Raw genomic sequence first — 247581 nt, forward strand, 5'->3', positions numbered from 1 at the left:
CAAAAACTACATTTCTCCAGATGGAATACATGCCAGGGTGAAATACGCCTGATCCCATTCCTGGGATGTTTTCTGCTGTGCTTATGTATGTCAGCCTCATGAAACAAATAAAACAGTTGCCATCAACAAGCTAGAGAGACCTAATAATGCAGGCACAATATACCCGGCGGGATACCTAACTTCTGGGAACTTAGGCAAGTAATTTCATGTCTTAGCATTTTAATTTTCCTTCCTGACTTCTGCATGTCTTTTGCATTGCAAATTCTTCAAGCAGGGAGTTCCTTTCCCCTCTGTGTAGTCTCAGGCAAAATTTTTCTCAGGCACATTCTTGTTGCTGTAGTATAAATAGTAACAAAAGCAATACAATGAGAGAGTGGTTTCAGTAAAGTATGTTTTTCCAGCACACCACATAGAAGATGGAGCAGAGAGGCTTCTATGAAAGGCTCATCAACCGCCTGCTTTACTTCTCCAAAGAAACAGTGGACATTTCTGTCTAGCGGTGGTGGTGCTATCAAAATACCAGGAGGGATATTTGGGCTAGCCAAAATATGCCAAAATGAAGTACCTGTCTTTGAAGGTATGCCACTCTGTCAATGACACTAGATGCCATTATTTCTCTGAATAACCAGTGGTCACACTGGCTCTACAACCAGGAGCAGTCGGACCAATACAATGTTGTGCCTTTGTAACACTCTTTAGAGCAGCAGGGATAACCATTCAGGTGCGATGAACTAAAATCGCCATACAGCTCTTAGGGACTTGAGCTGCTACCTTTGGATGGCCCCGCATGTCAAGCACCTGCCAGCACAGGCAGGTACCAGTTGAGGACTCTGCACTGTGCTCCATTATGTGATATAGGCATACCCTGGGTGTGAAAACTGAAGAAGAGCACTTTTTTTGGTGCAAGTCCATACATTTCTGTGGAGGTTTCATTAAATACCCCATACTGAGACTACCCACAGTTGAGAGGCTCAGCAAATACTACATTGGCCTTACCAGGGAGACTTATTGCAAAAATGGAGCAGGAGGTTACTGGCAACTTCTGTCACATCTGCTCTAGCTATGTTTATATAAATAATAAACCCTTTAGCTCTTTGAATCAATAGGCTTTTTTTTTCTTTTTGAATGAATGAGGCCTAGAGTCTCTCCAGGTCCCTGTCAGAAAGAGTTTGATGTCTGCATCACTTGAGATTATTTCTGAGAAGTGTCTTTGCTGTGGATCTGGTGGGGTTTGTGTAGTTCAGAGGTGATGGGAGAGGTGGAAAGAGAGTGAAAGGATGGGACACATGAAGGCAAAATGGCTATTTTGTCTGCTCATAATTTAATTTTCACCTTGTTCAAATTTTGGAAAACATTCCACTTTGTATAGTTTCATGAAGCAAAAATAGTGCATTTTCTCTTTTCAGTAACCATGGAGATGTAGAAACAACAATTATTGGAAATCACCCACACTTGCAAGAACAGGTTTGTGCTATCGCTGGATGACACTGAAAGTAAACCACACGTGCCTTCTAAGCAGCATTACCTGGCAAAGCTGTCATAGCCAACGAGGAATGAACTTCATCAAGGTCCTCTAACATCTGGAACAGCTGGAGCCTCTGCAGTTCTAGAAAGTGGATACTCTAGCCACTGTTGGTTCAAGCTATACTTGTGTTCAGCAGTGATTTTTTTTTGATTTTTATGAGTGATTAAACAGTGAAACCGTGACCATGTTTGAATAAGTGTTTTGTTGTCCAGAAGACTTAGCAGCCACCAGCAAATTGACTCATTTTGTGTCTCCTTGAAACTTCCCACCAAAAAAACAGCAAGGAATTCAGTGTCTCAAAAGCAGTCATCATCAACATTTATCTCTGTATAAAAGGCAGGGGAAGAGATCATCAATATTTTTTTTAAAGCTCTTTTTTAGTACATCTCTCATTAACAAGTTCCCCTGACTTTGTCTTTGTATGCTTTACAATTATCCAGACTTTTCAGATAAGTTACTGGTTTAAGACACAAATGTTGATTAAATCGTATTGATTTGTTTGATCTTTGTACATCCATTCTCTTCTTTACTTCTTAAACCTTCTGCATTTCTGCAAAGCTCTCTGTCAGCCTTTCACATTTCTTTAAGTAATCTGCCACCTTCCTGGCCAAGAACTTGGACTGGACCAGCTTTCTTCTGATTGCCTCAGGCTAGGAGGGAAGGGCTCCTCAGTCTCATGAAGTAGACCTTAATTAAAAAAAAATAAAACCCTGACCAGCCTGGGCTTCATCCACATTATATATAGGCATTGGTTTCTGTTCTGTTTTTCCTTCCCCTCCTTTTTCCCTTTCCTATTCTTTTTTTCCGTTTGGAGACAAACACGTCTGTGTGTGCAGACATGCATGAGGCTCGTGATGGAAAGTCAATATGAATCAAAATGTAAGAAGAAAGCAGTCTTTCCTTCAGTTAATGTAAATGATTTTTCCAGTTAATAAAGATCATAGTAGGGTTATATAGATTAGTGACTCCTCAGGCGATGCATAAGTTCAACTGTTCAGTATGTTTCCTACTGACCCCTCCAAACAGGTTTTCCAAAAATGTAATAACCCATTCTATTAATGGATGTTACTAGTTCTTCCAGATGAATTATAGTAAAGTATGACTCTTTCATGAATAATTTTAAATATTGACTCAAGGTAATTGATTACATGAGCCAAGGGTTGCAAATTGAAGAGATAATTGACTTCTTCAATATGCAAATACAATACCAGGCAATAAACAGATACCAGTTATATCAGTATGAAATATAATTACAATTAATTTCAGCATCACAAATAAACTTTCCCGATTTTTTTCAATTCTTACATGCCTTTTTCTGCCATCAGTTATGCCTGTGTAACATAGAGTATGATATATCTCACACCAGTGAGAGCTGGTGTGGATTCATTCTCACAGGGCAGGGCAGATGGTACCTCAACACAAAGTTCACATCTTGATAGTTTTGTCTTCACACTCTGTCACTTTTCACGGTTTACACAGTTTGTTCATTCTCCTTTACCAATTCTTATTGGTAATCTCTTCTTATTCAGTGGCAGCATTTATCCAGCAATATTGAAAAAGTTTTGGAAAAGGCTGCCCAGGGAGGTTGTGCAGTCTCCACCCTTGGAGTTTTTCAGGACCTGACAGGATAAAGCCCTGAGCAACTTGGTTAGAACTGAGTGCTGACCCTACTTTGTGCAAGAGGTTGGACTAGAGACTCTTGGAGGTCCCATCCCATCTGAATTATCCTATGATCTTATGAAAGTGAAGGAGATGTAAGTAGAGAGGAAAGGAAGGCCCAGAACAGAAACTAAAGATAATTTTGAGGATGTTGAGAATCAGAGAGATTTAAATGGTAGAAAATGGGGAAAAGGTTTCTCTGGGAAAAAGAAAAGATTAAAAAAATGAGAAGTTGACAATTGAGCAAATAAGAATATACAGTTCCAACTAAAACTGCCCCTGCTAAAAGGAGGGAGCAAAATGTGGTCAGTACTGACTTTTTAGAAATAAATATTGCATTTATTGCAATATATATTGCATCTAGGGAGGAATAACCCCATGCACCAGTACTGGCTGGGGGTTGACCCGCTGGGAAGCAGCTCTGTGGAGAAGGACCTGGGAGTGCTGGTGGACACCAGGTTAACCATGAGCCAGCAATGTGCCCTTGTGGCCAAGAAGGCCAATGGTCTCCTGGGGTGCATCAGGAAGAGTGTTGCCAGCAGGTCGAGGGAGGTGATCCTCCCCCTCTACTCAGCTGTGGTGAGGCCACATCTGGAGCAGTGTGTCCAGTTCTGGGCTCCCCAGTACAAGAGGGATGTGGCACTACTGGAGCAAGTCCAGCGAAGGGCCACAAAGATGATTAGGGGACTGGAGCATCTCTCTTATGAGGAAAGGCTGAGAGAGCTGGGCCTGTTTAGCCTGGAGAAGAGAAGGCTGAGAGGGGATCTTATCAGTGTATACAAATATCTGAAGGGAGGGTGTCAAGAGGATGGAGTCAGACTCTTTTCAGTGGTGCCCAGCGACAGGACGCGAGGCAACGGGCACAAACTGAAACACACACAATTCCATCTGAACGTGAGGAAAAACTTCTTTCCTGTGAGGGTGACAGAGCCCTGGAACAGGTTGCCCAGAGAGGTTGTGGAGTCTCCTTCTCTGGAGATATTCAAAACCTGCCTGGACACGATCCTGTACAATGTGCTCTAGGTGACCCTGCTTGAGCAGGGGGGGTTGGACTTAGGCGATCTTTAGAGGTCCCTTCCAACCTCAACCATTCTGTGTCTCTGTGGTTTTTATTTTGAATATTATGGCTCTTCTCTGCTCATCTTTCTCATTTCCTTGGCAGTAGGTAGGAGTCCCAATATGGGCAGCCACAGCAGCAATGCTTGTCTGTCTGAAGAGAAGAAAGGAGCCTGATATTTTTTAAAATCCCCAACCCTGTATCTATATTGGGCAGGACACACTGGGACTTTGTGCATGAGCAGACTAAGGTCCCTTTTACCCTAGGAACTGAACAGCTAGAGTTAAGGCAAAGTTGAGAAAAATATCTATTATGTTCATTTGGCCTATGTCTCCTTTGAATGTAGCAGAGAGCAGGGCAAGTTACTTGTAAGAGCAGAGATGTTGCTATGGTTGTTTGGAAGCTGCACAGTTATGCATCTTCTTGAACAAATATAACAATGAATCATAACAATAATCCTGCCTGCAAATATTTCTTTGTAAAACTCTATGGATGGACCCGGTTGGAAGGAAAAAAACCTTTTGCATCTAACACATAGTATTGCAATCAACCATTTTACACTAACTCTGTCCCTGGATTGTTAATGCCTTAGGAAAGGTACCTGTTGCTTCTTTGGCACAATCTCCTTGGCTGGGCAGAGCCTGTGTACAGATGGTACTTTATCAGTAACAGCAATTATGGGCCTTTGATGGATGATTTGTGTTTTAGACCACTAAAAGTAAAAATTGCTTGGAAAACAATAAAAATGGAGGAACCAAACAAACTTCAGGAAAAAAAAAAAAAGAGAAAAGAAAGAGAAGGAGAAATTCCATATGTAGAGAAGTGTTCCAGATGTCACAAAGCAGCGTAAGACCCAGATCTGTAACGTGCCTGCAGGAATCAGATAAGATGCTCTTCTGCAGATCCCAAATGCCAGACATCAAAGGAAAAGCATGAGATTACAAGTAGCTTCATGGCCACGCTGCTGCTGTAACATACATGTCTGAAAAGATTTGATGCTACTAGAATCCTCTTTGCAAACCAGCTAGATTCATACTTTTCCTCTCGCCAATAAGGAGTTTCTGTGGAGGGTACCAGCCTCATGAGGTTTCTCCTTCATGTTTCTTCTCTGCTTCCCCTTCAGAAAACAAGTCCCTTCCCCCAAACAGTGAAAAGCTGCTGACATCTCCCATGCAGAGAAAGTGTTAGGAGGAAAATAAGATGGTGTGGAAACCTAGTCACTCAGAACAGCCACTCACCCAGAAGTCATCTGGAAGCTGAGAAGGGCTTATGAGCATTTGGGAACAGGGTCTTGCTGTTTCTGCTTAAATATGTGAAGGAGATGGAAAAGATTTCTAGTAATTCCCAGTCTCTCCATTTCTCCCCCAGTCTTCCTATGAAACAGGACTTCCATTTAAATTAATTTGCCTCTGAAATGCTCACATAACAGGTTCTTCATTAGCCCCCCAAAGCCATATCAAGGCTGTGGAACTCACAGAGGAAGCTTCATTCTTCTGCCTGTCCTTGGTTGTCCTATTTGTGTATTTGGCATCACCATGACACAACACATCAAGTTCAGGAAGCCCAGGTTCCCCACAGGACATTTTTGAGTGCACAGGGAAAGGAAGATGAACATCCCCTTTGTCATTTGAGACTTGCAGTGGAGGGCCAGCAGGGGGGCAGTATGGTAAACATTTGGTAAGTCTGATGTGTGCACTGGCATCTCTATCGAGAAAAGGACTGCAACTGCTTGTTAACAAACACAGTTTAAAACTTTGCATGTCACCACCCATAATCCCAAGCACAGGGTCACTCCAACATCTGATAAAATATGTGGTTTGTCTATATGCTGCACTGGACAGCTGCAAGTGAATCAACTTTATGGTCTTATTCACAGTTTGGCCTATCTAATTTTTATGGTTCTTGCAATCTGCTCAAACAGAGTTACTTTTAAATGCAACCTAAAAAGCTGCAATGCTCTGCTTGCAGGACCTTAACTATCTTCAACTTTATGGCCTGAGATAAAAAGTTCTCTCCCGCTGAGCCTCTCCTAGGAGGTTGTTAAAATTAAGGATAGTGTGTTAAAAATCTGTTACAACTTTTAATAGTAAGCCATAACCTGTGCACTTGGGGGTAAATGAACTTGCCATTCTAGTATGTATCTGAATTCCTATCTTTCCAGTCTCTGAGAGGTGTCTGTTCTTTGGTTTCAGCTGGTTGTCATGATGGAAGCTATTCACGGGAGGAAAAACAAGAATTAAACATATATTGTAATACAGTGTGGTAGCTCAGAGTATGATGTCACTAGCTGCAGAGGAAAGAAACCTTTAAAACAGACCAGGTTTACTTTTGACATAAATTAAACCAAATTAATTTGGGGAAGCAAATAATGCAATTACATGTTCCTTTTTGGTTTTGTACTTTCTAGGCAATAGAAGTGGAGGCAGAGGAAATGAAGTAACCTGGAACACATTGACAGAGCAACAAGGAATAGAGAGAACAGTAGTGAATTGTCTGCTTCAGAGAACTGGCAGTTTCCCCAAGACAATCAACCAATTCCTAGGCTCCTAATACACATACACATCATATATAGTTAGATTTTAGATGTACGTATATGTTTTCATACACATGAAGATTATGTTTAAGGCACTTTCTACAAACATACTTACCTTCTATGTTCTCTGTGTTGTTTCCATCTCAGCAGAGGTAATTGTCGAGGATGCTACAGCAATTTATAGGCACCTGTGAGCTCATAAATCTTATGTGCTTAGCCCAGAGATGTCTCCTCTTTGTATGTTATTTAGAGAGTATCTATTATCCATCACTGTATGGTATAACTATGTTAAAGAAAAAGCTACTGTACCAAGTTCAATCTCTGACAAAGCAGACACAGGCCAGCCCTAGGGTGATGGTAATTGTTAAATGGCTTATTATAGAGAGCAGAACAGAGACTTGTGCAACATGTGTCCATGCACTCCTCAACTTCCACAGAAAAAGAAGAAAAAAAAAAGACTAAAAAATTTGTGTGATAGTTAAGCTTTCAGAAAGAGCTCAACCATCCATATCAAAGTTATGGTGGATACTAAATTAGAGAGGTTTTTCAGGAGTGTTTTGAGTTAAGGAAACATTTGAGAATGTTAATGATAAACAACAGTTAAAAACTACGAGTGTGCTTGGGGAAGAATATTTCCAATAACTATTTTAGGTAATCAATTTCAGGCCCCTAACTTGGAGAAAGACAAGATGCTTCAGGAGAAGACTGAGGACAAATCTACATTAGTAACCTCTGTTAGATCAGCTCAGGAGTGCAGTTTTGATTGTGTTCACTTACTGCACTCTAGTTCAAATCGTATGTTCTCTGCACCCAAACCAGATTTGACTGAATCATACTCTAACCACTAACGGGCATTCAGTTTATAGGACTAGACTAGGGCTAGTGTGAAGTCAAACCATGAAAGGCACAAAGTGTGGTCTCTGGGTCCTCAGCACCACCAACAAATCCATCCATACTGAGTAGCACTGCTTACTACTGTAGACATAAACATCTAAGTTAGGCACTGAATCACCTTTCGGCTATTCATATTTCAAGTCTCTGCCTACATTGGAAGGGGCTCAGGGTGAGACCAGCCTTCTCACTTAAGCTTCTCAAATTTGATACCTAAAGTAGACAGTGGAAACACTCCTTTCTTCTCCCATCTGTGTTTGTGTTTACATTTGAGACTCCCACACAACTAAGGAGTCCTTCCTCCTTTGTTTAAAGTGATGAGTTGACCATGGCGAGTGGCTATATTGAGTCTTTTGGCTTATTCTGAATTCACAATATAAGCAGGCTCTCTGCTTGGCCATTAAATTAAATACTCATGCAAAATCTAGGATTCCTTTTTTTTTTCTCTCTTTAATGCAGGCTTGTGATGACCTTGTAATGACCTCAATGTGAGGTCACAATTATTTTAGCTGCAGATCAGTTGCTTAATGACAGTTTCCTCAGTCATGTAATCATGCAGGCAGTAAGGCTCAAATTTTCTGCCTACACATTAATAGATTTTCCACTCCCATGCACCAAAAAAAAAAAAAAAAGGGGGGGCTGATGTGAGGTTTTCAATATTTGGGTTTAGAGTATCTAAAATACACAGAGAAGCATATACCTGCAAAATTAATTAGCTATATCTGTAACTACTTACCAAATGCTCTTACTTTTCTAAATCATTTTCTGTTTGAAAGTCAAGCATCAGTACAATCACATCCTATACAGTACAGGCAGGATCTCACAGTGTTTTACCAAAACTAATTAATAGTTTGGCTTTGAAAATATTTTAAGTCAATAGAACAAATTTATAGGCTGCACTAGGCAAAACCTAATCACAGCTTTATTTTTAGCTGTATATTTTTAATGGCTATGCATTTAGCCTGATAAAAAAGGGAACTTTTTCATCTGATGAAATATTAAATGTTCCATGAGCAAAATGTTTGATTTTGACATTACTATGATGCTATCAATCTTTTTTAGTGTCAGAAATATTTATAATTTTAAATAGGACAATGCATTGGTAAAGTGTTAAAAAAAATCCCCGAACTAACAGGATATGTTCCTGCTTTATAATAAAAAATTGCCGAATGATGTTTATTAAAATTGGTTCTCAAGTGACAGTTAATAAATGCATAGTTCTCTTATGCATGCTAAATTCAGCATTCTGAAAACTTAAAAGCAGATAGATCAAAACAACTGAGATGATAAAAAAGTCACAAAGACGAAATACAGCAATACCAGTAAATTACAGGGAAATAATTCAGACTTAAAAATGACTTATTATTTAGTAACTTGTAAAAACAATTTATAGAACTAAATTAGAGGCAAATCAGAGTCTTTGTGATATTTTAGACATGCAATTTCTTTACTGTATATAGTTTGATCATACAGCAGAGGAACTCATATTCCAATATCTCCTTCAAAGAAGCAGAAAAAAATGTTGCACTACATTCTTGCTTCCAGGTTACACTCATTCATGGTTAATGGATGAAGGAGGGAAAAAAAAGGATACAATACAATTCATTATTAATCTACTTTAATGAAAACCCCTGCACATTTCTTCAATCTTTGGAGAAATTAGACTGTCTACCTGTGTGGTGTGTTTCACACTAGCACGTATCCCCAGACCATATCTACACGTAACTGCACAAATACTGGATGTAACAGCCTCTGTGTCTATTATTGTAATCACTCCATTGGCCCTTTGATGCTGCATAGGTTTGGTGTGATGATGGAAAAAGTTGTTTCAACTATGCATTTTCACCTCTGTTTCTAAAAGGTGAAGGGCAGAATTTTTAATTAAGGAGTAGTTTAATTATGAAAAATATAATTAGGCATTATCACCTAATTGCAATTACTGATGGAGAAAGTCATATTTTCAAAAGTAGTGACCCATGCTGTATTATCACTCTACTGTTTACCACATAATGTATCTGTATGTGTGTTTGACAGCTAGCCAGCAAAAATTAAAAGGTAATCAACATGCTTCTCTGCAGTCCAGTCATCAAAGTCACTGACTCCATAGATGAGTAAACAATAAAGTCAAGTTGTGATGTCCTAACAGAAACCCTTCTTTAGGAATAACTACATCTGTCTCCTCTGTTAAGACATCAAATGATACTTGAAATAACCATATACAAAAAACTTCACAAAATAGTTTAGAAGAACTGTGCTATACATCTGGTGTTCAGTTAAAAAACAGTTTAATGTCTCAAGGCACCACCATGGTAGAATTTTATACCTGCAAGTAATCATCTAATACACTACTGTACAGTTAAGGTAATGTATTAATAAACAGCTTGTGCAATTTTGGGAAGCAATCTATACAGGAATGTTAGATATACAGTAGGCACATGTACTATAATACAAATAGAAAACAAAATCCCTAGAAAAAGCATGCTGAGCACCTTTGTGGTATAGGTTGAGTTTCTTATTCTAACCACTATGTAAATCTTAACTTACAAAAGGTAAAACTGAATTATTCTAATAACTGCTTACTTAAACTGATTTTCCTGGGTATTAGGCTCTAGGTCACAGGATTACTCTTAGGGACAGAGGACTCTGGTACTGGTTGTAAAGGGCTATCTTGTTCATTCAGTTGTGCGTTCAAGTTTTCAGAAGTTAGGAGAGAAGAATTAAAAACAATTTCACTTAAGTCTGATTTTATGGATACTAGATGTGGTTCTTGAAAACTCAATGGTTCTTCTACTAACACCTGTGTATTTTCTCGTGTCATTCCCATATCTGATGGTGACTTTCTTTTCATTCTTGTGTAAGATTTGTCTAAATTCTCCATGCCTTGATCGGTTTTCTGAAATCGCCCAAAGAACCAGATGAAGAAACCAAACAATGCAAAAGCCAGCAAACTTGGAATAAAAGCCAGGCATTTGACATCAAGGCTAGAGCCTGTGTATCTGCTGTGCAAGAACATGTCTCCTTCGGCATAGGTCCTGTTGGTCAATGGGTTAGTGTTATTGGATCTCCATTCCCAAGATAACTTAGTTCTGTTAAGATCTTTCAAGCTTTCTGAGTCCTTCACTGTGTAGATCTTCTGTCCAGGACCGATATATTGACCATATTCATGAGGTTTGTAAAATATTTGGTTCTTCCACATATTTAGATCCAAGATTAAAACCAGAAAGATAATTCCATAGTTAAACCATTTGCCTGTATTGGAAAAAGAAGGTTCTGTCATCTGACATATCTGTTTCAGAAGCACAACAGATGTGGTAATATGTAAATACTACTCAGAGAAAAAAGTCCTTTTTTTCATTAATCTGTAAAACAAAGTTATAATAAAATTTTCATCATAGTCAGATTTATGCTGAATATCCCTTAGTGTTTCACAATTATATTTGAGCACATAATAAAATAATTTAATGCAAAATGATTTTGTAATGCATAGCACTATATCAACTGAATTTACATTGCAGTATGTAGGTGACCTGTTGGTTAGACCATTAGGTGATGTGATCAATAAACTTAAAGGGTATTAATTTCAAGGCTTTAAAAATATTCAGGTGAAAATTCTTGAAAAGGCCATGTCTGATAGAAATGTTCATATGCCAGGAATGGCTGAGGTGAGATTTTTTGGGGGGTTGGTAATTATGTAAATTTTAAGAGTAGACACTTAAATTGTTTAATATGCCACCCATGGTGCCCAGGCATAGGCAGGTGGAGACTACTGGATAAACTGTGATTTACAGATATTACTCTCTCAGAGCAAAAAGATCAGCAAGGGCTGATTTTAGTCTTGGGAGGCTAGTCAGCTTAGCTTTACCTATAGTCAGTGTGGTGAGAAACTTCTCCACAGAGTGACTCAGAGTATAATATTAGGCTCCTGCAATACTGGAGGAGGAAACCTTTCTTCTTTGATTACTGAAGAGGTGTAAATTTACTCTTTTGCATGCCTCCTCCAGGTATGCAAAATATATAAAAGATAACTCAGTGTAATTGCAAAGTTGGCCCAGCTTTGAGCAGGTTGTTGGAACAGATGACCTTCACCTGTCCCTTCTAAACTAAATTACTCTATGATTTCACAAAACAAATTATACAAAAACAAAACAAAACAAATTTCATAGTTTAAGCATTTCTTACATATGAGCTGAACATGTTAAGATCTTACCTGTGCAGGGACGACTGACACCAACCAAAACCCACCAAATCTACATGTCACCAAAGATGTGTTAGGATTGAGGATTTGTGACTGCAACCTATCACAGCATTGTGCAGAAGGACATTCAGTGAGGAATGTCCCTGCTGCTGAATAATGACATTGGTCTATGCTTTAATCATAATTAATTGTGTTTCAAGTGAAAAACTAAAATAATCGTATCAGAGCATCTATAGAATGAATTATGTCACAGGTTTGGTAAAGAATAAACAGATTCCAGATCCTGAAAGCCTGGGCATTGAAGTTGTACCATGGACCAGAATGCTCTAGTGTAACTCCTTGTATTTCAGCAATTGTTCTTTAATGGTCCTCTTCAGTCTAGGTTATTTTTACACTGAAAATGAGTAAGAATGTTAATTCTGCTGTGTTATTGTCACTATCCAGAAATCAAACTGCACTCTTCACATAATTCCTTAATAACTCTTCTAGCTTTATTCTGTGTTTTCATCAATATTATAACTGACCTGTTGAAGAAGTGAGTTTAGAAAAGTATGGTTTTAGATGATTATCATCACATTTCATAGTGTTTAACTTCCTTAAATCAACACCAAGACACTGGAAATGATGATAAAATATGAAATATAATAAAAATAATACTAGCTAGTGTAATGTCATCTCCTATGGATTTCTGCCATATATTTTCTGTGTTTCTCTCCATCACAATAACCCTAGCTTCTCCATCAAGCATGACCTTTCAACAAACAGAGACAGTAAATATGTTGCATTGAGTGTGTTGATGGGCTGGCTGGGACACACACATTCATTGATCAATTGGCTACTGTCAAACAGGATACATAATGGCTGATTTCTACCTGCTTTTCCTCAGCTGGGCACCAACTTAGATGATTCTCCTCTACTTAACCACCATGTCTCAGGAAACTATCGGAATGTAACTATCTTTCAGATTTCTACCCTCTGAGAAGTGTTTTTGAAATTGGCAGTGGTTCAAAAATTAGTTGAAGCTGATCAGCTGAGAGATGGATAAAGAGTGAGACAACCCATATAGAGAACTAAATCATACAATCCTCATTTCCCTAGGAAACCAGGCTAAAAACAAATGACAAAGAAACACAAGTATTAGAACTATTACCTATCCACAACCAGTTTGAATGAGAACACGATTTACTGCATTCAAAACTTCCTTCCTGCTTTATGGTTGTACATGCAGTGCACTTGGACATTTTGTGGAACAAAAACGTGTCATCAAATATTCCTCTGCGTTTCAATGAGAACGTAACACCCCTGGCAGCACCGCCCCAAAGTTAATTTCCTAAGCCACATTCCTTTCCCAGGAAAATGTATTATCAGCCTGTCTGGAGAAACTTCCTTCCACTTCTTTTGTTATTGGCTCCATCAAAAACATGTTTGTGGGACTTTGTGTTTCTGCAGAGCCAAGACAGGTGACTCTCCAGAGAGATCTGCTAGGTACGGGAGATAGTAGGAAGTCGGAAAATTCACGTAGGACCAATATTGCTCTTTCCTTTCAGATTGACAGGGCAAGAGTGAAGATGTGTAGGGAAAAGACAGGCAATTGGAAATAGCAAAACACTAAGCATAATGTAATGGGGACATTATTGAGATGGCCTTTATAAAGGCTAAAAGGGACTGTTATGGTTATCTTGATTGCAGGCTTCAGGTATGATTGACAAAGAGAACTTAGATTCAGTACTGAGCTATGCAGCACCTTATCTTTATGTATGATGGCACTTAGTGAATTTCACAGCAATCAGCTGGGTGACCAGGTTGTCCTTAATACTACATGTGTAGAGCAACCCACCAAAGGAGACTTCAGAAGGCAGCCTGCTGCTGGTGATGGAGTTGACTAAGAAGCTAGCAAAAAACACTGAAAATGTTGAATAGAGGTATTTAGGTGCCTGATGTTAGGCTTCACGTAGTATCTGTCCTACATTGTGGTTTCATAATTGTGAATCTATTCTAAGATGGATTCTAAGAGGGCACCACCCCTCTTATATCAAGAATTAGAGTACTTGTCTGATACAAAAGAGATGTTCTGCCTGTTTTATTCAAAGCATGAACTTGAAACTCGCTCACTCAGCTCCTAGATGAGGTTAGGCAGGCAGGACAACAGCCTTAAGCTCCACTGATTGTATCAGTTGGATCAGTGGGATTATAAAGGCAGTCTAGATAAATAGCTTAGATGCAGACACCCAGGTTAATTATGATGAATCTTACCCTGTATGTCTAAGTGGCAGCTAGCTGTCTGAGACCTGTCTATGTTCAGTGGTGGACCTACTCAAAACTCCTTAAGTTTCTCATTTCTAGAAAATTTTTACACACTTTGCGTCATTGTCACACTCCTCTTTGAATTCTGATTTTTCCTTTTCTTTTGAAAAGTGTTGTCACCAGAAGAAACACTGCATTTCAGTAATAGTCTCACTGTAACCATATATGAACACAATGACATCTTCCTACGCCCACTCAGTATTCTCTGTAGCTAAGGCTGTGCTAAAATCCTTAGGCATAAAACTACTTACTGGGAGCTTGTGCTGTCTTGGTTACTTAGAAAAAGTATTTGCGTCCTTCTAGAATACAGTGTCTGCTGCTGTCTATCCCTGTTCCAAGACTTTGCGCAGCTGTACTAGAATGTGTGACAGCTGAGTAAGACCGGTTTATCAAGCAACCCAGATAGCTGTGTAGAAATGATGCATCCTCACCACTTGTTGCTATTCCAAAAATGTGTATGCTTCTGGAAACACTACTGAACCAAAAGGCCTGGAAGTCTCCACTGACAAACATATATTTGATGATAATTCTCCAGGACAATTGATTTTTGAGTTGTATTGTATTGACCTATCTTTAACATTATACACATGTATAATTTCTCTATGTATATAAAATGATTTTCTATCACAACTTAAATTTAACAAAATGTTTTTTTTTTTTTACAGCAAACTTTGTCTGTTCATGACAGCAAATCATCTTCATAGCTAAAGAAATACAGGTTGATCAGCACAGGAAATGGATTTGGTAAATCAGAAGTCTTAAATTTTGAAAGGCTACAGCCACTCCTGACTTCTCACCTTGCACATGGACCAGCTCAAGTCTCTAGTTCTGTAAAGAGTCAGAATATATACAATATATATAACATACAGCCACAGATATTCATCTTCTAAAAATAAAATAAGTTGTTTTTCAGTACTTCAAATTTCATTACAGAAGAAAAGTGGAAAGGGAAAATTGAGTCCTACACTATGAAGTCTTCATTTCATTTGTTTCCTAACCAATACTTTTCTGTAGGATCAGTACCAGTTTTGATCTAGGGTTGGTTCAACTCCAGTGAGGTCTGCATTGCCAAGAACATTGTCATACACCTAGCACTATTTAGCCCTTCTTGAAACAGGTGGCTTTTTCACAGACACTGCTTGAGAAGAAGAGTGTAGCAGTAAGATCAGCTCTCAAGACTGGAAGGCCGGTCAACATGGTTAATATACATTTCAGGAAACAGCAAAAAAATATACTCAGACTCCTCAATGGAAGTTCCATGCCGAAAATCAAGTGCTAAAATAGGCTGTGACTCTCAGCCCTAGGCACCTCTTCCTAGGCTTTGTAGTCTACACCCACTATTTGGGCATGAAAACTGCATCCCTATTTTCTGAGAAAACAGAGCTGTTGGGGTGCATTGTATCCTAATGGCTAGGGCACTCACAGGATGGGAAACCTTGGCACTGGGACTATTTCCACCTATGGCAGTTTGGGGACACATTATAGGAATATGCTCTGGACATTAATCTATAGGGGACTGTTGCTTAGAAAGGCAAGAAAGGCCCTCTCCCTACACGGCTCGCTGAAGCTGAGCAACTGTGCACTGTATGTGAATCCAGGGGCTTTCTCACAGTCAAAGAGTTATGGATTTTTCTTTTCCTTTTTCCAGAAAGGCACCTATATCTGCCAGAGCTGAACAAGATGTTTGGACAGCACTCATTTTTAAAGAGGCCAATAAGGTCTACAAGGGGTTAAACAACCAATCAGAAATGCAGCTGATTTGCTGGGCAATTGAGGCAGATCCTGCAGGTCCAAATATTTCAAAACAGCTTCTGATTCTGGAACATTTTTATTTTTGCACGTCCACTCAGTAAAAGAGTAGTCATGTCCTCAAAACACAGGCCTCATGTAGAAGCCAGTCCTCAGCATCCATCCTGAGGTCAAGAGGAAATGTGAATATCCCATTTATTACAGCTAGACTCAAGTGGCCTCATGATGTGCAACCACAGCCAGAGGGTAGCATAGAAAATGTTGACTTTCAACTCTTATCTCAATTGCAATTTGCATATAAAAACATTCAGACACCTCTGTAAAATATTCAGGTATCTTTGAAACATTCTTCATTTCTTCTGTCGTGTCAGTGTTATTAGCTAGATACATGCATACAGACCACTCAGATGAAATAAGCAGCAAACTCTCTGAACTAAGCAGCAAACCCTCTGAGATTTTTCCAAGTCTGTGTTCATGGACAGCTTTCTTTTCACCTCTAATCTTTCTATTTTTGCCCACAGGCCCCCTCAGGCATCTCTGCGTAGGCTGTGCTTGGCCTGGATCTAGACACACTTTCGGTTCAACTCCACAAGTCAGCCTGGCTAGGCACTTGACAGCCATGAAACCATGAAGGGAACAATCTCTCCTTTAGGTGGAAAGGCACTCTGGCTAGATCAGCACTCAGAAATGCATTTACAAATGGCCAAAAAAATCTCCCATCTGTTTTGATTCCTAAACCTTAACATTTCCTATCTGAAACTTATCCACATACTTGATAGCAGATGCTCTTGGATCTCCAGTGCTGCTGTTAAAGGGTGCCAGCCAGGCCTTTGAGTGCCTTTCAACAATGAAAGAATCTGAAGTAACAAAATTTACTTTTAAGTATCACAAATTTCCCTGGGTATTATAGAAACTAGGCTTGACTGTGTATTTTCATAAACAGCAGCCCAGGAAAGAAAACACACACACTGCAGTGAACCATCTGTCAAGGGAAATCCAGATAAGTTAAGCAGATGCCGGAATTCAAGTCATTTTTGATGTTCATAGATAAAAGCAACTATGAAAACAGGATAAAAATATTTAATACTGACTAGATGCTTGCTAGAAGTTCCTAGATGCAAAGAAATTTGAGCTAGATGAGGCACTCAGTTTCTAGTAAAAATAAGATATTCTTTTGATAGTAAATTTAAAATTACACTGAAGCATATCATCTACAGGCTGAGGACATTAATTCAACATTACTGCCTATTTACAACATTCAGAAATCAAGAGTCAGGCCTAAGAAAGCATGTTATTAGTTTAAAGTAGTGAGATGGGCTAAAAATAACATACTTAGTAGTGCTATAGTTATCTGCTTTTTAGACAGTTATGCAGAAATAACATTTAATTTTTCTTCTGCAATCATGAGGTATATTTTAAAAAATATGAAAGCCAAAATTCTCACATAGTCACTGAATCCAGGAGCTGACACTTGAAGAAAAAAGCAAAAAAAGCAACTGTCTTAAGACTTGTGATAAAATCATGAGAGCTGGCAACACAGAACATGTAACTGTGAAATCCTTCATCTGTACTGAACTTACACAAAGCCTGTAAGCACACAGCAACAGAAAGATTGTTTAAAGTACTGTACCCCTCTGAACACCCCTCTGCTTAGAGCTGCCTCTTTGTGGTATCATTGCTCATTACAGCAGCCCAGCACCAAACAGGACTGCTCAGGGCAGTCCTTGAGCTGCTCTTATTTGTATCAAACAACAGTGACCAAAACAGATTGAAAAAGAACAAAGCTTATAAAGAATAAAATTTGCTAGGAAAAAGATGGCAAATGGGTGTTTCAGCCATGCTTTCTTTGTCCTTGTTATTTGGGAGTAAAGGGTGTTCAGTTTTGGAAATCAGGGCACAGGTCATAGATTTTGCAGCTTGATTTCATCCCTATAGTAAGTACTAACATAAATGATATTCAGGCCATAGTCTTTGCTTCCTCCTTGTTATTATTAAGAAGTAATATTCTTAAATTTAACATTATTGATCCCATGTATTAAACAAGGCTTAAAAAAGCAGTGGGCTTTACCTTCATGCCATTATCAATGTCCTGTCCTCATGTCATCTGGTGCAGTTGCATTCATATGCACCACTCTCTACTCTCATTAGATTGGATTACATTCACCTTGTCATGTATATTGAACCAGTTCTTTCCTTTATAAGCTCTTTGATTTGGATAGAAAATTACAAGTATCTACAGATCCACACAATAACTAGAGCTTGAAAATGATCCAAGATGATACCCTAATCTAAGACAAGAACTGATGGCAAGAACAGATGGTTCAAGCAAAACCTACCCAAAGGGAGGTTCTTGTGCCATGTGTTAGGGCTGTTTATTAGATCTCCTAAAGGGTGATGTAGCACTGAGATAAAACAGGCACTCAGTAGACAGAGTATGTGACATGCAGTCAAATGGATTGATTTGTCTAGTAAATCTAATAAATGGATTTTGTTAATGCTGAGCAGGGAAAAATATTCCTCAGCTCCTATTCATTAGCTCATCCTCATTAAAGAATGCCTTCTCGCCAAAAAATCAGAGAGGCCTCCAGTTCTCTCTGCAGAGGACTCTACAATGCATAAATATTGTTTTTTCTTAGTTGGTCTGTTTTCAAACAGCAGCACTGCTAGTAGTTGTAATTCCAATCCCTAATTTATGTTTTTTGCTGTTGCTTATTCTTTGCTCTTCTCTGATCATCATCAATATCCCCAACTCTTCTACAGTGCAAAAGGGTTCTTCTTTGCCCTTCAGTACATCTTATACTAGCCATTGGTTTTCATCTACTTTAATTATATCTGGACTTCCTATACCTGATGGCATAGCCCACTGTAGCATACCTCAGCTGCTGTTCATGCTACTCGGTTCATCCATTCACTGCAGGGCATCTGGGATGCTTGTGGGATTGAGCCCCTCCAAATTCATGCTTTAGTCTTGAGAAGCAGCAAAACAAATATTTTTCACTAGCCCTGACTCCTGTGCCTATAGTTCATGTCAAATATTTGATGCTTATAGTCTCTTTTTCTCTCCTTTCTCTTTTTGCTCAAGATTTTGTTCACTTTCAGAAAGAAAAATCTGCATTCTTCCATCACCTGCACATCCCAGCTCTCACTTTACATTTTCTAGTCACTGGCCATGAGATCATTTGCCTATTTCACTTCATCCTGTTCCATAAACCATCAGTGGCTCAAACTGTCTCACTCACACATACCCTCAAGTCCTTCTTTCTTATCGCTGGTTGTCTATTTTATCAGTAGTCCAATAGAGTTCCTACATCCAGCTTCGAAAAACTTTCTATCTTTCCATTTTTCCAACTGTACTCGCCACTGGCCCATTTGCCTTCTCTCATCCAATAACCAGCAGGTAACTTTTGCACCTGTTTTCCAGTTTTCAAACTGACCTCTCAGATTTCTAATCTTCTCTGCTAAAAATGCTCTCTCTAAGGTTTCACTCTCAGCCTATCTTGATTGAGTCCTGGGTTCATAATTCTTTCCTCCTTGGCACATTTTCTTCCCTTAGCTTTTGCAGCCTGGTGAACTTGTGGCTCCCCTACTAGTTCCTGGTACTAACTTTTTATCTTCTTTGAATGCTCCTTTTGTCCTTGCTCTGCAGGAATTTCATAGAGTGGTGTCTTTGGATGTTCTCAAATATCTTTTTCCTTTACAGTCTCATGTCCTATGATTGTTTCTATTAGCAGTTAAAGACCACTGTCAATTCATATCTGCATTTTTTTTGCTCTATCCAGTATCATTCATCTCTCTCTTATCAATATATCCTTCTGCACAGCTTGAAGCTAAAACCAAAACATTTACCCCTATTTAATCTTCTTCTCTTTTTCATTCACCGCTGTTACTAAAATAGTGTCTTATAGTATGCAAGGATTGGGTCCTTTATATCTATATTTACCATCCATTTGAATAACTACAATCCTATTTTATTTGAGGTTATTTAACTGTCTGTTTCTGGTTAGATGACTGATAGAAGTGTGGTTATGAGTGGCCTTTGCCAGATGAGAATGACTGAAGTTATGAAAAGATATTAGCATAAATCATAGTAAAAGCATCTGAAAGCATAAGAGATTTGAAAGTGAAATAAGCTGCTAATTCCCCTGGAGAGTAGTTTTAGATAAAAGATCCCTGAAGCTACAGTAGGTATTACTTAGTGTCACAAGAAGTTGCTGAAATCCATGAAGAACAGCAGGTCTCTTTGGTTTATATGATACAGATTCCTCACTTCCCTGAGATCTTTGTACACATACATGTATATGTATATGCATATGCATGTGTATTTGTATTTGTATTTGTATCTGTATATAGCTGGACAGACAGATAGATAGTAAGTGTGTGGGTGGGGACAAAAAAGGATGTGGTTAAGGACATGTTAACATATATTTACTAAACAGAAGCAGTTAACTGTGTGACTGTGCCACAGTACCACACAGTAATTGTAAGATTACGTACCGGTTATATGTATGTGATACTCTTCTTTGAAGATCTTTTGGAAGTAAGGTACTTTGAACTGCATATGTGCAGATGGCAAACCTGGGAGATTCACTTCAACATCACCCATAAAATGTGGAAATTCCCAGTCCTGTTAAAGAAAAAAATATAAGAGCTTAAACATAAGCTTTCACAATAGATTTTGCCCTTGAAAATGATTTAACTTAATAAAAGGGAAAGGATACTGGCATGCTTCTCTTTTTAAGTCTCCCATTATTAGATTTTTTTACTTTGACTGAACCACTTGAAATAGAATATCTTGTTTATATTAGATAATGCAATATAATTTTTACTTCAACTGCATATAATTATGTGTTTAAAAATTCACTTCAGAATGGCAATAATTTTGTATTATCAGCTAGTGCAGTAGGTTCTTTATCTAAATATATGAATACCTATATGTTGCTCTGCGAAAAAATGAGAACAGGTTTACTATGTACCTATTACAGCAATCTTGCAATACTAATTACAGCTTCTGTGAATAATTTGGCAAAAAATTTACATATAAGAAATCGGCAAAGAAGGCCTGACCCTTTAAATGTTTGCATTCTGCTTGCAGGGCATGTTCAGCATTAGGCCTTAATACAGCTAAATGAACACTGCTTGCAAGTGAAGGTCCTTCAACATAATCTGCCTGAATCAGTTCAAGTACTGTTTTCTCCACTGCTACATTTCAGCTGAGAAAGCAGCACTGGAAATGTGGAAGCTCTTACCTATTATTATGTGCATCTTGGTAGCATATAGAAACCCAGCTGAGAAGGCGTGGAATTTAATGGAACTTTTCATTTGGTTACCTGCACCTACCATTGGTCACTTCAAAATGGGTATTATAGCATGGTTCATTACAGCCAAAACTGAAAGTCTAGCAATACTGCTAGAAACATTATAATTACTGCCCGAGTGGCTACTCTGTGAGCTGCAGACTGTTGGAGATCTGCTGTGAAAAACATACTGGCCCTGTTCCCATGCATACACCCGGATTTCTAACCCACAAGCTAGTGCAATTTGCAGCAAGCATCTGAATTAGATAAAGGAATCTGAAATGCAAGGAGCCCTGTAAATGGTTTATGCTTCCTTTGCGTGAAAACCACCCCAGTGTAGTCATCTCTCTAAGAGAACCAATTCCAATTTTCTTCAGTTTTCTAAGGCTGGAAACCTTCCTACCCGGCCATGGCAATGAGAAAAAAAAAAAAAAAAAGAAACTAAGAATCATCTTTGAAAGATAAACCACTATACATGACTTAACCTTCAAGAACTGCTAAACAGCTCCAACATTTTCTACAGTGGAAGGGAAATGGAAGACTGAGTTTTACTAGCAAGGAGTATAACGTGTCCATAATACTAACAGCAGCTGATATGCACTAACAGATTGTGATATTGAGTTAAATGGATTAGTAAGAGTATAAGCAATGAGAAATCCTTTGTACCTGGTTCTCAGTGTTCCCAGGTATACTGGAAATACAGAAAGTGCTGATGTACAGAGATAGAAGATAAAAGAAATAAGGGTGCTCTCCTCTTCCCTTATCACTAATGCAGCACACGCACTCCTGGTCATGAGATATGGTAATGATTGCCCAGCTGCACAATCTCTTACTTACATCGCATCTGCAACCATCCTCTTATACTTGGTACACATTGAAAACTGCTCAAAGATTAATATTTTATGGGTGTGTGTTCTCAGTTCACAACATCACTTACCCAATATACACCTCTGGACTTGTGTCTTGTGTTAACTCATACATACCCTTACCCCAGTAGGAAGAAATACATTACATATCCTTGAAGAAAAACAAATGGAGAGCTGTGGACTCTGCATACTCATACGAGAAATAAGTAAACGTGATCATAAATTTGGCCTCCTGCTCTCACTTTTCCCACTGCTCCTACTGTTTTAACTGCCTTTCGCTGGCTTACCCATAAAATTTCACTGTACAGAATTTTGTATTAGACTGTGTCTTTGCATCAGACTTTTGTAAAAATGTTCAGTTTTTTTTCTGATCTATATGCATATTGATAACGAGTAAGCAGAACGTCAACTCTGTCAGATGTACAATTTACCTTATTATTTGTCTCAACAAACAGTTACTGAGACCGGAAAACATTTCATCAAAAAGAACCCAAAACAGAAAAATCCAATCCCAGTGCAGGGTGCTACTGTTTGCATTACACAAAACAGGTGAGCGAAGAACTCACCAGAAAATACATATTTGACACTCCAAACTACAGCAACTTTTCACATGTACATTGTTCCACATTTTCTACATATTTACCACACACTGTGTGAAGTTTGCCTGAATTGTACCATGACCTCTGTTACTCAGTAGCCCTCTAATATGGTATTGCCATTGCTAGCAAGAGACCACAGGCTTTGTACTGAGTTTGCAAGACCTCAAGACTCAGGCTTGCTGGGCTTGCTCTGTCTGGACTGTTCTTGACCTGCTTGCAGCTCTTTTTACTTGGTTTAAACATAACAGCAATTTTTCTAATTGACCAGATGGCTATGGCTAATTTGTTTTATTTTTGTTTTTCTTTGTATGGTACCGCCATGGTTGTACGACTCTAACATAATGATACAGTACAGAGAAATACCAGCCTGGCAGGATAACAGAGGCCTTGAGAAGGAGAGAGCCAGGATGCGGTGCAGAGGAGCACAGGCAAGGGATGATAAGAGACAGCGTGCAGGCCTGGCACTGGGGATCCCACCGTTACAAACAACTCACCAATGGTCAGTTAAAGAAATGCAGATCTGGAGCTGGACAAAGCAGGTTTTAGGAGTAACACAGAGAACAAAGAAACGGTATCTAACACATGTAAAAGGCACCATATTTCGTAAATTTGGATGTTACATGGAGCTTCAGACCGATGATGAAAGAGCAAGGTGCAAAACTGTTTAAGCAAACATAAAAAAGACCCAAATAGATCCTAGAATGAGGAAGGAGAAAACATCAACATCATGTTCCTCCAGGTGATGATGGCCTGTGGTAACACTCTCCCCCACCAGAACGAAACCACCATCCTCAGGACCCAGGGAGCAGGGCAGGGGTGAGCATAACATTGGTACAAGGATAGAAACCAAGAAGTGTGTGCCTAACAGTTTTAACTGTATTACTATTATCATTATTACCCAAACTTCTTCTGCACAGAAGTATTATTTCTTTTTATGTAATAATTAGATCTTAACTAATAATAATTCTTGGATTAGACTGTTAAGATTTCAGCTATGCTAACACTAAGTTCTTGACTTTAGCTATAAGGTGTGTTTTCTCTTTGCCCATAAACAAGATTTTCAGTGTAACATCTCTATCGGTCTGGTTATACAATCTGTTATTTAAGAACAGTCCCACTGGAAATAGAGAAATAATATAAAACAAAACAAAACAAAATAATATAAAATAAAAGCAAACATTTTGAAGGCAATATTAAAAAATAGGAAACCAAAATAATGAGTTAAACCTGTTGACTTCCGTGAAAGCACAGTCACAGCACTTAGGAAAACGAAGCTTCAATTTAGGTAATTTAATACCCTTTGGGGCTTCCCTTTAGTCATAGCTTTGATAAATGTGCATGTGTGCTGTCCAAGTATTGACACATCACCTGAGAACACATTGCTGTATTATTACTAACGTGTAGGAGAGGAGCAGATGACTATTAACTTTTCGGGCTAATGCCAATATCAGGATGTCAAATTTAAGCCCAACAAAGTAGCCATTTTGCTATGCAGATTTTAAAAAAGCGTTGTCCCAAATGTTTTGACTGCGTTATCAATATTTTCCTTATTGACAAACAAAAGGCAATTTAATTTTAATGACATTCAGACAACCATTTTTCTAAGAAAGTCAAGGCGCCTAGTAGGAATAATCTGCATCATTTGTTAACAGGTACACTAATAGCTCCAGTGCACAACCTCATAAATCTAAATGCTTCCCTCTTTGAAATAGATCTCAGATCTGCAACATGCTTTCATGCACAGTATTTTCCCTCCATGGTCTCTGATCATCAGTTTGGGATAACTGCTCTTCTTTGGCGTATGAGTGACATACGCAACGTCCTTTAAGTTCTCAGCTGATAATTATACAAAATTCATTTGATCAGCTTTAGTACTCATTACCGAGGTGCCTGTACTCTGCAGTACCTATGGTCTCATTAGGAACAGGGCCCAAAATACTGTATTTGGATTGCATCTGCACTTGCACAGTTTGAAAAATAAATCTATACAGGCATACTGTTAGTTCGTATTTGTATCCCTCATACTGCATGAACAGATTGTTTCTTCTTTAAATTCATCAGCACCGATTTTCTAATATTCATCTAATTCAGCATTTTTCAGCCTGGGGGGGCTGTAGAATACTTCCAGGCAGTCTATGAAGAAGAAACCAACCCAGAACAAGGAGGCTTAAATTAGCTACACAGAAGTCTGCAACTTCATTGGTAAGTTTTGGGGGATGCCCAAATCAACTGTTACTGCCTGGTTTCACTCTGTAGTCATGGGTAAAGGGCAGCCAGAGGATGAATTTAAGATCACTGAGGGGTTCATCCTAGTGTTGCAGTGGGCAAAGAGAGCACCTCTGATTTCCAGCTGCTATCTCATTAAATATAGAAGCACAGAAGAAAAACCCTGACTACTGCAGAAGAGGAGATCATATTTTGATTTTCTCTCCCCAGCTTTTAGTTCCTCAAGCCAAACAAGCTTACATTGCATACACTGTCTGCTGCAAGGCCAGGGACTGGTTTAAGACCTTATGCTAGTGCTGGAAGCACCAATTTGGTATCTCTTTACATAAAGATATTTTTGGTAATGGTAACTGAGCATCAAAGCCACGCTTCCTGATGTGATAGGGCCCTTCTCTGCCATCATCTGGGCAAAAGCAATGGCTGTTTGGGGAGGCTGTGTCCTGATGGAGAGGCAAACACAGCTGCCCCAGAGCTCCTCACTGGCTCCGGCCAGGGTGCGCAGGGCACACTAACAGTGCCCAGTACTCTGGCATGCTGCGGGATTACTTCTTGCTGCTTGGCACTTTTTATTGCAGACTCTGGGCCATGCCTCCCAGCCCCGGGGAGCTGGGACCAGGTGCCTGCCGGATTCAGGGGGGATATTACGCTCTCTGGGAGCCCAACTGCAGTCCTCAGGAGACAGCATCCTGCACTCCATCCACACAGCCCCCCACTTTGCTCAGCTGCCAGCCCCTTTCCACCCAGGGAAAACTGCCACAGAGAAGGTGGGCCTGGGGTTAAAAGCTGATAATGATTAATTATAAACAAATGTGCCATGCTTTCCTGTCTTTTCCTGTCTCTGTGTAGCTCATGGGGTGTTTGGTACACTGTAAATATGAAATAACACTAAAAATAATACAAGCACCTTTCAGATATAATCATGAAAAGGGACAAACACACACCAAACATTTCAGCTTTAAGTAGTGATGATATATGCTGAAGTTAAGGCTAGGAATAAGTTGGTACTTAATCCCCTTAGAGCAAGTAAATAAAAATACAGGGAAAGAACTGAGAAAATTCATAAATGAATGTGTATGTGTCTGTTTGTTCCAGAAACTGCCTAGAGGAATTTTTATTTAATTTATAAAAATCCTATTAAGCTATGAAGTAGAAGGGTGTGTTTTCAGGTATCTTTGGATCTCTCAAATAGCTTTGTTCACCTCTCAGAACGTGGCAGACAAGCAGAGAGATAGACAAGATCTGATGAGAGGCAATGGCTATATAATTTTGTAAGTGTTTGAAATAAGAAATGAACTGCTGAAATTCAGAGACAAAGGCCCAAGTCTTCTGTGGTTATCTCTAATTACACTGCAGTGGTGCAGCACGCACTGATCTCTGCAGCTGCGATCTCTGCAGCTGTGAGTAGCTAAAATGCAAATATCATTTTAATATTTCATACAAATATCATTTTAATATTTCATACAAATACACATAAGAAAGGAAGTCACCAGCCATGACTAGAACTCACTTTTATACCTGTGAGATCAAACCTACAGCTCAGTTTGTAGCCTCCCATTCTTTGCCAACACCTTATTTAACTAGACTGAAAGCTCTGCAGACACTGTGGTTTTAGCTCTCACTAAACCAAAAATATTTATGTACTTTTAACCTTATCCACCTATAAACTTGGATGACTTTTGTGGCACTACTATAGTCCCCAAAGTGAAAGGCGGAGCATTATTTGTCATAAGGTTTTATGTCTGTACTATTAGTGCTAATCTATTCATAGTTTTCAAGGCCAGAAAGAGTTATTTGTTCATCTGTTTTGGCTCCATGTAAAACAACCATAAAACTCCACAAGGAATTTTGGCACAAAGTCCCTAACTGCAGATACAACTACATCCTATCTTTTAGTCTTGACTTAAAGACTTCAGATATGGAAAATCCATGATAATACTACAAACTGTTTCAGTGTTGAAACATCCTCTTGGAAAATGCATTGGAAAAATGCTTTATTTACATTCTGAATTTCTCTACTTTCTTCTTCGATCCATTGCAATACCATTATGCCTTTTACAGAGAGAAGTCTTTCCTGGGTCCTCTGCATATCAAGATCAGATGAGCTCTTATCCTTCTCCTTGTCAGACAACTGTAAAGCAGGGTAGAAATAGACAAGCTGACTCTTGGTACTCAGGTTACACAAGGTGCCTGAAACACTACTGCTGTGTCACCGCTGGACTTTCCCCCAGCCACTGCCAAGCTGGTGAGTTCCTGGCAGCTGGGACAGAGGACTGAAGGAAGCTTTCAGGTCCTGATGTCAGTATAAAAAGGTTATCCCTGCAATGCAAGGCATGGACGTACCCACAACCTTGCTGTTCTCCATTCTTTTTATGCTCCTGTCCTCCTCAGTCTTTGCTTAGGGAATTTTCCTCTGTCCTCATCAAGCTCCTGGCCTTTCTCTAGAACGACCACTGCAAGTCTTGCTCAGTCATTTTCTCACTTGAGAAAATCATAATGAGACAGCAATAGCTCCCTTCTTGAGAGTTAGAGCAGCAATATGGCCTCTTTTTATTTTTTCTGTTTGGCCTTGGATGACCCCTTCCATTAAAAGAACATTTCAGAGTCCTTTTGTCTGTTATCTATTCCTGCTTATTTAAAGGAAATCATTTCGAGGTCACCCAGGTCCCCAACAAGCCACTGGTCTCTGCACTTTGGATCTACATATTAATGCATTTTGAGCCTAGACAAAGCTGTCTATGCACAAGTCCTCAAAACGTGACTCTTGTTATTAGAATGTCAGAATTGGTCTTTAGCTTCTCCACAGCAAGCTCAAAGTAATCTCAAATTTTCGTATGGCCTAAAATAAGAAATGCCTGCATTTCACTGAAAGACCTGTATCCATGCCCATATTCACAAGCAGATGACTTTTTGTGACAGACAGCACTGCTTCTCTCTCTCCTCTGTGACTGTAATTCAGTATCATCTTCTGTTCACTCCTCACAGCCTGGTAATGCCTTGATACTACAGATCTTTCCTGCGTAACATATAACAGTTATGACTATTCCTATCAAACCCCACAGCTAAAATTCTTATCTAGGCTCTCATCATTTGCTGTTCAGCTACATCAGCATCTTTTCCTCTAGCCTTCACAACTGCAACTGTTCACTGATAGAGAAATGCTGCTGCAAAGACCATTTTCCTAGTTCGTTTCTTTGACCATTTCACTCCTTTCTTTGATCATATTAAATATAGGACACTTTCTTTCATACTCAGATCCCTTCAGACCTTTCACTAGCCTAGGTGCAGACTCTCTGCATGACAGCTGCTCAGCTGATTGAAAAATCAGCATATAAATTCAGGCTATGAATCTTCTAGATATTTAAAGCTTTCTCCCGTGCAGTTCCCTATTGGCTGCAGGGTTTTCTCCTCCTCCTCATTCTCCCCCACAACTCTCCTTTGCTGTCTATGAGAAAACTTGTGGCTGTCACGCATCAGGTACCTAGGATTACCTGTCACACTGACCAGTTAAATCCAAAGAAGTAACTATTGCTTACATCTACCTGTCTGACCAGAGACAACTCTTGACTGTTTTTGTTGACAATGAAATGCTGCAGGACCAGTGTAAATTTTTGCAGTTAATTCTTGAGTTGGATAAGCTGCTAAATAAAGTAGTAATATTACAATAAGGTGTGCATGCAAGAAACAAAGAAATCGGCTCCTGAAACGCAACTGTATCTTGTTCCCTACACGAAACTTCCCTAAACTACCAGCAAGCTAGTCATAATAGTTTTTCCTAATTACCTCAGCAACACACTTTATGGAAGCCATTTCTGTAGTGAATAGGAGAAATGAACATTCACTAACAATATGCAATATTTATGGATTTTCTGAAACTACAGTTTCCTGTCACCAGCCATGACTAGAACTCACTCTTCTGTACTTAATCATTTCTCATACGCCAAAAGACCAAATATCTGACTCTGATTCTGATGTGGAGAATAAAATTAAATTTTAAATACATTGCTACGTAATCATCTTCAACAATACGAGTACCCAAGCATTCATACACATACCCTTGCCGTGTGGAACATGTACCCGCATCTCAGTTGAACAGTAACATGAAATTTGGATCATTTCAGGATTTTCAAAGACTGTTAATGCCATTGTTATCTACTTGAAAATGGTAGGCTCTGTCTTGAGTTTTAGAGTCATTTCACACTAAGGGAACTGTCTCCAGGTAATTTCAGTTGCATTAAAAAGTATATTGTCCTTTTTCTTTTCAAACACCCACATAAATGGATTTCTTTGTTGCTTGATATGCAAGTCTTAAGGGTGTTTTTTAGTGTTGCCTAAACCCAAGAAGATAGATTTTCAATAAAATACCTGCGCAGATATTTCCCTTGCTATGAGCTTTGCAACATAATAAAAATGGTGTTATAGAAATGAAGAGTATCTGGGGCAAGGGGATTAATATATGTTGTTCACTGTATATGGAAGGTAAATCAGCTGTCTCAGCATTAGAAATGGATGACTGAGGAGCTGTTCCGTTCCAGAAAAAATTCCTTAAGATCATATATGCTCTGAAATGTTTTACCATTGTCTGTTCCGAGAAAATTTGAGGCCAATTACAAACAAAATGATAAACTTGCCCTTTGGTATTAACTACAATCAGGATCAAGCCTGAAGTGGTAGGCTTGGACCAACGGTCTCAGTCTGAAACTCTTGTCCAACTTGTTTTGGTTTATCTGTAACTGTAAATTGCATGGGTGTTTGTGCAGGGTTCAACTTGCTGTGATTAAAGTTGTGAAACAGTAATATTCATTTTCCATTGAAGAAAAAAAGAACTATATGCTGCATTTGACAGATATTGAGAAAACTAACAGTGCTTAAAAAGAAGACAGAAGTAAGACTTATAGAAAGACAGGATGCATCTGGAACTCATGGCAAAATGTGTCTCATAAACTTAAATGTTGGTTTTACACCAAAAAGCAGTGCAAATTCCCTTTCCTTTATAATCACTGATAAGTCTCTTCCAAAATTATTTTTCTCCTCATAACTTTTGGTAATTCAAAGTACCAGTTTTAATATGTAAGGAAAGGAAAAGAAAATTGCACACAGCTATTAAAAGAAAGCAGGCTTGTTTTGCAAAAACTAGTCATCTGCACTTTAGGTTTTTTTGTTAGGGACAACAGTAACATGGAATTTGGTTTTCCCAGCTTCCTCTCTTGTTTTTTAGTTGAAGCTGAAATAATTTTCTATGTCCTGAGTTTTTAGACTGCTAATAGGATTAGCAACAGCATACTGTGCTTGCTAATGTATTGAGCTGTATTTCCTGAATGCAACATATTGCATTCCTGAATTCCTTTCCCATATGCCCCCCAGCTTTATCTTCAACACCTATGGAGTGGCATTAGGCACATCTGTTCCAGAAGTAACAGAAACTAGTTTGGTATCAGTTGGGGTGCAGTACAAAGTGCATACATTATGTTTGCATGGCTGTTGTGTAAACACATCTGGGTAGTAAAAGAGGGTAGAGGAAACATATAAAGGTTAGCGGCACATAAAAACAAAATCAGCATCACTTGCATATCAGTATCTTTGGAAAATGTTTTCAAACAATCATCAACAGTCTAGAATACAAGTCAAAATGCCCATATATTATATAGATGTTTATTTTGTCCATTCTTATTTGCATTATACATGCTGCCAAATCAGTCCCCAATATTTGTTAACTGTATTGATTAGATTTCCATTCACCATGATGGGAACTAGCATATAGATAGCTCCCTTGTAGACACCTATGTTTAGGGGTCCTAAACTTCAAGCTGAATCACACTATTTGATATTTCAGCTGAGTCCCTCTCCAAAAGTCTGATGAGTCACTCTAGGCTTATCAGTACATGCTACAAAGGAGATGTCCTCTCTCACACTGAAGTCCTCTTTCAGAACACGTAAGTCCTTACTGTTTGGAAATGATGGCTGGTCTAGTGACCTCAGAATACCTTTTCAGTATTTGTAGTGATCTACCTATTTTTGTACATGGATCACAATGATTTTAATAATGATATGAGACAGTCTCTCTTGACCCTCTCACCAGATCAGAAAGATACACAGCAAAATGCTCAATTAACTCCTCTGGTGAGGTGCACCCTCATCAAATGGGAGTATCTATCTTAGCCACCTCAAATTAAATCTCAGTACAACCCACAATTTCAGGAGTTTTTATATGGGAATGGCCAAGCCTTTGGATGCAAATGGCCTGGAAAATTTCCTGGGAAGTATAAATCCATGAAAACAAAAGGAAAGAGCCTTCTTAACTGCACCGGTGTGAAATACAGGCTCAACCCAGTGCATGAAATATAGATTACCAAATTCAGTAACAATGGACCCAAGAAACTATGTTTAACCATAGAACTAAAAATGCGTTCCATGCATCCTTTTACTGCATTGAAATGCAACTTCTGTTCTCCTCACTCACTGCATGACCAGTGCACCCACGCCAATTCCCAGCCGATGACAGACATTTCTGATGACATTCCTTGGTGTGAAGGGAAGTGAAGTGAAGAGGCAATGCCCTGTGGAGGTTGGACATGTCCTGCCCCCCATGGAAAGAAGCCTCTTGCAGCCTGAAAAGCGATGACTTGCTTGCCAACCTTCTTCCAAGTGTTTGGAAGAAATATCAGTACAGCCCTCAGGTGAAATTTGGCTTGAAGGGTCATATAAGTAGAAGGGGCCATGAAATCTAAAAGGGATGGGCACTGTTTCCCCAGGGTGTTTGGCCAGGAGGTTAACTGTAGAATTAAGCTGAATGCGGACTGGAATCCATCCTTTCACATCTGACAAATTGAGAGTCAGCTCAGAGAGCTCTGCAACTTGCAGTGCCAGAGGGCACTACCCTACAGACACTGAGATGCTGAACAGCAACTGGGTCTTAATAAACCATCTAGATAAGGAAAAAGAGATATCCAACACCAAGGTATCCCCAGTCTAACACAAGAGACTGTGAACAGATAAAATGACAAGTTCCCAGACTGGTAGTGATCCCCTCTCAGATGGTTTCTGGTGAGGAACCTACCTCAGCACTGGAGCAAGGTCTCAGAATGATGGGAAATATGTTTATATTATTATATTACATTCTAACTATATTATTCTATTATATTAAATAGTTTCACATTTTCTAAGAGAAGTCATTCTTTAACTACAAAACAGTCTACTAAATCAGACCCCAAACATACTCCTCCTCATCAACATGCAGAAGAAAAATTACAGGATAATCCAGTTGCTAAGAACCATTGTAAGATCTTTGTCATAAGATATCCTTATTTCATTTTATTGTACATCATTTGACTAAAGAGGCTTTGAGAAAAATAAGAAAACAACTGTCCCTTACATTAGTACAGGCTATACTAGCTTTACTATTTTCAGTAATAATAAGAGGCTATGTAAAACTAGTGCACTGTTTGGATTATTATACTGTATCATCCATACAGACTGCAATATTACATTAGTCATTCACTGCAGTTCAGTGACATGAAATATCCTCTTATCACAGAGAGTGTACGTGACTTAATAGTTGCAGAAATTGTTTACTTAAGGTCTCCCATGCAAACTGCCCTCCCATCTCCAAAAAGCCATTCATTTTCTTATCCCTTTGGGATATGCTGCTGGGAATCTCTGTATGTTATGCATACATAAATCACATGCCTTAAAGAATGAACAAAACCATAAAACCAAAAATATAGCCTCAAATGTGAATAAAAACTAGGGAAGATAACTCTCCTCTACAGCCTCCTCTCTGACCCCAATGCAAAAGCTCACTTCCTGAGTGCAAGAGAGAAAAAATGCAATTTCAGCTTTTTATACCAGAGCAATATATCTGCCTCTGCCAACTGCGTGCAGAAAACATGAACTTCATCCTAAAAGGTTTTCAATGTTTAGAAATCTCCTGGGAGAACTTGTCAAAAACACAGTGAACCAAGTTCTAATTGCATTAACTCACTGTGGTCTTGACAAACACAACAGTTTGGTTTGAATTTAAAAATTCTCATCAAAATCCTTGTGAGGAGAGAGAATGTTGTTAAGGTTTCTTTTTGAATCTTGAAGACATATCAGAGGTTGGTGGTGTGCTTTGAATGAATTAAAGTGTTCTCAGTGAGATTTGAATCTAAATATAGCAACTATTCTGATTACAAGGAAAGGCTGAATTTTAATTCTAAAAAATGACAGACAAGACAGGATGGACAAACCTCAAAAGGTTTGGAAATGCAGTGTAGACAAGGAACCATATTTACAGTGCTTGGCAGAAGCTTATCCAAACTAACAGACCCTTCTGAAGGATGCGCTCCTGCAACCTGCCTGCTAGCTCTTTACTATTGATCTGCAAGAAATCCCTTCTCCAACTCACTGTCAATGCTACTTTTGGAAGATCACTTGCCAACTTCCTTTCACAGAGAATTTTCTTTAGGGTCAGTCGTACAGGCCCCATGCCCACCTCTTTTTGAAGGGGAAGATGGTCTCTTCCACTGTCTGTCATTTCAAAAATTTGGCTCTGTCTTTCACCTGCCCATATGACCTTACATCTCTGTAATCTTTCCCACTGACAACAGTACTTGTGTGCATGTCCCCTTACTGTATTTTCTTCCATAACTTCCTCCTTAACATCTACAAGTGGTAAACTTAAATCAATACTTCATATTTTTTAATTTTGGGAACTTTCCTAACAAAGGTGCCACAGAATGCACAAAGCCTCAAGAAATTACATGTTGCCTGCTCTTGCAGACACTTTTATGGGGGTAGTACCAGATGCAGTAGACTGTGTATGGATAAATGTATAGCTTCCAAACTTCCAAATATGACTCCAAAACTTTAATTACTGGCATCAATGAATCAAGGGAGCTACATTACAGCAGCTGAGTGATTATTCTCTCAGTATGATTAATAGATCAGGTGGGATTTTAAAGGATGGTTTCTGCATGTGTGTTTGCACGCAGAGGAGAGGTGGATCCATGTCTTTGTTGGGGAGTTTCAGTTTAAATAGCCAAATCCATATAATACAGATAGTAACTGAAACTTTCTGGACAGGCAAACATAAAATTCAAGCTTTATTTTCAATTGTTTAAAGAAATGCTAAATCAATTTTCTCATCAGAGGAGCTGTTTTAGAGCAATTCACCAAGTCAAGATAATGAATGATCTGTTCTTTCACAGCATTCCTCAAGGAGGAATTATCCCAAATGATATGGTTACTTAATAGGAACATTTATAAAGGGACAGTCATTATGTGAATTATGTATTTTACATAATTTATTTCAACTTACAGTTTATAGCAGCACTTTTATCTTTTTTCATTCAGTGATAAAAAAGGCATCAATTATAATTCTCCTAGTGTGTCTGCAGAACAAATGTCTGTTAGTGAAGTTGTGGTGCTCATTCAAAACATATAATTACACATTGGAGGGTCCTGGGCAATTTACATTTGCCAAAATAATGAATAGATAAAAAATGCACACCCAAATGTAGCAATTCAGGTATGAGAAATGCATTACAAGACATATTTAGGAGGGTGTTGGTCTATAGCAGTGCTACCTAGCATTTGATAACTGTTGCCCAAAGCTTTTCTGTTGTTAAATATGTAAACTCACTTACAACCCAGAGAGCAATAAACCTGCTGTCAAGCATTTAGAAGAAAACACAAACTATTGCTTTCATGTTTCCTCAGACTCAATATATTTTTACTGAGGTTTATCCAGTTTGCATGTACAAAGCATGACTACAAAGCATGCAAATATGAAATAAAAGAAAACCGGAGTGTAACAAGTATCACTGCAATTTCTAAGAATCTATAATAGGAGGTGGAGAGGTTTCAACACAGGAAAGCAATTTAGAACCATGTCACAGGTCATTACTATATCACTGTGTTATTTAGGGATTAAAGACTACTGGGCTATTGGTCTGCATCAGCAAGCCTAACAGCAGAGGTTGGCCAAATGTTCTCATCTGGCCGAAAAGCAATTCTACTGGCTTGGAGAAGCAAAAATCCAATATCTAAGTTATTAAAATAACACTTGCTAGCGTACTTTGGAGCAGAACCTGCTAGGAGACCTTGCAGAGGCTGAGCAGATCTGAGAGCTCCATCCTATAGAGTCTTTCCACATCAAACTACAGATATCCACAAAAGAAAGTTTCCAAAGGAAGTCTGAGATATACTAGGGTTTTTTTGGGTGACACTTTTTCCAAATGATAAAATCCCCTGATTTTGGCTATAGGAACCACTAACCTGAAAAGAATTTTTGTTTAATAACGGCTCTCATAAGAAGTGTGGACAATTAGAAGCTCTGATGATAACACAGTGAGGGTAACTATGAGGCTTGGAGACAGAAAGCTCATTGTAATGTTTCCCTACCTCTTGTAGTCTTGATCAATATAAATTAAGTTTGATCAAGTCTGACAAAACTAGTACTTCTTAACAATGACTTAAAATGGCCAAACCTCTTAGAAGAGACTCAAAATAACAAATGCCACAAAAGGGGTAGGAATTACTGTCTCTTCCTAAAATGTTCATGATTTTTTCCCTACTCATTTTATCTGCATTTCACAATTTCATCTCTGAATTTTCCAGCAGTCAGCTGCCAATCTCCTTGCTTTGACTGCTGAGTCAAACTACAAAGAGTATCACTCATGTCACTCTTGCAGATTTTGTAGCAACCACTTAAGAAGCTGGCAGTACTATTTCCTGTTTGGTAAACATATACAGTTCCACTATGTACTGTGTTACACCTAATTCTAGAAACCTAATTTTTTATTATGTATCCTAATTAGATCCCTGAAAATCTGGTTTCTCTTCCTTAGTCTAAATGCCTACTTAATAAAAGTAAGCAAAGCCCCAAGAAACAGTTTCTTTGACAGAATATTGAGTTATTCAAGGCTCTGCTACATAATTGGCTCTAATGACAAAATTCTATTCCCTTGAAAATAACACCAAAATCTTTCACTGATTTTACTGATGTAAACTCAATTACCAATCACATCTCTGATCTCTGAATCTCTACTTTTATGAGTATAATTCTGCACAAGCATTTCTACCAGAATGGGTTACATTTTGGAACTGGATCACTAAGGAAAACTGAGTTCATGTTCTTATCCCGAGTTTAATCTAATATTAATCTATAACTTCCCCATAAAATATATTAATTTTATATTTAGTTTTGTGATAGAACCTAGAGGCCCATCTATTCAGTATGCCAGTGTGATACAGTGTGAATATACAAAGATGGTTATCCCTTACCCAAGGGAATTTGTAGTTCAATTATTACCTTTTAAGACTCTCACTACTTTTCTGCATTTGTAATAACAACTGGTATCTTATAAATTAAACATACTGGCAATTGATACAGTAAGTAATTGCATTTGACAGATAATATTGTCCTGATAGGTAGTTCCCCTTAGCAATACACACTGAGGCATTCTGTACAGAACAAACGTAATTGCCTACATTTGTGTTGGGACACTTTGTGTAAATTTATGTAAACCAGCTCTGTATGGGGAATGAAAATGTGTTTTTTCAAATATTTTCAGTGTTCAAAGTTGCTTATACTTAAAAGTGCTGTGTAAAGGACAAGCAGTGTATTATTGCTGTAAAAATGTATGTGAAAATGAGGTTGAGAAATGATTACATGGAAGCAGCTACCTAATGATGTGGCTGAGACTCTGAGTGTCACCAGTATTAACTAAGCATTTTGCAGGCAAATTAACACAGTTGTGTCAAGCTGGATCCACTGCCTGAGAGTGGAGGCTAAAATTGAGCCAGGGTGTTATCTGGAGAGCTAGGAAGAGCTTCACCTCTGTCAATCTCCTGAAATGCAGCAGGTGAAGGGGGCACAGAGCCCTTCAAACACTGACTGTTCTTCTTTCTGAAACCCCCAACCACAGGAAGAAAGACCAAGAAAATTCTGTATGGGAAACCCTGGTGATTTTCTCCTTTCACAGTCCTTAGGTGCAACTTGTAAGTGCAAAAGGAAGAAATGCAACAAATTATAGCAAGAGAGCCTTTTTGCTTTCTATTTTACTATGAAATGGCATTAGAGGAATAATTCATATAACCCATGTCACAGTGGCACCTGCTATCATTTTGACAGATGTCATATGGAACAGACAGAAATCATAGTGCTACTTACCATTAAGGTATGTCTGTGTATAAAATACAACTTTCATTTGCTTATAACTTTTCCAAATTTAAGCATGTGGGCTGAACTCAGTCCATGCCAGGTGTTTGCCTCAGGCTGTTTTTTTCTGTTTGGTTCTATGTTTCTGGTTTAGGTTTTTGAAATTTCAACTAGCACCATTCAGACACTTCTGAGCGTGAGACCAAGGAAAAATAAATTGCTTTGCCTACTGTAAAAAGCCTTATGCTTTGAAGTAAGTACATGCAGTTTAGCAAGGGAGTAACTTTGTGTCAGAGATGTACCTTTTGCTTCCCTGTGAATATCTGCCCAAAACTGGAAGAGTTGTGAGGTGCCTTTGAAAAGTCTTAATTTTCACACTTGTGAGAGTTTACCTAAAGGTGCAAAACCAAATATTTTCACAAACTGTGTATCACTCAGTGTGCCTAAGTGTCTTTCAGCTCCTAGAGCTCATCAAATTATGAAAGTGTCACGCAGGAGAGCGAACAGCATCCTCCACTCCCCCTTTCCCTCCCACCCTCATTACTGCTTTTGACAGGACTCTGAGCTATTTCCAAAGAGGGACTGAGCCTGCACTGGTACAGAGGTTGAGGGGCTCAGAGACAGCCTTGCTATAATTACTAATCCCAACTACTCTGAGCTCAGAAGGAGCTGGAAAACTGAGACTGAGTGCACAAGAGAAGATGAGGATGAGAAGACTTTGAACTCTAGGCCTGAATCTAGCAGGGAAACAGGGATCTAAGCCTGTTCCTCTTCCCTACCCATCAGCCCTCTCTGAGTCCAAGCTGGCAAGGTCTAAGGTCCAGCATATCCTTGTATAGTCACCCAGTTAAAGGAGGGATATGTCCACCTGGGCCAGCCTGTGAAGGGAAATAAGAGCAAGGAAAGACAGAATATAGGAAATGGGAAAATTAGAATATGCTACACAAAGAGCCTGGGAGGAGTGGAGGAAATTGAATCAGGGCAAGAGCGTAGAGTCTTAGAAAGTATAGTGATGAGGAAGTAGTAAATTGAGAGTGGCTGGGTAAGAAAAATAGGACTGACTGGGGAGAGAGGGAAGGGAAAAAAGGAGAGATTGGGATTTGGACAGCGGGTCTAGAGCGGAGGATTAGGATTCTATGAGTGGAAAGACTTAGAAATAAGATGCTCAAAGACTCATATCTAGAATTGGATAAGAAGAATGGGACTGAACCAGGGGTGAGGAAGACCGGAGCAGGGGCAGGGGCAGATGAGAGAAATACAGGCAGATAGTTTGGAAGTGTCAGGAAGGAAAAAGTCAAGTTTGGAGAAATGGGCAGAGTGAGTCTGTGTCTCTTTGCCTTTGGAGTACGGAGTGGCCATCCCGACTCCAGTTATCACCATCCTCTGCTGTTGACACAGATGTGAAGCCCACAGGCAAAGTATGTGTCTCCTCTTTCTTTTGAAGCAGCTCACAGGAAGAATAACCACATATTGGTATTAGCAGCTGGTTACCTCACATGCAAACATTTGTGCAGTGGAGCTACTGGTTCTAGTACGCTGATAGGCAGGACTTCCAGTTTCAAGGTTTCTATCTTTTTTTAAAACCTAAAGGAATTACACATACATAAAGGTCTGCATTAAAGGAACTGTCTTGAGGTTTCTAAGTTAAAGACTCATGAATTAGGAAATGACAAAGCTAAGGCTATCTGTACCATGTGCGTATGCATGATACAATTGTTATTTAGCTATATGATCACACACTGTTTGTTCCAGAGAACCCATCCCCTTTTCAGTGAACAGGACCTACCTGTTCTCATTATCATCAGCTGGAAACATAGTGAAAGAGACTCCTGTAGTTCTCCTACACTGCATCTATTACAGAAGCTGCAAGGTATATGGAAAGCAGGGCATAAGCCGAAGAGAAAAAAGCGGATGTGAAAACATTATCCCGCTGTTAAGGGAAGTCGCTGCTGTCAGGAAGGACTGAATTCTATCTACTCTGCTGTGACACTTCTCCGAGATACTAAGTGAATTATAAAACCAAACTGTTCACAGGCAGTTATAAATTGTGTGTTTGTCCTTTTTTTCTGGCACTGGTACATAGCACTACCTAGATAGGAGTGCCCTCTCTCCTTTGAGATCAGCTTAAAAAGCAATGAGTTATTTTTATGGAACCAAATATATGGCACAGTCATAGTCATCACTCAGAAACAAGCACATGGCAAAACATCAGTAGGAACATATCCATGGATCTCTGAGTCAGAGATTTCCCCAAAGACTGAAAGAGCAAATGCAGGAGTGAAGCATTGACTGCTGACTCTCTGGGGGAAAAATAAGCAACAGAGACACCCAGCCATCACAGAAAAGGACAAAGAAACACATGCACAATCAGAGAAGCCCTGCAAGTGAATGAAAAACTAGGCAAGGAAGTAAAGCAAAGAATAATTTTGGACTAAATTTTACATAAAGAAAGGCTTTAAACTATTAGCAAAGAAACTGCTTCCACAACCATTTGATTTCTACAAGGGAAATAGGGCTGTCATATAATAATAAATAAGATTACATCAAATAAATATGTGGCTCTGCTCCTAATGAAATAATATCCTCCCTCAATTAGCTAATTGCTCAGTTAAAAAATGAGTAATAATATAAATTTTCAAAATAATGTCCTCAGACATCTCAAACTAGGAATCCTTTGACTTTCATTTCTTTGTGCCTCAGTATAAAATGTGGACAATAATACTCCTGTTGTGAAGGCTATTGTGAAGATAAATACATTAATGCTGGAGAAGCCCTTAGGAACCACAGTGATGAGTGCCACAAAAAAAGCCCATGAGGAAATGAACAATTCCATCTTCATATTGAGGTTTCAATAGTGTGTGGTAAGTGAGCCCTAGGGCCACACACTGAACAAAAAGTATAAAACAAAATATTGAATAGCTGCTCATTAAGTGAGCGCCATTCATCCAGTGCAGCAAGTGAGACAGAGGTCCCGTGGAAAAATGGGATGTGAATAGATAATTAAAGATTGTATCATAATGCATATACATGATGCCAACGGGGGTGAAAAGTTTATACAAGTGACCTTAATTCTGTCATTTCTTAACTTCTGAATGTAAGAATCTGCAGCCTCAGTAGCGTTGTTTCATTTTAACACTATTTTTCTATGTGTAACTGTATTTGTGTTTGCTTAAATTTTCACGTGCTCATTTCTGATGTTAGCCTTGTTTGTGCGATGCTTTTCTTTGTCTCATCCCCTGGACTTGGAACACATTGTCTAGATATGCAAATCTTTGCAGCCTGACCTTGATGAATAGTAGGAATTTGTATAATTTAGATTAGTGCTGTAATTGTTTGGCCTAGATGCCAGAAACATCCCCAAGGGTATTTAACATTCATTCAGAAGACGTGGCTGTTGCTTCGCAACTTAAGGTCAGGACAAAGGTACCTTGTAGCCAAGAGAGATTCTGCTGATCTCGCCCAGGGAGCAGCAGCTGCAGGCGGCTGGTGCAGCATGAAACAGCCTGAGTTCAGAAACGCTACAGAGGTTGGGTGCATACAGCAGCCTTTTCCAACTGATAGTCTGTAGAACCGAACCAGATCGAACGAAAGTAATCAAAAAAGTACTCTTGTGGACTTAGATAGGACAAAACCACTCCCTATTACTGCCCCTAACACTGGCTGCCTGATAAAGCAGATCACTTCTTTTTTGTTCTGCCACCTAGTCCTACACAGATTACACGCTGTACAAGGTATCACTGTTGCTTGTGAGGATTGTTTGCTTCTCTGCTTTGGGCATCCAGTTCTGAGATGGAATGAAATTTAATTATAACCTTGATGTGTGCTGCGTATTGTATATTGTCAAGCACAAACACCACCTGAGAGAAACTAAAAGCAAAGAGCCATCCAAGAAGGATTGCAAGATTATATTCTTAAATCCATAGCAAGATACATTAGAAGAGATGCACACTTTTTTCTCATTTTCATCTACAGGCAGTGGAATGGGTTACCTAGCCACAAATTTCTATCTTTTAATTCCTCACGCAGTACCTGATGTGGGAAACAATATCATAACAGAACTCACTGAGAACTGATGCAGAGTGAGAGAGAAGCTGATTTTGTATGGCAGGAAGAGCTGGAATGTCTCTCCTAAAAGACTGTTTAAAATCACTGTCCAAAATGATCAGTACCAGTCAGAACGGCTCTAGTACAGTGTTCTGGATTTCCATCACATAATTAATGCTGATGGGGGTGCAATCCATAAACGCTGACGACATGACTCTGTAAGCTTCTAAGCTTGTTGAAGAAGAGATAGAAACTAAGTTGGCCAAGGCAGGATAAAGGCTTCTTGGAGGTGTATGCCAAATGGTGGCAGCAGAAAAGCAGCTCCACCAGGTTTGTGTCACTGAAACCAAGCGAGCACCTCTGGCCCAGGAATGGGGCTCTAGCACTAGGGTCTCTCCTCTGTGCTTGCCTTTCCCCTACCTCCATGCCACTGCTGAGCTATACTGTATTGCTGGCTGGAGGGAGAAAAATTCAGATATCAAGTCAGCCTCACATCCTTCCCCTGCTTCTGTGCTACTCTGTACTCCTGGAATGGCCAGCTGCTACCACGGCCTTTCCTCCGAGGCAGGGAAACGACTCAGCCACAGCTGCTTCACGCTGAAGGTGGCTGAACATGGAGCTGCAGCCAGGGCTGTGGGGCCTGGGTGCGTCTCCCCCTTACGGCCCCAGTTAGTGCTTCAAACCACATCCAGCAACCTGCAGCCCGAGGACATGGATTATCTTGCTTAGAGCCAGTCCTGAAAGTGGCTCTTTAACACTTACCCTATCTTTCTCCAGGGACAAGTAGCTGTTGATTCAGTCCCTGCTGCAGCCTAGTACAAAGGCCCTGACAGCTCCACGCTGCATTGGTTTATAATGGATAGCCCCCACCATGCTTGTGGCTGCACTCTCTGCTAGTGGCGCGGGAAAGGAAGGCATATGGAGCAAGCTATACACATTATATACTACCTGAGGCTTCGCTGCTTTGGCTTTAGAGGCAACAAAGCAAGGTCAGCATTACTAGCTACTGCACCAATCACACCACTGGGGAAGGGAGATGAAAAGTATAGCTCTTTCCCAGTTTGAATAACATCTTTTTTATCTCTGTTCATTCAATTTCAACAATAGTGATGATGTGTTAGTACACCTACAACACAGGTTGGCTCATGCAGGGCTCTAAGGAATCTTAATGAAAAAAACGATATTACGAATACTAAGTACTACTAGGAAGAGACAGAGAAGGGGTTAATTATTTGTGGATCAGCCAAGACTTAGCATAGTCCAAACACAGCTGCAGTCCGCTACTGAGACTATCTGGAAGACTCTATAGGCGTGTTGATTTAGTTGCTTCACTCCTCCAGTGGGAAAAACAGATTCACAGTGTGTCATGCAATGCTTGTCCCCAGTCTAACTGTCAGATCTCTAAGTGTTATACTGAGGAATCTGTTCTCCCTAATGAGCACTACAGGACAGCCAGGCAAACACGGTCCAATTCTAGAGGAGAGAAACTTTAAGCTCTTTTTTGCTTCTGACCTGTAGGAGACTAGAAGCCTTGCTGAATTAAGGATGCTATTGTACAACACCTGGGATCCATGGGGACATGTCTCCAAATGCAATACAGCTGAGTAACTAAATGTTAGTTTGAAGCCAGAAATCACTGCAACTATAACTTCAAATCACTATATAACACTAGGGAAAACTTTCCCTCCTCCATATGGTGTGAGAATGAATTACCTATTGATGGGCATGATACAGTCTGACTATAACAGGTGCAAAAATACCTAACGTAATCATTATCTCAAGACACTTAGTGATTAACTACATACATCCCCTTTGTAATACCAAAAAAAAGGACAACAGCTTTATTGTGCCTTAGAAGAACTCAAAGGCAATAAAAAAAAGCACGTCTTTTGCTTAATGTCTCATATAATGGCCTTCAAACTTTCTAAGGAAGTACAAACAACTGCCATTTAATCAGCTTAGCAGAAATGCACTCAGATCAGGAACATCAGGCATGTTCTTGTTGCTGTTCCACTCTAAGGTCTGATTAAAAGCAATCAAGTCATTTTTGCCCCTCCTCTTTACTTGCATTCAGTACTGTTGCTAAGTGGATCTGCATGCCCAGATAGTACCTGTCAGTAAGTCATCTAAATTCAGTGGTCCACATATCTAAATGTAAAATACGGACAGGCATGAAACTATCTTAAGGTAACACTCTATTTACAGATGACAAGCTGAGGTTTATCTTTCTGTTTTTATTTATGTGGGTTCACTAACAAATTGCATGCAGTTCTACCAGTTAAAAAACAGCTGAATCAGTTCAATCACATTTCAGATTTTTCACTTTGGCATAAAAACCTGTGTAACAACTGTCACTGCAAAGCAGATTTCTACAAGCAAATAATATATTCCTGAACATTGTTGTGGAGAGCTGAAATTATCTGAATGTCATCATTACTGTTATATCAACATATATCACTACAGTGGAATTTTAAACAAAGCAGTTATCATCTGACATAGATCCCACAGCAATGAAGCTTATCACATGCTGATGATAGTAGAATCTGTGGAAAGACTCTTTTTCAATCAGAGATGAAATGGTGCTGTGAAGTAGCTGCCAACAATATGTAACTTTTCTTGTTCCTAGAATTTCACTCTTCTGTGCATTTGGGCAATAACAGTGGTTTCAGAGGGGCAGGTTTGCGTTTGGAGAACTGCTCCACTATGTAAGGCAAATATCTGAACTGTAATAGAATGGCCTCAGCATCACATACATGGCACATACCCAGTGACAGGGTAAAAGGGAATGACTCTGACAAATGAGAAGCTTTTTGAGTTAATTCATTTTGTGTGTATTCATATCAGAGTAATACAAGACGTACCAGCTGGGACTGGTGCCTGATTATGCCAGAATCCACACCAAGTCAGACAGGATCCTTTTCTGAACACCTTAGGGGCTAAGCAGGCAAGTCAGACAACCAGTGAAAGAAAAGAATATTAGTTGTTCCTTTTTAGCAAATGGGGAATTGAATCACAAAGCTAAAAAAAAGGCCAAGCCTGGAACTGGTATAAATTTGTCACAGTACTATGCAGGTCAGCACAAATGTACCAAGTTACAGCAGCTGAAGTAGAGTCTGCAATTGAATCTGTAATGCCCAAGAGAAATACAATGCATTCAAGCAAGATTTAACCATCCTCAACTGGCGCAAAAGGAGGAAACGGTCTTAAAAACACTGTACTTTGCATGTCTTGTTTGACAAAATCCACAGCATAAAATGATGGTACTACTCATCAAACTAGACAAGCACAGATTGAAAACACTGCAATGTAAACCACACAGCTCATTAAAAAGGTAGGGTATATAATGTGCAATGAGGAACAAAATACACGCACCTTTTCCCAGAGGAAAATGATTTTGCTTATCGTTTTCTTAGTCCCAAAGAAAATGAAAGAGTTGAAGACGCAAACTGCACTTTATAATGGGGTCTGGGCAGGTGGAGAGGGAAAGTTTCAGGGATTTTCAAAAGGAATTTATACATCCACCTGATCGTCAAAAATATTCCATCATAAACTTTGGGGTTATAATTACACATATTAATGCAGTACCTTTGCCCCCTCTCTTCAACATCCATTTATATAAATAGAGAACACAACAATGTGAAGAAGCAGATGGGAAGAAGGTGTGGAGGGACCATGCACAGGTTACTCAGAGTTCACACAGGCAAACTCTCCTTTCCTTGCTTACCTGCTAGGAAAGGGTCAGTTTCACTCTATAGGACTCTGACTCGATTTTTAACTGCTCAAACCTGAGCTGTTAAATGGGCCATTTCTGGGACCACACTAACCCATCCCTCTCAGTACACGATAGCTAGGAAATAACCCACTCCTTTGATACCAGTCATAGACAGAAGTTACAGGAAAGCTGACAGAAGACAGATGTCTGATGGGATGAAGAAGGAACTCAGGAGAGCTACTGTTCTGGAAAGTTCAAAATAGCAAGGAGTAAGACTTGACCCAAAAAACCTCAGAGACTTAGGGAGATAAAATAAGCACTTTGAGACTAAGATATTTAATGCAGATATAAACGCAACAGTAGCAGCTGGGGAGGCACATGCAAGCAAAGCAGCAATTCTAGGATGGGCAAGAAAGGCCTGTGACTGAAGCAGTGGAAAGAAATGCCATGGTACCAATAATGCCATGAGAAACATTATCAACATGTTAAACAGTGTTTAGGAATGTATTCAAGCCTGTCACTTGAATTCATATTAGGTACAAACGAAGGGAAGCTGTAAATCAAGAGATGTTCCGTTCTAGTCTTTCTAATTTGCTTTTATTTTTCAGTATTATTTGTGCAATGTTTTACCTGAATGCTAATAAGGAACACTTCCATGCTCCGTAGAAAGATGGGGATGTAGGGCGGATGTATGAAGAGGGGAAACTCCTTCCTATATAGGAGACTTTGAAGGAAGGAAAATCTATTACCTTCTATAGAAAAGTTTCTCCCACTCACTCCTAGACTTACTCCCAAACTGAGTTACCTCACTTCAGCTTGTCCCCATTTCTTTCAGGGATCCTGCAGGCCACGAGAAGTCCAGTACCGCAGAGCCACCCTCACAATAGGGCTCTTCGGCAAACACTGCACAATTAACAGCCTGTCTGCAAAGTACGTACTCATTTTTGTACTGCTGTTTGGCAGGCATGTCTAAAATTTGCTCGTGAAGAGCAATGTACACTAGGCTGGATAAAACATAGTTGTTTGAAACAAATGTTTTAGTATCCATAATTTCTGAAAAATATAGCCCAGAGTTTATGGTTCCTCACTGAAAAATTCTGCTGTATGGTAACGGCTAGGGACATCAGTAAGAGAACTGTCAATTTTTTTAAAGGTGCATTCCCATCTGTTTGATCCCTCTGAAAAAGCTGCCACCAGACACCTGCACTTACGTTTACATCCTCCTCTTGAAAGAGAATTAGTATATGAAAATAAAACGTAATAACCTCTCACATACAGAAGGCCTAAATGTCAGAGACGGTCCAAAAGTTGTTTACTAGCTTCACTAATACAGATGTTTCTTAGAGGTTATGGCTCATGTTTGCTCATTTTCTTGTGTTTTCAAATGTTACAAAATCCAATAAAGGCATGATGGAAAGTACCTGACATTCAAGTACTCACTCCTTCAAAAGTTTTCATGCTGAATGGGAGGTTTTTAGAAGGACATTTTCTGAAACCAGCTCCGAACAAACAAAATGCAGATTGGGAAAGAAGCATATTAAAGACAGACTGACAAAAAGGGTGATCTTTTTTCTGGGATCTTCATTCAAACTTTGGTAATTGTCTTGGAAAAAACTATACATTGGCACTTTTTGCTGTTGCTTGTTAGGAAACAGGGAAATACGTATACCATTCTTGAACCAAATGTACAACTGAGAGGACCTATTCTGAAACAAATGACAAATTATTTTGGTTTGTATTTCCTGCTTTGTCTAACAAAAAAAAAATCATCCCTTTCTTATCCGTTTCAAAGGAATGCTACTATACTTGTGTATTCTGCTTAAAGTGTAAATCAGGATTCTCTTCTCATTTATACAGGTGTAAATTTATAGGTGTAAATTAATTCTATCAAATTACTGAGTGTAAAGCCAGTTAAAAGTCACAGGCAGATTAGGTTTGCAAAGTTAAATAGATTTTCCAAAAAAAAAAGCCCTCTAAAAATCAAGTTCTTACCCACTTTGTGTGGACAGGACAATACTTCTATGCTATCTTCTACTTTAACTATCCAAGAAAATCAACATCTTCTTGTCTGCACTTGACGTTGTCATTGGCGGTGTTTTTTTAATGTACTCACACATTGCACTAGATTTTAATTAAAGCAGCCTGTCCACCAGTGTAAAGCCAGAGTAACTCAAAATAAACTGTTCCTGCTTTAAGTAACAGTAGACAAGACAAGAGTCTGTTCCATTTTGCTGATAAAGGATCTGTCTTATTGCTTGATAATGACATACACAAAACTTAACATTATAAAGTAGCAACTTAAACTATTTTTCAGTGAAATATGAAGAATTAAAAGAAAAGAACATGGGAGAGTATAAGTACAGATTTTTTTTTCAACCTTCTAATTCTCTTTTAACACCCTACTGAAGCTAGAATATCAGATATACCGCAGAAAAAAGAAAGTGACAGGTTACTCATTAAAGATACTGATTATCAACTGCAGCAGCAAGAAGCAGTCTGCAAATGGTTACGTGTTACAGCCATTTACATATAAAATATTATGAAAAATACATTTGCAAAATGTATATTATTAAAATCTCTTAATCTACAGATATCCTATAACTATATAAACAGATTCATCACTAGTCATAAGGAATGTTGTTAATTATCTAACTCTGTTTGACTTTAATTATTTTCAAATTCTCTAGAGGGCAAAATGCTATTGTGCCTATTTACAACAGCATTTCCACTTGATATTAATGGGATTATTTTAGTAGTTCAGTTTTAGATTCATGAACTGCAGCTTTTTCAAAGGATCTTATAAATAAACACTCCCTGACTTATGTCTATTCCACTCAACTGCTTCAGAATTTATTTTGATTTATTATTTACTGAAGAATTTATTATTTTATAATACTGAAGAATTTATTATTTTACTGAAGAATAAATTCTCCTTTTGGAATCAAATAGCATTCTTAGGTAGCTTTTAAATCCTTAGACATTATATCTCTCTGTACCATCAGATTAAAAGTTGCAGTCAGTCATAAAAAGTGCAAGAATTTACACAATGGAATTTGCAAAGTGCTCAGCAAGGCAGCTACAGCATGTAACTCCACAGAGATGCTGAAAAACTCCACAGTCTTCCAGAAGTCTGTGGAAATCTGTAAATACTCACAAAAGACACAACAGGGATGAAACAATTCATCTCCTCTGGACACACATGATTTAATAATCCAGCCACTCCAGACTCCTACCCATTAGCAAACTCACTAAGAACATGACGCCAGGAAAAAAAGGAAGCAGTACATGGACTAATGCATGATCTACTGCCTACTTGCTCAACTAGAGGTCTTTGGAATCTGGAATTATAGACTTTTTCATACTTACTGCTTTAATTAACATCTTTTCCATTAACATCTTTGACAAACAGAACTGATAATGTGAAATTTTCATTACAATAATAAAAACGAAAGAAGTTAAACTACATGAAAATAGCATTGCTACATATCCAGCTTTAATTAATGTGTGGTCCTGCACTCAAACTGAAATTGAGACCAAAGATAGAATGATGCCCATGTAGAGCAGTGAATGCTATAGATACCTGGAGTGTACCTATGGGGGCATCTTGGCATCTCAATTATCAAGGCAGGCACAAATAAGCAGACTGTGAATATAACCAACTTCATCGCCTTCAGTGTATAGAGAAAAATAACACATTTGAAGGGCTATTTTTTTCTTATTATAAGCAAACAGATCTCCCTTAAAAGTAACTAATGTTTACTTGCAACAGACTGAATCTGGTCTTTTGGTTTTCTGAGGGAAAATATGAAACCTCTTTCTTTAAAAAAATCAGTGTTTATATTCACATTGGATAAAATGTCCTGGGAACTAGGACTGGAACCGAGGACACTGCCTTGCCTGTCAGACATCCTAACCTGTGTGTGTGTCATCTCTGATACATGGTCCTAGCCCCAGTGAAACTTGAATTCCTTTCACACAGTGGCCAGGCAGTAGTGGGAAGAGTGGAAAATGCCCTACTCACAAGTGTCAGACAGGCTCTGAAGAAGTCTCCTGGGTAAAACACTAGCAGTGAAATGCTGCTTTGGCTGTTTGCCCAGCTGTGGCAATAGCTTAGCAGGCTCCCTGCAGAGATGCTGTTCTGGACTCAAGCATCCATGTGCCACCCTTAACCTTTTTTTGGGGTCTAGCTTGAGGGATGGCTTCCTCTGAGCTAGCCATGTTGGCTCTGCTTATTCTCAATAGAGAGAAATGTGCACCTCTAGGGCATGTTGCATCTCATCCTACTGTAGATGTTTAGAACAGTGCTGATGAACGGCACCTCAGCCACACCTCTACCTCTTCATTGACTGTAAAGGCACAGTGATTAAAATCAGGTGGAGATGTCCACACAGCAGACATCTAAAATAGGTACTCAAGGTTTCTTTACCTTCTCTCCAAGGATGGTGAGCTGATCACCAACGGTGAGTGATGTGTCACAGTGAGATCGGCAGAAGAGGTAGGAACATAGCCTGATTCATAAGCCAGCCACACTGTCTGTGAGGTCCTACTTAAGTCCTGCAGCCTCCTCCATGATTTGTTTTCTTGGATTCTCTTAATATTTCTGTGGCTATGACTTTCACATTTATATTTCAGTCACTGGTCTTGTCTCTGACTCTCTCTCTGACTCATCCCCTAAATACTCAGTTTACCACTCAGGCTGAAGGAGCCTTTGCACACTAAAAGGAGAATGTGGCTGAGAGGCAGCAGAGTTTCTTGCAGGATGGAAACCAAAGTAAAAATAGTGCATATACCCTTAAGCATCGCTCATGTATAACTATCTGTATAAGTTTCACCTGCCTGTGTTCTCTTCACAGGTCTGTCTGCCTTATGACTAATTGAAAAAAGGTAGCTCTTCAGGGCAGGGACTTCTCAGTCCTTTATTTGTTTTTTACACTCTACACAGGGCTTAGATAAATATTAAATTCTAGTAATACTAGGCAGGCAAAGCAGTCCTTTACAATTACGTAATTATTTTTCACAGCATTGAGAATGGCTTTCCAACTGAACTGTTTTTGTCTTCTTGCTATACACAGTCATTTTTGCAGTATTAATGCTACCACTTGAATGGACAGAAAATGTCTGTACTGCATTTAACTCAAAAATTAGATTAAATTTCATCCGTGCTCTTAGTTAACGTCAGTCTCAAACTGAAATTGTAGCACTTAATCCCAAAAGTCTTTTTTGCTAATTTTACCATTTTGTTGTTAAAGCTTGTTAAGTCTGGAAAAATTCTATGAAACAGGCAACGCTATTAAAAAGAATTCATACAAACATTTAATTCTAAAGTATACTTCTACTTCAGTCAAAAGATCATGATTCTGATAGAGGTTTTTATTTGCGATTTAATATGTTGCATTCTCAACTTGATTTTCAGTGGCAATGCAATGATGCTAGAACTACACTTTAAATAAAACATGCCAACTTAGTTGCACGTTCCAAATAAATAGCTTAAAATAAATAACTCCATCACATAAACATCCATCAAAAATGCAATTAAAAAGAGCCTCTCACTTTGTGTTGTAAAAATATGAAATAGTACTCAGGACAGGCTGTTTCAAATGAAATTCTTCCCTACATGCAGCAGCTCCAAGGTCAAAGTACTGTGACTGCATTTTTCAAAGTCGAAAGGATGATTTAATAATTATTTGGTATCAAGACAACTCTGTTTCTCTACCTGGTATACAATATAAAATTCAGCATAGCTTGATATATTGTGCATTTTCATTCACGCTTTCATTACAGCCCTTGAAGTACAATAATTTATTATACATTCTCTTGAATCTTTTTGAAACACCAAGAGAAATGTGAAATGCAAAGGGAGAGAAAAGAAAGCACCAGAAAGCTCATTAGAAATTGAAACTGAATTCTGTTTCCTAACCTCCTCCTAATCATGGACAGCAGTGAAGACTAAACAGTGGTGGCCACTGGAAAATCAAATGGAACTATAGGACTTTTTACTGCTTTAATGTCCTAGTACAGAGGTGATAAATTCTGAGTGCCATTACAGTTTCACCTCTATGACAATTACTCAAGCAGTAGATATCTCAGTAAAGAGAACAAGGTGTCTCTCAGAAATGGTCTTTGCTGGTAGACTTAGTTAATATTTGAGAGAGAAGGTCCCAGCAGTTCTTCTCAAATTCCTACTAAACTTCAATTTAACATTCTAACACTTCTAGGACTAATAGTAAAAATCACTCAGGCCTTTGACATTACTTTTACTTCTCTCAGCCCAAATGGCCTAATTCTTCACAGAGTAATAGGTGAGTTATTCACACAAAATTCAAACCACAGACAAATGCAAAGGATAGGGCACAGCATCATATGAAGGAAGTGTTTGGCCATATACTTGTGACCTAAACCCCTTACTTAACAGCTAGATTCAAAGGAGCAGACATCAGGCAGACTATATGGAATTATCTCCCTAGTTACCCTCCCTGGCAGAAGACATTACAGTAGACGGATCTGTCACAAACAAAGTAAAAAAAAATGTTTATGTGAAAGTAGAAAGTGGAATCTCAATAGCAAATATGAATTTTCATCTATTTAAATGCTTTCCTGTATTGTATGTATATCAAATATTGTAAATCTTTGAAATATGGGAAGTATTTGTCTTTGTTTTGCTGGATTTCTCTCATCTGCCTAACAGATGCTTTTAATTTACAAAACAACTAGCTTCTTTTTCTTTTTCCAATGTCACGTTTGCAGAAAATGCCTTCCAATTTGGAAAGTCATTAAGTTCTTACCTGATAGTCTAAGGAAAGAAATCAGAGATATTTTCACAAAGAAAGGCCAACTGGATTTTTGCAAAGTCCCTGACAATGGTGTTATAAAATTTTCTAATAATAGTGATTGCAAACGAAATATTTATTTACCTGTGTGAAGTTTTAGCTAAACAGTATTTGCTCTAGTGAAAACAGAATGACTAGGCAGCCTCAGCAGCTTGAATGAAACATTAGCACAGTGTACCTGCATGACAATGAGAAGGTCAAACACTAGGATGAAAGAAGCCAAGAAGGCTCTTGAGACCTCATCACTTGGCAGAAATCCACGATTCAACTTGTCCCAGCTGATCCAGTCAGTTGTGATGACAAGCACAACTACAGAGGTCAGAGTAAACAGAACCGTCCTGCAAGGGAAAAAAAAATAGTTCAGAGAGCATACTGTAGTAATGAAGATATATCATGCTATTTTATCTATCTTCTAATGGTCAGCTGGTGCTTTATCAGTACTTTTCAGCTGATGAAAGGAGATTGAAGAAAATTAAGCGTACAAATAAATCATTTAATTCATAATAGGAAAGCAGTCAGCTGTATCCACAGTAAAAAGAAATTTACTGGCTATTACTAAGCATGTTGGGATATATTGCTCTTGTTCTTCATTCCATTTTTTTCATTTATGATGCAAACCTGTTAAGTAAAATAAAGGAGAATTAAGCTATAATAATATGACAAAGACTATGCCAAATTCAAATGAATAATTTGAGGGAACATTTTTTAAGGCACCAAAGGACATTAGGATCCAACTCTTTGGAAAAATCTTTTCTCAGCTGTAGGAGCTATGATACATTAACAGTGAAGGCTAATTTTTATATAAAAATACGTGTCTGTATGAAAGAAATTTTCATTGTACTAAAATTAGTCTTTAGTATGTTTTGTGGGCTGTAGAAAGACTTTGCTTTGTGTCTCTTAACATGTCTTTTGTACGAGTTTTCAATACATCTTATGGAATTTCTGATAAGTCAGTGAACAGTGAATTAAAAAAGTAATAATGCCTACATATGAAGGCTAAGAATATTCCAGAAGACACATTTGGCTAATTCATATAATTTTGCCGTATGGTATTGAAATAAAAATCTTTCTGAGCTGTTATAAATAGTTCTGCATAATTTCCAGCAGCATTTTGGCAGTATCTTTCAGTTCCACAGAAGCAGGCAAATTTAGCTGGTGATTTGAGGGGGAGCAAGGCTTCTCCCAGTAGCCCTTGCTGTCAGCAAATACGTGTTATAATAGGGGCATATCAATGTCTGAATGCATACATACAACTGAATAATTGTGGTACTTTGGAGTTTGTGCTACAGCAATGAAGTCTCATTCTCTTCAGCTACAGAAGACTGTAAAACAATGTGAAGAATATTTCCTATGATACTTCCAAATAGGACAAATACTTAATCAGAGTAAAAGAAAAATCTGTACACCTGTAGTCACAGACTACCAGTCTGTAAGCATTTATTATTATATATCAATCTTGGCTGTGTCTGTGTGAAGGAAAAAGCACAAACATGCACATAAGCAGTAGTATACACATTTGGACTCCTAAACTTCATTCTTCTGTGGCATGATGGACTGTTTTCTTCAAGGGACAGAAAAGGACTTGATTGCTACTACCTTTACCTTATTATCTAAATTGTACATTTATTTTTATTTTTAATAAATAAATTCAGTTATATTCAACACTGTGGTTGGCACCATAACACAGTATCCCTTGAATGCATTATCAACAATGGGGTCAGAAAAAAAATGAATGAGGCATATTAGGCTTAATTAGAGCTAAGCAGGATTCAAGCCTGCTTATCCCCAAAACATTTGCTTAGCTACCATCTAATCTGTCAGTACCTAAAGCGGACAAACCTTTTCAAAGGCTCCATTTTGGCACATACCCAGAATGGCTTACTTTGGAAAGACAGATCATTATGGTCCTTCTGTAATGCATATAGTCTCCTGAGACCCACAAAGGCAGCTTTTCCCCACTTATGTTGCCTTGATATATGAAATTCACATGGAGACAGATGCTCCCACTTTAGCTGAAAAGAAGGGACCTTTCTGCAGAAAGAACACTGTCCTCAGCACTTCTCTACTGACTGGTGTAGGCTGTTCTTGGTGCTGAGCTCACTGATTTCCTTAGCTCCCATTCTGAGGCACTCACGTCTCAGTGAGTGAGTTTAGAAATGTAATTCAAGGCTGCATAGTTTGCTATGGGAACCATGCACCCAGAAGTTATGCTCAACACTGCTCTGCTTCAGACTTCTTGAATTATGCATTTGTGTTTTGGGGCCAGAGTTCAAAGCATTTAAGGTCAGACTTTGGTATGTATGCATGCATAGGCTTACACATATTTTTATGCATGCTTCATCTGCAGACATGCAAAGACCAATGTCTATGCTAAGCTCTGATTTCCATAAGGAAATGCATATGCACTAAAAAACCTGTGCTTCTTTATTCATTCTTAAATGTCAAATAGGGAGGTAAGAAAGCAGTAAATGGACTGCTAATAGAATAAGCAGATGTGAGAGCAATGATAATAGTTAGAAATAGACATTCAAAATGTTTGCATTAAACAGCACAATTAGTGCTTAGTTGTATTTTTGACCTGTAATCTGGAACAGAGCAAAATATTCAATACATGCTTTTGTGGTTATTATAAACCAAATTTGTCTGGGTTACAGTTCAATGCATTTCTTGTGAAAGTAGAGTATTGCCCCAGTATCATGGGGATTAAGACAAGAAACTGAGGATTTAGTTTAACTTGACATAAATTGTATCAGATGACACCACTGTGAACTACCCTGCAATATCCTGGCCAGTGTAGTTTGCCCTTTATTCTGCAATGCACATTACTGAGAAAGAGCTACACCATTAAACTATTCGCAGCAGTGCTGGCAAGATCTCTCCAGCTTCTGCTTAAGAAAGGGCTATGAGGGGAAAGGCAAGAGAGGATTGACTCTTTTCTGTACCAGACATTAAGAAATGCAACTCCTTTCTGTACTTTACAGAGGAAACGCCCTTTCATATTTCACTTCCAATTCTAGTTTGCTGTATTGAATGATTATGTGCCTTGGGCACCTATTCAGCTGTGATAACACACGTTTTACAGCCTAGCCTATGCTCTTCAAGATACAAGGTTGCTATGAAGAATAAAAATAAACAATGCCTAAAAAAACATGGCCCAGGCCAATTGCACAGTGAGAAATGAAAATTATTAGGTAGGCCCAGAAAAGTCAATACGATGATTATCACCACCAGTGATGGTCTAAAACCCCCTGTTCTACACTGAACTAAGTGACCGCTTGGAGAGAGGGACTTTTTACTGCTAGGCACCTCTCAAGAACCAGATAGCTTTATCTCCATAATCTTTGGTAGCTAGGACTGAGTTTGGTCTTAAATATCTCAAACCAAGTCATCTATGCCAAAATGAATTCACACTGCTGGCCCTCGTTTGCCAGTAGTTCATTAATTCTGTCCTCACACACTGTGTAAGGGCCAAACTAGATGTCTTTACCTTCCCACAACAGCCCTTTCTTGAACCATAAGCCTTGATCACATCGACCAACCACTCAGTACCTATCACCCAGCACATTCTATGCTATGAGAGGTTGTGCACAACCAGAGCCAGAAGCTTAGGCAGGTCTTTGTCACTGGGGGTGCTGCAGACAATCTCTCATGGCAGACAGGGTCATAGTTTCTATCTTGCACTCTTTATTATGTAGGAAAGCCATTTCTGGAGAAGACAGGTCAGCATCCAGTGATGACACCACATCTTCCTCTACACTACAACATTTTCTTGTTGTATCCATTGCCAGAATCCTCCCCAGAAGATGTTTCTGCTCCCACTCTCCAGGCCTATTTCATGGGTGACATAACCCAATAGTGGCAGAAGTAAAGATGACTTTTCCCATTGCTTCCAGGAAGGCCTGGCTTGTTTCACCTTCCAAGTGGTAGGGACAGCTTGAAACACTCAACCTCCTGTGATATCAGGAGCAGGAGCTGCCTTCCAGCGTGCTGGATGCAACAACTGTGTTAACAAAACAAAATTCCCAAAGGAATTTCATAAGCTCAGTCTGGCAGTGAAGGCTCTCAAAATCCTGCAGATTCCCTTGTGATCTTGTTTTGCCAATGTCCATATCTCATTGCAGACATCATTTGCCCTGTCCTGGCTGACTGGTCCGTAACTCTTCTCCCTATGCCTTGCATCCACTCAATACCAAACTTACGAAATGCAAGTTCCTTACGAATGGGATGAGCCCAAATTTGTCTGTGGAGAAAAGAAAAAGCCATTAATTCCTAGGATCTGCAGTGCTGTCTTCTTTGTTCTCTAAATGCATAAGTGCATCTAGATACATCAATAACTCTCTAGATCCATAACTAGCAAGAAATAAAGACTCTGTTCCATCAGAAACCAGCAATTTAGGAACCCCTCCTCAAAGAGTGTGTCAGAGAACGTCAGAACTTAGCTTGGTAAGTGTGCAGACCGCCTGGCATACTGAGGATTGCAGTCTGACTACCCAAAAGGAAATCTCACCGCTGCCATCTGAAATGCCACCTGCCCCATCACATACCTTAGCCATCCTTGCCTTGAAAGAGAACCGTGTGCTAGAGCTGCAGATGCACTTCTCTGAAACACAAAGATGGGCTCTTGAGGAAGAGCTGTGGAAGACCGAGCCAGAAGCGAAGAACAGGGGAGTACCCATGCTTTTGCAATCTAATGAAACCAAAGTCAGTTGATGTAAATCCAAGACTTTCCAACTTTTTCTTGCGGGGAGGTAAGGATACATAATTTAGTTTGTTATAATTCCAGAATAACAGCACTGCCATCTGTCTTTCTGGTAAAAGGTATTATCTGTATCTGCTATATCTGTAAACTGCTCACATATGGTAGCAAGTGCACATATTTTAATTGCTCAATAGCATTATGGATCATGGCAAAGTTCAAACTGGAAGGCTGGCTTGCCTGTGCTGCTCTGGTAAATAAGTATGTCAAGCATGAGGTTACTAATGCTCTCAAAAGTCTTGGATGAGATAAGACACCATGTGCTGTGGAGATCTTAGGTCCTGTCTGCTTGGGGACACCCTCTTCTGGTGTTTTCCATGTCCTACATCCCACATCACAAATTTGCTATGCAGAGTCCATGAGACCTCCTGCTACCCAAATATAGCACCACAGAAATGTACTCCTAGGACATCTCCTCCAGATCTATGACAGAGTTACTTCCAACTCCATCTGACCATATCTTCAGGAATGGCAGCAAACTTCTTGTCTGTGTTATTTATCTGGACTGAGTAGAATATTGGACAAAACATAAGTTGTCCTTGGGAGAATAAAGACAACCTAAGAAACACATACAAGTTCACAAAACATGTAATGTTGGAAAAAAGAACTGTTTCTAGTCTCCTGTTTCTTACGTTCATGTCTAATTCAGCAGGGCAAAGTATACTGAAAACAAATTCTGGTCTGTGATGGGTCCTCATTTCTCATACTGGCACATAGTCAAAGTGAAGCTTTTCACTGCTTAAATTTCAGACATAATTCTTTGTCCAACCATACATAAGGGGAAGATAATATTACGATCAGTTTACCAGCAACTTCAAGCTGCTCATTGTTAAAGCTATTTAGAATTTTTTACTGTCTTGCATGACCCTCTGCAACATCCTTTATGAAGCTGCAGCTTTGATGATTAGAAAGCAAGAGTTCTGCTAAGATCAACTGAAGAGATGAAAGACAAATTTTGACCATTTTCTTCAACTTAATTTTGTCTTTTCCAAGACGCAAAAAAGTAGCATCTTGCCCTTTCACTAAACCTCTTCTAGAAAAAAATAGCTGTGCTTAGTCAAAAGTAGCTTTTAGATTTATATGACATATCGTTGTGAGAACTTTTCATCACAGCCCACTATCACACACAATTTCCAGAGCTAGATTACTTAAAAATTGTTAGTTAACAGGCATTTCAGATATTGCTTAATACTGTGTACACTTGGGACAGAAAGACACATATTAATAAAGAAATGAGATGTTAAATTCTGTATTGCTATTATTATTCATTAAGGAGATGAGCATATGTGCATAATAATATATATACACATATATAAATGTGAACTTACTAAATTAAGAAATTAGCTAGCATATACTCTGGGTGTATTTAAACTCTAAATAAAAACAACTAACAGTTAATCAGTGTTTATCAAAAACTTTCAGCTTTGTGAATGATGGTGCAGTGGGAAAGAAAAATACAATTCTAATCAGTGTTTTATAAATTACTGTTCCTGTTTTCAACTGCAGTGCTTTATAATGGCAATTTTTCATGAATTTGTCAAAATAGTTAAAAAATGCCCTGTGAAAGCAGATACAAAAAGAGAAGAACAAATTTTACTTCTCTTGATATTTAAAAATGCTTTCCAGGACTCAGGAAAAATGATCATCAGTCAAATTAAATATTCTCCTTCTATTTTAATCCTAGAATCAGCACTGGCCAAACATACCATCCCACAGTGTACAATAACTATAAAAAACAATGCTACTGCAGATGTTCACATGCAAATGCCAACACTTTTTTTTTCCACTTGTTTTAATTAGGAAGGGTTCCATTATCAAATCTGTCAAAAGTGGCAACTCTAAAACCATTTAAAATAAAATATGGAGCCTGCCTGTTGCTTGATGTCTGCATGACTTCTACAATTAAGCAAGTGCAAGGGACAGATGCTGGTGAAAACCAGATGCGTTGTCCAGAGCAGGATGGCCTCCAGACCCCAGATGGCCTCTGCTCTCTTGCCCTGGTGGGACAACAACTGGAAAGGGAGGAGGGCAGGGACTCCAGAGCTCTGTCTGTATAAGCAAGTGCTGCAGTGCCACAGAGTATTGCAGTGCTGCAAAGTGGAAGCACTTGGTGCTGCAGACCTGATATTCACACCGCAGGCATCTTGTGGGCTGCGAGCATCCATCAGCAGCTGGAGCCCATTAGGTGGGGTCCCAGGGGGCACCTTCCACTTCCGTTTCATCCCACAGGGATCCCCTCTGCACTCCCCAAGATCAACTCATGATGTGAAGCAATGTGCATTTGGAAAGATGCCTGGGAGATCCACCTCAGAAGCGTGCTCCTGAGCTGAACTGAACTGCTAACACAGACAAACCCTAGGAGAAGAAAGTCATGCATACTGAGCATCTAGGAATATTTGGAAATTTAATTATACTGGGTCTCTTTTATTAAAATACCGTATTTGTTTTCCTGATGAGGATATATGTGTGATTGATAGACATGAAATAATAACGCTACCAAATTTCAGTGAGCATGTTGACTGCCCACATGGCATGATCTGCAGGCATAAGTCAGTAGGAGAAAGCATATTAAAGTAGATTACCCTCAAAGAGACCTAATTAAGCAAAGTTAAATATCAATTAGAAGGAAATATTGTTTAATTCAAACTTTGTATTGCATTATTCTTTTTAAAAAAATTGCCATCACAACATGTATTTCTGATTTTCATCCTACAATAGAAAACAATGTGTATTGTAATTCAGTATTTTCCGGTAATTGTCACTTCTGAAACACCAGTTCTGAAATTGTTAGTTCTGAAATACTCTGTATTTAGAATAGGTAATAACAAACAGAACTCTGTGCTTGGACTGGCTTATAAATGCTTATTAATAGCAGCTACTGCACATCTTGGGATCCTTGCATTCACAGTTAGTCTTCTAGTTGGTACTTGTAGTTGTTCTGCCTGGTGAGCTGAAGAAACCAGACAACACACAGCATAAAGAATGCTTTGAGTTTGGCCAAACTGGAATTGTTTATTCTGCATTTTTATACATTCAATATGCTCAGAAAAATAAAAAATGTTTTTGTGAATACAAGCAGTGCTAGTTTTCCAATTATATCAGTTTGTCAAAGAAGGGATATTGCTTCTCCTGCAAACCTTGCTTTGCTTATATCCTTAGACTTTCACAGTTGTAATTCTATTACAGTATATCAATATGATTCCAGAGCTATTTGGGATTTTTGCACAAAGATTTGTATAAAATCTAAAATTACATTTATGTTAATGTACAGAGGAAACATTTTACTGTGTTTCATGTAATAAAATGAATCAGATTAGGTAATGTAATCACATGGTGAATATTAGAATTCTAGAGAGCATCATTTTTTATTATAGGTAGAAGCATCTTTGAGTTTCCTTTTGCCACATCATTAATTTACTAAAATGAAAGTGTTATATCTATTTCAAACACCAGCTCATTTAAATTAAACTCATCAGCCATAAGCTTTAAGTTTCAAATACCATTTCCTATCTATGACACAGAAAACGAAAAACAGTTTAAGAAAGTTCATGGTCTTGCTTGTAAAAAGCATTTTCAATCAACACATATCATATGCAAGGTAGTATAGGATTCACTTGAGTTATAGCCAGAGAATTCTGCTCCATGGTCAACTTCAGAAGTTAGAAGTTAATTGCCTAACTCCAGCAGAAAGTATTTTGAGAAAACAATTCTATAAATTGTAAAGGGAAGTAATTTCTCTGGTTTACTTTCTGATCGATACATTTTTTTACTCAATGAACAGAACAGGGTCAGGGGTGGGGGAGAGACAGCTGGCTCAAGAAACAACAAAAAAAAGATCTTCAAAGATGTTTTCAGAGCACAGAATGTGCCTTAGGATAGAGCTGCCTGCCAGTGAAAATGTTTTACATGCAGACAATGGCAGTTCATCAATACGTGAATTTTTCCTGTGAAAGGACTGATTTCTGTAATGTGAGGGAAGAGGTATCAGAATTGGGCATGGTTCCTACACTTCACTGCAGCTTCACTGCAGCTCCTCAAGCCAGGAGTTAACAGCAAGTTAGATGCAAGAGATGAGGCAGACCGGGAACCAAATACCAGCTCTGCCTGATTCAGACTAGGAATCTGAATATCAGTCTTAAAGAGACCAGCTGAATGCCATAATCCCCAGGCTTTTGGACACTATATGGTACTATTCAGTCAGCTTCTCTAATTGGAGCCGTTCTACTTTGTGTAAACAAGTAAACGTTAGTTCAACTTCCTGGACACAGATTTCCAACATCCTAACTGAGTGCCTTAGTGACTAGTTATTAAGTTTTTTTTATCTTATTTTCAGTCCTTAGGCTTTCACCCCAGTAAGGGTGAACTCGAGGCTTACCATTCACCTTGGGGAGAAGAATGGGATCATATTTCAAAACATACAGAACAGAGATTTTGGTTTCCCATGTTTCCAGCATCCCAGGTAACTGCCACAAAAACTGGTTATGAGAAATAACTTTCTTGGACTCTTTTTCTCATTTATCATGATATATTCAGTAAAGTCTTCATTTCATTGCAATGTAAAATGGGAAAAAGCTTTTGAAATGGAAAAAACATATAACATTTTTTTCATTTAGAAGATGATTCCTATTTCAAATGCATTTAGACAGTAATGAAATGCTATTCTAAGAGCCTAAAATTAGGCAGTTTAGATCTATAACAAGAGCTAGAGATACATACCAATATCTTCTTGATTTTCCAAACTTTAAACATGACATTAAATTGCAATTTTAAAAACAGGCAAGAGCATAAGTATGCATTTTATACTCTATTATTTTCAAGCTTACTAATGATCTGGGGTATTTGGACTTTTAGATAGTCCATTTAAGAAACACTGATTGATTTTCAAAAGGTGTTGAAAATCCAATTAAAAACATGTAATTTAGAAAAACAGTAAAATTCAATGAACTAATAAACCAATTCTTTAATGAATAAATAAATTGGCTTTAATGAAACTTTTGCCTTGATCAAAATTTTCCTACATAGTCAACATTCTGGATCTGAATGTTTTCTACGAGTACTTCAGGGAATTATAAACTCATATTTCTTTCCTGCATTTAAATTCCTCAAATTTTGTCCTAACTAACTCATTGTGAAGCCTGCTGCAGTTTGGCTGGAGCCAAAATGTGAATATGTGAATAACTGATTATTCAGGCTCTTAACACTATGAGTATTTTTATGTTTTGTTTAGTTCAGCTACAATAAAACATTTTTAAAAGGATTCAGGTCCACAGTCAGACACTTAATCAGAGCTGTTTTTTGTAGACATCTACATGTGAGCTGGCATATCTAATCTGTTATTACCATCTATAGAGATGTTGTATGGGATTTTGTTGCCTGAACAAAGATGTTTAGTGTCATTTTGGACACTGTGGAGTATCTTGCTTGGCCTTCAGATGCTATGGTAGAAGGTTTCCTGTGAGTCCTATGTCAAGTCCGCTAGGCCTGTGCAGTTTTTGAATACCCTAAAGCATTTCAAATCGTGGTAGGTGGCTATGTTTTGGCACCTGAATGCCATCTTTATTCAATATAAGCAGTGGAGTCTAGAAAACGATGCAGATGACCAAATGCAAGTTTCTACTCAGGACGAGCTGAACTACCCTTATCTATGTTGGTAGAGCTCCACTGGCTGTAGTAGGAGCGGGCATGTTGACAGCCAAGACTCGTAAATCCCAGGCACCTGAATCTGGACATAAATCTCAAAATTGAAGTCAGTTTCCAATGTTTTAATTTCTTTTAGGAAAACAGTGAAAAGTCTGCTTGAATTGAAAAACAGATACATTTTATATAAGAACTGTCAAAACCCATCTTTGAGTAAAATATCATTGAAAAGTTTTATTTAGAAATCATCAAGTGAAAAATGACAGTACAAGGTTGGGGGATTTTTGATTTTTAAAATACATTTTAGAAAAACTGAAATGATTTTGCAAAGCATTTTGATATTGCAGAGCCTTAAAATTTTCCTTATAGGTTACAGGTGGGGAAAAATAAAAAAGGCTTTCAGCTGTATTTGGGATCATGAGTTACAAAACATCAAGGATAAAAACAGATTCTAATTTTCTCTATGCAGAACATATAGGAGAGGCTGCCCTTACCCAGTTGCTATCATGTTGCCACTCTTATACAAAACCTTTGATAAAAGCAGGTGAGAGCACTATATAATACTATACTTATATTCTTACTGCTTTTCATAAAAAATATTATATCCACAATGAAATTTTAAATGTACAGTTCAAACTAAGAATAGACTAATCATAAGAGTTTAACAACTTTATACATTCTGGATTACATTAGCTGTATATTTTAGTCTTATAGTAGTTTAATGCAATAAGAAATTTCTTGTTATTTTAGATTTCACACAACATGATATCTACAATTTGTAACTTCTCTTTCATCAAGATGTGTTGTGTCTTTTACAATTACATTTGTGCAAACCTTATCAAAGTAAAATATAATTACAATTGTATTGAACTGCTCTTTAATGTTTTTTTTTCAAAGCACTCTGAATAAATGCAGGATCTTTCATCTAACAAGTTGATTATATTATGATTAAATGTATTTCTGAAATGAAATGACCCCAAAACAAAAACCAAAAAGCTTTAATCTCTCTTTCTGAGCAACGTGTTTTTATCTTTAAAATTTTCCAAAGAGTATATGCCTTACATTAGTAATAAAGGGGTCTTGGTGGACAGCAACCAGAACATGAGCCAGCAGTGTGCCTTGGCAGCAAAGAGTGCCAACAGCAACCTGGGCTATATTAACAGGACCACAGCTAGTAGGTTGAGGGAAGTGATTACTTCCATTTCTCAGCACTTGTTAGCCCACATCCAGAATATCACATACCGTTTTGGGCTCCTCAGTATAAGAAAGAATCAATAAGCTGATATGGAGGCCACCAAGCTGGTTGGGGGCTGGAGCAGTGCAATGTGAGCAGAGGCTGAGATACTGGGGCTTGTTCAGCCTGGAGAAGAAGTGGCTTTGGACAATCCTGACAGCAGCCCCCCAGCACCTATGGGGGGGGCTGAGTTTGCAAGAAGATAGAGCCAGCATCTTTACCGAGGTGCACGGCAACAGAACAAGGGAGAGCAGCCTGAAACAGGGGAGCCTCCAGCTGGATATAAGGAAAAACCTTTTCCCGTGAGGACAGTCAGGCAGTGGAGTAGGTTGTCCAGAAAGACTGTGCAGGCTCCATCCTTGCAGGTGGTCAAGACTCGACTGGATAAACATCCTGAGCAATCTGGTCTGACCTCAGAGGTGAAGCTGCTTTGAGCAGGAGACTAGAGACCTCCTGAGGCCCCTTCCAGCCTCAATTATCCTATGACACTATGATATTTTTCCTTGAATAAAAAAATCCTAGTAACCAAGCGGACTAGTTATACATCATTCACATTCATGAAAGAAACATGATCTATCATCCAACAATCAATCCTACATGTCTATGAATGAAAAAGTGAGCAGCAAAGGCCCTAGCTTCAAACCAAACAAAGTATTGCAGTTCCTACCAAAAAAATTCTATGTAATCAAAACAGAAGGGATTTTTTTTATTTTACAAAGTACTCCTGAATTTCAGTTGACAGTTGCTTCAGCTAAGACTTTACCAATGCAAGCACTCAAAACTTCACTTGACATTCACTGTAACTGTACCACATAATACTTTCTACAGATGATTCAAGAAGAACTGATACCAGTACAAAAGTGACTCAGGAAACAAAAATTAGTATGTGTGTTTTCCCACAGGTTGAGCAAGTTCCAGTATAAGACACAAGTTATTAGAAGACAAACAAAAATCACATCCAGTGATTACATTACAGTGATTTTGATTTCCTTTCTTTCCAAAATTTCCAAGAACAGAATAGGGTTAGAAAGAAGAATGACCAAAAAAAAGCTTATAATGCGACTCACCAAAATACATTCTGAATACCAGTGCTACTCCAATAATTATATACCCAGTGCTGTAAAAATATGAATATTCCCCTATGTTTTCCACATATATACATGAGCAATTTTCAAGCAGCAAGGAGCATGAGTAACTTGAGAATTGATATGGTTGAATTCACTAAGATGCCCAGATACATTCTGGCTAAGCTTTGAGCTTGTCAGGAAATGGTTCTCTTCCTCACGCAGAAACTTTTCAATATTTCAGAAAAAGCCCTGTGTTCTATCCTGAGACTAATCTGTGCACTTTTCCAGCTTGCTATAGTAAACAGAAAACTAACCAGTCCCATAAAAAACAATAATATTCAGGGAATTCAGCAAAGGTGCAGTAAACCCAGACTGACACACACACACACTCCCTTAATTATAAAGTGCAGGGGCTCAGATTAATATTCGTGCCCATGAATTTGATTGCCGTGCTGTTGGCTACTCTGAGGAGACTTGGTCTCTCACTGTTTTTGATCAGAAATTCTCTCCCATAGATGAGAAACATTTCTCAATGAAACTTTAATCAAAAGTGATGCATTTCTGTAAGCTTCAATTTCCTCAAAAAGAAAAATAATTTTTTTGGAAGAACTCCTAACAAACTGTAAGCAAAGTTCCCACTCCTCCTTTACTTTCTAGCCTCAGTCAGTCTCTTCAATGTCTAATGTCCTAACCAGTAAGACCCCGGTGTGAAGATGCTAAGAATTTGCCAGAATGAGCTAGAATGCATGCAAAATGCTAAGGCTGCCTTGCAGGACTTAGGGCAGGGGCACTGGCCAATGTCAGATGACACTGCAGAGTTCAGGCAGTGGTGATGACAGCAAGTGGAAAAAGGCTTTCCATTTTTTCCATTTTTTCTGGAGTACAAACAGTGGCCTTGAGGTATCAGGGTGTAGTGTATACTCAGGTGCTTTTCTACTGGTTTTCTGCTCTTGTATCTCTCCATTAGGGTTATGACCATCTTGCAGAAAGTATTAAGAAAAAAGTAGATGATATCGCACCTGTTTCACCTGTCCAACACAACTCCACAGTAGTTCTTTCATCAGAAGGCAAGGCTACAGGCTGGGGCCAGCCCTTTTCTCCTGCCTAAGCACTAGGTAAGCTGTCAGCAACAAGGCACCCATGAAGAATCAGGTTAGGAGTCCACTAGGAAACCATTCAGATCAGGTTAGGAATCCACCTACTCTACCCTCCAGAGACAGGGGCAACCAACCCACATACTACATCAACTTTTGCTCTGCCTCCATCATTATATAAAGTTCAAATTAGTCCAGGCAGCACTATAGAGACCCTGAGTTTAGTAGATATTTTACTGACCTAAATTTTGCTAAATATATATTCTATTAAACACTTTGCCCCAAATGGATTCAGTCTCCCTGAGTTTTGCAGCTACACAACCTTTTTTCTTCTTGCAAAATACTTCCACGTATGTGTTTGACAAGCATAAAAGCTTACAGGCTGCCTCCCCATCACTTGTATGATTGTTCAATCCATGTCCAGCAAGTACCTACAGGGAGCATCTAGAGGAATTCTTTTGGAAGGGCTATATTTTGCAGTGCCTCACCTTCCTTCAAAACATGGAACCTTTGTATTGTTGATGAGACTTTGACTGAAATCAGCATTTGGAATAGATGGAGGTTCTTGGCTCCTTTGATGTTTGGAAAGATTAGAATCAGATACGTTTTTGGACTTCGGCAGTGCAAGTAACTACATCCATTTCACAAAGGCTGTCAAACGGAGGACAGCTTTCAGAATTGGGTATAGCCTCTCGGAAAGCTTTGTTTAGTCTTTTTGATTAACTTTATTTGTACTGTCTCAGTGTTCCCCTAGATCATTCAGTCATTGTGCAGAGATGACATTAAATTTCTTTAAACCCAAAGTTAAACGTGATCAGTAAAAGAGGCTGTTCAGAGAAAAACTCTGGTTGCACAGCCTATATGCAAAATTAGAGGAGTATGAATTTGGCCAGTTCTTCACTGAGATTTTTGGTTTTATGTTCTTCCTGGGAGCCTTAAAAAATAGCTGTCATTTCTAGCTAAGAGGCCTAGAAAGATGAATGTGACTTACAGTCATTCCTGAGCCTTTCCAACCGTTATCAGCAATCTATCAAGGAGTTTTCTGGGATGATAAGTCCGTCAATGACTACTAAAAAAAGGAAATACATTTCATCTGAAGAAGTGGCTGCCTTCACTAAGTTAAAGCAGATTTTCACCTCTGTGGTGGTGTTAGTTTAACGCTGGATTTAGGGAGGAATGGACTTTATACTTGAGACACCCAAAGTACTGTGAAATATTTTGTACATGAACCTTATAACAGCTGATCGCTCATATCTGCCTATGCTATTTAACATTTAAAGCTTGCTTCAGTGATGGATTATTCAGAACCGGGGTAATCACCAGTTGTGGTATGAATAGGAATTGCAGAACACCATATCTCCTCTGCAGCCAGCTCCCCTCAAAGCAAAACATCCACAGCTGTATTTGGGGAGGGATCCACTACAGCCTACATGCTCTTGAGAAAATGCTGCATCATAGAAAAAATCTGAACAATGCTTCCACTGACTGTTTCCACTTTTCTACCAATCAAATCATAGCTTCCCACATCTGAATTTGCCTAAGTCTAAATGCTGGGACAAATTGTGTTGAATTCTACTTAAATTTCTGGAGTTACATTAGTATCTAATTGGTTTAAGAGACACATGGATCTGTAATGAATGACACTAGCAAAGGCTCTGTTGCTTTATTCAAACAGGAGAAGTTGAGCACATGAAGGTTTCTGGAGACAAGACAGAATTCAAAGAGGGTTTATATATCACGTGTTTCCTAAGAAAAAAAAACCACAGCTTTTCATTATCCAGTTTTTAATATCAAGACTATCTGCTAGCTGCACTGCTCATGTGGACAAACATCCTCACATCTCTTCTAGAAAGGAGATAACAGGACAGTTAATGATGTCTAGAAGTTTGGAATGGACTATTACCTTATCACTGAAGAAAGCTGTTTAAAAACTCAGCTGCTGCTCAATGCACATTGTGGCAAGGTTTGCCTACTGTGCTAACAGATTCTCCCACCTTGGACTACCATGCCACCAATTTCATTAAAAACAGCTCTGCTCTAGGAGCTCTTTAAAACAGAAATGTTTAAAAACATTTCCAAGAGCTTTCTACATATGTTCTTGCACTTTGTATCACAGAATAATGATTTTTAAGTCTGTTCTTTTTATAAACCAAGGCCTGTTAATGATTGTTTAGTTTTAATTCATACACTACTGAAAATTTTAATAAAATATAATACGTAGAAATGCTTCTTTATTTTTGTTTTTTTTTTTATAATATAGTAACATCTGTGGCCAACACAGAGTCTTATTAATGCTCATTCAGCTTGCTCATGTTGCAAAGAGAATGGTAAAATTGAGTTCCAATAGGCAGTGGATGTTCTAATGAGCTCAGATATTTCATAATGCCAAAGGTTCCTAAAATAATCCAAAACCCAGATCCGATATTGTATCATCTATATCATCTCCATACAATCAGAATTTGCAAATGGCATAATATCGTCCTTTTCTTTCTACTCATTTAGGGAGTTTTTAAGTTTTTTAGCTGCTCAAAGGAAAGAGTCTGCAGAAGGAATGGATGTTAAACTCCTTATGGGTAGCAGTAGAAGGACAACAAATCACATCTTGCACTGTAGCTATCAGCTCTGCAGGTGAAAACTATACAGGTACAGCCATTGTGCCAGGGCCTGTGGAGTTGAAGTAGCCTAGCCCTTGTGCCAGGAATTACCTCAGTCACAGCATGCAGCCACACTGCACATATCCAAATAATATGAATGATCTTAGAAATTAAAATGAGAGGTAAATGGAATAGAGGTGTTACAAAGTATTGGTTCCTGTCTTGGGATTGTTCCCTAAATCAGAGGTACAGTCTGCTAAATTTCTGTAACCCACCTCTACTTCCAAACTGATCAGAAGCCATAATGATGAACATACTAACATGGCTTAACAGGATGGACAGATAGTTAAAATATGTGAAAGTTTCACATGGTTCAGGGAGAGACCTTATGGAAGTGTTTTTAATAAACTACAGCTTTATCTTGTGTCTAAAGTAAGGATCCTAAATCTACAGCTAGGCAATTGCACTTAAATGGTCTGATTTTCTAAAAGTAGTGCATGCCCCAAAGATCTCATGGAGGTCAACTTCAAGGGGCATTTTTATATATTTAGTTGCTTAAAATACAAATATAGAATAGTAAATTCAGATAATTAAGGTATAAGTATTTTGGCAATTATTCATTCTCCCAGAAAGATGAAACATGTTTTTCATATGTATGTTTGTATGTTTCTGAGTACACATACCTAGATCTAAGTGTGAGCATCCTTTTATAAATCTGACCTTGTTACTGTGTGGCATAATCTTCTGTCAAAATACACATTATAGTTCATTACTGCATGCTACAAAAGGTAAGAATGCAACATTTTAATTCATAAAGCCAGATTATTTTCCCACTTCTTATATAACTTAATAACTCAGTCAGGTTTCTGACAAAAGATCCTAAAGATATAAGTGATATGAATATCTTTATTGCTCAAAATCAGAACACAGAACTTCAAGAAAAGCAACAAGCCAAGAGCAAACTCTCTAAATGGATGGAAGATGGAGACTGATGAAGCAGAAACAAAAAACATAATGAAACACATAAACTACAAGAATTAGGTTTGATGGGAATTTTGCTTATTGAGTAATGGGAAGGTATGAATCAACACTGTGAAGCAGGTAAGAGGGAAATATTATCAAAGGTGAGGAAAGAAAGTGTTTAGGCCTAAACTAATCAAAGAGCATACCTGTCACTGAAACTCTACAAAAATCTATTTGTATGGGTGCCATGGAGCTTGTTAAATGCTGGGGAAAAATCTTCCCTAGAACTAACTAAAAAAAAAAAGCTGACAATATCTAAAAGAGTATTAGAGCTTCATGGAAGACTACTGGGCTTTTACCACTGATTTCAAAAAGATGAAGGTCAGGTGCTTATTTCAATACACTTAAGGGGGTGTTCTTTCTCACTAGGAAAAATCAATCATCTTGAATGTTATAGCTGATGTCAACAGCCATCGACTACAACTTTTCACAAGCACAGAGGTTTCCTTAATTCTGCAGTGTCACCAAGATCGTTCACCCTATGGTTGTAAATTGATTCAGCATCTACACAAACCACTATGATTTTGGGGCATGTGGCATATTCCTGGCATCTCCAGTTTCAGTAACAGTCTTAAAACTAGTTAAAAGGAACAAAACCCATGTTTCTTGCTTCAGCTCAGTGTTTACTTTACACAAATGCCTTTGCTTCACCATGTTGTTATCCATCAGGAGTGTATGCCATTACTGGAACACAAGCTCTCATTCTACTAAGGTTATTGCTTGAATAACACATTAAGATGGTGTTGTTCTGATATGGGAGCTACCCATACATCTTCCACAAGTAAATACATTACCAGTAATCCTTTTAAAAGGCTGTCTTTGCTCAGCTGCTTTGTCAATAGCACTAAGCTTAGATATCTGACAATCCCACTTACTCATAGCGTATGAATTGATAACAGATGAACCAACCAATATTCTGGTGCGCTCTGATCAGTGACAAATGATGGCACTAAAAGCACTTAAAAGAAACAAAATGTCTTTATAAAGCCACAAATAGTTTGGGTTTATTTATTACTGAAAGTAGTAGAGAGAGCAAAGACTTACTGACCCGCAAAGTAGCAGGTGTTCTTTTATACATTTTGCAAAGAACCGTAATTACCAGGAAATATTGCCACTAACTTTTTAAAGAGCTCCAGTATTCACTGAAAATATAAAAAAGCAGTCCCTAGCTATAGTACAAGCAGTTCTTTTGTAAAGGATAAAAATAGTGATCTGAAGATATGGAATACAGGTCATACCATGCAATACTCTAATTTGAAGACCTAATAATGCCAGCATATCCAGGCTGGAAGTTTTGTTAAATACTCAAACATTCTCAGAAAAACTGTCTGAAATAATTCTGAAGACTACTCCCCATACGATGTCAAACATTAATGAATAAACTCTGTTAACCTGAATACTAACATTGCACTTTCCTACTACAGAGTCTACTCCTTGCTCCTGAGACAGTGATTAAAAATAGCAACTGTCACCATATCTGTCAGTCAGTGGATACAAACACCATGCAGGAGGCACAGTGTTCAGAAGTGTTTTTGGACCATCAAGCAGCAGTACACAGAAAGGCTGTGAATAAATTAAACCAAAAATATAAGCCTCAGGCTGATGTGTTTGAACTTCACTGCAAACATTCTTCATACATATTTAATTGCTCCACCGAGACTGTGACGGTTCTGGAGATGTTCCAGGCATTATTTCCATTCCATTAGTAAGCTTGCAGTATGTGTGCTCCTTAACCCAAAATGATTGATTCCATAAAAGTCTTCCCACTTGCTGACCTGAACACTAATTGAGGTTGTGTATAGATTAAAAGAGAGTGTATGCTTCTTGAAACCAGCCAAAATATACTGCAGTCACTGAAATATCTTGTGGGGTAAGAAGAAAGTGGTACTCCTAACTAAAGGCACCAAAATCCCTCTCAAGGAAACCTTTCAGGTAATAACAGCTGGAAATTGTACAATGGGTTGAAAAACTGCTAAACAAAACTTTAAACAGAAGTTTAAACAGTTTTCTAAGTACAACATCCCATCTTTATGAAACATAGCATAAACTTTCTTTGAAATATTATTATTACATACCAGATGCTTTCATCTGTGCTTGAGTCTTGTAAGTTAATTTGCTTTGGGAGAAAGTATAAATTTTTTATGTTGCATAACAGTAAAACTAAAGAAACTCAGATGATTTTATCAATTCAGCTATGTACAAGGGGAAAAGCTAAATTTTTTTTAAGGTCTTGCTCAAACAGAGATTATGTTGTGAAGTGTTAATTATTTTACTATGAAACCAAAACTTTTCCTGTTCAAGTTATTAAAGATGAAGTATGGTTAAATAGTGCCAATTCAAATCTTAAGTAAACCACCCTGAGGAAACAACCCTGCAGATCTCCATAAGCACTGCCTTGCTTCATGGTTAGACTGAAAACTACAGACACTTTAAAATCTTGAGTAGTTTAGACATTTAAACTAAAATCAGTTTTATCACAATCTGAATGAAAAGTGGCTACATTCATAATACACTTCCTTAATATAGAGATGTGTTCATACTGCTCGGTCAAGCTTGTATCAGACATCGGAAGATTCCCTGGGAAATGCTTAAATTCATATTCTGTTTTATTTATAAAGTATAGTAGCATGAGTGTATTAGATTTTGTGTGACAGAATATTGCAGAGCAGCTTAGACATGAAATTTGGGCCTGCCTTTGACTGAAGTTTCATCCTGAGAACTAATGGGCTAAAAATGATACTGCCATTCTAGGAGCAATCTTTCTCCAAGTTGTCCATATCAAATTTACTCAGCATAAAGATGATTGTTTCCCACCTAAATTCCAGCTCTATCAACTCAGTCTATCATGTGAAAGTCAAATATGATCTTTCCAGCTTGTTCATTGCCATTAAAAGCATGACTTACTTACTTTTTATTTCCTCCTCCAAGACATACGCATCCTGCACGACGCCAGTGGGCCTTGAACATTTCAATAAACAAGGTCAGGTCAGCTGTCAAAGCCTGCAAACAACTGGAAGCTGAGCATGTAGCAAGGGCCATTTTTTTATTGACACACTACTTTTCTGAGCAGGGAATGTGTGTTTGTACATGAGGGATTTAACGCATCTCTGAGTTATGTTTCTTTTCAAATTAGAATTGCAGATTGTAACCTCTCCGGAGCAGGGTGTTAATTTGTTCTTGGACTGCACAATGCCAGCACAACGGCATGCCCAAATGAGGGCATTGTTAATATTTGTTTGTTTTGAAACAATGTCTATGGGTGATTGTTTATACGAAATTAATTCACTAAAAGTCTTAAATGTATTATTTGTTTTAGTTTGTAAGAGAGATACCTCAGGGTACTTGCTTATTTAAAGTTCCAACAATTTTGTGTAAATTCAAATAAAAATTAAACCTAAGCCATCTATACCAAGAGCAACTAACTGACCAGAACAAGAAAGAAAAGAAAAAGAAAAAATATCATGCACATTTTACACATCATGCAATTCCCCAATGTACGAAAAAATACACAGGCCTCAGAGCTTGCACTGGAGTTAACACAGTCACACTATCTCAAAGAGAAAGTTTATTCAGCACTGGGAGAAAGCTGTATGTAATACCTTTAAAGTAAGAAATATTTTGTTCTTTTTATTTCCAGCATATCTTTGAATAAGCTAAAGCTGTCATAGCAAATAATGGCATTTAAATGAATGCCTCCTCCATTTTAATGTAATCTTTTGACAATTTCTTGGCCTTTGCCTCCTACCTTCCCAACTGTAAGATATTCATTACTTAAATTAGATTCAAGTTGCTCTGCGACAGATCTAGTGGATTCTGGTAGGATGTGTAAAAAAGAAGTGGGGAGGGGAAGTGAACCAGGGCATCAGAAACAAAGCTTCCAAAAATATGGGCCTCTCTCAAGGCTGAACAGACTCTTTCAGACTGTGTTTCCCGGCTTGCCCTTACCCCTTCAGCCACCACCCACAAGAAAGGCTGCCACCCTCCCCATTGAAATCCACAACGATTTCGTCCTTGCCTGTGTCAGGAATAGGACTGGACCCAACAATGTACCAAGGTCACAATCAGGAACTCAAAGCACACTACAGTAAATTACAGTCAAGGTCTTTTTCAAGGAAAGATCATTCATTTCAGTAGGTGAAGAATCTGAAAAGACGGAAAATATTTAGTACTGTATTGATACTATCTTTGTTTACACACTGTTTACTAAAGCTCTTGACTTTGATTAGACAGTATGGCAAATACTTTATGTTCATCAGAACCAAAAAACTTTCTGTTCTGACCTCCAATATGTGTGGTCTGAAAGTTAACTAATATCTGTTATTGTAAGGACTTAACTGCTAACATGATTTTTTTAATGTTGCTAAAAAACAATAAAAAAGATCCAGAAAAGATGACAAAGTATCAAAACATAAGTTATGAAACAAAGTGCCCTGTAGGGCATCTTTTGTTAACAAATGAATTTATTGACAATTTAATCTATCCCCTGTTTTAGCTATTGCTTTTTCTACTGTCACAATTATAGACAGACAACATGCAATTATTTGAAATAAAAATATGGCCACAATATTCTCATTACTCTTTCTAGGCTAGAAGAGATATTTTAAAATCGAATGCCTCAATGTAGACAGCTGTCAGCAAATTCTTTAAATTTAACAGCCCTACTGATTTTTTTAAAGTAGAAAAACAAGTAAGAAGCAAAAGAAATGCTGCTTACATTCTAGATGGAGGTCTCATACAAGGACTAATTAATCTCATGCACATTCATATTTATAGCTATGTTAAGCACATCCTGAAACATTTGTTTTAATCAAGTTTTCATTTTAATTGACATTGAATTCTGAAAGCAGTCATTGGGGCAGAAGAATATGAATGGGACAGAATGGAATAGGTGCACAAGTCTGACAGCACTTAAATCATTATTTCCTGCTCCATCTTTAATTCTGTTCTTTGCAATAGACAGACTCTCATGCCCAAATGCTCATGTTTTTCTGTTAGCCCTAAATAACTCAATTTGGATGTAACCATCAAACCATTTCCCCCTTCTTTTAAAACATCATCAATTAAAAGGAACTCAGCAGAGGTATGGCCACATTATATCCCTGTGCAGCACTTTAGATCTCAGTGTATGTTTTCACTGGAACCATTGTTATTCTACTGCTCTTTGCCTGTTTGCACCAGTAGAACTGAACTGGTAAATGGAATTTTGCTAAAAATTCTGTTATGTCCAAGACAAAGCAGAAGTTACGTCATCAAGGACCATCAGGAAATCCAAAGGAATAAAACATTTTTAATCAGATCTTCAATGGATGACAACTACTGTTGCCTCCTCCAATGAAAGACATTTATCCAAGCTAATAATCTGATCCAATGCGTCCCATGGGACGGCATTGTCAATCCCCACCATTGAACAATCCTGTTAAATTCAATAGAAAAATTTCATTGTGTTAGTGCTTTCAGTTACAAATGAAACCCACAGGCTCTAAAAGCAGATATACTCTAAACTGGTTTTCACTGGGCACAGGAATAGACTGGCTCTTTACATGGATCTGAAAACCTATGAAACTTTGATATGATCAGCATTTCTTGCAATCTTTGCCTGGATAAAAAAAGTTTGTAGTTGCATGCACTACAGTGTGCTTTCCAATCCAGAATGTATAAATAATCAGTAATGAAGAATATGGGAAATACGGGAAGATGGGAAAGAACATGATTCAAGAGTTAGCTAAACACCTCTGCAAGTTCTAACACACAAATTTAAATATACCATTACTGAGAAATACAATTAAGAAAAAGTACTCCAGCATTCCAGGAAGGGAAATAATTTAATTGCTTTAATAATCACATTTATTTTACAAAACTGAACTGATTTTTGGAATCCAGCCATGACAAAGTCTGTGAACTATGACTGCAAGCACTGGCAGCCGAAGCACTCATTTTCTGACCTTCACTGAATTCTGTGGGCTTTTGGAATTCACATGCTGCATAAAACCATTGCCTGTGACTCAATCTTCTATATGCAGCCTCTCTTTGTTTGATGGATTCATTAAAGCTGGTCCAAAGAAGCTTGAGTTTGAGTCATCCGAACAAAGTTTTGGGCTAGGATTTTACCAGCCCTCTGCACCTTGATGTCAGGAAGAAAGACAATGAATTCCTGCCTTGATAATCTGAAATCTAGTTTTCTTCTGTGTGCATAATTGTCCACAGTGTGCTTGTTGATCTAACTGAAATACTTTGTACTTCTGTATTGGGGTGGCTGTCACAGTTATCAGGTTATATATTGCTATACTTTCAGTCTTTTCTGCTTGCATGATCACATAATTGCCTATGTTCTGATAGGTATAGTCATCCTACTTTTACAGTGGATTTAGAAGCAGTAAATGGTACAGATGATAGACAAAGATGTTTTTGCAAATAACAAATGGATTTATATTGTGGAAGAGACAGGAGAGGAGCACTTAACCAGAAAGAGGGCACTGATGAAACGACCAGTCACATCAGTGATTCTGCTGCCCCCCAGGAAAAACCTCCATGGGGCCTGAGTGGAGGCAGAGATGTCTCCTATTCAGCAAAAAGTCTGCTGAAAGTGGGGAAAAGGTGCTCAAAGAGGACTTGTTGCAACAGCCCTTCTAAATTGGCCCTGTGCCTGAGCTGAGGATTGTATCTGCCTATTTCAAAAAAAAAAAGGAACTTTTGAAACCTGCTAAGGAAAATTTTAATTTAAGAATTAGAAGTTCTCAGTTTTTGGCATAGAATGTGATTTTGTGAAGGAGTATTTTCATTTGGAAGGACCATTATTACTGAAACATTGCAGACACTGCACAAGTTTTATTAAAGATACACATTGGATAAAATATTTTTAGTAACTGTTCGTGATATACCTCTTGCTCACTAACATGGATAGAATAAAATGTACTTTTTAAGAGGTGAAGATGGGTTGCCATATCCATCCAATTATGAAGGCTATACTTAGGGATCTAGCAATTATGTAGGAATAAAAACAGTCTCTTTTTCTAACAGGCTAACAGCTATTGAATTGCAAGCAGATACCGAATATAACTTAAAAAGTTTAAACCAGGCTCAGCAACTGAAAAGGTATGGTATAAAATACATATGTACTACAGCAGTTCAAAGAATTTAAGCCAAATCCAGAAAGGTGAAAGTGAAGTTTACAGGCCCGATCCAAAACCCACTATAGCTAATGGATGCTCCTTCCCTCCGTTGTCTGTAACTGCCTTTCAACCAGACTGATTGCTCCATAAATCTCTTTTACCACTCCAGGACGTGAAATGTTTCAATACTAGACTCACCAGGGGAATGGTGTTTTATGCAAGGGGTGCTAAGAGCTCTCTCTATCTCTCACCTCTATTACTGTCTAGGGTGTTTGGTTGCATGTGTGGATGCTGTGTGCATGCAGGTGTCCCGTGTCATACAACAGGAAAGCTGCTGCACTACACTCATGCTCCCTCTCTTACTCTTTTATTCATACAAGTTAGAAACAATGTGTCTTTTGCTCCATTTGTAGGAGTCTCCATCAGAAAAAATTAAGAGGATGAGATCGCTTGAACAAGACAAACAATAAACAATCTTCATGCTAGATTGATCTCACAATGATTGCATTTTTTTATTCTGATACCTCAAAGCTCCCTAAGCCTGATTTTGTCTCACTCAAATGTTTTCCTTCTGAGACAAATAGAGCAGGGGGAAATGCATGATACAGCCCTTCCAAATACAGACTGGCACAGTCAAGATACAAATTTCTTCCTTGATGGGTGAGACAGATGGGAGACTTTCACATACACTCCCTTACATATGGGTATGTTCTCCCTGCTCATGCATAAGTAATGCCGTGCAAAGCATCTACCTCTCACACAGTGTATTACTAGTTCGTGAATAGCATACTCCAGTGGATGACCTGTGGAATGAATACATTTCCCAGGATACTTCTCTCTCCTTGTCTTTTCCTAGAAAAGCCAGGGAAAAGTTGAGGCAGGCCATGACGTTAGAGCAGCAAATGCTATCTTGGAAGCCAGCCACCCCACATGTGACTCAGAGCCCAAAATTCTGCTTTGTCTTTTCCCTCTTGCTTTTGAGCATGTAGGCAGAGTTTGGGGCTACTGCTGTGCTGGAGGAAGGGAGGGAGGAAAAGGACAGATATGTTCTGCCAGAGACTGGAGCTGTTGCTTGTACCGGAAATCAGGGGGGAGGCAGGAGCATCTTAGAGGAGGATGGAGTAACTCTTCCAGCTGAGGACAAATGATCCTTGAACAAGAGCAGGCTGATGGGAGAATGCTGAATTACTGACTGGTAGTCTCCATGCACAGAGGAATGGGGGGAAGGCATCTGAGAATGAGGTCCCAAAAAGGGTCTGACTCATGTGGTTGTCAAGCTTGAACCGTTCTGGTGAGATCTCACCACTGTGACTGTTCCAAACTAGACAGTGTAAAAGTGCTTTGCTGTCAAAATGGGAAAATATTCCTTAGGACCTGAGCCAGAGAGTCTGCATGGGATCAGATTTAGATCTGAACAAAACCACAGAGGCAGCGAACAGACGCAGCAGTTTGCGCAGCAGTTCGCGCAGAAGGGCGCGCGAAGGGACGTGCGAAGGGACCTTCATTTCTGTTCCCTGTGGTGTACACTTCCTCAAGTATGGTCTGACACGCCGCACAGCGCGTTCCCCAGCGGCTGCTGGAGTTGCTGTGTCAGAGGCTTGGACCCAGACTGGCCCTCTGACAGTAGATGCAGCTCTACAGGTCTCAGGCTGCAGGGAGTGCTTGGGGCCTCTCCGGGAGGCCTGGGCTGGCAGTCAGCTCTCCTGCAGGAGGTGTGCTGCTGTTGACGAGTTGTGTCGTCAGGTAAGGGAGTTACGGGAGGAGGTCAGTAGGCTGCGCAGCATCCGAGAAGCAGAGCAAGAGATAGACAGGGTATTCTCGGAGACTGTACAGCTCCAGGAGTCCCAACCCCCTGCAGCAGTGGAGTTGCCAGAGGGCTCTGTGCCGTGTGAAACGGTACATCATAACATCACAGAAGAAGGCTGGAAACTGGTCACTGCTCGTGGGAGGAGAAAGGCTCCTACTCCTCCTGAAGACCTGAAGCTGAAGAACAGGTTTAGTGCCCTCCAGGCTGAGGAGGAGATGGGCATGGCTGCCAGGGAAGTAACCGGGACAACAGACCCTGTGCCCTGCCGGAACACCCGGAAAAAGCGGCGGGTGATTGTTGTGGGGGACTCCCTGCTACAGGGGACGGAGGCATCTATCTGCCGACCTGACCTCTTGTCTAGAGAGGTTTGTGGCCTGCCGGGGGCTCGTGTGAGAGATGTCATGCAAAGACTGCCAAGGCTTGTCCACGCTTCGGGCTATTACCCACTGCTGCTCTTCCATGTGGGCGCCAATGACACCAAGGGCAAACTGGAGACCATCAAGCAGGATTTCAGAGCTCTGGGGATGGTGGTCAAGGGTCTGGGAGCCCAGGTCATCTTCTCCTCAATCCTGCCAGTGAGGGGGATGGATGAGAGGAGGAGGAGACGGACTTTCCAGGTTAACGACTGGCTGCGCCGCTGGTGTTGGCCACAGGGTTTTGGTTTCTACAACCATGGGACCCTGTTTGAAGATCAACAACTGATGGCGAGAGATGGGATCCACCTCACGAGGCGGGGCACGCGGGTCTTTGCCAACAGGTTGGCCAACCTGGTAAGGAGGGCTTTAAACTAGGAAAGATGGGGGAAGGGGAGAGTTATAGTGACAGGGTAGTTGGCAAAAGACTGCTCAAGTCAGGATGCCTCCAACAGGTGAATGCAGCCAGGGAAGTGCGCATGGGATGTGGCTATGGAGGACCCTCTTTTAGCCCTCCTGGGAAACCTGCATGCTCGATCACCTCCCTGAAATGCCTGTACACCAATGCACGCAGCTTGGGGAACAAACAGGAAGAACTAGAGATATCTGTGCGGTCGCAGGGCCATGATCTCATTGCCATTACAGAGACATGGTGGGATAGCTCGCATGACTGGAGTGCTGTCATGGATGGCTACGTGCTTTTTAGGAAAGACAGGCCAGGAAAGCGAGGTGGTGGAGTTGCTCTTTATGTGAGAGAGCAACTGGAATGTATTGAGCTGTGCCTAGGGGTGGATGAAGAGCGAGTCGAGAGCTTATGGGTAAGGATCAAAGGGCAGGCTAATAGAGGTGACACTGTTGTGGGTGTTTACTACAGGCCACCTGATCAGGATGAGGAAGTTGATGAGGCCTTCTACAGACAGCTGGAAGTAGCCTCACGATCCCAGGCCCTGGTTCTCATGGGGGACTTCAACCACCCCGATATCTGCTGGAAAGACAACACAGCTAGGCACAAACAGTCCTGGAGGTTCCTGCAGAGCATTGGTGACAACTTCTTGACACAGGTGGTGGAGGAGCCAACAAGGAGAGGTGTGCTGCTGGACCTCGTACTAACAAACAAAGAAGGACTGGTGGAAGATGTGAAGGTTGGGGGCTGCCTTGGCTGCAGTGACCATGAGATGGTGGAGTTCAGGATCCTGCGAGGAGGCAGCAGGGCACCAAGTAGGATCGCAACCCTGGACTTCAGGAGAGCAAACTTTGTCCTCTTCAGGGACCTACTTGGAGGAATCCCATGGGTGAGGGCCCTGGAAGGAAGGGGCATTCAAGAGAGTTGGTTAATATTCAAACATCACTTCCTCCAGGCTCAAGAGCGGTGCATCCCTATGAGTAGGAAGTCAAGCAAAGGAGGTAGGAGACCTGCATGGATGAGCAAGGAGCTCCTGGCAAAACTCAACCAGAAGAAGGAAGTCTACAGAAAGTGGAAAGGGGGACAGGCCACTTGGGAGGAATATAGGAATGTTGTCAGAGTATGCAGGGATGCGACGAGGAAGGCTAAGGCCCGTTTGGAATTAAATCTGGCTAGAGATGTCAAGGACAACAAGAAGGGCTTCTTCAAATACATCAGTAGCAAGAGGAAGACTAGGGAAAATGTGGGCCCGCTGCTGAATGGGGTGGGTGCCCTGGTGACGAAGGATGCAGAGAAGGCAGAGTTACTGAATGCCTTCTTTGCTTCAGTTTTTACTGGTCAGGCCAGCCCTCAGGAACCCCAGACCCTGGAGGCAAGAGAGAAAGTCTGGAGAGAGGAAGACTTTCCCTTGGTGGAGGAGGAGTGGGTTAGAGATCATTTAAGCAAACTTGACACCCACAAATCCATGGGCCCTGATGGGATGCACCCACGAGTGCTGAGGGAGCTGGCGGACATTATTGCTAAGCCACTCTCCATCATCTTTGAAAGGTCATGGAGAACAGGAGAGGTGCCCGAGGACTGGAAGAAAGCCAATGTCACCCCAGTCTTTAAAAAGGGCAAGAAGGAGGACCCAGGCAACTACAGGCCAGTCAGCCTCACCTCCATCCCTGGAAAGGTGATGGAGCAGTTCATCCTGGAAGCCATCTCCACGCATGTGGAGGAAAAGAAGGTGATCAGGAGTAGTCAGCATGGCTTCACCAAGGGGAAATCATGCCTAACCAATCTGATAGCCTTCTATGATGGAATGACTGGCTGGGTAGATGAGGGGAGAGCAGTGGATGTTGTCTACCTAGACTTCAGCAAGGCTTTTGACACTGTCTCCCATAGCATCCTCATAGACAAGCTCAGGAAGTGTGGGTTAGATGAGTGGACAGTGAGGTGGATTGAGAACTGGCTGAATGGCAGAGCTCAGAGAGTTGTGCTCAGTGGCACAGAGTCTAGTTGGAGGCCTGTAGCTAGCGGTGTCCCCCAGGGGTCAGTCCTGGGTCCAGTCTTGTTCAACTTCTTCATCAATGACCTGGATGAAGGCACAGAGTGCACCCTCAGCAAGTTTGCTGACGATACAAAACTGGGAGGAGTGGCCGATACGCCAGAGGGCTGTGCTGCCATTCAAAGAGACTTGGACAGGCTGGAGAGGTGGGCAGAGAGGAACCTCATGAAATTCAACAAAGGGAAGTGCAGGGTCCTGCACCTGGGGAGGAATAACCCCATGCAGCAGTACAGGTTGGGGGTTGACCTGCTGGAAAGCAGCTCTGCTGAGAAGGACCTGGGAGTGCTGGTGGACACCAAGTTAAGCATGAGGCAGCAATGTGCCCTTGTGGCCAAGAAGGCCAATGGTATCCTGGGCTGCATCAGAAAGAGTGTTGCCAGCAGGTCGAGGGAGGTGATTCTCCCCCTCTACTCAGCCCTGGTGAGGCCACATCTGGAGTACTGCGTCCAGTTCTGGGCTCCCCAGTACAAGAGGGATGTGGCACTACTGGAGCAAGTCCAGCGAAGGGCCACAAAGATGATTAGGGGACTGGAGCATCTCTCTTATGAGGAAAGGCTGAGAGAGCTTGGCCTGTTTAGCTTGGAGAAGAGAAGGCTGAGAGGAGATCTTATCAATGTGTACAAGTATCTGAAGGGAGGGTGTCGAGAGGATGGGGCCAGACTCTTTTCAGTGGTGCTGAGCGACAGGACGCGAGGCAATGGGCACAAACTGAAACACAGACACTTCCATCTTAACATGAGGAAAAACTTTTTCACTGTGAGGGTGACAGAGCACTGGAACAGGTTGCCCCGAGAGGTGGTGGAGTCTCCTTCTCTGGAGATATTCAAAACCCGCCTGGATGCAATCCTGTGCAATGTGCTCTAGGTGACCCTGCTTGAGCAGGGGGGTTGGACTAGATGATCTCCAGAGGTCCCTTCCAACCTCAGTGATTCTGTGATTCTGTGATTTAAGATAATACAGTATTTTCAGATAATATAGTATAGGATGGGAAAATGAAAATGAAGAGGAGGTAGAAACCTTGAAGAAGTACCATCTGTATGAAGAAAAGCCCATTGGTCTGAATTATGATTTTTTTTCAATATATTTTCATGTTAATTAATTGTGATCTTATAATGGTTTTTCCCCATAATATCTAGCACAGAAACTAAATAAATGCTACTGAAAACATTTTAGTCACCTCTTGAGAAATGGTAATCAAGTGTTATCTCTTGATTTCCAGACTAAATGTAATGATTACTATACATGGACAGTTTTATCCACTCAGAATACATTTAACAATGTTTGCCCATACTAGTAGTCAGATTACTCAACATAAATCCTTTACGAAGGATATTAGTGAATCTTTTGTAATACATATTGAGACAAAAAGGAAATAGCAAGGAACTTACTTGTTGACTTGCTTATGAGGAGTCTGAATTAAAGTTATTCACTTTGACTATAGCATGAGGATAAAAGGTGTACTGGGAAAAATGATACTGTCAAATGATTTATACTATTTACCAGGAAATTTGCCTCCCCTTCTAGATGATTCTAGGTGTCAGTTCAGTAGTGAGTATCCTACCGCAGGAGAAAATATTTAAGAATGAAAGAATTAATGGTCAAACCAAAATAGGGGGAGAATAACGTGTGTGTATATGTAACATACATATATCTAATTATTTTGTTTTGTGCAGTTGTATTTGTAGGACTGCACTGTAACAAAACCCTTTTCTCAAATTTAATGAAAGGTTTGTTTTGTTTGGGTTAGTATTTAATTTAGGTTGACAAAGCTATAATGTCTAATTATTTTTTCTCAGTACAGCCCATAATGAAAACAATGGATGTTTTAAGAAGTTGTCTTTTAAAACAAATATACAAATTACTTTCATATATGTGAAAAGAATGTAGCTGTCCGGTATGCATTTATCATCTTGACTGTGAAAGCACAGAATATGAAAATACAACTTATCAAGCCAAACGCTCAATTAGGCGCATAACAGAAAATCACTTTAAGAAGCTATATTTCATTTCTGCCCTGGAAACATGGCTATCTATCTCATAAGGAAGCTTCCTCTATTTGCACGGTACGAAATACTGTTCAATTAAGAAAACCCATACTAAACCATGTTTAACATAATCCTCTAAAAATATAACATATGTAAATGACTTAGTACCCCGTAGCAATTCTGAACAACTAATTTGAATAAAACCTTTTAAAACTGTATTACCAACTTGCCGAATCAAAGTGCAGTCATTACTAACATAAGTTTTTGAGCACGAGCAGTTCTGGTTTTTATTAAAGAAAGCGAGAAATTGCTTACGGAAAAATATACTAAGTGAATAATATTTAGTTTGCAAAGTTAAATACAGCAAACAGGGAATGCCAGATTTACAATTCTCCACACTAACTTTTTTCCTATGTTGGTAGTCCTCTATTATTTCAGGCAAGAGTCCTATGTTAAAGACAAATTATTGCATCAATAAAGACTGATCATTGCATACATGCTCAATGAATATCCAGCCAGGTACACCATAGAAATTAATTCCAATTTGCAGCTGGCATATTGAAATTTTCAGCTTGAATATATTTTTCTGTAACCTTGTCTGCAATCAATATTTATCTACACAATCCACTATTATCTCTGAATGCCACCATTTTGATAACGTACCTTTGCATATAAATCCTTTTTCCCGGCTTTACAGACCTCAGCAGTCCTTGCCTTCTCTTCCAGTTGGCTCCCATTCCTTTTTGTTGATGGTCTGTTTTTCCCTATTGCTAAAAGTTCACATGAGGAACTCTTATGTCTTGCTCTCTATAATCTTCTGTCCTCTGATAGGAAAGTTCTGAGGACAAATAATATTGGAACAGCTTTGCCAAGAGAAAGCATACTGGTCTTCCTTCCATCAACCTAACCACATGCACAGCCAAGGTGTCCTGATGATTTTAGTGCAATTATTATGCTTGATTCTTCACAGAGATCCCATAACTAATTATTTGATTCATTTTTAATAATTATTCATAAACTCTCTTAACATTATTCTCTTCCATTTGTAGTTTATTCTTGAAAGAATTTAGTTGCCTTTCTTTTTCTTAACAAGTGGGCTCACATCCTTATAAAAAGAGACCTTTAGTCTAGGTAGGAGTTATTCATTGCTCCAGGGGGAATCAAAAATTATTTGCAAAAAAACGAGTCTTCTAACACTGTGCTTCTGTCTGTTTCCTCTAATATTCAAACATTAAAAATAACTGAAGTTCTAAGGTATTTATTTAACTTATCAGTAGCTATTGTTATTGCCTTGTAGTCAGTCTTGTCCAAAAGCTTTATTTAACAACCTTTTTGTTCTTCCTGCTTCTTTCAAATGCCACTCTTCATCTGTCACATATAATTTGTCTCTCCTAAAATAGCCAAATTATCAATGTATCCAAAAATACAAACCACTCTATTTCAGTCCGCAATCTTAATTTCACAACAGAGCACTGGAGACAGCTGTCTCTCTACCATAGCCTCATATGAATGCCAGATGGTGCAGATATTTAAGTCCCTATTGATATCTTTTTTTTTTTTAATCCAAAAGCGTGGCTGTATTATATTAATAATTTTACTAGGATTCCAGATACTTTTCTTCACTAGTTTAGGATTCTAAAAGCCATCTTGCCAACACACTTTCTTAAATCTGTAGGAAAATGTGTTTGTATTTGCTTTGTATCTCCATACGGCGTTACAAAGAACATAACAGCATTACACAAAAGTGCCTCTGTGTGGAGGAGCCAATGAGCAGATCGGGAAACGACCAAAACGGAGATCTTTTTATTACGAAGAAACCACTGTAAAAAAGGTAGAGAGCACTTTGGTGAACTCTTTAGTGATGGGATAGACAAAGGCAAATAGAAAATGGACATTTTTGAGCTAGTTGAGGTGTTTGTGGAAGAATTATATGTTGAGGACACTCAAAAGGCAGCCAAAATGCTCCGGAACAATCTAGCACCAGTTGCTGACAATGTTCCCAGGGAATTATTTAAAACAGGAGATGATAAGCTAAATCAAAGCCTTCACTAATTGCTTTAGTTGTATTTGAGAGTTGAAAACATTTCCAAAGGAGAAATACAAAGTAGTTGCATGTCCAGTTTTGAAAAAAAGCGGATGGTGTCTTCATCCCTATGACAGTCCATCTGCCTTTGTTACTTTTACAGAGATTTCCTAGTTTTACAAAGAAAAAACTTGAAAATATAAATGAAGTTACCAGAAAAAGAAGCCCCATGTGTATCTAATATTTTCATTTCATCAACCAATGTAAACTGTGAATCACATATCTAGTATTTGGAATAATTAAAATACTGTGCACAGAATTACACTATCTCTGCTAAACAGGAGTGCCATTAAGAAATGTCCTGAATAAACAAATTTTGGCACACCAGTATCTGTGTAGCGCACACTATTGAGGATGCTTCATTGAGAACATTTCAGAAATGAGCCTGCTTGCATCACACAAGCTAAGCAACAGCAAATGAAATACAAATACCTCACTTCAACATGCATAACATTATTGATACTTTAATCTGCCTCCCCTCCATTTTTCTTAATCATTAGGAAAAAAGTCTACTATACTAATGCACTATGTAAATAATGTCTCTACACAATGTAGAATCTTGCCTAGGGCAATTTTATTTCACTGCCTAAAGCTAAAAATAAAAGCATTTATGTCACCTTTTAGGATTCTAAATACCCACTAAGCATACTGTTTTGTATGAGAATCATGCATGAAAAGAAATATCTTTTTTCACTTTATTTCCATTTTAAACTTTTGGTAGAATTTTTTAATGTGAATATTATTTGAAAAGGGAATACAGATTTATAACTTTTCAGACCACAGAAAGTCAAAACATCTTTTGCAGCAATATTAATGTACCTTTAATAGTGTTTTATTGTTCTCCATATCTGGCATATAAATTTGAAAAGAATATACTCTATCGTGTCGCCTTGCATTTATTCCTTTTTTCTGTTCTTCCCGTCTTTCTGTAAAATTACATTTTTTCTTAACTCTAATTATTCTCTTTCCAGTATGCTAGAAAAGGCTATTTGTTAGACAAGGGTAAACAAAACTCAGTCATCTTCTAGGCATTTTACTGACTTAACCAAATGACATCATAATCATTGCTAACTCATTTTTTATGTATCTCAGCATTTTTTTTTTAATTTTTCTGCTTTACCTTTTTCCCACTCTAGCACACTGAAACAGAAATCTTCCACCGCACTTTCTGTGATGACAAGGAGTTGTCTGAGCCCCTCAGCATAACTTTTCAGTCATGCTATTTCTTCACCTAGCTAAGATCCCTCTTAAATGCTAGCATTTGTTAATTAAAATTATTTCCCTCATCTTTAAACTTTGCCATGCCATTAATGTACACCATGTATACACATAGCGAACACTTCTAACATTAAATAATGGGGCTCCCCACTCTTATCAGCAAAGCAGAAAACTACTATTTTATTTATAGCTTTCATTCCACAATTCTGAGATGATTCCTAAATGACTTCAGTACACTTCATGGGGCTTACTAGTTTTTTTAATTGCCTTCAGTGAAGAACTTTGTCAAAAGCCTTTTGAAAGTCCAAATAAATTAGATCAAGCATTTCTTCCTCATCAATTATTTTGATGACATGTTCAAAGAATTCTAACAGATCACAGAAGGTTTTCTTTCAGCAAAGCTAGTCTGGTTTCTTTTAGTAGGATTTAATTTAGAGTTTTGTTCATATTTCTATTATTAATGATGTGTTCAAGCCATTGAGTTAATAGTGAAGTAAGACTTACTAGCCAGTAGGATAATTCTAGGATGTTGAAAAAAAGCAGCAAAAACAAAATAAAAGCCAAGGTCCAACATATATTAACCTTTAGTTTTTCAATAGTCAATTAGGTGTTAATAAAACTTGCATCAGCTCAGCCCCTTCAGTTCCTTATAAATCTTGTTTGTAGCCAGTCAGCCATCCAATCCTGCTTTCTTCTTAGTCTTTAAATTTCTCTTAGTATTTCATTTAATTGTCTTAATTTAATATAATATCTAATCCTTACTACTTAAAAAGCATAGATATCTCTTAGCATATTCTGTAGCAGAATACATGTAAATACATCTTTCGACTTCTCTGTAACATGTCTTTCTACATCTCTCTCTTCATCTAATGGCAGGTCTAATGATATTTTCATAAATTTTCTGCTTCTGATGTATTTGAAAATTATCTTTGTAACCTCTTTCATCTTTAGCTATACAGTCTTCAGACTGCCTCTTAGACTATACACTTTCTATCTTCCATTTTTTCCTGTCATAATTTATGTTGTTTTAATAGTTCCACTTGGTTTGAATTTACCTGGTACAGGATACATTCGGGATCAAAATAACTACTTATTCCTTGCAATTTTGTACTCACTTAATCCGTTTTTTAATATTTTTCTTGATAATATAAGGGCTGACTCACCATTTGGAATGCCATTCAAATGTGGATTCAAAGTTTTAAGCTCACAAAAGACATTTACATATCTACTTACCTTAATTACGGGGACTGACAATTGGACATCTAAATATTATCACATATGGCAAAAATTTTGAAACTCTATTATAAACAGTTACAAGGATAGAATAAAAGAAACATGGTAAATCAATTTTAAAATTAGATTTTTACATAAAATATTTTGATTAGAAATTGTTCATCTATATACAGCTTTTTTACTGTGTGATTTTGTGCTAGACAAAGCTTCATTTTTTCCATTCTTCTTTCTTAGCATGTATTCCCTTTATATCTCTTCCTGCCACCGAGAATTAGAAGATATATTTTTGGATGTTCTGCACAAGGTTCATTTGCAATAATTAGATTTTACTACTTTCCTACCAGAATAAAATGATCCTAATGTTTCCTTTCTTCCAGAAAGCTCTGGCAGACTTTCCCCAGTCTGGGTAGGGTTTGTCCTGAAGCATCATATCAGTGACCTACAGAGAAAGACAAAATAATGCACAGTTAAACTGGTGTCACAGAAGCAAGCACTAACTAGGATGTTAAATACATTTTTGTTTAGATATGACAGTGTCTGTTTGAGTTCTGATAATTTTAATAATTAGATCATATAAAAATAATCTCTCCAGTGTTCTTATTCACAATCAACATAAAGTATATTGGCCTATACATTCTGTCCCCTAGAAATGCATATAATTCCTTGAGAAACAAGAAGACTTACGGAGATCCAAAGATAAGAAGAGAGGAACTAATCTAAGTGAACAAACTACCTGAAAAGGAAAAGTTAGGAAACCTAGGTAGAAAACAGTATAAGACTACTTGCACATAACAGCTATGAGGCTGACAAATGTGTGGCTTTTCCTGGCCTGGTTCACTGACAGCAGCATCAACAGAATTTTGACTCTGGAAATCTGAATTGTATTCCAGGGAATGCAAGCCTGTGATTTAAGCACTACATGCCATTTATAATCTTCTCCTGATTCCTGGTATCAGAAAGAAAAACACATGTGGGACTAAAGTCCTGAAAAAAACTTAAAACTTGCACAATATTTAAAAATATGAAATACTTATATCCATTTTCATAACTCTTATCTAAATGCACATACTATTTCTGAATAGCGCACACTAAAAATAATGACTCTGAACTAAATGAAGGACCCTTCAGTCCCCTGCACTGCTGGGAAACTGCATCTTCATATCCATTTATTTCAGGTTAACTGTATTATAAAGCAAAGAAAGTTACATTAGCATAAACTCATCAATACTGTTGTGCAAAAGATCCAGAAGAGTGGAAAACCTATATATACATATACATATAGATTAAAAAATAAATGAACAAATAAAGGAAATGGAGGAGAGTGCTTGCCACGGCATATGAGTAAGTAAAACAAATTCTTACTGTCATTGGTATCAATAAACAGTGGAAAATTATTAATTGTTTTGATTAATATGAGAATAATTCTTAATAAGATTTCAGAAGGAAAGAGCTTGTTTCCATTCATTTCAAATTGAAGATTCTTATTTTTATTTTCCACTATATTTATTTGGATATACAGAATTTTAAAAATCTAATTTATCATCCAGAATGTGAGCTGCTACTTTCAATCAAAGACATTTAATAGAATGTCCAAAAGGAACACACAACTCATGATTAAAGTAAAAACACAAATTCAACTTTTAAATTTTGGTTCCTAGCCCATTTGGGGTTAAAAGAGTTCAGTAGCTTACAGGACTGGGTCCAAATGAGTATTTCAAGCATATATGGATTATAAATAGAAATACATATTCTAGGGTTTTGTGATTCCATTATCCCTAGCCTGAAGAAAGAACAGGTTACATCTTGAAATATCACCTTTACTAATTGTTTTCTGTAGGTAATTCTTTTCTCAGATCAACATGCTATGATATTTTTTATTTTAATGACCCCTATTAGTTAAATAAATATTTTGATAAATATTTAATGCCAAATAAGACCTCTGTAAAGATGTAATTCACTACTTTAGTAATATTTATTCTCTTAGGAAGAGGCTATGTAGTAATAAATATTTGCAAAGAAGAACAGTTATTTGTAAAGGTTTTATTCAGTTTTCAAAATATTTTCTTTGTGCACTTTCTGGGAAATACTTATTACAGCTGGTAGCAGGATGCAATCCACCACTCTGTGACCAATTATTAGAGCAGTGTGCTTCACAAGAATGACATTCAAGAAGGAGACGTTTTCTGGGGAAAATGGCAAGATGAGGCAGGAAATGTTCTTTCTGTTAGCAGACAGTTGGTCTTTCATCTCTTAGCTTTGGCATTTATCTAAAGTCGTATCACCAGATCAGTATCAGGTCAGTTGCAGCTAAATTGGCTGAAGCAGAGACAGTCATTAAAGGCATGCATTCCATAAAGAAAAATCCAATTACCTTTTGCATTAGAGAAATCAAATTCATTTTCTGCTTTGGTCAAGGACAGTCATTGTGGAAAGTGGCTTATGGGAGAAATGTACTCAACACTGTCACAGTGCAAATACTGTTTGGATAGGAACACCCAAACCTCATTGCTGCTGTTAGAAGGATATTTTCAGAAAAAAAAAAAAGAAAATGTAAACTTTAATTTAATTTACATAATTTAATATAAAGATGAGTGTGCGTGCACACGCATCTTTCATCTCACAGTGCAATTACTGGCCAGCAAACATTTCTCTCTGCTTTACAGGTCTATATTTGAAAACACTGCTGATATTCAGGAATAGAAAATAATTGCTTACCTTGGCAATTCCATGCATGCATCTTATTTAATCAAGATAAAACGGGGAAAGCCACTTACAAAATAATTAATAATGTATTTTTTTTCTTGGAGAACTATGAGATGTGATATTATACTTTAATCGATTAATTACACTGATTCAATCCAGAAAGGAATGGCTTCTTATAATGACTGAATACTCTTTCATTTTTAGTGTCTCATGAGAGAAATAGCTACACTGTATGAAAGTGCACAAATGAAACTGCATAATACACATTGACTGACTTTTTAGGTTACAAAAGGCACAGCAAAATATTTTCATTAAAAAAGAAAATTAGCATGCCTTGTGATATGCTACAGAACCTTAGATTTCACTTTGCAAAATGTAGATATGACTATTAAATATTCATATTATTCACTTTATATTAACTATGAAGATAACTTACAATGCCTTTTTAAAGGAGTTTTAACATTAGACCTGTGACAAAATATTATGATTCACTATTTTTATTACAGAAAATTAAATGGTTCTTTCTGACATGATACACTATAGTCATTTGAAAAATGATGCCATATCATATAAACGGAAGAACCCAGGATTCGAAATCATGTTCAGTTCAAGCAATTTACACAGACAACATGTGCAAAAAGTGAAATTATAAAAACTTTAGAAAGCAAGAATAAGATACCCTAAGACTCATTTATTCCTTCTCTATAGTTGCTGCCAGAGCACATTGCCCAAGATGCTCAGCACACACCTTAGCTCTTTCCTCCCTGGGCAGCCCATATCAAATAATGCAACAGGGTAAGTCACACAGTCCTTCCCAGCAGAGGCAATACCTGCCATGGGAGGTTCAGGTAAGCCTAACTGTCTTTTCTACTCATAAGCTAACTGCAAGTGAAACTTTCTTAAAAAAGAAGAAAAGAATCTAATACTGTGGTCGTGCCTTCAACAATATCTTCCAAATTCTTTACTAGTAGGAACTACGCAGGGTCTTCAGAGCATAAACTGGTAATTCCTGGAAAACTAATGTGGCGTGGGCTGCTGGCCAAGCTGTTTTCATCAGCTAAATTGCATTTGAGAAACTTAAAAGTACAGAAGTGCATGGAATAGTTTCATATTAGCATTTCTCCATATAAGCAATTGCAGAAACTGTATCTTGAAAGAGAAATGGGCTCTGGACAATCTCTCTTAGGCTGCAACGTTCCATGCAAATGTCTGTTACATTCATTAAGTACCGACCAACATTCAGTGGAGGATTTTCACTGCTATATTCCTACTTTGATAAATCTTTAAAGTAGGACGACAGCAACCCTCCAGAATTTGACAGGATATAGAAGAAGCCATGATCCACAGGAAAAACCTGGAACTACAAACCATATGGTGAACTCCGAAATCTTGTTTTTTTGATTCAGTCATGAGCAGTGCAACACCTAACGGACAGCAGAACTGCAACATCTTATATCAGTAAAGAAGTTGTTGTTTATTCACAACTACTCAGCCAGGAGGGCAAGACTTCATGGGGCTATTGCTGAGAAACAGAGCAGTTGAGTAACCTTGCCTCTGGCAAAATTAATAATAAGCAAGTAAAAAATATGTAGGATGACCACCCTGCTTGCATCGGAAGAACTGTCAACAGTATATTCTAAGCAATGTTCTAGAACAGCAATGTTTATCTTTAGCATATTATATATTTTTCTCTCAACTATACATTTCTATCACTGTCACATGTATGACTCAAGTATTAGAAGTTAAATTAATGTTGTTTATTAAATTAATGATGCTTGCTGAGGTCAATGCATGAAGGCAGAGAGAGCTAAAGAGTGCAGCTGAGTGCACACCTCCAGTTCCATCTGGTTCGCTTTGCGGCTACGTATATTTAGGTAAGAGCTATATATAAACAGCCCAGTAATTATACATCAATTCTTTATTGTAACTCACTCTTCAAGTGAGCTATTACATCATGGTAAACATACACAAAAGCAGAGAAACACTTAGTATTCAATCACTAAAAGCTTCCAGCCATTGTTTTTGTCTTCATTTTCTTTGAAATGTTTAAAACTTGCAGAGCTGTTCACTTGATGTACAAAAGGAACTTAGATGGAAAATGTTCTTAAGCTTCTTTCAACTGGATGTTTGGGAGAAAACTATCTTCTGTGGGACATACCTCAATGTTTCCATGGCTTACACATTGCTAATATGAAATATCTCCTCCAGTTATGAAATTCTTTTGGAAGATGAGCAAAAGTGTCGATAACTTTGTTACACAGCCCTCAGAAATAATTGCTGATTTATTTTAATCCACTCTCCTGCACTCCACTCTCTTCAATCTGCTCTTTGTTTTCTCAGTTTAATCAGAGCTAGCACATTGTTTTTATCTTGCCATCATTTTAACAACAGGTAAATCCTGAAAAACAACATTAATTTGCTGTCACAATTAAGTGACCAATATGCATGATAAGAGATAATATTATGGTTCACTTTTGTTGCTTCAGCAACAGCCACCAATATTATTTTCTGCATTTGCACATCTCCTATCAACAAAAAGTTTCCAGAGTGTTGCTCTTACAAAATATGCTGTGTGAGAACTACTCTCCTGATCCACACCCTTTGCACACTTGCACAGTACTACATCTGAGTTTCTACCAAAAACAAAGACCTCTTCTGTATAAAAAAAGTGATGCTCATATTAATTATATCTATCTTTACTGATCCATGCAAATTTATTTCTTCACCTATTGAGGAGTAGAAAGCCTCTTGCTTTTTAGCCGGCATATTGTTATTTGGGTTTTTTTGAAAATTATCATAGCAGTTTCTGCCATTGTCACAATCCATGCAGGGATACCAATTCAAAAAAATATATATGCTTTAGGCTCAACTTTAGAACACAGTCACCCCTGTCAGTACTTCCTTTGTATTTTCCGAATAGAGTTAGGACATAATGCTCCAGATAGCCAGTGTCTAGTCCACAATCAATTTGCGGAGAAAAACTTCTTTAGCTACCAAATTGCAGGTTAGGGAGGACTCTTGCCTGCCATTATTTTAGGGAAGAATCTTGCCTGTAATTAATGTAGATATATTCAAAGTACTCTGGAAATTATATACAGGGTTTCAATAGCAGCAGAAATAATTTCTGAATAAATTTTGGAAAAAAAACAGAATAATTTGTTTTTTATTGGAAATTCTTTGACACTTGATAAATAGAAATAACTCATTTAGGAACAATTGTACAATAGAAGTAGGGCTTCTCTAGAAACTTCTAAGCCATGCCAACTCATTTTCTGCTATTTTTCAAGTCCCTACTGTGAACACAACTCACTGAGCATCTGCAATAAAATATACTAGTTGCCATGTGGCAAGCACTTACTGTTTATATAACTACTGACACCATATTTCAGGAGATATTTTTTTCTTGCTTTACTACTTCTTGTTAGTGTTACAAATGAATAAGCAGAGGCCTGGGTAATGTCATGCATTACAGACAAAATGTGAGGCATAAAGCCACGCCATGATTTTTATTTAAGGCATTCAGCTCAGTTCCATCTATAGACTGACATTACAGGAGAGCTTTATTTATTTATTTAGGGAGCTTGGTGGGTTTTGTTAAAAGGATGGAGGTAGAAGTCATGCCATCTAATATTTGGCACACATATGCCATACGCATCTAAACTCATGTAGATTCCTTTATAGTCAGTGAAAAGAAACAGGCATTTCTGGGGTGCAATTAATTTCAGAAAGATGCCTAAAATAGATTATATTAATTGTAAAGACATACATCTTTCTCTTCGCTCTAGAACAGAATCTGCGCAGAAACACGTTTACACTGCTGATGTTGAAAGTCTGGTAACATGAATCCCAGCCAAGTTTTCTACATTGCTTAGTGTTTCTCATCAAAGTTTCATTAATACAGTTAACAAAATAGGTGATGGCTCTTAAGGGATGAGGGCTCAGCAGATGCAAAAGGCCATATTCACACATTCTGTGACTAAAAATTAGGCTTTTGTCCTCAGCAGGCTGATTCAGACAGACAACCTGAGAGAATCCAAGTTCCTTACACAGGTCCTGGAGGGAGTAAGGATGGACAAAGGGTTCTGAAGAATGAACAAGCTGTATCACAAAATGGTGATCCAATTCACCATTATGCTCAGCAGGAAGGTGAGCAGAATCAGCCAATAAAAAATACTAAATACAGAGGTGTACTTAACTAGGTATTTGATTCAGATCTCCAGAGGAGGTGTTTCTGTATTTTTGAGATAAAAAATGTAGAGCTCTCTGGGGGACAACAAAAAAGAAGCAGTGGTTCCCTTTTGCATAGTAGGTTTCTGTTTAAAGCAGTCAAGTGGGATTCACCCTTTTTAGCCTTTGATCTCCCAGTCCTATAGGTTAACCAATATGATAGCTTTTATCCATTGACTTTACTATAAAATGCACATCAAGTGCCTAGGGTAAGAATCAGCCTGCAGGACACTCAGCTTCAGAATCGGACTCTCTCATAATTTGTCCTCTTTTACTCCACCTATGAATCTTGTACACCTAGTCATATAGTGTGCTACTAGAATATAGATAACCTTCGCTACCTAGATGGAAAGAAGAGAAGGCTCAAGATGTGTTCATGCTGATAGGGCCTGGAACCCAGGTCTCTTATTTCCCCAGGTAGTGATCTAACTGCTAGGTTTTTATGCAAAATGCAGGTAGTGGTACTTTAAGTTAGGGTGGGACCCATAACATTTTGGAATGCTGAAGAAATGTGAGCATTTTCCCATGCACCTACAGGAATGTACGGGTTCCTGGCTCCCAACTGTATAGTCACATCACACAAGCACAGGAGTCTGTTTTGGCTTATATGAAACTATCCTTCAAATGGTGGCACACAATAATTAAGGTGTGAATTATTCTCTGAGGCTAAGTCTTAATCTAAGCAAAATTTTGAACTCACAGATGACAAGTTCAATTGATGGGTCTTATAAAGGACATACACCTAAGCAAGCTCACTATCAGCAGTAATGAAAATCTGGAAAAATCTGGTTTGATTTGGCTTAGATACAACATAGATGCTGAGTTGTTCTGGCCAGATTGCCAACAATTCTGGGTATGCCCACAAATAGTACTTATGTCTCTAAAGAAAGTTCTTACGAACTTTGCAAACAGAAAGCTTAAATATTTAAAGATAGGGCCTTTAAGATCACACTCTTCAACTTACATGACAAAATTTCATCTCGGTGAATTGCAGTCTTGTAGAACCTAGATAATACTGTAACTCCACGGTCGCTCCTGTGGAGCAAGCTACCAGACTAGGCATTCATTTAAAGACCGTCAATTCCCAAGACATGGAGGAACCCCGTGCAAGACATATTCACCAGAGAAAGGTTTTGACTGCTCAGATTTAAAGTTCATGGCTATCTTCTTTTAACGTTTCCATCTAACAACTTTCTCAGTACGACTTACATATACTCATGTGCTATAACAGATACAGACAGCTTTCTGCATGGGCTATTAACTGTTACTCTTGGGCAGTGGCATCATTTGTATTCATACCATGACATAAGGACAGAGGTTCACAGACTGTGAGTGTAAACTGTCAGTGCAACTACCCCTGGCTTCTCTGTGTTTTCATGTGTCAGAAGGTCATCATTTGCTTCTCTGACAGTTGTAGTTTTGAAATTCTTGCTTTTCAGAAAAAAAAGCTGGTGCTCATAAATGGCAATAAATATGTCATTTGGTGTCTCTTCACCTGTCTTTCCCTTGCCCTGGTACTTTTTAGCTATATTTGATGAGCTAATGTGTAAGAGAAGCCCAACAAATTTATAGGCATCACTTGCAGAGAGAACATAGTATTAGGGTGATTCTATGGTAGAAAAAGGAGTGAAAGAAGAAACTTCTGTGACAGGAGAAAATTATTATTGAATACTTTGGGGTTTTCCATTTTCTTCTCCATGTAACTTCTAGTTAGTGCCTATTAAGGAAGTATTTTCTTGTAGAGAGGGATAAGTCAATGGGAGATAAAAGATAACAGGTTCATTTTACCACTTGATTCTTGGGAATCATATTCACGTTATGCAGTGTGTTCTTGATCAACAGCATGTGCTAACTATAGTAAGTATAAGCAGCATAAGACATCATAACATCTTTCAAAATCTCTGCTGGTGTGTACACTCTGTGGTTCATGCAGAATCTGTTTGATCAAAATGAAAAGGAATGCATCAGTCCAAATGAAGGATGCAGTTCCAAGCTTGGATGCTCATCCTCTGCCTTTCAACATTTTCTCTCACACCCAGGACATAAGGCACTGGAGAACCATCTGAACATGGGAGTTGCCAATGACCTGCAGCAGGCACAGAGGCTACTCTGTTTAGTAAGACCTGTGGCAGGACCTGCTTCCATCTTGCCAGAACACAGAGCCTGATCAAAGGAAAATCTGACACCTGGCTGCAAGTTGATTCAGATCTGTGATATACTGACAAATCAGAGCAGTTTCAATCCACTTTCACTTCTGTACAGTGACTGGCATAAAGAAGCCATAGCTGCAGAAGAAGAAATGGAAGCTTCACACTTGCTTTACTTGGTCTTTCCTGTTCTGCTTTCATAGCAAACACAGCTAAGTATCTGGCTGTATTTTCACTCATAAATAAGGATGAGAACAATTCTGCACAAAGCAAGTTTCTCATAGTTTCTGGAAACAGTAACTAGAAAATGAAAACTGCTAACATAAAAACTGCACAAATTCATGAAACACTTCTGACACAACTTCCCATGGCTCTTTGCAATATTTTCTTTATCATATGATGGGATTATACAACTAAATGAATTTTCTGCTCAGCTCTTTGTCCTTTGCCAAATTTCTGTGCAATGCTACTACTGTTTTCAATTACCCTTGTGAATTGAAGCTACAACCACACTGAGAAAATAAGCCATTAAGCCAATTCAGAAATCTTTCTCTTAAGCAATGGTTTACCACATTTACAGAGCAATTCCACACTTGAGGCACAAGCGTGATCACAGTCTTAGCCAACCCCTCTTAAAAAAATTACTTTGATCTGACTTCTGGGGTAAAGATTGTATGTGGAAGGTTCTGTCAGCACTGGTCCCAACTCAACATGGGGAATTCCCCAGACTCTTTCAAATCACATAAACCTTACCTGCTATTTCAAATAAGAAATATTTGGCTTTGAAAAAGTCAATCAACTATCTTTGTGTCAGATTTTCTTCTTTAATAACATTTCAGATAAACAATTTTTATACAGCTAAAATCATAAGAAAAATGTAAAAATGCCCAGTAGAATGGTACAAACGGAATGTACTATGTTTTCAGAAAGCAGAGAAATAATGTTTTTTCTTAAACTGTATCAGGATTGCTCAGCACATTCTCAGTGATGAAAGAAAAATACAAAATGAAGTATGTTCCTATTGCCTGAACAGGGAACTTTTGGGACTCATTGTTCAGAAAATAGAGATCATCATTTAATTTGTCTCTATTGAAGAACTGTAATATTGGAGGCCTTCAATGTTTCAAGCACAGTGGTATTGCTACTCCCATAAAGTCATGTGGTTGGCTCAGAAATACCAAATTAAGATAGATATTATACTTAAGTTTCTTTTAGTTGCATTCTGGGTTTAAGGTTCACATTTTCAAAGACTTCCCACCAAATACAATGCCCAGAAAATAACTGGAAGATAAAACTCTCTTATAATTCCAAGCTCAGGCTTTCTGATAAAATTCCTACTACTGCAGAATCAAGATAAAATATCATTTTAAAATAACAATTTTTGGCAACAGAGCATATTGATACTTTGTTGTATAATAAACATCAAAGGGGAAAGATGGTTGGTAAACATTAATGGGTACAACTGAAAATGTTTCACACTTCTCTGGGAAGAATATTGAAGGCACACAGGACATAATGGTTTATTAAGGATTCTTAAACTCTAGTCAGGTTGCTAGACGGATTTCAGAAAAGAAATACAGCAAGATCGGATCTAAGAGGAATTGCTGTAACTCCGGAGATAGGATTTTATACTTCCTTCTGGACTTGCGCTGAAAGATGTTCCACAGCCAGTTTGACAGAAAGTAGATACCTGTTTTTGTTGGCTAAAAGTCAAGTATGGCTAGAAATGACTGTTAGTAACACTGCTCTCTTGCATGCCCTCGACTATAGAAAATAGCATTCTTTAACCAAAATGAATAGTTACCTAAGCATAGGCAGAATTTAGGATTTTTGTTGCCTTAGTTCAATAGTGAGTGAAGGAACAGCAGGACCTCTAGGGAAATAGAATATTCAGAGAGAACGGAAGGGACTTTGCTCCATAGTTTAAGCCCATTTGAGAATAAAATCTTAAATAATCAATTGTTACAAAGCCTTCCATATCATAACATCTATGCTCATATTATACTTTCATTTAAAATTCAGTCTCTCTTATGGAAGCACAGAATCAAGATTTCTTTCAGATTTTCTTTCCTGGCTTCATACACATCACTATCTGTCTGCAAATGTTCATCCCATGCAGTAGCAGGATTGATACCATTTGGAAGAGAGCAAATAACATTAGATCATGGTTGCAGTTACTCACCATTTGTTTGACATGCTTATTTGTTATCTACTGTCTACACACAAAGCCATATGAAGTCAACTAATGGTCACTCATTAAAATGTACTTTTACCTTATACATATTCATATGACAAACTGTAAAGCCAACTAGCTGATTCTTTAAAAAAAGAAAATCTCAAGGAGATCAACTTTAAAAGAAAGGGAGGTTGCTTTTTTTAAAAGCTCATGGTGTAAAGCAAATATTTTTCATCAGATTCTCCTTTGAACAATAATTTTTGGTCAATTATTACTTCTCATGTGGACAGCTCTCAGGTTTAAGCCATACTGTGTGCACAGCTGATATGGCACAATCTTTGCTCTACAGCTGGTCTTGTTTGTCATCTCAGCTTACTTGATTAAGCATTTTAATCAGCGTTTTGCATAAGACTATGCACCTTCTGTTGAAATTGCCTGGCTGGTATTTAGTTGAAAACCACTTGACTTCAACATCTGACTTAGGCTACCTCCTTTTCTCATTCCATAGCTTTTAAAAGGTTTATAATCAATATCTAACATTCTTTCTTTCTTTATAAAACAGTAACGAATATTCTCCAATCATTTCAAAATCCTGTACTAATAATGTTGGTAAGCAGCTTCCAGTGATGCTGGTAAGCTGTTTTACATTTAGTATGATGCCTTGGAGAACAACAGGTCTGCCTTCTTTTGCCTTTCTTAAGCTTTGACCTTTCTGCCTCTAACTAATATAAAATACTGGTTTTAAGTGCTGTATCTATTTCTTCTGTTTTGATAAGTCACCTCTTTTCTTCAGCCAGATCAGCTGTTTTATTTATATTGATGAAGTAATGCTGACTTTTTCTCTCCAGACTTCTCAGGAAATTGAATGCAGGTTATATTTGCAGGTTATATGCTTGGATTAGCTATAGTGTACAATTTAAAATCACCTCTATTTTACTCATCCTATCTAAGTTTATATACATTTCACTTATGATATTAACATAACTGAGTAGCATTGACATTTGGCTTTTCTGAACAGGCTGTTTGGCTGAGTTCCAGCTCTTGGCCCTATTCTTTTAGTACAAGGAGGGAACCACCGTAACTTGGGAAAATGTAAGACTCCCCTCTGGAGCCCAGCTCACAGTGTCTTAATACCTTCTAGCATAGCCACACTTTTTCTTGATAAATGAGAAACAAAAAGCTCCCCAATGACTAAGCATAAACAGACAAAAAAAAAGAAAATAACAAAAAATCTGTGTCTTACAACCATAAAGAGAGGGCAGAAGTTCAGTTAAATTATTAGTGTTCACAAACAATAATTGCATGTTCTCAAGGGTAAGAGACAGAAAACTCTCTTTATCTGTGAAAAGATAAAGCTACTATTTTTACTGGATATCTACTATTGAAATAATAGGTAAAGTAATTACTTCCTAATAGATAATTTATAGAATTGTTATATTACCTCTTTATCAAATATAGACTTTACTGAAATCTCATCCTCCCTGCCTTGACTAAGATGGATCATCTTTAAATCAGTCCCTCATAGACTTAAGTTCCAAAGTCTCTGAGTTCCCATTGTTAATAATTTCCAATAACTTGCTCAGAAAAATGCATTTTAAAATTAGATAGGCCAGGACTGACTAGTCTGATTATATCAGATTACTGTGACATTGTACCTGACAATTCCATTCCACCCCCAGTCTTCAAAGTCTGCGGAAAACCTAAGCTAATACTGATGTGCTTGCATTTGTAACAGGTACATATTTACCTAAGATTTATACCATTAGTTTAATGACTCTCTATCAGAAGTCATGTGGTACACCTTCAAGCACAAATGACAAATGTAAGTGGTGTGCATTTAATGCATAAAACTGGAATATAGATTTCCTGATTTATCTTGTCACTTAAATAGGAATCTCAAGTCTACATTAATTTGGATAGGCTTAAAAAATTGGAACAGATTTTTTAAAGTTCATTTTTATATAAAGAAATTATATTTTAGTTGAAAACCAGTAATATTCATAAATATTGATATTAAAAATGCACCTCCTCCTTGAATATTGGCCAAAAAAAATTATAATAGATGAAGAATTAAATATGATTACAGCTATAGATTAGCTGGAATAGGTATGTTCTTAGATCTAGTGTGAAGTATTTCTCATGAAGTCAAGGTGCAAAAAATGCAGTGTATACAGACCTTTCTAGTTTATACTACAACCTCCTGAATCCTATACACAGAAAAACAAGGTTTGATAAAGACCCTTATCAGCTTTCAATAATCTGATGATTTTGATGGAAAATGAAACAAGAAAATAGCCACTCAGAGATGATAAACTAAAAAAAGAGTGAGCCTGATGGAAGACAGGGAGAGAGAAGTGTGGAAATGACATAATACTATGCATGAGAGCATGAGGTTGAGATAAGCTCAGTAAACAGGCATACTAATGTATAGTTGCAAAAGAATGAAGATCCAGTTTACAGCTTCAAAGTACTTCTTGCACTTCCTTTTGCAGAAACAAAAGCTGACAATGGCAGGTAGATTATACCTAGATAACAGAAAGCTACTGCTTCAAGCTATGTATTAGAATACTGTCTAGGACATCTTGGACTGACCAGTAGTTCCTGGAATGTCCAGAAGGGAATCCAGCTTTTCACATAATATATGACGTCAACCCACTTGACAAGAATCAAGTCAAGACAAACTAAAGACAGAACTTCTGGGAGCAGAAAGTTCAGGCCTAAAACTCCAGCCTTATCTTGTACTTGAGAGTCAGCCAGAGAATAGACATTACCTGAAGTTCTCAATTATGAAAGTACTCCTAATTAGAGTGGTCTCTAGATTTTTCACTTTCATGACTAATTAAGATACCTTAAAAATGTACAAAATTCAGAGCTGTCATCTGAACCTCTTTACTGCCTGATGGAGAAAAGACATAATAACCGCTTAGTAATTTATAAGCTTTACTATCTCATTTGATAAATATATAAAGAGACTTTAGTTGAGGCTCATTATACCACACAGAGGAACTCAGCAATGAAATCTCCAAACTGGTATCAATCCAAGCCCATATACCCTCTCAGTGCACCACAATGCCATATGGATGTACTTACTTGGGTTCACAAGTAGCTAACCTAAAATGCCCTGGCCTCCTGAGAGGCAGGCATATTAACTTGGATGTAGTACCACAAAACACAGCTTGCTTTCTTATGACCCATCTACCCATTGCATATCCTTCTGTTTCTTACACGGGGGCTGGCAAATATGGGTTTGAATTTAGGGTATACCCTTGCTATTTTTTTTTCTAATTGACAAATGGAGTGTAATGAAATCAAAGTCGTTTATAATCTGAATTTTTGGTGAGTTTTTCAGTACAGAAAATAGGCTACTGAGCTAAAAATTGTTGTAATCCTGTATTCAACAGATAACAATTAGATTTGGTTTAACATGAGTAGAGTCTTGAGTTTTCTGTCTTTGGTGTGATTAATGACTTATCAAATGTTGATTCATTTGTGCTTTTTCTGTATCAGGACTACAAACAGAGAGGTGATTAACACTGTTGAAGGTAGGTTCTCTGTGCCAAACACCTCCCACTTCGTCTCTTCACCGAGCCTAGACGCATCCCAGCAACCATGAAACTTTAGGGTTACAGAAACGTAGGACATGAATCTGAACAAATCTTGAATTCTGTCTTGCAAAGCTACCCCTGGCTTACTACACAAATGTGTCTATTGTCCATCATGTTCACTAGAAAAATGAGGATTTGAAAGATCTGGGACAATCCCCCAAATGATTTGCTCATAGAATTTGTGGACAAGCCAGGGATCAGGCAATGGAAGGAGTGACTTAGAGAATCACATTTTTCAATCTCACTTCTTTAACCACAGCACAACACTCATACAGTTAATATTTGAAAATGATATTTCTGCTAGTTTTAGTAAAATTATTCTTTCTACTTCTGAGTACACAATTACCACAAATATGTTGGCAGCTACAAATGACAGTAAACATGGCATACTTGTAGCTGTCACTTATGACTTGGCACATAGTTATTGATGAAAATGATCAGTAAAGAGATTATCATTTGCTAGCTGTTTCAGTGTAACAACAAATATAGCATAAAGCCAGCAAATGATAATGTTTAATTTCTTGCGTTGTGGAGATATGGGATGCAGGCTTTTGGAAAAATGAATGACTTGTGGGGTTGATATTTGTAAAATCACATTAAACAGTAGTTTATTTTTAATAGTGACTTTTTAATAGCACACTAAAATAGATAGTCACAAGTCTCATCCTAGTACAAGAAAATGAGTTTATCCTTAAATGAAATGTGCATTTGAGTTTCTTGCTCTGTGTTTTTGTACACATTTTTGCCTATGCACAGACATAAGATTATCTATTTCATACCCATTTGCCTTTCTGGCCAAAACAAAGTGCTGTTTAAAGATCATACTGGCAGAGACTAACAGCCCAAAAAATGAACTCAGGTCCCAGTTCCACAAACACTTTTTTACCAGCAGCAGTTTACACACTGCAAAGTCAAGCACAGAGTCCACAAACACACTCTCAAGCTCTTTCTTGTTCCAGTCTCCAAGGCAGGGAAAGCTGTTACACTGGACAACCTACCACTCTCTTACTGAATGACTCTCCATTCCCTGCTTGCCATCTGCCTCCCAGTGGCATGCCATCCTCACCATGTCCTCACTGCCTCCCTCTCCATTCCTTTCATGAAATAGTATTAGCTAACATATAAGCAAATGATCCCAAGGCTCAAGATTTTTTGCAAAAGTTCAGGGCTTAATTTTGTTCTCCATCACTCCAGAGGGATTTTCTCCATTGATTCCTCTGGTTGCACAAAGTGGTCTAAAAAGTGTCCTTTGGGAGTCAATGAGAAAGGATGTCAATTCTCTGGCAATTTGCATTGTCCCAGTGCATAGTCCCAGCTCCCCTACAATCCGTAGTAACAAAATAGTTTCAAAATGCCATGGAACATAAAAATGGGCAGTGAGAAAGTGCTTGTATACAGAGAAGGAAGCAGAGGCTGAAGGCACAATGTTGCTAAGGAAGCGTTACAAAAGCAAAGAATGAGCTATTTCATATGGAAGAATAGCACCGGGTTTCAGTGCATACCCAAGAGGAACAAGGAAGGTGTATCTGCATACATGTTTTTAGCTGTAACATCACAAGAGTTATTATTTGAGTACTGAAAATGGTATTTATGAAGGGTGCTATTTATAAAGGGCTTTTATGTGCCAAAGATTTTATATGACATTCTAAATATGTGGCATGTACACCTATATGCTATTTTACAGTAGAATGCACAATAAGCACAGACAGGATATATATGGTCTCTGTTACTAAAATCTTTTAAAATATGCATTCTGCTGTGGGAAAATATTAAAATGTTGTTAACATACATTTTGCCTCTGCTCATTTTTGTTTTTATAAGTGTTGCTTACTTATTTGATTAGTTTAAACGTGAGGATTTTTAATCTAAATTTTTGAGCAAGAAATCTGGAATGACATGAATGAATCTCAAAATCACCTTTTTCAATCCTTTGCCTTCTTTCACATATAAGATTCTTTGGTTTTTTTTCTGTCCAAAAAGTTTTTGTTTTTTTTCATTTTTGCTGTCTTTATTAGCATACACTGTAAAAATGTGTTCTGTTTCAGAGAAAATCTATTAATGATAATTATTTTAGTAGTTTTATAGAAGTTTCATAGATAATTCATTCGTAAAGATTTTTTTCCTTTTGGTTAGTAGTGTGATAGCAACAAAATTCCAGCTTGAAAATATGTCCTGTGGCTTTTAAATTTTCATTAATTGCACTATAAATTAAAAATCAAACATGGTACAATGATTAGAAATAGATTAAATTGTCAAGTGGAACACAACCAGCAGCAGATTTCTATGGTGTATATTGTTTTGTGACCTTTTCTATTTATGAATAGAATTAAGGGGTTTAAAGCCTGTAGTTAGCTTTATCAGATCAAAATGATGAAGATTTGGCAACATTTTAAGCTAAGCCAGCGGACTTTGCACTGAAATGGATGGAGAGTGTTCATGTGAGCTATTCTGCTGCCTCATGTGTGTGGTGGTAATCTCCAGCTGCAGGATGGCAGAAAGAAGTGAAGAGGAAGCTTAAGTTCAGCACGGTCATAGCCATGTTCATTTTTACACTTCTGTTTGACCCCAGTCCTATGGTCATGGCAATAAGCACTTACTGCTGTGCAGCTCCTGCAGGATGCAAGAGGAGAACTAGGCAAACAGTAATAGCCCTGCAGAAATGTTAAGGAAAGCAAATGAACAAAACCCATTTATCTCTAGCCTTGTCCCTAACTAAAATGAACTTCCTCAGACAGCTGTTCCTGTTTGCAATACTGGAGATTTCGGCATTTTTGCCACAGTAAATATCAAGTTATGGGCACATTTTGGATATGTGTTATTTTTTCTGGAGCTGTCTGTATAGACAGATGGAATTTCTCTTTTAGCTGAAAAACAGAGTTTAATGTGACTTGTATTTTAAACACTTTTCTGAGATAACACTATTTCTTGGTCCAGATTACTAGTCTGAATGAACTGCCCTAAGTCTGAGACTTGGGCGTGAGAAGAGAGTAAAAGCTTCAAACCACGTTTTTGCCCTTCTGATCCCACACTCTTTCAAGTTCTCATTCAACCTCAGTGTATACACTATTTAACTTTGCCCCCTTCCTCAAGATATCATCATCATACCAATTTGCCGTGGCTCAGCCAGGCAAAGGGTGTCACCTGTTACACCTATAGCTCCGATTATTGATAAATATGTAGGATTCATTGTAGACACCTCACACCTCTAGATCAGTGAAGCTCACAGCTCTAGAACAGTGAGGCTTAGCTATGGTTTGCCAAAGACTTTGTTCATCTTTTCTTCTGCGTGTTGGTAATGCTAATAACAAGATACTGCAGCACGTAATGGAAGTAGGGCTTGGGACATCAAGATATCTACTAGAGGGGAAGTTGGTGTGAGACACTTCCCATAAAAATCCAAGAGGTTGTCCATGCATGAAAAGTAGGATATATTTTAGTATGGAACTGCCCTTCGCAAAGTTAACCTTGTGATGTTTGATGTGGAAGAGAAACTAACTGCTTTATACACGGCAACAGAAATGTGTTTGCCAGACCAAAAGAAAGATGGAGTAATTTATGATTCACAAAGGATCCCAAAATATCTTCTGCTCATTTCTGAGGGTTAACAGAAATTCTGACTCAGGATTTTTGTCTTGCAAAAAGCAATAGAAAGTTACTATGAAAAAGGATGAAAGGGATAAATTCTGCTCTCCATTACCAGGAAGTATACAGAATGTGGAAAGGGGGACAGGCCACTTGGGAGGAATATAGGAACATTGTCAGAGTATGCAGGGATGCGACGAGGAAGGCTAAGGCCCGTTTGGAATTAAATCTAGCGAGAGATGTCAAGGACAACAAGAAGGGCTTCTTCAAATACATCAGTAGCAAGAGGAAGACTAGGGAAAATGTGGGCCCGCTGCTGAATGGGGTGGGCGCCCTGGTGACAAAGGATGCAGAGAAGGCAGAGTTACTGAATGCCTTCTTTGCTTCAGTCTTTACTGCTCAGGCTAGCCCTCAGGAATCCCAGGCCCTAGAGACCACGGAGAAAGTCTGGAGAAAGAAAGACTTTCCCTTGGTGGAGGAGGATCGGGTTAGAGATCATTTAAGCAAACTTGATACCCACAAATCTATGGGCCCTGATGGGATGCACCCACAGGTGCTGAGGGAGCTGGCGGACGTTATTGCTAAGCCACTCTCCATCATCTTTGAAAGGTCATGGAGAACAGGAGAGGTGCCTGAAGACTGGAAGAAAGCCAGCATCACCCCAGTCTTCAAAAAGGCAAGAAGGAGGACCCAGGGAACTACAGGCCAGTCAGCCTCACCTCCATCCCTGGAAAGGTGATGGAGCAGTTCATCCTGGAGGCCATCTCCAAGCATGTGGAGGAAAAGAAGGTGATCAGGAGTAGTCGGCATGGCTTCACCAAGGGGAAATCATGCTTAACCAATCTGATAGCCTTCTATGATGGAATGACTGGCTGGGTAGATGAGGGGAGAGCAGTGGATGTTGTCTACCTTGACTTCAGCAAGGCTTTCGACACTGTCTCCCAGAACATCCCCATAGACAAGCTCAGGAAGTGTGGGTTAGATGAGTGGACAGTGAGGTGGATTGAGAACTGGCTGAATGGCAGAGCTCAGAGGGTTGCGATCAGCCACGCAGAGTCTAGTTGGAGGCCTGTAGCTAGCGGTGTCCCCCAGGGGTCAGTACTGGGTCCAGTCTTGTTCAACTTCTTCATCAACAACCTGGATGAAGGGACAGAGTGCACCCTCAGCAAGTTTGCTGATGATACAAAACTGGGAGGAGTGGCCGATACCCCAGAGGGCTGTGCTGCCATTCAGAGAGACCTGGCCAGGCTGGAGAGGTGGGTGGAGAGGAACCTCATGAAGTTCAACAAAGGCAAGTGCAGGGTCCTGCACCTAGGGAGGAATAACCCCATGCAGCAGTACAGGTTGGGGGTTGACCTGCTGGAAAGCAGCTCTGCGGAGAAGGACCTGGGAGTGCTGGTGGACACCGAGTTAAGCATGAGGCAGCAATGTGCCCTTGTGGCCAAGAAGGCCAATGGTCTCCTGGGGTGCATCAGGAAGAGTGTTGCCAGCAGGTCGAGGGAGGTGATTCTCCCCCTCTACTCAGCCCTGGTGAGGCCACATCTGGAGTACTGCGTCCAGTTCTGGGCTCCCCAGTACAAGAGGGATGTGGCACTACTGGAGCAAGTCCAGCGAAGGGCTACAAAGATGATTAGGGGACTGGAGCATCTCTCTTATGAGGAAAGACTGAGAGAGCTGGGCCTGTTTAGCCTGGAGAAGAGAAGGCTGAGGGGATCTTATTAATGTATACAAATATCTGAAGGGAGGGTGTCAAGAGGATGGGGCCAGACTCTTTTCAGTGGTGCCCAGCGACAGGACGCGAGGCAACGGGCACAAACTGAAACACCGACAGTTCCATCTGAACATGAGAAAAAACTTCTTGATTGTGAGGGTGACAGAGCCCTGGAAGAGGTTGCCCAGAGAGGTAGAGTCTCCTTCTCTGGAGATATTCAAAACCCGCCTGGACGCGATCTTGTGCAACGTGCCCTAGGTGACCCTGCTTGAGCAGGGGGGTTGGGCTAGATGATCTCCAGAGGTCCCTTCCAACCTCAGCCATTCTGTGATTCTGTGATTACACAGCTCCTGTAATCAATGTGAATATATGGCAAGAAGGATCACTATTTTATACTCATGTCACAAAGAAAGGAGTTTAGCCCAAAGATATAACTGTTCTTTTTGCATTCTGGCACATCACCAGACACACAGACTTTCCTGTGACAGTTTATTATTCCGTCATCAGAACTGTTTGATGTGCATTACAGATCTGATACTCTTGGTGTCTGTCATTTGTTCCTAATGAACAATGTATAACACATACAGCACAAATAGAATAAAGATGCTGGGAAATACATATGAGATAAAGAACTCTTAAAAGGATATCAATCCTGCATTCACTGAACACTGAACAAAACTAAGAAAATCATTCACATCTAATTATGGCACACAGTTTAAGAAATTAGATAAACAGTTTCAGAAATTAGACCAACTGCAAAATAGTTTCTAAATATTAATTAAAGGTTTTATTTAAAAAAATTTCACACATGACTTCTTTACCATCTGTGTTTGTAAAACTTCAGAAGATGAAAAATGTAACAACATCTGGTTAAAATTATTTGAAGGTACTAACGCTACACTGATTAAATCTAAATTCAAATAACAGTATTCAGCCTCTCTTGAAAATGTATTTTTTCATAGATGAAAAGAATACCACCACATTCTTTGTGTAGACTTGTCATATGTCTACAAGAAGTGTCAAACTGTATTTTTAGCTATGGAGTCTACTTAATCCCCTAAGACTTTATCTTGCCATTACGTTGACAAATGAACAAGGCTGAAATATAAGGGATCTGAGCTTCTGTCAAGATCCACTGTGTTTCAAAAGTCACTGTTCTTGCACAGCTGTTTCCTTTAAGCTATTGACTTAAAAACAGTTTTATTATTCTTCTGGGTTTGCTATTGAACTCCTCAACAGTTGTACTTAATTGTCTCCAAGCTTTACTTTTATAGACAAGCCAATGAGATGTAGTAGAAATATAACATGATACCAAGATGTGATGAGGCGATTTTGGCAACTGTCACTCAACACACAGAGCTGTGTTATACCTAGATTTTGTTACTTCCATTTTCCTGTTTCTCAAAATATATTCATGGTTTATTACCAAATTAAAGGAAAAATGTTACCTGCATTACTTGGAACACTTTTAAGTTAGCAACACACGCAGTAACTATTAGAAGTAGTAAATAATGCTTTGGATCACATCTCAGACTTTATTTTGTCTTTCATGTTTCTATATTAAACAACGAAAAAAGATTCCACCAGCTGTATGTTTCAGTTCATTTTTTCTGTACTAATAAACAGTATATCTCAAGAGTTTCTAAATTAATATAACCTTTTAGGAGATAAAGTGTGAACTTTTTATTTTAGGTTTTACAGAAGCTTGTTTTCCCAAACACCTATATTCTTGGATTAAATTAGCCTGAGAGGATCCCTAGAAGCTTCCCTGTCAGACTAATGATTTTTAATACAAACCAAATACTGTGCATCTGTCTATTTTAATACTAACATAGACAACCTCTGCTAGACCTCTGCTAGAAATAATTTTGGTGAGGAGGTTACCTGCACAGACCTGTAAATCCAGTAAAATGCATGTACAGCAATTATGTTCATCTTGTCAACACAGGTCAAATCTGGGAGTCCTTCCTCAGTTTCCAGTTTATGTTAAATAAAATCCTGTCATTGAAATTAGAGAACTGAGAAATTAAAAATGGCCAGTACCTGTATTGTCAGAGGACTAACAGAAGTGGTTTTCACTGCTGGAAGACTTTCTCTGGACTAATCCATTGCCCATCAGGATAACAGGTCTTCCTTCATCTTGCAGAGATAATTGATCATGGATCCAGTTTGCCAATTTGACTGGTTCCTGTGGATCCAGAGCAATCCTGTTTGCCTGGCATTGCTACTGGCACTGGATTGCTTCAAGTCCTCACTTGCATATGGGACTAGTAGAAGCATATCATCATAACGAATTATATCCTCTGACTTGTTTAGAGCTACCTTGCTATTGGTAAAGGGAAAAGTAGCCAGTGTGATTACTTATATTGGCTCTGGGATCATCTTTATTGATCATCTTGCCTGAGCTTGCGGAAGGAGAATGGGAGGGACAGAGGAAGGGAGGAAGGGAGGCACCTACTACTGTAAAAGACATGTATCCATTCTGGGATAATCAGGGTTTTCCTTAGAGAGCTCAAAGCAAAGTACTAAACCAGAATTGCCCTGGTATACCAAAAAAGATCATAATTCTGGAGGTAGCGGGTGAGAGGGGAGGTGATAACATTGTTTCCACTCATTAAAAAAGATGAAAGAACTATTTGCCTCAATGATAAAAGATGGTGTTTTTTTAAGTCAGGACTGGCTAGTGTAGAAAATCAGTATGTAAAAACTGAGCACTCCTTAATTCTTCTACTGACACATGAAGATGTTGTAATAAACTGTAACATCTGTACAGCACAAAGGGGATTCAAGATCCTCAAGCCAAATTATTTAACAACAACCAGTATAAAGACAGCGACGATATGATGGGAACAAGAATAATATTTCTCTGCAACACTTATATATTCAAATTGCTTTGCTTCCTGTAAAACACAGATTAAATGCAGAAGCCAAGCAGGATGCAACGACTGAAATTATTATCAGGAGAAAAGTAAAAGGTACAACTCACCCATCTCTTTTTGGGGTTCAACTCTGTCCTGTAGTACATAACATGCCTTGCATATTATAGTGTGAAGTGCATGTACATGCTGATTCTCCTCTGGGAATGCTCAGTATTCTCTTCTTTTAGAAAGGAAACAATAGACTTAGGTATATCTTGAATGTTGCTTTACTTGTGCAAACAAGGGCCTGGATTTCTTTCCTGTAGCTTTAGGAGTTTAACTGTTGTGTTTGACTCCTCTATAACCAAGAGGAAAGACAGGCATCTCCAGAGGAGATTCAGCTCTCGGAAAGACTGAACTGTCTTCTGAAAAGAGACTGGTATCACTCTCTTTTCATTGTCTGGAGAGGGACACAAAGACAGTGATACTTTGCACATTGGTGCTACAGTTAAGTGCTTAAGTTAGCAAGGTGGTTTTTTGAACACAGCAGCAGGAGACAGATTCCTTGCTTCTAATTCCCAAGTCTTTTCTGATCAGTATTCTTCCCCAAAAGAAGTTCTCTCTCCTGACTTTTAACATGTATGATAATGAAGGGTTGTTAGGCTGCCTATAAGAATCAAAAAGGCGTGCAAATACTTAAAAATAAATGATTTGCTTCCTGCCACCAACATAAGCCAGTGCAGCAGTATTTACAAAATACTACAGTAGTGTTAGTGGTGGTGGTGGTGGGTTTTCTTCTTTTACGTGCCTGTGTGTGGCAATAAATGCTCAACAGAAATGAGATTTTGAATAATTCTTCAAGGTCTTGTTAGCTGTTCTATGCAAAAGTATTTTAAGAGCATGACACAAATTGTAGAGAACAGTTAGTCTGTCAGACATGCTTATGAGCACCAAATCTTCTCTTACATTTAGGAAAGCACTATAGACATTTTTTTTTCTTAAAGCACCAGTTAGTTAAATGGAAATACTTTATTGTTGTTATTTTCAGGCTAATTAAAAGCTAAAGAAAACACTGTAGAAAGCAAGGAAAGCAATAAGGCTACAGAAGGACTGTTGTTCTTTAGTTACACAGGTATACATATCAGGAGCTATATTTAAATCACAGGTCTTAAAAGCACATTCTTAACCATTTAGTCAAAAATGGCCACCCTATGAGCAAACTGGGGAACACATAAACCTCAGTCTGTACACATGGAAATTGTGTACCCTTGGGATGTACAGGATGCACAAGACAAAAGAACTATTCCTCTATCCTGTCAAACCACTACTTCTTCCTCTTCGCTCACAAGACAATGACGAAACGAAGAAATTCTGCCACCCTACTAAACGTCAACATTTTGTTGCACGAAGTACTGAAAAGCATACTTCTATCCAGCACCTGTCAGACGCAGGCTTGGCAGCAACGATCCACATGTGTATGACCTCCAGGCTTGATTACTGCATCTCATTGTATCTAAGATGAAAAACACACATTGTGAATAAACTCCTGCTGGTACAAAAAGCAGCTGCCAGTCTGCTTAGCAACACAAGTCACTATGAACGCATCGTCCCGGCATGCTGCTCTCTGCACGAACTCCCCACTGATTTCGGAGTTCTGTTGAAGGTCACTGCCATGTTCCTCCAAACTCTCTGTGGGACTGGCCTTAGCTACTTGAGAGGCTGCCATCCCCTTTGCAGTGATGACCTTCTCTGACAGCTGTGTTCCCCTGGAACAAGGAAACTGCCAGCCCAGGGAAGAGGCTTGGAAATGCAGAAGACCTAACTTCTACAGAAGCTAAATCTCCACGAGAGCACTACCACTCAGAAGAGATGAAAATCACTAAAGCTCCTCAGCTGCAAATCTCAGACCTTTGACTCATCTTCGCTTATAACTGATTTCTCTTCACCCAACAAACTGCACTGCACAAACACAAAAATATATTTAATAAGTTTTTTTTTCTTATTGGCCTAGGAAGAACCATATAAGAGAAAGCAATTCTAATTTAGCAGAAAGTTTAAATATCTGCTTAACCTAAGTGTTGGGTCCACTCAAGCCTTGAATGGACTGGGTACCAGCCACCATAGTGTACAATCTTTGCTAGGTGTAAATGTGAAATGTAAATAAATAGTAAAATGAATAAGATTCTCTCATAGCAGGTGTAAAGATGTAGTTTCATTGCAGGGAAAGGATCATATTCACCACGTTCACCCTCATCCAACTCTATTAAAGACAACAGTTACACCTAGGGTTAATTTAGTCCACTGTGTCTTCTGTAATTTGCTTTAATAGTGTTGTGAAATTATAGGCATTAGAACTGGCTAGTGCAACAGTGTGGTCATGCTCCTGCTTTATTCCTGTCAATTTCCCAATTTCTGTTACTTTTATACAGTATCGTGGGCCGCTCTGATTAAAAGCTCAATAAAACATGTTCAACCATTTACATTTTAGTGACACGTTTGACAGAGAGGTCTCTCCTGGGCTGAACAGGAGCACACAAAGAACATGCACAGCAAGCGTGGTGCTTGGTGCCAGGGAGAGCTGTAATCTTGTCTGCTGTCCCCCCAGTGCATCAGAACAAACTACATCACTGCAACAGAGACAACACTGTGCACGTGGGTACAGGACATACTCCATTGCCCAAGATACAAGAAGAAAGCAAAACAACTGAGCTAATGTTAAAAAAATTCAGCCAGCACTAATGTTTATAACTACTATTATTACACCATACTTTTAGCATCGTACAGCTTGTGATAAATGAATCAGTAAAAGAGAAAGTGCCTTGAGTGTTTACACTGTAGAGGTGTCAGAGAAAACAAAACACAGAACTACAATAAATGAGGTCATCATAAACTAAGTTGGTAGATTTTCACTTCCTTGTGAAAGAGCTGGAGCTCAATGTGCACTGAGAGGCTGTTTAATCTAAAAATACAGGGCAAGAAGAAGAAAGAGATTTGGAATGAAGAAAAGACAAAAGCAGAAAGAGATCTTAAGGGTTTAAGATCCTGCTGTGTGGTATACAGAGAGAAGGAAGGCAGGAGTGAAGACAGGTGGAACTTGAAATAAGAGCTATTTGGGAACCAATGGTAATATCTGAAAATAGTGACGGACAGACATAAGAATGGGAAAAGACTTTTTGCAGCTACAGTTTGAAATGGATGACAGGGTATGAGATGCAAGAAAAGCAATAAGAAAAAGCTAAAATCTGAGGTAATAGATTATGACAGCATGGTTCAATAGCTACATTTCAGAACTTTAATATAAAATCTGCATTATAGCCAACTTCTCAGTATGTCCCTGGTCATCTCTTCTTGCAAAATAGCTGGAATTTTGTAATACTTGTTAGTAATTCAAGTTTTCATTACGGCAATACAAAGCTCCCTTCCACTGAGTAGCAAACAAAGCTTCTATAACCCAACAGAGCAGTAGCACTCAACTTCATTTTTAGAGTTTAGCTCACAGTGTCAGATCTTCAGCCCCCAAATCTTTATGCCTTTTCCAAGGTAAAGAAAGATGCAAAGCTGATCTGACAAGAAACCAGAGGTATGTCTTCACGGAGGAATAATTGGGCAGTGTTGGCATCTTTGCTGAAATCATTCCCAAATATCTGGCTTGGAGAGTCATGTGGCTGATGTAGACCTATTATGCTACCTTAACTCATTTAATAGGCCTTAGTTAATTACATAGTGTAAGATAACCTTAGAAATAGGTTAAATCAATATACATAGTAGATAAGCAAAGCATAAATAAACACTGTAGATGATATAGGCCCAGCATGGTTTTGGTCACACTAATATGACTAAGATGCCTGGAAATCACTGCAGGATAGATTTGGAAGAAAGCAGTGAGCCAGAGCTTTCTGTAATCTCAGACCAGCTTGTTAATAAGCAAGCTAAATTTGTTTGCCTTCTACAGATTAGGATACTTTGGTGTTAGTATTATCCAGTTGCCTCATATAGATTAAGGCTGTTTTGTATGAGTAATGGAAGAATACAAAAGGGTTTCAGTACTGAATCTGTGCATGCACACACACCCACACACATACACACAGGATTTTATCTATAAATGCCCAGAGACATTGTTTCTCTCCATTGATTATTAAGGTAGTCCAGAGGTCTAGTTCAGATTTAGAGGTCAAAATTTGTGCTGTTCACATACAAATCATACCATTTCTATGATCAAATCACTACTTGGTCATACAAACTCTGACTTCATTCTCTGGGTCAGGTATTAACCCAAGCAAAATGCAAAGATCCCCACTTTCCACTTCTCCTATAGTAAAGACTGTGTGGCAAATGGGTAACTTGGGACTTTTCTGTTAGAGGATGTAAAGCCATACAGGTATAAAGTCTGTTCCTAGTCTACTGTGGGTATTCTGGCGGCTTTTGAGAGACAAAAGGGAGTGTGGGCAAAACATGTTTCAGTCCTGCATAAGATAATGCTTAAAAGACACAGCTTGAGCTATATCTTGCACTAGTGTTGGACCTTTGCTAGTGTTACACTGATGGAGTCAGATCTACATGATTTGCCCTCATTTTGATAACCCTTTTGACACTGCTCTGTCCATTATGCAGCAGTGATATCTAATAAACCATACTTAGGTTGTTTCTTTACTATAAAACTGTTTTTGAGGATGGTAAAACTGATATTTGTGACACCACATGAGAGGTCAAAAATGTAAGCAAAGATCCATTTAATTTCAAGTTAAGGGAACTGGCATACATGCCCTGATTCTCCACAATCAGACAGTAGTGTAAACTCCTTCACTTCAGATTTACACAGGCATAAAATGAATGCAAAACAGAAAGACAGGCCAAAGGTATCCAAAAATGGGCACAGAACCCTCACAGAAAAAAAGCATACATTCTATGTTCCTATATAGGTGAAGCCAGGAGAAAGGTAAGTATAGTCCAGGGCATCCACCACTTGGAAGTATCCCTTCACCAGTATACAAGTATGGAGAAACCTCATAATATCTCAGATTCACTGGCTAGGATAAAAACCCAGAGCAGCTCCTTCCCTTTCTAATATCCTCAGGGCCCTTACAGATAACCTGGCATTTTGGTTTTCCATAAAAGAAGTTATTCAGTATCTCTGCAGAGACAGATAACTTTTAGATACAGTGGAATGCTGCCATGCTGCCACGAATGGAGAGAGAGAAAATAATTCTACTTAATGATGGAAAGAAAAGTGATGGGACAAACACAGAACTGAGAGCAGGTTCTGTTCTCAATTCCATCACTAATTCCCTGAATGACCAAGAAAAGCATCAAAGCATTTTCAGTTGCAAAAGATATAAGGATTGAGAATCTGCTGCCCAAAATAAATCTTTTTGTCATCATTTGCACTAAGATAAAGGTCAGTGTAACTTTATTGGCAGCCACAGGTAACATCTAATTAATTTGGCCTCAAAAAACTTAATAACTTCCCTTTTCCTCTTTTCCTTTGCTTCAGTTCTCTATTTGTAAAACTGGGGGGCGGGGGGGGGGGGGAGAATTAGCACACCTATCTCCACGAGTTGCTATAAAGATCAATCCCTAATGTCTGCAATATGCAAAACCTTTTTTATTACTGCCAGTGTAGGAGGCAGTGATTTCTTTTGTGATTTGGAAAAGCATAGTACTGTAAGAAATTACAAAAATAGCTTTTTAATGGATGTTTTAAAGGTACTTACAAAAGTTTAAGTGAAACTCAATAGTCTTTCTATCCATTTAAAAAAGTACTTGAAGTTCCCATTTCAAGTCATGCAAAATAACAATAAAAAGAAACCAAGACAAGATTAGACTGATCTTACTGAGTCTTTTATTAAATGAAGTTTTATAATGAATTTCAATGCAAAACCACTGAATCTTTTTGTTTTAATATCTCAGTTTTTAAGGAGTAATTGTGTTCTTTGCATCTGCTGCAGTCAGCAGAACTGCAACAAATTTAAACTTGGGTTTTGGCAATAAAGAGTTTTCTGAAACCAACCTATTTGAATTTTTTCTATAGAAACTGTCTTTGAACATGCTGAGTTTTCAGTATTTCTTGAGCATAATCACAATCATGGGTATCAAAAATCTGACCTTCTGACTAGAGTAACTTAAGTCTAAGTTTCACAGTTCCTAAGGTTCCTCCATTTTAGACTCAACTATACTGCTATTTTCCTTATATACAGGGTGGAGTTAGTGATTTCACTTACAGGCCATTAATCCTCACTCACAGTTTGATGCAGGGTTCTAATATTTCTTAGCTGAGTGGATTAAGAGAAGACCTCTCACACCATATTACAATAAATCCATATTGTACGCAGTACCACACAATAAATTTAAATCTGCACTGTATTTACACAAGCACTTACTTAATTGCGCTTCTGATGTACTACTCTTCAGAATGTATGGGTTGAATTATCTATGGCACTGCTGAATATCATTTTTTAGATACTGTAGCTGTTGTGAGAATAATCTTCCTTTATTTTTAGGCATACTCAACACAAAATGAATGGTACTCTAGTACTCTGGGCATTTAAAGCATTTTTTTCTGACCATAGTCTAAATCTATTTTCTCTATAAAACAGCATCAGGGATGACATACTGACAATAGGAATTTATCATTGATTTCAGAGATGATGATTTCACTCTAGGGAATATGAAATGAAGAGAGTCGAAAGAGAAGACATAGTCTTTATAAAAGGAGAATGGACACCAGATACACCCACAGCTTCTATTTCCAACCGCGTAATAAAGTTACTTGGTTGAACACCCATCCCTCAAAATAATGTAGTCTAAGACTAGCAATAGTCTCTTCTTTCTAACTTTATCAATTTCAACCATGCTCTCTATTGTAGGGAAGCGCTGATTTTATACATCATTTTGTTAGCCGAGAGTGCTGTGATACGCTTTTTCATAATAAAATGTCCTTCCTTCCACTTTTCACTTAACAGAATTTCCAGTAGTTAATCCTACAGACCCTGAAGGAATTTAGAATTAAAGAAATGCTTTGCTGTGTACCACTGCCATCTGCTGCTAATCTCTCCCTGTGGATACAGAAGGTCTTATTTCACCACATATTTAGTGGACTAAAAATCTTCAGCTGAATTTGAATGGTCAATTCAATATTTCTTTTATAATACTTATCAAGCTTCCTCTTCCCATTCCATTATAGAGTTTCTCATCATACATCTTGGCAGACTTATTGAGGTAATGACTTCAGCTCCAGTTCTAACAAGAAAGCTCTTTTTTATCAGTTGGTGAAAAAAGTTTGTTCATGCAGTCATATATGGACTCAAGTAACTGTTTTAGATAGGAGTTGTCCATCTTAGAGACTCCAACAGCTTACACATTTGCCATCTGTACTCAAAGATCTTCAGTAAGAACATGTTATTTCTAGAGCCCGCTTCTGCAGCACTTCTGACACCCCCTCATTCACACCGTTTCTAAGAAGTACATCATGTCATAACGCAAAATTGCTGCATAGTTACTTTAATTTATATGGTACTCTGACTTGAGTTTCTAAGTACATGTAATCAACATAAATGTTCACATAAATATCATCAAGAAGCATGTACAGTTCCATATGAATGAGTATGATAAAGAGGAAAAGAAAATATAAGACTCCAAATCTCATTGATTTATAACTGCATGGCTAACCAAAGCTACAAAAAAAAAAAATCAATTGGACAAGATCTGAGATGCAGGAAAGTGTACCTTCTCCCTTCCACCTTGTCTTTTGAAAAAGATGGAGTCATATCTTTCACCTACAATATTTGGAGAACAGAAAAGCTCACGTTAATATTTGACATTATCCTTCATTCATGTTTAAAGTATCTCAGACCCCTAGGGATTTCAGAACACCTATCAGCATAGGTCTGGAATTAAAAGAAACTTTATGTTCAAAATAAAACGCACAGATAAGTCTAAGATAAAAAGGAAACATGTATTAGACCTCGGTTTCATGTTCACTGCAGTCAGAAGAGAGTCACCTTAACTTCTAAGCACACCACTGTATAACTGTCCAGGTTATCAGTTCTCAGCTTTCTAGATTACATTCTCCTTCCATCTGGAATAGTTCAGCTGACAGGAGAAGCCATCATAGGACTTTCACTAACTACTGAAATCAGTGCAGCATACTACGTCTATGCAGTCTTCCTGGGCAAGAATGTATGGATTTTCTGATCACTTTTGCAGAATTCTCATCTGTCTGCGGGATGTACCTCTTGCATTATTTTGTTGTTAAGGTTTTTTTTGGAGGGTGTAAGGGATCACTAAGACAATAAAGTCAGAAATAGTGTCTCTATGTTTTAATAGTGGAATCAATAACAATTCATTGACAAACAGAATCTTATCACACATACTGAGTTTTCCCAGAGGACCTGACAAGAAATAGCAATAGTTTCAATTTCATAATATTGGAAAATCACACAGTACATACCATCTAAAAAAAGAAAATAAATTTGACTTTATTTTTAAAATCCCAGCCCGAGTTCTGAATTCTCTGGAGGACTGCTGTATATTTCAGGGCATTCAATACAAAACCTGCAGCTTCTAAACAGTGAACATCTCCTTCACTTCCCTGTACCTCCTGAGCCTCCTCCTACCCTCTTTCTGTGCTCCACTTATTTCCTCCCCAATGAAGAAAATATGCATCTTGTTCCTACACAAGTTTACTTTTTGTCTCTTGGACTTCCTAGGAGGAAACTGTTTTCTTGCTTTGGTTATGAAGTGCTCAGCTAGGCAGCTGGAGCTAATGAGCTCTGTGGTGGCCCCTGCTGACAGTAGCTGGGGCTCCACTCTAGTTGTTGAAGGCTTCATGGAATCACCCTCTTTTACATCTTGTCTTCTTCACCCTCCTAGAGAATCTATGAGGGCGCCACAAGAATTTTCACTGTGAGCATCTCACAGTGATCATTGTAAGATGCAGGATAGTAGTTAAGGTGAATGAGTGGTATGCTCCAAAATTGATGAATTAGGTTTAAGTACACTTAGCCGGATTTTTTCCTTTACACAGTGAAGTACCTTCACACAGAACTACAGAACAACACTGTGCTTACAGACAACAGGTATTTGTTGTCTTTGATTCAGGCTAAGACAAAAGGTATATGTTGTCTTTGATTCAGGCTAATTCTAAAAATGTATCTCTCCCTCTGTTCCAACAACCAAGAAAAACTATTTCCATATCCATGTGGCTGGATAAGATACATAACTATAATCCTCTTTATCTACTATCTCTTCCTACCTTTTTTAAGTTCTCTTCAGAACAAGCAAATCTTTGGTGGATTAAGTCTTGCTTTTATACAAACAACTGCAGCTTTTAAACAGTAAAAACAGTTTAACAACCAGCAACAGAACTATTCAAAACATATAGTTCATACGTGAACTCACACTATTGTTACATGAGTGTGAGAGCACAACGGAGCAGATATTTCTGAAAGGGCACACTGCTGTTCAGCACATGTCCTTTTAGTTCCTTTTTGCCTATAGGATTCCAACAATAGATGTTGTTTAAACATTATCTACATCATCCAGAAACAGTAGGTGAAACACTTCGGGGGGTGGGATAGTAATGAGGGTGGAAAATGAATGCACACAAGGCCCAGACATCTCAAAGGGCTCCAGCTACTAGACAATCCCCTGTTTTTACCCTTGGGTGTGTCTACTTGGACTATGGCTGATGCTGGGCAGAAAAGTAGCACACAGAAAAACAGTAAGCCTACCCAACTAATGACCACATCAATTATGGACACCTCTATATGGCATATAGCTTCATGAAAGTATAAAGACAGCTCTTGGTGGTTGTTTGGTTAATGCTAGAAGCACAGATGCTTTCCAGAAAGAATGTAGCTTGAGCTGTAATTGAAACATGCTCCAATGACAGAGGAAAGTTCCAAAGCAATCTCATAAAAGGCAGCTTACTGTCACCATGCTCAATCTCTGCAAGCAGATTCTAACCTTTTGGATTTGTCAACTATTCACAAAAACAGTGGGAACTTCTGGTCTTGTCAACTTAAAAAAGAGACATCTACCTTGATGCCTCAGCCTATGGATATGAGATGAAGGGGGGAATAACAAGTATATTAATTTCTCTGACTGGGAAGAAATTGCAAGCTGCAAGGGGAAAGAATTGTTTAGGACTGTTTGTAGAGAGAACAGATCCAGGGAGAATAAACCTATTAGAGAAGAGAAACATCCACATATACTTGTATCTTATGCACTTTGCTGCAGAAGATATCTGCCACAAAGAATGATATTTCCATCGAAAGATGCAGAAGTGAACCAATCATTAAGGTTGAAACAGTGAGTCTATAAGAGACTTCAGCACCAGGTTCAAGTCCTTCTAAGAACCAGATCTTTACAAAAAAGAATGCTTTTATTATATTATTATATTTTATTATATTATTATATCATTTATTATGCTTTTATTTTATTAGCTCTACCAGAAAATTAAGTAAGATGGAGAACTGAGCTGAGAACCTGGACTACTTTTCCAATAACGATCAGAATTCTCTAGCCAGCATGAAGCAGCTGGATTCTTGTGGTAAACCCATTCATCATCCACTACACTGTCTGGTTTGGAAGCAGAAGATCTGACATTACTAAGGCAAAGATATCTACTGTGGAATGACCCTAATCCTGGAAGATCCATTCTCAGACCACTCTTGTACATTGCCAGTTCTGGACCAAAGTAAAGTGTGTCAGAGTGCCTGAAATATTAATCACATACAGATTAAGCTGAAAGTTGATAGACCAATTCTAAAAATCTATAGAGACATTGGGGACTTGCATCAGCTTGCTTTGCAGGGTACCACACTGTCTTAGTGTTGTGAGTCATCATTTAAACATGGAGAATGAAAGCTCAACGTGTGTCTTCTGCTCTCTTGCATTTCAGGACTCTGTTCCTTCACTCATCCATAACAAACACTCTCTGTCCTTAAGAAAAATCATCACCCAAAGACTGGAAATATGTTTGCCCGGAGAATAAATTGTGAGAAACCAAGTCTGCAAAGGTCCAAGATGAAGTCTAGTATTAGGCAATTCCTTCTACTGTTGCCATGAATTCCATGGCTGCCACTGCTAGCACCTAGCTAAAGACAAGCCTTTTTGAGAATCCAGAGCACTCAGAATTGTCCTGACCCATCTTGAAGTAAAAACATGTTTTGCAACACATCCTGGTGGTTGTGTCAAAATAGATACCCTTAAGGTTAGGAGACACAAACCAAAACCCTTTCTCCAGAACTAATACAAGAATTAGCATCCTGAATTTGAGTGACACATGAAGGCACTCAGTGTTCTTCTTCAGCAGGAAGTCCCTGTCGTTTGGGGAAACCAGTGCCAGAGAATCTACCTCCTATTAACGCAGACTCCAGTAAGAAGTGCCCTTGAAAATGGATAGGTGGGAGGACTGCAGAGTGGCAAAAAGGAAAATTGGCCAGATATCCTCACATTTCTGTATCCAAGAGTCAGTAGTGATAGGAAAACAACACTGGCTCAGCCTGTCCCTGAAACGTTGAAGGAGAGAGAATAAGGCAGTGAAGTTAGAGGGGTTTGTTCCTGCTTCCCAACTGCACTATCAAGGTGCTGCCTGGAGGAGGAAGAACGGGTCAGCCACTACTGAGATGAAAGCACTGAACTTCCTTTGATGTTGCTGTTCCAGTTGTCCAGAGGAGCATAAGGCAAAGCAACTTCCCTGCCATTTGTGTAATGAGAATGGAAGTTGTGGCTTTTCTTGGGTGATTGAGCGAAGACGTCCAAGGAATGGAGTGCAGTTCCTTAGGTCCTTCACCAAACAGAGAACATCATCAACAATAATGGTGGACGTGTTCTTAGAAAGTGGATAACAGGGCAGCATTGTCACAGAATCTTTAAGTTACATTCATATATTGACAAAGAAGACCGGTAACTGTTCAGACAAAACTGCAATGCAGACAAAATGTACAGCCTTTTATTGCAGATGCTCAAGTGTTGCAAGGAAAAACTACTCAACTCACATGGTTTAAATCAAGTCAAGATCAAAGTGGCTTATTGACTTATTAATGACACATAATTAAGGAGCAACCAGTGAACTATACATTCAGGATCAATATCAGGTCTATAACAGATAAACCACAATGCCAGATGCTTACCAAATGTTAACAAACAGCCACAAATTTTTAAGACTAAGCCCCAAAAGTTCTAATCAACACACATACAGTTACAGGTGCGTATCTCCTCTATAAGTGTGGATTACAAGCACACATGCCCTTCCAAGTCTGCACACACCTCCTGCTGCAGATGTGGGTGCTGCAGTTTTATGTGTGTTTGCGTTGCTCCCTACGATCTGCTAAATCATACAGTGGTGAAAGAGCACCCCCTAAGATCACATATGCAGACTCAAGGTGCAGATCACTGCTTGGTGCACCATGTAATGTCAGTCCACTAGTTGGATGCAGGATGCTCACAACAACCAGAAAGGGCGGAGGCTATGTCTGGCCTAGGCAGACATGATGCCGGTGGAGCAACTTCTGGCAGTGTCAAACTAGATTTTGCCTGCTGGTCTGTTACCCTCTTCTCTCTCCTCACTCTCAAATTTCCATGCTTCGTTTATACTTCATTTCAAGCTGATTTCAACTGAATTTTTTTTTTTTAGAAGTCTCTCGGTAATTCTCTGTTTACTGGTTAATCCATCTGATGGTCATCGTCTTCAGTATTATTAGGTTTTTGGCAAACACCCTCTAAGACGGTTCTGGGTACCGTATTCACACACACTGTTTACACTCACATTGCTCTCATATCAGCTGTTGTTATCCAGGCCATTTTGCCAAGATGGGGACATAAGAATTCCCCCACACTCAAGTACTTATGACCCATTGCCTGGATTTCTCAAAAGCCACTCAACAAATATTGAGGGCATCAGATGAATGAGGAAGATTCTTGCTGCATAATCCACATACTCTTCTTGACAAGCTCTGATAACATTCTGGGTTTTACTACAATGCTTGCAGGTTCAGAATTACTAAACTGACAGGAATGGACACACTGGTGGAAAAGAGATAATGATCCAGACAAACCAGAAATGTGTGTACGAGTTTAAAAATAGCGGGGAAAATTTCCCACATATTTGAAAGAACTCCTAAAATGATTTTTGCTTGTCATAGAAAGCTGTCAGATAATCATTTCAAGACACATATGCTTTAGAGCTTTACAGAAACCCTAGGTTAAATTTGGGGGCCCGACTTTGGGGACTCCAAATTCTTACTCTTGAGCTCTGAAGTAGAGTTGACTGTAGCCTTCTTCAGAAGAAAATCCTGGGGCTTCTACTGCTAGCATATGTTCTACCAAGTGTATGTTTTAAATCCCAGAAAATGGTTATCTTCATGTAATAAAGATTACCTGCTGTGGGGATGAGTTGAAGGAATTCACTGGCTGGAAAACAGATGAAATAACAGGGATGAAGCAACCTCTGGCAATGCCTGGTCAGAATTCAAATGAGAAGCTAATGGGAGAATAAAAAAAAAAGATAAAGCTGGAAGAGGCAGATAATTGTAATCTAGAGCACATGAAAAGATGGCTACACTATCAATCAATGAATAAATAATAGCATGATCTGACTTGATTGGATGAACTCATATGACACAGGCAGAGTCCACCTTATATAACTAAGTACTAGCTCATGAGGAAGAACAGGATGCGAGCAAATTCCTACCCCACAAACACTGAAAATACAAAATTAGCAAGTCTCCCATGACTGAGTGTTTGATCACCCTTGTGTTTCCATGAATTTACATGTGGGTTATCATCTGGAGACAGAACAATTAGCTACAGAATGGCTTTGAAACTGGACTGGCCCTTAAGAAAAGGAAAGAAAAGCAAAAACAGAAATACAGAACTAAAATAGCAACCGGCATTGTGCCTGATTTTCTGAATGGAGAGAAACATGTTGCCTCCAATGGTGTTATTAGTCACATTCCTGCGCAGTCCTGGCAAATGAGTTTAGTAACATATATCATGCTCCTTCCATTTCATGCTTCACGGTTTAATTTCATTTCCACTACTGAAGTACAGCAGAGTCATTAGCTATACAGTATTTCAGATGCCACAGCAAATTCAATTATAGTTTTATTTTGTCATTTGATACGTCAGTGGAACAGAAACAATCAAAAAGATTGACACTGATCATAATCTGAATTGTCATGCCCAATCCTTGACAGAGGCATGACTTAGAAATGATGTCAGTCATTCAAGGCTCCTCACTCTCCAAGCTGTCACGGAATGTGCATCAAAATGGTGGAGTTTTCACTGCTCGTGAATAGAACAATATACTATGCTTTGAAGAACAATATCTCCTGGAGAGATGGGTTATTCTTTCACTCTCACACACATGATCTAACAGTAAACATTTGTGGCAGTTCAGACTCTCCTTTTATTAAAAAGATATGTACAATAATTTAGAAACTTTATTATTTTTAGTGGCCATATTACACATTCTTTCAACACTTTTTTTAAAACTGGTGTCCTGTCCTGTACTAAAGCAGGTTTCACTTTTAGCCACATTAGTATTTTATTTTCTACCTATTTGCATTGCAGTGGTTTCATGTATCTGCCATTTTCAGCAACAAGAGTTTTTATAGCATCAAGGTTGCTACTTTGAACATGCCCTAACAACACATACACATCCTGAGATAAAAACAAAGAGGTAAATCAACCTAAATTTTGCCTAGTGGCAATGAATCATTCCTCTAGAATATCGAAGTAGATAGATAGTCATGTCTCAGAGCAAATGAGGACAAGAATAATGTTCTGCCTTAATAGACGCATGAGAAACACTTCAAGATCATTTAATATCTTGTTCTTCTATTCTACAGCTAATTGCTGTTCTTCAAGATCACAATGGCAACAAAACAGTCAAAGGTAACTATCTCCAAATACTGTTAAAATTCTTGCTAATGGAGTATGCAAGCCATCAAAAATGGCTTAATGGGATTAAGTAAACATCCATTCTTATTACCAAAATGGTAAAGAATAAAGCAGAGAGACCACAGTCTACAGGTACTGGATATCTATCAGAAGATAACATCAAGCTATGGGTTTATTAAAGTGTAATATATGTGCTCCATTACTTCACCCTACACTGTATAGTATATTAAACCTTTATGTTGTAGATTTATAGACACACCAGCATTTACAAGGTGAAAATGAAGAGCTAAGCAAATGTACAACATTTACTGCTGTTGAATATTTCTATGCAAAGTACAGCAAATATATTCCCTGCCTGTAAGGTAGGGAAGGAGCAAGGCCAAGAAGGCACCAGATTCAAAGTAAGACTTAAGCAGATGTAGGTGCCTGTGTCCAAAATTATGATTAAAAAAAAAAAGTACTCAGAATCACGTAACTATGTAAATAACAAAAAACTGCTAAGAGCCTCTCTGTTCAGTCTAAAAGACACATAGACTATAGATTGTATTTATAATGCATTGTAGTTATGCCTTAGTTATGTATTATAGCTAAGTATATGTCTTATAGGGGTTTTTTTTCAGAAAAGAGAGGTTATACATCAGTGGCTAGAGTACTCTGAAACATGTAATTCATGCACACATTCAGAATATAGGTCCCACCACAAAGAAATCAAAGACATTTCTGTCTTCAGGGTAACTTCAACAGTCATGCTCAGGCCCTGTTGTCCCTTCTGCTTTGTTCAGGAATATAAAAACCAGAATATTCCTTAATTTTTGCTCACCTGCACAATGTGAACCATTGTGCCTGCACCCTGGCCACAAGATGAAAGGGTTTTGTGGGAAAAAGAAAGAAACAGTGAACAAAAATGAGGGAAAATGAACTGTTTCCTACTGCTAGGAAACAAGCTCTGTCTTTTACTGACAAGCCACATGAGGATGGCCACAAACTGTTCTACATATTCACAGTTTCTGAGTTGGGACTCGGAGCCTTTTATACAAACAGCACTTTCAGGACCACCCAATATTGTTTGGCTCCTTCTATAACGGCAGCATGAAACACTGAGGCTGTGAATGGAGTGCTAAATGGCTCGCTCAGTAAGTATCAGGAAGGAAGAAATTTCACAATATGAGGTCAACAAAGCACCAAAAGATAAGGGATCTCTTCTTATCTTTTAAGATCTCCCAAAAGATAAGGGAGATGTGGCTGAAATAGCCTAACCTGAATTTCCTATAAGGCTTTAGACAAATTGCTAATCAAAGACTTCTATGGAAACCCAATAGCCAGAGCTTTAGGTCTTTATGTTGACAAATAACTGATTAAAAGACAGCAAACGGAAGGTATGTAGGTTAGACAGACAGCTCCCGTAATGGAGGGAGGTCTTCAGTGGAGTTCCACAGGGATTTGTGCAGTGGATGCAGTCGTTCATCATATTCCCAAGCAACCTAGTACAAAGGGTGAGCAGTGAGGTGTGAAAGCTTTGTAATGATATTAAGTTAGTCACAGTAATAAAGATGATGGCTGACTGTGAAGAACTGAGGAAGGCCCTTATGGGAAAAACTCCTTGGGCAATAAAATGGCAGATGAAATTCAATGTAGATGAATGTAAATTGAGGCACAGGAGAAAAAACAATTCTAGCTTCACATATAAAATGATGGCCCCTGAGCTAACCGTTATAGCTCAGGAACAAAATCTTGAGGTTATGATAGACAGTACCATGAAAACACCATCTTAGTATTCCATATTGTCAAAAAAACCCAAAATGTTAAGAGTTATTAGAAAAGGAACAGAAAATCAGAGAACATCATTACATCACTGTAAAACCCATAGTTCATTCACATCTTGAATACTGTGGGCAGTTCTGGTCCCCTCCCTATCAAGAAGGATATAGGAAAACTGGAAAAAGTTCAAAGAAGGGCAAATATATAGAACAACTTGTGTATGAGAAACAACTTATTAGGCTAGAGTTCATCAGTCTGAAAAAGAGATGAATTAGAGTAAATACGATATATGTCTACAACAGGGAGAAAGTGCACAAGGATAAATTGTTTGCTGCCTCTTCAGTAAAAGAACTAAAGGCATCAAATGAAGTTAGCAGGAAACAAGTTCAAAACAAAAAAAAAGGAGGTGATTCCTTATACATTGACCACTGGCACTTATTGCCAAAGAATGTTGTGGATGCTAGAAAAGTACCTAGATTAAAGAGGAGATTGGGCAAGTACAGGGTAGAGAAATCCATCAAGAGTTATTTCATATATAAAACCACACGTAGTTTGAAAGGATATTAGAGGAAATTATCATATATGATTGGTTTGTTCTTATTCTTCCACAGGCTTCTGCTTATAGTCACAGTTGGAGGCAGGATACTAGCCTGGATGGATTTTTGGTCTGACCGGGTGTGACTATTATGTTCTTATGGATGCAGCCTGAGCTTCAACAGAGTGCACATGACAGAAAAAAACTCTGTTTTAGGAATCTACAGATTTAGAAGCAACCTGATTCCTACTTTGTTTGCAAGGAGACATGTTCATTTAAATATATCAGATATTGATGTTAACAGTGTCAAGGACCACATGGACAGGCTCTAGTTCTCTAGCGCCTCAGACCCTCCCTTATAAAATCTTCTTTATCTGACAATCGAGTGTATAAACTTGACCCTAGGCATAAGAAGCTTAAGGAAAACCAGAAGTAAATTGATCTACTGAGTAAGACAGAACCCAAGGGTGCCTACGGTAAGAAAACTAGAAGGACATCTTAACCTGAAAGAATATCGTATAAGCTTGTATTTCCCTTACAAAAGTTATCACCCACAGAAATAACAGTTTCATAAATGTTACAATGTACAGGCTGCCAAAAGTTCAAAGGTTTATCCTATGTACCACAAGTTGTAGAGTACCAGATTCAGATCTCACAGAGGATGTCCACTAGACTTGTGAACCAGTCACAGGCCTAACTAGCTACAATCAAACCAGCCACTTAAGACATATTAGTCTCATAAGATGGGAAAATACAGAAGCCTCCTTCACCACAGGATGAAGATAAAAAATGACTGATAAAGAAATGTGAATGAAAAGAACAGAAGCAAATTTCTCTCTTTCAGCACCAGCAGAGTCAGAACACAGAGCACAGTCAGATTTGTCCTCTGGAATCACAAGGCCCAAAACTTGGTCTGTTTGCCTAGATAAGTATATTTCCTGGAGTTTTTTCAGCTAGCACTGGAAATATCACAAAAAAGAGAACCCCTCTCACAGAAGAATATACAAGCTCTATGAAAGAGAGCAGCAATCCACCACAAGTTATACATGGTGAGGTACTGGCATGATCCTGCAGGTGCACCTAGTGGTATAGATCTGTTGCCCGGGAAACTTAACACAGGCTCAGGCAGCTTGCATATATGCTGGTCAATATCCACTTCCACTGATGAGGAAGAGTATATGTGGATTCATCACTCAGTAATAACCTTTTCAAATCCCAATACTGACAAGCCTTAGATTGGAGCTCTCCCATCTCCATATCCACCGATCCAAGAGGATAGGATGTTTGTCTGTCTTAGTCCTGGATAATAAGTCAGTGGAACAACTGGTGACCTATCACTCTTCCAACTAGTCTGTACTGGAAGTACTACTTCCCACTGGTTCCTCTGCTGCGGTGGTGAAAGGCAGAAATGGTCCTAGAAGGATTCATGGCCTCAAGCAAGGGAAGAGTCAAACTGAAACCAAACCACCATGCTGGAAAGAGCAGCAGGAATTGTGACAGTGATTCAGCTTAAACTCTAAGGTACTATGCCAAGGACTGTGCTAAAGCAAAGCACTGAAAGATATCTTGGTTTCTCCTGTTTAGAAAAAAAACCCAAAAAACTATAGTCATACAGAACTGGTCAAAACTAGTTTGATGAATAACAGATTAAACCATCCCTTGAGTTTATCCTTGTTCATCATGATGAGAACCAGAGCTGTTTCTACTGCTCAGTGATCACTCAAACCTACTCAATTCCCTCTAGCAATTAATGAGGGGAAAGAAACTCTCAATTAAACTACTTTCCAGAAGGAAGGTAAATGGGAATAAGACCACTTGCCAAGAGGATCAGCCCCTGAAACATTCATGGAGTTTAGCACCAGTTTCCAGCAGAAAGTTCAACATTTCACCTTTTTCAGCTTTTGATAGTCCTAGTAACCAGGGTCTAAGGAAGATGTAACTAACTTTACTGGATACTTCCACTGTTTAGAGTCATTCACATGTATGTAGGGCTTCTAGGTAGGGATATATCTTTAATGCAAATAGCAATGGCAGTTGGTGTGCAAATCTCTCCATGTGGTATGAGCATCATTCATAGCACAGGGCCTGTATGTGATCTTCGGAGAGCTCACAAAACCATCACCTGAAGCGGAGAACAACAGTATTAGCAGTCTAAAAGCTAACAAGGTTTGGAAAGAAGCAGGAAAGCTCTCTCATCAGGAGACTGTGAAGAATGGAGGAGGCTCTGCCCTCTATAGCAATGCTCAATGCCATCCACTCCTGAAGGCATACTCTTGAGCATGCCTTACCTCACATGCTCAGGAGTGGGCCCCTCACAAAAATACAGCTGCAGCAGGTTGTTCATTTTTACAGATATGGCCAGGAGTCTACCCAACGCTAATCGTCAGAAATTTTGCCCTGGAATCAGTTCCTTCCTCAGCCTGCTCACATCCTCCCAGAAGAAGGCCCTAATTGCCAGTTTATAGGCCTGTCTGGGTGAAATCCAACCTTTTTTCAAAGCTATCCTACTGTGCCAAATCCTGTGGTTTCTGTCTCAAAAGCACTCTCCATGAGAACAGAATGCACATTTTATGAGTGCAGGAGAGCATGTCAAAGCAAGTTCAGAATATACTTCCCTGGCTGCAAAGATGAAAAAGTGCAGAGAGATAGTGTTTTGAACCCATTCCCCCTTCACAGTCTTATTTAGAACATCTAACACTTCCTACAGACTTCAGAAGGGATGATTACTAGTCCTAGAAGCTCCTATCTGTAGGTACAAAGGAAGAAGCTCCTTCCCACACTCACTCCCTGTGCAGCTACAGTGCGGTCCCATTTCCATTACACACAATGGGAAGAATATCACTGATTTTATTGGGAATTCAGTCACAACCTGTCAGCAAACTAGCCAGTGAGCTAAGAAGTGGTGATGGGGGTGGCTCACTTCTGCCTTTTAAATCCAAAACAAACAGCAATCCAAAACGTATTTTCCCATTTCAAGTACTTTCCCAATTTAATAAACCTCTTCTTGCTGTATTAGGGCAGTATTATTTTTTACTGATTGCTCATTTTGAAAATTGAATCCCGTCTGTTTTGCTTTATCCTTGCTTACTTCCAAAGTTCCCAATTAAATAGAGAATAAGATCTTAATTCCAGTGCGGTTCAAATATACTGAAGTAAAGGCAACATCTACTTTTTCATCTTCTGCTTTATAGTCTAAGGATGGGTGACTTCTTTGTAGAAACTTCTTAAAACACTGGAAAATATAACTACTGCAGTGAATGTGAAAATGTGTAAAGGTTCCATTATGGCTTTTTCTTTTCCCAAACAGGATTGGAGGACTTCATAATAAGCAACAATCCCAGAGATGATTCAATTCACTTTGATATCACTTCCATCCTGGGTTTTGCATGCAGAAAGTCAAGCAAATTCAAATACTATAAACAACATGATAATTTATTTTCATATAGAATAGGATTGTTGAAGTTAGGGAAAGATGAAGCCGCTTCACAATGATCTAAGTTATCAAGTTATGTAAATATATGACCCAAACACTCAGGCTATGTGGGAGTTTTGCACCAAGGCATATGCTGTCTGCTCTCCTCTGCTACTAATACTCCCCTGCCTGACATTTCTGCTTTTTCTCATGTTCCTAGGCTTAGCTGCCCTTAAACACTGTCATTTCCATAGACTGACCCATATATTTTGCCTGGATTTGCATTGCAGAAGCAATTTCAATATTCTCACTTGCTCTGAGGAACTAAACACCTGAATTTGGAAATCTGAAGAGATTTTGGAGAATCTTCACCTATCAGAAGTATGAAGAGTTTGACATTTCCACCAGTCAAAACCACTATTGCTGATTAAAACATGGATTACAGTTCTATACAGAAACAGTCTGTTCATGTTAGCACCACGCAATATAACATTTCTCTTGCAATTAAAATGACTAAAACCAAATGTCACTTTTTAAAGGAAATTGAACAAAAACTGTTTGGATGTGTCTTCCCCCCAAATCCAGTTTTGATTTTACTTCAAACTCAGCAAATTCCAATAAAAGACACAGAGAATAAGCTACACTACATAAAATGTTTTTAAAATTTGGCAATGAGGATTATGAGAAAAGGTCAGAGGGAAAAGCAAGCATGTGAAGAATTTATCTGAGGCAGGCAGCAAAGTAGTCAGTGGGCTGCAAGAGTGATGGACTGTTCAGTTTGTGCCTGAGAGAATGGGAATCAGCTGTGCCAGGAGTGTGACCTTCTCAGAAACTCATCCCCATTTACATAGTGTTCTGCTGTTGCTTGGAGAAGGAAAAGAAGGAGAAGGAGAAGAAAGAGAACAACAAGGATGAGTGCAGGGGAACCACTGGTTGATACCACCACCCCTACTGGTAGCAGGAGCAGACAGTGTTGGTCTCTCGGAATCTCTTCTAGCTCTCTGATCTGCTCCCACCTTTATCTTTCTTCTTTTTCTGAGCCATCCAGCAGACACAAGTGGGTGAGATACAGTTTTGAAGAGGACCTGGGCTGGGAGTAGTAGTAATTGACGGAATAGGGGAAGGTAGCTGTTGGTGCTGGAGAGAGAACTGACTGGGTGTGGGATCCTATATCCCCCAAAAGAGGGAAGAAGAGCAGTAAAGGTAATATTGGTGGGAAGACATGTGTGGGAGGAGAGAAAAAATAGCAAGCATAATCTCTGTCAATCCCTTTTCCCTATCCAGAGCCTCTTAAAACTTCATTGAGTTTCCTAACTCCCTCCTCTACAACCACCATGCCTCTTAATTCCCTTCCTGCATCCTAAGCATTTCCTAAAACCCATTGATCCTCCTAGCCCACGCCCTATGCTATTCCTAAAAACTAATAGAATGAGCCTAGTTTACAACCAACCTCCCCTCCCCAAACTGCCCCTGCCAAAGCCAGTCTGCCCCCCTTTAGTGACAACCCCATCCACTACTGGAACCTGCTGTGGCACAATCCAGTTTTGCCTCCATTGCTGAGAAGACCTGAGAGGGCTTTGAATACACGGAAAGGGGTCAGGATTCTAATACCCCTTGAACTCAGCAGTTTCCATATCGCGTGAAGCCTTATGTGCTTTATATAGTGCTGCATGTTTCATTGTGACAATTCTTTTTCAAGGAGATGAAGAAAAGAGGAACTGAAAATTTGGAATGTTTCCTAATGCGGTGCAACCAATACGAAATCTACCATACCACTGGAGCCCTAAGTCACATATGTACGATGAACATGACCCCTCTTAATTCAGTTTAGCTCATCAATCACTTTTCCTTGAATATTTGTATAAAGCTGTGGAAGCCCATAAAAAAAGGGTGAAGCTAATGGTATTTAGAAGTAGCCATGAATTTTACTACTGATTTCCTAGAAATCCACATTAATTGAAAACATCAGTCGATGCACCAATTCTACAAAGTCCTTACTGTAAGCTTGTTTGGACAGATGATTTGCTAAGTACTCAATTTTCATGGCCACCATTTCACAGTTTGTAATTTGTCTCGGAGAAGCCACTGACACAGAGTGCACAATATCCTGAAAAAATCTTTGATGTTCTTTATTTTTCCTTGCCTGTTGTACAGTAAGCTCCAAACATAAAATACATGGAGGATAAATTGAGAGAAACTCAAATGACTCTTCTAAGATTATTCCTATAGTCTTAAAGACTTTAGTCTTACAATCTTATAGTCATTCCTACTTCAAACTATTCCTATAGTATTTTCTCCTAACACATATCACAGTCATGGAATTCATCCACCTTGACTTGTTTCTTTGCTTACACTGAGACTGCTGCAGTCACTGGCTACACTTTACAAATGCTGAGATTATTTTCCATTCATGAGAATGTGATATATAATAAACATTCACTATCAGGTAATGCTCTCTGTGTTAACGAACCCTTCCAAAATTATGTTGATTATTTTGAGTTAACAAACTGAGGTGTCAATGAATCATTAGGAAAAAAATAGAGATTAATTTAGACCCATTCTGTAATCTTAAAAATCATGGACTTCTTTCCCCAATACAAATTAATGTCTTGCTGACTTCAGCTACTAATGTCACAGTCATAACTGTTAAAATTCTTACCTACATTCATCATAAAAATCTAATCTTACTAAAAAAAGAAATAAAAATGCATTCACTTTTCATTACTTTGTGTTTAAAACATGCTTTTCCTGAACAATCAAAACACATTTGCACATATTTCATTTTGTTTGCGGTTAGCTGTCATTTTCTGTTTTTCTTTGACTACATAGATCTTTGGATTGCCAGTATTTCAGGAAAGTGCCTTTGTAAAGATTGTAATTCAAGTGAAAAGCAGCTTCATGAAAACATTTAATCTTTTGTAAAAGTTTATTCTTCTAAAATCCTAAATTAGAGACAAACTTAATCTGATAGTTTCACTTCAAACAGGCTATATTCTGGGATGTAATTGTCTTTCTTTCTTTCACCTCCATCCTTCTTGATCACATCATTCAGATAATTTTACTTCTTTTCTCCTTTTCAGTAGACATGTTTCATTTGAGCCATTACTCTGTTTCATTATATGTCAAGTCACGACATTAGTTCATAACAAAGAAAGGACACAGTTCTGTCCTCAGAGAAGTCAATGGAAAAGTTCCCACTCACAGCAGAAGGAACAAAGTTGTACTCTGATTCATTTTAACTGAAACTCTCTTGGACTCCCAACTAATTACATATCCTACCATTATGCCTTCTTGCCTTTGTTAGCTCTCTGCTTATCTGGGTTGAAATACTGGTGTTACTTCAAGACACTCAGGCTTCTCCCTCCTCTTTTCCTCCCACTTCCTCTCTCCCTCGAAACCAACAAACACATTCCTTTTGTTTTTCTTTTAAAATGTAATAATATTATATTTCTTACCATCCATGCTGTGACAAAATCTCCCATCCAGGTCCCCACTGCGGCTACCTTCATAAAATTTTCATTCCTGATGCCCATGAAGTCTGTTATAATGTATGCACTGGGGAGACAAGAATGCAGACTGTAAGCTATACACGTTTGCTTGATTCAGTTATAGAGAATTTGCTTTAGCAACAAAATTTATGATTAACTGTGAAAATTTCCCATTTCTTGCATAATCACTTGTTCTGCTAGATCTAAGTGCTGACATAGTACTGACCCTGGATGGGTCAAATCCAATTAGAAATGGAAATGTGAATCTGATTTTACAACCCATGTCCATTTTGAAGGGGCTAAAATAAAGATAGGCAAAGGCTTTAGGATTAGGTAAGTCTTCTAGAAATATAAACTATTTTACATTTTTTAACTCTTCCTGAATATAAATGGAATTTCAACATTCATTGAATCGGTGACTTTTCAAAACCTTTATGAAGAAAAATGAAGATCTTTAACTTCTCTTTATAAACATAATTGAGCCACTTGACTTTTAACTCTATCAGTTATGTGACCACATGTTTTTTAACACAACATTGCAGGCAAGCTTTGCAGAATTTTAGTGAGAAGCTGCTGTTTCTCATTTTATGCATTATAATTTCATATATATATTTTACTTAAATCCAAGGAAAGCATCTCCACTCTGCTTAAATAGTGTATAGGTAGGATTTAAAACATCCTGCAGTAACCTGACCTGTACTCCGAAGTTCAGTATGATGCTATAAGGACAATTTAGGAGCTAAATTTACTTGTGCTGGATTAACATTCTCTGGTGCAAAAGGCATAGCTTTTAATATATTCATTTCTTTTGCTAAAGGTCTTTTGTAGTCTTTAGGAGGACATCCTCCTCCTCAAGAGCTAACACACTGAATAATGGTATCCCTTATATTTTAATTTCTCAAGTGGAATCTGTGTTTTCAAAACACAGATTTCACAGCTTGTAAATACAGCTTATATAATGTTATGCATATTTAAGGATGCATACAACTGACGCAGTTGCATGTAACAACTTCCTTGAACAGTGTATTATCCATTATTCAAATCTTAACATTATTATGTATCCAATGTTATCATGTCTAGGAGCAACTGGATCAGTGCGAGTTGATCCCACTGTCTTCGGCAGTCCTATTAAAACCTAAAGATTTTGTCAAGATACAGGATCTTGTCGGCACAAATCCATGCATCACTGCTTAGAAGTAATTTAATATGTACTGGAGCAGAAAGTATCAATGTCAAAGAATGGTTTCATAACAGATGTATAAAACTGCATACACTAATTGCTCTTTTGATTATACACATTTGGCGACCTTTTAGCTAATATGTCACTAATAAAAATACCATTTATTTTTTAATCATTTGAATAGCAGATAAATGCTGGCTTAGATTTTCTGTTGGAATTAAAACAAAAACATTTTTTCCAAGCTATTTTTAATTATGTTCCCTGTAGTTAATAAGATCATTAATACCCTAAATTTGTTGAGTTGTAAACACAGATTTAAGAACACAAGAATGGCTATTCTGGGTCAGTATAAAGTCTCTATGTTCCAAAGTCTTGTCTCCAAAAGAGAGCAACAGCAGATACCAAGGAAAAACTATAAAAACAGGCAAGCACACACCTCTTAGACACCCTCTCCCAGCTTCTTTATAACTGGAAAACATTTGGAATTCCCTTTTTCCCTGCATCTTGTATGCACGCATTCTTGCAGTATCTGTGAAGGCCAGACTGCATTCCTTAAGCAGATGTATCATTAACAGAAAAGGTACAACAAGGATGTCAATTTTAAGGACTGACCCCAAAAAGCAACTTGGCATCTTATAATTTTCATTAGTGTGAAACAGATGCAAAAACCTTCAGTGAGGTGACTGATCACTACATGTAGGCATTCACAAGTCGAAGAGATATCAAACTAGACATAATTTTTTTAAAATGAAAACTGAAATTCTCCATGTAGTCACTTGGTTTTTTATGAATGTTAAGTATCTCAAGTTTTACAACAAGATCACAAGAACTGGATACAATATGCAAATATGCAGAAAGGCCTTGAAAGCATCAGGTCATCCTAACGGTCCTCTTCTTTGAAATTTGAAACATGAACATTTGAAAGATTACAGCATCCAAGAAGCCTAGTATAAATTGTTCATCGTATTCCGTAACTAATTAATGCCTAAATTAAATATGCAAATTGTGACAGACCTTCAGCTAAAATAACACATTATTATCAAGAAACTATTAAGAACATCATCTGCGCATACTTTAAGTGCCTTTACTGATTAAAATACAATTACTACTTTTTATAGAACATGGGAAATATTTTTAGTGCTGTCATTACATTGTTAGAAATAGTAATGAAATTCACTACTATTTTATTAACTATTAGCATAATATTTTGTGTCTTAGGCTCTCTGCAGGATTATTTTCATTTCAAAGTACAAAGAGTAATTCTGTGCTTTTTAAAATATGCATTTTTGGCTTCAAAACTGAGAAAAAAAATATTTTTATTTTCAAGTTTTATTTTTAAAATAAATTTTAAAAATAAAATGTCATTTTAAGAGAAGGCATGCTTGCCTAATGATATATTACCAGGGTATACAGTTTAACAGTATCAGAAGCAAAATTAATTCTATCACGCAAAAATCCCCACTTTGAAAGCTACAATACTTTCAAACTTCAGCTAGTGATTACAGCTTTCTTTCTTAACCAATTACCCTACTTCAAATTGAAGAGTTATGTCCACAGCTTGTAGGAGGGCTAATAGCTGTTGGGCTCCAGATAAATTTCATAGTCAGTCTGGGTTTTATGCAGTTTGTTAAAAGGCTTCTGTTTGCTTTGGCACGCTTAAAATCTGTAGCAAGGTACATTCATACCACATGAGAAGGCCAAGCTACAAAAACATTCTGAGTGGAAAAATATAGCAGTCGAAGCTCATAACAGGGTAAAAAGCTCTTCAGAAACATAGAGGATAACTGAATAATTAAAGGCTGAGTAGTCAATACCTGCAAATGGTATAGGCAAAGGACAAGTTTGTGATTGAGTTTTGACAGTAAAACTGGAAGCTGTCAAGCAAAGGAAATTGCTCTTTCCAGGCTAAAGCCTATGGATGGTAGAACACGACTTTGACACAATAGCATACAACAGAGGGACCAAAAGACAAGGAAAAGAAACTTGAAGCAGGAAGACACATAGTTCTAAAACAGAGTCCAAAAAATGCCACCTATGCCTATGTTCATGTTGTTGCAAAAGATAAGTTAATAACAGGGAACTGGAAAAAATGTATGAACACTAGGTGTTAGATCACTTTTCTGGACTTAGCAGCAGAGTGTGCACAGCACAGACAAAGAGTAAAAAAGCACTATCCCAGAGAAATTTTTCAAAGAAAAGAAATTTTCAAAGAGATTTCTTCAAAGAAGGGGAAACAGCTGACAAAATGACTAACAGCCTGAAAGCAAATGGAACACTTTTTTTAAGTTGGATACAGATATACAAGCCACTGCGATGCCACCAGCATTATTACATGTACTGAAGGAAAAGTCATGGTTGAAACTCAGGACTGAGGTGATGTCTTCCTGACCATCACAGGAATTTAAAGGTGGGATTTAGCTTGAGGTTAGACACTTAAATTTAAGTCTAAGCAATACATCCAAACTCCCAATGGAGCCCTAATCAGTACAGTAAACGGAAACCAGAGCTTGATTCATCCTGGCCCTAATGTAGACATGCTGGATGAAGGAATCTGTTGCCTGATGTTACTGCAGGACAGCTAACACATAAAAACTTCTCATGTACCAAAAGCCATTGCAAAAGCTACATGACTAAGTCATTCCCACTGCTGTGACATATCCTGACCTCCAGTGGATAATCCCAGAGGGATGGATCTCTTGTAAGTCCTGTGACATATCTGACAGCCTAGACACATCTGATCTCCCCAGATCTATAAATGAGAGCTTGGACACTTAGGACAGGATTCAGTTGCCAAAGTGTAGGCAACTAATGCCATTTTAGGCACCTTGTTGCATGGCCTTAACTTGCCTTCAGTCGGCCTTTTTACACACTCTAGGGTATCTAAGGCACAGGGCTGGCATATACAGTGTTCTGAACAGACTCTACAAGAGCTGCACCATACAGAGTAGTAGCTGAAAGCTCTCCTGAAAGGAAAAAAAGTGCCAAATGTTTCTTATCTTGTGTGAGAAAAAGTCTGTGCATCCTGCATTCTGATACGTGCTTTTCTGAGGCAGTTTTATTACCTGGTATTCCAGCTAAATTCCTCATTATTTATATTGAATTAATCTTCCTTGGTACACCTGATGAAGTGAAATGCCTTGACAATGGTCAGCAGGTGACAGTATGGGACTTCATGCAGTCTGCAAAGAAATACTCATTTAGACATGTCACCACAAACTTCCATTATTCTTAATTTAGCACAGGCAGAGTGTCAAAATAACTGAAAATATACATAAAAGACTGCATATACAGTCCTTGATCCATACTTGACACTCTAAAATGACAGAATGGCAAATGGTAACATTTTGCTCAGCTGAAAATCTATGCCTCTGCTGTTAGAAACTGAAGTCAATCACAGGGAATTTGAAGATGCACAGAGACAATAAAACTTGCTGTCCTGTAAGCTGGCACCTCATAAGGAAAATGACATAATGCATAGCTACCTGCAAACAGCACAGAGAGCACAATAGCTAGGCCATACACTTGCTAGCCGTCCCCCATGCATACTTTGGCGGTACAGGTGAAACTTCTTCTATGACACCAGAATGGAGAGAATTAAGAGGCACTGAATCAGCTTTTTGCTTGACAAGGTGTCAAAAAGGTAATGGCTGTGGGAGGCTCAGAAGACTAATCTCCAAGAATGATATAATCAGAATTCAATGACGGCTTGACCACAGTGGGGCTCCCTTGAGACAGCTCCACAGCACAGTGCAAAGCACCTGAAACCGATGGATTGATGCTGTAACTGAACATTGCTGGTTGGGAACTTGTTTACACAAGTTTCTGAAACAAAGCAACAGAAATGTGATTCTGAAAATCTCTGCTCATCAGTCTGTAGACCTGAAGGCTGCCTAACTTGCACCAAGGACTTGGCTTTTAAAGCTCCCAGGTCTTTTAAAGTTCTGCTTCCAGGCATGTACAGGAGCAGCTCACTCTCCACAGGAACAAGTAATTTGGCTTCTAGCTCACTTCCTATATTGATTGAGATCCATAAAGTGGTTATTCCTCCACTTGGCTTGCCTGCAGAGCTCCATCTGTGAAGTATTTTGTGAGCCCAGCTATGAGACAAGGCCATTGAAAAATGCAGTAAATGGCATTTCTGTCTGTTAACATAGAAGATGTGAATGCACCAAACTTAACTGGCAGCGAACACACAAGATCAAATTCCTATTCCAAGGACCACTTGTTCAATCCCTTTCCAAGTTAGAAAACTGTGTCTCACTGCCAGACCCAATGAGAAAAGGTGAAGATTAACTCCTACTAGGACAGTAGCTTTGTGTGCATGACACTCCCCAAGAGGATGAGAAATGTGGGTTTCAACCTCCTTTAGGTGAGGGGGAATGGAAACCCTAACTTCCATGTCTCATGTGAGTGCGCCAATTGCTGGATTAAAGAGGGAGCACCCCTTTCCATCTTTCAAATATAAGAAAAGAGTTCTCTTCCCTCTGGTTTTAGAGAAATGAAACAGATGCACTGGGCAGGACAGGTCTCTGGATTAGATCACAAGAACAGTCTTAATTAAGGTGCTTAAAACAAATTATAATGGGCTTTGAAACATATATCTGTCCTCGGTCTATACTCTTTATTGCAAATTGCAGGAGTTCCTTGCTCACTGTGTAGGTTTTTATGGATCCTGTTTCAACATATCCAACAATCCTCAAGCACTTGACACCCAATACAGAGTCTGGACTTCTCTTCAGGAACCAGGTAGTATTCATACAGATTAACATTAGCCTAATGATGCTAGTCTTCCTAGGCTATCTTCAGAATCAGTGGATTTGAGAGCAATTCAGAGCAGGAGCCTAATTTCACTTATAGGCATCCCTGAGGGCCAACAGACAGAAATTTCTAAAGGATTTGCAAAAGGTAACTCAGAAAGCCAGGGCTACTGTCAGGGAATACAAGAGTCTGCATCTCTGCTGGGAAAATCTCAGGGATCTCCAAACTTTAAAAAGGTAAAGATCTCCACTATGGCAGGAATCTAGCCTCCTTGGGCTAAAAATAAACTTTGTGAATACTGGCACCTACTCCCAGTGGACTTAAATTATAAGACTTGTTACACTTACCTTTCTTTTTAGGCCTAACCGTAAATGACACAAACAGAACCACAGAGAGGATCACTGCCTGAGTTGTCAGTGCTCTGATCCAGAATGCTGTACTACCCCTACAGCGTCCACTACAAAGCACTGCCTACGGATGGGATAGTCCGGGAAAAAGCACAAAAGATGCCTGACAAAAGAATTTGAAAAATAACAGTTTCAATGGGGAAAACTTAATGCATTATCTAATACTTTCTATTTCAAAACCAGGAGAAAAATCTATGTTCTTAAAATGCAGGATGTATTTAAACTGCATCCTCCACTTTTGATTTTTGAAATTTATTACATCCATGAGATATTGTATCCAACAAGAGCATTTTTGCTCTTGTGCAATGTGTATCATTAAATGTATATTCTGTTTAGTCAGACAGAAGAAAAAAAAAAGCTGCAGAGTGCATTTAGCATCTCTCATCAGCAAAAAACAGTTATGCTGCTCAGCCAAGGCCAGGTTGCCTGAAGAATTCCTAATGCTATTGTGAGGGCAGATGATCTCTTCATGCAAATATCCCTAGCACAGTCTCACCAAGCCCCACCACACGCTCACACAAGTACAAGACACAAGCACTGTGGCTGCATAAACGATATGCAGCTGTTTATGTTTCCACTTCAACTCTTTAACAACCGGTTAAGTTCCTTCACTGAAACAATGAAATAAAAGGTTCTCCCTTGATCTTTATTTACAGGCCTGTTTGGCACTAAGGAGGAGGATTAAGAGATTTATTTACTGCTAAAAATAACAAATTGTTTATTGCAAATTGTTTTAGTGGACAATCAAGTTGAAAGAACTGTTTCACTTTTTAACATCTCTTTTAACAGGCTAGTAAAATTCTGTAGCTAACTCTGTATGACTGTGCTATGAGCAAATGTCACGCAACATTAAAGTCACACACTATTTGATTCACTGCATTTGCTGTATACTATGATACGGTGTTACAGTAAAACAGTTCATAATGCTAGCACAGCTGTTGAGGGACACAAATAGGACAGCTTGCCTTGGGCATATCCATTTTGAGGGTTTAAAGAGGATCTTGACTTGTCATATTGTAACACACTCTACAGACACGCAGGTCTGCAATCTCAGCCCTTGCTCTAAGCATCCGAAGAAGGATAACAAGAGCTGTTTTTCAACAAGTTGTTAAAGAGCAGGTTAAATTAGCACACATGCGTTAAATGGGTGCCCAGAGTTTTAGAAATCCTACATTAAAAGAAATGTTTTAAACTATTTTTCTTCTTTTTACTTTTAACATTTTGTTACACATTTTAGGTTTGCTTTATCTTAAAATGCACATAATTTGTTTGGCAAGTGACATTTAAAAAATTAGTTTCTAAAATTTGAAAATAACAGAAACTATGGAATAGAGAAGGCAATGCTTTGGGGATGTTTAAGTTATTCTAGTAATTTAACAAGACACAGATATAACAAAACATTTTATTTTAAATAAAGAGAATGTTACTTTGTTTTTAAACTTAACAAGATTGTGGTGAGAATATATTTGAATTATGCTGCACAAGCTGAACTCCTCAGAACGGGACAGTGTTTACACATGAGTGTTCCTGGGGTTGGCATTTCATTACAGCTAAGCAGGGGGAAGGACAGATGTGCAGCAATATTCTCAGAACTGCCATTTGCAAGAAAAAACCTTCACTTTAAAAAAGAGAACTGTTCATATTGTTGCCAGTGTATAAACAAAATTAAATTATTTACTTGGAACTTAACAACGTAACATAAATATACTGGCCAAGTGCTTTGATAATGTTTAAAGCTTTTCTGAATTCCAGCAAAACCTTTGTACTTTCTATCAGATTCAGTTTTAGGGATGGCAGAGAAGATTAACTGCATTATTATAATGCTGAATTAACCAGTAACTGTAGCATTATTACTATTTGCAAAGGGAAATTATGACAATTTGCAGGTGGTACAAATCATTTTGAATGGATTTGTGAATAGCAGTCCAACTGGGCAAAAATATATTCTACCAAACTTCAGTAAAAACTCTTAAGTATTACCAGGAAATGCAACTTATATATTTCAATCATATTTTAAATTATTAAACCTCCCTGAACCATTGATAAACAGTTTTTATAAATTAAAATAATTAAAATCCAGACAAATGCACACAAGATGTAACAAGTTAATGAATTGGAATTGCATAAGCAAAGCAATGCCTTCCCACAGTCTCTGCTGACAGATTTGCAGCAATCATAACTGAAAAGATTTTGATCTGGCTCTGCAAAAATTGTAAGCTTATAAGGTAAATTAAACTTGTGAAAATGTATTACAATAAATCATTTTTAATAATTTGCTATAAACAGAGTAGACTTTTTTTCTTAGTTAACGATAATGTTTTAAGGCTTTATAAAGACTAATATTGTTTTGAATTTCAAGACTGAGACAAGTACTGTGCACCTTCTTTCAATATTTTATCTTCAGGAACCACTGCAGATGGATGACAAGTGGCCAAAGGACTGACCTTTCAGCAAGGTCTAGTGGACTCCTAACGTTTCACCAAACACCAGAACACACTGTAAAAACCTAAATGTTTGTCACTGTTACAAGAGGAGATGTTTCACTACAGCAAATGTTAGACAGACAGTCTTTGCTATTAACTTAAATCAACCTCTTGGAAGAAGTTTGAGTTTGAGAAGTAATCTGAACTACATATGAACACAACCCACAAATGGATACCCATTTTTAAAGCAGTGGAGACTGACATATGACTCACCTTACAATTTGCATCAAAATTATGTAAACATGTGGGTATACTGGAAACTGAGAAGAGTGTAACTGCTGCCAGGAAGGCTACAAAGGTTTTGTGTAATACATCAGAACAGTGTGCTAAGTCTTAATTTTGACATTTTTGTTTCCAAGGTTTTGCTGTAGAGACATTTCAGAATATCTGAAACAGAGAAGACATCCATTATAGGCTAGAAGTAGGTTTCTCCAACAGACAGATCTTAACTGACAGTTTCAGATCCATCCATGTTACCTTTTATATAAGATATAAAGGCATCTGATTTGCCTTGTGTGCCTATAGTGCCAGTGCTACTGGTACGTCTGTCTCCTTCCTTACAGTTACCATGAGAAAAAAAATAGTCCGAAGATTTTTACCAACATGTTTAATATTATAAAATGCCAGGTCATGCAGACTGTGAAATCACTTGAAGGAAGATGGGTTTTGTAATATGTCGGGAAAAAGTAAAAAATTCTGAAAACATGAGCGTATTTTCAAAATGCAAAACTTTCCAGTTCTCAAAGTGAAAATAATCTTGAGTTTTGGTTTCAAAATTAAAGTTTTTGAAATATTTGGCTTGAGGATTTTTTTTTATCTATTTCTATGATCACATCCAGCTTTCTTTCTGAACTTGCATATCACAAGCACTTTCAAGATTTTAACTTCTTGTGCTGGTTCAGGACAGGAAATCTTCAAACTCTCAAAAGCTCTTGTAAGACAGAAAAACTGCTTCATGCCCGACTCACTGTGGAGTAGCATTTATTGTGCAAGCTTCCTCCCCCCCCACAGAGAAATGTATTTCTAACTCAAACTACAATAGAGAATAAGATCAGATACGCCTTTAGAGGATTCAAAGTTTAACTACAGATATGAAAACATTCATCCTGCAATAGAAGTCAGGTAATTTGAGGCTTAGTTACATCATGTACTAGCAGAATCAATTTACCAATTTTCTACTTTCCATTTAAATACTTACTGTTTCAGAAGAAACTTCTCATCTTATCTTATAAACCAAGTCCAGACTACGTGAGCAAAGCATCGAGAGAGTGAGTAAAGTAGACTGTGTAGGACCTGTAATGACTATTTTAAATTGGCCAAACTAATCTGGGACTTTATTTCATGATCATTAAACATATATATTAAAAATATTGCATAATTCTTAAGGTTGTAACTCTCTTGTAGACTAGGTTATTCAACTAAACTGATTTTTTTTTCAAACAAGTATTTCTTTGAATTATTCTCTATAAAGACAAGTAATATTTGAAATGAGTGAGTCAGGAGCAAGACCAATTGGTGATAACATTCAAAACCGAATGGATGGCAAGCACAAAGTCCTGGTACTTTGCATTGTGGAAGAACAGATTTACTAAAAAGGAAGAGCAAGTATATAATACCTGCAGTGGACTTTGTGAGATGCTGGCAGAATGAGTATAATGGAGGCTGGACTGTGTGAAAGTTGGTGATAAATGAAGATTTCTGAAGAAGTTATTAGAGTACTTTAAAAAAGCAGCAAATAAGCAATTAGTAATCACAGATTATGATTAATTAATTAAATGAATATTAATAATTAAATTAATAATTAAATTAAATAATAATTAAATAAAGCAGATAAAATGACAGAAAAATGGATTTTTGCAAGGAACCTCAGGGGATTATCTGGTCCAACCCTTCACACTAAGCAGGGCCAACTTTGACATCCAATCAGGCCTTCTCAAGGCCTTTTTTAAGTAAAGATAAATTGTTTAAAGATTGCTCATTTAAAATTAGATTTATTTAAACTTACTTATTTAAAGCTAAAATCTTTATCAAACATAAAGCTTATCTAACTTAATGTCTGAACAAAATTTAAAGGGGTGCTAGGTAGTGAGTGCACTTTAGAACTGACTGCTCTGATTTTCTAGTTCAGGAGGTCTCTTTTTCCTATGGGAAGACCTTGCCCACTTAGCATGAAAGCAAATGAGGATTTGGCACAAAATACCTCTATGCAAACGGCCAAGATCTTTCTCCCTATCCTGTCATTCGAGTCCAATAAAATAAAATATATGCTGCTATACATCCCCCTGAACTGTTTGGAAAAAGATGACAGCACTTTTTTTCTCCACATTGTTACACAGTTTAGGATTTGTTAAATACACTACACAAAATAAAACAAATGTAAGCATTTTACATTAAAAGAAATAAAGCAAAAGTCAACCATATACACTGGCATATATTGCTTATGCGGAATATGGGGGGGAGGGGTTGGCACTGAGAGACAGAACAAGTCAAAATGACAGGAGTAAGGTTAAATGAAAATGTAAACTCTGTCTTCTACAGGACCTGTGTGTTGTATATAAGCAAAGTCTAAAGAAAGTAGAGAAAAGGCCTTTGGAGAATCTTAACAGAAACAAATGTCTGTGTCTCTCTGCTTAGTTGACTTTATCATGAACACTAATGGCTCTTGCACTTGCTTCATGGATTCCACTAGTAGGTGCTGAGATCCCTTGGTATTCCAAGTTATTGAATGATAAATTTGACAAGGACCACAGAGAGATAAACAATCAGCCAAGACCAGAGAAAATGAAATGCAATATGGGAAGCAGAATATTAAAAAATATTTAAAAGGAGGAAGAAAAGTATAAGGGCTGGAAAACTGGTCTAAGAAATTTGACTGAAGGGAAATGATAGAATGAAGATATGCAGAAAAATATAAATACATTTCAGGTACAAAATATTTCAAAAAGAAAGAAAGACCAGAGTCCAGCATGGAATGGACATGGTCACAATCCTCAAATGCTTCCAGGAAAAGTGTTCATATTCAGCTGTACTTTGCTACTCCTTTTGTAAAGATTCAGCCATCTAGAATTTCAGCATTGCAAAGCAATTATCACTACAAGAAGAAAAACAGAAAGATGCTCTTCACCAGAGAAGCACTCAAGGAAAATCTTAGTTTCAAACAAAGGAACAGATCCCTACTTTTTATAATGCTATTTTAGTGCTTACCTGCTTTGCTGTATAAGGGTGTGTGCAGATAAGTGGAGACTAAAACTGCAGTTCTTTCAAGGAATTGAAAGAGTATGGAAAGCTTGCAACATTACTATGCAATGGCACAGATCATTGTGCAGGGGTTTTATGAAGACCAAAAATGGTATTAGCATGTCACCCTTACTAGGCTCTTCAGAGAACCATCCCAACAAAAAGAATTCAGTCTGGAAAACCAGGGGTTTACTCAGATGGAAGATCCATACTACAGTATGGCAGAGCCAAAAATTAACCCTAAAAAACAACCTTCCGAAACGTTTTCATTGCAAAAACTTTGTTCTAAAACACCACTGAAGTTCTACGGTCTGTATATACACAGTCAATACTCTGACCCTAAATCAAAATGAATTAGGAGACTCTCATATGAGAAAAAGTTATTTAAAAATTATTTACTTTTGCAAAAGAACAAGAATATCTTACTGTTATGTATATTTGGTCTCTGTTGAAGATGACTGGAATATCTCAGTCTTGCTGCAGTCCATAAAACCAGATGAGATATGAAAACTGTTGGAGTTGTTAAGAAATAATTTGCTACCAATCTCACAAGTACTTTTGAGAGGAAATGGAAGAAAAATGTGGCATGACAACTCAGAAACTGGTCTGAGGGTATGCCTGGCTTCTCTCATAATATAATAACAGCAGCAGATTGCAGAGCAGATGGAAAAGAACTAGACTTCAAGCAATGTACAAATTAACAAATTGTGAAGATTGCTTCTTTACTGTATTATTTGAAAACAGTCTACAATGAACAACTGGGTCTAGGGCCAGTCATTCGACAAGAGTTGGCATATAATCCAGGAAAAGAATTTCACTTGGAAATGGAGGGAAGAAGAGAGCCTGTTCTTTAACTCATTGTCTGACAAAGCAAAGTAAACACCATGATCACGCCTTGACCAACTAATGGCTGATATCATCTGAAAGAGTCCAGCACTGGATTTGCCATAAATTTGCTCTGTAGTGTACTTGCTGTTATACTCTCTTAATGTCCTCAGCTAATCATAATTTAAGTAAAATTATCACTGAAATAAAAAGGGGCAAATTGGTAGAAGTTGTTTGAGGATTTGATCCCCAAATTAACATAACTCTACTGCAGACTGTCCACTTTATAGTACAGCATTCTTTTAATGACTTGAAAATGAATTAACAGCATACAGAAGTATGTCAGAACCACATACTGCAAGTATTTGTTAAAACACTATCACTTGTATTTACAAGTTTAACTCACACAGAGAAAAGACACAAATTGTGGTGTAATCTTGAGCCTCAAAAAGAATATTATGCTAATTTTTCCCAAGCAAAGTACTAGCAAGTTGTCAAAAAATGTATATAGATGTGTATATTTGATACTCAGACACTAAACTTTTGACAGTTTTGGCTACATTTTTAATATCAGTTAGTTACTCACAATACTGGGATTCATCTCATCCAGCTTTAGAATTTTAAAGGAAGTCTTAATTTCAGCTAGTAATTCTAGGATCCCCTAATTTCTCCCCATAGTCAATGGGGAGTAATAAGCACTTTACAGATGTGATTCATTTGACTTATCTTAGACATTGCAAGATAAGATGAATCATATTCTGGAGATGTGAATTCAGTTAAATGTAAAAGTAGTTGGTTAACTTTAAATTTTTCTTTATTGGATTCTTAAACTCTAAGATGTGATAAAATACGGATGTTTATGTTTTAAGATTGGTATGGTTTAGATTATTAGCCTGAAGGTCAAGAGACACAGCTTCCATAAAATGTCCTTTTAAGTCTACACACATCCAAATTGCAACCAGAAACTGAGAGATACTAAGGAAAAATATACAGCCAGGGAAACTATCTTTCTAGCTGAAAAAACAATGTTTTGTTTAGTTACAATGTTGAAAAATACGGTTCCAAATAATGTAAAAAATTACATGCTAAAACATTATCTGTAAGAAATCTTTACAGGAATTACTAAATTGAAATTAAGTTTTCATTAAAATAGTAAGTTAAGTCTAAAGTTGAACAGATTGTTAGAAGGACAGATAAAACCAGAATTAAATAAACTAGAGAGTTAATATTCTATCTTTGTCTGAGGCTTAGAATTTCAGAATGTTACTGTTCAATGATAATCTCATCCAGAAATATTTTTATACTGTCTGAAAGTTATCGTCCCCATATTACTGACTGAAGTAAATAGTGTCATCAGCAAGAATGCCTTGAAAACTTCACACTGAATGCAGATAAAGGTTCAGGAGCAATGTTAATGTATTTTATGTTAAGTATTTCCTTAGTTTAGTCACTGATTTTGTAGGAGATTTTGTAATTAAACCGATATTCTACAGTGATGAATGGAAGAAACAGAAGGTTGTTGGGTGGCTCTGCAGAGTGATTATAAACCCTCTCTGCTCAGGAACAACCACTGTGAAGATTCACTCGGCTTCCTGAACCTAGCTGAGGATGTGAGAGTGGTTAGAAAACGCCTGCTCTGAAGCAAACGAGACAGAATGCAATTCTTCAACTAAACCAAACCTTTTAAGCTTATACAAAAATATTTTGTGATTTAAAAAAAGACGGTAAATAAAATAAACAGCTCAGTCACTTTCAAGCAGTAATGGACACACCACTACAAAGATGTAAGGCAGTAAAATGCTATGAGACCTAATCTACAGTGACTACTGGGCAGAGGTGAACTATGATTAAATTATCATATTCCAGGACTTTTAAATCTCATTTGTAACAAAGATTTAAAACACATCCTTTTTTAAAAATTGGTTTTTCAGAATAAAAAGGTTGTCTTTCACTAGCTGTAAGTCAGATATAATTAATGACCACTTTATGTTTTTTCAAACTTTTTTTTCAAATATTTGTATATTAGTATTTTATGATAGATCACAACATTGTCAGACATAGTACTGTACAACTCTTTTTGATATATTAGGATCACGCTGACTTTCTAATTTCTAGTTAATGAAGCAAACAGAGTTCACAATTGATAAAGTATTGCTCTGATTTCAATTTAATACTACTTTAAATATTACTAAAACAATATTTCAGATATGAATCACAATCTACCTTGTATAGTGCAGAACTACTGGTAGGATTTTCAGAGACGCCCAGAACCTACCCTTATCTTTTTGAATTTTACCTTTATATATTTAGCTTTCAAGTACATCCTCTTAAAATAAATATGATTAGAGATTTCAAAAACATGTGATCTTCATTAGCTAACATCACTTATTTATGAAACCAATACCAATAGCTCTGTAAAATTCCATTTTCACATTTTGCTCAGCTCACCTTAACTCTAGATAAAAGTACTCTGTTCCTATTTATAAATCAACCTTATATCCACTTTCATTTACTATCTGGGAAGTCTACAACCTTTAGGTCTTCATTTCAACATTTATGAAGCAGAAACCTTCACAATATCAAATAATGAAATTCATGATAAATGTATCAACTTAGTGAGAAATCTCAACATTAACAGGGCAATGCAGATGATCTGCTAAAAAACTAAAACAGAAATATCCCCAGTTAGTCCTGTTTGTGAGTTTATTTCCTGTAATGTTTAAAGAACCTTTCATTTTATTCTTTTGAAGGCTGTTCAGTCAGTAGTCTGTCCCTCTGCAAACTGAAGTTCCATTTCTTGTTCTGTACTGCAATCAAAAACAAAATCCTCTGCCAGATCAGAGAAAAAAGAATGGACTGTGACCCCATCCCCTTTGATTTACTCGTCGTACAGGTACATCGTGCATTACACTGAGTCACCACTTTGATTTCCCCAAAGGTTACATCTCAGAGCTGGCAGGGGATCTGCCCCTTGCAGGAATCTAGTTTCACTTTTTCATGTCCACTTTTCACATTTCCTGTTATATTAGAGGGTGGTCATTTGCCAGCACTTAAAGCCGACAGCATTTTATTTCTTTCTGTACTGACTGAAATTGTTCTACAGGTGACTCTTTATTCCAAATAAGAAACAGACACGTAACAGCACAAAAGAATTAATTTTACATTATTTTTGTATGTTTATACTTTTCATGGAAACACTGAATAGCTTAGGCTGGAAGGAATCTGTGGAGGTTACTGAACCCAATGTCCTGCTAAAGGCAGGACTAACTTCAACATTAAATCAGGTTGCTTCATGCCAATGGAGTTTTTAAAACCTCCAGGCATGGAGATTTTGCAGCTTCTTTAGGCAGCCTGTTCCAGTGTCTAAGAATCCAGTTCTTACATGCAGTTGGAACTTCCCTTGCTGCAGCTTGTGCCTGTTGCCTCTCATCCTAGCACTGTGCACCCCCGAGAACAGACCGGCCCCTTTTCTCTACAACCTCCTGTTAGGTAGCTGAAGACAGCAATTACATACTCCTTAGCCTTTTCTTCTCCAGGGAAAAAAACCCTCTTCTCTCAGTCTCTCTTCATATGTCAGGTACTGAGGAGCCCAAAACTGAAAAAAGTACTCCAGATACAGCCTCAGAAGTGCCATCCAGAAAGGAATAATCAATTCCTTTCACCTGTTGGCTACACTCTTGCTAACACAGCCCAGTATACAGTTAGATTTCATCATTGCAAGGACACATGTTGACTCATGGTCGACTTGTCCAACAGGACCTGCAGGTCCTTTTTCTGCAAAGATGCTCTCTAGGCCCCGGGCCCCCAGGCAGTTCTGCTGCATGGGGTTATTCTGCTCCACACGCAGGGCTTCTGTGCATTTGTCTCTTGAATTCCATGAGTTGTTCCAAGGTCCCTGTCAGCTTATTCCTCCTGCTTGTCGCAGTCTCCCTGATGGCAGCCTTGCCCTCCAGCACATTGACCACTGCCCCATATTGCTGTTGGCTTTAGAGTTGATGAGGGTGCAGTCTGTCCCCTTGACCAGGCTACTGATAAAGATGTTAAACAGCACCGGCTCCAGTATTGACACCAAAGGAATGCCACTCGCTACCAGCTACCAGTCAGACTTGGAATCATTGACCAACCAGTTGATCCCAATGGTCCAGCCAGTTTTTCAACTACCTTGTAGTTCCATCCAATCCTTACCTCCCTTATCTGACTAAAGGATATTATAAGAGGCTGTGCTGAAAGCCTTGCTGAAGTCAAGATAAACAACATTTACTGCTTTCTCCTGCACCCCTGGGTCAGTCATTTCATCACAGAGGGCCATCAGATTGGTCAGGCATTATCTGTGCTTGGTAAATCCAAGCTATTCTCAATCACCTTCTTATCATTCATGTACCTGAAAATGGCTTCCAGAAGGACACAGTCCTTAACCTCCCAGAGACTACGGTGTGGTTAATCAGTCTGTAATTCCCTAGGCCCTCCTTCTTGCTCTTTTGGCAGAGAGAGGTAATGTGTGCCTTTTACTAGTCATCAGGGACCTCCTCACTTGCCCTGACCTTGCAAAGATGACAGAGATCGCAATGACATCACAATGACATCATCAGCACTCTCAGCATCCTTGCATGCATCCCATCCAGTCCCATGATCTTGTTACTTACCGCATTGTTATACTGCTACTTAATACTTCTTACAGGTTGCAGTTTACTTCAGTAGAGCCTAACTTGATCATCCTTTACTAAAGGTTGTACTTCTTTATCTCCAAACTCTATTAGGTGCAGAGATGTGGGAGCAGATCCCACTGCTAAACACCAATGCAAAGAAGACATTGATTCTGGGACCCAGAAAGCTCGCAGACAATACAAAACTAAGAAGAAAGTGACAGACCAGAAGGTTTGCTGCCATTCAGAGGGACGCCGACAGGCTGGAGAAATGAGCCAACAGGAATCTCAAGAAGTTCAACAAAAGGAAATGCAAAGTCCTGCACCCGGGGAGGAATAACGCCATGTAGTAACACAGGCTGGGGACTGATTGGCTAGAAAACAGCTTTGCAGAAAAGGATGTGGGGGTCCTGGTGGACAAGTTGAGCATGAACCAGCACCATGTCTGTGCGGCAAAGAAGGCCAACAGCCTCCTGGGCTGCACTAGGAAGAACGTCACCAACAAGTTGAGGGAGGTGTGCCTTCCCCTCTACTCAGCAGTTTTGGAGCATCTGGGGTGCTAGGCCCAGTCCTGGGTCCCCAGTACAAGAAACAGATATACTGGAGCAAGTACATTGAAGGGCCATGAAGATGCTTAAAGCATTGGAGCATCTAACATATGAGGAGAGGCTGAAAGAGCTGGGACTGTTCAGCCTCAAGAAGAAAGGGTTGGGGAGGATCTTATCAATGTGTACAGATACCTGATGGGTGGTTAAAGAAGACCGAGTAAGACATTTCTCAGTGGTGTCAAGCGATAGGACAAGAAGCAATGGGCACAAACTGAAATACAGGGAATTCCATTTCAACATAAGGAAAAACTTTTTTACTGTAAGGGTGATTGAACACTGGAACAGCTTGCCCGAAGAGGTTTTGGAGTCTCCTTCCTCGGATATATTCAAAATCCAACTGGACACAGCCCTGAGCAATCTGTTCTACTTACCCTGCTTTGAGCAGGGAAGTTGGACTAGAGACATCCAGAGGTTCCTTCCAATCTCAAGTATTTTATAACTGTATGAGTAACTCAGCTTTTTCCATGTCCTTTGTCATTAGGTCACTCACCCCATTTAGCAATGGAACTATCTTTTCCTTGTTCTTGCTTTTGCTGCTGTTTCAATCTGTTTCAACTCCAGGCGAGCCTGGGCCTTCCTGATTCCATCAGTGCACATCCAAGTGATGCTTCTATGTTTCTCCCAGTTAGCTCATCTTCTGAACACTTCCTTTTTGTGTTTGAGCTGTCATGAGTTCCCCTTTACTCCAGCTAGCTTTCTGCCATGCCTACTCATTTTTTCTCCCTCGTGAGAGTTGCCCATGAGGATTAACCTGCTCTTTAGGCTTCTTTTGCCCTTGAGGGCAGCCTCTCACAGGATTCCACTTACCAGTTCTCTGAACAAGCCAAAGTCCACTCTCCTGAAGTATAATAGTAGTATTCCGCTACTTGCCTTTCTCTCTTCCCTCAGGAACTTAAACTCTGCCACCTCATGGTCACTGCAGCCAAGCAGTGCCATGCCATCAACTACCCGAACCGCTTCTGCCTTATTCATAAAGAGATGATCCAGCAGAGTACCTCAGTCCAACTAGTACCTATGTCAAAAAATTGTCCCCAGTGCATTCACCGATTTTTGCAGAGGATTTCAGTATCTATGCCATTAAGTTTTCTTGCTCTATTGTCTGATCTAAAAAGACTAGAAATATACTAAGATCATGAAATAGAAATGTGACATTACATAAAATTTAAAACAGCCTTTATATGAATAAATATGGAACTTAAAGCAGGTCTTCCAAAATTCTGATATGTTTTCATTGAATTTATAGAAATTCCATATGTAGTTTTACTCTATGCCTGATCCAAATCCATTTAAGTCATTTAAAAGATTTCATATAGCCTTAACATGGGTTGAGTTCAATACGTGCTCACATACACTCACGTGATTGTCTAGTAGAGCTGCTTTGAAACTTTTCGTGAGTTTCAGATAACTGAAGAAATCTGAACAAAGAATTCCCTGAAGCACTACATACTCCAGGAACATGGTTCAAGCCAAACCATTAAGGAGTCTGAAACAGACCTCTACATGAGATGATTTAACCTCCCTTTGTATTAACTTCTTTAGCTGTAGTTTTTCCTTTCCTGCTACCACAAGCTCATATATCATCTCCACCTCTGCTTTAGATACATCTTTGGATAATAATGACCAAATTGATTCAGCTGTCATTCCTTAGCAGAAATTTGGAGACTGGCTCGCAAATTTTTGAATTAAGACCAACCTTTGACAATGTTTTGACTTAGAGGAAGAACATGCTTAGCTAATCCCAAGAGAGATTTACCTGAATGAAAAGTATCTTCTTCTGGATGCTCAAAACTGACAATTTGATTTCTGCCACTGTTGTGGGCATTATGACACTTGGTTTTGTTTTTTAAAAGATTTTCTGAGATTAGCTTTTCATTAAGAGTCACCTATTCTAGCAGTTGAGATCTTCCCTAAAAAGCAGAGCAGAGTCCAGACAGAGTCTATTGCTGAAGTTTCAGATCTCCACAGTTCCTGCAGAAGTCTGAGATGAGAAACAGCACAATGGACAATGATCAGGCTGCTGAAGAAGCAACTCAGGAAACTAGGGTTTTATTAAGATAGCAATAAAAATATATCTGGCCCTCTTCTGCAGATTGGATGACCCATCTCAAGAAGACTGACAGCAGCAAGCACTGTAAAAGGAAAGATTACCCTACGCTTTGCTGATTTCATTACTTTAAGTACATTCCAACTGGTCATACTTAGGAAGAAAAAAAACAAATATTGTGCTACTCAAAATTCAAAGGGAAAGTTATCCCTTTTTGCCAGAAATGTCCCATTTTGCTTAGTTTTTAGTTTGTTTTTGAATGATTTTTGAAATTTTCAGATGAACTTCAGTAATCATGCTGTTACATAAAGAAAAACACAGTTCAAAGTAAAAACAAATATCTTAATTGTTTTTGGACTGAAAAGCCTACCAAGTTTCTTCTTAAATAAAAAATTACCAATGGAATGACTATAAAATGGCTATACATTTGGAGAGAGAAAACCAACTTCACTGAACTGCCCCTGGACTTCAACTGGACTGCTGAAATAAAAAGAAATTTGCAACTGATTTTTTGTCATTTCCTTAAAGGAAAACAAAACTTAGTCATTAATTTATCAATTCTTTCTCACAAGCAGATCACTCAGGAGTGAAAGAAACCATGCCACCGATGAGGAATATTCAGGTCTTCTCTACAGGATAGCTGATCTCTAAATGTGCTGTGATCTTTCTATTGAAAGTGATAATCTTTCTTTTCCAACATACTGTTTTACCCCCTGTCCTCTCTAATCAGTTGCAGGCTTGACGATCTCTGGCACAGCCTCGCATCCATACTATAACTAGTATGGCAGGCTAGAACAGCATGCACAGTCCTGCCTTGTTATATGCAAAAGTAACCTGTGGGAAGACAGCACTAGCCATATGCTTCTTCCAGCTGGAGGAAAAGTTAGGATTTGAAAAATAAGTACATGAGCTATGCTGGCATCATGCCTGCGGTCTGCAAGAGAAACAGCCTCACCAACAGAAGTTTTCTGCATTTTCTATGATGTTTTTTATTGTCCTTTGTTTACTGCAGTCCTAACAGTCAGTTTAACATTACATATGTCTATCGGTATGTCTCTCAGATAAGATGTGGTTATCAGCATTTTCATTCCTCATAAAATGTTTTACAGCTGCCATGAGACAAAGTTAAAAGCTCAAATGAAGCATTTCATCCATACAAAAGATAGAAAAGAGCCTTTTTGTCCCCGAAATAGATGTTCATTAAACTTAAGTTTAATAGTACTTCTTTATTTTCTATTACATTTTAATTGCTGACACTTTTAAGTAGATAGAATCTAATTTTAAAGTATTTTTATCTGCTTATCATGAGGAACAAATCTTTTTCCATTGAAATTCATAGTGAAAAATTCATAAAAGATTCAATAATTGCTATTTACAAGAATGACAGTAAATCAGGCGAGTAGCAAGATTTGATGTAGTCTCAAGACAGATGATTGTTCCTTGAGTCAATGTGAAAGTAAAGAAACCCAGAAGGGTTTCACCAGACAGGCAAGATAGAAACTAGGTATGTTTTGGATGATCTGCCTTATTAGAGACTTGTTTTTTGTTAAAAAGAAAGATAATCTTTTGCTTAAGAAAATTTAGTGGCAAAAATGTCCTCACTAAACAAAAGCAGACAGTTTACTTCAAAACAATGAAGACAAAAAAGGGTCCTTTTGGAATGGGACTAAGAAGTTGATCCTATTTCTCTAAAATCTGAATGGCCTGTACAGATACTCAGCAATTTTAATTCCTTCAAGAGAGAAAGTAATAAAAAGAGTACTGTCTTCCTGCTGTCACCAACAGTGCCAGTTTGGAAAAAAACATTAGCTTTCAATATTCTCAGATGACCTCCAGGAGAGAGGGAGCCTGAAAAGCAGAATCGCTTTGAGGTTATTGGGGAGCATTTACTCTCCAAGACAATTCTGGGATAAACTCCCAAAAAGGGGAGAAAGGGGAGTAACTTTATAATGCAAATATGACACACATTTGACAGGCCAAATTTGAAATGCTGACACGTTGCATTCTTACTGTTTTAAAATAAAATCTCACTCATTTGTTAAGATTTCTTAAACACTTTTTCTAGGACATTTTCAAGTAATTCTAAACACTACAGTCAGCTTGAGAAATACATATAATGTATAAGGTAAAAGTAGGGTCCATATTCAACATATTTCATCCCGAAGTTCTTCTGGCCAGAGTACAGCGAAGCAAAAAAATCTGACCCGTTACACAAGACACCAGCAATAGGAAAGAAATGGTAATTAAAAGGCTTGTCATTCATCTACCTTGTCTTGAGTAATGGAGGCACTATAGTGAGCTTTCTTACTGGAAAGAGATTTTTGCCACAACAGAGAGGCCTTCATTATTACTAGGTAGTTCATCTAAGAGGTGATGCCCCTGGCTACAGAAACAAAGGTAAAGCAGGCTGCTTGAGTAAGTGACTACTGTTTACTGGAATGACAGCCATGAAACAGTTATTCGGCAAGTGCAAAAAAGAGGAAGTGATATTGAAAGAGAGGAATTCTCCTATATATGTAATTTCAGACTGTGTGGCCTCTGCTCTCACTCATCAGCCTTTTCTTAATGGAGTGAAACTACTCATATCTCATAAGTTTATAACAGGAGAAAAAGGAATGGTCCTTCACCTTGAGTTTTGCAGTATGATTTTCAGGCTCTGACTATTATTTCCTTGCAGATGCTGCTTAGATAGTTTTGCGCTTATCTGCATTCTGTCCATATGTGCTGAACTTCTTTCATATTTCAACTTCTCAATTATTTGTTTACAATGTTTTGACAGGAATATTTTATATTCAGTTAGAAAAGTAAAGCATGTGATGGTTAGCGGAGTAGTTATTTGTGAACTGGCAGCTTTAAAGGCCATAGGGCATGAGAAATGATAATTCACTCTGACCCACATCATCCAGGTCATGAAATTTTATATAACAATTCTTGGTGAAAATGGACTGTTTCTATATGAGATTAAGCAGATCCTTTAGAAAGACACAATTTTAATACTCTAAGCATACATACAGAGAATGTACACATCACCAATTTTTTTCCAGTGGTTACTTAATCTCCTGTGAGTTGAGATAAATGCTTAGATAAATAGATGCTTACGTTGGGATGGATCTCTGAGATACAAGGATTCACTGTTCTTCTTAATGAGGAGTATTACAGTTCTCCTCCTTAAACTTTTGCTTCTCTAAAAGTGTACAGGATTAATTAGTTTCTTTCATCAGAGGTAGGAGGAAGGAGAGTTTATATGTTTTTTCTTCTTAAAACTAGCTGTTCCTTTCTTATGGAATGAAGGAAAAAGCTGTTATGTATGCCTTTTATGAAACTGAAGAAAGTGAAGCACTTTGCTCTTTCCGTTTTATCTTCTTCCTTGCTCAAAGTCAACAAAGAAAAATAGATTATTTAAGCTGACCTTGTTCCTTCCATAATTGTTTCAGAGGTGGGAAGAGTTTTACAGTAATTGCTACAATTTGGATGAAAACAGTGAAAAACCACATGCCTTCCGTGAGAGATCCCTAAGAGAACTAGTCCCACGGTCACTGAAAATTTAGTCCCTGAAGACAACAAAATCAAACTCTGTAAAGAAAACAAGTAGCAAGGATAGATCAAAAGCATAGACTGATCTGGGATGTAACTCTTTTCGTAACACATTAAGAAGCTCACTGGCACATATCTTCAACAAATATCTTCTAATAATTTTTCCTCTTTTTGCACTGATTTTTGAAAGACATTTTTAAGAGAGACATACCATAAACGTTCCTTTCCTTTCTGCCACCAGAGACTCCAAATACCTTCACTCAGCCTAAAAGGGTCTTCATTCTTGATTTAGAGTTAAGAAATCTCTCAATTGCAGTCATTAACCCATTCAACAGAAAAGTGGACAGAAAGCTTGAAAAACAGAAGTTGTTGTGAACAAGGTGAGAGAACTCCTTAAGGCTTAGTGCTGGGATAACAGATCAAAATGCGAAAAGGTTAGAATAATGGATTGCTGAACTGAAATCATATTTCTCAGATCAAATTGCCATTTCAGTCAAAAAGAGGAATACGGGCTCTGCAGGTGAGGGGAACAGTTTCACCACCATGAGTCCCCAATCAGCAGGGTTCTAGTCCCCAGCTTGGAATCTCTGAAAAATCAAGATGCTAAAAATAAAAGTGTTCTGGTGGAAAAAGCTGACATGAAGCTGCCTCTTAGAACGGAGGTTGTGTAAACTGATTTGCTTTGGGTTAGTAGAGCTGCTTCTTAATCCACATGAGATTCAGCTGATGATTGCAGAGGAGCTTCTTAGAACCAAGTTCTTCAGACTGGAGGAGAAACTCACATGTGATAACAAAATATTAATCAAAAAGAATATTTAAAGTACCATAAAATAGATTTATTGGAGTCCAAACAGGAACTGCAGGTGCTAGTAGCAGATATCATTATCACTGCTTTTCAGAGCCTTGACTTTCTATTTTGTTAGTTTGTTTCACAAATGCTAGTTACAAATACGCTTAAGATCTGCAGTCCACTCTCTCCTCTCCCCAGGTATAATTCTGTCTTATTTAATATTTTCACAGTCTTGAGCAATGTAAAGGATACTCCCATGGTAATTTAAAGATACTCCACACTAAAGATAGATTTGTAAAGTTCAACCAAAAACTGGGCAAGTGCACACCTGAATACCTGAATAACGTTCACACTTATGTTCAAACATCAGTGTGTGCAAGATATTCTGAGCCTAGTTTTATTTCAATTCTTTCTGGAAACAAGACTAAGTCACTCATGTATAATAGTACTGTTCCCCCTTCCTGCAGTATTTTTAACAGTCTTCTTTAATGATGTTGACTATATTGCATTTTCATTCCTTTTACAATTCTAAATATTAAATTATGCTAATAAAAAAATGGATAAAAGTAGAGATGAAAATTATGCATCTCTTCTGCACTGAGGCATTTAAGTTCATTCGGGGCTGGTGTAATCCAAATAAGCTTTTATTGTAACATTCTTGGACAGAACAGCTATTATCAATCAAAATGAACGTTTCTCAAAATCAAGACACTAGTTCCTTTAAGCTAATCTTGTACAGAACCACCCCTGTTTAGCTGCTAGTAGGACTAACTGCACCTTAATCACATGCAGCCAAGTCTGTCTGGAAAGATTCTTGTATTAATTCTGCTTTTCTTCAGATCAATATTACCGTTAAAGTGAAAGATCAAATAACATAGTAACTGCATGGATTTTTATTTAACATCAACAATACTGAAAATGGTTTGTGCAATGAGTTATTAAACAACTGCATTATATTGCCATAAAGTAAGCCTAAAATATCAGTATGTTATTCATTAATTTATTCTGACATGATTTCCTTAATGGAATTGTGAGGCGTGATGTTATCAATCTACTAGGCTTCCCTAAAATAACCTGCTTGATGAGATTAGAGATTTATGTGTATACACATTCAGAGGGTTTGTATCTTGGACTCATGCCAATCTGAACACAGGTCCCATTGGGAATCATTTACTTTCAAACTGGTAATAGTCAATAATTCCAGAAGCTCAATTTAACAGCTTTAAATCAGCACAACTAAACAAAAAAGTTCTAAGTTCAAGATGCTTTTTTAGAACTATCAGGTTACAGGATTTAATAATATTTAGACTTCAATTCCCTTCACAACAAAATATAAGTTTAGGAATTACTGGCTTCTATAATCATAAATTGCTTAGGAGAATATCTAGAGTTTGTACACAGGGAGTGTAACAGTTTCAAAATCTCAACGATGTTTTATAATGTTTTGAAATTTTTAACTAACCACCTTTTCAACTGTGTTATAACCTTTGTATTTTAGAAACCTACACTCAATATCTTTACAAAACCATTGTGTATCCAAAAGAAACAATATTCTAGGAACTACAATATTTCCACTGGTTTATTAATAACAATTAAGGACAAGTATATACAAAATGATGCAGGAGGGATCTAATAACTTGATATGTCCAAGTGCAAGATGCAGCAGGTCAAGAGTTAAACATATGACTGGTCCCTATATCCATGAGACTACCAGAGAGAGAAAGGGAGAATTTAGGTATTAGGTATTTTACTCTCTCTTTAGGTACTTTAAGATCTTTTTGGTTTTGGTAATAAATTCTGCTGCATATTGGCTTCTTTGGTCTGGTACAGCAGAACACTTACCTTCAAGCAGATTATCGATCCTACTGACGTCAGTAAGTGTGCACTTAAATTAAGCATGTTCCTAAGTGCTTTGCTGAACCAGGGCATCCTGGTAAAAACAAGTCCTTGGTACAGTTCTTTGGAAGCTACATAATAACTGTGGGGAAACAGTGATCTTTTCTTATCAGTCACTATATAGCAGTTGTTTCTCAGCTGTTTTAGATTATAAAGTCTGCAGTGTCTTCAACATTAACTTAATAAAAGTGAAGAAAAACAAAAGGGAATATACAGACAGTAAGAAAGCTTTTAAGATCAGACTGTTATAAAAATATAGAAAATGTAGGCCTATTTCTCCACTGTTTTGTGTCATGTACATAGTACTTACATAAAATAAATGTAAAGTAACTAAGGAAAATGTTATCCATGTCCTTTGGCAGATGACTGAACCACTAACAAGAGACAGGATAATAAGTCCTTATAGACATAATTAAACAGTACAAGCTGATACAAGGTTACAAAAAGGTAACCATGTTAGGAACATATAAAATCAGAACATTATCTATAATTAGATGTAGTTAATTGTAACAAAGTAGAATATAACATTACATAATCATGTCAGGATTTGCATGTAGAGACTTGCTTGAAGAAATGACAAATGAAACTAGAAGTTACAAACCTTGTATCAGATATTCAGCTACTGAAAGCAGTATAATTCCTTGGATTCACAGATTTAAACAACTCATGGTTTTATCTCAGCTGGCCCTGCTTCAAGTGGATTCTTTACATTTTCAGGGTCATGTAGGCTCAAAATAACCAACAAAGCTGATTTCTACAAAAAGGGCTAAGGCTGAATATGAGCTCTTAAACTCACAAGTGCAATTCTAAAACCTTCACATAATTGATCAGATACTAAACTACCTAGTTCTGAATTTTCACAGAGAGTAAGATAAATAATTGCAAAATTCAGAATATCATTGCAGCTTTATCATAATTTTTTTAGTAATTACTTTCAGAATGAATTCATGAAGTAGACCAGTAAGTAAATGCAAGAGATCTGTGTGAAACATTAACTGTTCCTGCATGATTCACTACTAAAAAGTAGGTGTCAAATAAATTATTAAAAATGTTGTTAGGTATAGCTGTAGTTGCCTTTGGAACTGCCAGTTTCAAAACAGAACTTGACATGATTGATTGTTATACAAATGTATCTTGCATTTATTAATTGAGCTATGGCTGCATGGTAGCTTTATGAGTCAAAATTAAGAACAAAAGAACTGTAAAGCATTTAACTGTAATTCTGAAACTCTGAACAAGGCTGTGGAGGGCTGTAAAGAGGTATGGGCTCACTGAAATCAATTGATTTGCACTGATTTACATCCACTGACCAGCTGACCCTACCCTTCACATTTATCTGGTTTCATTAAGGTACATTAACGACAGTGATTATCCAAGAAGGAAAAATAATTTAAATAAGAATCTCAAGATGAGATAGATGATGGACATTAATAGTGCATATCACCTTGTTAATTTGTACAGAGATTGATTTCACCAAATACTAGAATTAACATAAAACAGAAGGCTTAAATAATAATACTAAAGAAAACTGCTGTAAAATGAAGAATGAAATCTCTACAGATTTGTGCTTCCCATATGTTTGAATATGCTCCATTTAAGCAGCGTCATCAACAAAGCACTTAAGGCCATGTTTAATTTACAGCAACCCCCAACAACTAAGCATGCACTTCTGAGCTTTTTTGACTCAGGTCTAAAAATAGCAGACAAATTATTGCCTTTTTATTTGCTCTGTTTTATAGCATGTCCCAGTAATTGGCACTGTGTACACATTTCTGTCCAGCGTTAACACACAGATGGGAAAACTATCTAGTTCCTTTACTCGCTTTCCCACTCTTGATTCTTTTTCTACACCTTTTATTTACTTTCTTAGTTCTATCAATTGAATCTTTTGATTTTCTATTATTTTCCTTTATGTTTACATTCATCTTGTCTGGTTAGATTGTGGATTACAGTCCTGGTGTGTGAACTAGGAGATGCTGATATTGCATATCTGCCTGGCTGAGGAGGAAATAATTCTGTTAAGAAAAAATATCCCAGATATAGACCAAGGAAACCACCTGGAGCTGAAAAGAGATAAACAAGATTATGCTGCCAGAATCACTTGCCTTGCTTGAAAGAATGCCAAAATCAGAAGAGTTGACATTCCCACTTACATCTCAAGGTCACAAACATAAATAGAAATAACTTATTTTAGCTGCTAGTAGACAGACACTCCCTCTCAAAAAAGCACTGCACATAATTTAGCAGCTTAACAGATGGCATTTCAAATGAGTCCTAAGGCAAAAAAAAAGAAAAAAAAAAAGTTGGGTCCCTACATATTAACACAAAGGTGCAGTTCTAATGAAATTTTACATCAAAACGTGATATGCTCTCTTTTTATCTAGGCACATTTCAGATTGTCGCTTACACCTTACAATTAACTCTGATGACAGAAAAGAATATGTACTTTTGGGATAATGTATTTTTAAACTTCAAAGTGCCCTGGATTTCTCCATCCAAAGAAAAAAAGTAAAACTAAACCAAAACTCAGACATAATTGGGCATTTGGGAATGTTTCAGATGAAGTAATCCAGAGATCTTTCCCACATTTTTATTTGCATAAGTGTCTAGCATCAGAGCAGCTGACAGTAAAAACTTAATACAGAACACAATACAGATGTGCTTCATACAAGCAACTCTTTTAATGAATCGTTCATATTGCTTGCAGCAGGTTAAGAATATTAAGTCTTTGTTCCTGCTGAGTATGGCAGATATTTTCTATTTGTTATCTTCCTAGTCACTTGTCATAATGTCTCTTGGTAAGGACAAGATGTTTCTACATTCTATGTTCATACAAAAAAGCATCTGCTTGAGATCACTGATGGATTACATGTGTCACCTATATGGCACACCTGACAGCTCTTTGAAAGCCTGACTTTAAAACCGGTCTATAGTTTAAAGTCTTCCAACTGAATTAAGGGGCTGAACTTGACCCTTCATCTTTTGGCCATACCTCCTTTTAACAAGCCAATGTATTCTTGGTGTCCCTTCCTACAGCTTCTTTGACTTTATTTTTGCCTACAGAAGGCTTGTACTCACTATAGCAAAGGTACAACTGTTAAACAAAATCATATTGTTATACTTACATAAGTAATAGGTAACATATGGATACTGACACAGAATATTCTTTTGCACAATGTGAATGACTAAAGAGAGCTACACCAACACTTAAATCTGAAGTACTTAAAAGAAATCAATCACATCATTACACTATATTATTTAGAATTACATATACTTAATCAATCTGAAATACCTGCTGTAAAGAGTTAAAGATTTTTCACTCCTATGTCTGTACCTTAAAGTTATTCCTTTCCATATGATCACATCACAAACTAAATGCATTACAACTTCCAAAATACAAAGCACGCATTTTGTAAAAAAGTAGTTAAAGGTGATTGTTACATCCCATTACTGTACTATTCCTAGTCCATAACAGACACACTAAATATCTAAAATAATCTGTACTTTGTTGCAGGCCTCCCAAAGTTATTACTTTTTGTCTTTACTTTAAATAATGAACATCTAGGTATCTGAAAAACTTCAGAACTAGTTGAAAAAGATTAATTTTATATGCATATTTTAGCTGAAAAAAAATGGACTTTCAGCCTTTGGAGAAATTCAATATCTCAGCATTTGTTTTTCTCTGAAATTGGGGCAAAAAGTTGATACTGCGAAACTTTCTGAAGAAAGATGAATTCTGAAAAGTTTTAATTCCAAAATGTAGTTTTGCAGACACATCTCCTATGCTGCACTGCTGACTATCGCTCTGGCAGTGATAATACAGCACATTGTGAGAGGGTATAGTTTGGCTGTGGAGCATTGGCAACAGGGAAGTATGAGGACACAACAAACCCAGACTAAACTTTTTATAATTCCACTATGGTTTACATACATACAAAGAGTAATGGAAAATTATTTTAACAGACAACAATTTACATCATCTTTCCTTAAATGAGAAGTAAAAAAAAAAAAAAAGTAAAAAAAAACACTTTTCTGTTGAAAATTTTCAATTTGGCAGAAAACACATTTTATGTAGAAAATTCTGACTTAAAATTTGTATTCAGTTGTAATACAAATTCATGAGGGTTTTGGGGGGGAGGGGTATTTGTTTTTCTGGGTCTGCCTGTAGTGCCAGTCTTTGGTCAAGCGACACACTGGAGGAGCCAAAGCATTTTTTACTTCAGTCTAACAACAGTTCTCTTGACAGCAGATGTCAAGAGACTGCAGCATGGAAATCAAAACCATATACAGAGCAAATCTGGGGAAAGACTTCAAGAAGGGCAATGTGGAAACATTATTAAGGAAATAGTGGTTTCAGGAAGGCTGAAAACCAATAGCTCAAGAGTTCTGACTCACCTGAGAAAATGGTAACTTTTGTCAAGCAGACAAGTGACTTAACTTCTCTGCCACACTTTCTCCACTAGCAAAAAGGAGAAAAGGAAATGAGAATATTTTGTTTTCCGGATTAGTGGCTGACAGAAGATATAACTACATAATGAATGTAAATCTTCTTGTAGATTAAAGAAATTATGCAAGTGCTTAAGAGCATTACTGCTATTTTAACAAAGGTAGTCTGTTTATGAAGGGGTTAGAATTACTTTTAGACCTTTTATAAGCCCTTATTAGTAGAGTCTTGGTAAGAAGCCATAAGCAGTGCTAACCTTTCTCTTTTTTCTGTTGCAATGGTGAAGTCAAAATGAAAGAAATTAAATGCAGAATATGAGGTATTTTTAGATGGATTTCCATGTGTATCCAGAAGGAAGTATGAGAAAGTTCAATGACAAGAAAATGCCATTTTGAAGTATTTATATCATGCTACTCTTTTTTTTTCTTTACTTTGCTTCTCCTATTTTCAGCCTAGCTAATCTATCAAGCTCTTGCTTCCCAGTGTCTGAAGTGAATTCCCAGGAAACTTTCAACATTTTCTCCAGTTTTATGACTGATGATGCCAACACTGTATGTACATATTATACTAGTAATAGTCTCAACAATGTACATAAATAGAAATAAATGCACTTTCCCTGCTCCCTCTCCTATATTTACAACCCCCCAGACAGATACTGTCTCCTATCACAGCTTCACAGTTCTACTTCTTTTCTCAGTGGTCAACAAGTAGGAAGACATTCTTGGACTGGTGGCATTTTCTATCAGACTATCCTTTCAAAGCCTTCAATATTGAGCAGCAGATAGAACAAAGCTGTTCAAGTCACACTGCAAAACTTCTGAAGAGAGGATATACCATGCAAAAATAATGCTCTGTTGTGAAATTCAATCACCTAATGTTCTTTCATAGAGCTACCACCGATCTCAGCAGAACTCATCACCTACTGCATAAAAGGAAGAAGCATATTTTTACTCAATTACAGTTTGAACTATTTTAGTTTTATGCAAAATGGTAACAGCAGCATAGTGTTACAGCTAAATTTCATTGCCTTCTACTGCAGTTCAAGGCATTTGCTCTTCAAGGTTTCTTCCCTGTTGCCTCTAACAGGTTTCATCTGCAGAAAGCAAGATAAAATTTTTTAAAAGGAATGCTTTGTGATGGAAGAAGCAGAAATAGGAAAGTTGTTGGTTTTTTTAATGCAGATCAGTGCTTTGCAAAACATAAGAAAATAGTCTGAATTTTGGGTTGCCAGCCTTAATAACATCCTTTCCATTAAGAAGCACAGATAGACATAAGGAATTTATATGGGTTAATAAAGAAGCAACAATCCTAAACATATGTTGTCTTTGTGTATTAAGAGTTAGAAATGCTGTTACAATAAACAAAAAGCAGAAAAACTTTCTTTGAAGCACTGTGTTTTCAATATGACCATTCCTTCCTGAGCTTTCCAGTAGACAGAATAATGCTATTTTAGTTGTGATGAAACAACTGCTGAATATAGGAGATACACACAAAAAAACGTTCTCTCTGCTCCACTTCATTCCTAGTGTTGTAACATTCTTTCTTTCTATGGCAGTAAGCAGCAAGTTACTTTCTTCTGCAAGGTGTCTGGCTCCAGCTATGCTGCAGCACTGACGCATGGGGGAATGACGAATTCTAAGGGAGCTACCTGCATGCAGAAGTAACAAAGGGCAGGCAAGTGCAGATTGTGACAATTTAGGGCATTTGTCTACTTAAATTGTTTGAATTCCCCTTTATACTTTTTTCTTACATATGCTTCAGAAAGCAAATTCCATTTCATTTGCATTCTCTCATATCATTCTTCCTGAAACTGAAATTTTACCTGGTCATGACCCAGGATAAACAATAATGCCACTAATTCAAGATGTCCTCTGCCCCCTTCCCCCCCTTTTTTTTTTTAAACAAAGAAGTCCCCACTTCTGTCTCTTGGCTACTGCTAAAGATAACCCCCCATTTTTCAACCCTAAATTGGCTATTTCAGAGACAAGAAAGTAAACAGCAGCAGCAGAAGACATACACAGGAGAAACAGTATGAATACAGAATTCATTCTGCCCTCTAACACAAGAACTAGTCCAATGAAATTATTAGGATTTTAAAAGAAGCAAGTATTTTCCATAGAGTGCATAATGTGAGTTCCTAGGTTACTAGTTACCAGGTACTGTAGTGGTCAAAAGTTCAGGTAATTTGAAAAAGTGATATGATAAATTCCTTGAAGAAACCCCATGAAGGGCTATTAATGAATAGATACATCACTGAGTTCAGAAAACTCGTAAGCATTGCTGGAAACTGTGAGGGTGCCCTGGGAGAAGCATCTTGCTGCTGTGCTGCTTTGCCAGACACCTGGCCACTGTCAGAAACAGCAGGCTAAGTTAGATGAACCAACAGCCTGACTCATTATAGCCTTTCTTCTACTCTTATGAGGTGATGCATATCCACAGGTCATAAAACTAAACAAAAAAGTAAATCCTCTGATGTGTGTAAAGTAGTGTAAGAAATATGTTGGTAAGTTAATATGAAAGATTCTTTATATAGTTTTAAACTAGGACAGGAGAAAAGAGTATCATCACAGCAGCCTTTGGTTACTGCTAGTTCCCAGTAAAAACAGACATATAGCACAGTGTTTCATTTAACTATATGCTGGCACCAACACTATAGTTTACTCATTTCTTATTGTCCTTTTCTGGTGCAACATGAAATTCATTCAAGGACACTGTGGAAGAAAACTAACCACTGCTTGTCTTGGCTGCAGACAGCTCCAGAACTTTTTTAACACTCTGTGATACCGTTGTGCTGATTTTAACCATAGCAGATTTCACCAACAACTCTCCCTTCTGTAGAATTTCCTTTTTCTAAAAAGAACAGCAGTACAACACAGTCCCTCTGAAGCTGTAATGACCTTTGATATACAGTTTCCATTAGGTAATCAGAACTTGGTGCCTCTATCGAGCAAAAACTATTTTGATAAAAGTTACACACTGTAAGTATAAAGGAATTAAAACTCACATTATCTCAATCTAGCCCATACTTCTCCACACTATATTTCATCCAGAGAGCCACTGTTCTCCTGATGTCTCATTTTGTTGATGGCCAGAATTTCAGAGAAATCTCACAAAAGAAAATTAATACAACCAGCCTGGCGGCCAGGAAGTAAGGTGCTTCCCTATTTCTCCTAAGCTATGACAAAACTGGAACTTTCATTTCACCTCATCAAATGCCATTCTCTTTACCCAAAACATCATTTTCCCGGCTGCTTTGCAGAATGGTGCTGGCTTGGATCCTGGACTTAAGCTGCCTCCCAGTGGTGAGGAGTACAGCAAGCAATATGCAGAAATGGATTTACTCAAAGGGAAGAGCAGACACCACCAAAGTCCCAGCTCCCTACCACACCGGCACCACCAGAGGCACTACTGCTCACACGGCAGCGCGGCAGGGCTGCGTGCTGGTTCAGCCAGCAAACACGAGGGCTTCATCTGCCCCTAGAGAAAAGAAGATATTTTAAGAATAATGGCAAGTATTAAAAAGGGAGAATGAAGATAGTATGAGAAACAGCTGCAAACTCTATTTTCCTTTCCTCCTAATGCCGTTAGACTTGGGAAGGTGAGAACTGCTAATAGACACAGCTGTGACTAAGGAGACTAAGGACATGCTTGCTATTTGGAGAATTCATTTTTCACCTTAGGAAATCCAAAAGATTCTGTCTTTACTAGCAACTTTCACTTAATCACCTTTTGATGTACATGTCATCTGAAAATGATTTTTAGAGGATATTACCTATATTCATGAAGACATGAGTTCTTATAACAATTATTATCAGTTTCATAAGCATCCTGTCACATAAAATCACATTTATAGAAAATCCTCCTCGGACATCTGGCATGCACACACTGAAAGGAGAGATGTGGCCCCTCTGGAAGTAAGTGCGTGCTGCCCCTCACTCTACTCTCTAGATTAGTGCTCTCCTTTGGACCCAGGTGTTTTTGAAGAGAATCTCCCAATCACCACCACTTAACGCATTTTGGTTCACATCAGAGAGCAGCTTCAGAGTGCCAAAGCTGGTTTATTTTTGGATTAAATCAAATCAAAAAATATATTGCAGGAATGCACCAAAGGTACTTCACCCTCTGATGTACATGGAGTTCACAGGACCAGACTAGAGCTAGGCTGAAGTAACTTCCCCCCCCCCCAAAAAAATGTACATAGTGAGGATGCTTGGTCCTCAGCACCAATTGTTTTGCTTTACAGATCCACTCCTGTGGATCCTGCGCCACACAAATTGTTAACATAGACGTAGGCTGCACAGGTTCATCTTGTCTAGCTGACAGAAAGGAAAATGAGTCTGTGTTTATCTTACACTTTTGAGAAGGTTAGCAGTTAGTGCAGGCTTAGAACAGAGCCTATCCTTGTCACTTAGATTGTATCTAGTCGTGAAAAGGATTACACTTCATGTCTTCTTCTGTGCAAGGGCAAATATTGACCCAACAAAATCAGCAGGGCACAGCTATTTTAGGATAAATGCAGGCTCTCAATAGGAAGAGGTTTGGATGTTCAAGCTCACAAAATATACACCAAATCGGAAGGGTCGATTTTCATAGTGGTTCACATTGGTTTCATAGCTCATAAGAGCTCATTCTCCAGAAGTTGTAGGGCTCACCCACGCTATGTTGAGCTAATAAGGGAATAAATGAGTTTAAGAATAATAGGACTGGGAGCCTGACAGAAGAAGATATAGACAGATTTGGGGAAGCAGGAAGAAAGACTCCAGCACCTGGAAACAAGTATTCTCATAAGGAACAAGACTAAACAGAGTCCTTCCTGGCTGCATGCACAAAGGCACCTTGAAGGTAACGTGGGCCAGACGAGGGCTACTACATCAATTAGTTAGGAGGTTTGTGTGTAGATGGTAACTGATGCAAGCTCCCTTTTTGCTGCAGCTTTGTAGCTCAGAGGTAGCCCCAGAAAAGAAGTCATACCATGGAAAGAAAGTCCCTAAATTCCATATTTATTAAAAAATTTGCTAGATTAAATGCATGTGAAGAGATTCATATGAATTCCTTTGCCACTTATATATGTAAGCAACAGCTTAGCCTCCCCCTCCTGTCCTGAGTGGTCAGCAGTACATTGCAAATAGATCTGCCTGTTTGAAGACTTTATGCCTGGTTACCTCCATTCAACTCTCCTGCCTTGTTAGCAGGTGGAGGCTGAAGGGTCTGCGGCCCAGCCTTGCCTCCTTCCCCTCTTTGAATCTCTTCTTTCGTGTTTCAGGCTAGAAAAGTCATCTCTAGCCATAAAGAAAAACACTGTTTCCTGAAGTAGGAAAATTATCAAGAAATATTCAGGGACCAGCCTGCCCTTGTTCTTTCTCCAAATTGTCCCTGAAGTGTCCACATTCCTCACAGGCCAAAGAATTGTCCAAAACAAACCGCGTATCAGTCCGAAACAGCTTTCCAAATACAAAATGGCAGCTCATATACAAATGAAGTCAGATGCCAAGGTAGAGTTTACAAACCCCAAAAGGGTTAAAAAACAGATACAGACCTATCTTTCTGTCACAAATGGATTACAGATACTACCAAAGAGCTGTGGCCTGGAGACTTGAACTATGCGCGTCTGCTTCCCACGGATGTTTTTACTGTCCTGCTATCTATGTTCGTTGTTCCTGAGGTACTTTCATTTCTATCTAATGAATTAATTGCTTTCAGTTAATTGACAGCAGCTTCATACTGTATTATCAAAGGATTACAAATTAAATTTTAATTATGGTACATTGTGCAGAAGAAATCACATATAAACATAATCACAGCCCATTATAAGGTAAGTACACTAGACATTTTCTATAGCAGATGCATACTGTCCAAATTATACTCAGTTCTGATATACTGTAGACAAGCTAAGACTGATTTATTAAACAGAAAGTATCGCACCTCCCACACATAAATGCAGAAGACATGTTTAAAGCTTCAAATTTTCACCGATGGTAGCCAGAAGAAAACACTGTTATAAGAAAACTATTTCATGCCTGCAGTCTTCAGCAGTCACTGGTGTTCCACTGAACGGAAAGCACAATCCTCAGTAGAGTTTTTCCTGCACTAAAGCAGTAAAATCACTTAATTGTCTCTGTGAGTTTGGCTCCACATCATGCCGAACTTGATTCCTAACCATGGATTACTGTGTGCCTAACTCCAAGTTGTTAAAATATATGTTTGAAAACAAGTTTAACAGTTGTTCAGAGTGGAAAATATTCTTTGCAGTGTTTAAGAGTATCCGAGTTTGAAAAAACAAACTCGGAGAACAGAGATTACAGAAGCTGGGCATACTGCGCAGATTCTGCAAAAAGATATCATCATTATTGTTGTCTAGGAGAGGATAGCTCTGTTTTTTTCTAAGGCTCTGTGAAAATTCATCCTCTCCTGGAGAACAAACAGAGTATTTTTGGAGGCAGTGGGAGGAAGAAGGATACAGTAGAAACAGGTATTTGCAGAGCAACAAATTTTTTTTCTTAAAAAGTTGAGTTCAAAACACCTGATTGTCAACCTAGTCCGTGAATTAAAAGCTTATTATACAAACTAGGCCAGATTCTTAGTTGATATAAATTTATGTAGCTCCACTGATTTGAGTAATAGGAAAGGTGGATCTCTGGGCATCTGAGAAAGACAGCACCTTTCACCTCACCCTGTAAGAATACAGCCTGTAAGAATATCAGATTTGATTGTCTTTAAAAAAAACCACTTCATGCATAAAGTTCTTAACAAAAAAAATTGGAAATATTTTGAAATGGTTGATAAGGACTTTTGACTCCACTGATTATCATTAAGGGCTTAATCCTTAAGAGTACCAGTAAGGCATTTCACCATACAATAGCCATTATGTAGCTGAGCATTCTCAAAAATTCCAGTTTGACAGTGTCACCTATTAGCAGCCATCTTTCAAACAGGTACAGCATGTGTAGTAGCAACAGAATACAATTCATCAAAACCATCATGTTGTCTGAATGCTAAAAAAAACAACTATTTTAAAACTGAGATCTAAAAGAATAGGCAGTTAATTCTTCCTCCCTATGTGATCCTCTACATGTTTGTCCTGCAGATCCCGCAAGGGATTTGGTTTTTCTCTAGTGCTTCTTGGTACAGTTGTCATAGATCTGAAAACACTAGAAGTTTACTGTTAATAAAATTGCATGACCCAGAATTATACAGCAAACCATAAGCCCAATTATATAATCTTTGTATACTTATTGTAATAATTATTCATTACATTGTGTTAATTCAGATAACATTTTACATTCAAATAACATTTTACATTCAACAAAATAGTGCTAATCTGTAAAAGATGAGGGATATCATCTGAGAAAGCACAATGTGAGCATCATGATGGCCAATAAAACACAAGTTCCCAATGCAATACTGCAGCCAATGGCTAATACCATCCCTTGGAACATAAATGGAGGAATACCTATCACAACTTCAATGATGGTATTAACCTTAGGTGTGGAGGTATTTTGGGGCAGTGTGCCTATTTACATAGTGCTGTTTCAGGTTCCAATGTTCTGATGGAAAACACCCCAAAAGAGGGAAACTATTTATACAGGAATGACTAGATGATCAGAGGATTGTAAATCCTGCCTTACAATGACAGACATAAGAATCTCTGTCTATTTGTTCAAAAAGAAGATTAAGAGAGGACTTTATTACACTATAAAAGTACCTACATGGGAGATTATTGATAGTAGAGAACTCTTTAATCTAGCCAAAAAGTGAATAACATTCAACAGTGGAAAGATTAAATTAAACAACATGAAGTAGAAATGAGGTACAAATGTTTAACTGTTAAAATAATTAACTTTTGAAATAACTTACTAAGGGATGTGGTGGATTCTCCAGTTTTTGATATCTTTAAATGAAATACATGTGTCTTTCTAAATGATGAACCGTAGCTTAACCAGAAGTTATGGATTTGAGAGCAAATTGCTAGGTGAAATTTTATTTCGTTTGGTATGAAACCATTATTAGGGTATGACCCTAATAATTAGGGTATTAGGGTATGACCCTAATAATGCCATGACTTTAAAAATGTATCAATTATATACAATGTAAGCTAGCTGAATATATCACAGTTAAGAGAGATGCCTCTGATACACCTCCAAGTTCTAAGAACTGAATGTTTAAAGAAATATATCAGGCAAAAAGTTTACCGACTTCTTTGCACAGGTGAACAAAAATCAGCAACATGTTCATTTCATCTGTATTACAGTAATATTTTATTAATTTCTCTGTTTATTATATGTGTGTATCTAAAATTTAATCTGTTTTCTTGTAGCCTATTCCTGCGTAGGAAAACTTTGAGACTCTCAGCAATGTGTTTCTGAATACACAGGTACACATGACTAGAGATGCTGGAATACTACTTTTCAAATACAAAGTTTTCTACGTGTTCTCCAGAACAAGCAGAACTATTTAGATGCCCTCTACTTGAAATAATACCATTGCATTAAGTAAAAGGTTGGACCACTAACTGAAGTTCATAATACTGTCACTGACCTTCATGGACTATTTATAGTGACATACATACAGGTATGTCAGAAAGAAACACATATACACATCATAATCAAATGATTACTGGCAATTTTTCAGGCTATGCTGCTGCTCCAACTTTAAAGGTAATTATTGTAAATTCTCACATGGGATCTGCAGTCCATTACAAGATGCTGTTTTACGCACACTGCAGATGCTTGACTGTCATTTAGCAGTCTGCTGATATAAACAAAATTATACTTTATCTATACACAGTGACATGCAACAAAAATGTGTTATCTGCATGATTTATAAAAAGGAAACCATAATGTGTACACTTGTGTTGATAAACAGCATGAAAATTACAAATATGAAGACAGATACTGAACTAATTTAAGGTTTTGAATGTTTAATATGTTGTGTGATGCATGAGAATGTGTATGTGTGGGTGTCAGAGAGACTGAGAGGTGCTGATTTATCCTGTCAGGCTTTCAAAATTTGGATGTTTATAACAAGGTGTCACTCTTTAGGGTCAAGTTACTGATGGTTTATTTAGCTAATATTTCAGGAGAGCAGGGAAAGTATTTGATGGAATATATTCAGCCCAATTTCTGATAGGTGCTGTATAAAGTGAATGAATGAATGGGTGAGTGAACGAATGAAATGGGCTGTTCCTCTTTAGTATAAGCTCATAAGTAAACAGAAGGATTTGGACCATAAAACACTACTGGCGAACGGTATACCCCAATGAGTCTACAATATGATCTCTACTACATCACAAAAGGCTTTCAAAATGCCTTTACATTTTCATTTTCTCATGTCCATGTTTCTCATGTTTCTTTGATCTGAAGTCTCTTTTAAAGGAAACGTCAAGATTTTATAGTAAAGGGATGGTAAATAATCTGACAGAAGTCAGCTCATTTATGTAGCATTCACTGATCTGGAAATCTTTCAAAGATGGTAAGTTAGTCACAGGACCAGATTCTCAGATGGGTAAATAAACAAAGGCCAGCATTTCCAACCCATTTCCCATTTGTAAGTCCATATACATGAGTTATGAGAGAGGAAACTTCATTTCTTTCTACAAATCCACAAGAATCTTCTGAAATCCAGGCTGGATCTGGTTAAGGTAGATGTGTGTATGGAACATCTTGGCTTGATGTGTGTTCACTGATGTTGACTGAATGCACAGTGACTGTCCCAAATTTGCTAAATTTTCTTTCAGCATCTCCAGATTTCTAAGGTCAACACTGTATACTGTATCTGGAAGAAAATTTCTACCTTTCATGAGATTATTTAAAGGAAATCTCAAAAAACATGAATTTTCTGTTCAAATAATGGTAGGATGGGCATGTGAGCTGTAATGCTCTTCAGTATGTATTTCACATGGCTTTATATGCATATGACACTATTTGAAATATCTCCTTTATTATGATTTAACATTTAAAAAACATATGCAACCAGAACATTAGGAATATAATAATGGCTGTACTGTGCCAGATCCAAGATTTAACTTTTCCAATATTCCAAAAATCCATCTCTGACAGGTGTCCAAGGAAAAGATTAGAACAGGGAAAACCCTACAGGTGATACTTCCCTGCTATAGACTCCCAGCTCCCAGCAATCTGAGGCTCAAGGGCTTTCTCAGCCAAAAGTGATATCACCATGTTTAAAACTCCAATATATTTCTATTCCGTGAGTTTATGAATCACTTCTTGCATCTACATAGACACCTGCAATATTCTGTGACAATGAGTCTCCACAGCCTATGTGTTTGCGTAAGCACACATGTAAAAAAGTACCTCCTTTTGTTTCTTTTCATCCTACTGCCTGATATTATTTGATGATCCCTAAATTGTATGGTATGAGAAACAGTGAATTGTTCTTGGTTCACTTTCTCTGTGCTATCCATGATTTTATAGACCTTTTTCATAGACGCTAGTCTACCTAATTGCTTCTCATATGGAAGCTGTTCCTTTGATCATCCTTGTTGCCCTTCTCAATGTGTTTTTGAGTTCTCTGTGTTATTTTCTGAAGGGGGAACAGAATCACATATACGATTCAAGATGCAGGAGCATTACAGGTATAAACCGTGGCACAGTGATTTCTGTTGCTTGTCCTCTATTCTTTCCCTACCAATGCCTCACATTCTCTCCTTTGACCTCTGCTCACCTGTCAGCTGACATTTTCATAGCACTACCTACATTAACTCCAAGCCCTGTTTCCTGAGAGTTAATCGTATGTCATTGAAGAAACTATTTTCCCTACATGCTTGACTTTGCATTTATCAACACTGACCTTCATCTGTTACATTGTCATTTGGTAAGTTGGTGCTGTGAAATCCTTCTGTAGCTCTTCACAGTGAGGTTTCGCTTTTGCTACACTGAACAACGTAGTAGATGTACTACATTGTAGTAGTGTTTTAACAACTAATAATGTAGTTAAAAATTTTGTCATTCCACTCCCTACACTTTTTTTCCAGTACCCTTCTGCAGATACCAAGCAGTATAGATGCCAGCATAGACCCTTCTGGTACATGACTAACAACCTCCCTTCATTCTGAAAACCAACTGTTTATCTCTACCCTTTGCTTCCTGCCTTTGAACAAGTTGTTAATCCCTGAATGCATCTTCACTCTAAGGCTGCCCAAGCTTCTTTGAAGCCTCAAATGAGGGACCTGTTGAAAGACTAGGAAATTCAAGTAAACTGTATCAGTTGGACTTATTAGTCCACATATTCAGTGACCCCTTAAGAACTAATAGATTTTCATAAGGCATGATCTCCCCTTGCAGAAGGATTATTTTAGAGTCTTCTTTAACGTAACATATTTGTCTACAGTCCATCAATCCTACCAAATTGTCCAGTAAGAATGTTAGATTTCTGCATCTGTGGTTTCCCAATTGCACCCCAAAGTGCATTATAAAGGAATAACTGCAAAAGTGCCCAAAAGCTTATGTTCATATTGAGGTTTTAAGTTTTTTGATTTTCAAGCTGTGCACCACAAAAAGCTTTCAACTATAGCAACAAACTACCTCTCCAAAGCATGCTCAGTGAAAAATCCAAGAACTGTGTACCTTGACTTTCCAGAATGCTTTCAGGAGTTTTGAAAGGTGTTGCTCTATAATTTTAATATCATTTACTGTTCTTTCAAAGCACACTCCATCTGCAAATCTGCCAGTCTGTCTAATGTGATGTTAGAGAAGAAGAAATTTTACATACTTCTTTTGAAGGTGCATCTTTTGCACAGTTTCCATTCCCTCATCTAGAAACAAATGATATACCTTTTTAAATGTATTATCCATTTGCCAGTGTCTCACTAACAGATTTTTCATAGTAACATCCAAAATAACTCATGCCTAAGCAACACAGAATTTGCTGCCCTGTTTCACAGCAGCAACACCATTCTATGAGATATGAGACCAGAAAGTGAGACTATCTCAGATCTTGTGAAGATATTTGGAGGAATGGCAGTAAATACTGGATGCTAAAACCAATGAACTATTACTCACAAGTATGTTTTAGAACTGTCTGGAACCCAAGTAATACTGAATTTTCAAAAAGTTAGTAATAGCCACTTTTATTTATGGATGCAACAAATAGGAAAAAAAAATACCATGTACCACAAGAGAGGAAAAAAAAACCTCAAGTACTGAACAACAAATGCTCTCAGTGGGGAAGCAGCAAGATAATTTCCCATAACTATAAACAGCTTCAAGAAGCCTTAAACCCTGCGATGGTCAGAAATTCAAGGGATCAAGGAAGTGCAATTATATGTGAACCAAACTATGATAACAGAACACTTTTAATTTAAAGTGACTGCCACCTCTACAGTCCTTTATTAGCACGTGCAGTGCTAGTATACATGATTCAAACACGCTCCCTGAGCTTTGCGCTGCTGGCTGCACCTTGACTCAGCTCCCTCTACCCAAATCCTGTTCCTATTTCCTGTCATGCTACACAGTGTTCTTGCAAGGCAGTCAGTTGCTGGACACTGAGGTGTACAGACTTGCAAAATGCTAATTTCACTATTTTCTCTCTCATATATTAAAATGCATTACAAGGAAGCAACTACCAAGCTCTGCCTCCATGGCACTCATCTACGCAGTCTGCAAGGTCCATTCTTCTCCCCACTCCCATCCTGCACTGCTTTCCTGAAACTCCAGGAGTAGCTCATGAAACACCATGTATTCTAGCAGTACCCAGATGATACTCAGTCTTAACTCACTCCCCTTCAAAACACAGGCACCACCGCTACAGAGGCCAGAGTGTGTTTAGGCTGGAAGTCCCTCTGGCCACAGAAAAGACAAAAGACAGAGAGAACTCGACATATTGTGGAATGAAGTTGCCCAGTGTAATGTGTATCCTGGCATTAACCAATGAAAATTCAACTGGCAGATGAGCACTGGTGGAAACAATCAAAATACTAGGGGTGCCAAGTGCCCCAAATGCCTCTCTTTCTGTCAGTACCTCTGATGGCTCCAGTATTTCAATTGTGTGACTGGGGGTAATTCTAAGTGTCGCATTTTGCACCTACCTCCTCATATATGTAGGAGTCAAGATATATCATTGCTTCACTAAGGTGGTAAGCATAGGTCATAGAAAACTGTTTTAGAGCAGTTTAATTGGTTATCAATGTGGCAATCCCCTTAGATGCTGCCAACTTCAAATATGGTACAAGCTCCAAAAAACAGATTCTAATGTGTATTTCCAAGGGCAGCACTGTACCCAAAAGTGGCTAAAGGAAAAAACAGCTACAGGTATAATACAGGATGCTATCTTTCCCAATTTTTTTCCAAAAATTGACACTATAGGGTCAGTTGTCTCCATAGCGTGAGCCATTCAGAAAAGAAACAGTAAAATATGACCATTAGTAGCAATTGGTCTTCTTATTCAAAAATTCTGTGTAAGGAAGTATTTATCAGGGCTTTTCTTGGTGCTTTCCCAAATACCCAAAGGTAGCTTGAGATAAGTCCAAGAATATATTAGAATAATCTAGCACACAGTTTATAGCAAGAATAGTGTTAGCTAATTGATGGGTGGATGTGAATGATAGATTTCACTAGGGAAGGGGTGCAGGACAAAAGATTTTAGGATATGTCAGGCTCATATGCATCAGTAACAGAAGCACTATCTATATCATTTTACCTTCATACAGAGCACTGATAAGACTGGTATCAAAATGCTGCATACAGTTCTGGAGTCCACATTTTTAAAGCGTGTTGAAAAACTGAAGAATGTGTCCCAAAAGGCCAAATAAAGAGGCTGGAGAAAAAACATACAGCGAGTTTTAAATAACTTATCTGTTTAGCTGATTAAAAATAGGACTGAGGGATGACCTGGTCACAAAGTACTGGATACAGAAAGATTCTTTAATCTATTATGGAAAGGTATAAAAATAATCAGCAGTCAGAAGCTGAAAATCTTTCACACCAGCAAAGCAGCACAACAATTCTTAAAACAGTATAACAAAGGAAGCAGCAGATTCACTGTCCATTGACATATTTAGATATGAACAGTTTGGAGCTGTAGTTTCTCCTCCATCAGATGCTAAAGCGCATACACCCCAGTGCATGTTACCGACACAGGGCCTGAGCCTCAGGGCTAGGATATCTGATCCTTTTCCAAGTCAGTAATGGTCAAAACCAGATGGTATTTAATGTATATATAATATACATTGTGCATATTGTATAAGGTAATATATAGAAATGATGTGGAATTTGGATCCATCCTGCTTTTCTAATCATCTATTTGACTATGATGTATGAACGAAGAAAGAGAAATATCTTCTACTGGACCTGTTCTATATTTGGTATTACAATACCTAGATCTACAATACATTGTCAACAACTACAAAAGATTATTATAGGGACCAAAACTGCTCACTGGGCTTAAAGGATTATCAAATGACCAAAATAAAAGCAGCTTTCAGGTTTCATTACATGTACATGAAATTGCAGTTTAAGCAGTCACAAAATATTGGTGCAGAGCAAAACTTCCTTTGGTTTACATTAATTAACCTAAATAATAAAGGAAAACCTAATCTCTGTGAGTATATAGAAAATATAGTCCACGATTATGTAAAATTACACTTACAAAATACACGTTTTGCAAAATGAATAGCTAAGAGTACTTCTATTTAAAATGTGCATTCTATTGAATGTACATTTACTCTAACTTTGACCTTTATATCACAAGACAGATGGGACTCAAACAAGTCTCCTATTGGATAGAGGAAGGAAAAAGAAATAAAAACAGTCCATCGTATGTTAGGCTGCCTCAGACATACACCAGAATTGACAAAGCCTTAATGTAAAGAGTTTACTCTCACATTGAGGCTCTGAGAGAGCCCTCTACAAGATTCCTCTCTACAAGAGGAATCAGTTATTATTATATTTTAACGGGAACTTTCTCTGGGAACTAGAGATTCTGGTAAGTCAACACAATTCTTTTCATACCTATCCCAATAAACTTGCTCTTCATTTTGGAGGTTTATTAGAGTAGTATATCTCCTTGAATGCAAAGGACAACTGAACCGATAAAATCAATTGCCTTTAATTAAAAATACTCAAGGCTAAGCTGGTAACAAATCTTACAAATCATGAATTTAATATACTTAGAACAACCATTTGATTAAATCAGAACAGTAGGTTCCAATTAACATTTTTTTAAAGTATACTTTGTACGATATTCACAGAAAAGGAATAGCTTTTGGTAAGGTGAAAAATTCATTATTGACATTTACTGCTTGTCAGCCTACTTCAAATTCAGATGTTCTAGAGGATATACTTAGAGCTGCTGCAAAGGTGCAGCCTGTATTTTTCAATGACACCAGAAAATAACAAGGCCAAAAACCAGAAACAATAGGCTAGATCATAAGCAGCCTGAAAAAAAAAAAGCCCAGCCTCTACAGACAGAAATTATTTTATCTTTGCCTTGAGCATGTACTCAGTCCACCAATAAACTCAAGACTGATAACTGGCTCAGCTGTTACCTTCTTGAATAAAACAGAGACAAAGGAGAGAACAGTTGAGTCATGGTGCAGCTGCAACACCCAGCATGAAACTAATCCCAGCTGAACTGCATAATCATGAACAGTAACTGGCACACACCAAATTAGGTTTGATTAATAAATGATTCCACCAAATAGATGGTCTAATTAAATAACAGGAGTTAATTGGTATGTGATTTATGCAGATAAAAGCATTCAGACATGTCAAATGTAAACCTAGCCTTAAAGAACCATATGTATAGCCATACTGCATGCTGATGAGATAACAAGCCAAGAACTCTGGAACCATGAAAAATAATGTAATACTTTATTTGATTATTATTCTTTCTATATAGGAAACAAAAGCTAGCACTCTGAATCACTTATTTTAAATTGCACCATAGCCCTTAAGTATCTCAATATACTTTCCTGTATATACTTAAAGATAGATTTTATACAGCCTATTTATTTTCTCCATTAGCTATGCATGTATGACATATCCAGCAAAGATTACCTGGTGATTTAGAGTGAATTATCTGGCACCTGACCTATTAATTCACAGTAGTTTATTTATGGACAGATTCAATGTATTTTACTCACATCATATGAGTAGCAGTTCACTCTAGGTTGTTCCACTGGTTTAAATGAGGTCACATGAGAGCTAAGACATTCCTTAAGGAAATCTATATTACAAAATCTGGCCGTAAATCCAACCTTGCATGTTCGGAACCTGCAATTCTCCATAAGTCAAAAACCTTCTCTGGTAAAATTTCCATAAGATTCATTTCACAGATAAAACATTGCTAGTTATGTATGAAGGGACTGATAAGCTTATTGAAAATAATTCTTGTTTTACTCAGTTTTGCAAACATTCAGGGTAAAGAGCAAACAAACCCACAAACATTTATGCACTGCACTGAATTCTTAATCGACTTCAGAGGCAACTTTTGGCATATATAGAAGAATCCCATCTGTCACCTATTTACGCACATAAAGATCATGATACAACTTCTTCCTTTAACATCTTCCCTTATCAATTATTTATTAATTAGACAAATATGATTAATGGATAGATACTTTCAACATCTGAAAATGTGCAGATGGCAGTATAAATATGTATATGCTTGACAGTGAATATATTCTTTTGTGGGAATTCAAAAATACCCTGTTCTGTTTTTTTTTTTGCTCTTCATTCAAAATCCCACCAAATATGGAAACAGTGTACCTTTCAGATGCTTTTTATAGTAATTTTGAACCATCTCATGCATTCTTGAAATGACAAAAGACATAAGGGGTATCTTCAAAGCTATTGTCGAACCTGAATTATAATTAACGTCTGGCAAGTAAATCAGGTCTCGTTAAAAAGCAGATTACAAATGTTTAGCCACAGCGCCCTCTAGCTGCCTTAATTCTGATTTTATAATTTCAGTATTGTTTTCCATACACAGATGCAAAAAAACTCTTAGATGAACCACGAGCTTTATAACAGTATAAAATAAACTTGCATCGGTACCAGAGACAGTATGGGCATTACTACCTGTGATCCATCTACCTGTTTTTCCTTACATGATGACCCCCCCAAAAAAACTTTTTTCTCCAACATCCCAGGCACAAAATTTATTTTTCCTACTGAGTTTCCTAGTCTGAAAAGTCGAGCTCAGGAAGCTGGTTTGGAGAAAATAAAAGCAGATTCATTTTCTTTAGGACCCCCAAACAACCCCATCTGAAAATAGACAAAATCTGTCTCTATGTTTCACTGCTTTTCACTTGTTTGTGTGATCTGCACTGACTGTTTCAAATCAGAAAGCGCCAGCAAGCGGTGGCAGATCTGGGCTGAGCTGAAAGGGCACACTGTTACATAAAACGAGAAACCCAGCCTCTCTTCTTGGATGACACCAGTCAACTGCAAACAGATAAAAGCAGCTTATCATGTATTTTCCTAGTCCAACTGATTTGGGGAAGTGCTGGGTTACTTTTCAAAGTCTGTACCTTTCAGGCACACTGTCCGATGCACGCTTGCTTTTTTCTTACTCCTCCCTTTTCTTGAGACCCTAGGCATCTTCTGTCAGCCACTGATTGAGTTAAAGTATGTGATTATATGGACCTGACTCCTTTTTCACGTTCTCACATTTCCTTATGCTCTTGATATGGTCCAAGTATACATAATAATGTTTCTTGAAACAGCATTCTACACAAGGACATCCTAGGCTTTAAATTATCTAGCTTACATATACAAAATGCTCCATTTTCTCTATTACTTGATTCTATCATTTGCATAATTTTGAATTTTACTTCCAGTTCCCAGGACTTTCCCTTTTCCTTGATAGGGTCATTTTAAGAAAAAATCTTGATCAATTCACCTCAGTAGAAACACTCCTGATTTATCATGGTATCAGAGATACTCACATAATTCTCAGATCAATCAGTAACCTCTCTGCTAGAATTTACCAACCGTAGTATAGGCTGGTTGAAGTACCACGGAGTCTGTTTTAAAAACAACAAGCATTCGAATCTCAAGCTTTGCACTGGGAGCTAATGATTTCCAACTCGATTCTTAAAGATGTTCCCCGAGGACCCTCATCAGACCTGACGCTTCCCTGCTGCCAACCATAGTGTCTTTCTGTGAGACAGTAAAAATTTTACTAAGAGAAAAGGTCATATATCATCAACTGCAAAAACCCAGAAAAAGACTAGCAAGGGTCCTACCACCATTTTTAATTTTCCTAACCCATCTTGCTGTTATTTTTAATGTGTAAATCCTGAGAGTTTAATTTTAGCATGTTTGTGACAAAAAAAGTTTTTATTTATTTACAGCCATTTTTACTGCATTCTCATTTTCAAATGGAAAAGCATCTGGAAGCAGTGTTACCAGATGAGCACATGCATTCATATGCAATGTTCATCACTACAGAATCCAAGCAATGTTTCTGACACTCTAGGCACTGCTTAGGAATCACTTCATTTATGCAGCTGCAAAGTACGGCAAAGCAGACCAGGGAGAGCCTGAATCTTAATAGGCGCTGTGCGGAGATATCCTGCACACAAGAAGCTTTCAGCAACAGGAGATGAAAATAAGACTTTCCTTTTGTTAACCTTGCTAACAAGAGAATTGAGCATTTACTCTCCATTTCCTGAAGATGCCAGACAATTCTTACCTGAAAAAACATCAGAGATGATAACTAAAAAGGTGGCTGTTTCCGAGTCACAAGACCTACTCATAAATGGATTGGCTGTGGTGGTGTTATGCTCTAACTCATTCAATTTGGGTTTCAATTTACTGACAGGAATTTTTTCCTGCATTTAATTTTTTATATCCTAACTTATGTTCATCTTTTTATACACAAATCTGAATACTATTTGGGCATGGAATGCTTCTAGTGGGTAAGTTTTGTGAGAAAGCTAAGGCTTCCGAAAAAGGCTAAAAGCTTCCTTTGGAGCTCACAACAGTGAGTGGTACAGGTTGCTACCCATGCCGAGAGGCACCCAGAGAAGGCGCACTTCAGCCCTCGAAATGCCCTGACTTTCGTGACCCACGTTTTGGCAGTCTGCTAGGGAAGGTTTCTTTTTATCTTTCCCTGAGGCAATCTTGCAAGCCTTGGCACTAAGTCCAAGAAACACAGTACACACAGGCCGCCGGCAGCTGGTGTCACACAACCACAACGGCAAGTTTCTGCCCCCGCGAGGAACTGTCGCGTGGGGAGGTGTAAGGGGAGACTGCGTGGCACCTGCCTCGGCTGCGACAGGACAGAGCCAAGTCCCTCTACAGGCTCCCCCACCGTGCCTTAGCACACGGGGCCCCTCCTGTTATTTCAGATGCTCAAGTGCAAAAGGAATAATCCCCTTCTCGATTCTGCAAGCTTTTTAAAGGCTACTAAAAGGTTCTTTTGATTCTATTATTATTTATTAATCAATGGAAAACTAACTGTAAGTGTCAAGTCTTACTGTTAACCAATATCAATTCATGTTCTTAGTTACCATCATGCGTTTGACTGAATGGAGGTATTACAATGGGTCACACGGCAAAAGGTAGAACCTATTGTGCATCTTTATCCTCCTTTTCAAAGCACGTGGCACTGAAAGCCATTTTATCACAATTCCTTTTACAAGCTGCTGCCATTTAGATAGGTTCTAACCATGTGATTTTCAATGTTTCATTTTAACTTGTACAAGCAGCGGTGCTCTCCAATCATAGTCATGCTGCTTCTTTCACAGGAAAAGCGTCTCTAAAATTAACTTCCCAACCTACACTTTGCTAGGTGGGCACAGGTAAGAGCCAAATATTTCTAACCTATATGCACAGCATTCAAGAATTTGCAGTAATAAATCTTTAGTTGGAAAATTTTTGCATTGGAAAATGTTTATATCCCAACTTACGTTAATCTTTTTGTATGCATATGCAAATACTATTTAGGCATGGAATTTCGTGCTCAGCTGTTTTCAAGCTCATTCATTCCTAGATTGGTGAATTGCATTAAGAGTTTTACTCACTTTAAATAAATCTGAGAAAAAGATCTTGAAATAAGGGACTCCCAGTAATGTTTTCAGTCAAAGGCATACATCTTCAAAATATAAAAGAGCCTTTTCATTTTCTCAGGAATAGTCACATATTGCTAATATTCCTCTGTCTCTCAACAGGTATGGGCATCCGTTCACAAACACACACCAGGACTCTCCTAAATACAACCTTCCGCTCTTCCTTCCACAGAATATCCCTGCGTAATGGATGGGGTGAATACCTCACTGAATATAACTGCCTTTTGTCTAAGTAGTACTGAAAATTTCACGTTAATTATAATGCTTTCACATTAAACGTAATTGAACAATGGTAACATAGAGCAAGCTGAGTGAATATTCATTATAAAAAGTTCTTTTCATTAATTTAGCAAATTTTTCTGACATTTGTTACAACCATAAATAGTTATTTGTACATTATTTAAAATAGTCTATGAATTCTTGAAGAATCTTGGACTGACTGTTAACTTTTTATGGCAAGCATTCAATGTTTCATTCGAAATTATAACTGTGTCAATCTGCTATTACTGGTGTTTTGGCTACCCAGTTATAAGAACGCATTAATCAAGTAAGTTCTTCAATTGTACAGTAATGTTCTGACCCAAAACTAATTTTGTGAATTACAGAAGACCTTATCTTCTTATCACAAGGCAGTTAACTGAGAACATAAGAGTAAAGCTGATTAAGCAAATATAAGGTAATTGAAATCACTATTGTAAAAAAGACTAAGTAACAAAGCTTCCAAGAACTTATTCAAGTACGAAGTTTCTGTGGGTGCTGAAACCACGTAACACTCCGTTTTGACACAAATACCAAAAAAGAAAAAACAAGGTAAGAAGTCCTGTCTCTAAACTTTGCACACTATTGCTGCACAACAATTAAAAGCATTCACTTCAAGATCTGCATATGAGAGTGCAGTTGGAATAAGGGATAAAATGTATTTCTGTGAAGAAGGAAGAAGTTCTAAGACACTAGTTGTTGTTTACCAGTAGAAGAAAACAGGATTTTGCAGTTATTACCAAGCAAGAATCCTGGATCATTCAGTGGGTATTCTGACTGAAGAGCTCAGGATTTTGCACAAAGACTCACAGAAATAAATGGCCAATATATCTGAACAACAAACTGAAAAAAGAACTGAAGCAGAAAAGCCTTTAGTCTCCTCAGCCTTTTATATAGACTGCAAATTTTCTTCATCAAATCCTGCAAATTTCTCCTCCCTTCTCAAATTGACTGTATCTTTTCCGGCCAGGGAACTAGAGCAGAGGGTTTCTCTGGATTCTGAGTGTTGCTCAGAGAAGACAAATGATTCAGTCCAAGACCATAGTAAAAATACTGCTTGTTCAGATAAAAGATCTATTCAGATAAGCATCAGTTCAAATCATGCAAGTAATGGGAATGAGATGAGCTATTGCTCTACCATCTTTATTTAGGCCCTTTACTGTCTGGTAATCTGAATAGTTCCCATCTCTGCATGACATCCAAAGAGATCAAAAAGTTTTTGCCTAACTTTGGGGGGTAGGGAGTTGTATCAAAAAAGTGGATTTTCAGCCATTTTTATTTTTACTGGAATGTAACTCCAAAAATGTTCCTAACTTCCAGTCTCCAACGAAAATGTGAAATCTTTCTAGTCTGGGTGAAAATCATATATTTTTGAACAAAAATAAACATTTCTAAAAAAAATATTCAATTACTGTTAAATTGAATGAAACATTTAAAATTTTATATGTATAAGCACATCTCTTAATAGGCTGATTTGTATAGGCATGCATGTATTAATGAACAGGTGACACCTGTGAGTTAGGTATCCTGTTTTAAAAATGTGACTGTAAGAAAACTGCAGTAATCCTGCAGGTTTATCTTTAAAGCACAGTTTTAGTTACATCACAATTACAGATTCTCTTTAAACAGGCCTAGAACGCATGCAATTACTGAAAAATTGAGCTGAATATTTTTTTAACTGGACACTTTATTTTTGTTACAGTGGTAGTTTTATGTTGACTGATAGTTATAACATCGGAAAAAAGCAATAGGAAGATATGTATTATCACTTGCTAGACTCAGATATTTTGATAAAAATTTCTGGCTCTGATTTTTCAGGATGACAACAAAATATGTTTTACAAATGCATGTACTTTTTGGGAGGACTGCAATCATGGATGCTTGAATAAACTCAAATATCATTTTCTCAGAAAATAAATCTGATTTTTCATCTTCCTCCATTTTCTTTTGTACTACTGAAAGATGAAGAAAAGAAATAATCTCAGATTGCCCTCTCCAGCACAAGCAGTGTAACCATAACCATTAAGGCCATAATCTGGCAAGGACTACCTGAGGCACACAATTGCATTCACACAAGTAGTCACATTCAAATAGGAGACATTAAATACATGCAGGGGCATAGGAGGGCGCTACACGAGGCTCTTGCTCCAGGTGTTACCCTGTGGGAGTTGAAAGCACTACAGGGGCCAAATTCCTCCGAGTCTCATCGGCTGCTGCCACCACTGCTGCCAAACAGAAGAAAGTGGGCACCTGTGAAGTTTCTTCCCACACTTTCAATTCTTTCTCTTCTCCGCCACAGCTTTCCTGCTCAACAGTATCAACCACAGTTAGGCCCTCCCTGTCGGCGGCCTCACCAGCCTGGGGAACAGGTTGCCTACCCATCCACTGCTACCACTGGCGCAGATGCGAGGGAACGTGTGGGCTTTTTGCTCCCCAGTTGCGTTAGGAAGATAAAAAAGAGAATACAGCAGCAGTATCTAGGACAAAGAAACGTCTCGCTAGGATTGGCAGTTATTCTACATGTCTTTCCATTTCAGGTGCTTGATACCTTAGGGGTTGCAGCCAAAAGGAAGAGGAACGAAAAGTTGCAAGAAGCATTCTCCTTCTTTAATAAACTGCTTTGCACTGAAGTGCTCGTTATTCATCTCCTTTTTATTAAAACATTTTTTATGTTTACCTGATTGTTCTCATATGAACTGACTAAAAGCAAACAGGAGAAGGAAAGAGGAAGTAAGGCACCAGCTCCTCAGCTCGTAGAAACTGGCAGTGGTTCCACACACACTGCCCTGCTGAAGATATGGCCCAGTTCTAGTTTCATGCCTCGCAAGGGGCAAACCTCTTACTATTCCAGATTGTAGCTTCACAGATTTCCTAGCTTACAGGGAGAAGAGATCCTCAGAAGACCTGGGAATCTGACTTCTTATACAAGAAGACGCTAGACTTTACCCAGATCACCCTGACTATATCCTAACAGGCCTCAGGAGGTGTCTTTCAGCCTCCTACACTGCAATTCGCCACAGATATATAGCCCCACATCATGAGGTGCAAATACAACCTTACGGCTGCGTAACCCAGCAACATTAGACCAAGTTATTTTTGCCCTTTGGAACTCAGTATTTTGGGTTAGAGCAAAGCATTTAAGTATTCAGGAGACTGAACTCTTATGCTTCATGTGCAAAGAAAGCAAGATACATGGGCAATAGCATGCTATGGTTCCTGAACTGGCAGACAGCTGGCAGAGCAGGGTACTTCCATACAATCCTAACAGACAATGCCACAGTTACAGTGTCATAGTATGATTAAGAAAAAACACTACAGTGCCTACATGTCAATGCAATCGAGAGTAGTATGAATTAAAAAGAAAAAAGTCGCAGCCTTTGCCTTCAAAAAGGATAGAAGTTGTCAATGAGTGCCCACAGGATGGTGAGAGGAAAAATCTGCTTTTTCACTGCATTTGTGATGTGAACACAAACACTTCAAATATGTGCAAATGTTTCTATATCATCAAAAAATGAACAAGGTAACATTTCCTGGTTTTATACACAGTTCATATTAACACAAATGCATTAGTTGACATTTTGAATATTTTAAACAGTGGGGTCTCTTTACTTTAAGCACAAACTTAATATTTCAAAAGAAAAATAAAAGAAAAATTGAAATACATAACAGTGCTATAAACAAACTTTTGCATATGGTATAAATATGTAGTGCCATGATCAATTCCTGTAGTCAGATATCCATAGCACTGAAAAGGATGCTTATGTCAATGGAGGAAAGGGGAATCACTCTGATAGAGCCCTAAGACACTCCAGAAGTCACACCAGTGTCACCAAGGCACCACTGCAGGACTGCGGAGTCACTGCCACAGGGCCAGCTGCTCCTCTGCTGAACCCAGGGCTTGAGTGCCATCCTGGAGGTGCTGGGCTTGCCTTCCTCCCTCACATGCTTTTTCTCACTGCAGCCTCCAGCATCCTTTCTTAGCTAACCAGTCTGGCTGTGTTCAGCATGTACAGTTCCTCCCCTGTGGCATCTCTGAGCAGTATACAGTGGCAGCCTTCTTAAAACCAAAATCATTAATTTTAGCAATAGGAAAGAAACAGAGTACAACAGTGCTACAATGATAGTTCTCATCTAAACATTTCCTGAGTCCCTGAGAATAATTCAGACAGTACACACAAGTACCTAACTCTCAATCTGGGTCCTCTAACCTGTCTCTTGGTCCTCTGCCTGTCTCTTGACAAAGAGCTCTTTTAAAATTGATTCGTGTCACTTGAACCTCCATGATTCAGCTTTGCTCCTAAGCTACCCAAAAGAGTTTACAGAAAAATGGCTTGCGTGGATAATTCTTCTCCCTTCTAGTTTGGCTTTCTGTACAATCTCTTATTAATTTCAACCATTCTATTAAAGTAATTTACATTGCACTCAACCCAATCAACCTACATTATTGGTACTCCATGATACCACAGCTCCAACTCTGCCACAGATTTTTCAGCGGCCTTTGACCCTGCTGACTCCTGAGATGTCTTTCTGGGTAAGGGAGCTCTTTCGTAGGTTGTTCCCATCCATCTACCCTGGGATCTACGACCATTCTGCTCTAGTTGCTCAGTGATCTGCAAGACCTACTTTGTCCTCTGCCTGCACAGAGAGCGTGCATTAGGGAGCAAATTTCTTAGACTTTAAAAGGTTTGGGATTTCAGAACCATCATCTTTTAACAGCATCCAAACTAAGCATTTTATTTCCTTTGCCTTTTCCTGGCTTAGGAGGAACAAAAGCTTGCTGAAGTCTAATTTACAGAAGGTATAAGTGATATGGCAGATTTAACACATGGAACCAAGAGGTGTTTTTTCACCAGGTGATGTGATTATGTTTAGCTATAAAGGTTAAAATACCTTGAGCTCCTTTGGAAATTCTTAAGTAAACTTCAATTTTCAAGTACTAATGCTGACTCATGAAACTCTTCAATCACAGTTACTAGCAAAGCATGGCTTCTTTTGCTGATATGATCTCACTAGATACCTGAGCCTTAGGATCATGGCTAGGATGATGATCTGCAGTAAAATATTTCACTTGAAGACCACTCAAAGACTGCAGCTTTCTACTTTCTTGGAGCAGCGTTTTATGACTGTGATTCTTACAGCTGCATTAAACTGTCTGCCTTCTACACACACTTACGCAGTTTAACTCTGTTTCAGCTTATGCTATTTAGAGCCTACCTGTCTAAGGGAGTCCTTGTTTCCTGCAAACCATTTGGGAAAGACTCATGATGCCCTCAAGGGATTAGTCTCTGAGAGCGGTATAGAGGACTCATGGTTTTGAAACCCATTCCTTCTGGCAGTTCACAACAGCTTAAACTTTCTGCAGCTCACAGTACAACATGTGATAATTTTTTCCATCTAGTAGGGAAAATTATTAAACCCTTTCTCCTAGCTGAAAGCTTAAAGAAGAAGGAGCAATTCATGCTTTGCCTTATGATATAGCTACATGACTAAAACAGGTAAATACCAAGGATACATTAACATAAAGGTTATGAAACATATGGCTGGGTAGATACACCTTACAATGAAGGTGGTCTGGAGCGCTAATTTAGATCCACTGTGGACCTTACAGTTCTGTAGAACAGTAACAGTACTTAGGAAAATACATTCTTGTTTGCTCCTAAAACTTGCTCTAAAAAATGTGCTAATGATGTATATCCCTAGACTAATTGAAAAGCAAACAAGCAAACTAAGAGACAGAATCCTGAATAAGATCTGTGTAAAGTCTCCAGTAAAGTTCACATTTCCAGGGACACAGTAATCTGTATGCAGGTGCAACAGGATGAAAAAACGAAGAGAAACTGTAACTATGTATGAGAAAGGTAAAGTTGAAAGTATTTAATGGAAAGCTTTTATTGTGCTTTTTTACAAATGTATATAGCTGTTTCTTTGTTTCAGCTTGTTAAATGAAAATACACATCGTCTTTACATACATTTGTCAGCAGGAGATTTATTTGTAATTGTGTCCAAATTCATCAAATGACTTAAACAGAGCCTTCTTCACAATAAACCTTACATAAAATTGATTACAGGAATACTTTCTATTCCTAAGGAATTTCTGTCAGTAATATAAATCGTGGTGGAATTTCACACTTTTGCTGCAAAAGAAATGAGCAATAATAAAAGACACAAGTACACCAAAAATATGTACTCTCTCCTAGTTCTTTATGAGAATAACTGAAAGCCATTGACAGCATAGGTAAGGAATTCACTCCAAACCCCCTACTGACACATTCAGCACTCAAAGGAGACAATCCTGACAACTTGTATTATTATCATAGTAATGTCACAATTAACATCAAAATAGAAAATGGTTTGTGTCTACGGTTTTAATGACACTTTACAATGTTGAGTAATAATGCACCTGAACATCCTTTAGTCAATTTAAAATTGATTCATCTAAGACTAGACAGCAGACATTTGTGAGACAAGCAGTCTCAACTCTGATTTTAGGACATCACATGAAAAACACATGACTGTGCTGTAATTTTAAATATAAGGGCACTATTTACTGAGGCAGGATCCCAGAGGAGAGCCTGGATTTCCTACAAGAGATATATTCTCCATTTAAAAGTAATACAAGTGAAAAAACTTCAATACATCTACATATCAACTTAGATTGTCTTAGCATGACAACCAAACAAAAGTCACATAAAAGGGACAAATACATGGGACATTTCCTGGACCGTTCAAGACTCAGAATTTCTTTAATGAATGAGACTATACATTAGGGACAGTGAATTTATGTTTGTGGTACATAAAAAATCCAGAAAAAAAGTTTAATAGAAAGAAACACCTTGTCCTTTCACTGGATTTTTCCTTCCTACCGTTAAAACGTGCCCTTCGCTGCCACCAAGTGGCTCTTTTCAAAATACATTAAGAAATTGCAAATGCAGTACCACGGAACACTGGTTGTGTACATTTTTTTCTTCCCTCTATATATCTCTTCTTTCCTATTTGATTTAAAATATACATATTTTTTCCTTCCCTGTATGTTCCTGTAAGTTTTTACATATTTAAACTAACAAGCTCTGGTTCTTAGCTGTTTGGTGTTACACAGCTCAAAATCACTGCTGAAGTCTAAGAATCTAAATGACTTCAGTTAACTAGGGAATGCACAAGCACCTTGCTTTCTAAAACAGTACTCGGTGGTACTGAGGTAAAAGGGATACCACAGCTTCTCACCTGTACTTCAGCCCTCACATAGGCACTCACTCTACTTGCTCAGGTAGTTAATGGAAACCTTGTCACCCTTCGGGTATCACAGAGCTAATCACTGTTCCAAGAACTGACTGCACAGGGTCAAGAGCTAGATGGGAATTCGAGCAGTGGCCAAAGTTATCTGATATGTGTTAGAGTACATAAGGCCTGAACCACATGTATATAGCTAATGCTTATGACTAAAATAGATGGTGCTCTGATGTCAGATGGCTCCAGTCTGGTGGGCAGGAGAAACAGGCATTGCAAATTAAATTTTTGTCCTTGAATTAAAAATGTTGAAAATTTTTACAACTCCAGGCACTGGGCTGAGAGTTTAACCATGCAACATAGGCTCTTTTTAACTGTAAAGCCTCCTTGGATCCACACCTGATGCACTGCACAGCACATTGATTCTAAACACATTTATATTAACCACTACTATGCAGATAAGAGCCTCTCTTCCTCTGAAAACCAAGCTGTAATTGCACGCTAGAGTGCCTTGTAGCGTGTAGTGTGCCATTGGTAATTGGCCATAAGTCAATGAAACATGGAATGGACCACAATAATGCCGATCAGTCTTCCAGCAATGGCTGTAGACATCTGCAGGAAGAGGATTCTTGGAAACATCTACAGGCTCCTGCTGCCTTCCCGCGCAGCTCCCCTGCCTCCTTCCTGCCAAGCTGCTCCAGCTACTGCTCCGAGGGCTCCTCAGGCCCTCCCCACTACCCCTTGCCCCACTCCGGCGGGACACGGCCTCCATGCCCTTGTAGGGCAAACTCTTCCCTCTCTTAGCAGCTCACCATGGACCTGCCTTTGCCTAGCGCTTGCTGCCTCACTGTGACATGGCGACACATTGCAGAGAGTCATATAAAGATGAAATGTCCTGATGAGAATTAGGCACAGCATTGTCAGGCAAGTTGCAGTTCATATACATGCTGTGAATCAGGGTCACAGAAATCTAGGCCAGAATGGGTAGAAGCAGAATAGAAAAGCAGAAAAATATTTCAGAAATTAAGTTAATTTTAATGATAAAACACAGTCAGAAGCAAAGAAAATTTCAGAGAGAAAAAAATTCATCTGTCTCTGAGAATTATTCATTCATGTGACAACACTGTCACCACCATCTTCAGTGATAAATCTAGACAGCATCTGAGACTGACACCTTCTCAGATACTGCATCCTCTTCAAGTGGTTGCAGTAAACTCAGAATACTGCAAAACTAGTTAGCTGTAGCCCAGTAGGGTAAATCTCTCCCTGCATTGTCACAGTGATTGGGAAGGGGAAGGAAGGCACCCAGTATTGATACACTGGCTCTAGCATGTTCCCCAAACATCTCTATCTTGCAGAAAGCCTTCCAAAAGCATGCTCTGCATCCCTGTGGCACACAGAAAGGACATGCCTGAAACAGCAATTTTGGCTGTCGTTGTCTGGGTCAGGCCACATAATTCAGAGAGAAAGTACAAATGCTATCTCAGCCATGGTAGACAGAGAGCACCATGCCATCATTAACTCTGTTCCCATTAGCGAAAAAAATCTGGAGTTACTCTTTAATTCCCAGCCTGAATTTTGGAATATCCATGTCATGGTTCCTACTGGAAAACCCTGCAGCCATGTCCATGATTCTCCCTCTCTAGACCATGAAGGCCTGTATCTCAAGACAGTGATATCTTTATAGTTGGGGTAATCATCTGACTCATTTGTCAGGCAGCCAATGGGTTTTGCTGAACCACTTGGACAAGTCTGAGAAATAGTATGTAGATGACGAACTTAGCCACCTCCAGAATGGACTCCCCCATGGCAGACTTGCCAAAACCAAACTGTTCAGCCACCAACCCATACAGATTAGGTGCTGAGAGACTCCAGAGAATGATAAATACCATTTTTGTAGGGGTTTTAGGTCCTAGAACTTTTTTCTTTGATACTGTAGCCATGGGGATGGCTCCCACTGGATGGCTCTAGTGTGCAGCCACTGTTCACTGTCACTTATCGTGATCACAGTGTGCTTCCACCAGCCTCACCCAGCAACCACTGCCAATGCTCCAGTTGATTTTCTGAGCAAACTGGTCCCCCTTCCTCAGACCCCTGGCTGAAGAAAATGATACAATTAAGAGACAATAGTTGACAGACATATTTTAGGAGGGGAGATCAGCAAAGCAGAAGCTGAGTTCCATGAAAGAGAAACCATCATCTTCTTATTCTCTATAACTACAGAAAAAAACTTCATTATATGCAGGCCTGTGCTGATGGAAATGATGTTCAGAGTATGGATTAAGATTCCTAGACAGGCTCTCACAGCTGTTTTAAGATGGGTAAAGGAAAGAGGGATTTGTTCAGTCATGTGAGAATGAAGATGAGTGCAAAGCAGACAAAATGACAGCAACACATTTCCTAGAGAGGGACACTTAGCAGCTAACCTCTTCACTAGGCCTTCTGGGCTCACCGTGCCGATGAATATTGTGCACAGGTGTGATGGACGACAGGGTTCTGACCACTGAACATCATCTGTGTGCATAAAACCACCAGAAGACTTGTGGCGTGAACAGCAGATCCTTGGGCCAACGTATGTCACATTGTGCTGTACCAGAGCCCCTCTCAACGCACCACATCACTGGCTAATGTAGGCACACCCACTGAGAAGTTGTAACTCGCAGTGCCCTTCTCACTACTTCAAAAACTTAAAAAGTCCAAATTACAGAGGAAATTAGATGGCCTCACTCCCATGGCATAGTTCAGCCTCCAGCATCACACAAGGTAATACTTCTCCTGGTTCTCTACAGCTGTTTTTACTGTTCCCCAAGTATTAAAAATATTCCAAAATAAATCTTTTGACCATAAACCACTCCTTAAGGTTAAATTTGACTTATACAGGAACAGCAGTTTTCTGGCTCATTCTTACAGCAGCTTAGAAAAGGCCTGCTCTCTAGATGGTTAGTAATCTGTTCTGACTTAATCATCCTGCTCTAATTCCCCAAGTCTCTAATCCTGAATCTGAATAGTGGCTGAAACCCTTCCTACCTCCAGATCATTTTCACATTTAGTCTCTGTATTCCACATCTTTCTTGCACAGGAGGACCAAACAGGCCAAACACCTTGTTCCTGAAGCCTGCGCCTCAACCCTACTGGACCTTCAGACAGTTACACAAACTCCCTCATAATTTCATCTTGCTGTTGGTACTCCGTGCCTCTTGAATGACTGTTCAGGAACAATTTGGTAAGCAATGAAGATCCTTAACCACAATCACCTTATTCTTAAATAGCACCTAAGAGACTAATCTTATAATATGAGGGAAGAAAACAGCTCTGACTGAAATTCCTTTACTCTAATCTTAACCCTTTGTTTAGTCCTGGGTCAAGTTATCGTGCATAAACGAGGCATCCTTTCTTGTTTTCTGTCTCCATAGCCTGGTTTTCCGCTGTGTGATAGTGGGTTTGCCACAATCCTGACAGAGAAATTCTATATTAAAGACCTACTTTTTGGGCCCTGTGCCCAGCTAGGATTTTGCTTATTGTTTTAATGATGAGAAGCAATAAGAAGTAATAGCTGCAGATCATTCTCTGACAGCTTTTCAGACATGTTTCTTCAGCCAGATGTTCAGTTCTGACTAAAAGAACAATGACCTAATGTACAATGGGTTAGTGCAATAAACTGTGAAGCCCCTAAAAGGAAATGCCACTGAAAAAAAGAGGGACTTATAAAATGATACATTCCAGTCTGTCCCAAAATTCTCAAACCCAATTGTCACACTTTCACCATGCAAATAGCTGTACTGTACATCTTCAAATACCAGCTACTTGTTCATTTTTTTCTCTTCCCAGCAAAGTACGGTCCTCACCATTATCCTTTTTAAAGGGATACATTCAGACATTTTTAAGTTTGCCAAATTAAGACGTGTGAAGTATCTTTGAAAATACTTTAAAAAAAAAAGGCCTGGCAACTGTAAAATATACATTCTTAGAGAGAGACGGTAACATGAAACAACCTTATAGCACTCCTGGCATGGGTTTCTCCAGCCCTCAACAGGGTATTGTTTCCACAGAGATCATCAGTGTTGGCATGCACACACAGGAGGTATGATTCTCCTACTCTAGTGAGCCACAAAGGAATTTTGATTTATAAGATCAAACATCTGATATAAGAAACTTGTCAAAATCACTCTCCTGCCAGCATGCAGGGCAGGCTGATACAGAGACAGAATGATAAGCAACCACACATAAGAAGAATTGTTCTTTCTTTCACTCAGCCTTGTAGCCAGTAATTATAAGATTTTCACAGCCCTTGTTTTGGAAAGATGTATTTTGGATGCTTGTATGTCAAGGTGTTTATTGCACAGGAGTCCACAGGCACAAAGGTCAGCTTGGTCCTACAGAGACTGTAACCTTCATGCAGATGGATCCTGACCTTTATCCTGGAAGTCAATCCCTCTGATGTTGGTCATTTTGATATAGCACTGTGGCAAAGTCTGTTGCCAGAGGTGTTCTTTCATACGGAAGTATAAAACATGAAACAAACAGCTTTCATAAGGATTGCATTTACTCAGGAAAAAGGAATCCACTCCTTAAAAAAAAATTATTGTGGCAATGTGAAGTAGTTGGCTTTGATGATGTTTGTCTTTTGTTGTAGAATCCCTCTGTCCATCTTTTCAAAAGTGCTATACATTGCTCTACTTGGACTTTGAGAGGACTGATTCAACAGCTCTGTTCAAGTTTAAGTTGTGCAGTTTGAGACTGAAACTTTCTTTTCTGAATTTGCTTAGTGCTTATTTTGCTGAAATACACCCGAAACATTCTTAATAAGCCTTCACCACACTTTGAAAAGTTGAAATGATTCTTTGACTTTGGCCTAGCAGGGTCAGCTTCCCATAACGATCAGTGACAAATACAGGGTTGGCATAAGCTCTATAAAAGGAAAGACTGCACTCCGCCTTAGGGGAGAGCATAGATTGACTGACTCCAACTATTTTATTAATAGACTGTGCCTGTTTCCATGCACTCAGTCAGACACGGCTCATCATGGGATCTCCTCCATGCAGCCAACAGGATGCAGATGAACCACGGAAACTTGTAATAGATATGGGGAACAGGAATGTTGACAAGGACGAATGAACTCTGATTTCCAGACAGGAGTCAAGCTTTCAAATTGGTTAATGCTTTGTCTAATAGCTAGTGGAGCTTCTGGAGTTTTATAAATATCTAACAGAAATCATAACATACTACCAATAATAGCACAAATATGTAAATAGGGAAGCCAGAAGCCTGCAGTGCTCCCACCTTCCCCAATGGGGGAGGATTATTCTTCCTCTTATTAGGCATCTATTCATATCTACTGCCTTGTTACCATGATCACCTCCTGGTCACGTGAACCTTTTTTCTCCCAAAATAGCGAGTGATTCTTTGCCTTACTCACCTTGCCTGAATCAAGACAAATTAATAATGTTTGGTTTTATTGCAACAATCATATGATTAGCCCAGCCAGTCTGTGTTCATGTTCATTAAGTGACATCCAATGTCTCCTACTCACCTTTTGTTTTATCTCACATTGTTAAAAGTTCTTTATACACTGTGCATTTTTGTTGGCACACTAAGATCTGTAACATACCATACCACACCAGGGTCCATTAAATAATACTTCATCACATCTTTTTGTATGCCTTTCCTATTCTGCAGAGTAAAGACAAGTTATTCACTTATTTGCCCTGCTCTTCAACTCAAATATAGATTGGATTTCTTTTTCCTTGCTAGAAACTCTTCAGATGCTACCTTGCCTTTTATAAACAACATGTCTGTGTAGCTTTGCCCAATGAACTCATTTAGTATGCATTAGATGACAAGCAATGTAGGTTTTCTCAGGACAATCAACATGTGAAAGTGGTGTTAATTTTGAGAATAATAGGAAAAAGCTAGTTTCCTTAAGGCAGAAAATTCAGATAAAATTTCAGCTTAAAATAAATCCAGGAATACTAAAAACATAACTGCTGTTCCCTAAACCAACCTTAACTTTGTCCTGTAGGAGCACCTTATGGAAAAAAAAAACCCAAAATAGGTTTTTAAGACTATTTTTACCAAACTGGATCAGCAAATATTATTTTGCATAACCAAAATAGCACTGTAGTACACATTTAGTGTTTGTGGTTTGAGCATGCACATCCTCAAGTTTGGATGTTTCAATTTCCTTTAACATTGAATTACCTGAGTATGCACACTAATAATACTTATATTTTTAAATCACTCAGTCCTAACTTCAAATCTAATTTGCTCACCTGTAACCTTTAATCAAAGCAATTAGATATAATGATCATTTGTACCATGATGTAATAGTTGCTATAACTGGTCAAGATCTCACTTTTTATAATTGATCTTCTTTATAATTAATCTTCTTGGCTAATTAACAATTATACCACTATTCTACCTAAATTTAGAACACAGAGGAATAAACAAGGTGGTGAATACTAACATGTTGACATTTTGGTAAGCTCTTGCTCCCTCTAAAGTAGTGTAGTATGAAAAGAGTTTCCAAAACAATATATTCTAGAGAAAAAGAGACAGAAAAAAAAATCTGTTGCCTACCTCATATTCCCTGCCATAATCAGGAACAGATTATAAATGTGAGAAAAAATGAAGAGGAAGAGGATGGTACTGAAGAACATTGTCATCCAAGATCCATGGTCCTCTCGAAACATTTTCAGCCGGAGCAACTGACCTGTGGGATGAATATTATGAGAAATCATAGTTTAGACAGTCAGTAAATAAATGTCTACATAATAACAGAAGAAAAATAGAGTGCTAAGCTTTATTTCTTCTTATTTCACTTTCTATGGGGAGTGCATAAAGATTTCAAGATCATGCAACCTAACTACTTTTTTGTACTTCAGCATGAAGAGAGATTATTCCTACAAAATTACAAGGCTGTCTCCCACAGATTGATGACTAACTGATTTGGGCTCTGATTCTACAATCAAAATCACTGAACTGAACTTCTCTCTGAAGGAGTCTTCATCATAACTGTGGGACTTGATCAAAATTTGGCTGTGGTTTTACATACACTACATGTATGTAGTGACACCACTAGTGTCTGCACCCACTTCACTCTCACATGCTGGCACAGCAAGTCGAGCAGCCGTACACAAGTGAACAACTGTGTGGAACTGACCCATCTAGAAAAAAAAGAAATCTCACTAATTTATTTTTTTTGCAGTTAAAACAGTTCCATCAGCCTGCTGACCTTGAGGCTCAATGAATGGTAGTACAGCACATCTGTGTGGGAGTGGGAAGGAGTGATGTACTAGAAGGGCGGTGGCTAACCGTAAGCATCTAGTGGCTAACTGTAACCTCTAATAAGCCATCACATCCTCTAGAAACCGCTATGTCCTAACACTCTAAGGCAAATATCACGGGGAAAATCTCCGAGGATTAGTCTTTACTTCAAGGCAAGAACTATTTTTTTAGTGGCATTCTCACAGTGTTCTGAAAAACCTGTGTATTTCTAAACTGTGAATTCTGCTTGACTGTATGAATTTGAAGTGTCATGAGTATCTCGGGGCTTGTGAAATCCACTATTTGCTGCCAGGTATTTGTCTAACAGTAAAAACAGAGTCATTAAATCTTGAAGGTTACCTGTCTCTTTCCACTGGCTATAGACAGAGATGAGATAATCAGCTCAGACCAGACAACTATCACACAACAAAAGTTAGATAAAAGTCATCTCATAATATGCGTTGGTCTAGCTTTTGAAAAACGCAAATGTGGAGTAGAAGTGGAGGGGATTCAGGACAGCTGGACACATGAAAAAGAGATGATATGCTTTTGTGATAGAGTGACTTCAACTGCAGGACTGGCTGAGGAAGAAGGAAATTGTCTGGAATATGCCAGATTAGAGGGAGACTCTATGTATCACAGGAAAAGCCATCTTAAGATGATTCCTGTTTAAGCCCCAAAATAGAGAAAATACATGGTTAGTAAAGAAAGAAAGAAAGAAAGAAAGAAAGAAAGAAAGAAAGAAAGAGAAAGAAAGAAAGAAAGAAAGAAAGAAAGAAAGAAAGAAAGAAAGAATCACTGCTTCCTCTCAATGACATTGAGATAACAGTACTGAGCCACCTCATTGCTTCCCTGTTTTGTGCGGGGCTGCCACGTGTTATTGTCTGCCACCCATTTAATGTCAGCATAGGAAATTCTGAGAAAGTCTGAATTTCTTGAGGTATGTTGGAGGGCTTACACTCCAATACTACATAGCTTTTCAGCTGGGATGACCTCACAGAAAGGTGTTCTGGATCATAGTATGGACTAGGCAATTCTCAGGAGACTTAGGTTCAGTTTTGAATCCTACCAGAGACTTCCTGTGACTTACAGACAAATAATTTACTTTGCATTCAAGTCCTCGATACACAAAATGGAAGATATTATTCTTTTTCTCTTATAAATTATTGCGCATTTGCACTGCAGACTTTTGCTGTGTTACACCACAGTGATGCTCCAAACCGATTAGACCTATAAGTGCTAACATGAAAAAATCCCATGACAAAACAGAATAGAGCTTACAGCCATTCTGACAGTGTAATTATTATTCATTTTCCAGACAGAAATGTACACCAAATGTCACTGCATCACAGAGAACTAAAAGATCCCTAGAGTATTTGAGTTATGACTGTTTTTCATGGTAATGTTCTTGCCATTTCACAAATGTAATATTACAAGTTTGTCAGAGCAGGATTGATTTTATTGTCATGTCCCCACAAGTCCTACTGCAATACAATACTCCCCCCCAACCTGCTTTTTATAGTTTATACATAGTTCTAATGATTCCTATTTTTGCAAAGGCTATTTATTTCTACTGATTAAAGATCTAAGTAGGAGTGGGTGAGTGGTGGTGTAGAACTCTTTTTTCAGCGTTTGAGTCCCCACAAGAACTAAACCTAACATCCCAGATGGGATTTCAAAGAGGTTTGTACTAACAGATTGTATTTAACGTGTTTAATAGCAATACATTGGCTACAGTGGTCATTTTTACTGAAAGGCAATATAAGAAAACATGATCGAGTGCTAATTACCAAGCAGTTTATCACACTAAAATTTGACAAATACCAACTTAAAATGCCTTGCTGTAGGCAGCAATATTACAAAATAAGCCCCCATGGTCTTAACATTTTTTTTACTATTCCCACATGGAGAAAAATCTCAGTTCCTTATGCACATTTTCCTGTACCCTATTTTCAGATGTTACACACTGAGTATGAAATTCAAAGGGAAAAAAAATCAAAGAATGCAACAATAACATACTAATAACAGCATTTTTTAAGAGGAGCTGGGAAAGATTACAGAACGTTACAATTCATTTCAAGCACTAAAAAAAGCTTACTGACTCATGCATCAACTTCTTTCTCATCTGTTTAGCAGAGCACTTCTCCTATGAAACATTTTAAGTAGAAATATGTCCCCGGCATACATTGTATGCAGCCCCAATTTCATTGGGACAGCAAAGTATGAGCCTGTGAAAAACCCTGCACTAGTGTTCTACTCAGTTAAAACTCTGTACTTAATCAAGTGATGTGACATATTCCTGTTTTGCAGAGAGTACCTTTTCCAAAGCACACTAGGATGTCTTGTTGCTTGAAAAAAGCTCTGCTTACTTTCATCTTTGGTGCAAGGTGAAACTTGCCATGTTTTCTTCAGGAACATACTTTTCCTGGACTAGCTTTCCTTTCCTTTTTTCTCCTCTTACCTCTTTCTCTCTGTCCTTCTCCATTATCATTAATATAAGAGTTTCTCATCTGTTCATTTCATGTAGCACTTTACCCTTTTCACCTGCCCATTCTATCCAATTTCTGGATCCCTCCTTTTATCTTCTGAACCTCTCAGTCTTCTCCAGCCCTTTTCTTTCCTAATACAACACATCTATTGTTTTCTAGTGTTTTAATATTCTCCACACTTGCTTCTGCAAGAATATCCTATCAATCATCCTTTTGTTTTTGATCTCTAAACTCTTTAGGCACGCTGTCTATATCCACTGTCTGGAGTTTTTTCTCCTGGATCTCTTCAAGTCTGGTGCAGCCCCTTGGAACCATTCTTATCATTTCTAATCACTGTTTTCTTAGTTAAAGCTCAGACCTACTATTTCTTCTTTATCCTCCTTGAGTACCATCCATCTCAATCCAGTTGTTCATACTCTTCTTGAAATCTGGACCTTCTCTGGTGTTCATAACTCTGTCCTCTAGCAGTTCGCCTCTTACCTCTACTGATTTTAGCACATACTGTCTGTGGAGCTCACCATCTCTCATGCTTGCATGGCCTATAACAACTAACGAAGTGACACTGTTTTATCAAGGTTTACCATAGACAATCTAGTTTTTTTCTGGATGTAATCTTCCCTTTGAAAAAACAGATGGATTTTTTAACATGTTCTCTAATTGTTCAGAGTACTGAAAACCTCACCAGAACAGGAGATAGGAATTTCCTTTTGTAAGAAGGAGAGGAGCACAGCAGAAATCAAAAGAGGTAAGGAAGGCAACCAATAATTGAAGCAGTCAGGTGAAGGAGCGCATCTAATGAAGAGATAGCATTCCATGCATTCATGTGCTAGCAGATGTCAAGACAGGGAAAAAAAGAGGAAGATAAGGGGTTGGACAGAAGGTATCAAGACAGATGATATGGCAGATCGAGGGGAGGCAGAATGGTCTGGGAGAGAGGCAGTGTTTGGGAGCTGTTGGTGAACTGGAAAATCTAGAGTAGAAAGCTTGAGGGAGCTGAGGTGCTAAGCTTCCAGTATGGGCTGGTATGGAGAAAGTAACAGTGAGACTGGAAAGGAATTGGGAAATGGGACACCTGGATTAGGAAACCTACAGCTCTTGACTAGACCTGGGGGCATGAAGCCTCTGGTAATTCTAGGATGCAGAAGTGGGCACTCTAGGTCAGAGGAAAGGAGATGAGCCCTCTAATGCCCTGGCATAGATTGGAGAGGGGATTAGGTTGGGAGCAATAAAATATTCTGGAGTGAGAGTGGCTGGGATTGGGAGATCCGTGGGCTGGGAAGTCCACAGTTTCAGTGTAAATTGGAGCTGGACACATGGGGAAGCTATAAAGTGGGGCAAAACTAGTGAGAATTGTGGGATGTTCAGGGAATGGAAAGGGAGGATCCTGGGACTGATTTGTGTCACTGAGGATTGGGAACACAGACTTGGGGTTGGAAGACTGGAGGACCTGGAGCGGACCTGGAGTGGCTAGGAGGGTTTGAGTCCTGCAATAGAAGAGTGGGAGGATAGTTCTATGACAGGGCTGGGACTTCAGAAAGAGATGGGAAGCTGTGGGGCAGGAGAAGTGGTAGGCAGGTAGGTGGGGTGAACGAAGCTCTGTGATGGGGGATATCATCACAGGTTCATTCCCCAGATCAGAAGCAGGGCAGCAATAGCTAGGATTCTAGCAGTGAAGAAGGGAGAGGAAAGGGAAAGTGCAAACACACATATACATGCCCCAAGCTCCCGTACTCTTCTTCTTTTTCATTTTTGGAAATAATGAAAGCCCCAAGGCCTAGACAGACTGGAAATTCGTCCTAAGTTTGTCTTTCCCTGAAAAGTGAGTGGAAGCTGCTATAGTAATAGCAATTTATCCTGCCTTATTGAGAGGAGGAGCTTAATGATAAACAGCATCTCTCTTATGCAGTTTAACACCTGCTGTCTGATGAGCTGCCATTTCATATTGAATATTAGTGAAATCTTGGATTAAAAACAGTACTTGCAAAATAGAGTTGTAATTTCAGAAGATCCAGATTAATGGAAAGGAAAAGAATAGTCTGGAACCTAGACTTCTGTAATACAGATGATTCCAGCATTTTCAAACCAGGTAAGAGAAAGATTTGTTAAGTATTCATTCCACCTCTACTCTCCAAAGTAATATAATTTTCCCTGTTTAGCTATCACATACAGATTAACACATACACACATGCATAAATTTCATACTATTTGAAGTAGTTTTTCACAACTATTGCTTTCGGTAGGCAAATTCCTAAATCTTAACTATCCCTCTACTGTAGCTTATGTTTGCCGTATAGGATTTCGTTAACCCTAACTCTTAAGTAAGCACATAAATGTCATTTTTTATTGACAGAAATAGTAGCTTAATCATAATAAAATTGTGATTAAATTGAATAAAATGTAAATATAAATCAAATCATTAAAAAAAGAAATTGGATATTAGCATAATACTTACTACTTAATTGCCTACAGATAGAGCCTTATATTACTTATTGTCTCTTTTGTACTAGTAAATATAATATGCTTAATGCAGTTGAACTAAAACATGTGAAATGTTCCACTTAATAGTTACAATGCATTACATCTTTTTATATCAGCTCAGCTGAATGTAAGAAAAGGGAATGCATGAGATTATTAATAACTTATCAGGTAAGACATAAAAGTAAAAATTGCAAATAATAATTGATTTTTTTAACAAAACCTACCACTTTCTTTATAATGCTTTATTAACTTTATAACACTGTCTAAAAGATGAGCTAAAGGGATTCAATTTGAGAGCATATGTAACACACAGAAATATACTGGCATGTGGATAGACAGAAATGTGGAAAAGACACAGTGGAACACTACAGTGTAAACCTATATCATAACTGGAATAGATTTGTGCTAAATTCAAATGTGGATGTAAACAGGCAGGCAGAATTCTCAGAGTAATCCAAATAAATAAAACAGTTTACACAAAATAAAGGCATTTATTATAAAGAATTGCAAGCAGAGAGGAACAAGGGCCAAAGAAATATTGGATAAGGAGTAAAATTACATAAAATAAGCTGTAAACTCAGCTTAATCTTTCTTTTGCTTTAGGCCAAACTCACCTGTTAAAAATGTCAAAAAAACATATGTATGCCAAGGAAGAATATGGTTCATAGTATATATTTACACATATAAAATTAGATATTTTAAAAATACTAGCTAAACCTAGCGGAACTTTCCCAAATACAAGTTAAATGCCAAATGAATGACTACTAGTGATAAACTGTGAACAACACTTAGCTATATACATAGATCAGATTCTTTTTGGTGATATATTAGTTTCTAAGCTCCAAAAGAAGTTTCCTCAAAAAATAAATTTTTACTGAAACACAGTCTTCTACCTACTCCAAGACTTTGGAGGCCATATCACAGGCACAAGGAGAACAAAGAGAAGGAAAGACCTCAGGATTTAGGGGATTGCAACAAATGAGGAGGTAACTTGCTTATCAGTTACAACCAATATACTGAGACACACTAAGTCAATTTATATGCAGATCAGATATTACATGTCCTATACAGTCAAAAGATTTAAGACACACGTTTTCTTCTAGAAAGAGAAACCCTCTTGACTCCTATAATAGTGTGTAGATGCTGCCAGGGGACACCAAGGCGGGAGCTTGTAGAAGATATTCACTGTCAGAGAATATTGTCAGTTCTACACCACGTTCATTTCAGGTCCTGGAGAAGAAACAACCCAACAGGCAGACACAAAAACTGAGTCAATAAAATAGGTCACTTTTCAAAAACTACAACTTTTCTAGCATTTTTAGATCCACAGCACAGAAGACAGGGTTGGATTTATTATACCGCTTCTTACAGGAACAACATGAAATTCTTACCTGTGAACTTCATCATACTTTCTTGTCCTTTTTAAAAGTGATGGAGCCCCTAAATATGTCAACCCTTTCCTGGGCACGTGTAATATTCTAATACCAACCCTTTCATCAAATCAGAGGTATTTGTTTAATTTTGGATGCCCCATCATGTGACTGGTCTATCCACTTAATGTTCCTGGCCATCCCCATGAACAGCTGAATCTGTTCAGCTGAAAAATTAAACACAATAGATTGGAAGTATTTTTTAGCCTTGAGAGCCCAGCTCTGCTTTCATCAAAGTCTGGCATATCTGTTGTTAGTCAGACAGTTGCAGCTGCTCACTGGTCACAGTACAGTATCACAGTGCTGCTGCCCACTGTTCTTGTCATAGCACTAACAGTTTCTTTTCCTTTTGCCACTGCTAAGGCTCTGTGTGTGTGTTGGGGGCTTTGGTTAGTAATAGGTGGACTCGGCAGTGAAAACAGTAATTTCAGAAAAAGAAAGTTCTCTGAAATTGCAGATGCAAAATTTTGGACTTGAATTCTGAAGATGATCTAGTCATATCCTGTAGCTTGCTGTATTCTGGTGCTGCTAAAAAGGTGGACAGAGGATTTGTCATTTGTCTGATTTAAAAAACATGTAACTTCTGGAAATTATTAAAGCACACATGCAGATGTCCTAGACATAAGAGTAGCTCCAATAGCCTCAGGATGTAGCAGAGCTATTGGCTATGCTCAAAAGGTCTACCCATATGCAGTGAAGCTAGGTCCTGACAACAAAAAAAGTCTTCAAATTCTTCAGATGGAAGACCAGGACTTCTTGTTACAGCATTAAGCTGGGAGTCAAACCACTTGTGTCCTTTCCTTGCTTATTATGGTAACTCAGGAAAGGTTCTTTTTCTCCCTATACCTGTTTCCCTGTGTCCATCTTGTTTGATAGACTGCAAATCACTCAAGGCAAATATAAAACATAGCATTTCAAGAATCTAGTCTTGGTTATGCCCTTTAAGCTCTACTATAATACAAACAATAAATAAGAAACAGCAAGAATGGTTTAGAAAATCAAAATCCCAAAGCAGACACATGGGAAATGTCTACACAGACAAATGCAGACATATTTTTTAAACACTCTGTAACTCCAAATACATTTTATCCAGCTGTGCAGTTCCAACCCCTTCAGATATACAATTAACTTCATATAGCTCAGCCCTGAGTGCAATCTAGTAAACTGAAGGGGATGGAGGGGAAAGGAGATTTATCAGTACAGGTCTGTAATTGCCCTAAAACAGTTACACAGCTACACATCCAGGCTGTATCTGGCCAACTTACAGCAGGGTGGAGCAGCTGGCACAGCTGTCTGTCTCCCTCCATTTAAACATGCCTAATGTCCTTTTCCAGAAGCTTGATGAGATCAGGAATTGCTGGCATTACAGTTCCTTCATGCAGGTTTGGCCATATCATTTATAGTCAATTTAGGGCTTATTTATATTGCCAACATAACTTGGAATCAAGTGCTTAGAGCCTTCATTTGTAATTATCGAAATGGAAGTCAGAGAGGAAAGAAATACAATTTAATTCAAAGCATATATGACCTCTAGCCAAGATGATTTTAGGGAAAGATAATTTTCCATATCTACATTTAGATAATTTTTAATACCACACATTATAAAGCAAATGTTACTTAACAGTATGGCACCCATCAGAGTGGCTACATTTTAAAGAATTTATAGGCATATCTTAAAAACTTCAGTTGATGAAAAAATCCTGCAAAATTTGATATTCACAAAAGCTATGGAGAAGAGTAGGGAAAGAATAAAATACAGTTTCCCCAGATCAAAGTGCAATGTCTCAACACTTAACAAAAGACATTTAGAGAACAAACATTCCCCACCTGTGAAACACACTGGGAATTGAACAGATGGTTTTCTACACATACTCACTTCCTAGAAAGTCATTTGTCTGCTTTTGTGGCTGAGTGTCTAGAGAAACAATTTTCCATCTTAATTTCATTCAGTACAGTCTGAACTAGTTTTTTTGTATGTTCATGTCTAGGTGAGCCATGAATTTGGAAAGCACAATTAGTTCAGTCTCTGTTTAGCAGGTCTTCACTGGTAGTTCATATTTGTTGTATTCCGACCTCTGTCTGTAAATGTAGCTTTGAAAAAGTCATACTGTAAGTATAAAGAAAGACTTGAAAGCAAAACATTATGTTCCAAAAAATACACTACTATCAACTTAATGGTTGAATCTGTTTGAAAATTTTCAGGGAATCAATAACATTTTGAAAAAGAATTCTTTCTTCCATTCAAAGTGGGTTTCCTCCTCAGTAAAAATTCATTCTGTCTTCCTAACATTGCTGTATATATGTTTGTAAAGATATTTGTATGACCCTCAAGTTCCTGCTTGGACAGACTTTAAAGTTTGGCATCTGCTGCATCGTTTGGAGACACGTTCTAAAAACCTAACAAACTGAAATTGGTGACAGCTCAATTTGGCAAAACATTTCCATCTTTATTTAGTTTTTATTAGGAATACAAAATCGTTGGGATGAAAAATTAGACTTTAAAAGCATAAAAACCTTGCTTTGAAAAATTCACTGTGGACCTATATTGTCCATGCATAATGAAGGCTGATGCAAACTGATGGGCCATGAAGAGTGAGACAAAACGAGTTCTTTATAACCCTACCATAAACACCACGTTTTTAGGCTGGGATATTCATTTATAAAAGAACACAAAAAAATAAAAAGCAGTTCAGTCAGCACTTTAGATGGCAAGGTTGCTGTTGCCTTCAGCAAAACCAGGATTTCATCCGGATTTGTCTGGATTCAATGTTCTGGACCTCAGTCCCAGCCTGCCAAGCAGCCGGCCATATTACAGGAGAGGACATTAGTGGTCAAGGGGAAGCTGCTGCTCCTGAGGTTGCATGCTTTTGTTCTCTCACCTATCATGCACTACACTCAACTGCAAATACTAGAACAAAAAGCATGTAAAGGTTTTGATAAAAGGTCATGGAAGATCTGTTTGTACTAGTGTTGCTTTAAGTCTTACCTATTTGTAATTTACAGTTGTTCAGGCAGAGAGCGAGAAGAGCCTGTACATCATACTATATTCTGAATTCCTTTTGCCAGTTCAGTCATACTAGATTTAACTCAAATTGGAAATTCTATGTAATTTCATTTTTTAATTTTAAAAGCTGTTGATCTCTCTTTCCCCTTCAGGCATACTCCATGGATCTGAATGGTACATGCACTATTATCTTTTGCAATAAGCAAAACAAACTGGAGTGGTACTGTTATTTTCTTATTCTGGTTTGCCTTTTTACTTTATCAGTGGGATTGCTAGGCAATACACTTGCACTAGGACATTACACATACTGCATGAAGACATGGACTACCAGTACTATATTTCTATTTAATTTGGCATTGTGTGACCTTACTTGGATTCTCATGGCACCTTTTTCAGTATATTATAGTCTCCAGAAGTTAGCTGTGTATTCCAGTCAAACATTTTATCAGGTTAGAAAGTTATTTTTCAACATTAATATATATGGAAGCGTCTACTTCCTGACACTCATCAGCTTTGACCGATATGTGGGTGCTGTCCATCCTATCACTTCATTAACATGGTGGGACAAAGGCAAGGCAACGTTTTGCACCATCGCAGTATGGATCTTCATTGTTGTTGAATCGGGGCCTGAGATCTACTATACATTTGCTGCTGGAAGACCCTATGATGATATCATATTCCTGGATAACACTGGAGGACATTTACATTTTGTCGTGCCACTCACGCTCTCCAAGTTTTTATTGAGATTCCTAATTCCCATCACAGTCGTCTTTACATGCTATATGTTGACTCTCAAAGCATTACTACAACTCAGTAAACGTCAGCAAAGAAAGAATAGAATTGTTAGACCTCTGTTACTGATTTCAGTTGCTATGATTGTATTTGCTGTTTCTTTCACTCCTTATCATGTTACAATGTTGGTGATACTAATTTACAGAATAAATTGCCAACTACACTGTGGCAATGTAAGCACAATATTTGCCATTTATAAAGTCACAGAGATCATCTGCAGCATGAATAGTTGCCTTGACCCAATCATTTTTATGGTAGCAAATAAGGCATTCTATCAAAGAATTAAAACTATAAAATGCCATCCTAAATGCCAGTGCTGCTGCTGTCTGACACAAAGGGTAAGGGACATCAGTCTGACCCCAAGAACAGTGACTTAAGCTCCAGTCTACAAAGACATTTATCTTTCTGCTCATTCAGCTTTGTGTCATCAGACTCATTTAAAACTTGGTCTCCTGTATAGCATGGCAATCTCTTGAATAAGCAAAAGTAGATAGCAATGCAGAATTAAACTTATCGTGCAAGTCTACTGGAAAAAAAACAGTAGCAACTCCTGGCTTTCTAGAATTGGCATTTTAAACATTCTTGTCATAAATACACCCGAACTTACTGTGAAACAGCACCTTTTATCTGTATGTACATGTGATGTGGAATGAACAATGAATAAAGGTCCTAGACAGCTGCTTTAACTCTTGGCAAGAAAACTAGCATAAGGTTAAGAACATACAGCGTTGAGGAGCCTTCTTATAGTTTCTGTTCATTATTTTTCTATATGTTTATAAATGCTGTTGCAGTTGGACTGTGTAATTAATAAGAATCGTGATGCTTATGACTGATCTTCTTGAGTATTTGTAGAAATGCTTATTTATAAGTACTACATTTTAATAGTACTGACACTGCCAGTGGAACTTCATTAATGTGGGCAAGTGCAGCAGATTTCCAAAAACAAACACACACACAAAACAGTAACAAACAAACTGCTCAGGACAGTCAGAGCCACAGTGAATCTGTCCAAGAAGCAAATGAACACGAACTGAAGAGCTTTGCTGAAGTCTTCCCCAACACAGTGGTGGTTCCAAACCGATGTGCAACGCTGGGTAATTAAACGCTGGGTAATTCCAGCTGTTACTCCTAAGTGGGCTATGTCAGTCAAGTGTGCCATTCTGCAGTGAGCTCGGTATTCATCACTGCAGAGAAGTGGGCAAAGAAAAGGTCCTGAAATACAGAAGTGGCTGAGCTGCAAAAAGAGTAAGAGTCACTGCTACATAGCCACACTTTTTCTCTTGTGAATTTAGGGTCTTTGCACCACAATTTCAAGACAGCCTAAGGTAATTAGTACAGTGCACTTTAGTAATTAAAAGAGCACAATGTACAGTCACTGAGGAACAGCTATCTTCATGTGTTGTCAAATACACATTCTCTCAATATATTATATAGGCAAAACAGTAATGTTCCATATTCAAGTCCCTTCTGATCTGCTTTCTTGCCAAGTCTCACACAACATATTGTTCATTATTAAAGCCCATATATCAGTAAGCATGTTAACTTTATTTTCAGAAGTTACTAATGACAAGGTAATTTTTAATACATTTTGTAAATTTTCATAATTTTTTAAATGTTCATAGTTTTAATATGATTTTGTCCTTACATGTATCTATGTAAAAATAATTCTGTGATATATTGATATCAAATGTCTTCTGTTGCATGTTTCAACTGTATTGAGTAAAAATAGATACAGAATATCTAGAAGATCAACTATTTTTAATTGTCTCTAACTGTGATGTCAAATGAAACAGGTCCTGATAATCTGAAATACTTTAAATATGTTAGGATGTACTACATCTCACAACAAAATTGCTTGTCTATATTGTGGTCAAGGGAGTTATGTACTCCCCTCATGGTAAGTGGTCCTCTTTTTCCTTTGATGACTTCACAATTCTGAATTTTCTCTTATTTTAAAAGAGAAAAATATTGAACTACATATTCGACTTTGTTTTATGCATGAATTGCCTATGACGAACACGACAGATTTATTAACAATGCATTGGGTTCCTTAAAAAGGAGAACTTGTTAGTGCATGAATGGCCACACATTGGCAATTATATACAATAGTATATGCTTACATCTCACATAGATAAACAATGACACAGAATCACAGAATGGCTGAGGTTGGAAGGGACCTCTGGAGATCATCTAGTCCAATCCCCCTGCTCAAGCAGGGTCACCTAGAACACATTGCACAGGATTGCGTCCAGGCGTGTTTTGAATATCTCCAGAGAAGGAGACTCCACAACCTCTCTGGGCAACCTGGTCCAGTGCTCTGTCACCCTCACAGTCAAGAAGTATTTCCTCATGTTCAGATGGAATGTCAATGCCATTTAGTGATAAAGGTGCTCTCAGTACAAAAAAGGGTACAAGAGAGCTCAGAGTGGAGAACCACACAGCCCTGGGCTAAATGAGTTTATTGCTCCCACAGGACTGCATTGCCAAGTTTGTAAACAGGAAGACATTTCCAACATCAAACACTTGTCATTTTTATCTTTCAATCTTTGTCTTTAAAGTTAAAGATACACTGTTTTTTCCTCCTTTCTCTACTATAGTATTCCTTTTAAAGAGGTTAATTTGTCTTTGCTCAGGCTAGGTAAAATTCAATGTGAAATCAAAATTAGTTTTTTTGGACACATAAATATATGTAAAAACTCGCAGCAGTCTTGAGCTAGGAAAGATAACTTTACACCACTGGGAAGGAGAGATGCCCAGGTTTCATCTGCCAGGACTTTAAGTATGTGAGCTTTTTCAGAAGAGAAAATAGTAACTTACATAAGTACCTCCTCCAAATTCTGTAATGATTTTTCATAGCAAGACAGTTGTTTTTCTGTTTAGACAGACCATTTTGTTCTCACTCCATAAAATCTTATTATACAGATGTTAATGTTATTGTTACATATTAAGCAAGTGGCATTAGGAAGTCCTTTGTGTTGTTAATGATTAAAGAAGCACTTAATTCAGAAGAAATTAAGAAAACCATTATTAAAGTCATTTCCTGATTCCTGGAAATTTTTGAATTGTTTTGTCTTATAATTGCAGCTTTTATTATACCTATGAATGTAGCCTGTGGTCACAAATACCCAAGAGCTGGTGAGAATAAAATCAAAAATTTCAGTTAAAGGTTGGATTGAAAGCAAGCTCCAGACAAATACATAATTAAAAAGCTTCACAGACTGCCCTTCCACAACTTATATGCAATGCCTTTTGCAAGCAGCATTAACACAATTTGCAGAGATTCTTAAGCAATGTCTAGGTTTCATCTACCTGTGTTCCACTGTATAAAAAGAAAAATGAAGACAACAGTGAGGAAAATGCTTTAAAATCAATATGACAGTCTGACTCAGAAAAAAAAATCTTTATATAAGCTAGGGAGAAATCATTGTCATTTCATTCTGGTCAGGTAATGAGAACATAAAACACATTTAACTGAACAAGAATGACCTTTATACTCTCCCTGTGACCGGCAGTATACTCACAGAAAGAGTAAAAGATGCAAAATGAGCTGCTTTTTACTTTCTGTCAGCATCACCTTACCAAAGAGCTGCATGGGCAAGCATGATGCAGTGCCAGCAATTGCCATCAGAGGCCTGGGAATATCAAGGAGTGCTTGGAGGGAGGTTACTGCTTCCTAACACCCCTCCCATCCCTTTGGCTAAATCTGTGTCTGTGGTCAATGACCAAGGAAAGATAAGGGATGCAAAGAGGCAGGGAACTGCTTCTCAAGGGGAGAATCCAGATCTCAGCCAACTCAGAAGATAAATTTCCAGTGAAATAACACAGATCAAGTCAGTATTGATTCCTGCTGTGTACCCTTTGATCGTCCCTGCCTCCCAAGGATCTGAGCAAGAGATATAGGCAGCGTGGATGGTAGCCCTGCTCTACACACTTTGCTGGAGAAGAGCAGGACCAAGCTGGAGGTCCTCTAGTTCACTTATGTAGGGCTGAATAAGGTAGGTGTCCTAGTTCCCCAATTCACTGCTCAGGGTTTGTTGGCAGAACAAGGGGCTCATTACTTTTCTATCAGAAAAGCCATCAACAATGGAGGTCCCAAGGTGCTTGCAGACACAAGAGAATAAGTGGAAGGAACAGCAAAGAAACCACTTTATGCTTCTGAAAAGACTATCCCCAACCAACCTCAAGTAATGAAGAACAAGGAAAAAAAAAAAAAAAAAAGAGGTATTCCTGAAAAAAGGTACCTATGCCACAAAGCCTTTGTTCTCCTGGTACAGGCATTTTACCCAACATGCCGTGTGCTGGGCTGAGTCTAAAGGGACAATTTAATCTTTAGAGATTACTTTAAGATACAAAATTCTTCTGAAAAATCCTTCCCTCTCTCATATTCAAGTGGTCATGCTCCTCATGATATTCAATTGTGAATACTCCCTAGCAGCTGACAAGGCTTTTAGACATTCATTCACCTGTTCATAAGTGATGCTATAATCAATTAAACACACTTTTAAAGTGTTTTTATTCAATCAGGCTGAACAAATGCTAATGTTGCCCTGACTGAATTCAAAGGTTTTCTACAAAACAAGAGTTAAAAGGCACAAGACATCTGTTCTTGTTTACTTGGTCATATTTTTATTTGAAAATACATGCTCTTAAAAGGTTTTATTATAATATTCCCCATCTAGCTTGACACAGACAAATAAAATTAAATAAGATTATTCCATGTTGCTACAATAAGCAAACAATAAACTAAACTGCTAAGAGCCAAAGTCAACATTTTCTATTATGACAAGTATGTTGCAATAATGACTTCTTACAGGTCACTGTTTGCACTAAATCTGAGGACATAGTATCCAATTAAATGCTCAGCTGTTCTAATGATTTGAACACACTAGTTAATATTGTACTAACTTATTAGCCTACAAAATGAAGTGCAAGATATGGGTAGCTTTCATGTACCATATCTAGTTTCTGAGCTATTACAGTGATGGTCATTTTTATAATATTCTAGACAAATAAAAACTAGACCATGGCCTGAAAGACTGGACTGTTTGTATATGTGATCAGCTGTGTTCAGTGAAACAAGTTTATTACTGTAAAACTCGGAATCATTTTGTAAGCAAAAGTCAGATTGTTAAACACTGTAATTTGAAGAGGTAAATTGAGCTACAAATGTCTCAAAGCTGCTTTGCAAGGAAAAACATCTTTATGCCTCTGCTGTTCTGCATCTGGCTGAGTAGTACTTTCACCTCACAGACAAACAACCTGAAATTTTGACATGTATTAAGAAACAAGCTAAGCTCGTCCCTTCCCTGCAGCTGGGCTTGCAACTCCCATCCCTGCTGCTCCCAACGTCTTCCTCACGCTGTGACGCTGGTGCCAGGCACAGGTGGCCAACGACCAGCCGCATCTAGAACCCGGGGTTATGAGTAGGAGAAGGCACCATGCTGACCTGCCTTTAGGGAGTCACTAGCTGTGGTGGCCTCACGCTCAAACCAGCTTTCCTTTAGGGCATTCTGCTGACCTACCATCTATCAATTCAGTCCTTTCTCTTTCCACAGTTTGGCATGGGGCTTCTTTCATCTGGGAAAGATGAAACGTCATCTGAGAACTGTAGCTCTCAGCTTTTGCAGACTAAGGTAAAATGCAGCCTGATGTCACAAAATGTACATATTCAGGGTCTCAGCTACTTACCTAGCTGGAAAAGCAATGTCCTTGCAAAGTACATCGTGCCCTAGGGCAATGGGAGCCTATGAGCTCCGGTTTCTTACTAGTCCAGCCAATGTGAGTCAGAAGACAGACATTAGCAGCCAGTAGTCTTTTTGGCAGGTTTCTTGTGCAGCCTGTCTTAGTGGTTTTGATGGTCTCGAGGGTCTGGTGTGAACCAGAAACCACAGGCGAGTAGGTGCAGGTGAAATGTACAGCCCTGCTGAGTTAGTCTAAAATTCCACCGAGTCTTTAAAAATGGTTGTTATTTCTCAAAGAAAAAAATAATAGAAATATGAACATTGAAAAGAATGCATGTTCTTCTTTTAACAGGAAGATAAGAATAGGAATACGGACTTTTGGTGTAGCAAGGAAAGGACTGACACTTTTTCTTCCTTAACAGATTAACCAAATGGTTTGTACAATCTAGAGCAGTGTTGTAATGGTCGGTGCCACTTGCTTTAGAGAATGCGGCAGGGGAATTCATAAAGGCCTGTTAAAAATGATATGCCACAAAATATGAAGAGATTCCACACCACACCTACCTCTTTGCTTTCCATTAATGCCATTACTGCTACCTGGATGTAATACCTAGATCTGCTGATGTAAAAAAAATGTAAAATACAGATAATATGGAAAGACTTAAAAAGCTATGTCAGAATTACACTGTGCAGGCCAGCTTAATTCTGAATTTATTTTTATCTGTCAATTTGCATTATACAGGTTTAGAATGTAATTTTAATTATAGACGTTACCCTTACTGATTTATTACATCAGGCTAAAACAATTGTGCTGATGCAGTTAAGGGGAAAGCAGCAAAAAATAGCTATTGATTTCCTATGATGTTTTAGAACAATTTTCCAAAGGGAAGCAACTGAAAAACCTGCGTTAGCAATAGAAAATGCTAACATGTTTGTTCCTGAGGTGCAGATTTTTTAACTCTATGTGACTGTATCCCAGGTTATAAAATGATTACGCAAAAAAATTCTCTTTAGATGTCCTCATTGCACAATTAAAGAAAAGTTGGTTAGAGGGCACATAAATATGAACTGTATTCTTGCAGTTTTTATCCTTTAAAAAGTTTTGGCATTTCTAAGAAACCTGTTTTTTCTTCACTGCTAAATATAAAATACCTACCAAATTCTCATTTTCTCTATTTCCAAGCTATTTCATGATCCTCCTCCTTCTTCTCATTTTAGAGTTCCAATATGCGAGACTTTATTGTCTTGCTTGCAGTACTGAATAGAAACTACATTTTTCTTTTTTGAATTTATTGGAATTCAAATTTCACAATAGGTAAAAGAAACACAACAGTATCTGTATCTCATATAATGCTGATGCTGAACTCTGCAGGACAGTGCTGTAAACGCTGTCTCTCAATAGTACTTCAGTGCTACCCTAGAATGACTAGTTGAAATATTTCAGAACTTTTCTCCACAGTTTGTTCTTTTCTCTTGAAACAGTGCTCAAATTGATTCACAACTAATTTGCTTACGCTGTATCTACCACACAGCCCTTTTAAATAAACATTTAGAAAGTATTTTTGAATCATGAAATAAAACAGCTTTTGCTCCCACCCATAAAGGAACATCTATAGATTTACAAATGGACATTGTGATAAACTGTCTAAAATGCAGTACTGTAATGCAGTAAATCACAAACCTAACTGTGGTGTTATATTCAACCTCAGAGGAGTCTATAAAAGCTATATTTCAAACAGGCAACAGAAAAGAATTTTAAAAAGGTTTAACATGTTTAAATGACAGCAAATACATATAATTAACCTTTAGCATTATCTGAAAGAGAAATGCCCCTTTCTATCAACCACATGAAGCTGAGACTGACAGAAAAGAGACCCCACAACTACCCCTTATGCTGAACTGGAACTCAGAAGATTTGGATTTGGACCACAAGCTTGGCCTTAGATTTTTTATGTGACTAAGGCAAGCTACCCTATCTCTGAGACTTGGCAGGGAATGTAAGGTTCACAATGAAACATGCACACTGAGCCATCAAAGATGGACAGAGAGCAAGACAGAAAAGAGTTTTACACTGCCTTGAGGCAAAAAGTAGTTAATTGGTCAGTCAAATGCAGGAGAAGGCACACATTCTTATAAAGAGACGTCTGTGTTTAAAAGGTAGTGAAACAATGCTTGTTTTAATTAAGAAAGGACCTAGACTCTCTCCTGGTCAAGAAAGAAGTAAACTACTTTCATGAAAAAAAATTAACTCTGCCCAGAGAGCAGCTATGGGAGCAGACATGCTCCCCTGCAGGACCATCTCTCTACTGTATTCTAATCTGAGACATAAAGCATGCAGAAAAATAGAAACCCTGACCAGAGACACCTTTCTGATTTAATCTCAGGATGTGCAATTAAGCATGGGTTTCATTTCTTATTTTTAATAAATATTTTAATTACATTGTCTATTTTGGACTCTGTGAATAAACATCTTAAATCTTGAACAGGTACCCCAGAGGGTTACAGCGTGTTTCAAACGCACAAGACAAGTGGAGAAGGGATATTATGGGATCAAGAAGAAGATGTATATTCCAGTGATAATCAAGAAGACTCTCTAGCCTACAGCAAAATACTGGGGAGCACACTTGAACTTGAGTGTTTCCAGTCTTTCAGACTTAGTGAAAATTATGTTTTTCATGAGCTATATATATCTCTCAACTAGAATCTGTATATATGCCCAGACAGACAGTGTTGTGAACACCAAAACAAATATAATCGGTTAATCAAATCCTATGTACATGCTGCATGCTACATAGCTCTTACTCAGGAAAGCTGATTATTATTATATCAGACTCAAAACAGCCTTAGGGTTAGCCAGCCATACTTCTAACAAGTGACTGCATGGCACTTTCATTATTTTGCAGAATATTTTTTCCATTGTTACAGAAGCAGTATAACAAACTCCAGCTCCATTCACTTTGTCCCAGGTTTCCAGTTTCCTTAGAACCACTTACCCTTATACCATGGAACGGAAGATGCTAAAATATTAGTTATTTCAACAGATCTATTCAGTGATGGCACACTTGAAAACAGTGATATGGAATGAGTTTTCACTGGATAAAACATTTGCAAAATATATTTGAACAAGTATTATGTGAGAATGCTATGTAATGGTGTTCAAAAAGGAATATTTACTGTACAGAAATTGACAGAGTAGAAACCCACAATGCCTGAAGAACAAGATCTACTTTATGTAGTGGTATATGTGGGAAAATTGAATTTTAAGTATATTTGATATATGCCACTTGTAAGTAAGCAACCAAGGCAAAGTATCTTTACTAGAAATAAACAGGATGGAAAAACTGTGTTAGCAATCCATGAAACTTTCAAAATACTAGTTCTGTATCAAACTTCATTTGAAGCTAAATCAGATATATAGTGAACACAAATTTCCATTACTAAAGAAAAGCCAAAGGGTGGGAAAGTTCCTCAGTAGAACACACGAAAATACTATTTTATGTGATATGCATAAAAAGCTTGTAGCTTTGTTTTGTTTTTTTTTGTAATTGAAAAATGTTACAAATTTTCCAAACGTATGCCTTCCCTACTTATGTTCATTTTTTCCTCTGTTTTTAAATGATTTATCAATTCAATCATAAAAATATTGTACATAAATAATTGTTACTATTCTTTTTCCACTGGCATATTTAAATTTCCTTATTTAAAGAAAATAACTTACTGTTTAACTAACTGTCATGCTCATTCAATACCACTAGAAGGTGCTCCTCTGTTTAAAGATAACTATTTCTGTCTAAATTTCATTTCAAAGTTAACTTTCCTCTGATAACTGGGGTTCTGGTCAGTTTTTTACACAGATTATAATTGCAACAACCACCTCTGTTATACAACAGCAGGACTCATATGCCATAATAATCACCACAGCATGAGAATAACAGATCTGTTGTCACTCAATTTCTTCATAAATTAAAATACCAAATGAGCAGGACTCCAGTTAGTTTTGATGAGAAGCGAATCATGGAATCTGTGGTGGAGCTGACACATTTTGAAGAACCTCAGTTTGTGTAAGGTTAGCAATAATTCATTCTTAGAGTAACTTAAAGCAGAATTCAATCTTAGACTGACACTCTCACACTTATCTGAAGTCTGCAGACAGAAGAAGCATCCAACATAAAAAATGACTGTAGGACAACCATACAAACATTAGAATATGATCTACACCAGTTCCACACCAAAAGTATCAGAAAGTCAAATTGTACCAGAAGTGCAAGGAGCAGTAATTCATATTTCATATGTAACTTTACATGAGCTTTAACCAAGTTAAGATTTAGTTTGCTAGACATCTGACAATCAGAAAGTCATTTTGACAACCTCCAACTGTATATAGACTGCACCTGTAAGCTCTTCACAAATACAATAAAAATCTTAATAGAAACTGAAATAATTGCAGTTTTTCCAATAAAAAGCTTTAGCCTACACAACTGTCAGAAGAGTTAAGTCCTATATCACCAGGAGTCCGGTGAGATTTTGGGTGAGAAATGCAAAGGAAAAGGTAAAATGAAGATGAACTGACTGGCTAAGGCGAGATTCTAACTCTCTTTTAGCTAAAAACTTCAGAAAAAGTCTAATAGTAACAGAATACAATATTTGGACTTACTTAGAGCCTGTATTTCATCAGCTCCTTTAGCTTAGACAATAGCCACTCTAAGGGCCAGTTTCACTGCAAGATCACCATAAAGTCACCATAAAGGTGACTTCCATGATAAAGGAAGTCAAACAGTGAATCTTTAAATCATTAGAAACTAAGGTCAGCTGCCAGGGAGAAGCCTCCTGCTGGTGAGGAGACATGCATGAAGCCTTCCCAGGTTTTGGCATCGCAAAGGAAGCAAACAGTATAACCCTCAGCTGGAGCACTTTGCAGAAGCTGTTGCAAGAGACAACCTAACTGAACTTAGAGGCTACTCAAATACACTTTGATTCACCAGACAGGTCTAGACGATCAAAACCGAAATAATCAAAGGAGAATGGTGCTGGTAAGCTGCTCAGGAAGAAAGCCTTTTCATACACCTCTATATGTTAATCTGATAAAAGGCTGCTCCCTGGGGATTGTGCTACAGAAAAGCATTCCATCCCAGAGGCTCATCCATCCAACTTTTAGATGGAGAATAACTTAAACAGTTCTGGACCTCAGGGACTAAATGAAAGAAAAATTCATAACGGCATGTCGATGATACAGCTTTGAGGCCTAGAATGCTTTATATGCAGCATGATAGTGCACAGCATCTTAATCTTCAAACAGTCAGAAAAGAACTCCCCATCTTGAAATGCTACTGTCTTAACAAAGAATAGGCACAGAAAATGGTACATGGCACTCTTGTTTCCTTGAGGTTATGCAGCTCTTTCTCAGTATTGCTGCTGAGTATTTCCAGCCCTTTCAGAAGACAACCCTTTTCCAACAAATCTCTCAGAGTAAGGAATCAAACCTTTCCAATTAAGTGAAAAAGGTCTTCAGCTCATGTTGAAGAAGTATTTATTTTAGGAATACCTTGCTAGACTAAATTCAATACATCTCGTATGGTGGTGAGGAAAAATAACTGTAAATGCTGTCTTGAGGCATTCATAACGATCACAAAATGATAGACTCCTTAAAAGGTCTAGATAGTTATAAAGGAATGTCAGTTATTCAGCAACAAAATGAACAGTGCCTTTCAATAGCACCAAAGACACCTAAGTGATCTTGACATACTCAATATATGCATGCTCTTCACTCTCTGGGGGAGTGGCCTTTGAAGGATGTCACCTTCCCATAACATGCCACACCAACTAAACAGCTAGAACAGACTTAATTTGCTTCCTCAACATGAAGATGTGGCAAAAGATGGCTTTATGACACAAAGGTTCATGTCTCCTTAGGAATAAGTTTTGTAAATATAAAAACAAAAAAGAGGGATTGAATATACCACAAAGCAAGTAACGTGTGAATTCTTGATCTTGGTCTTTGACTTTCTAATGGAATTGTATCAGGCATCAATCTGATTTCCAATGCAACATTCACAATACCCACCGTAGAAAGTGAGTGAAGAACCTTTAGTCTTGAGCAAATGGAATAACTTTTCTAGGGGTAAAGTTTTGTCTGGAATAACTGATCTACGGGAAAGAACTTGTGTAGTATAGGCAGAAACAGAAGTACTAAAAACGCATGGATTAGTGCCCAGGACACACTACCAAATGAGACTTTTGCACCAAATGTATCACAGTATTGTAATGCTTGATACAAACAGGATGTCCTGTGTTCATGGGTGTTGCTAGAGTGCTTTGGTAAGACATTTTCAGGTATGTTATGGGTCAACCCCACACTGCAGACAGCAGTGTTGCAGTATGGTCCCTTTGACTGAATAGACTATGATGTCTATATCTGTTTTGATGTATGCCACTAGTACAGCAATGAGAAACACAGATAGTTTGCCTTCTTTATCCACAGTGTAAGTGATGGAAATCTGTAGACATGCTCAGGACAGTAGTACTCCTGTTTTACTCTCTGAATTTACACAGGTCCTACAGAAGTGACCTCTAATTTAGATAAAAACCGTTTCATCTTTCGCTGCCACAGATAGGAGGTGCACAGGATATAAGCATGGACCCAAACCATTTCAAAGTAATCCTAGCTGGCATGTATCAGGAAGAAGCTCATCAAGCAGAGTGGAAGGTATGAGGAAAACCATTCAAATAGATTTTATGTTTTCCCTTGCTATATGAAAGTGATACAGAACTGAATGCTGTACTAAGCCATAAATTCTCTGGATCAGGAACTCCACAGAAGTTCCATGTAAAATATTACATATTAATATATTCTTCACTTTCTATAACTCGTGAAATTCCAACAAATTACACTGTCAGGAGTGAATTAAGATCTATAATTTTTGTCACTTAACCTATGAATCTACATTGTCACAGAATAGCAAGAGAGCTAGGATATTTGTGTTTTATTGTTAATTAAAACTGGGATGTCTCAAGTTTTAGGCCTTGTTTCCTTTCTCTCAAATAAACTAAAATTAAATACCATTGCTGCTGTGACTCTCCAGAAACAGTTTTTGCAACCCCGCCTGATCTCTTCACAACCACTCTACCATGATATCTCATTTTCATTCTTTGTTTAGTATGTTTGACTCTCACTGGATCTTGTACAGATTTAGTTTCTTCTTTGCTTTAGCATAAATAGAAGTGTTTTTCTTAGTAGATGCACATTTCATCAGTGTTCCAGAAACAGAAAACACTATTTAGCATGTGCATAAGTGAACCTACAAAGCCTTAAGGAGCTGTCCACTTTGAAAGATCATACCCCAGTGTTGCAGATGAAAGATGAATTCAAGGCAATTTAAAAGAGAGGAAGACCTCAGTAGAAGAATCTGCCTCTTTTCAGCTAAGTGACAATTCATTCTGAAACATTTCAGTTTTCCTGACCTTTAGTGAGGTGGCCAAAACTAACCAGTTTCCCATTATCTTAACAGAAGTAGGAGGAAGAAGGATTTGATAAATACTAGAGTTTATAAGAACATGAGAAAATTTGTGAAGGAGTTGCTTCTTAGTAACAGATAGACAAGGACGAAGACTACTGTTAGCTTTATTATTTGTCTTCAGAATGCCTGTCAAAGATATCTAAAAATAGGCATATTTTTGTTTAAACGCCAAACAAATTGCTGGAGGCTGGGAAACTATTCTGGGAGGTATCATTACAGTCTTCCCTATTCTTACACCCTTACCTCAGCATCCATGTTGGGCCACTGTCAGACAGAATATTGAGCTGGAAGCATCACTGGTTCAACACAAAGTTTTTAATGCTCTGAAGTCTCATAGATTGGAATGATAAACAATTGATAATCCAGGTGATCAATTGTATAAGACAAAGACAGGAATTACTGTGTCAGAAGTGGAACAGGAAAATGAGGCAATGTGAAAAATTGAAATCATGGTTGTAGTTTGAAATATTTAACTGATGTCTTAACAAATCATTTTTCTACCTCTTGTTTGGATATATAATCTCAGATATCTTAAGCTTCTGCTTTGCTGAGCATAAGGGAAGCATCACTTTTCACATTTGAAATGTGTTTGGATATTTAATGTCAAACAGGAAATCATCAGTTTTTCTAATTACCATTGTTATCATTAAATTACCATCATAACCATCATTACATTATCATCAGCATTTTTCACATGGAAATTTGAAAAGAAGAGTCTTGCTCTCAAACACCTTCTATGTTGTGCTACTCAGACTGGGCTCTGGCACAACTGCCAGTGACTTCACAAAGCAAAAGTCAGTTCCAACTAAGCCTTCATATTGGCACCCAGGAACCATAACTATCATAAATTGGCAATAATAAATAAGGGCTATTTGTGGATTAAGTGTCAGAGCAATCCTAAAAGGTATTTACATGATATATGGTGGAATTCACTCAGCTTAGTACTAAAATGGAGCTGTCTCTGGAGTAAAACATGATAGATGCATAAGAACATTTCACCTTACCTAGAAAACAAAGGAAAGTATAGTGCTTTATCTGAATCAAGCTTAGAAAACAATCTGGATTAAAAATCCTTTGTTTGTAAAAGCTTCATGGGATCACTATTTCTTACAATGATGCTTAATGTTCATATCTCAGTTCACCTTGCCCTGTGGCTCTGCTGCTTTCAAGTCTGCCCCAAGGAAAATCCTTTGCTACCTGGAGCCACCAGTCTGAATCCTTAAAGCAGAAATGTCTCTGCTGTTTCTGCCATTCCCCTGCCAGGGGCTATGCTGCGGGGAATGGGACATTGCCCCTTCTGAAAAAAAAGAGAGAAATAAGAAAGTAGAAAACTTTTTTTCAACATCAGAAATGAGTTATGTCCTTTGTCTGCCTCAGTAATCCCCTCAGGAAACACTGTTACTTCCCTTCCTGTCCCATACAGGACAAATACTGGTCTCTCCTCTTCAAACGTCACTTTGGTTAGTAAGTACATTTGCAATTTTTTCCATTTTTCCATACGAAAAATATCTTTAAGAAACGCATAAACCACACTTACTATTTACTAAATAGTTCTTAAATCATGAGAATGTATTTAGAGTTTTCAAAAGCCCACAACAACGTTCTTTTTCATTTTCAAAAATATGCAATATATAACTTGAGAAACTAAGGCAGTCGCACTGGCTAATTTGGAGTCCCAGTAAGATCACAGAAAACAAAACGTTGTCAGGTACATGAAGAACCTACATGCCACTCTGACAGTCTAAGGGGACCTTTAGGGGCACAGCATGACTATGGAGAGCAAGTTCTCCTCAGGTCTCTCCATGCAGCACACAGCGAGGTGGTCATCCACTCGAACCCTGCCTCCATCTCCCTGCTGTATGTAATAAGGAATGGAAGAAAGTTGCCCCTGTGCTAGGTTATACCTGCCTTACACCCATATGGTTACTCTTGCTAGAAAAAAGCACTCTTCTGTTTCTGTAGAAGAAATCAGGGAACTAAGATGTAAGCCTCTGAGTTACAAATATATAGGAGTTCCTACTCTCGTTATTAGTGCACAGTGTTGCCCCAGGCCAATTTTTAATTTGCCCAATCACGGAATCTCTTTTTATTCTCTCTTCAAAGAAAAGGCTCCGTGTTACTCTTGCTGAATGGGAAGCATCATTTCAACCTCACTTCCAGTCTCAAATGGAAAAAAAAATCTGAAAGTCATGTCAAAGAGATCAAAACACAGGGTTGACATATCAATATTAAGTAGCAATGAAACTACTTTTAGTTTTCAGTCACTGGATGCTAAATATTCTCTAGAGCCTTCCCATTATGGATAATCTGACACATGGAGCTCTTTCCACAGTTTCTTGCTGCTGCTTCAGAAATGGGAAATGTGTCTCAGTGGAATTAAAGCTTCCACTGAAAAGAGCGTAATTTTTTGTAGCTACTGTCTTTGCCTCTCCAATTAAACTCTATAATTTACAACCTACAAGTAACCTGATACCAGACGGATTCTGTAATTAAAGCTAAGCGCAGACAATGGAAATCTCATTGAGCCTTATATGAGAGGAAGCAGAAGATGCACTTCTAAAAATACTAAAGTAAAAGAAGAAATCGGGAGGTCACTTACATGCTTTTTATTTGTTTCAAAGGTCATTTGGTGAATGATGTGAAGTTCAAACTGACATCTTATTACTGGCTATGCACCAGAGCTGGAATGTGATGAGCCTGTACTCATTCAGTGGCTGGCAGTAAGTTTCTTGGTTTTTTGTTTCTTGTTGATGATTCTGGCTTTTGAAAATGCTTGCTCACAGTCATTTGTGCGTTATTATTAGCTAACGGTTAGATTAGCCCCTTGGCATACATTTTGTAGAACCAAAATAATCTTATTGTATTGCTTCAACACTCTATGGGAAACAAAAGAGGTGAATTGAAGCAATCACAGTAGACTTTGAATGTCTTCAACAGCATTAACTTGCTACTGAAACTCATACTGAACAGGCTCTTGAAGATGGTATTTTTTTACCCACTCACTATCACAAGTTGCTTTCTATTAGATTGAAGTCATCAATGGAAATGAAAAAACTCAGCAAAGTTGCTGGGTATTTAGTGACAGGTCTTACTGTAATGTAAGATACAGAACTGACACAGGAAAAGAATATACTCTATCAGTCAGGTTAGAATTTATGCAAGTATTGCCATACACCCATCACTTGTTCCTACAGATGGTGGCACAACTGTTCATATAAACTACTATCACAAACCAGAACAGGAAACAATCTGGATTAAAAATTACCATGCAAAAATCCTATCACTTTTTTTTTTTTTGGCAAACCAGACCGCCTTCTTCATTAGATCTGTGTGCCACATGCTAACACCACTGAGGAAGCGATATGCCACAGCAACACTAGCAACCATACCCCAGCCTATTATTGCCACCAAGCACTTCATTCTGTCAAACCACAGCCCAAGTTTTACACCAATATGACCCTTAATATTTCAAAATTTTCATATTAAAAGGACTATTTTATGAATTTATTCTGTCTGTTAGCTGCCTAACAGATTCACTTTACTCATATTTAGTACATTATCATCCTGACTAAATTCCATTTCGCCTAATTTCCTTAAGCACTGAATGTATGCAGATTGCAAAAGTTGTTATATACTTTAACTTTCAACATAAAAGCAGATGGTGAGGAGTCTGTTTATAGGTTTGTAATATCTTTTAGAGCCTTCCAGAAAAGATGTTTGACAAAAAGCTGTTTTGAGACAACGGGGCTGCAGTGGGTGTTTTGTTTGAAACTGACTGTCATAAAATAGTTCCTAGCATGGCACTACTGTCCAGTTAAAAATCTGCAACATCAGCGTCGGCCCACAGCTCACTGCAATTCCTACAATGACTGTTTTATTTATTCCCTCCAGTGTCTATGAAGTTTAGGTTATCATTTAATTCTAAACAAACTGCATACTGTGGGCATTTATAGTAGAGCAATCCATTAACCTCAACATTTATTCATCTACTCTGATTTGCTTGCAGTATTATGACTGTTTCCCAGTTTTAAAAAACATGGCTCTATTTCTAAACATATTGTTTCCCACCATTTGTTATGACATTTTAAGCATTTACTTTCCATCCATGTCATTTAGAAAGGAACTTCAAATTATAAATCTATGCACACTCATTAGCAATTGAATAAAATCCAGTCTCTGCAACAACAAACTTTTAATCAGATTTTAATATGTCTTTATAATCATTAGAAACAGAAAAATGTGCAGGTAGATACATGTGTGTTTTGTAGTGTACTTGCTTTTAAAAACTGAGATATTTAATATGCAGCATAAACTAAGGATTATTACATATTGGTCAAAACAAACATGTTGAACTGAAAAAAAATTATGATATTACCTTTTCCAACTATACTGTCCATTTTAAGAAGAGCAACTGTCTTTCAGACTGCTAAAAATCTATTCAAACGTAAGACTATTTTAAATTAACATGATAGATCAGATTTATACAAACAGACGCAAAACGCACAGTGTGAATTTTGGGCCAAAACATTCCCACTGAACTCAGAATTTTGGCCTGAGGCTGGAGTACAGAACTGCAAATGTACATAAGCTGAGAAGGTGCCAATTAAAACATACACTTTTTAAATGAACTCAGTCCTCCACTACTTTTCCAGAAAGTGCTCCAGAGAAATATGAAAAATGTGCAAGAGCTTATTCAGAAATTTCTTTTAAATTAGTATTGAAGACTTAAATGCGTTTTTTTGAATGCACAGTGTCATCTAATAGAGTCAGTTTGTAAGCTGTTTCCGCTTTTAAAAAAGCAGAAAACAAAATCAAGAAATCTCTCACTAAGTGAGATACAGTTTTCTGTATCTAAGAAGATACAGTTTTCTCCTGCCTCAAATAACTCCCGTATATGGAACAAAAAAAATGGAAGGGTACTTATCTTTATTTTTTTATTTTCCCAAACTTCCAGTATTCATCTACGACCTTTCATTTTCCAGTGCAAAATAAAAAGCATGGCAGAACACAGTAGCTAACTAAATACAAAATACGCTCAGTGATGAATCAAAAGAATATAGTGGATAACAGCCAAAAGGCAATTTTAAAATTCCATTTGTTCTGACCATATGCTGCAAAGATATGAAGAATGTACTAGATAAACACTGTTTTCATTGGAAATATTTATCACTGGAGATGTTTATCAAATGTAATGTTATTTCTTGACTGAATAGCAAGAAACGTATTTGCTTTCTAATCTTTGAAGTTGTTAGTGATGTCTTGAAGAAGTCCCTGAGGAGGTTACTGTTCAAAGGTTGCAATGAATTACCAACTGAAAACATTTCACCATGCTCTCTAGACTCAAGATTTCTTGTTTTCAACAATATAGTTTACCTACTCTCTTATCTCTCTATAAACTCAGAGAGACGAAGCCTCAACAATGCTTAGAGGCCGTCTCTCTTTCCACCTTTTAGAAACATAACATGCTTAAACTTAATTCTATTATTTTTATAGCTCATGCCAGTCAAGACTGTCAGACATTGTCTGTCACAGATGGTAAACTATATTACAATGTAGTTCTAGCTACACTACTTTTCTAGCTTACGTGCCAGATCAGCAAAAAGAAATACAGAAGAGGAAGGAGGAAAGAGACGGAAAGACATAGGGAAAGAAAATCCCTTTCACTGCTCTTCATCTAAAGTGAGATGTGCAGACTAATCCTTCTCAATTTCAATTTGCAGCATACCCTCTGAGCCAAGATCTGACACGGGGAGTCAGACCGGGGTTATTTGGCTTCCTGACTGCAGGAAGTTATGCACAGGCCCCAAGGAACAACCCGTTACAATTCCCTCCACAAACAGAACCTAGCAGAGAAACAGAAGTAAACAAGGAGGAAAAAAAGAAAATGGTTCCATACAATCATCCATGAAAAAAATAAGATTAAATAGAAAAGATGGCAGAAAAAGCAGCTATTTAAAAACATAGACTAGGGAAATTAAAAACAATAAAAGTGTGAATTTAAAAAGTGCTCGATGTTAGAAGATCCAGAGGGCATACTGGAGGATCTCAATAAAAGGAGAGATTTCTAGGCAGTAGATCATTCTCTATTTACAGGAGGTATAACAAAACAGAAGGAAACTTGTTTAACAAATAATCATAACCATACTAATGCAGGTAAAGCAAGACATAAAAATAGTGGCAAATAACTGGCAGGAAAAATTCAGCATGAGCTGTACAAAAAGACACTTAGGGACACGCTCACATTGCAAGTCTGCTCTGAAGCCCACATCATTGTCCCCTCCACGCCACCGCTATCACTAGCTCAGTCACAGCTAGCGTGGCCACATCAGCAGCAGCACAGTCACACAGACCACCATCTGGTCTCACTGTATCACAAGCAATAGCATGTTTGCACTGACACACTGTGTGGGTGCAGCTCCCCAGCAGCTCGCACCAACATAAGCTCGGGCTGCCAGGGCCCCCGGCTCTCTTGGCTGCACGGTCCCTGGCCATTGCATCAATGACTCAAGCAACTGCCTCAGTAGACAGCAGAAGCATTCGTTTTGCATGGGATCAGCTCCCTGTGCTGGCTCATTGCTCAGTCACACTAACATCAGCGCTGGCTCCAGGAAGGCACCAAACCCACGTGGCTGACGTTAGGAGAGCAGGACTGGGGCAGATTTACACTGCCTTAACTTGCCACAAAACTGAACTTGCAGCAACTACCCGCAGATCAGATTGTATCTACGTTCAATTGCTAACTCAGACCCTCACCGTAAATATTCCTAAACCAGCACTGCTGTCAGAGGTAGGAAAGGTAGGAATCTCTTGCCTGCTAGCTTCCTCCCAACACTGATTTCTCCTTTGTATGATATCTGTATGATCAGATCTTTATTTCAGAAACACTGATGTTTGTCCCCCAAGGACAGAATTAGCCACATCATTGACCACAGAGATCCTGTTCCATTGAATAGCCATCAAGATGCTCAACTATTTTTCAGAATCAGTGCTTCAGGAGAAGCCTATATTAAGAGAAGTCTCATAATATGGCTTATCTTCTGAAACACTTGATACCGGTTTTCCTTCTATCTTAATAGAATGAGGCAAATGAAGGAAATAGCCAATCACTCATATGCTCAGAGATGTTCCAGTAATGATCCATCTTGCAGCTCTATCAGTTTAAGAATACAGCACTAGTCCATGCAGATCAGCAGCGTGTATTTGACACACCTGGAGTCAGATGCTTCAAAGAATGGTGCAAACCTTGCACCTGGCACGAGTGAGGTAATCTTTTCCATGTTTTCTACTTATATCTAAAACTTAGAGATAGCCTTGAACCCTAGGATACAACATTTACTAGACTCTCTAAAACAATGACTCAATTAAGACAATGGTAGATATTTTTGTATATTTATATATTTACAATCCTTTTCACCTTAAGTTCTCAGACCCAGTATTCATTCCAGGGTCATTCCACAGGCAATAAGTTCCCCAGTTTAGCTACATCTTGTGTATAAAAGTATTTGCTTTTATCATTTTTCTTTTTCCTAACCTTTCCATTTCATTGACTTGTTCTTGCATTAGGAGACAGAGAGAACCTGCTACTGTAGTACTGCTGTTTTCATATGCGAGTTCCTTATCACAATTCTATTAAAACTACGTACAATAGCTGCCAAGGTGCAGATCACAGCAGCCATACCACAAAGGTTACTGTGGTTGGAAACCTGCACAGCCAATAGGTTTATATGTGCTTGAAATATCATATTAGGAACACAATGGATAATTTTTATTTTTCTAAAAATGAACACTCATTAAAAGGGTACCAAGGATTTAGCAGGCTGCATTAGAAACAGGAATCATCTGTTTACTCATATAATGCATTCAGTGAGCAATGACAGTGCTCTGTGGCAACACCAATCTGCATTAGTTATAACAGTCAAGTAAAGCAACTGTAGTGTCAACGCTCGGAGATCTTTGCAGTGAAAGAAACAACTAGTATTTCCAATAATTGCAAACTGCGGCAGTTCAGTAGCTTCTTCACCAGGAGCTTATGCCTTCATGTAGTAAATGAAAGTGGTGGACAGCTGATGGTGGTAACCTTACTCCCTCAGCAAAAGCTGTCCCTGTTTGGGCGCAAAAGCTCTAAACAAAAAGACAACATCAAAGAAACCAGAGCAATTCTGTATCTCCTAGCACTCTCCAACAAAAAAGGAAAACATTTAAAACCAATTATTCTTTTCCCAGCTCCCATACTTAGTGCCTCTGCTTCCATTTATGTGATTTTTGACAAGACATTTAGTGTCACTGCCCTTTCCTACCCTTTGAAGATGCAAAGCGTCTGTATTTTTATGATATTGAAAATCACTGACTTCTCAATTATTTCAAACACATCAGCTTTCACTGTTTTTAGCCTTTTTTGACTGAAATCATTGTTAGTTATGCTTACACATGGCATTAATTTCCACAACGATGTGAGCTTTGATGTATCGCATTTTATACAGGTCTAAACATTTGAATTGATTTATGGCAAAGTTTAAAACACTGCAATGAGCAGAAAGTTTAATGCAGAAGTCACAAAGCCATTATTAAGATGTCAGTAGGCGCATCATATAACTTACCAAATAGACGCTGATGGAACAGAAATTTCCCAGCTATCAGTCCTGTGAGAACGGCAAGCAGCCATAGAAGCACCTTCAGAAATCTCCAGCCTCCTCCTTCAGGGTATTTATTTGTTACAAATGAGAAACAATTACCAACAACAATAACATTGGCTTCTGTTTGACTGTGAGATACTGGATCTTCAGCAAATATTAAAAAGTTAAAGAAGATCACTAAGTAAGCCACAACTAAGCGAGACCATGGGTGCTGGAAGTAGTAGCGGAAGTCTTTATCCATCCTCAGATACTTCAGAACTGTTCTGTGCCTGTATATAAAGATACAAATGCACAATGTTATACATACCAAGAATTCTGGGAGCTTAGGAGATACCTGCACATTACAAAAATCAAATGACTATCACCTTTTAATAAGTCACTTTTATTACATCAGACTTGACTAGCAGTGAAAGTTCCAATCAAAAAGCACTATTAGATTCAGATGGAGAAGAACTACAATTTCTGCCAATTCTCACATAAAAACAAGCAAACAAACATATGTACATTACAGCACAGTATTTTTAATCTCAAGCACTTCTATATTAGCTTTTTAAAGGTACAGCTCCATAGATATGGCATGAAAATATAGCACATCAGAACATGACAGGCTACACGAAACTCAAGAGTGCCTGCGCTTCCCCATTCCAAAAATATGACACAGATTCCACAAATGTTCATGCTAGGTTACTAAATTGAATCCTTCTCTTTAGGGGAAAAGCATGGAATGAATCCAGTGAGGTCTACTGCTTCGTCTCCTGGAAGTTTATGAATATAAACCCCAGTCAGCCACACCAGAAAAGTGTGTTTATATGAAGGAGTAACATAATGGAAAAGTTCCTGGAATTAAACCTTACAGCCCAGACAAGCCTGTGGAATTCTTTCTATTGATTTCAGACAGTACACCAATAATTAAGCATATTTTCATAAAACGAAAATAAGAGTACCCTGAGCACAGACTATTTTGTATGAATACAAAAACTGTATTTTGAAACTTGTTTACTTATGGAGTAAAGCTAGTGAAAAATACAATTGAGAATGGCTAAAGTTTCAGTTGTTTGTCATTTGATTTCTTTTCCTTTTATTCAGAACAAATTACTTGTTTAATCCCGTTGAATCATTTTGTATTCACAAAAATATAAAGCCTTTGTGTTGTGGAACACTGCAATTATTCAAGGGACTCAGAGTGTAGGAAGAAAAAAAAAGTAACTAATAATATCACTTGTTTATTACAGCCTGATTCTTGAAAAATACAGTGTACTTAATTGAACAACACAGATTTTTTTAAATGTCACCTGCCCTGCAGGAAAAGAAAATAAATAAATAAATAAATAAATTACCCACTGTTTCTTGGACCATGGACTAAATATTACTTTGTAAACTTACAAATGGCCTGTCACTTAAAAACTATTTAACTCTATAATCTGAATTAAGTACACAGAATCCTGCGTCCACTAAAAGCAAACAAAAGAATAAACGCTCTTATGGCAGATTTAGACAGTACATCCAGAAAATAATAAAAAGGCAGTTTTTATGCTGACAGATTTCAAATAAATTACACATGAAAAAGCAAAAATATACTAGAGAGTTAAAAAGTTGACCCAAGAAACTGTCAGCCCTTTGAAAACTTTATGAATAAAGTGATTTAAATCAAGGGTCACTGCCCCCGCAGCCTATGAAAACACCAGTTTTGAGAGATGCAATCACCTTTAGAACTGTAAGGATACTCAAAACTACCTCATCTTTTCCATATTCCTGTTAACAGAAAGAAAAGTTCTGCTATTTTTCCCATGCGTATGAACCTCCTTAAACCGTGAACGGGGCTGGAGAAAAACAAGTGTATGCCCTGGTATTTTTGGCCGCTCTAGGACACCCTACAACCCTAGGGCAGGCAGGCAGCAACGCGGCTTCCTGGGAAGTATCTTACAGCATTAGGAACCAATACTTCCAGCAGCAGTTATGCTAAAGCATTAAGAAAAAGCCCGGTCTTGACGCACAGCCCTATGTCAGGGCCAGAAAACTGGGGTGCCCAGCAACCCGCGCACTCCACGCGCATCCCAACCTGTTCAATCGCGCTATTCCCCACTGCACCGCCCGCGCTACCGCGCGGAGCCCCCGCGCAGCGCGGCGCAGCACGGCCCGAGGCTCCGCGGCTCGGGCGCGCACACGGAGCGGGCCCGCAGCGCGGAGCCGGCCGGGCGGGGGCTGCCGCCACCGGCGCACTCACCGCGACGGGGGATGCGGCGCCGCGGGCGCGGTGCCTCCTGCGGCGCGGCTCCGCGTCTGCCGCGGCGCCCTCTCAGCAGCGGGCGGGCGGGCGGCCCGCCCCCGCGCCGCGGCGCGCCGCGCCGGCAGCCCGCAGCAGCGGCCGTCAGGGCCCCCAGCCCCTCCGGCTCGCACAGCGGCGCTGGCGCTGCGTCCCGCCCCCCGGCCGCCGCGGGAGAGGCGGCGGTGGCGGGAGGAGGAGGCCGTGGGAAGGGAGGGAGGGGAGGGAAGGACGGCCCCGCCGCCCGGGGGAGCGCGGCCGTGGCCGGTAGCCACGCAACCGCGGCGCTGCGGCAAGGTCCCGCCCCCCCCCGCCGGCGAGAAGGCGCGGACGTGCGCGGTGCCCCCGCGGGTGCCCGCCTCCCCCTAGGAAGGGGCCTCTCCTAGGCTCTCCAAAGCAGCGGGAGGGGATGAAGGGAAGCGCGTCGACACTCAGTTCCCGCGGGCCAGACTTCAGTGCTAAGTAATCAGCTGTAGAAGATTACAGATTTGGGGAGTACGGGGTCAAATTTGGAGGAGTATTACCCAAAAGCAGAAGCACAGGGGTGGCAGTACCTGCCAGCTTGCTTAGGAAGATTTCGGAAACCCTCATGTTGAGTGGAGGGTGGTCTAGACCTGTTTTTCCCACGTTGGAGGGGCCTTCCTGAGGCTGCGCACATGTTCAGTATTGTCACAGTATTGGCCAAAACACCCCTACGCAGCCTGACAGAGTTCACATGGCACTGTAGCCTAATCGTAGGTTAAAGCCTCTTTCTGTGGGATTTGGTCCCTAGTGCTAGTTTACTGGTATCGCTGACATCCCAGGAACACCTTTGCAGGATGCTTTTGGCATTGCATTTTGGCAAGTTCATAATGCAGAATGTGCAAGGTTGATCCTGAAGATGGGTGAAGCTAAGCTGAAGCTGCTATATGCAGCCTTAATAATTCGTTAAAATTATTGTGAAAAGTCATGTAACTGTTGGAAGTGGGTAGCTGAAACAAGGCATCACACTTAAAACACTGATATTCATTTGGTTGCTTTGGGCAGAGGTGTGTGAGTCCATGGAGGAGTGTGAAAGGGCCTTTCAGTGGGTCATGCAGTGAAAGATGTCAACACAACCAGAACAAGCGCCCAAAGAAAGACTTTGAGTGAGGCCCTTTGCTTGGTGATGGCTGAAAAGGGTTTGATGCTGTTTGCAATACACTGTCCCCAGTGGTTTGATCTCTTCTGTACTTATGGCAATATAATTTTATATATTTCTGTAAATAAACATAACTGTATTGAAGGTATCTGATGCTATCACCAAATTATCTTTCTCAGTGGAATAACCTACGAGACCCTCAGTTTTTGGTTACCTTTTGGTTAAAGATGCAACATTCATTATTTAACACTAAACCTCCTCCTCCAAACTACAGTAAACAGAAATGTAAAATATCCAGAGACAAAAAAATCATGTGCTGCTAGAGCAGACAGAAATACAACATACTACACTGCCTGTCCGTGCAACAATTCTGTGTGCACTGCTGCACTGTACAGAAATCAGTCTCCTTCTGTTCAACAAATAAACATCTATATGGAAGGAAGCAGCACCCACCACAAAAGAGAGATCACACTCTTCTTTGCACCTACACATTACAGAAAAAAAGAAAGAAATTCTGTTCAGCTCAGATGGAGACACATGCTACAACTTCAGAAAGTTCATTCAGTTTTTCAGACAGTAAATCAGCAAGTTTTTGAAGCCATTATAAAAGTCAATCAAATGAAAATCATCTACTTTTCTATTAAGGTAACCAAAGATGTAACTGATCCATATACCCCCACTTACCAAATTTCCTGTTTCAATCGCTTCCTTAAGGGAAGCTAATATTTCTCAAAGAAGTATAATATTTCACTCATTGATTAAAAATAAAAAATAGCTGGACCTTCCTGATCCCCTTTTTAATCAAGCAGTCAAGTTCCATTTGATGAAATTCATACCTGAATAACAACGTTGAAGAAATAACTTAAGTAGACAAGAGTAATCAGGCCCAGTCACTAAAAAACAGGAACTGTCAACAACAGAAGGATAAAAACAAACCCCATCTATAAAGCTGTCAATAACTGAACAGGCTAGCAGTAAAGCTAGTAAGTTGAACCTAAAAAGCAGGTTGAATCAAGACAATGAGTCATCTTGAAAATGCTAGTTTCGATGCTTGTGAATGAAACTATTTTACCAGTGTTCCTGCCACAAAGTGGCATTAGTTTGAAGGAATTATCTTTTTGCACTGAGTTTCCAGCAGAGTTGTGGGTATTGAACTATGTATCTTATTGCAGTATCAACTTCTGCAAAGTCATTTTTACATTCAAATCTGAGGAATCGGCCCTCTGCATATTAGTCTAGAGCTGGAAAGTTATCTTAAAAGAATCTGCTGTCTCAAGCAGCTCCATCTGGTACAAGAAAACACGCCAAGCTACTGCACATTCCAAAACAATGACTCCATACAAGCAGACAGGTTTGTTTTTTATGCTGAAAGAAAAATGCTAGTTTTGTCAGGGAAAAGGCTGCAAGCCCAAACTAAAAAATTTGTGCAATCACTCTATTCAAGAACAACACATAAAGAGAATGCAATCCATTATAAAACTACCTATTCTTTTGCAGTGTATCCAGGACTGAAGGGTAATTCTGGACAAGGAAGAAAACACTATAGCTTCCTCCTAGAAAGCTCTATGGTATCCCACATTGTCTATACAGACCATGAACTCAGCTGCTTGTTCCCTTAACACCCCTTAAATTTCTCAGAATCAGAAGAGCTGAGGCTGGAAGGAACCTCTGTGAAAATATACAGGCTAGGTAATGTATTTTAAGGTTCATTCACTGTTTAAGTTTTTCGAAAACAATCTTAGTGGAGCCTTATTATGGATGCTTCTTGACTGTTCTAGCACTTTCCTTCAGGCACAAGCTGTAGGCAGACTCACCCGTTAAGACCGGTTCCAACCAGCCCTGCAGCACCAGGACACTCCATAAAAGGAAAGGGGCTTGAGCTCACCTTTGATTGGTTAGAAGCTTCTGGAGTAGGCAAGGCAGTGCACAAAAGGCCTCGTTCCTGCGTGGGGTGTGGAGGTTATTTTGGTGAGGCTGGTTGTGGGCTGTGCAGCAATGTGCTCTCTCCTATAGCTAGTTTTAGTAAATAAAGCTGCTGTTCTGACCTAACCTAAAGGTACTGAGAATTTCTTTGACAGCAGATTGCCCAGGGCTGAGTACAGCTGGGTTTTGGACTTTCCCAGAGACTCCACAGCCTCCCTGGGCAACCTGTGCCAGTGTTCAACCATCCTCAGGGTAAAAAGGTTTTTTTCTTACATTTAAACGGAATTTCCCATATTTCAGTTTGTGCTCATTGCCCCTTGCCCTGTCACTGGATAGCGTTGAGAAGAGTCTGGCTCCATCTTCTTTACACCCTCCTTTCAGCTATTTACACACAGTGATAAGATGCCCCCGAGCCTGCTCTTCTCCAGGCTGAACAGCCCCAGCTCCCGCAGCCTCTCTTCTCTTTTCATGGGAGGCAACACAAATGCCTCTTATCTGGCTTGCTGCTTGGAAAAAGTACTTCATTCCCTCAAACTTCAAAACTCTATTATTTAGGGATGGTGCTCCTTTAATGTATTTTTCTTCAGTCCCTCAAAAAAAAAAAAAATTCTTGGAAATCCTCTGAAATTTCACAGGGCAACCAGTCTCAGCTATAGCGTTGTAGATCTATTCGTTATCTGCGTTCCCACTTTTTTTCTTACTGAGAGAAGGGAAGGCAGCGTATTGAAACATGAAACAAATGGAGAAATAAAGAGAAGCTGATAACAGTTAATATGTAAATAGTTAAATAATTTAAGAACTTGGACAAAAATCTATATCCCACAGAAACTAAGAATGTTTAATTAAAAATGACACTGCAAATAGTAGTACTGCTTTACTACTAGCTAGAAATAATAGAAACGTCTAAGATAATGTCAAAAAGCAGAAATACTCAATAAATATTTCTATCCTTTATTTAGAAAAAAGAAACAGTATTTTCATATTATATAACAAAGTTTAAATACTTTCCATAACAGCAATATAAAAAAGGATAACAAACTGTTAGAAAAATAAATGAAAGAAATGATAAGCAGCAACGTTAATCATTAAAGTTGGTCCCTAACAGCTTCCAAAATGCAGAGAAAATTTCAGAGAACTGAAGAAAGCTAGTAGCAATATTTTAAAGGGGTGAATATGATGACATACTTAATTACAGGCTTGTCAGGCCGAGAGCAAGCATGGGCAAGAATATGGAAAGGCTGGTACAGGCATACCTCGTTTTATTCCGCCTTGCATTATTGCGCTTTGCAGATATTGCGTTTTTTACAAACTGAAGGTTTGTGGCAACCCTGAGTCGAGCAAGTCTATCGGCACCATTTTTCCAACAGCATGTGCTCACTTCGTGTCTCTGTGTCACATTTTGGTAATTCTCACAATATTTCCAACTTATTATTATATCTGTTATGGTGATCTGTGATCAGTGATCTTTGATGTTACCATTGTAATTGTTTTGGGGCACCACAAACTGTGCCCATGTAAGATGGCGACCTGAATCAATCAGTGTTGTGTGTGTTCTGACTGCTCCACCGACCGGCCGTTCCCTCGTCTCTCTCCCTCTCCTTGGGCCTCCCTATTCCCTGAGACACAACAATATTGAAATTAGGGCAATTAATAACCCTACAGTGGCCTCTAAGTGTTCAAGTGAAAGGAAGAGTCACATGTCTCTCGCTTTAAATCAAAAGCTAGAAATGATGAAGCTTAGTGAGGAAGGCATGTAGAAAGCCAAGAGAGGCCAAAAGCTTGGCCTCTTGCGCCAAGCAGTTAGCCAAGTTGTGAATGCAAAGGAAGAGTCCTCAAAGGAACTTCAAAGTGCTATTCCAGTGAACACACGAATGATAAGAAAGCGAAACAGCCTTCTTGCTGATATGGAGAAAGTTTCAGTGGTCTGGATAGAAGATCCAACCAGCCACAACATTCCCTTAAGCCAAAGCCTCATGCAGAGCAAAGCGCGAACTCTCTTCAGTTCTGTGAAGGCTGAGAAAGGTGAGGAAGCTGCAGAAGAAAAACTGGAAGCTAGCAGAGGTTGGTTCATGAGGTTGAAGGAAAGAAGCCATCTCCATAACATCAAAGTGCAAGGTGAAGCAGCAAGTGCTGATGTAGAAGCTGCAGCAAGTTATCCAGAAGATCTAGCTATGATAATTGATGAAGGCAGCTACACTAAACAGCAGATTTTCAACATAGATGAAACAGCCTTCTATTGGAAGAAGATGCCATGTAGGACTTTCATAGCTAGAGAAAAGAAGTCAATGCCTGGCTTCAAAGCTTCAAAGGACAGGATGACTCTCTTGTTAGGGGCTAACACGGTGACTTTAAGTCGAAGCCAATGCTCATTTACCATGCTGAAAATCCTAGGGCCCTTAAGAATTATGCTTAATCGACTCTGCCTGTGCTCTATAAATGGACAACAAAGCCTGGATGACAGCACATCTGTTTACAACATGGTTTACTGAATATTTTAAGCCCACTGTGGAGACCTACTGCTCAGAAAAAAAGATTCCTCTCAAATATTACTGCTCATTGACAATGCACCTGGTCACCCAAGAGCTCTGATGGAGATGTACAATGAGATTAATGTTGCTTTCATGCCTGCTAACACAACATCCGTTCTGCAGCCCATGGATCAAGGAGTAATTCCAACTTTCAAGTCTTATTATTTAAGAAATACATTTTGTAAGGCTAGAGCTGCCATGCATAGTGATTCCTCTGATGGATCTGGGCAAAGTAAATTGAAAACCTTCTGGAAAGGATTCACCATTCCAGATGCCATTAAGAACATTTGTGATTCATGGGAGGAGGTCAAAATATCAACATTAACAGGAGTTTGGAGAAGTTGATTCCAACTCTCATGGATGACTTGGAGGGGTTCAAGACTTCAGTGGAGGAAGTAACTGCAGATGTGGTGGAAATAGCAAGAGAACTCAAATTAGAAGTAGAGCCTGAAGATGTGACTGAATTGCTGCAATCTCATGATAAAACTTTAGTGGATGAGGAGTTGCTTCTCGTGGATGAGGAGTTGCTTCTCGTGGATGAGCAAAGAAAGCGGTTTCTTGAGATGGAATCTACTCCTGGTGAAGATGCTGTGAACATCGTTGAAATGACAACAAAGCATTTAGACTATTACGTGAACTTAGTTGATAAAGCAGCGGCAGGGCTTGAGAGAATTGGCTCCAATTTTGAAAGAAGTTCTCTTGTGGGTAAAATGCTATCAAACAGCATTGCATGCTACAGAGAAATCCTTCATGAAAGGAAGAGTCAATCGATGCGGCAAACTTCATTGCTGTCTTATTTTAAGCAATTGCCACAGCCACCCCAACCTTCAGCAACCGCCATCCCGATCAGTCAGCAGCCATCAACATCAAGGCAAGACCCTCCATCAGCAAAAAATTATGACTTGCTGAAGGCTCAGATGACGGTTAGCATTTTTTAGCAATAAAGTATTTTTAAATTATGGTACGTACATTGTTTTAAATTAAGGTATGTACATTGTTTTTTTAGACATGATTCTATAGCACACTTAATAGACTATAGTATAGTATAGTGTAAACATACTCTTTATATGCACTGGGAAACCAAAAAATTGGTGTGACTCGCTTTATTGCGATATTTGCTTTATTGCGGTGGTCTGGAACCGAACCCTCAATATCTCCAAGGTATGCCCGTACAGGGCTAAATTATGAAAAGTAGTGAAAGGGAGAAGAACAGGAATAACCAAACACAGAATAGTGGTGCAGGCTCTGCAGCCATGTAATTCCTCCACCGTCATTTAATTTATAGTATTGACCAGCTTTAATGGTGATTTTGGCCTAATTACTGTATCTATTTCCTCAATAACAACCACCAATAATATGAGCTTACAGAACACAGACCTTGAAAAACTGTTCTGATGTCATTTTAGAAGATTATGCAGTTGTTTGGTAAGGTCAGTAGTACTGATACATACCTAAACTCCTCAAAGCGTTTATGTGATCAAATATCCACTGTCATTTCAATGAATGAACTAGAGTGATAGGAAATCAACACTATATGCAATTCACAGATGAACTAGTAGCCTCCCAAGTCATGCCAGAGATACTTTTTTTCTCTTACTATTTAACATTTTCATTAACAAAACCAGAATAAGATTGCAAATTACCTAAAGACAAGGGGACTAAAAATAATCACAAAAGGACACATCTCTGATGCTAAGGCTCTGGACTCTTTGACTTGCTGTGAACAGTCTAAAACATTTCAAAACAAACCTAAATGTGAATAGGAACAAAGTATATCTGCTATTTTTATGGGGCAGAAACACCTGAAAAAAGACCTGGGGTTCAGATTTTAACAAATATATATTATGTTCTGGTTAAAAATGGTGGTAGATTCTTGGGATATATAACCACTGTAGTTTGAAACTACAAGGCATTGTCTTTGTTAAAAAAGGCTTTACTGTGCCTTCACATAATTTCCCTGTGTCTTGATCCCATTGCTATTAGAAAAAAAATAGGTGTAACATGACCTGCATAAAAATTTTACTTCTTTACAAAAATACTGCTTTTGAACTCAAGCAAAGTGTGATAACTCAAAGAATTATTATTTTCGAATCTGTACATATATGAAATTGGAGTAAGTTATCTAATACAGTAAAAGGAGTTCAAGTGCTGATCATGCATGGTTGTATTCAGCTCTGGACCCAGGGAACAGAAACCCAGCTAGGACAGATAGAAGCTTTTTGGCATTGGCTATTGGGTTTGGGTGAATAGACACAGATTATGGCAAATTTGACACTGCACCAATATAACTTCAGAGCAAATCTATCCCCACTGAAGTAGACACATGTAGGTGCTTGTGTTAAGCATGGTGTGGCCCAAACAGTGGATCAAACCCCAGGAATACAAATGAGTTGTACTTGCTGATTACTTCAGTATGACCATCCAGATGGTTCACTTGGTGAACAATTATAATTTCACTCAAAATAATCAAATATATCAATATTAAACATAAGAAATAGCTAATCACAGTCTGAACATGATTAATAGAAGAATCATCTATACCCAGCTAAGTCTAGAGATTGGTTTCTTTGCTGTTAGATTTCTAGCTCTGGACAAGTGATGAGAGGACCAAGTTTTGTGACCTTTCTTTAAAGCTTTTTCTCATCATATATAGAGATAGGCAGTGTCTGTTATGCAAACAGACCTCTTTTTAAATGGCCAGAGAATATCTAGTGACAAAGGCCTGCTATTTTTAACCCGCACTAATGCACTGTGAAAAAACAGTTATGCAAAACATTTACAATGATAAATGTAATAATTTGTTCAGCAACTGAGAATCCATGGAAAATGGACAGCACTCTAAATAAGTGCCCAAAAGTACAAGTAAGAATGAACAGTGCAGTTAAAATGCCCTTTGTTTATTTGTTTATTGAATTTCCTTTTATCTATAAAAACACCAGCGAGTGCACTGTAGAATATTTTGGAACAAATATTAAATATTGGAGACCTTCAGCTTTTGCTGAGACGTAGCAAACATGATCTTCTGTGTGTGTGTGCATTTAGATACTAAATGGAAGGAGCTGAGCACTAATACTGCAAAGTCTTAGATGCCAGAAGTGAACTATTCAATTACTTCTGGGTTTATTACAAGTCTTTCTCCTCTCCTTCCTCTGCATTTCTGTCTTTTTAAACACTGAGCACTGTAGAATAAGGATCTATGATAGAGTTTGATTCTGCCACATCTCAGAATGCTTTACACAATCAGTAATAAAATCCCTAATCGACATCATGGAGCGAGCCATTTTGGGGATAAAACCTACACTTAAAGGATGTTTTCTTACTCCTTTTTTTTAGGGGTTATTTAGGGGTGTTCTTTGTCACGGGTGACTCCCTTTCAGAAGAAGGGTGTCTCTGGCTGATTTCCCCCACCAGTGGGACCCCAAGAGTTAGAATCCCCTGACCTAGGTGCTCCCTTATTTCACCCCAGCTTCAGCATATCTCAGGGGAGCTTAGCTGCCCTCATGATGCCTATGTCAAAAGGTAAATTGATCTAGCAGCAGTTTGAACCTTTTCTTAATTTATTTGAAAATTTGGATAAGACCTTAAAACAGCAATGACAAGCATACTAGGAGCTAGAGGGAACCTGAGATTTGATCTATGTAAGCCATAGAGAAATAGGCAGGAATGTGGTATCTCAGGAAAGATAGGCAAAATGTCAGAGAAAGTATAAGACAAAAGATTGAATTTTGAAGTACTGATATTGCCAGGCCACAAGGTGAACAGTCTTAGCAAGACACAGAGACTCTGTGACTCTAATTAAGAGAGGAAGTGAGTTAAGGACTTTGTGTCTTCAGCACCGAGTATGAACAATGCCTTGGCCAGAGTCACTTTTGCTTCATCTGGTGTTAGTTTGCACTAACTGTACCTCATCAAGAGAGGAACCAGCACTTCTGTACTGACAGAAAATAGGATAAATAATAGCACATCATCAACACAGTGTTGGTGTTTGAGCTCAGTATTTCACAAGCAAATGCTAAAAGGAAATGGAAATACGTATGAAAAGAATGCTGCCCGGTACCTCTCTTTTGAGTTCACCTGGAAAATGACTGGATCTACGCTAACGCTGCACCAGTGAATCATCCTAGATCATATGCAACAAAGAGATCTGCCATTAAAAGCAGTTCACATACTCTGGCTCTACTAGTAATGTCCCGTCTGCACAGAATTCAGTGAGAGAATTTTTACTGATTTCAGTAGGATCATGATTTCCTGTATGTAATAGTAGGAAAAACAAAAATGTAATTCCAAATTTTTGTCCTATCCATTTTCACCTAATTACTGCATCTGCCTTGTTTTTATTTATTAAATGTTCATAACAACAGGAGAGAATTGTATTTGGGTAAAGAATCTCAGAGACGATAACTATTTTCCAGGGTACTCAAAACTGACGACCAGCTCATCAGATCATGCAAACCTCAAATTGGGCTCTATGCTCAAAAATGACTCCTGGCCAGATGACCCACCCACATACAGGAGGTAATTTCCATTCTTGGCACATAAGGTCTATTCTAAATCTAGACAGCATTGTATTTGGTGGCTGTCTGCCAGGACCCATTAGCTTTCTGAAAGAGGTCCTGCTACAGCCACAAGTGCTTGGTTATCAGTATAATCATCCAAATGGGACTGAAACAGTCCCAAGTATATCTTCTTTCTCATCAAGAAATAGCTATCAAATCCAATGGAGAGGAACGTAGAACAGCCCTAATCAACACAAAAACATGAAAAGGAGACGCTGCTGAAAGTCATTGAATGTACCCAGTCTCTTCAACAATAAATGGATAATGGAACAATTTTTCTTGACTGAGACCTACAGGAAGGTTTTACATAAACATAAACAGCAGCTTATGTTTGCTTTGAAATTTGTTTTCATACAAGATGTTCATTTTTAATACAAGTGTTACTTAAGTGAGAAGTGGAGCTTCTACTGTTTCCTGGTGGTGAGAAGACTTCATTCCTATTCTGGGAGACAACGATATGGCTTCAGTTATTCTTGCTTTGTTACCGTGTTCTCTCTAGGCTACAGCAATGTAATATACCTTGCTGTAAATAATTAGACCTTAAGAAATTCTAGTTAGCATAGAACAAAAAAGCACACCTCTTTAGCAGCTAACCCTACCTGAGCAGTTCATGTCCTGCTTCTGTTTTCCAAACAGTTTTCTCCTGGAATCCAGTCAAATTTAAAATCTTGATATTTATGTTCAGTGTATGATGGTCTGGGAAGAAGGCACCCCATACAAGTTGTCCCCGACAGCTTAAGGTGGAAACTGCTGTTTATAAATCTAGTCCCAAGACCTAATGGAGCTGTCCAGGTCCTCACAAAGCTTTTCATGCTTTCTTTGACCTGAGAATCACTTTGAGCATCATCTAAGGTGATTCTTAAAAGTCATTTTAAGCACTCTAAGCACAAGCGAAATGTCTTTGACCTTGTCATCAATAATTTACAAAACAATCATAGGTTTTAAATAATGAAAATATTTTTTCCCTTTGGAGAGAAAAGGCAAATCCAAGAACCACAGAAATGCTAGTCATACTGCTTAATGCGCTTCTGGAATTCATTCAGATAAAACATGATGGAGGCAGAACAAAAAATCTGAAAAGAGTGGTCCAAAGGGTGACTGGATTGCCAATCTTTTTTCACATTAGGTATTCACTAGTATTAGGGCAAAGCTATGAAAGAATGAATCACATTTGAAGAATTTAATAATTTAAAAATCACTGAGGACATGAAACAATTTGATCATCACATTGTCCTTTACATTGTGAAGGTGCATAAAAAATGCGGATACCATGTATAGTGTCTATCTACAGATTTACCAGATCAGAATAATGGCTAGAAATGAACAAAGAAACCAGTAAACCATATTCAGAATGAGCTGTTTAATAGTGTCAGGAAGTACCTAACAGAAACATGTAATAAATATGGGAATTCCCAGCAATTGTACTTCATTCAGTTTATTTTGCAGGACATTTGCTTCTTATTATCAAAGTGTACCAAAACATGACAAGAATCAAATCTCTATGACTTTTAGGATAGCAAAGCCTATTGCTGCAAATCTGTTACCACCTATGGCAGTGGTTAGAAAACCCACAGTAACTCAAACTTGGCTCTCCACTATTTACAATTCAGTTTAAAATAGTTGTCCACCTAGCATGTTCCTGGCCACCCTGGATCCTGGCCACTGTTTAAGCAGCCAGAAAGAAAAGCTTGTCTAATTATGAATTTTATGGGACAGGAGTTAGATAGTTTATTTGCTCATATTTATGAGAAACATACAGAAATACCTAAGAGCTTATAAAATGTAGAGCTATATTCATAGAGTTATACTTACTAAAATGCACAAAGTGAGAGCTGTCCTTTATACTGTAACAAAGAAACACTTGTTATAATGGCAAGGAAGCACTGAGTTCTCTTATATATACATATAGCAATATATATATAGCAATATTTCTTCATAGGTGACTACCTGTAACTTTTAGCCATTACAAAGAAATACCTTTCTATTTGCTTTGAACATAGTGTGATGTGTTGGTTGATTAGAGTTACATATATTGAGACTTACAGCAAACGCTGGCATGCTCAGAAATCATTTGGTGTGCGTAAGAGCACCTTTCACACATACCCTCAAAGTTATAATCAAATCTGAGTGTAGGAGAGAGTGTGATTTCTTTGTTTAGCTACCTATGGGTGTATGGGAATAGAGACTACTTAAGGTAAACAAAGTTGAAGTTTTCATGTACTTCTGAAAGAAGTAGTTTGCATTCATTCTTATTCTATATGGAAGCAAGTTGGTCTTGCTGACAGAATAATTCTCTAATACTATAATTGTTTTCATGAAAATATGGTTATTTTTGGAGAACATGCCCATGGGGGGAGAGAATAATCTAATCTTGAGTTTTGAAAAGCATCAGGATAGAGACCTACATGCAATGGAGCTCCACAGAAAGAAAGTGAAATTGTAATATTGCCCAGTAAAAAGGTTTCCACTCTTCAGCTAGTGGAAGTGTGTTTAACATTTGAATCATCACCTGTAGATTGGTATGGATGTAGTAATAAAAACTGAATGTAAAAAAAATACATGAATTTCCATTGTCAGGGGGACAATCATAGACCTTGGACAAACCCTCCCAGCACCACCACAACAGAAGAAAATGTTGGCAACACTATTATGAAAACCATGAACACAGATTAACTGAGGATTCCATGGAGACTATAACAGCAGCATTTGATAAACAAGAAGTGAACAGAGCATTGTTAAACAAAGAGGAAGTAAATGAAGAGGAAAAAAGATAGTAAAGACCACACACACAAAAAAAAAAGATCCAAAGGTCATACAGAAAATATTGTATCAAAGTCTAGTAAAAATGTTTCCTTCTTGTGAATGTTGTGTATTATTCAGTTAAAAGAATCTTACTACAATGTGGGCTATTTTGCAGTATGCGCTCTCTACCAAAACAACCACAGCCTTAACTGTGTGCAAAAACTAGTGTCTATTGGAAAAAAAAAATGAATTCAAGTACAGGGTAAGAAAATCTAACTAATAAAAAGGCAAAATTATAATAATGCTTATGCATATGCTAATAAACAAACTTCCCTATTCTTATCCTGAGACTCTTCATAATGACTTATGATTT

General features: G+C 38.3%; 2 protein-coding genes across 3 annotated transcripts; one reads left to right on the plus strand and one right to left on the minus strand.

The window, feature by feature from the left end:
- Window positions 1–9933: 9933 nt before the first annotated feature.
- TMEM117 (transmembrane protein 117) lies at window positions 9934–234389 on the minus strand. 2 transcript variants are annotated; one of them, XM_067289948.1, is made up of 8 exons: window positions 234301–234389; window positions 232041–232345; window positions 199369–199501; window positions 134400–134499; window positions 87668–87765; window positions 51799–51958; window positions 20408–20537; window positions 9934–10914 (listed from the first exon to the last, which is right to left on the minus strand). In XM_067289948.1, the coding sequence occupies exons 2-8, from the start codon at window positions 232315–232317 to the stop codon at window positions 10274–10276; spliced, it is 1539 nt and encodes a 512-aa protein (XP_067146049.1). In that variant the 5' UTR covers window positions 232318–232345; window positions 234301–234389; the 3' UTR covers window positions 9934–10273. The 2 variants fall into 2 exon arrangements, with proteins under 2 accessions (XP_067146049.1, XP_067146050.1); XM_067289949.1 differs by lacking the exon at window positions 9934–10914 and adding an exon at window positions 10926–11024 and having other exon boundaries at window positions 234301–234377.
- LOC136990972 (P2Y purinoceptor 1-like) lies at window positions 204561–210625 on the plus strand. Its single transcript, XM_067289439.1, has 3 exons — window positions 204561–204630; window positions 205139–205149; window positions 209609–210625. The coding sequence occupies exons 1-3, from the start codon at window positions 204561–204563 to the stop codon at window positions 210623–210625; spliced, it is 1098 nt and encodes a 365-aa protein (XP_067145540.1).
- Window positions 234390–247581: the final 13192 nt, after the last annotated feature.

Source organism: Apteryx mantelli, chromosome 1 (genome assembly GCF_036417845.1).
Source record: "Apteryx mantelli isolate bAptMan1 chromosome 1, bAptMan1.hap1, whole genome shotgun sequence".
NCBI lineage: Eukaryota > Metazoa > Chordata > Aves > Apterygiformes > Apterygidae > Apteryx > Apteryx mantelli.

Bases quoted from the DNA above. Each gene is read 5' to 3' on its own strand.
- LOC136990972 (XM_067289439.1), top strand. From the start codon at position 204,561: ATGGAAAGGAAAAGAATAGTCTGGAACCTAGACTTCTGTAATACAGAT.
- TMEM117 (XM_067289948.1), bottom strand. From the start codon at position 232,317: ATGGATAAAGACTTCCGCTACTACTTCCAGCACCCATGGTCTCGCTTA. The intron at 199,502-232,040 runs GTAAGTTATATG...TTCATCCCACAG, and splicing joins GTTCCATCAGCGTCTATTTG to GTCAGTTGCTCCGGCTGAAA. The intron at 87,766-134,399 runs GTAAGAAATATA...CTTTCTCTGTAG, and splicing joins ATTTTGTCACAGCATGGATG to GTCACTGATATGATGCTTCA.